This window comes from Apiospora marii, assembly GCF_038362585.1.
Source record: "Apiospora marii strain CBS 49790 chromosome Unknown utg000003l_segment0_segment0, whole genome shotgun sequence".
Lineage (NCBI taxonomy): Eukaryota > Fungi > Ascomycota > Sordariomycetes > Amphisphaeriales > Apiosporaceae > Apiospora > Apiospora marii.
In genome coordinates, this window is record NW_027117374.1 from 6,556,614 (window position 1) to 6,827,557 (window position 270,944).

A 270,944-nucleotide genomic window follows, 5' to 3' on the forward strand; every position below is an offset into this window, starting at 1 on the left:
AATGGAGTCCATCTCTCTTTCAGGAAGCGATGGGCCGATAGACACTGAAACCGAGGACGCACGTTCGTACTTCGGCCCGCAACCAGAAGCGGGGCCAAATATACGAACGAGAAGCACTGGCCACCATGGGCCGCATGACTCTGGAATTGAAGAAGATACGCGTTCATACTTCAACCCCCAGCTGAGGGAAGGGCCGCTTGTACGAACGAGCAGCCCTAGGTCCTATTTGGGTCCTCTCCTCCAGAGATGGCCTCTAGGCGATGAGACAAGGTCCAACTCGCAGGTGAACATCGAGGGAAACTCGCTGATCATGGCCGCTGGAATGTCTGCAAAACAAAATCGCAATCAAGACTCGTCGATCAGTGATGCATCTATAAGCCAGGCTTCGAGAACTAGTTTCAATACGCATATATCTTCTTCAGCTGTCTCTGCAGTAACTTCGCCGTCGAGACCTTCGCTGTCTTACCCAGATCACATACCCGACTATACGACACGATCAATCTCTCCGTTAAGCAGAGAAACCCGGAGCACTCGCAGGACGTTCATTGAACCAAGTTACAATAATTAGGGTGGGATCAAATTAGACCATATAATATTACAAATTGTGTACATCGAGTATTTCAAGCTTGTCCCTCCTTCTCCGCCATGATCTTGATTCTCTGTGATCGCCGTGGTCCTTCTGTAGCGGCGGCCTTATGTCCGCGTTGGGCTCGATGACTACCTTGAGTGCGGACTTCCTCGTAGAGACTGTAGGGTGACGGCTCCTTCTTCCAAGGCTCAGAGTCATCATCTTGCTTAGTGGCTTGTGCGTCCAGTGCATCCTCGCCATGACGTGGAGAGAAGGAGAGCAGTCCATCAACAAAAGCCTCGGGGGCTTCAGTAGGCTTCCTCTCTTGAATAACGCCGTAACTATCTTCTGAGAGCAGGAGGATAATGCGATAGTGCTCCCTGGACGAGACGTAGAACTCGACAGGTATTTCTCGGAATGTAGTCTCGTCCCCCATGTACGGGTGCGTGGCGAAGATCATACCCCATCGTGTGTCGTTGATGGATTCCACGACACCAGTACCATTATTATTATTATTATGAGTATAATAATAGGGGGTGGATTAATTCCTCGGTAACTTTTTTTATGGCGTCTTCAAAATATATATTTTGGTGGTTTTGAAGTTGATTTAGTTATCTTTTTTATATTCGCTGGTTTTAGATAGGGAACTCTACGGGTTCTTATTATTTGTCCGAGGGCCTGACATGCTTCGGAGGTGGTGGTAACATAGTTATCTCTTTTATTTCTTAGTTTTATCCAGGAGTTTTTTATTCCTTTAAAAGTAAGGTTTGATTCTGTATCATTTTGTCTCCCATGAGTCATTGTAAATTTTGCTCATTATATTTCCCCCTAGAGAGGTTTGGTTGAAAATTCCCTCGGTTGTAGCATAAGAAGGTCTGAATACCTTTAGTCATCTTAGAATTCTTTTCATGCGTCCTCCGATTTCCATTCGACTTCCGTTCCTAGTATGCCCAGAGAGTTTGTTATTCTCTCATTTTAGTCCTAGGAATATTAGAGGGTTTATTCACTTGTCGTTGTACTTAACTCATTTACATTTCTCTTCGGCTAGGATTATCCCCTTATCAGCATCACCTTTTATTTCAAAGGGCTGATTTCTGAAGAAAAGACCATCGTCTGCATAGAATACACTATCTTCGGCTTGCTTGGTGAATTCGTTTAATACTAATATGGTTAGGATTGGGGATAGTGAGCTTCCTTGTGGTAGCCCCCTATGGGTGTTCCCTATTGACGCAGGTTGATGTTCATCTAGGAGAGCTCATTGTAATTGAATGAACTCTTCTAGTGACATCCCCTCCTCCATGGCCATATATTGTACCACTTTTTTATCTTCTTCTGACATTTCATTGTAAGTGTCAAATATACTTGTATCTCTCAGAGGCATTCCTTGTTTTGATAGTCTGTGTATTTGTTCCCGGTCTCTTAGTACTGACTCATCGATTTCGTCTTTTGCACTAAAGACTGGTACGCTCCGATTTAGATTTTCCAATAGATAATAGTATCTAGGAGGAACTCCAAGCTGTCTTAACTTTTCTCTTACTCAAGCACTGTTTATTTCATTGAAACAGTTTTTTAGATCTATTTCATAGATATATTTATACTTGTTCACTTTTGTTAGAAGGTCGCTTCAAGCCGTTAATGTTCCTTTTTTTGGTTGATAAGCATGTTGATTCTTTTTTATTACATCCGTTAGAAACAGAGTTAAGAAAGACGAATGCATATGAAGGGCTATCCTTCAGGCATGTCTGGGGACACCTAAAGGTCTTCATTTTCCATTTCCTTTGGGGATATATACTCTTTTGTACTCCAGATCGTCTTGTCCTTTCTTGAAGATTTTTTCAACCTTACTTAGGATCGCGAATACATATTTCATCGGCATGGTTTTATATCAGCTTGGGAAGACCCGGTGGAACGCACTTACTTTGAATGCTGTTGAGGATTTCATTAATGATCAAGCTAAAAACCAGAAGCGCCTTCCTTCTCCATTTTCTCTATATTTATTAAGTCGTGATATTTGATACGTCATGAATTTATTCATTTGTTTGTTATCATGACTAGAGAATTTGAATTGGGAGGGCATTCTTCTTTTTATGTCCACTTCCCTGAGAAGGTCATTGACTCGGCCAAGTTTTAAGTCCATTGAGTTGATTGCAGGTATTCTCTGGAAACCAGAGTTTAATACCTTCTTGTGTACCTTACTACGCAGGAATATATCATTTAGTTGCATCTCAGTAAGGTGGTTTTCCATGATATATGTATCTTTTTCAATAACTGTTGCCGACCTTTGAAACAACTATTTTACTTGTTTTACCACCCCTTTTAGTTTAGGTTATCGGCTTTTGCGTGCAGTTGTTAGCTGTTCCCTCCTAAACGTAGGTAGTAGACTTGTTGTTTCGTTGTTCCTTGGGCTGAGGTTCGAATATACCATTCTAAGCCTCATTAAGCGCAAATCGAGAGGCAGCATGGACGGACATGCGTCAATACCTTAAGCCCTTGATAACCGCCTTCGTCGGGCATAAGTATTGTGAACGTTACAAACCCTCGCCAAAAGTTTGTAGTGATGTGCAGCTTTTGATATTAAGACCTTACAATATGTCTCATGACAGAGGAGCTTAGGTGGGACATTTTTTCCATCTATGTTCTTTATTATTATAAGGTCTTAGAAGCGTGTTTGTGGAACCGTACTGAAAGGGAGGCTTAAAACGAGCTCTGTTTTAATGCTTCCTCTCAAATTTTGACGCCTCAAAAGAGGCAAAATGTTGGTACTCGAAAGCCTCCGATGTCGTTTCAGGGACTGGTCGTTTATATCATCACCTCGCCATTCTGGCACGCCCGAATGCGCTCCAGCAGCTGTTTTACTATTCAAAGGCCCTTTCCGCTTTGGAGCCCTTTGAATCGGCCTGGGAATCGATCATGACTTTGTTTGATCCGTTGCTTGGCTCTGATAGTCAACGCTCGCGTCTCCTACCTATCGACTTCGCTTTTGTTAAGGCTCAAGGTATTATGTTCAGCGGCAAACGTGGCGATGAATATCAAACTTCAGTGACAGACCTCCTCGGCAACCTTGATAACCACATTAGCAGAAGTACTCGAAACTGGATGGAAAGCGGGTAAGTGATTCACGCACTTCGGATGCCGTGCAATAGTTGACAGTGAACAGTTACTACATTGGAATCTCCAATTGCTGCGCCTTGTTATATTGGGGCAAGGAGAGTAGCAGTTCCATCTACGAGACCATCCGGACCAGAAGGAAATCAGGCTCCCGCAAGGAAGATGACGAGCAATACAAGAACAGGGAGATCCCCGACCCCAACCACCCTGACAACGCAAAGGCCCTGGAACAAGCTCGTTGTCTTGCCGACGGGGACGTACAACAAGGTTCTCTCCAGATTTGCCGACCCTAATATTTTGCCTTACTTACATACCATACTCGTATTCCATCGCTATCTGATTCTTTTCCCATCAGCTATGAGTCTGCTCGAGACAACGTTCCCTTGGAAACTGGTATCAGCGCTTCTCAATTCTTTTCTGCATTCGTACCACGAATATGAGAGAATTCAAAGTGACGAGTTCCCGAGGCCGGTCAAACAATCACCCAGACCACTCCCAGAAGACTTCGCCCTCCGGGGTTTAGTTTGGGCCGACAAGTACTTCCCGCCCGATTGGTTCTCCAATAACAAGATTGATGATGACGAGAAGTATTTCGAGGTCGCCTCTATGACAGATGAGCGAAAGGAGAGGGTTCTTTGGCTCGGCATTTCTATTGCGCGGCATGGCAAGTGGCTGCTTTATGACGACAAATCTCACCAGTTTTCTGTCCCTTCTCGATTCGAACAGGGTATCAATATCATGAGTGTTAATACCGAAATCGGCATGGTCTCCGAGCTCAACCTGTCACGAGCGTCCACGCTTGTCCCATATTTAGCCGGCAACAAGGCAATGGGCAAAGCCGAGAAAGGCGATAAATATATACCGAATATCGAGGATTCCAGCCGATATGGCGAGACATCCCATCTTTGGACCAGGCTATCACATTAGGCTGAGAATTTTGCGGAGTGGTGTGGGTGCTGGTGTGGACGTCGAAATAAACATCCTCCGTGCACGAGAGCTCCGAAGCCTCAACGATAGGTAGAGGGAGACTGAAACTTGGTTTCGTAAGAAATTTTCCAAGTAGCCGTTCTATGAAAGGGGCGATGAATGGGTGCTGGGTGGATGAAAAGCTACGATGAGGAATGTGTTCTGACCACCAATTTTGGGGTCCAATCAACAAACATCTTTTTGCAACAGAGACTACAGAGACTGCAGCCTGGATATTGGACGGTGGAAGAAGCGGGTTAAGGGGGCGGCTGGTATCAGCCACGGGAGAAGGTGGCTGTGCTACGTGGGGCCGGGCTTCCAGTTCAATTGGGTCTGGGGTTCGGCCCAGTTGACTTTGAGATACACAATCGTCTCGCCTGTGGTGAGCAGACCATACTCAAGTCCACTTTGCATCATGTAGTGGTATGTCTGCGTGATGGCCGATGCTACCAGTCGCTCAGCGTGGTACTGAAAGCGCGCGTATGTGACAAGGGCAGTAAGGGCTTGGGTCTGATTCAGCTAATAATTGACTATGGCACTTCTAGGGGCTCTGGTCTCTCTACCTCCGTCTTCTTTATAGGAGGGTAATTCGTCAGGCTTAAATACACTTTATTTGGTACCCTTTAGGCCCCTTTTTGCTCCTTAGCCGCTATATCCTTCAGGGAAGCGGCTGGGCCCGGCTGCTCGACCTTCAGACTCTGTTGGTAGATTGCAAGATCTAGGACGGCAAGGCTGGTAGCTTCCACCGTTTTTAGGTCGTACGGCTGAAAGGAGGAATTCGGTATACAACCTAATCGGAGGGATAGGACCAACTTCGGGCTTGTCCCAGGCAGAACAGTTGAGCTTGGGGAATAAAATAGGATAAGGCAATCAAACCCACACTGATCGGATAAGTCTTCGACAGGATCAATCAAAGCGATCCAGAAGCTCTTGAGTCGACCGTAACGAGGGGTCTTTAGCTGAACCATCAAGCCTTCATTGACTGTACATCTCACCCAGTCCTACTGTCCGCAACCTAGAGCTGGTAGATTGGACAGCAGTTAATCATGTAAAAGCCGAGAAAGCTTCAAAAGCAGAATGCGTTCCGAGGCATAAGCTCGAAAAAGCAACATTCATTCTCAGCAGTATCCAGGTTGAGTGAAGAATGAACAAGCAGCGAATTCATTCAGGCATTTACACTGAGTCTAAGGGGGTGGCTAATCACACTAGCCACATGGACAAAAGTGGCTGTGTCACTGCCTAGCACTCATGTTGTTATTGAGCCTTCGTTGCCGTCCGAACGAGAGTGGCCTCCCAAGTATAAACCCTAGCGGTTTATTGGCTTTTCTCCAGTCCTGACCTTTCGTTTCGCCGTTGTCTCCATTCCGATATTCCACATGCGACAAGTGCGATCAGAGCGTCGAAGTTGCAGATCGCGCCACTCAGTCCGGCATGTTGGGCACGCAACTGAGCAAATACGATGCAGTCTCACGCATCTGGAGAAAAACGTGTGTCCTTCCGAAAGTTAGCCCAGTCCAACATGAGACCATTTCACTTACCACATGGCAACCCGCATCTGAACGTCATATGGCAGAAGCTGGTTTGGTTAGTAGATAGAGTGCGGGTGATCATGCCGGCGCGGTGGTCACTCTGCGTCTCTACTCTGCAAGACATGGTCGGCCCTGCACCGGAGACGGTACATGGTAACGGGAAGCCGGACCTGGGGTCGTGCCCAGGGTTGCCGGTGGGCCGTGGTGCTGTGATCTGACCAGAGGGCAGTTTTAAGGAGTGGTCCCTACTCGCACTAGGGCCGGCGCTCCTTGGCGCCGTGGTGTCGCCGCTGCTCCTCGCCCGCGACCAGCAAAGTGCGTGGGTACTTGACAGGGGTGGCGATTGATGGAGGACCTATGCATGCAGCCATATTCGTGTTTGACCTGAACTTTCTCAAGGCAATCGGTCTTTCATAAGGCCTTCTTGGCAGTCCACCAGTATACCACGCGCCAGCCGTGACCGTCAGCAGCCGAAACCCAGAAGAGGCGGCCGGCAAGCCATGTGAGTTCGTTATTCTCGCGGCGCTATTGATCTTATATTCATTCCTGCTGCAGTCAGTCGTCTGCCCAAGCGGTTTCGGCTTAGCGGCACCATAGCTGCAGCGGGGGCAGCAGCTTCTTGTCTCAAGTGCGACGAGGTGGCACAGTCTGTAACTCAAAAGATGGGTAAGATCATGTGGCAATTATCGCATCCGAGAACATGACATGGACCAAACCATTGGCTTGGGTCAGTGGAGATCCTCAATCCCACCCAGTCGTCTCCCATTTCCATCAGATGCCAGCCCTTTTTTAGCCGACACCATTGCCAACCCTCATGTGGCAATTTCGGCATGACCAAGCTGAATGATCGTAACCAACAGTATCTCCCATTTTGAACACCAAGTAGCTTAATTTCTAGTCCCAAGTCCAAGAGAACAATACGCCATCTCCGCCGTATGGAAAGAAAATAGAATTTGATATCTCCCAACGCACAGCCTTTGAAGGATTATTATCTCGTTCGTTCCAAGCTGCATACGCATAGTAGACTTGATTAAAAAAAAGAAAAGAAAAGAAAACCAAGAGCAAAGTTAGTTATCGCCATACAATTAGAACCGGCGACGAGGTGGAAATCGAGTTGTGACAGAAGTAATAGAACATAAGTAAAACATAGGTAAGAAGTTAGATGAAAGGAAGAAGAAAGGCTCCGCTATTGAACCGATCCTACTTTCGTGGCGGCAGTTGCGATATAGGGGTCGATGAGCTAGAAGTCACACATCCCATGGCGGAGGATCTTGTGTTTTAACGACGGGACTTCGGTGTGTAGCGACATCGCTGATTCTGCGAGGATGGCATTCTGGACGTGCAGCATGCTTCTGCGTTCTTCGAGGACAAGCTCCTTATCCTTTTTCTTCCCCCGGCGCAAAGTAGCCGATAGACAAGTGTTGTTTCTGGGTTTCCCTAAACCCCCTTTTGAACACTATATAGGCATGTTTCGACCATCGAGGAAACCAAAAAACATCTATCCCATTCCAATTCGATGTTACTATTGGCTCGAATGAGACTCTCGTGGAGGAAGGGTGCTCTCGCATTGGAGGAAACTCCGAAGCTAACAACCTAGCCGGATACTGGACCTATTTACTGTGCAATATGCCGGACCGCTGCTGCCAAGTAGCTTTGGATCAATTCGCAGTGGCAGTCTCCATGGCGCAGAACCTCATTCTTGAGCCAGAGCACCTCCTCACGCAGCCTGGCGGCGTGCTGCAACAGCGACGCTCGCTGGGAGGCCAGCTCCTGTTCACGTTCCCTCAATTCATCGATATATTTCTTTGATTTGTCTCTACATTTGCTGGCCGCAAGGCGGTTCTTCTCCCGGTTTCGTTCGTACCTCTTGCCCCGAGCGGCGGTGGTGACTTCTGGTGCGGAGGTGGACGGCTCCATAGCTCCGCTCCATACTCGCCCAGTCGAACGAAGAGCGCTTAGTGCTGCTTCGTGGTCATCGTTGAAGCCTATTGGAGAGTTTCTGTGGCTAGATTGGTCGCAGTAAGCGCCGGAGGCTGTGGGCCCATGGTTACCAGAATAGGCATGCCTGTTAAGTTCTGGGCCAACCCCGGCATGCATCCCTGTTGAGATAAATTGTTGCTGGTGCTGTTGTAGTAGGGTCTGGTTTACTTGGTGCGATAGACTAGTAGCGGAGTAGCCGAACTAGTGCAACATCTTTTCGTCAGGTCATCCATCAAGAACTGCCCCGAGGGGGGGCGGGGGTGTTAATTTCATAAACTCCAGAGAGATTGAGATGTGATATAAAACTGCCTATGATGCTAAAGATGGACTATGCGAGGGACAGTCTATACGTCCCGAATCAATCGCGTAGGAGTCTGTGGAAAAGATAGACTTGGCTTACTTGGTGCGAAAGATTGTGCTGCTCGATGGGGCTCTGGTATGCCGGGAAGCTGTAGTTGTATTGACCCTCTAAGGAATAGTCGTGCCCACCGAACGGCTCTGTGGGTGGCCCGCAGCCAGTCGTGTTGAAGTAGTTCATGTGCTCGGCCGCCTCGGGTTCCCTCCACGTCAACATGTTAATCTGGTCCATGATGCATGTAGGGGCTTGGCGGGGGTTGACTGCAGGCTTATGCGGGTAGAAGGAGCCTTTTTGGTGAAATAGATGGTTGTTCGCGACCTAGCCGAGCTGACTGGTGATACTTATAAAGGGTTGTCGAACGAGTTGAAAGATAAGGATTAGGTGGAACTTGGGGCCTCCGCCCGCACAATGGCTTGCGTTCTGGTTTATCAAGAGAACTATAGCTAATAAAAATATATGCCATATACCGCCATGTTCGTCCACCTTCAAGGCTGCTACAGTGCCAATACATGACGACTAGGGTCCTGGGGAAAGTGGGTAGGAGGGGTCAAGCAACCGTTGCACGAGCTTTATCTTCCGGCATGTTTTTTATTGGATGGCGTGACCTGGATAGCACCCGAATTGACTGGTATTGTGATTCGCTGCGAGTCCATCAAACGTTCGCGATTAGATGTTTTGTTATCTTACCTGTGGTGTTATCCCTGATTCGCCACCTCTGAGCGGATCGAGAAGCGTAGTCTTCGCAGGTCAACCCTCACGTCTTGCCCAAGAGAAGCTATGAAAGTAGCCACTTCTGCCTCTCCGTGTTGAGGTGCCGATTGTGGAGCTGCTCTATACTAAAAACACTGTGTGCATACAAAAAGCTCTCCATATGGAAACTACGAAGGTACTAGACGCATAGCTTATCTTTCAATTGCCGTCAAATATCAAGCTGCCCTTGACACTTTCCTATATTGCCACCAAGATGGCACTCATTGATTCGAATATCCTTACTGCTTATCTAACTGGTGTAAAGCACCTGCGAACTTCCTGTCATCAACAGATGTCCACACGGCCAGCAACAACTACAACTCAATCAATATGGTGTGTACCAATTCGACGGCCCAGACATATGACTGGTCGGCTGCAGGGTAGCCCTCGTTTTGAAAACGCCATGGTGTATCGTTAGAGGAGTTGTTCTTCATACGGCCATGACCAAATCGGGTGCTTGTCCCCGCAACTGTTTTGATTGTTGTCAATGTCAGACTCCTTATACACTTGTTCTCGAACTCGAAAAGCATCCAATCGCCCAGGCTCAAAATCTTTCTTACCAGCAGACCTGAGCTTCCTATCCGTCTCGGCTTCACTGCGATTAAAGAGGCCATACCAAGATCTTATCCTTCACGAGGTCGTTGGCGGGTATCGTCATTGGTGCGATTAGTGCCGTCGCTACAATCGCCGGTGTCATATATGCCCGAAGGACTCTTAGGAATCGCCATAACCCCGCTCCGCTTGTACCGTTCCAATAAAGGTGGGCCGCCTCGGAGCCTGAATCCCGCATCCGTTGAGAGCTCGATGATCCTCGCGCACTGTTTCCGGTCCATGCTTTTGCCTTCTGCTCGGCTTGTGTGTCTTCGATCGTGGTCTTTCTGTGCGATTCGGTGGAGCTAGGTGTGGGCTCCTTGCCACAGTCCGCACGGACGACAATGGTCGGGCCTTCGTCTATTAAAGGGGCCGGTGTTGGTGACCGCGTACTCCTTCTTGGACTTGTCGGCCATGGTTGGTGTCAAGTCCGTCCAGCATATCTTCAACTACTACAAGAAGCATGGTTACAACACCGTTGTTATGGGTGCTTCATTTCGCAACATAGGCGAGATTACTGAGCTTGCTGGCTGCGATTACCTGACCATTTCCCCCGACTTGCTTGAGGAGCTTCTCAACAGCACAGCCAGTGTGCCCCAGAAGCTTAATGCTAAGGACGCTATCAATCTAAAAATTGAGATGAGGAGCTTCATCAATGATGAGTCCCTGTTCCGGTTCGAGTTCAATGAGGATCAGATGGCGGTCGAGGATCAATCTTACGTATTTGACAACACGAAGCCGGCGGTGGGAAGCCCAGTTAACGCCGACGCGTCCCGCGTCGCGTTGACGGAGCAGTTGATTTGCCATATCTTTTGCACCGCTGAGCCGAGGAGGAAACGATCGCGTGTCTAGATCAATAATATATCGAACAATCGCATCTTCTTCGGAATTGGTCAATTTACGACAATTGGCGGATATTTCGCGTTTTGGCTGAAGACCGAGCCGTCGGTTACGGAGGGTCGCGTAAGGGACATCGTACGTTTTAGAGATAGATCGAAGACTTAATTTTGGGTTCTTTTGAATCGCTTGAAGCGCTAGAATCATTTGGCTTTCTTTCCAAGTGCCGACTATGTTGTGTGGTAAAGGAATAAAGGGAAGAAATAAGTCTATGTTGAATTGAAAGGAAGTGGTAAATTCGGTTGTTTGGTAAATTCGCTTATGGAGTACGTCAATCATCTTTTATTACCTGTATATTGTTCATCGGATTCCTTCTTCTACGGTAGGTTAGGCCGTCATTCGTTCTCATCGTCGAGCTTGTAGTGTTTAAGCAAGTTAAGTCCCAGAACCGGACACTAGACTTTTATTATCATGCTCTCTCCGGTTGAAGTAGGCTGAAGTAGGCTGAAGTAGGCTGTCCAGTTCTTGACATTGATAATCCTGACTGCCACTACACTACTTCCTCCGTCTTCGAGTTCTAAAAGTAGTCAGACACACATTCAACCAACAGTCAATTTTCTAAAGCACTCCGGATTTTATCCTTGACCTCGGCCGTCACTCTGTCTACTATCGATTGGTACATCAACTGGCTAGCCCCCTCTCTCTCCTGGCCCTCAGCCAGCCATTTCTGCATGGCCGCCTTGGTCGTCTCGTCGGTTTCGGTCGTTATAGTCGTGGTCATCATGGCATCCCTCTCCTCCCGCCTCCGCAACTCGTCTTCCATGTTCTCCGCCAGCCACTCCTGTATCTCATCGCCCACGTCGGGCAGCCGCCGCCCAAGGTCGGCGCACTCGGACCGTACCTCGCCCACCTCGGCCGACAGCAGCTCCCGCTCCTCGCTCGCTTCGTCCTGCTCCTCCTCGACCGCCGCGAGCCGTTCATCCAGGTCATGGTAGCGCTCCGCCCACTCGCGGTTCTCCTGCAGGAGCTGCCGGATCTGCCGATGCTGCTGCTCGACCCGCGCCACCAGGGCCTGCACCATATCCAAACCGGCCGTGAGGCCTGATCCAGAATGCGGCCTTGTCATTCTGGCTAGACTGCTTGGCCTGCCTTTGGCACAGGGGTCCAGGTCGGCGGCATCGAGATCGCTCAGGTTGCGCTTGCGGCGCTTGCGCGCAATTCCTGCCAAGACGGTGCGAAAACGTCAGCGACAATAATCCAAGAAGCGGAGCACCGTACTCATCCAACAGAAAGGAAATGCGGGAGAGAGTATGACATTTGGAAGAACACGCACCAGAGACGTGAGTGGGCGAGACACGGCCGAATCCCTGATATCCAGGATACACAGGCGGCATACAAGAGTCCCCTGACAGACTACTGTCAGCAGAGGCCGTCGTAGCGTCCGACCTGTGCGCCGCCGCCGGTGATGGCTGCTGCTGTACTACTTTCCGCCTCTCGCCTACCTCCTCGCCTCTACCATGATCAGGATCATGATGCAAGAGGGAGGCATAATAACGCGGAGGCGTGTCGGTGGCGACAGTAGCAATGTCGGATTCTTCTTCGGAGGCCCCAGGCGGCGACCGAGAACCACCCGGTTCTTTATTGTTGGCATAAGGCGGGGGAGAAGCATAATCGTCATGGAGGGGCAGGCCATCGGTGGGAGCCTTGGGTTGTACCGGATTCGGATTCGGATTCGAGGGGCAATACACTTGCCGCCTTTGCCGCCGTAGAGGGACCGGCGGTCGACCATCTGCCCCAACTTGTTCTTCTGGTTCTGCGTGGCTCGGGGCCACTGCTGAATCGCCCCGTCCAAGACGGCAAAGACGGCCTGCGGCAAGGTATTGGGCTGTATGTAAAGAGAAAAGTCAGACGCCGTAGACAACGACAGGATTGGGCGGGCGGAGGAGCTGGCTTCGGAGTTGTGCTTGTTCAAGTCCAAGTCTTTGGGCACCACGAGATCCCCAGGCCTGTCCAGGGTGAACTGGAGACGCAGAACGTCACCGCTGATGCCCATCTCCTGGCGTACGGCATCAAGACATGGCGGATGCGTCTTCTTCTTATCCTCCTTCGCGTTCTGCTCGTATAGAATCCATCGCAGGGATAAGAAGCGGTCGGGAGTAATGTGCAGGTACAAGAGGTCGCGGCGGTGGCTGCCAGGCTGGATCTGGGTAATGATAGAGGTGGCTAGTCGGAAGAGGACCGAGGCCGACGGCTTGTATCGAACGTAGAGATGGACGGCTAGCAGGCCGACGTTTTCGGGTTGGGGAATAGCCGCAGCCGCAGCCGCAACAGCATCGTGGTCATCGTTGTTGTCGTCGTCGAAGAGGAGAAGGGCTTCCAGCTTCACAATGGTCTCCTTGTCCTTGGCCGCCATGACTTGCGAAAACCTACATTCCGGACTGGGATTCGTACTTACCGACGAAATAAAGAAGACGAAAGACAGCCAGCCACACCTCCTCGGCGAACAAAACCAGTAGAATGATCAGGGCGTCGGGATGACAGACTTCGAACGTAGCCACAAGAGAGATGAGAGAGAGAAAACCAGTCACACAACACAAAAACAGGCAAGAACGTTGCCGACGCGACGGTAGTCTCCTCTACCCCTACTCTAATACGTAGTAGGTAGTAGGAGTGAGTGAAAACTGACCAGGGCGGCTGGCAGACAGACTTGCGTGCTGTGTGTGTGTGTGTGCGTCGCTGGGGCCTCCAATCTCAATTGAGCCGACAGACGAAAAGGAACGTTCCGCGACGGTATCCCGATCCTAGTCCTGTCGTGGGCGGATGGAGGAGGTCTGGTTGGAAAGAAGATGAAAGAGATGAAGATAGAATGAGAGCCCGTGGCGCGCGTATGTTGTGTGTTGTCATCGGGTGGAGGGCGCCGGTGAGGATTGAAACGAAGATGATCAAATTGAAGAAACACTAATTCACGCCGGCTTGGGTGACTCCAATCTGGGTGGTTGGCGGTCGGCGCCAACAAAAAGCTCGGCCCACTTGCAGCTTAGGTAAGCTCCAGACTAAAAGGCACTCTGTAGTGTTGCATTAGTGTGCATTGACCAGAAAGCGTTTCAATTCCTCCCTGATATGTAATACTGTGAAAACGAGGAAAACCCGTAGGACCTGACATAGAATTGTTGGTAGAATATCGAAAATAAAGGTTTACTACCTGGATTGAAGGACTGTTATGACTGACCATTCCATGGAAATTATTCGGCTCGTGCCAAACGAGTATCAATAGATTGTATTCATTCTCATCTGTATTTGGCAATCCTAATTGAACTGCAGGCCCTCATGAAAAGTTACATCCAAACGTCCATTATTGCCGACACAATGTCGAACTTTCGCTTTCGCTCGCTGATGGTAAGCTCCAGAATGTAACCCGGCCCGCTGCTTCGATGTGTAATGGGACCGGGACAAACATAGTCTGCATTGTCGCTGCCTTCTATACCAAATGTATTCGCAGATATAGAGAGTACTGGAATAGTCCCACTTTTGTAGTAATCTCTTACCAATCTGCTATAATTTGCAATGACTACTGAGTTGTGTAGAGGCATATAAGCGAGATTGTAAATATTCAAAGTGATATCCGAATCCTTAAACTCTAGCTCATATCGGTCGTTCATTTCACCGTGCGGCTTAAGGCTTGATAGGAACATATTGAGGGCGCTCCCTGTCAGTTGATAGTCGTCATTCGTTACTATCAATGCCAAGTACCGCCCTTCGCAGCCAGGCGGCGGCTCGCTTTCGATGTCACCAATGACAGTGAAAAATACTTGTTTATCAAAGCACTTGTTGAGGATATACATATCGTGAAAGAGTTCATCCCAGATCTTTTTCGAAGCTGGGCTATTTGCAATGTATGAAGTGTAGTCCTCCATAGGTAAGAAACTGGTTATAGGAATGCCTCTGATTGGTGAAGATGGTTAGAATCGTATTAGTATTTATAAGATCAGAATTGGTTTATTTATAGTCACCGTTCCTCAACATGTGCCTGCCATTCATCATCCACATTCGACCCCAGTTGGTAGAAGTCAAAATGAGCGACACAGCCCCCCATTTGCCACTTTGATCAAGGTATCCTTGGATCTGTAAGTGGCAGAGGATCATCTTTAGGCATTTGCCGCCTGCTGTGGCCCGTCTACCACTCAATCGAGCCATTGCTAGTTCTAGCTGTGCCCAGTCAGATGAGTCGGAAAAAGGTTACCAGTCGTACTCCTGACTGACGATGGATGTGGCGGAACGATAGCAATACGCTGGGTGAGGATCTTCTGGTTCATCTGTAGATCGGGGTCTGTCGGAATGGCTGCGGCTGGTTCTGGAGCAAGGGTGGTGAACTGCATGGTGAAGGTGGTTTGGGTCTTCCATACGGCTCAAGTCCGTTTTTAGACGTCCGCTAGCAAGCAGCATGCCAAGGGCGGCCAGTAGACGCTGAAAACGTTGCGAGAGCCGTTTCTTCGGTACAACTATAATACGGCAGTCGGACGGTACAGTGGGCGCCAGCAGTCTGCTGGCAATTGTTCATCACACTCTTTCGTCATGGCGCTGGAGCGGTCATAGAGGCCCACACAACGAACAGAAAAAGCAAGCTGGAGCTCCATGGGACACCTTGTATTGCCGGTTGCAACCACCCTAGTTGCGTTAAGTGCTTTGTTTAGGATTACACTCATGTAAGTTGTTGCCGGAACGCCGCAGTGCGCACCAGGCAGGATACGCAAGTCTCTACGCATGGGGTCTTTGGGCTCCCACAGCCAGAAATGCTCTAACTCCCGTGAGCCAATCATGGCAAACATTGGCTGACACGGCAATGGTTGCTATGGTTAACTCAATTACATAAGAACATGAACAGATAGTTGTGTTGATTGCGGGCGTGCAGTAGCCTAGCACTTGTCAGATGATGCCTTGGTCAACTCATGGCCACAGTTGAAGAGTAATTCGAGAGGCAGCATCTTGGTCACCCCACACCGTACAGGTGTGTCATCGGACTAGGCCTGTCGTTTTTGGCCATCGCCAATCGCATAGCAAGTCTACTGCATATTGCGAAGCTACCGAGTTCTCGAGTGGAAACTGCTTCTTGGTAGCCGGTCTAACCATGTTGGGTAGAGAGCTACTGATGGCGCCGCCGGTCCAAATGAGGAGAGCCAGCTCATGCAGTCACCTCGAGGCCCAGGGTCCGGATTCGCTCCAAGTCGACTTCAGGCCCCTTCCTGCCCATCCATGGGCAGTCAGGGCCAACAAGACCAGAGGGTTGGCCCAGTCGGACGTCCAGGTGGTACGAGTTGCCACTGTCACAAAACGAGAGGCTGATTATATCCTCGGGCGCAAAGAAAACGAAAAATGCGTGGGATCGGTTTTTGTTTTCCTCCTGGAGAACAATTCTGGGAAAGCGAAGAGCTAAGTAGGCTTCGGACCTACCTGACTCATATCGAAGGTGCAGAGTAGCATCCTGCGAGGACGTGGTATTGTGGGTAGAAGTAGACGGAGATGGGCTTGTGGAAATGAATGGAGAAGTGGAAATCGGAGTGGATGTAGAAACAGCCCATGAGACTTTCACCGCAGCTTTTCCCACGAAGGTTTCTTGATTGTGAATCGCTTCGTCGGAAGGGTCGGCCAGGTTGGGCGGGTTGTCGCTTGCCTCGGCCTCCTGAAGAGGCGGTGGCTCCAAAGACGGTGGCGACGCCATGGAATCGGCCGAACTTTCGAAAGGAACCTGGGCGGGGGAAAACGTTAGCAGAGGAGCCGGAAAGGGCAAGGAAGAGCATAGCATGGATAAAAACTCTGTCCCCCTCAAGGTTAGACAAGAGAGATCCCACCCGCCCAGGCTTTGTGCAACCAGATGGTGCTTTCATCGGGGAAGAGGCTGTGGTTGCCTGGACGGTGGTCGGCCTGTATAAGTAGCGAGGCAGCAAGCGCTGGGCCATTCCATCCAGGAGAACAGAACCAAGGGGCGCGGCCCAGCTCTCCCGGAAGCGGTCGAACATCGCGATCGTCTCCTGGGTTGATTCGCCAATGAAAGATGTTGAGAATCGGCGCTAGTGAGATACTCCACCCTCGGAACTTAGCGTGGGTTGCATCAATACACTCGCCCTACCAGATCCGAGAGGGGGCTGCGTGCGGCATGCACGACCGGGGAATCGGTGGGCTCACGGCAAGTACCGGGGTCGCGTCACGAGAAGCACGTAAGGATTCCAATGACAGAAAGAAACAGCCCCAGACGGGGGTATTATGGGCTAAGAACTACAGAGAGGGATAGCGGAGGATCATATAACACGCAACCGCAAAAAGACGGAAGAACCGCATTTGCTTGTTTTCCAAGTCGTCCAGGGCGCGGAGGAAAACGTCATCCACCTTCTCTTTGTGGTTAAAGTGAACCTCCACATACGGGCACCCAGTCCGTTCTGCCAGTGCCCTTGCCTTTTCCGCTACCTTCTTCTCCGCCACCGTATATTTATGCTGCAACAGCAAACGTTCCTTCCGGTTGAGTTTCTTATTCAGGGCTGCCACCGCAGAGGCCTTACCAGACATGTTGCCCACAATGATGTTGGGCAACTTTCCTCTCATCTCACGCGACACTAGCATCTCAGCGTACTCATAGGTAGAGAGTCGAGAGAGGTCGACCACTAACACGAAGCAGTCGCCTTCCTGCATGGCGTCTTCTCGCAGGCTAGAGTACCCATCGGCGCCAGCAGTGTCCGTGATTTCGAGGATGAGGTGTTCTTTTAGGCGGTGCTTGTATGAACCCTGGATAGTTGGGCCATGGGGGTAGCTTAATGGTTCCCCGCCCAAAAGCCGGGCCGCGAGCGCCGTCTTCCCAACGCCCCCATCGCCCACCAGGACCGTAACGATAGAGATGTCACGTTTGACTTCGTTCAAACAGCCGGGGACGTCAGTCTTACGATCGGCTCCTACGTGGGTAGACTGCGAAAGCTAGTTGCTGTGAAAAGAACGAACGAATGACTTACGTAGACTAGATTCGAGGCATCGCATGCGCTTTGGTTCTGGCCCACCCCCCAGTTGTGTAGGCCGTCAATAGAATGTGAATCCATAGCTGATAGGTGGGCATGTGTATGCAGAACACATAGCTATGCAGGAAGACCCGGGGCTTATATCGAGGTTGAAAACGCATACTGCAAAAGCAGTCGTGATCAGGGGTCCAGTCTTCCAACAAATCCCTCGGAGATGAGATCGACTGAGTGCCCTCTGGGGTTCCACCGAGCGTGACCAGGCACCTGTGCCTAACCAGTTCACTCGAGCAAGGAGATGCGCAGAAGGTTATTGGTCTCGCAAGTGACGGTGTCTATAGTGTCTGCGAGCAGCTGCGACAACAAAGTCGATTAGACGGGCTACCATGGGACCAACTATGCGTCACAGCACCTAGCGGTCGACCATTGCGTGTTCTTTCGCCGAACCTCTATGAGAGCGCACATCCAGGGGCCACGCAGGGGTACTACGCGCCCTATGTCAATCGAACATGGTCAAAGTATACGTCTCGTGATCTTGTGATAGATACGCAGTCAAGCATGGGTTCCGTTACTTGCCGCGTTGGTCAAGACGGGCTTCTTTCTTGCGGCGGGGACAATCGGGGATACGCACGTCCAAGCGCGTCAGATATATGGAGTTGTAGTACTGGGCCTTTTGCGATCCTCGCCGACGATAATGCCGTGCCACATTACATTCGTCAGTAGTTGGTTTCAAATATTCATGCAAGAATACATGCGGCAGGACTCTAAAAAACACTAATTGAAGCTCTTCACAACCTAAATTCAGTTGGTTGATTGATAGTGGTAGAGATTACTGAGTTAGGAAGCTGCTTTCGATGCAAAAGAAGAGAAAGAGGGTGGATCGCCATTGAAAATGTACCTCAATATGGTTGTACGTAGCAAAATACTATCAAACACATGCTTCAATCCGTGCACACGGCCAACCTTCACACTTGGTAGGAGGAAGTCTGAGGGGCGAATCCAACGAGCCTGTTGCCCAGCGCCGGCTGCAGCATCTTCTTCTTATACCACTCACAAGCTGTTTCCGAAAGCTTGACCACCTCTTGAAACTCAAAATCCTTCTTGGGAAGGAGGTCATAGACGCCAGCCTGGGGCCGGGCACTCCTTCACGCGGACATGGCGGTCGGATTGCGGGGGATGGACGACCCGTGACCCAGGGAGAGGAGTCGCTTCTCGCTGCGCCGCTGGGAGATTCTTTGCCGCGTCACGACGGCGTCCGACGCGTATGTTGGTTTGTTGTTGTGCTGGACCTTCGTGACGTGATCGGAAGCGCGGCTTCGTAGAGTCGACAGAACTCATGCGTGTCCCGCTGCACGCTGGGGTCTGTACACAGAGGGTACAACACAGCGGTGAGGTGTTTTCCAAGCCCACAGACAGAAGTGCTGGCAGTATCTGTCGGTGCACTGTCCACTGATCAAGTCCTGGGGGTGGAGGGTCACGTGCTGTGAAGCACGGACCAACTAGTCGCCAGCCTCGCCCTCTGTCCTTGCCAAAGTTGTTGACGTTTCTTCACCCAGCTGCACAACCACCTCCGAGCAGCGACTTTGAACGCTGAAACTGCCCAGCACACGTCACTCTGTTGTCCGGCCTGCAGTTGAAAGGCTGGTTTGCTCGTCCCAGCCGCCCGTTGCGCGCCTCGAGCATGCGGCCACTTGCAACAAGGCTCGAGCCAGTCTCGCCCACTACTTCCATGTGCACGCCGGTGTGAATCAGTGCAGGCCCCCCAAGCGGGGACCTCGTCGAAGTTGCCCACGATACTATCGCCGCTCGAGCAGCAGACACTCGACGACCTCAATGTGTGTTCCAGGCCCAGATGTAGCGGCCCAAAAGCTGTGCGGTCGCAATGCCGCGCGGCATCTTCTCACCCGCTTGTTCCCAATACAGCCAACCAAGACACTCGAGTTCCACTTCGGCAAACATCGTCCCAGAAGCCTATCTCCGCCGCAGCCGACGTACATCTTCGCTTAGTCAACCTGAAGCAAATCAACTATCAGAGGGCCAACCGATGTGGAGCATCATCCAACAGACCCGTTCGCGCATCGAAGAAGCTTCGACCGCAAACCGCTCGCCCCCCAGAATGCCGACGAGGATCCCTACATCGTGGCCGTGATGAGATGATCGCGCGGGCGCAACGGCCCGGGGCGGGCGAAGGTGGGAGTACGGGTCGTCACGACACCCACGCAGAAGAACGGACACGTTCTGCATCTACGACCGCTGCATTATACTCTTAAACCTCCTTGTATACAGGGGTAAGTGCACATATGGACGCACGTAAGCAATGTTGACTGCACATAGCGGCACTTCCGCCAGTCATGACAACAAACACCCAGCACGATACCAAGCCAACGCACACGACCCGCGCCGGTTCGATCACGACGATAGAACCTGCTCGCGAGCTTCTTAACACCTGGGTCCTAGAAAGATCAATGAATACCTTATTCAAGGCTTGATCACAAACATTAGTGATGTGCGATATGGTAGCAATAATGCGGCCAAGATCCTACCAATAGAAGAGCGTAACCGAATCTCCCCCCTAGCTTCCGTCGGTTTGCCCCCTCCATTTCAATATCGTTTCCGCCGATTAAAACAATAACGAAGCAGGCCGGTAGTGTTTCCGACGATCTACAATAAGATGAGTCTTTCAAGATACACTCCTGACATGCCATTTTCCTCGAAGCCATGCGTCCGAAGCAAACCCATCAGCCTTGCTACCTCCATCGACCGCTTATCTAATTCAGAGACCTGTCCGATTTCGCTATTAAACGTGTCCCAGAACCGCTGCCGCAGGTCAACATGAGAAGGATGGAAATGCCAATCCTTGTTTGTCTGGATACCCAGCAGGATCTCTACTCCACCAAGCGATAGCCCAAACGGGGCCACAAAGGCATCGGGCCAGTCCACGACGCCAGTGATGTGACCGGTTGCTTCTTCGACATGGATGTTGTTCTCAAGAATATCACCGTGCTGAAGCGCAATGGGGAAATCGGGGCGAAAGAGGAGGTAGAGGTTTCGTTTAACCATATCGATTGTCGGGTGTAGACTATGGGGCAGCGTGCCCGAGAGCTCATCGAGAATAGAGACATATTCGTCCTGCAACCCAGGCGGTAGTTGATCCCGGGTTAGTGGTCTGTTGATCCATGCCGAAGCAAAGAACCTAATGGAAGGATTAGTGAGCAAGCCATGAAGCAGGTACGCAATAAGACAGAAATCAGTAGGGAATTTGTAATATATATTAACTGACCTGGCAAAATCATGAACGGCCTGCCCGAGACGTGGGTCAACACCTGTGTCCGAAGTGAACATATGTTGACGCACCCGGCAGAAAGCTGGCCCAGACACACGATTCCAAATATAGATATGGAGCGATCCCAGCGTGCCATAATCCACACATTCAGGTACGAATTCGAGGTAGATCTGCTGGGCGAGCTTAAGTTTTGCCATGTCAAGCTGTGAAGACCGAAACTGGACTATTTTAGGGATCTCGTTTCTTTCCACGGTGTAACTATTCCCTCCTTGGATTGGCGTGGCAGAGACGAGACCTCCAAGCAGTTGGGCAGCAAGATCATTGCATTGGTCCTGAGTACTAGAAGTATTCGAGGAGAAGAAGTTAGAAATTTGCGCTCGCGATAAAAGGTCGTAGCTCTCAGGCCCGACTGCATACTTGGAAATGTCCATCTCGAAGGTTGATCATAGCAACTTTTGACAAAATGATCTATGCTAAGATTTGGCCGTGGCCATCTTCATTTATAGCTCCGCGGCGGGCTGCTAAGCTACATCTTAACAGTTGGGGGCCTGGAGCCCCGCAAACCCCGTAGGGTATCCAAATTAGGTATAGTGAACAACTATGTAAGTTGTGAATGGTAGGGTACGCATAAATGTATTCAGACTTGACACCACACTATCCGTTCAATTGCCAACTACAGGCTCGTTTTTGGAGAAGTGGCGATACATGGTTATCTCCAACGCGCTAGTTACGCCGGTTGTCTGTTTTCTCATTCGCTAAATAAGTCAATTCAAGCCGATTTTGTTCCATCGACCCCAAACAGGTTAATTTCATACCAAAACTAACTTTGGTTACATGCGTGCTCTTGCAGTAGGTATGTTCCGCCAAGACACAACACCAATCGAGCGCTGACATTACGATATCCAACCTCCCCGCTGTACCATCCAAATGAGATCCTCTCAACTCTCTCGAATAACCACCAGAACCGGCAACAGAAGGGGTCACGTTGGGCATGTACAGATTGTAAAATTCATTTCTGTAAGAAGGGTAACTGCTGGGAGGTGTGGCATGAGAATCGGTGCTGGAAATAACACTAGTAAACAACTTTCAGTCGTAAGCGCCTTCTGAAATGATGGAGGCTTGAGCGACTGTCGATATATAGTGCCTCAGAAAGCCAGGATAACGATGCCCTGGTCCGCCAGACTCTTCAAGACACCATCCTCAGTGTCAACATTGTCAACATGGACTTTGTGGGTTATCGTGCCATCCGGCTTCTTGGACTCATTCCAATGCTGGCCAGGAGGCGGGCTCGGCAATTGGGACGCAGGATCGACAGGGCTAGACCAACTAACCGGCACGAGCGTCCCAATCTTCTGCATGGACTGCGGAAGCGTGATGGTCCCCAAGCCTCCAACCTCGACCTCTGCGGTAGTGCCAGCATCATCACCTTCGACGAATTGAAGTGCGAGGACATCAACCAGATCCTTCTGGATGATGTTATTGGCCAACTCAGCCATACAGGCCAAAGCTCTCTTGTCGTCCTTGACAATGGGCGACGGTCCCTTGGCGAATTCGTAGGGGATGAGGGTGAAAGCAGCATTCCCACCGCCGTTGTGTTCAATCTTGAAGGCAAGCCCATGCAAGTCGGCAGGGTCGAGTGAGTCAGCCAAGACAGGTCGCATCCACTTTCCCGGGGCAGTCTCGAGCTTGCTCTCCAACTTGATTTCGCCTCCCCCCAGGGGTTCGTGGCTGTGGAGCCGGTGCACAGCCAGCTTGCCGACCATGTCGTTCTTCTTGATAATGGTCGTAAGGGCATCGAGATGATTATCTGGCATCTTCAGGCCCTTGTGGATGCGAGGGAGGCTTGTGGCGCTACCAGGATTATCAGCCTCGGTTATCTCAATTAGACTTCCCCTCCGGATTATGATGGAGGCAGACTTACATGACGGACGACAGGTCTAGGTCTGCCTTGGTAAGGGGACGTTGGATACTAGGCACAATGTCCATCGACATAAAGCTTGGAGCGACCATCATGATTGTGCTAGGTGGATGGGACTTTGCTAATACAGTTGAAGTGCGAGTAGAAGTAGGGGTTTAGTTCGTATTCGTTGAGGGTTTGCGAGATCCTAAGAGATACAACGGAAAGAAGCCAGAAGAACTGTGAGTTTTATACACGTAGGTCACTGTATTTGGTGGTCATGTGAAGTGGAAATGCAATCTGAGAACGATGGAAGGTTATTCATGCTGCAAGGCTGCTAGACTGGTGCCACAGTCACATAGTTGAACCTCGAGTGAGGAATCTGCCTAATTGGTCGTCACCGCCATAATTATGGGAATGGGCATGTATGCGGAAATTCGCGAAAATTCGCAGGGTATGTATTGGGATAAAGCACCACATAGATTCTCACTACTTCTGCGAAAATTAGCAACACCTATCCGAAGTAAATTACTATGGCATCGGTGCATGGTCTGAACCTTATTGGTCACCATACACGTACGTGGATGGGCGTTACCAGGAGCGTGCAGAGGACTGCGACCCTACGAGGCTGGTCGAGTCCCTGGCACACCGACTCTAGGAGCTTGATGCCCAAGTCATTCTTGCCATGAGCTTTCGCGCAATCCTCGCTCGAGGTGAGTGCGGAATGGGATGTGTAGATATGGCATGTTCTTGGCCTTAGAAAGACGAGCTAAGTAAGCGTAATTCGGTCCCTTCCTCTGTTAGACGTCCCTCCACTGGTGCAGCAAGGACGGGGTTATTCTGGAATGAGTCGGTCTGACCCTTTCCGTTCCTCTTTCGTGGGAAGAAGAAGAGTACTATCAAGATTATTCCTTCAATTCACCGATACGGCAAACGCAGAGTAAGCTAGGGATCGAGCAGCACGTCACCGATCCCAGTTTACGGCTCAGTCCCACGGCTCATATTGTTTATATTATACAATTAGTATGAAACTATTACTGCCTCCCAAGCACTGCTTTCCGATTGGTGACTAGGTTCCCATTCACTGGAAACTGGGATGAAGACGTGATTACATTCCGTTTGCCCTCCGTTTCCATGGCATCCACCACGAGTTGCTCTATCTCGACCTGCCCGCCCTGATCATGGCCAGACCTGTCCTCTGTCTTCAGTTCGTCCTTTATCTCTGCTTTCCCACACTGCTGTGCCCTGAGCATTCTCCTCTGGAAGAGCATCGAGCAAAGGCCGTTATTTCCGGCGAAGTTCGCGCCTTTTTCGGAAGGATATATAATAAAGAGCCAAGAAACACAGCTGTATGATGAGCAGAATTACGAAAGCCTTACAGTTCCTAGCAAGGTAGTCCTCCCCGCTACCAGCGAGCCAGTGCCACCAATCCCAGCAGTACTTTGCCGTGAAGCCGGTCAAGATGACGACGACGACAATGTAGATAGCTTCTATAACCAAGCATCCAATGGCGATATAGATCAGGGTGTCGCTGTTGCTTTCCATAGCGAAATAGAGGACGTTGTAGGATGCCAAAACCAGCAAGCCAGAGAGGATTGCGCCCAGACAGCAGAGCGCCACGACGAGCCGGGTATGCTTGGCATCAGTGGGCATGTTGTGGCTCTCAAAGAAAGAGCGAAGGGGAATATTCGTGAACCAGGCAAAATACGAGTACAGGGCGATATTAGTACCCCCTATGATGAAGATCAGGGAGAGCGCCGCCGAAATTGGAAGAACGTCCAAAGCGCCCATTGCGGGAGTAGCTTGGCCAGAAGGAAATGGAAAGCGGCAAAGAAGGCAAGAGGTCGTCCGTGTATCCGCACCGTTACGCCAGGCGTTGTACAAAATTGATAGACGGATGCAAAACGCTAGTATACGAGTGGTATGATTAAAGGAGGTATGCCATGACTGAACACTGATCAAGAGAAACTCTCCCTTTTATAGACAACGAAAACCGGCGCAGTACCAGTCCATGGTGACTGCCTTGCTACGCCCCTTTACACAACTCTAAAGTCCAACTCTTCTTGGACCAGCGCAACGGTACCGCCCTCCGGCTTCATCCGTAAGGCAATTGTTTCCTAAGTTCCATTCGACAGGAGTAGTAGGTCTGTCGCTTTAATGTCTGGCGCCGTGGGCTGCGTATCGCGCACATCCCTTCCCTGAAATATAGAGGATTTGCCAATTCACGCCTAGATGTGGTAAACTGCCACCTTTGGCCCTATCATGAGGATTTGTTAATGGAGCCGTTCTGTAATGGCACGGGGTGGCGTCAGAAGCGATTCGAGCGAAAATCGGAACACGACACGCGCCATGAATTTGTTGCGCCAGAAGGTCATCATGACTTGGTCCCACGGCCGCGGCGGAAGAGCCGTACTAAGCCAGTTCTGGAGTTTTCCACGAGCTGAACAAGAGCCAGGCCTGGTGCATAGAATGTCCATATCTGCACATCTCCACCATCGGATGTCGTTTTGTTGTTATTGGATGAATGTTATATCTTATTGTCTGCCATGCACTGACTCATGAATTCCGGCCCATTGAGTGTACGCCCAGACTACATAAGCAATCACCTGTAGATATCTACACCTCAGCTACCCCTCCACACCTACTCTGTGAAATATATATTAACTCACCGTAACGAACAAGTCCCACATGGGCTCATGCAATCTTCCATGTCACGCCGCTCACTGAACTTGCCAATGCCCACACCTACGGGAAGGCATAACCCATTATACTCCCAAGATACTAGCTCAACTATTTCAAAGACACGGGAAACCAACTTCCGGCTTCCCGAGGAATGGGAGGCTCAGGAAATCCTGGACGAGGAAGTCGTCGGCGAGAAGACGTACTATTTGATCAGCTGGAAACCCACTCTTGTGCCTGAAACGGAAGTAAGCACAACACTGCTACAGACGTGGCGGGACGAGATGGACAATTTGGTTGCTCCCCACCGTGATTCTGTCTTGGAAAGCCATGTGGTGCTGCAACGGTGTGATCAGTGGCTGGGTACCATCATCGGAGAAGAAGCTTTGGACGGTGCGACTCACTATAGGGTCCAGTGGGAGCCGACCTTCGAGCCTGATAGCAATCTGGTGGACATGGCGGAGCTACTCAAGGAGTGGAAGGTGAAGCTCCGAACGCGGAGTGGACGATTATACACGGAAAGGAGAAGGGTGGGGGACCGCAGGAAGTCCGGTCGGGGTCGAAGCCCAAAGCGACGGGATAGCATCGTGGAGTAGACGAAATTCATACAAGCCGTCAATTAGGATAGTCACCAGTCTCAGACCCCATAGCGACTTGTTCGTATTGATATACGCCAATGAACGGTTCTCAGCACGATCAGTCCCAGCTTAAACTTTGACTAAGCTACTGGATGATGTCTATTTCTACTACGCATCACTCGCTTTCCATGCTGCCTATATAAGAAAGGATCATTGCCTCTTCGGCACCGCTTTCCGACTGATGGTTGACATAAACACGAGGGCCGAGTTTATGAATCGAATAAAAGCAGCAGCAGAAGAGGATCTAGCTAGCCCTAATCTTCGCCTTTTCGACGGCCTGCTTGAGCCTTGGAGAAGTTCCATCTGGCCATCCCACTCTTTCTCTGAATACATCTTGAGAAAGGTTTCACGGACTTCTGGTAGAGCGGTTCGTGACAGGTCTTGTAGCGAGACACTCGAAGGTCTCCAGTGAACCTTGACCGTTGCCAGCGTGCCTTTCTTGCCCACGTGCTCATCAGTGAGCTTCTCGTACTCCATCATGATCTGACCCAGCGCTGCGGAGGTTGAAGTGGTGGGAGGGGTGGAGTGGGCCTAAATCAGGTACATCACCGTGCTCTTCTCTAGGACCATTGTTTACCATGATCCTTATTGGCTTTGTACCTCAAGATACGGTTGCCAAAAGAAACCGGCGCATTGCTGTACGTGTAGGAAGTCTTCCTATTTCAGGCGCTCTGGGTAGCTTGATGAAGCGAAGTGCATACTGGTATGCGAGCTTCATGTGCCTGCATTCCGGCGGGAGAAGGGCAGCTTCGACCTCCAGTGCCTTGGTCGGCGACCTGGGGAACGCTCCCGTGATCGTGGCCAGTGCTTGGTTCTGGAGCTTCTGGTACTGCGCCCACAGGGATTGGCAGCCTCTTCGTCCGAACCAGAGCAGGGATCCATAGTCGGCCACCGAGCTTACACAGGCCACGTATAACTGGCGTAAGGCGTTCAGTCCAAGCCCTCTTCGCTGGCGGGCGATGCGCTGGATGCCTTGGAGAGCTCCGTTGGCTAGAGCCAGTCGCTTTTCTACGTGGGTCCGAAACGTCAGCCCAGAATCGAACCAGATGCCGAGCCAGCGAACCGCGGGCTTGGGTATCACCTCGGTGTCCTGGATCGTTATGGTGTCCAGCAGGGGTTGTCTGCCGCGGTGGAAGTGAATCAGTTCTGTTTTGTCCACTTCGAAGGTCGCGCCCGCCTTGTCGGCCTTGTCGAACAGTTCTCTCAGGGCGTCATGAAGCATCCGGTAGTTCTTCTTTGCCGACGTCGAGCTTGCTGCGAGGGCGAAGTCGTCCATGTACGACAGCTGCAGCGTGCCATTCTGTGCGGTGATCGAGCGCACATACAACAAGAAGAGGATCGGGGAAACAGGGGAACCCTGTGGCAGCCCCGAAACTGCGTAGGGTTCGGAAAGCTGGCCGTTGAACAGCAGTTTGATTTTGCGCCCGCAGAGAAAGTGAGTGGACCTGCTTTGTATTGCTTGTAACTGACAGATGCCCCTGTATCCCATCTTTCCTTGATGAATGGGATGACGTAAGGTTAAAACCCGTATCTCTGGGGAAACTCGCGCCTGAACGTGGCTGTGGAATGATAAAAGTCGTAGTAGTAGGTGTGGATAATAACGTGCGTCACCCCCATGTCGACCACCCCCCCATGTCGACCGCCCAAAATGACCCCACAACGTCACACCGCTATTTTCATATATCCTTTTCTTTCTCGCCCAAATCCTCATCGATTCCGCTCAAATTTTAATGGCATATTTAACAAGCACGAATGGCTCAGTATACTGAAGACGATGTAGCTGCTGCCATTCAAGACGTCAGGAATGGCAAGCCAATCCGTCGAGCCGCCAAGGATTGGGGGGTCCCGAAGACCACCCTTATCGACAGGCTGAGCGGGCGTGAGTCCAGCCGGGAAGCTGCTATTAGCCAGCAGAGGCTCTCTCCAGTGCAAGAGAAACACCTTACCGACTGGGTTCTGACCCAAGAGGCTCTCGGTCTGGCCCCAACGCACGCGCAAATCAAGGAACTAGCCGAGCGCGTATTAGCCCTGAAAGGGGACCATACACCACTGGGAAAGAACTGGATAGCCGCTTTCTTTCGAAGGAACCCAATTCTCTGGACGAAAAGGCAACGGCGAATCGATTCTCAGCGTATCCATGGTGCATCAACGGAGGTAATTCGTTCCTGGTTTCCAAAGCTACGAATTCCAGCAATCCAGGCTATTAAACCTGAAAAGAGGTATAATATGGACGAGCACGGTGTCATGGAAGGTCAGGGAGGTAATGGACTTGTCGTCGGAAGCGCAGCGATACGCGCAATCCACCAGAAACAGCCTGGGTCAAGGGCATGGACCTCCATTCTGGAGTGTATATCCGCGACTGGCCGAGCCATCCCTCCCCTCGTTATTTACAAAGGCAAAACCATCCAACAGCAATGGTTCCCTTCCGAATTACGTCAATTCAAGGAATGGCACTTCGCGGCAACCAAAAAAGGCTGGACAGAAGACTCTATCGCAGTAGAGTGGCTGGAGAAGGTGTTCCTCCCCTATACTGATAAGCTAACGCACCCCTCCACGGACCGTCCCTTCACGGACCAGGTTACCCACCATTAGCGACTATTTCAATCAAAGTCATCTCCACGGCCGAAATCGATTTAAAACTGCTATCTTCGAGTATTTACGACAATAATACAATCTTCTGCTTCGGTTCCGTCCCCTTCGATGATTTCATTAGCGTTACGTGGCCCGCCTGGCACCTCGATGTCGCTGGCTTCGTCCTCGTATACGACTCTACCCCTTAGCCTCCGCTTGGCCCGGCGTATGTCAGCCATGCGAACGAATCGCTGTCCCGGTGCGATTCTTACCTTTTGACGTACCCTTGCAGTCTTTCTGTCGAGTTTGGATTGAAGGTAATCGATCTGCGCTTCTAAACTCGCGATTTTATCGGCTTGTTGGTCCAGAGCCTTGCTAGCCTTACGAACGAAGAGCCGTTGAGAAGGGAGCTTGAAAGTAGGGTCTAAGGCAGCTGGCTGACGACCACTTCTCCGTAATGCCTGGCCACCAGAGGGTGTTTTAATAGGTGTTGGGGCCAGTTCGGCGACGAAATCGGGTGTTAATTCCCTTTCAACCACTTCCGGTGCCCTAGAACATACTCGGGCAACACCCACATCCTCTAGGATGACATATCTCGACGATAACGGCTTCGATCGATCCCGCGGATAAATCCCAGCCGTTCTCCAGGCGTTTCTGATTATAGAGAGAGTTAATACGTCAATCCTAGCCTGGCGGTATACCTTCAACATGTCCATCTTAGTAGGCTTTAATCCAAAGACCGTGTTCGGACACTCCCTCAAGAGCCTCCTGAGCCTTCTTTTCAACAACCCGAAGACTCCTACATCCAAAACCTGGACTACATGACTGCAGTGTGGCTCGTAAAAGACTAGCCATATCTTATTTGAGAGACAAAGCCATAAAAAATCATCGTTCGTGTGCGATTCATGGCCATCACAGACCAGGACGACCCATTTGTTGCCGTGGCGAGACCGTATATGAGGAATAAAGATGTCTTCGATCCAATTCAAGGCCGTGGCATTACTGGTCCACCCTCTAGCTGATGCTTTGAATCGCCAGTCGTCCCAAAGATGCCGATTCTGGTTGGGAAACCACTGGCTTTGGACGTCGGCCCCCTTGAAAATGACCAGTGGGGTACTGTATGTTACTGGATAATTCTCGCTCCATTCGAATCGGCGCACCACGTCGAAAAGGGTGCAATTGGAGACTACGGTCGTGCGGACCAGAATGGTTGTTTCGGCCCCCCACCATCACTTAAGAATTGGAGGGACCCGAAAGTGAGCATCGACCCATCTACGCTAATAACGGTGGGTTCTTCAACAGTAGGGCCAACATGTCTGCAGGCTATGAAGCCAGGGCCGGAAACAGTGTGCGAGGATCTTCGAGCTCTCAACGGATTCAGCGAAAGGAGAATACGCTGCTAGATAATTCAGGCTCTAAGGCGACCGACCTCTATTGGAACGGTACAATCGGAGCGGTGGTAACATCAGGCTCTGTCCTGCGCACCAGAACATAGGTTGCATCACAAGCTGTCCGTCCGGCGTCCATTCCGTCTCTCAGTGCCACTTGCGCAACGGTTCCCATTCTGCTTTACAGTAAGGGCCAACCAAACTCAGGCCCGAAAACAGCCCGTGAGACTTTTCGAGCTTACGCAGCAAAATACAGTATTGTATGTTACTGGATGATTCTGGTTCCATTCGGAAGCGGCGCACTTCGATAAGGGTGCAATGGGAAACTACGGTCGTGCGGACTAGAATGGTAGTTTGGCCTCCTAGTAGTTATCCTTTCTGCATACTACTCGTTGGAATTGGAGAGACCTGAAAGTGCCTCGTGTGAACCAGCAAGAGCACCACGGCCAACCAACGGAACACAACAACATCGGCGCGGCTGTTCGCTGGCTTTGTTCATTTGGACCGGCGGCGCCATCAGCAGCTCTGCATCCTGAGGCCTACATCTGCCCTACCGCAGCTCAACCAGTCTTTGAGCCGGCTGCGAAAAAGCGCTTCCTCATCGAGAGCCTCTAGCATCGCAAAATGGCAAAGCCACACCGTCGAGTACCGCACCGGTCTCTTTTGGACGAATGTACCTTGGGGTACGAACCCAATTGGACCGGATGTAGCTTCAGGTAGCATGGTCAGGAAGGGATGCAAATGACTGAGTTGTCGTCTTATGATACTAGTAGGTACGGACCAGAAGAGCAGTATCGAAGAGTTGGGGTACTGTACAATGAGCACATGTTGTATGAGTACCCGAGAGAATAATTAGATGCGTTTCGGCTGCCTGTCGTGAACGGGACGAACTAGTCCAAAGTAAAGAGCCCTAGAAGCGTTTCGGCAGCTCCTAGGACGATATACACATTGGGAGCTGGAATGCGTGTCGTCGGCGAAGTCCAGGCATAGAATCAGGACTCGTGCCAGCCAGAACGGACGGCAGCAGAAGACAGCAAGTCTCACCAGTTGTATGGGTCGTATGAGCAGTATGGCAGTAGCTATGGCGTCGCAAGCGGGCAGCGAGAACGTCTCACACGTCCACACGTCCACAATGTACATAACGTACTCTCAAGGAAGCCGTAGTAGGACTCAATCTACTGTAGTCGGCGACCCAGTTCAAGGAAGGATATAGCGTTTCGCTGATCAGATGGTCCTAGTACAGCTTGATACCACAAGACGTCTTGCAAACCAAAGACTGTGACCTCTGATCAGACCCCTCCGTGCCTCCCGTCAAAGCAGTCGCGAAATACCGACCTATATGTCGCCTGATACTGGTCTACGGATGTCTGTTGATGCAGTTCAGAATTTTTCGATAAAAGAAATGGCCTTTGGTACTCCGAGTGACACACGATCAACCACGCCGGGTCAGATGCAATGTGACGAGTGGTATGGGCCAACTGTGGAATCTAGCCGCCAGCAGCATGCTGCTAGTCATGTAGTGACTCGGCGAGACGACAGACCTCAAGTCATCGCCGTTGGCGGTGCTACAAGCTGCCGCACCTGGCATGTTGTCGGACAACGTGGGGTAAGCTATGCGCAAGTAAGAGTCCGCCCTCTGAGCAGCTTTTACCACGAAGTTAGCAGCGCCGAGCCGGCTCAGTACCAAAGCGAGCTTGACGATATCAACGACTTGATCGAGATTTTGGGCCGGGATTTCGAAATCCAGGAAAGCGAGCACGGGCTTCAACACAATAGAAGACACCGGCGGTCTGCCCGAATCGCGGCTAGGGGCTACTGAAGCTAATGCGAATTGACGGAATGGTATCCAACCAGAGGCCTTCAGGGAATCGGTAGAAGGGACAACCTACGGGCTACCAGATATCAAGAGACCACACCACAGTACTGGTCAGAGATAGGGGTATAGAGATGGAGGAAATCGGTTGGTGTATTATGCAAATACTGCGGCAACATATAAAAGTCTAAGCGAGTTGGGAGTGGCGAGTGGAACATCGTACTTTTCCGTGCCCAGAGCATAGTGGCGTGCTTGTAGAAGGAGAGCTGGATTGCATGCATAGTAAGAGAGGGAAGTGGATTCACTAGCTGTTAAAGGCAGTGACTGATCATGTTGGACACTGTCACACATCGATGGAGAAGAGCGCAAAGAGCACAATGAATTAGAAAACTGAACTGATTATGTAGCAACTGCTAAAAACGCGTCTCGTCAACGCTGGCCTGAGCATGTAGTCTGTCGTTGAGGCGTGTGTATGCCGCGTCGCTATTCCGTGAAGTAGGTGGCTCTATATTACGGTATACAACAAACAGGATGGCTCTGCAACCTGATAAACCCCTACATGAGGCCAAAGCTGAAAACACCATCGCCGTCCATACCGTGACATGTACTTCATTCCCATTGCTGGACGACTAGGTAGAGTCATCGTGAAAAGAGCAGCCATTGGATTCTAAGTCTCCAAAGCCATCCAAAAGGGCGGCATGCACTTTTGATTTCGGATTTGGTCAGTCGCGTCTCATTCGCACGCCTCTTCCGCCACTAAAGCTACCCAGGTAAGGGCCAATTTTCCACAGGGGCTCTTCGTTTTGCCGTCCCTGTTGCGTCATCGTTTGCTGGCCGCTTCGCCGTCTCGGGGCTGGATGGCTCCTCGCCATATTGGGCCAAAATCGACACATCAGCCACATCGCACACGGTAGGCTCGGTCATGCATGCCGGTGTCGACCGGTTCGACTCGAGTATTGGGGATAGCGGCTGGGGCAGGCAGACTGTAGGTGACTGGAGAAGCGGACTATAACCGCGCTGTTCACTCTCGAGAGCACGGATGAGATCCGCCTGGGTTTTCAACACCTGCTCCTGGAGATCGCGAGATGCCTGCATCTCACTAATTTGCTCCAACAGCGCTGCTACCTTGATTTGCAGCTGAACGTTCTCCGCGCCTAGTCCCTGGACCTGGATCTGGACATTGTAGAGGTGGACTGCGAACTCGTGCATAGCTGCACTGGACACCCCAAACGGCACCAGGTGTGTCATTTCTTGAGTCTGACTAGATGCCATGATTGCTTTTTTTATCTTGACCCTTGCCTTGTGGATGAGCAGGGCCTGTGTTTGTGTGTGGGTGTGTATTAATATGACCACAACGAAGGCCTTTTCCGGCCGTTTATACTATACCTCAGTTAGGTTCAAGGGAAAACACATACAGCCAAAACCGAAAGTCTTGCTAATTAGCCTGTAGTGCTCGCACTGTGTACACATGTTCCACAACTGCTGTGCTCCAAAAAACACCATTATCACAGTCTCTATCGTGATCTCCAAACCAGCCGTCCAGCACCATATGTACTTGCTTTTTTCTGCATCTGCTGCCAGTATAGGCCATGCTCCGGGCTCGGCTGGCTGACCTCATTCCGACTCATGTGACTTGGCATGTTAAATCAGCAGTGGCTCGATGACACTCCACACAGGATTCGCCAAGCATCCATAGATGGTACTCTGTTACCTGCAGCCCATTCCCGCTCATAGAGCCGTTCACGCCGGAGCTGGAGTGGTCGTTTCCTGTGGTCTTCTGTTGATCTTAGATATATCAATGTAATGGCCGTCGACGCATAGGTTTCGTAAGACTTTTAGGCATAGCACCGACCAGCACAAAATCGATGGGGAGCTTCTCAAGCTGCCTCGTGCGTAGACCGGGAATTGCTACAGACAAGAAATACGCAGAAAGAATCCATTACAAGTCCATGCCAAGAAATCAGAACTCGCGCCGGCCCAGACGAGAACAGTCACGGGAACGCCGCAACCGAAAGATGTACCCGCACCATCGACATCGCTCGATTCGGTACATTCTCGTAGATATTGGAGGTAGAGACGACTATCTACCCAGGAAGAGGAGAAAGGAATCTCGAGCTGTTTATTCTCGCTCACGGTATGACGACTGCCACCAATATGTACAATTGTATGGTAGGACGAACAAGGCGGATATCACGCGGGAAGGAATAGAGGAACGACTGCTTCGAAACCTTGCAGTCGCAAGACACAATGCCGAGATAGCATCCCGACCAGCACTTCCACGTCCACGTCGGTTATGTCCGCGAGCCATGTGACCTGCGAAATGCTCTGTTCCCCCTAGAATAGCAGTGCTATCACCATAAGGACAATCAAAAAGTTCAGGCTGCTTAGCCAGATGCTGGCCACGAATATGCCTGGCTAGGCCGTCTATCCGCCAACCCTTCTCCCGTTGGGCGTTGCTCACTTCATGATCGGCCTATTTGCAAAACGGGCAAAATAACGTCACGTTAATACACTTATTATTGCATAAGCGTAAACAAAAACACAGTAAGGGAGCAACTAACGAATGATAACAAGGTGATGACCAGATGATAAGTTAAGTGTGAATGCGCAAGAACCACCTCAGCCTTCTCATCCATACGTCAATACACTTGCTATTGCATAAGTATGAAAAGAAACACAGTAAAAATACAAGGGGGCGGAAGCATTCAATACTTAAGACCTCACCTTTAGTTTTAATTAAGTAGACTTTCATGAAACTTGTATATGTGCTCTCCAAACCAAAGCCACCCGTTACACGCCCATAAACCTTGGAATCTATCATGGCTTCTGGAAAGTCGTTCGTTAGTGGATTGAAGGTAAACCAATTTTTTCTAAGTAAATCTTTTAAATTATACATTAACAATCATAGGTTCAATATACAGACCGAAAAGATCCACCAACCAACACCCTCATCGAGCTCAACCTCGGTGAATCCGACATAAACCATGGGTTCGTCGGAAAGTGAGTACTCTATTCCTATCGCCGCAGCCAGTAACTCTATAGCACTATGGCCTACCATTTGATGTCCACGTACAGCCGTTATCACAACATCATGAAATTGAGAGACTAAATCGAATACCTAGATTTGTCTGGCTTACCCCGGAATAAACTCAGGACGCTGATAATGCATGCACCTCTATAGCGATACTTATAACAGACGTACCTCATCCGGACCTTCCGGACCTTGCAAAGGGTGCAGGTGGTGCTTATCGCTACCTCCTCATCCAGAAAGATATAAACGTCAATCCGAAGGTTAGGCACGTGGCATTGTGCTGAAAACCAAACGGTGATGGGGCCATCAATCAGAACGATCTGATAGTTTTGCAGGAACAGGGGTATTGCACCGAACGTTCAACTGACATTAACAAAGATCGGGGTGGAGACTTCTTGTATTTGGTTGGGAAACAGGAATTCGGTTACCAGGACTAATCATCACTGATTTGAGGCTACAATTTAGTCCAAACTCTAACGCTCGTGGGGTTACATACACCAGTATACGCAATGAATTTCAATCAATATGCTTACCAAAAAGGCAATTTTAAATACTACATATGCTTACCATCCCTCATCACATGCGATTGTATCACTATCTATGTGCGATACGGTTTGGCTACACATTATGGCCCAACTTCTACTCAGTTGGAAACTGTCAGTCTCAAAGAAATCAGTCTCGCTTTTTACTAAATTCAACAATTCTCTCCCGGAGCTGTGCAGCTGGTGAAAAAAAAAACCATTATGGTTTTCGCTTATCGACGGCTGTAGTTGAGGAATCGAGTTTGTGGAAGGATCCGTTGTCAGTAGTAGTTACGATTCAGGGTAACCAAAGGCAACTTACCCCGAGACGAATTATGATGAAATTCAATGCCATGAAAGCGATAAAGGTACCCAGGTCCCTCCAGCGGTTGTCCCCCCCCCCCCCCCGACAGGCCCAAAATGGAATGGCGATGGGAATAGAGCCTTGCAGTTTGATATCGAGTCGATAATATCATTCTCTTGAGGCGCCCTTCTCACTAGGCATGTAACGTGGTTCCAAGTTCCGTCACCGCGTAGGAAAGACAGGTAGGCATAGACAAGCGGTGGCAGCCAACTCGTGCGCCAGCAAACGAAATCGTAGGCAAGCCGTGACCACGGCCCACCGCGCCAGTAACCCGGCGGCACCTCGGCAGCCATGCTCAGATCAGATAAGGAACCAGTGTCTAGGTTGGCGACGTAATCTGGTGCGGCATCTGCCGCCAGCCTCAAGAATTGGGCAAGACCCATGGTAGTACGGTTGTTTCGCACAACACCGCCATCTTGAAGTACATCGGTTTTTGGTACACGATAAAGCGGGATGCTGAATGCAGGCGACTGTTCTTGTCTTCCTTGTCCTCCACTTCGTACTCATAACTGCCGTGCCCCAGAGATAGCGTTGTAACCAAAGTTTGGCTGGCAGTTCGAGGAAGGGCCGGTCGTGCTCTGATAAGGGAATCTAGACAAACTCGTCGTCTCTCCCAAGGCCGTCTGGGCACGGTTGGTGGTATTGGGAAGGACTTCAGTGGGCTGGCTTAGGTGAACATCCCTGTGATGTTGAGAAAGATAAGCAATGTTGGCTGGCGCCTTCCGAGGCTCCACAGCCGCCTTCATCCAAGGTTGGCTTTCCAAATACTCTCTCATACCCTTCAGGGGCGAGAGAGCCGGGGGGTCAAGTGGCTTGGCAGCGGAAAGAGATCCCGATGTTGACCGTGATGACGATACCTCGGATGTTATCACATAGATTGCCCTGACTGGAGGCGTACCGATGAAAGACATGTTCTCCAAGCCCAGGGGCTTAGGAATAGGAGAGCCATTAGTAAAAGAAACAAAATCCGGCGGAGGAGGCAAGATAGAACCGTTCTGTCTGTAGCCAAAAGAAACTTGCGTCCAGTGAGTCTCGCAGCCATTGCCACTGGCATATTCGCCGTCGTCAGTAAGCAAGATCGGATTCTTAGAGTTGGCTCCTCTTGCACTGCTTGTTGATGCCTTTGGCTTCAATGACGACTTTACAACAGAGGTCACCGCCCATCTTCGCCCTGCGAGGGGCATTTACGGCCCGAGAGGTTGCCTTTCACCGAGAAGCACACCTTCCTTGGAATAGAACTCCACCGACGTCCGCGCGAGGAGCTCTTGGAGTATTCAACCACGAGTGAACCATCTGCTGCTCCGGAAGGCACCTTCCCAAGGCGCTAGATTGTTCCGCGCATCGGACTCGGCAGCGCTAGAGACGTCGGCAATCTTTTCGCATCACGATACCACCGGAACATGCTGTTGACCGAAGTCTGCAGCTCGATGCTGTCAGACTTGTCGATGCAGCAGGTATCGACCCAGAAATATCGCAACCCGTGTTGTTCCGCTTGTTCGGCACAGAACTCGATCTTGTCATAGCCAGCCTCGTGCTGCCAAGTAGCGGGTGTGTTTGCTAGGTCCGCATAGACGACCTCGTCTGGGCCCCACGTGTGAGAAAGGATCGGCCAGTGTCGTCGCGTTGGAGTAACCGCATCGCAAGTACAGGCGCTACGCGACTCGGCGCATCGTTGGCGAATGAAGGAGAACTCGCAGTATCGCGATCTTGCTTCAGGAAGCTAAGTCGATGTCAACTTCTTCATCGTTGCAAGGAGGACCGATCAACCGGCCCTGCATCAGGCTGCAGGTGCGGGGTATAGCTCAGCCGCAAGCCAGGGACGGCCAGTCGACGAAGGATAAAGATTCGTGCATGCCCGCCGACGTTCCGCTTAGTATCACGAAATACAACAGGCTTGCTTCCCAACTAGGTTGCGGTTCGGCCCGCGGATTGAGCAATATGGAGCGCACATCCGATCCCACAATTGATGTTTTTGCGAAAAGAAAACGAGATGTTGCGGAGTCACGAACCATGGGGCCTTGTGGGGCAGTGCTACTCGCTGCAAACAACAGGCTGAGTAATAAGCAACAACGCCAAAGAACCCATTCATTCGAGTCCGAGCAGGGAGATTGCCCGATCGTCACAACGGCCCAAGTGAGCCAAAACAGCAAGAAGCTTGCTAAAACTCAAAATTTCAGTACAAGTACAGGGCTTGCACAAGGACGGCCACGCCGGTGCACCACACTTTAGCGCAACAACCTGCACGTGAAATGGTCTGCCCCAGAGAGTGGTGGAGGTGGCGGAAAGACGTGCCGAATCCATGACTTCGGCAACGGGAACGCTTATGCGATCTGTCCCGGTCACTCCTAAATACCATTCGTTGGTCTTGGGAGAGCGAATGGTGGCCTTTAACAATTGATTGGCAAAGGCCAGCAATGTGGCTAATTGGGACCGTGTGTGGCAATCTTGGTGTTTCAAATTCTTTACACCCGTTGACCGTGCCCACTACCACTATTCAACATAAGAGGGGATGGGAGAACATGCCTTGTAGATAGATTAGCATTGCAGAGATCCAATTGCCAGCCTTTGATCTACCTGTGATAAGAAGACTTGAATCCCAACACGTCCCGAGTTATATGTAATGCTGCTCAGCAATGGTGGAAGTAATCCACCGAGAAAGAACATACCATGGGTCAATGTTGTGTCGTGCAGTAAGGGGCAAAGTATAATGAGGAAACGCACATAACAGACCAACGGGGTCTCTAGGTTGGATTGAGTGAAGGTAAATCCGTAATAGTAGTGTCCCTCTTATTTCTGAAACCGTTATAGTGCTTAAAAGCAAAAGCCCCCGAACATCTCCTATTTGCTTTCGACTCATCGCAGCCCTCAAGAAGGTCTGGAAAGCCTCAAAGCTCTACGCCTTCTGGACAAAACCATGGATGAGAAAAGGCCGTCTTCCCGTGCTGATAGAAAGCCCTCTCCCCCTCATTCAAAGTATGGTATTACCATTCCTCGATTAGGTGCCATGGTTGCAATGGCCATCTTGGCCGTCTTGTTGTATGTGTCCCGCACAATTGTGTCACCGCACGCAATAGGCGGCATAGACGCACCAAAGCAAACGCCACATTCACCGAGGGCAGGGCCGTTCCTGAATTCTTCCAATTGCTGAGTGATATTTTGAAGCTCGGTGGTGAGCTGCTGGATGGGTGCCTGCTGGTTGTTGATGGTTTCTTTCAGGTCTCGGATCTCGTTACGGGAGTCGTGAATCTCGTTCTGGGAGTTGGCCACGAGCTCGTAGATGCGCTGCAGCATCTCTGGCCTGATGACTCCATTTCCGTACCAACGTGCCTCCGGTCCATTGTCGCTTTCGACGGGTGATAGAGCTTCTGGTGTTTTGACACTGAGCTTCGCCCGCTTCGATCGATTGATCGACGTCGCGATAGAGTTTAACGCGTCACCACAATCTCCATCTTTACACGGTCCTCCACTGTCGCGTTGGACGTCCGCCGCCTCTTCATCCGGCTCTCCTCTTACCAATGAATTAACAACCAACTAAACTAGAATAAAGTAAGGGTCCCTCGTTTTCAGAGACCGCATGAGGCTCGCTACCCACCGCTGGACGCTGGTCGGCGCATGTCAGCACAGCCTAAGGGTCAGCCAACTTTTCATGTGTGCCTAGCGCCTCGCGTAACCACATGAATCATGAAGGAAGCGGCAGGCCGCCCATCTCATCTCTAGTTCCTACGTTTCAGACACTCCAACTCTAAAGCAGGAAATGTTTGAGACAGTACAGAAGAACACAATACAAATTAAGGTTCAAGCTCTGGGCTAAAGGAAAGCGTTATATGAGCCAGGTGTGCACACCGTGTAGTGTTATTCAAGCTGCTGCACTCAGTGGGAAGAATAACAGGGAGATAGCTCATGCTCATGTTCTCACTGCAAGTCACCCAAGTGCCTGGCCCGTTATGGGACCGAGTAACAGAAAGGAGAATAAGACAAAGTAAATCTTTGGGATTTTTGCAATCGAATCGAAAAAGCTACGCCACCGTGCATGTAGGCGACTTTTCATCCTGAGCCTCTGGTGTCATCCCTGTTGCATTATTTAGGCTCCATCTCCTCCTCCCCTCTCTGTTCTCGCACTGCCGGGAGTCCGGCGAAAACAAGCTAGACAAATTGGACCTCGGAATCGAAATAGAAGAAAAGAGCGCTCGGTGAGCGCTGCTCTTGTCCATGGACAACTGACCCAAATCACTTCTCTTTAATAATGAGCAACATTTTAGACAGAACAACTTCCCATAATTAGCTCGAGCGCAGCCGAAAGCCATGGCCTCTAGCTACATCCGTTGCTAAGCCACGTACAGTTAACCTTTTCGCTGTCGAACTCTCACCCCCGGAAGAAACTTTCAATAGGTGATGTTTCATTAACAATCAGATGAGATTTTATATAGGCCATCGCCTTCCAATGGCCATTGAGGAAGCAGTTAGTCTTGGAACAGACTTTGGATCCCACTGCCGTTAGAGCTTGCTCTGGATTATGATTGCAATTGGTATCCAATGCCGCATGCAGGAGACCTAGTAACTACACGACGGCTTCCCTTTCTTCGATGGAGGTAAGAAACTTAATTGCCCAAGCTATCTAAGTTAAGGAAAGCATTCCGAACCCTAACCTGAGAGAACAGTGGGCCAATAGTCTAGAAAGGCAGCAGGTGTTATCGAGCAGCGAAAAGCGACGTAAGAACCTTGGTTATCACCGCGCATCAGTAGCATGCGGTATGTTACATACCTGAGTTTCTCTTATAAGAAAATCTCCTAGCTACGACGGCGCTACTGACACTATTTCCTTAGGACATTGTCGGCATCGAAAGATCAGATGCATCTTACAGCCCGCTGGTCTTGGTGGCCCATGCATGAACTGCATCCGCCTCAACAATGGGTGCAGCTTCTGCCCCGTGGACCAACAGCCAGCAGCACTGATTAAGCAGAAGCAGGGAACGCGCTCCTCGGTAAGATCAAAGATCCAATTGGCACCCTTCCCGGTCATGGCGACTGGACAACCATCGTACGTGGCGCGGCACCAGATGTACCCACGACTCAGCACTATGCAATCGCTGTAGCACATGAAGCCTTCAACCAGGCCACACGCGTCGGCAGACACTCATCCAGTTACCCCTGAGGGTAAGTCCAACTCCTGTTTTGTTCGACAATCCCAAACGCCCCGAGATAACTTCTAAATGCGAACTGTTTAAGGTGGTTTTATTGCTAAATGGAAATCGACAAATGTTCTAGGAAGCGCCCCGAGGATGGGAGCCTACGTATTTGCTCTCGGCGTACATAATTGGATAACGACGGATGTTGGCAACGGCAGCTTAAGCAAGAGCACCGATGTCACAAACGCTTCATGGCGGGTCTATCCTCAAGCACCACTTGGGACACAGGCATGCTCGCCGCACATGACGCATGCCTTACCCGCATCGGCCACCTGGTTGGCCGCATCAGCCAGTGCTGTAATGACGGCAGGGATAAATAGGGAAGTAGTGTCTTGCGCCGAAGACGTACCATGGAGCTCATGCGCCACAGCAACGACGAGGTCCATGTCATACGCCGGCGGCAGTGGCCCCCACGAAGTCTATTCGCCCATGGCCGGGCACGCAGAATTTAACAGCCATGGGCGAGTTCTGGCGAGGACAGCGTATCACCATCGACTCTGACATCAATCTTCTCAAGGGAAGTGGCAGCAGTAGGCAGGGCGGTGGATCATTACGCGGCCTCGTTCTTAGCAGGTCCCAGCTCGCCCCCGAGCTACGGGGATGAGGTCTCAACATTCGAATGGTGTCTACGGGCGCAGGACTGATGAGTAGAAGCCATTATAATACAGTGAGGGCACCGCCGGGTACTAGGAAACGTTTGGCGGAGGCGAGAATATTTACCAGCATACTATATTTGTAGTACAATGAAAGATAAAAAAGCAACTAAGAGTAGCTGTGTGCCAAGTTTCGAGTAAAAAGGAATCGGGACGCCGGCTTGGACAAGTCAATTTTTACTGACGTGGCTTCTGGTTCAGCTAAATACTGGCACCGACTCAAGAATGGACTACCCATTAAGGGCGCCAAACCCCACCTCAGGGTCACCTGTATGCCAGTCGTGTCGATCGTCTAGGTGTTCACTTTGGCCAAACTGCCGCGCCTCTAAGACAAAGTTATGAGAAGTATGTGAACCAATGTTGCATTCCTGGGGTTTCTGTCCCCTCCTCTTGGACCTCAATGTCGCCCGAGTTCTGGAGCGGGCTTAAGAGTGGAAGGCCAAGGTATGTGACCCACGGCGCCATCGGGGAAAGAGCGAGAACCACCCCTCTCTAGCCGTTAATTAGTGCTCCAGACCTTCACGACACGTAGCGATGCGGCAGCCTCCTCTTCAGGGTTAAGAGCCTGAAGGCTTGTCAAGGAGGCAATGCCACGAGCAGTGGGTCTCTCCTCTCAGGCCAGCACAATCATACTTGGCTGAGGTGTACAAGTCCAGGTCTTACTCGACCCATTGAGCACCACGACGTAGGCGGCAGCTGCGACACATACAACTATCTAACGCCAGGATACGGGAAGTAGACGCTGATCGAGACGACTCCAACTGGTTGGCGGGGTCTACCTGTTTTAGGTAATTCAGCTACCCCGCCCTTTCTATCTGCTGAATCTCGGGTCAGCTCCACTTGCAAGCCCAATGCAATGAAGTTACTAAGAATCTCGCAAGGTTCCGAAACCATAGCAACGAAAGCTGATCACAACGTTAGTTATCCCGGCACGGTTAGGACGCCAAGACGTCGTCTACAGCCGTGGATCTGGGCATCCACCACTCCATCGATTATCTCGGTGGCGCGAGGTCCGTGGACGCCACACGGGAAGCGTCGGCGAGAACCTTCAGTTCGGGAGACTCAACAGTGTTCTTGGATCTCCCCTCACTATACTCAAAGGTACCAGTTGGAGTCAGGATGCGTGACGTCTCGCTTTCTGATCCCCGACAAAGCAAGTACGTGGCCTTGTCATTCTCAGCAGCGTTATTCTCGGCAGCCGTATTCTCAGCAGCTGTATCGTCTCTACCCTGCCGGATCAGGAATAACAAGGTCTCCTGCAGTCAGCGTCTACCGTAGCAGCTGGAAGCGACCCCGCCAAGTCGTACAGAGTGAGGATGGAGATCGGCATCCACTCGGCCAGTGAACCTGAACAGAAGCCGACGATCGCATGGATTGGCAAAGGTCTTTTTTCCTTGCTTGGGCTAGTTCGGTCGCCACGACATTCTCCCAGCGTCCGACGAGCGGCCGACGGGCAGCCAAAATGCATCTCGCCGTACTCTTAAATAGTCCCGGAATCGAATGGAGTCACGGTACTCCGAATCAATTGGGCTGCTGTTCTGGTTCGTACTTTCCGTATCTCTAGGCAAAGCACGCTCCTTTGGCATCCTTTCCTGATGTTCCACGCCCAGTCGTCCAGAAGTGGCCAGCGCAGTACGGTACAGTACTCACCTGTTCATTATGAGTTAGTCATTCTCGAAGCCAGCGATTTCTCGATGAGGAACTGCTTCTTGGCAGCCGGTCTACCCATGCTGCGTCAAGTTCCATGCCGGCGTAGTTATGGTCCTGTATACGTACCGTAGACGGCCTACCGTACTATCGTAGGTACTGAAGAAACGGCTCCTGCAACATTCGTACCGCTTACCGACCACCTGTTGACATGGTTTTTTCCAGCGACGCCGGAAAGCGGATCTGCGCCGTAGCAGGAGTGACCGAATGCTTCTAGTGCTGATGGCGGTGGAAGTGCGCTTTCGCGGTCGTGCCTGGCCGTCAACGCTTGTGAAGTCCTTTACTACGGCTTCCTCCAGTTTCTGTACTCGATGAACAGGTGAGATATCCTCTGTGTCCGCTAGCCACGCCATAGCTACCGATACTGCACATACGGCCCATACGGATGGTGACACTTGTCGTCGGCTTTGTAGCAGGTTCTGGTTGGCACCACTGGCACGAGTTCTGGTCCCATGACTGGGCCTCGCCGACGACACACACTCCACCGCTCTCCTGCGTATGTAGTCCTTAGAACGCTGCTGAAGCGCTTCTGTGGGTCTGTGTTGGGTCCTGTTCATAACAGGCAGCCCAAACGCATCTGGCGGTTCTCTCAGGTAGCCAAATAGTAGCATGCGCTCATGGTACCCCAGATCTTCAATGCAGCTATTGTGGTTCGTACCGACCAGTATGATAAGGTGATAACAGCTCGGTTATTTGCACCTATTTCTGCCCACGCTACCTGAAACGACTTCCGGTCCCATTGGCTTGATACCTCAGGGTACAGTTGCCAGAAAGGGACGGTGCAATACTGACGGTTGACTTCTATGCAGTTCATCTTGCGATTGTAGACCTTCGATCAAGAAGTGCTCCTTCGTAGCCGGTGCCAAGGTATCTTACCAAGCTTTACATTTGGATTCATGCTGTGTGTACCCTTTCGGACGTACAGGAGTGTGCAATGGTTGAGCTACGGTAGGGCAGATGTATGCCTCTAGATGTAGAGCTGCTGATGGCGCCGCCGGTTCAAATGAGCAAAGCTAGCGAACAGCAGCAAACTCGGAGCGAATGGGGACACAACCGGGCGCTGGTCCTGCCGTGCGCTAGTATTGGTCGTGTCGCACTTTGTTGCTCTCACGAGGCACTTTCGTGTGCCTCCATTTTCCACCGAGTAGACGGTATACAGAAATGATACTAATAGGTTAAAACACTCATTCCGGTCCGCACGGCCAGTCTCCCATTGTATGCTTTTCGATGCGCCGATTCTGAGCGGACCAGAATCATCCAGTAACATACAGTGGTGCTTTTGCTGCATAAGCTCGAAGAGTCTCACAGGCTATTTCCGATCCTGAGCTCTATGGGCACGTGGTGCAAAATCGGAACCGCCGCGCAAAATGGCACTAGAGGCGAGAATGGACGCCGGATGGACAGCTTGTAATGCAGCCCATTCCTGTTCTGGTGCACAAGCCAGAGCCGGATGTTCCCACCGCTTCGCTTGTACCATTCCTGCATCACATCGGAGTCTGAATCATGCAGCAACATATTCTCTTTTTGCTGCATCCGTCGAGAGCTCGAAGATCCTCGCGCTATTTCCGGTCCTGGCTTCCACAGTTGCTTGCAGACCTGTTGGCCCTACTCTTGGAGTGCCGAGTCGGAAGAGTAGCAATGGCGCGCTAGCGCGGCTAGCGGGCCTGGTCTAGAACACACCATTATTGGCGCGGAGCCGATTCGCGACCCCGCGCCATTAGGGCCAACACCCAATCTCCCAGCTGCGCGAGAACTTCTCCCCTTCAAGTCACCGAAGAGAAGCTGGGCCTGAAAACTTGTTGAAATCCTTTCGCCAACATGGGTCCTGGAACCAGATCAGCAGAGCTCATAGCGAGGTTCACTCAACTCGAGCTGAACCGGAGATGTAGAGCGTCGGGCGACACCTAAGAACTTCCGTGCAAAACGGATGAATAAGCTTTGTGGTAGAATGCTCCTGCTCACGCCCTATCATGCACACCCGCACGTCTCACCGAAAATATAGACCCTGTTAGATCCTGCAGGGAGCATCCTGCTGAAAGGAAGTCGGTCTAAGAACCATCATTTAATCATCATTCAGCTGTCCTGCAACTTGAAGCATATCATTGGCATATCTGCCCGCTTCATACCTGCATATCGCACTTGTCATATATTTGTCGCTAGGAGCTAATCTTCCTGCTCCGGGTGCCTGCGTGCTGCTAGTGTGGATCCCGTGCACTTGAGAGGCAGATTTCCACTTCCGTGCATCGTGGCCGCTGCCCCACCAAAGTAACAGCTCCCGCTCCAAATGTCGTGGGCAGTATGGATCAAGACATCTATCTCAACAGCATCCCGAGCGTCACTTTGTCGTTGTTGGCTGGCCAAGCCCCCGTGTTCACCTCTGGGGTCGTGATCAGAACTTCACCGCATCGTATTCTATAACTGCATGATGCCGTGTTATTGTCGGTCGCTTTTGCCATGTTATGACGCGGAGATAGACAGGCGAAAATACTGGTGCAACGCCACTGCGTTGATGCTGCAATTCGGGAGCTTGCAACCCCCCCCCCGGGCGGGCCCGCGCCGGAAGCGGTGTACTGATGACAGTCCGACACCTTTCCTCTTTGAATTGATAAATCAAAACCTCCACTCTCCACATCTAGCCAATACTTGCCTTGTTGCAAATTCCAGGTGATCTCCTCACTGGGCCGGCTACTGTAATATTCTATGCTGTGCATAAGAGAGCTTGCTTATTCTGGTGTGGTTTCTCGTCGGCTCGGAGCCTTTGCCCCATGCCGCAAATTCACTTCTCTCACCTCCTCACAGCACAATCTGGGAATATGCATATGATTAACTCGCACGGGCGTTGACGTGATGTGGTCGATGACGGGATCATGACAGCATTTTCCTCACGTTTCTGATTTCCTTGCATTCAATCACCACGATTGCAATCCTCGCCTCTATAAACACGGTCGGTGTCCTGCTTAGTTAGATGGAACCACCTTGAAGCAGCCTTCGAGCTATGAGATTGCACTTGAATACCTAAAAACACCATGTCAAGGCACGTCTGTATCACAGCCGTCGATGGCAATACAGGCTACACCATCGCCGAGCTCTTGCTGAGCGATCCGTTCAAGTCCAAAGTTGGCTCCGTCGTCGGCTTGGCCTTGGACGACTCCGCTAGTAAAGCCAAGGAGTTCACCGCATTGGGAGGAAAGCTGGTCTCACACAAGCCGGGTCGCATGCGCGACATGATCAAGACGTTAAAGGAGACGGAGTGCGACGTGCTGTGTCTCGTTCCGCCAGCCCATCGTGACAAGGAGGACATCACTGAGGAGCTCATCCATGCCGCAAAGAAGGCTAACATCCCCAACGTTTGTATGATCAGTTCCGTTGGCTGCGATTACGCCGATCCCAAGAAGCAGCCACACATTCGAGAGTTCATTGAACTAGAGAGTTTATTCCTATCTTCGAAGGGAGATGCCTCGACGGAGACTGGACACTCGCCGGTTGTAATACGGTAATGAGTTGCCCGGACGAGAAGATAGCCGAGACAAATCAAGCTGACATTTGGCTTTAGGGCTGGGTTCTATGCCGAGAATTTGTTATTGTATGCGCCCCAAACACAATCAGAGGGTGTCCTGCCCTTGCCCATCGGTGAGAATCACAAGTTCGCGCCCGTGGCGCTTGGAGTAAGAAACTCTACACTGGCTGCCGATGAGCTGAAGAGGCATGCGATAACCAGTTCTCTATATAGGATGTTGCCCAGGTGGCGGCCCACGTCTTGACTGGTCGCGGAGAACATGGATTCGACGACAGACATCGCGGTCAGATGATGGTCGTTACAGGTAAGCCCAGCAGAAAAAGCCAATTCGAAGCTCAATCATCATAACAATCATCATATAGGGCCAATGTTGTGCGCTGGCGCGGAACTTGCGACAGCTGCGAGCCAGGCTTTGGGCAGTGAGATGAAATTCGAGAGCATTTCCGAGTAGGCAAGCCACCTCTCGTTGTTCGTTTGAGCACCTGCTGGGACTTTACTAATATTCTTTTTCCAGGAGCGAGGCCAAAAAGGTCCTCAAGTCATAGTCCGAGAGCGACCAATCGGAGCTCCAGTACCTCTTGGAGTACTACAGCCTCGTTAAAGAAGGCAAGACGAATTACATATCAACAACGGCATTTGTCAATGTGACAGGCGACCGCCCCACTGAGCCGGTGGATTTCTTCAAGATGTACCGCGACGAGATAAAGCCGGTAGCAAAGAGGGCAAAGCGGGCTCATAAGTAGAACCATAACGAGACAACTGACGCCGGTCACTGGGGCTCTCAAAGGTCTGTAAGACACCTGTTTACTCTAAACGACCATATATGTAGAGTGCGTGCAAGGACCTGCAGATTGGTGCTCGCAGGCTAAGCCACAGCGTCTTTGGTGTGTCCTTGGTGAGTTATAGTATCATATAACTCAAATGTCCATGCATTATTCGGAGACGTTGGCCAAGACGTTCGGCCGAACTAAGCACCTTGTGCCGTCGCGCAGTCACCCGAGCGCCGGCAAGAATCCTGCATTTGAGTCTGTTTTGGGCTTGATGAGCGTGCCAATGGATAAGCTGGCCGACTTATTCCGCAAGTTCTCTGGTAATAGTTGATTATACTACTGTTGCACCTCGGGAGAGCTAGATTTAGTTAGGAGTGGCCAGGTGCTTAATAAGAGTCAACAGTAATCATGTATCTTGCCCTGAGGCTAGATCATTTAATATGAATTGACGTGCGACGTCAGAATCAGTGGAGTTGTGTTGCGGTAGCTTTCCAAAAGAATAAGCCGAGGAGGCGCGCGGGCAGAGGGGCGATTTCGGCTTGCGGAAACCACCATTGACCAACCTGCCGTGACATCCTACAACATCTCACATGAGGCCTTGCGATCCTAACAAGATGTTAATAGTGAAATATGGTATGTTAGAATAGCTTTCGTTTCATTGGGACCCAGACATATCCACAGGCATAACTTGATAAATTTCGTAACGTAACAACTCGTTCGCGGCGCAAATAATGGCAAGTATTTCCTCTAGAGATACACGCTAACTTTTCCAGCATCTGCGATCCGCTTGCTGCAATGCCTAACCTTTCCGTAACTGCATTTTAGTATCCGATCCGTAGCGGGGTATCGTAGTAACCCCGCTTCTGGGCACCGTACACCATATTGTTGGTCGAGTTTAACCTACTCGGTGCTGGTGTGGGATCCGCCCTTGCGGCCAGCCTCCTGTGCCTTTTCGGAGCCAGGCTCAAAGGACCCACTGGAGGCCTTCCCTCCCTGAGACGCTATGTCGCGCTGAGGATGTTGTCAGTTGCAATTGATCACGCTAAATGCTTTTCGTCTAATTTTCCTATAATGGGTACGAACCTGCTTGTCGGCATCCATACTGGCGAAGCCAGAGTTGTGGCTTGACTGGCCACCCTTGGACGCGATTTCCTGCACCTCTTCCTTGGGGCTGGCAGGGTTAGCTGGTGTGCAGGTTCTAATAATCAGGACCGGACGGATCTCACCGGTTGGCAAAGTTGCCCGGATTGGTGTTTTCAGTGAGCGGCATTGTTGATACTGTGGAGTGGATGTTTCTCGAACAAGAAATGCGAGTTATGCGTAACTGATAATGAAGTCGAATGTAGGCATGATGAAGAAGAAGGAAGACCGAGATAGTTCTTAATATATTATGAACACGAGTATGCTTGCCTCCTATGCCGAGCTTTGTCGTCATATTACAATTGCGATCCCTGGCATGGCTTGAATGTCGTTGGCTGGTGCATAATCTACGACGTCAAGTTTTCAGTCTCGCTGCAACCTATTGCGCAAGATCCTGTCAATCTGCCTGAACCTGACGTCGACGCGGGGGAAACTGCCGAACTAGCTGCAAGAAACAAGAAACTGACCCGATTGATTGCTACATATCCTACTGATTTTCATGATGTAAGTGGGTCACCGAGAGTGAAGACGTTGCAGTATCCCCGAGCTCGAGGGCTTGGTTCTACAGCGATAAGTCGCTGACTGTCCATTGAGCTACAATAGCGTCTCGTGGAACGGTAGATATAGCAAGCTGCTGGCTTGCGGATATGAAACGTTGATGATAGGATGAGCTTGAGTTGGGCCTCACCAGGCAGCTGCTGATCTGGTTCTAAAACCTGTTATTGACGAGGATTGCTCCTGCTGCTTCTCTTCAGCGCGTTTCAACAAGGACAAGTTCTCGCGTGGTCCAGAAGGCTGGGCAATTGGTTCTAATGACGCGGGGTCGCAAATCGAACTCCGAGCTAATGATGGTGCTTCTAGGGGACCTGGTTCACTGCAGTAGTAGCGTTAGCGTTAGTGCGCCATTGCTACTCTTCCGACGCTGTCCAACATTCGGGCCAACAGGTCTGCGGGCAACTATGGAAGCCGGGACAGGAAACAGCCTATGGGAGTCTTCGAGCTGATGCGGCGGAAAGACAACACTGGATGTTACTGGGTGATTCTGATTCATCCGGACTCGGCACGCCACACGGGAAACGGCACAATCGGAGAGTACGCTTGTGCGAACCGGAAATGGTTGTTTCGGTCTCTCAGTATCACTTTTCTGCGTGCTGCTCAGTGTGAATTGACGGGAGCCGAAGTGCCTCTTTTGAGATAACAAATGCGCCACACCCAAAAAGGGGACGCGACAGTATCGGCGTATGATCATGTCCCTATTCGCTGTCCAAGTCTGCTGCTGTTCGCTGGCTTTGCTCATTTGGACCGGCGGCGCCATCAGCAGCTCTCTCTCCCCTACCGCAGCTTAACCATTCTACACTCCTGTACGTCAGAAAGGCTACACCAGCATGATGTCCGCAATCCGAATGCAGAGATTAGTAGGATACCTTCGCGCGGCTACGAAGAAGCACTTTCTAGTCAAGAAATCTCTCCCTTCGCAAGATGGAAGGCACCGTCAGTACTGCACCGTCTCTTTCTGGCAACTGTACTTCGCGGTACCAAGCCAATGAGTGCAGTGAGTACTTCAGTCGTAGATTATACGGTGCTAATGGTTCAATTGCCCAATTTCAATCTAGGTAAAGTTTTATTCCCTATATTCTACCAACCATTCTCCCGGCCAGCTCGTGCGGTTTGTTTCCCGTACTCTAGTAAGATGTCTCAGTGTGCCTTGCCGAAATCTCTAGATTCTGCATGCGGGTTTCCAACACAGGAGCATTGCTCTGCGTACAACTACCCTTTGCCCTCTCCAAACAAGGCTGGACTAGCCCCTCGACACTGCGGTCAACCGGCAAAGGTCACATGTCGAGCAACTACTTCACAAGGCCCGCAACATCACTCTCTGCAGAGTTCGCTCTATCGGTGATGATGTCCTCTGGCTAACTCCATGCCATCTCCGAGAAGGGCCGAATTAATCATACAGGGCCATGGCGGACGGAGATCGGATAGTTAGCCCACATTGTACGTATTAGGAGACCTTGGCGCCGGAAGTACAGCAAATTGAAATCCTTATGCGTCAATGATACCCGTTTTCCGCTACTAACGCCCTCGACTGCTGTAACCTATTCGCGGTTAGGAGAGCTCTTGACGAGGATTCTCTTTATACCTTAAAGCCTAACGACTATCTAGTTATTGCCGGCACCGGGTTAACAGCCGATCTCGTCTATGTTCTAATGTGAAAGGGGGGGTATGCTTGATTATATCCTCCTGAGCCGGTGGAGAAACTCTCGAATGCTGGCCTTGGTGGTGGCATTGGCGCGCATAAAGTCCATTCTCCTTGAAATACTAGAACCGATAGATAGAGGTTTATGCAAGAAATTGGTGATCCAGCCCTTCTTAAGAATGCGGTGGTCACTATTGGCTTTAAGTATTCGCTGAGCGAACATTCTGACCACGATGTGCGGAGGTGCGACTTCTAGTGTTGTCTGAGTGATGACCCAGGCCTCAATGCGCGACTCTTCTGTGATAGTTAGGAGCTGCCGGTCCTCCCGAGCCTGTTGCTGCCACTTCCGGCCCTCTAAGTGCTCGGTCAGCGTCGCACGACCGACATGGTTCTTCTTGGCTGCTTTTCTAAGCGAGAGGCCACTCGTGACGTCCTGAATCGCAGCCTGCAAGTCTGACTCGTTTACTATGAGGTTGCTGAAAAAGAAAAAGAAAGAACGAATCGATCGGTGTGGTTTAATTGCTTAGGCGGTAAGAACTGACTTATTTATATGCGGATGGGATGAGGGCGCGATTCAGGGGCTGTCAGAAATACCGGCTCGTTTAGGGGGGCTCGTTGAGGGGTGAGCTGTCTTATGCGGTAAGTAGCAGCGACCTCGGCGCTCCGCAGTAATGCCGGTGGGGCGATTTGACGTCTTGGTAGTTGACAGAAGCGGCAATTGAGGAAATGAATGTGTATATTGATCCAACTGTTAAAGAAAATCAAACAATAAAATCCCCCAATACCTAAGTAGAATGTGCCAGATATACCGTGTGTACAAGTCCTCCCTTCTGGCGTTATAGCCCAACCTCATTTTACTCATTGAGCTATTATGAAAAGATATTAACTGTAGCAAATCCGGGTTTCAAGAAAGTAGGTTCGATAGAGATGATGTAACTAAACCATGGAAATAACTAAAGTTATCTCTTGAAGAGTAGTAATGGATCACTATGAAGTAGTGAAATCAAATCTCATGTCTCCTGTACGGTAGTTAGAGGTACGAGCTTCCGTGGTAATAAATAAGCCAGAATCCTGACTTACCCGGGAGGTGGAATGCATGCACACTCCTTGTTAGATCTTGCATCGGGATTGCAGCATAATATCTCTTCAGGCAAGCTGCATTGGAAGGATCGTCCTCTTAAGGAAGAAGGATGGGTAGCCGAGAGATCGATCAGCAAGCGGCTGCTACGTGAACATGAGGAGCAGTCTCGCAAGGCGAGGGATTGATCATCTGGATCTTGATTGCTTGGCATAGTATTCGATTTTTTTTCTTTACACACTCGGCACTACATGAATGTCTCCTTTTTCTTATCGCTGCACTGTTGGCACCTTGTATCGCAGTGGAAATACAGGCTATTCATCCTTATAATCCAGACATGAATTCCTCCATTCATAACTACAGTGGGTGGCAAAGACTTATGCTTGTCCTTTCTATGCAAAAGTTGCTGTTCTTGCAATACAGCTCAGTAGCGGCGGTATCGGCGTTCTCTGATGTCTATTGAGAGTCGGGTTTTGTAAGTGAGGGGCTCTGCTACCATTCCAAATCTATTACCACCGTGATGCAGGAACCTGGATCTAGGAACCGTGATATAGGAACCGCGATCCAGGAACTACAAGGCATGAATTGAGATTCGGGAATCATGATCCAAGAACTGTATTTAAGGAACCAGAAACCGTTTCAATTCTCCTCAGCCACCTTAATCCAGTATGCATTGCGAATGCGCGCGCAACCTAAAAAGAGTACAGTGGAATTCGAAATGGTTTCGCTTTTTCAGGGCCCAGTCGTACCTTGGCGCTGAAAGGTACGTACCTCAAACAAACGTGGGGTACTACAATGGATAGCTAGCCAAACGCTAGATAGCTAGATCTTTGAGCTTTTAGTCCGACGCAATGCTAAGGTTGTGAGGAGCAAGACCAATATGGTAAATCAGCCTGCACGCCTGGTTAACCTTGCCGTGGGGCAAAAGTAAGATGCAATAACAGCAGGTGGTGGAGACAATGACGAAAAACAGCACCAATCGACAACGCGTACGCAGACTCGGACTGCCTCCGGTAGCCATTTTATAATTGGTAAGTAGTTGGTATCCGTTGCCTGGAATATGCATGCGATCTTCCATCTTGGACCGCAACGAGCTTTGGTGCATGAGTCCAGTAAGCCGTTACTCGGTGGAGAAACCGGTTTTGGAGGCGACAGTCAAGCGCGGCAGAGCGGGGCTGGAGCAGGGTTGCTCATGCTCGTGGACGTCAGGGTTTTGGTCAAGGTCCGCATCGGTTCCGCCAGCCCAGTCCATCTCTCCTAACGTGTCATTGGCCAGTCCCGTCTGGTTGGATTGACTCGGACCCGGACAGCTGGGGAGGACAAAAGGTCCAAAGGGCCAAGTCGCAGTCCGAGAGCGACCATTGGGGGCTCCAGTACGGAGTACCTCTCTAGGAATTCCATTTTTCAGTGGCATTCGACGCCTGGCTTCTGGCCTGGCGTTGCTCGCTAGCGCTACCAGTAGCGGGGTTGATCACTATCATGCTCCGCTACGGCCACTACAGTGAATTGCGAGGGAGTTGGACATCAAGTAAATTTAATAATACCCAGCAGCGGCCCCAAGCGCTCCGCTAGTCCCAAAAATGGCCATACCGCAACCTTATGGTATTTGATGATAAACCGGGCATCACCTAGATCATAGGGCTTGTCAGGATTACGAAACATAGCTAGGAGCATACCAGGCACTGCTGCCTTGTAGATGCAGCATGCATCGTCCCCATTTTCTTTCCTGCGTGGATGTCGTGACGACCCGTACTTCCATCTTCGCCCCGTCCGCCCCAGCTAAACACTCGACGTAGCGTGCCCAGACTGTCGGGTGTAATACGATTGATTCGTAATACCTTGCTGCCACAACCAGCTAAAATCCTTGCCAGCTTCAACTTTTCGAAATTCTTTGCAAAGCGTCCCATACATGAAACAGACTGTACTACGTAGCTCACACCAGATGCCCTCCTCCAATGCACGATTATATCATCCCGCTTGTAGTTGTCCCGGTAGCAGTTGGTCCTTTGCTATTACGTGAATCAGCGTTTTGGGTTGTTTCCACTAAGTTGTTTTCTTTGCACATGGTCTTCGGGTCATAAGCTTCGCATTAGGGATGCATCATGTGGCTCTCATATGCGCACGTCAACGAGCTGCAGCTAAGCAGTTGAGCAACACGAATCGAGACACAAACGCAATTGAAACAATAAGAAACCCTAAACTCCTGTTTTGACTGCCTTTTGTTTCTTCTTGACACTTGACATGCGAGACCAAATGACGTAGGGTCTCGGCTCCACCAAAGGCATACGGCATAACGCAGTCATCGGTCTTGCGGCGGGGGTGCGAAACTTCAACATGGCGACCACCAGAATCCCATTTATATGGAGCGGGCTCTGGTCAACCCTAGCTTTACCGGGATTCCCCATGATGCCCCAATTGCTGCAATGGACTCCATGCGATACGTGCGACTGCTGCCATCCGATTTCACCACCTCTGCTGCCCCAGGTCCGGACACAGCCTTAGTTGCTCCACCCCCACTAGTGAGGGCTGTCATCAACGAGACGCGCAAGAGGAAACGGGTCGGCACCCAGCTGGCCTGTAATCTTTGTCGCTTGAAAAAAACTCGGGTAAGTTGAGCCGAACATTCGCCCTGCGGGTATCTATCATCTGATTCGTTTCCAGTGTGATGGGACTCGGCCGAGTTGCCACTCTTGTGTCAGACGCTCCAAGAAGTGCGTATACAATGACAAACGGGACGCGGCACAGGGAGCCGTCGACATCGTCGAGCTCTTATACCTCGCGCCGTATGCGGAGGCCTTGGACATACTCCGACTCCTGCGGACAGCTGGCGATGCGTCTGTCGTCCTATCCGTCATTCGGGGGAACGACAACGACAGCCCAGATTCACCTTCAGAGCACTCCTCACCCCGGACATTCGTCCCGCAAAGGTCATCACGTTCCTTACGGAACACGGGCCACGAGTTGTGCATCCGAGAAACATTCGAGCCTTGGACAGATCATCAAGCCCCTGTACCTCTGAGAGAATACCGGCCGCGGTGTCGCAAGATGCCTCCTGCCCGGGAAGCTCGTGAGACTCGCCAAGCGCTGGCTGAGTAAGCGGACTGGCATGGCAAGCATCGACTTTCTGTTCGCAGCCTCCAATCTCTCCCAACAAGGTACTACAGCCAGGAAGCCTGTGAGAGGATTGAACTCCTAATTGCGGAGGGTTTGTCGAAGAGGTTTCGCTAGATTGCGGAGTGGGCAAGGGGTGCATTTCCGATGGTTGTTGGCCCGTCGGCACCCCAACCGCCAGGATTACCGGCGGCCGCAGCGAGCCAGACCTGCTATGCGCAGCACGGTCAAAGACACCAGACGAGGCATCCGAGGCCATATTTTGCTCGCCTGTGACTGGCTCCCGGAGAAAAGCATCGATCTCAGCATCCTGTACGCCATGGATCCTCAGCAATGCGAGGAGCTTCTCGTTCGTAGCGGCAACGGCACGAGCCGCCTTCTAGACCCCAATAGTGGCCCAATAGTGGCCTGAACTCCGCGGCTCTCATGCTCAGCCAGTCTCTTCTCCAGACTGGCGACATACTCGCGCTGACGTTAACGCGCCTGTTGCTGGCTCTGGCGATTGGCCTCGCGGTCAGCGGGCACTCGGACCTATGACCTTATCATCAGTTCTCATGCTTCTAAAGAGGTCAACAACCCCTAAGAACAGACCTTTCTAGGCATTTCTGCTTGATGCTAACGAACCAGTTCTTGAACCGTTTGTGTTGTTGCATTTTGAAGCTTGTTTTGCTCTCAATGGTGAAGAGGTTAATAAGGTCTGACTACACTTATCGACCAAGATCGAAGCCCCGATGTGAGCCCCACTTCAGTGCATCATGGTTGGCACTACAGCCCCAGTTAAAAACAACAAGTCCTTCGTTTCGCATGACCCCTTTTCACATGACTTCTTCAGGACTACGGCGTGCTGGTCCAGTGCCTTTCACATCTCATACGCATGCTCATTGAAATTTACAGCATCAGTGTAGCCGTCAATAGAGATCTTTAAGGAGAGGATGGTGCTAGTTTCTCATCTTTTGCGTGGATTAAGTTAAGCCATGCACATTACGAAGGAGCGCGTCTTTGGTAAGAGATGGGCTTCGTGGCAGATCATGTAGATAATGCATACAATTTCATATAACGAGTGACTACTTAGCATGCTATCTTGATATATCCTGGAGGCGGCCCTCCGGATGAAGAGATCAGCTATGAACCAGCATGCTTTCCTTTATATCCAACCCCGATTCTCAGTAGGAGATACTATATCCAAAGGATACATTCAACCTGCGCCGAGTAATAGCATGGCAAAACCTGACTTTCGGTGGCTCGAACTTTAGTTGCTGGTACAGGTTACAAGTAAAACCTCTCTAGTCAGAGCTTCTGTGGCTGACCGTTTCTCTATCCATCGTTAGCATATACAAAATCGAACAGACCTACACCTGGAGGAAATGATTACATGTTCGAGATAGAAGGGTGGCTTTACGGATGTAGCCAAAATCATGCTACGTGAGAAATGGATGATCAGTTTCAACTTACGCGAAGTCACCACGGCCATTCAGCGGGTTCCGTCCGTTGGCTAGAAGTTGGTACCCTCCAGTGGCGGCTCGTCGTCACCAATGGTTTTAGCAGCGCCCGGGCCCGGATGGCCCTGCGGGGGCTGGTCGATCGTGGTCATCATCCTGTTGCACTCTGCGAAAGAGACAGGCACCGGCCAGAACGTCTCATTATCATAGGACTGAATGCACCTCTCGACTCTCTCGATAGTCCTTCTTGCCTCCCTGCAGCAGCTGCCCGCCGTACGACTGCAGGAGCTCGCAGGCTTTGTACGACGAGCTCGAGTCGGCGGGAGGGCAAGGGAAGGAAAGGCACGCCGCACTAACCGGCCACGAGCGCGACTTCTCTCTCGCACTGGACAAAAATCTGCTACCCCAAAAGGTCGACTGGGCTGACTGGAGACGCTTTGTGGCGGAACTTCTTGCACACCGAATCTACGATGGAATTGATGAGCGCTTCTATTACGGCGAGCTGCGCTTAAGCCGATTGAACAAGCTGCAATACCTGGCCTCCGGCACCGCGTACATGCCGCCTTGGAATCGCTACGGAGACTTCTTTCGCGACAACTTTGCATGGTTGGCCTCAGCGACGGTCTACATTGCTGTGGTACTCACGGCTATGCAAGTCGGCCTTGCGACATCGCTTGCCACGAACGAAGCGTTCCAAGCGGCGTCGTATGGGTTCACCGTCTTTTCCATTCTCGGCCCTCTTGCTATCATGTTCCTCCTTCTGGCCGCGTTTCTCTGTGTATTCGTATGGAACTGGATAGTGACGGTTACATTCGGCAAGAGAAGGCTATCACAGCTCACAGCCTCCCAAGGCGTTGCAAATCGGCGGTTTGATCCACAGCCACCAGTCCTCCCATACTAAGCGGAATGGGTTGCTCTCCTCTTCCGCTACATACGAAGGTGTCGAAGATCAATACGTTCCACATAGAAAGCCGTACGAGTCGATGCTACGACCTCGGGACCATAGTCGTCAACTTATGGAATGGTACTATTGTTTTGAATGAATGATTCATTGTGTGTGCTCTTGTATTTGACTTGTGATTATTGTGGTTATCACTGTGCTTGTCCAGTCCCAGTTTGCGAGTGTATTCGACACCACGTCCATGGCGGGCGCAGCGTGCTGCACAAGCAGCTTACAGCACGAAAACAAGACGATGCCACAAAAGTTTGCCTTAGGGCAGCGGCTGGCCCTCCACCCACATGTCTCGACTAACGCGTCTACGGCGCGTTTCCTACAGTGCCTGTCTTTTCCTTACAACACGCAGTAGACTAAACCCATGGCGTGCTGGTACCTCCCGGAGTCACACGATAGACCCCTACGAGTCGCATGCAGGCTGCCGGGTCGCCGTCCTCCTGTCGCGTCGTGCTCTACGATGCGTCAAGAGCAGCGACGAGTGGAGCCGCCAGGGACAGAGCTGTCGGCTGTGGACCGATCGATAAGGCGCTACTAGAGTGGAACAGCACCCCGCAGGGTCCATGTTCGCTGTTGGGGTGCCTTGGAGTCCTGTCGCATAAGCCTGTTGCGCACCTCAGCCCATTGGCTAGGAATCGGTCGGTCTTGGGAAGGTAGAAGCAGAGAAGCTGCAGAGCGGTGCGTCGGTGAGCACGAGTCATGCCCCCGAGCACAGCTTCTCCCGCGGGCAATGGTCTTACCAGTCGCTCGTCCGTCCTGTTCGAGGGGCTGCGCCTCACCCCAGCGCTAAAGCACGAGAAGCCCTACTCTCGAATGTAAGCGACAATGGACCGGAGACAAGCCCGAGCAACAACGTGTCCATCGACCCGGAGGTGCTGCAGCGCATCTACGAGCTCGTGGCCAACTCTCGTAACGAGGTCCGAGACCTGAAAGAGATCATCAACAACCAGCAGGCAATCATCCAGCAGCTCACCGCCGAGCTTCAAAATGTCACCCAGCAATTGGAAGAACTCAGGAACGGCGCGGCCCTCGCCGGCAGCACCCAGACGAGCCCTCAGGCCTCCTACGCGCGAGTCGCACGCACGCCCCCGACAAGCCAGCCGAGCAACGTACGCACGCTTACCTCGATGAAAACGACGCCCTCCACGTTCACTGATACTTTGTACTGCACGATTGACACCTCCCGGATGGACGATAAACGGGCGGCTGTGACCGCCCAAACGGTTCGAGCCGCGATTGAGAAGGAGATACGAGCGACGGGAGAACAGAAGGACTGGCGATGCCGTGCCGTGACTGTAGACCCCAGGAAGCCCCAACGCATCAAAATCGTCTGCCGAGATGAGACCGAGCACCGACTAGTCAAGCAAGCCGCCGAGAAAACGAACGCGTCAGGAGCTCGCGTCCTGCGAGATGAACTATACCCAATTAAGGTGGATAGCGTCAGGCGCACAGCAGTCCTCAACGAAAACGATGGGATCCGGGACGGAGCGGCCGAGGCATTCGGACAAGAGAACGAGACGACAGTCGCCAAGGTGGCATGGCTGAGCCGGAAGGACAACGGGAAGGCATACGGTTCCATGGTCGTCTACCTGACGAAGGCCGCCGAGGCGCGGAAGTTCCTCGAGGAGGGTTTCTTTTACGCCGGAGGCGAGTCGGGCTACACGAGGGTATTCGAGCGACGAGAGCGCCCGGAGCAGTGTTACAACTGCCAGCAGGTGGGACACAAGGCATTCCAGTGCAAAAACGCCCAGGCCTGCGGACGATGCGCAAAGCAGGGACACAATCACCATGGCTGTGAAGCAACCGTTCTGAAGTGCGTCCCGTGTGGAGGACCACACGAGTCATTTAGCCGACACTGTCCGAAGCTGTACCCATCGAACCATGGCTAGACCGTTTCGCATCATTCAAAACAACGTAAGGAAGCAAGGACCCGTACACGACGGCCTCCTCAACGATGAAGATGTACAGTACGTGACAGTAATTTCGATTCAAGAGCCTCACGCGAGGATGGCGCAGGGGCGGCTCCTGACGACACCGATGGGACACCATAGGTGGGTCAAGATGGTTCCGCCAGTTCGGAGAGAAGGGAGATGGCCGATCCGGACCATGCTCTGGGTCAGCAAGGAGGTGGAAGCGGAACAGGTCCCGGTTAGGTCCCCAGACATCACCGCAGCAGTCGTGCGGCTGCCGGAACATGCGGTCTCTGTGGCGTCCGTTTACGTCCCTGTGGAGGATCCCCCCGCGCTCCAAGGAGCGTGCAGAAAGCTGCGCACTGCTATTGAGGCAGTGAGAAGCAAGACGGGGGCAGTAGTAGAGGTGGTTATCACGGGGGACTTCAACCGGCATGACCAGCTCTGGGGCGGAGAGGAGGGACGGCTGGAAAAGCAAGGAGAGGCGGATCCGATTATTCATTTCATGGCCGAATTCGGCCTCAACAGTCTGCTCCCGCGGGGTACGAAAACGTGGAGTGGAGGAGCCTATAGCACAACCATCGACCTCGTCCTCGCATCGGAAGAGATGAAAGATTCGTTAGTCAAGTGCAGGGTGCCCGACACGGAACATGGGTCTGACCACCGGACCATCGAGGCAGTCTTGGAAATGGCCACACCAGCGGCAGAGAGCCAGGAACGACTTCTCTTCAAGAACGCCCCATAGAAGGACATCAACACCCGGATCGCAGCGGCATTGGCTACGACGCCCACGGGCGGCACGGTCCAACAACAGACTGACCGGCTGATGGGAGTCGTCCTGGAAGCAGTGCACGCACTGACTCCTAAAGCCAAACCATCGCCGTACGCGAAACGATGGTGGACAACGGACCTAACACAACTCCGGCGCATTCACACGTATTGGAGAAACCGAACCCGGGCCGAGAGGAGGGCAGGATGCACTAGGAGTGACCTAGAAGTAACGGCGAAAGGTGCCGCAAAACAGTACCACGATGCCATCCGGCAGCAAAAGAAGAAGCACTGGAACGAGTTCCTCGCCGACAACGACAACATCTGGAAGGCAGCAAAGTACCTCAAAGCGGGCGACGACACGGCATTCGGGAAAGTCCCCCAGCTCGCCCGAGCAGACGGGACGAGCACTTCCAACCAGGCGGAACAGGCGGAGGAGCTGCTTACCAAGTTCTTCCCCCCGCTTCCGGACGAGATTGCCGACGAAGGGGACCGCCCGCAGAGAGCGCCCATCGAGATGCGCGCGATCACGATGGAAGAGATCGAGCGGCAGCTATTCGCAGCCAAGTCCTGGAAAGCACCCGGGGAGGACGGCCTGCCGGTGGCCGTCTGGAAAGAAGTGTGGCCGGTGGTCAAGCAACGGGTACTCGCACTTTTCCGTACGTCGTTGGAGGAAGGGGAGCTACCAACCCAATGGCGCCACGCAAAGATTATCCCTCTCCGAAAGCCCGGCAAAGAAGACTACACGATCGCGAAGGCCTGGAGGCCGATCTCGCTACTGTCCACACTCGGAAAGGTAATGGAGTCGGTTATTGCGGAAAGGGTTTCGTACCTGGTAGAGACATTTGGGCTCCTTCCAACCAACCACTTCGGCGCCCGGAAAGGACGGTCGGCTGAGCAGGCACTTATGCTCCTGGAAGAACAAGTCTACGCTGCTTGGCGAGGTCACAAGGTTCTCAGCCTGGTAAGCTTCGATGTCAAAGGGGCGTACAATGGGGTATTCGACGTCAGGCTTCTCCAAAGGATGAAGGCTCGAGGAATACCAGATCAGTTGCTCCGCTGGATCCGCGCTTTCTGCTCAGGTCGTACGGCGACGATTCAGGTGAACGGACACACGCCCGAAAGCCGTAGCCTACCACAGGCGGGTCTGCCCCAAGGTTCTCCTCTGTCTCCGATCCTGTTCCTCTTCTTTAATGCAGATCTGGTACAGCGGCGGATCGACTGCTACGGGGGCGGTGTCGCCTTTGTAGACGACTTTACGGCCTGGGTCACAGGCCCAACGGCGCAGAGCAACCGCGAAGGGGTAGAAGCCATCATCAACGACGCCCTCGCGTGGGAAAGAAGGAGCGGTGCGACGTTCGAAGCGGACAAGACAGCCATCATACACTTTGCCCGCCAACCGTACAAAGCCGACCCGGCACCCTTCACCATCAAAGGACGGGAGGTGCGGCCCAGGGAGCACGTCAAGATCCTCGGGGTCATCATCGACACGAAGCTCAAATACAAGGAACACATCGCCGAAGCCGCGGCCAAAGGGCTGGAGGCCGTCCTGGAGCTGAGACGGTTCAAGGGGCTCTCCCCTGCCACGGCGCGACAGCTTTTCACGGCGACGGTGACGCCGGTGGTAGATTACGCGTCAAACGTCTGGATGCATGAGTGCAGGTACAGGGCAGCGAAACCCGTCCACCGCATCCAAAGGATAGGGGCTCAGGCGATTGTGGGAACATTCATGACCGTGGCTACGAGCGTGGCGGAAGCCGAGGCCCACATTGCCGCGGTCCAAGACCGGTTTTGGCGGAGGGCAATTAAAATGTGGACGGACATTCACACCCTCCCACCGACAAACCCTCTTCGCAGCAGCACAGCGCGGATACGGAAGTTCCGGAGATACCATCGATCGCCATTCTACCAAGTCGCGGACCTGCTAAAAGACATACCCATGGAAGAGCTGGAAACCATCGAACCGTTCGCACTAGCCCCGTGGGAGAGGCGGATAAGGACGATCGCGGAGGAGTCGGACGCGAAAGCTAAGGTCGAACGTGCCGACTGGGCGGTGCGCATTGCGGTGAGCAGCTCAGCCAGGAACGGGCGAGTGGGCTTTGGTGCAGCCATCGAAATACAGAATTCGATTCGAGGGGACTGCCTGCACTTGGCCCGCACCATTACACTCGGTGAAAGAACAGAGCAGAACCCGTACACGGGAGAGCTAGCCGCTATAGCCGACACCCTACGTTCGTTGCCGAAGCTCCGGTACCGCAAGATCCTGCTCGTGACGAGGAACAAAGCAGCGACCCTTACACTGAGGAAGCCACGTCAACAGTCTGGGCAACGACACATCCGTCAAGCCTACCAAGCTATTTCGAGCCTGCGGAGGGAAGGGAACAACATCGTCGTCGCCTGGCTACCAACGCATGAAGAGGACGAACTAATGGATCGCGCGAAGAAGGAAGCGAAGACCTCGACACGGCTAGGTGCCGAACCAGGGACCAAGATGCCAGGAGCAAAATCGACAACACTGAATCTTGCATGGGCCAAACGGAGTGCTCCAACAAGCCTGCCGGAACGCGTCGGGCAACACTCCAAGCGCGTTGACACAGCTCTTCCAGGGAAACACACGAAGCAGCTGTACGACCGACTCTCGTGGAAAGAAGCCAGCGTTCTTGCCCAGCTCCGAACAGGTAAAGCTAGGTTGAATGAATACCTCTACCAGATCAAAGCGACACCGACAGACCAGTGCGAATGCGGACGAGCGAGAGAAACGGTGGAACACTTCCTCTTCCGATGCAACAAATGGACAACATACCGAACAGAGATGCTACAGTGCACAGACACCCACAGGAGCAACTTGTCCTTTTACTTGGGTGGCAAGTCACCCTCAGACAATGAATTCTGGGCCCCAGACATGGAGGCCGTACGAGCGACGATACGATTTGCCATGGCGACAGGTCGGCTGGATAGGAACCAGTCTTCTCACTAACGCGACCACTACTAACAACCCGTGCCTCAGACTGCAGGCGCCGCTTCAGTTGCCGAGGATAGGATGCTGGACACTTGGAGAAGGGCCTTCAAGCTAGCCTGCCAGGAAACACTACTAACACACGGGATCCCGAACAGGAACGTGCTGACAGTAATGGAGTGACCTACTGAAATAGAGTATGTAAGGGCTCTAGGTGACAAGGAAGCGATGTAGGAATGTACAGTAGCTTAGCGTTAGTTGCCCTTTCGGCTTCGCCGCCCGGGCGTTAATAAATTGTGTGTGTGTGTAATATCTTCCCATTTCACGGTTCGAACCTCGTCAACCGGTCCGCTTCCACGGCGGTCCACGATGTCCTGCAACTCAGGTATGAACTCGGTGATGGGGTGATTGAAGTACTTCTCCCCGGTCTCTGCCAAGTAGGCGAGGACAGTGAAAATCTTGGTGACACTCCCAAGTCGAAAGACAGTGTTGGCGTCCACTTTCTTGACCCCTGTCGTGTTATTAGGCAGGTCCTGAGCGGTATGGAACCGCTCAAACAGGATCGGCGGTCCTGGGTTCGTGGAGAAGAGCTGGAGGGTGTAGCTATAATTAGCGGCCGTTTGGTCCACCGCATCGAAGGTAGCCGTGAGGTTGGTCATTGCGGCCTTCCATATCGCGTTGTCTGCGAGATGCTGCGGCTTGGGAAACTCGCCCCCCCAGATGGGACAGTTTGGGCCGAGACCGTGTTTCCTACAGTAGGCTGTTAGTAAGGGATATTTGGAAGGGACGAGAAGTGGGCTAAATAGAACACACGTTTTCTGGTGTCTCTGGAGGTGCTCGCGTCTCTTGAAAGCCGTCTTGTTCTTGCATCCGGCGAAGTCGCACATATGGGCTGCCTTCGGGATCGTGCACACGGGGATGGGAGCACCATCCGTGTAGGCTGCCTCCTTCGCATTATTTCGCGTTGACACAACCGCCCCCATACCTCTGTAGCTATGCATGTTCGATGGCGAGGTTGTACCGGAAACGACCAAGGAGTGGCCCTCTACCGCTTCCGGCTGGGACGAGAGCTCGCAGGCCCCATTGGCCACCGTGAATGATAGCACAGGAATAGATGGCGATTGTGTCGCGGAATCAAGCGAAGGGTATGAAAGCAAATGAATGGGATCTGTTACTTCGAGAAAGTCGACTGAGTGTATAGGGCCTCCAAATACGTCGGTGAAGTCGAGGTCCTGATCGCAAATCATTGAGGAAGTATGTCCAGAACTCGGACCAATAGGGCAATATCCACGGAGGTCTCCTGGACAGAAGACATCGCAGCTCATGGGTGCAAGCCCCGGGACGGCCTCCACCTCTTCCATGGCCCCGGATAGTCAACTTGAATCAAGACTCGATCTACTAGACAGGGGCTGTTACGGGGCACGGGAAAGCGCATTCGAGGATTGTTTCACGAAAGGAGCACACGAACGCCGTCGGTCTTGGTCATTATGCCATCAGTAAGCCAGCAACAAGGTTTTGGAGGTCGCTAAGTTGACTGCGTTGGACCGGGCTTGTCTAGTGATGCTTGAGGCCAGCCCTTCTGTCGCAGGGCCTTCAAAGATGAAGTAGTGACTTACGTCTGAGCGAGGTCCTTTTGGTGAGCAGATGAATGGTGATTAAAGGAAGCGCAGCTGGCTCTGTCCAATATCTGGGGTCGTACTAAGGAGTGGCCGAGTGCTTCCGGTGCTGGTAGCGTTAGAAGTGCGTTTTCGCGGCCTTTATCACAGCCTCTGAAGAGTATTGGATGTCCTCCTATGTCCACTTATCTCGCCATAGCTAGCGCCATTTGCACATACGGCCCATATGGATGGTGACACTTGCCGTCGTCTTCGTAGCACGTTTTGGTTGGCGCCACTGGCAAGAGTTCTGGTCCCATGACTGGGCTTCGCCGACGACACACATTCCGCCGCTCTCAAAGCGTATGTAGTCCCTAGTACGCTGCTGAAGTGCTTCTGTGGCTCTGTGGTGTGGGCTAGTCGGGTCTTGACGATAGGCAGCCGAAACGCATCTGGCGGCTCCCTCAGGTACTCCAGTAGTAGCATGCGCTCATTACCAAATCTTCAATGCTGCTCTTCTGGTTCGTACCGACCGGTATGATAAGGCGACAACAGCTCAGTTATTTGCATCTATTTCTGGCCACGCTACCTGAAGCGACTTCCGGTCCTATTGGCTTGGTACCGCAAGGTACAGTTGCCAGAAAGGGACGGTGCAGTACTAACGGCTTCAAAGCCGACCACGAAGTCACCCATGAAGAGGCAGAAGTCGGCTGCAGCATGCCCAGCTATATGGATCACGTGGCGCAGAGCTTGCGACGAAAATGAAAGGGGTGGGGCACCCCGCCCACCCGGTTTGGCGTTATGTTTGATGCCGTTCATAGAGCTGTAGGTTCGCGAACCAGAGTGGAATTTTAAGCACTTTGCCTTTGCTGTTGAATGTACATTGCGATCCCGCAAGTGACTGTCAAAAGTATGAGGAGGCATTAATGTCCCAGTACATCGTGGCTAATACTCCTTCTAGGAAAACTCACCTTTTACGATTCCGATTTAGAGCTTTGTGAAATTGGCATGGCAGATCTCAGCAAGGGTGAATACCAACCAACCAATTAACCAGCGTTAGCTGGTTGGTTTGGAAAACGGTTGATCAAAAAAGCGTTGGTTGATTGATGGTTGGTAAGTGACCTCTCGCCTACCTTTCGGACGGAAACATTTGAACAACGCTTTTGACCGGGAAGCCGAGATACAAAGAGCGAATCTACACCCACAAAGTCCATGAGCAAAATCAACGCAAACCCAGGAACGTCTACGTCCATGAGGCGACGACGAACAAGTACAGCCCAAAAGGATATGAGGGATACGAGATCGCTCAAGTACAAATACAAAAACCCGGGGCAGACTTGTTTTCAGGTTCGCCAAAACAACACAGAATGCAGAGCCAGGTGTGATACCTTTGATTCGGCTGAAGCAGCTGACCTCGAATTAGCGTGTTAATGGTGGCATGTGCCTGTGAGATACGAGATTACTGAGCTGGCTTCCTTATTTGGACCAGCGGCACCATCAGCAGCTCTCTACCTGAGGTCTACATCTGCCCTATGGGTCGTATGAGCCGTATGGCGGTGGCGCACTTGCTGGTTCACACGAGGCGCTTTCGAGTCCCTCCAATTCCCGCCGAGTCGTGTGCAGCAGAGCGACGTGGATGCGGAACCAATTGTTCTGCTTCGCCCGACCGTAGTCTCCGACTGGACCGTTTTCAATGCATTCGCAATGGGACCAGAATCGTACACTGGTATACTGTACTTTACTCTTTTTGCTGCACCAGCTCGAAGAGTTTCACGGGCTGTTTCGGGTCCTGAATTCTTCGTTGGACCGCAGCGTCGAAAGAGTCTATGGCGCACTAGCACGATTAGCGGGCCAGGTCCCCTAGAAAGCAGCGTGGAGCCGGTCCGCGACCCCGCGGTATTTAGGGCCAACTGCCCAATCTTCTGCTGCGCAAAAACTTATCCTCGTCAAGACACGCCGAAGAGAAGCAGGACCGAAATCCATCTTGCCAATATGGGTTCTGGAACCACATCAATAGCTGCCAGCAGGACTGGGCTGAACAGGACCGGGCTAAGCAACAATGGACGCGCAGCAGAACTGGCAGTGATAGTTAGATTGCGGCGAACCGTGCTTTGCAATTGAACTAGTACCCCACCCCACGTAGCAGAGCCGCTTCCTCCTGCGGCTGACGAGACCAGCTACCCCGGTAAACCGCTTTTTTTCACCGAACAACAATAGCTTCGATGCAATGGTCAGTCACAACGGTCAACCTTCGATACAGGCAGTAAACCTTCATTTTCTATATTCCCCGCCGTGTTTGGAGTATGTCCTAAAATGGCGTTCCGCCGTGGGAGCTTTGCGTTGTATTGGGCGCATTTGACGAGCGTGCGGGGGAGAGTTCTAGGGCTGGTAGAGAAGCCCACCGAGCTGAAAGACTTGAGCAATGCATGGCGGCTGTTATTTTTATATAAGCTGCATATCTCATTAATTCCCACCTTACCTGGGCTGTGGTCCTGTAGTTTCCGCAATGGCTGTGTGCTCCCACAAAGTCTCTATCCCTACATTATCTACCCTATCATCTACCACGTCGATAACAAAACATATATACCCTGTTACGCCCGCATCATCCCAAATATCTTCAACTCCAGATGAAATTGTCACGGTTAGGCCCACAGTCATCGTCACTACAAGAGGCCCTGACGTTACATCAACAAAGGAGGTGGTGGTCTACCCACAGCAACCGGAGCGGAACCATGCTGTATTCGTTGTTTTCAAATATTCGGTGGAAGACCCTTCTCGAAGCCATGTGATTAAAAGGTCTTGGGTGGTCTTTGAACAAGAACGTGTTCCTTCAGGCCAGAATTACAGCCAGATTTGTTCATGGGACCCGGCAGCAAGTATCGAGGCTAATGAAGTTAGTCTTGACGATGTGCCATGGCCATCTGATATCGATATTGGAGAACATGATTTAGGGGGGCTGCATGGTTGTCTGTATCATGGGAGTAACGCGGGTGCAGGCGGTATCTCATGCAAAGATGTGGCAGCGGGGCTATGTGAAGTAGAACAGAACATAGTGAACTCTGACCGCATGCCTGACGTTCACAAGGAGATTCATTGTCAGGAGGCCGGTTATGTAGGGTATACTCTTTTTCCTAAGGTTAGGTGTCATATTTAATCAGATAGGCATGTACCCAGCGGGCAAGTGAAAAGATCACCCTAATATACCAACCAACCACGAGGGCTCAGAATGTAGCACCAACCAACCAATCGTCGTTAGGTGGTTGGTTTGGTTGGTTGGTTGACATCATGGAGGCTAGACGACCTCTTCTATTCTTAATAAAGGTCTCATTATATGCGTACACTAATCTGGCTCGAGTATGACAGGGGAACTCCACCAACTAGGCACCGCCGGCACGTCATGGGTTCGTAAGACAGCGTTGAGGATCGACCCCGTACGTGTACCGCATCACCAACACTGTCACATTGTACGAGCGAAGGGGCTGCGGAGTTTGTCTGTCAGCGCTTCCCTCATCAACGCTTCTTTCGACAAGGGTTTTCTCAAACAAGATGCCTTTACCCTCGCGGCATGTGAGACTCGCCGGCGGCGGACCGGACATACACGTTCATTGCTTGCAAGTTTATACCAGGTACATAAAAGCTAGCCCTTTTAGTCGTCGAAAGAGGAAGAAGGATGGGAAACGAATCAGCCATGGGGGTAGTAAAGATACTCGTGACAATTACCATGCATTTAGTTACACCTAGATTCTACTAGTCATAGAAGTGTACATGAACGGGCGCTACCAACAAACAAGTCCCAAGCCATATCGATTAGTGGATGGAGCAGTAGCGGCGAAGGATGCTTCGAAAATGGTGCCCAACACGCTAATCCTGGTCGTGCGCGAAGGGGTCATCAACCTCTTTGGCACATCTTTGCTGCTCTACAAGAGCCACCGTACGCCCCCGCCGAAGTATTCTCGCAGTATCGTAAAATGCCGCCTCGACGTTGATACCGTACTTTGCTGAAGTCTCGACAAATCCGCAGCCCAGCTCAAGCGCAAGAGCATGGCCCTCTTGATATTATGAGGTGATCGGAGCTAGAATCAAGTTCTGGATGGGCACTGCCACTCCCCCAACACCGAACTGCCAGCTTGGACGATGGCCCGTTCCGGCGCGCGACATTCACTTCGACAAACGTCGGCTTCTCTAAAGCTACAGTACTGTGAAACCAAGCTCAGCATCCGTATTTCAATCTGAGATTCTTGGCAACGAAGTAGTACGGGGTATCTGTACAGTGAACAAAAGCCAAATTCTGCCCCAACACCGGCTGTACTCCGAAAACGCCTGTTACGCGTTGTACCGCATTCCAAGGGCCCTAGATTGGATACAGACGCTGAGACTGGATTTACATTGTATAATGAAGCGCCAATGATGACAAGAGTGGGATCAGCACCTTTCAAAACGTCTAATGCGGATTCTAGTTGACACCTGTCCTGCTTTGCCTCCCACTGAGCAGCCGAATACTTACGACATGAGAAGTCCAAAATCTCATCTTTACTTTCAACAGCTAGACCGATACTGGCATCTTCACGCTACTACAATGAATATAAATATGGTGGGTCAACCAAATCTCTAACTTTTCGTTTTTTGTCATTCACACGTCCACCCCCAACCAAGAACTACCATACAATGGCAGGCTCGAACAACCAAACTGCGAAGCCACTTTCTGCCACAGGAGCTGGCATTAGGAAGAACCCTCCAAGGGGCGCCAGTGAAGCGGCAAAAAAGGCCCTTCAAACACGAATAGCTCATATGGATTCTTCCACTCCGGAGAAGGAAGCTGAAAAAGCTACCGCAGAGGCAGAGCTAGATGCAATGGAAGGAGTTGAAGAGGAGAAAAATAACCAAATCGAGGGCATAAAGGCGGAGGAAGATAGCCTTTTCCTTCAAAACCCTACAGAGCCGGTAAAGGAATTATCGGAAACCACACCATCGAACTCAGGCAATGGCGAGCCTGTAAAACCTGAAACCAAACCGAACATTGTCGTCACTGATAATGATGACTCAAAGCCACCATCACATAAAGACCCTGAGGATGTAGCCGACTTAGCAGATGTCCTTGCCCAGCTTGGTGTAGGTAACAGCTACGTCGATGATAGCGGACTGGAGGCAGTTGGCTGGACACCAGGCGGCATGGGACATAAGCAAATCATCCTGCGGGACGGACCACCGAATGCGGCAAGATACCGTGTGATGCTACAAAACCAATTTCCTACGACTATCACCCAAGACAAGAAAATGAACCTAAGAAACTACAGACCAGGCGAAGAAAAAGTAGACGGAGAGTGGGTTGTGAAGAAAGGTACCCCTCTCACGATTCAAGGCGTAGCCTGGATTTATCCCAACAACCATGATTGCCCAATCCAACTATTGAATCCTGATAACTGGCCAATCGCGAATGGGAAGAATGCCGGAACTAAGAGAAGCCCTTTCACTCTGATCAGAGTCAAGTTGGAGACCGAAACAGGGTTCATGCGGAGCTGGGAAACGAGGTCTACGGTCCGACGCATACTGGGTAACTCGAAAACGACATTGAGTAGAGACCTCATGATTGGCGAGTCCGTTTTAGTTCCAAAAACCCAGAGCATTGGACTAGCAGATGCCGCCATTATCATAGGGGCCAAGTTCTGCGAGATCCGCCATGGCGAGTGGGAGAAAAAGGAACGGCGCAGTCTCGATAGGTCTCCGTCCCCCAATCCAGAGGCCGATATAGTACACGGAAACATGGCCAAGCTGTAGAATTGAGAAATTCTATCTGTTCTTGGGTATATTTGCGATTCGGGTGCATGGGCTACTACACGGTGCTTTCCATGTCAAGCAGGCCTTGATATCTCCTTTGTTATCAATATTCTCATTTTTCCTTCGAAGATTGGATTTTTGTAAATTTCTTTATTTTCCTAGTTGAGTTGTTTTAGTCATAAGTTACCGCGGACTCCTTGACCGACACCTCATAACGGTGGCTGTATTCTGGTTCTACCTCGGCTCATTCTATGAGAATAAGTGAAATCATACACAGGCAACGGGTCCAATGCGCTAAGTCGGGCTGCAGACAGAGGCGGATACTTACTTCCACGAGCGGACACTCAATGGCTCAAAGGTTCATGGCGTAGCCAGCTGAAAGCCCTCGAGGAGCGATGGCATCTTATAATCGATCATACCACGAAAATAACTGTTTCTATCTTGGTATATATTCTCTTACATCTGTAGCCATTAGCGCTCACATCGTTGAGGCCTACTCTCTCGCCACTGTGTACTATTGCCCCTATCCGAGCTACACAGGACATTCGACTTCAACCCGACGACGTCACCTATGGTTATACCGCAAGCAACTCACATCCAGCCTTGCACAGCTAAACATGCCCGCGAGATGTTCCTGATCGACAACACGGCAATCCTGCCCTCTTCGGGCCACTTCTTCCGCTGGGGCCTAGTCCTTCTCGAGGACCTGGACGTGCGTTCGTCGGCACACGCAAGCGCGTCGAAAAGGGCTACAGCGTCAAGTTCCAGTCCGATGTGGGAACGGATACGGTCGCTGCTTCATCGTCCGCGTCCGACTGCGTCGTTGACATCGTTAAGCTCGGCGAGTATTCCCGCTTATTGTGTGTGCAAGTTCGTCTGTACGCTTACTTTAGCTAGATATCCTGCCCTGGCCGATGGGCAGTAATGCATCAAGGACAGGCCCAGTTGACGATCCCTCTTCCAGCTCCTGAATCATGCCTCTTCCAATTACGTATCCGTCAAATGACCGTTTCTCTATTGAGTCCAGGACGCCGGCGCCCGCTATCCATTGTCGTTCATACTGATTGAGGCATTCGTGAAACCGCTGCAAATCCCGCTCCCTACCCTGCTTGGCCAGCTGGAGGAATCCACCCATCTTGTTTAATGCCAGGAAGCATAGGACACCTCTGAAGTTGCCACATACTTTAACCAGTTGACGGCCCCGTTGTAGTTGGTTTTTGAATTTGACCCCCGTTTTTTCGTTCAGGTTTAAGCTGTGTTGCATTGAAACACTGCGTTGATCGTGCTCGTCCGCCCGTTCTCTATCCCTGCTTCTTTTGCTCGAGTCCATTGCGTCGGCCATAAGCATCAAGCTGAACTCTTTGATCAGTTTCGCGCCCTTCTTACGGTCTTCGAATTTGTCGCTTATCGAGCTGAGCTGGGCTATCTTGTTTCTTTGTCGAATCGGAAGGCCTGTTGCCATGACGTATCTTCTCGTAACTCTAAGACCAGGCGAACACTTGAAATTAGCGTCTCCATGCCTGTCAGCTCTCTTACAAGGCCTTCTACGTGGCAGCCAACTGGCTTGTGTAGAGTTCTTCGGAGGGACCCTCGGCTAGGCTTTCGGGATGGGGGAATTGCATAGGAAACAGCATCTTTGCCTGATCGTCGGGGTTGGTGCCTCTTAGCTATCGTTTCGGGGTCGGGAGATACAGCTCTTTTCCCTCCTGCGCTAGTAGATAGCGTCCGAACGGCGTCCTTGGGAATGTCATGCCTATCTGAACCTATAGTACATGTCCCATCACAGTCCCTCACAGTAGCAGATTCCTGGGCGGACGATGCATGAGTCTCGGGGGAAGACCTGCCATGTGTAAAAACACTTGTAGGGTCATCACCGATTGTAGGACTGTTGCTGACTGCGCCGCCCCGTCCTACTAGTTCGTTCGCCAAGGGCATCACGTCTTCTGTGCCAGAAATCCGACTTTTCCCCGCCATCGTAGCAAGGCTCTGTGCCAAAGCCTCGGTCGTACTTTTGGTGATATTATCGGACTTAGCACTAGCAGTGGTATTGCTGGGAACACTCCGCGGTTGCTGCTCGTCCTCTGCTCTGTGATGTGTTGTCAGGATGTGCTCGAGAAGTTTGCACGATAAGGCAGGGCAGAAAGGGCACTGCCGATATCCGTGCGCCTCGACGCGGTGGGTATCGATAGCACGGATAGCTAAGACGGTCCCACAGTCTGGACAGGGCTCGGGGTTGTGATTTCGCTGGACGTGGAGGTCCAGCAGTTGATTATTCTGCTCGAGGTGGTTGCAATAGCCACAGAGCACCCAGTCGTGCTTGTCGACGCGGTGCTGGTTATAGCTGCTGGGCGTTTGGAGTGCATGGCAATTTGAACACGGTACCTTCTTAGGACATTCGCTGGTATGCTCTCGGAGGTACTCAAGGGAACCCCATACGCCACAGAACGGGCACTTTCCGTAGCCGTGCTCCGTCTCATAATGCCGAGCCAGATCCAATGTTGCCTCCTCGCATTCCGAACACTCTTCGAGATGGTGCTCCCAAACCATGTGTTCCATCAGCAGCGTCTGCGTGCTTCCAATATAGCTGCAAGACTCGCATTTCTTCCATTGGTGTACCCGAACAAGGTGGTTGTCAAGACCTCGGCTCTCGAGTATGCGCCCGCAGCGATCTTCCTTGCACGCTTCCCATGAGTGCTGGGTTTCAAGATGCTCGATGTCGTCAGTGCAGATGCCGTCACATCGTTGCAGCTCATGGAGGTCCCATACATGCTGCCATAGACACGCTGGATCCAGAAGGAGCATGCAAGCAGGACATTTGCAAAATAGATGCTGTGTCTCAAGATGTCCGTCAAGGTCCGGGAACCATGTGCTACCGAGAAGGCACTGGCCGGGACGCCAAGTCGAGCATTCAAGATAGTGGTGGACATAGACGTGGCATCCAACCTTTTCTCCGCCGCAGTCCTCACAAGGACTTAGCCCATGGTCCAGTTCCAAGTGGTGCCACACATCAGAGATTGGATCGGTCGAGCCTTCAGGGCAAATGGGACAAATATGGGTGATTCCATGATCGGACAATTCATTTGGTGGAGTTCGCTTTCCACAGCAATCGCAGCGGGTCAGATGGTGTATTTCCAAGTAATGGTCTTCTCGGTTCTCCGTAGTCAATGCGCAATCGCATTCGGAACATTTGGACGTGCTCGTCGAAATGAGCATCTACGTTGCTGCTCCGTAGAACCATATGACACTCGCGGCATGACGAGAAAAGACCCGGCAGTGGATTCTGAACCTGCCACGGATAAGTGGACTGGGTGGAGTGAATCCCCTGGAAGCTGACTGGGAAATGCCGGAAGTATCGTGCGGCTTGCGCCAGACTCTCACATGTCTCATCTTCTAAAAGACCAACGAGAAAGTCCTTAGATACGTTCAAGTGTGTCTGTCTAGGCCACCGAAAATCCGACTTTGCGACTTTATCCGGATGGCGGACGAGGCCGAGCTGCTTCCAGTTTCTGATGATAGTAGCCCTCTGCATGGAAGAAAGGTTGTGGAGGGATATTCCTAGTGCATCAAATGGGCTGTATAAGAATTGGGCACAAGTCTCCAGGAGCGACATTTCGGATGTAATATAAAACGAGTAGAGAAGGGCGAGGCGAGGGGGAAGTGGAGAAATGTGGGGAGTCTAGATAGAGAGTGGATAAACGATGAACAAATAGATGCCATAAGGATCAGTTCAATCCTTAAGATCCGTGCGCGATTCACGGGAACATTCGGATCATTATTAATCCGCATAGGGTGGGACTTATCGGCCAATGGGCATTAAGAATTATGATGCGATGCGAATGTCGCCCATGGAAAGGTGCGAGTACATCGGAGGTTTGGAATAAGGATGTTCCGGGCCAGCCCCCCAAGTGGGGATCTGTACCACGTCGAACACGATGAAGCATAGCCCTGCAAATTGAACAATAACGCACTGTTTCCCCCAATATAGATTCCAATATCTACATAGTGGGATTGGCGCGATTTCGTGTACCATCTCTTCCTTCTCCCAACTTGCGTTTATCGGTCGGTTCATTACCCATTGAACCTTGTATGTTGTTTTCTCGAAGTCGTAGTCAAGTATCTCAAAGACATGATACTTCAAAGAGCGAATCCCACTCTTTTTCAAGCATGTATCTCGGCCCTTTCTTTCATCCCAGAAATCATGTAGGAGTGAGTCGTCCGTGCGCTGCACCTCTTCTTCGCCCTTCCATTGTGTTTGGCCACCAGCCTCGATTTCTAACTCGAAAAGATATGTGTTCTTGAGAAGTCGAAATCGAACAATCCGTTTGGCGCCAGACATCGGAAGAAACTGGCTGGAAAGGGGACATGGGCTTGGGCAAAGTGGTTCAAGTAGGCGAAGGGGTAGCTTAGATTATAAGATGATGTTGATTGGAAGATTCTAACTTCAGGACGCCCCTAGACGATCAACGGATGAGTCGAAAACCGTAATAGTGGCGTGTGTTCAGTGGCGGTTACGAGGGAAGTCGGGATTCCTCGGGAGCGCGTTGTTGGATCTCTTCCTCGGGCTCGGAAGAAGCATTGTCCTCTGGTTCATGTGCGCTGTTTTCAGACGTATCCTCAACCATATTATTGGCATCGTTGTCAGTAGGGGTTTCGAACGCATTGGAATCCGTTCCGGTACGTATTCTATCACTGGCTTGAAGCAAGTCTTGGCAGGATGAGTTAGAAACCACCAAAAATTCTCAAGAGAAGATTATAATATAGAAGATGTCGTGGTGACGAACCGAATTCGCCCATATCAGCGACGAGCACCTTGGATACTTCGCATTTGTCCTTCTCTACTGGTGTTCTGACTGTATGCTGCCCCAGGGATCCTGATCGTTTAGACAATCTGCAAACCGATATTTACACGAATTAACTATTTATACCCTTCGATTAGTATGGCACGTGATACATGAGCAAGAAAGCAAAGCAGGACGAGAAATTGAACATACAATTAACAGCATCAATATTCTCAGCAGATGCTTTACGCTTCATGGCACTGTTCATTTTATCTGGAAAAAGAATTTGATTATCGCAGTTAAGAAGTGGTCGTTGCGATGGCGAACAGTAACTTGATAGAACTGGGCATTATAAATATCAAATGCTGGATTGGGTCCAAATAGAACGTCAGAAGTGGGCACGATTGAGGGAACCAAAAGGGGCGATGGTAGGCTTTAAAAATGAGAAATTGTTAGGGTCGCTTAATTGCATGAGCCGAAATTCAGGTTTCACTCCATAACCGCCCTGGATGCAGGCATAACTGTAGCGACCGCTGAGTGGGTCTCGACCAACTGGGTCGCAATTTCAGCATGCTACGAGCATCCCAGCTGGCGCGGCGTGGCAGCATGCCAGCTAACCTTGGTGCGATGGAAGGATGGCCATCTCTGGTGTTTGTTGGTGATGCCTTATATTCGGAAGAATGCAACCCCTGTCGTCCAAACCATGCCACCGCAATACCGCAAGGTTGCAGTACTGTTATCCTATGTCCTACCTAACCAACAGTTGCCCCCCGATACGGCCAGTACCTTGCCGGCAGTACTACTGGCCCACACACCTTCATGGACACAACTTGGTGGGTGTGCCAGACCCAGCATCTCGGAGCACTCAGGATCTCGACAAGCAGAGACACAAATCACCTTCTTCCCACGATACAGTCAAGATGGAGCACGAAGTCGGTCAGCAAACCAGGCTAGGCCCGTCATTTTCAACGCGCATAAGCTAAGCCTCTTGTAAACGACTCCGTCCCTGGCAAGCCAAAGGCCGCATGGTCGAGCCCTTGTGCAGTTTGTTACATGCCGCCTACGTCGTCGTTTGCATCACTCGGTCCCATCGCCTCTACGATCGTCTTCTTCAATTGCGACAGACAGCCCATTAACCTCCGTGTATGCTGCTGGAACCTAGATGTCGGTTAGACTTCCGTCTTCGTACCCCTACGCAATCGTGACGTACAGTTCCTGGTATGTTTGCTTCCTGTCGAAGCTAAGCGTTAGACCCGTTTGCCACTGCTCCCAGGAGTCCTGAGAACTTACCAGCGTTCTAACCTGTTGGATGTTAGTCGCTGGCTCTTGCATAGCTGGAAGTTTCGGGCCCGCTTACTCTCCAGTATGGCTCTTGAGCTCTGACAGGACCTCATCCACCTTTCGGTCCAACATGTCGACTTTATATAGTAGCTTCCTCATCTGGTCCGCCGTTCTGCACTATCGTTAATGTACTTGATCGGCTTTGCATAAGGCAGGAACTCACGCCGGTGGACTCGATCCGAGCATGCCTTGGTCTAGGTGGAAACCCGCATATGGTGGATACTGAGTGGGAGTGAAGGTGGGATCCGGCGTAGTTGTATGCGCCGCGGCTCCCCAAAGCGGCAGTAGCCCAGGCTGGTTTGATGTTTCGTACGGAGAGGAATACATGTCGCTCGCTCGAGTGAAAATCGCTAGGGGTATATGATACGATCGCGGTGAGAAGCATTAATATGCTCAGGATTGCGTAGGATAATTATCGTACGTAGCGGTTCGTGGAACATCTATGTGGGCTTTTGAACCTATAAATATTGTAACAGCAGGCGCATCCAAGGGCGCTGACATGTACACTCACTAGGTTGCACATCCCCGATGGTCCTGCGATCACCCTGGCGCGAGCTGTACGTAGACACTAGCCGCAGGGCAACAGCTAGACCACATACCACCTCTGCGACTTTCCTTCAAGCCTAGCAAACCCATGCTCTAAAGAGGTGTCTCTCATACCGATTTGAGAGGCCGAGCCTGCTGGAACTCGGTTTAGCGACATGATTTCTCAGCAGCGGTGCAGCGTAACGAATGTTTGCTGGCGGACAGTGGGAGGGCGACGGCCCGAGCATTCGGGTCCATGAACAAGTTGCCAAGTGGAGCTCCACCAGACCAACCAACCAAGAGCTGTGCCCCGCTCTTGTATCGATCGATCAGTAAGATACTCTACAGAGAAAAACCGACTCCCGCGGCGCACGAGATGAAGCCCACCCAACCAGCAGGCTTTCGCATCTACGCCTGAGCAAGGCAAGATAAGCGCCGCATGGGCAGACCACTATCGCCAGCTGCTGACCTCCCTCTCGCATAGCGTGATCACCTGATCGCATCCTAGCACCCAATGTGGGGGCATTCCTGTGGGAACGCTCTTACGCATGCCCAATGGAATCGCCCAGAGTGCGGAGAGCTTCCCCGCTTCAGGCTCTAGTGACGCATGCAAGGGGGGGCAGCGTCTAGGCACGGCCTACTTAATCGAGTGTAGACTAAGACAATTACGCCTGTAGATCTCGCAGAGGTGCCGATTCACCGGCAAACAGATAGGTACGTGGACAAAACATGCAATTGTGAGCTTCTGCCATGCGCCTAAGTCTCGACAAGTCCCGACGCACCGCCCCTGGCGTCAGCACACTCCCAGAGCATACCCGCTGCCCTGGCAAAGTGCCCTGCGCAAGACGGATACGAGCCAGCCCTGGGAGCAACACATCAGCGGCGACACCACCAATTTCTGTACGTTCTTTCTTGTATCCTTCGCGAACCAACTTCCCAGCCCTTGCCAAAATGAGCGCAATATCTGCTAGCGCGGCATAAGCGTTGACACACTATAGAGAATCTGGCAGGACGAGGGATAACCCAAGAGCGTGAGCATGCCTTCGCCCGGACCGAAAATCAGTTGCATCGTCTCACCCATGCTGGACACGCCTGTCACCCTGCACGCTCCACCTTCTCAGCCACGAGGCATGGAACGTTGTTTGCCATCGCCAGCAGAGGCGAATGGACGAGGATTGCTGCTCGTCAAGGGAGGGTCACCGTCCGTCACAATGAACTGCCGTCGACGATGTAGTCCTTTCGATGGAACCCGTTAGCGCCGCTGCATACCTCGTCTCGGTGATGCATGCCCATTCCTGCTGGCGTGCTGGTGATGTGATTGGGTTGCCCGGCATTCCAAAGGAAGGAATGCGTCCCGACTGTTTGGGTCGTAAAGACAGGGAAGCGAAGACATCAAGGGAAACAGGGTGGTTTTTATCCCAGGAAATAACCAACAAAGCGGGCTAAGCATGGAATTAGCTAACTGGAGGTCAGGTTCGTTCGGCCTGCCCCCGCCGAGTGGTCGTCGTACTGTAGCGGGTTTGCACATCGTGTCAGTGCGAGACCGCCCTCTGATTGCCTCGACGCCACGCGGCGCCCAGGAAACAGACCATCTCGCCAGATGCGCCTGGATAGCATGGCGACATCCCTCCTGTCCGTTGTACTCCAAATCTTTAATGCAGGTGTTCTGGTTCGTACCGACCAGCATAGTAAGGCGACAACAACTCAATTATCTGCATTTGTTTCTGGCCACGCTACCTGAAGCTACTTCCGGTCCCAATGGCTTGGTACCTCAAAGCATAGTCGTCAAAACGAGAAGATGCCGTACTGGCGGGCTGACTTACATGCAGTCCATCCTGCGATATGTACTAGACTTTCGAGCAGGAAGCGCTTCTTCGTAACCGTTCTAGGGTACCTCGGCAAGCTCTGCATTCGGATCAGGGCCATCTTACGTACTCTTTCTCATGTGTCCTTTCTGACGTACAGAGTGTTGGCTGGCTAAGCTGCGGTATGGTAGATGTAGACCTTAGGATGTAGAGCTGCTAATGGCGCCGCCGGTTTAACATATAGTACAGTACTGTCTTTTTGCTGCTTAAGCTCGAAGAGTCTCACGGGCCGTTTTTGGTCCCAGCTTCCATCGTTGCTTGCAAACCTGTTGGCGCTACTGTGGGAGTGCAGCGCCGGGAGTAGCAAGGGCGCACTAGCGCGACTAGCAGGGCCAGTCGAGACTTCCTGGAACCACCAGTTCGCGACCCCGCGCCATTAGGGCCAACACCCAATTTCCCTGCTACGCGAGAACTTCTCCCCTCCAAGACACCGAAGAGAAGCTACTGGAGCCCCGGTATCTGTGAGAATCCTTTTCGCCAATGTCTTGTCCGCTTCGAACGTCGCACCGCTCCTCCTTTCCCATGCAAGGGCGTCCTGAATAATGGATTCTATCCCTTCGCGGTTGCTCTGCGCTGTTGGGCCTGTAACCCAAGCGGTAAAGTCGTCGACAAAGGCGATGGCGCCCCCGTAGCAGTCGATCCGCCGCTGCACCAGATCCGCATTGAAGAAGAGGAACAGGATCGGAGACAGGGGCGACCCTTGGGGCAGGCCGGCCTGTGGTAGGCTACGGCGTTCGGACGTGTGTCCGTTCACCAGAACCGTCGCCGTACGGCCGGAGCAGAAAGCCTTGATCCAGCGGAGCAGCTGATCTGGTATTCCTCGCGCTTTCATCCTCTGGAGCAGCCTGACGTCGAATACCCCGTTATACGCCCCTTTGACGTCGAAGCTCACGAGGCTGAGAACCCTCCGACCTCGCCAGGCAGCGTAGACTTGTTCTTGCAGGAGCATAAGTGCTTGCTCTGCCGACCGTCGTTTCCGCGCCCCGAAATGATTGGTTGGAAGCAGCCCAAATGTCTCTACCAGGTATGAAATCCTTTCCGCAATAACCGATTCCATCACCTTTCCGAGTGTAGACAGTAGCGAGATCGGCCTCCAGGCTTTCGCAATCGTGTAGTCGTCTTTGCCGGGCTTTCGGAGAGGGATAATCTTTGCGTGGCGCCATTGGGCTGGTAGCTCTCCTGCCTCGAGCGACGTCCGGAACAGTGTGAGAACCCGTTGCTTGACCACCGGCCACACTTCCTTCCAGACAGCCACCGGCAGGCCGTCCTCCCCGGGTGCTTTCCAGGGCTTGGCCGCGAACAGCTGCCGTTCGATCTCTTCCATCGTGATGGCGCGCATCTCGATGGGCGCCCTCTGCGGGCGGTCCCCTTCGTCGGCAATCTCGTCCGGAAGCGGGGGGAAGAACTTGGTAAGCAACTCCTCCGCCTGTTCCGCGTGGTTGGAAGTGCTCGTCCCGTCCGCGCGAACGAGCTGGGGGACCTTCCCGAACGCCGTGTCGTCGCCCGTTTTGAGATACTTTGCCGCCTTCCAGATGTTGTCGTTGTCGGCGAGAAAGTCGTGCCAGTGCTTCTTCTTTTGCTGTCGGATGGCCTCGTGGTACTGTCTGGCGGCCCCCTTGGCCGACGCCTCCAGATCATGCCTGGCGCTGCCTGCCCTCCTCTCGGCCCGGGCTCGGTTCCTCCAGTATGTGTAGATGCGCCGGAGTTGTGTTAGGTCCGTCGTCCACCATCGCTTCGCATACGGCGATGGCTTGGCTTTGGGGGTCAGTGCATGTACCGCTTCCAAAACGACGTCCATCAGCCGGTCCGTCTGTTCTTGGACCGTACCGCCCGTGGGCGTCGTAGCCAATGCTGCTGCGATCCGCGCGTTGATGTCCTTCCATGGGGCGTTCTTAAAGAGAAGTCGCTCTTGGCCTCCTGATGCTGGGGTGGTCGTCTCGAAGACCGTCTCGATGGTCCGGTGGTCCGACCCATGTTCCGTCTCGAGCACCTTGCACTTGACTAGAGAATCTTTCATTTCTTCCGATGCTAGGACGAGGTCGATGGTTGTGCTGTAGGCTCCGCCACTCCACGTTTTCGTGCCCCGCGGGAGCAGACTGCTGAGGCCGAATTCGGCCATGAATGAATAATCGGATCCGCCTCTCCTTGCTTTTCTAGTCGCACCTCCTCTCCGCCCCAGAGCTGGTCATGTCGATTGAAGTCCCCCGTGATAACCAACTCTACTGCTGTCCCCGTCCTCGTTCTCACTACTTCGATAGCCGTGCGCAGCTTTCTGCATGCTTCTTGGAGCGCCGGGGGGTCCTCCACAGGGACGTATACGGATGCCACCAAGACCGCCTGTTTCGGCAGCCGCACGACTGCTGCGGTGATGTCTGGGGACTCCACCGGGACCTGTTCCGCTTCCACCTCCTTGCTGACCCAGAGCATGCTCCGGATCGGCCACCTCCCTTCTTTCCGAACTGATGGGATCATCTTAACCCACCTATGGTGTCCCATCGGTGTCGTAAGAAGCTTCCCTTGAACCATCCTCGCGTGCGGCTCTTGAATCGAGATCACTGTCGCGTGCTGTACATCCTCGTCGTGGAGGAGACTGTCATGTACAGGTCCTTGCTTCCTCACATTGTTTTGAATAATGCGGAACGGTTTAGTCATGGTTCGATGGGTACAGCTTCGGACAGTGTCGACTAAACGACTCATGTGGTCCCCCGCACGGGACGCACTTCAGAACGGTTGCCTCGCAGCCATAGTGGCTGTGTCCCTGCTTCGCGCATCGTCCGCAGGTCTGGGCGTTCTTGCACTGGAATGCCTTGTGTCCCACCTGCTGGCAGTTGTAGCACTGCTCCGGCCGCTCCCGTCGCTCGAATACCCTCGTGTAGCCCGACTCGCCTCCGGCGTAGAAGAAGCCCTCCTCGAGGAACTTCCGCGCCTCGGCCGCCTTCGTCAGGTAGACGACCATGGAGCCGTATGCCTTCCCGTTGTCTTTCCGGCTCAGCCACGCCACCTTGGCGACTGTCGTCTCGTTCTCTTGTCCAAATACTTCGGCGGCTCCGTCTCGTATGTTGTCGTTCTCGTCCAGAACCGCTGTGCGCCTGACGCTGTCAACCTTGATCGGGTACAATTCGTCTCGCAGGACGCGAGCTCCAGACACGCTCGTCTTCTCGGCGGCTTGCATGACTAGTCGGTGCTCGGTCTCGTCTCGGCAGACGATCTTGATACGCTGGGGCTTCCTAGGGTCCATGGTTACGGCGCGGCATCGCCAGTCCTTCTGTTCTCCCGTCGCTCGCATCTCCTTCTCGATGGCGGCTCGAACCGTTCCGGCGGTCACACTGGCTCGTTTCTCGTCCTCTATCCGGGATGTGTCGATGGTGCAGTACAAGGTGTCGGTAAACGTGGAAGGCGTCGTGTTCATCGAGGTAAGCGTGCGTACGTTGCTCGGCTGGCTCGTCGGGGGCGTGCGTGCGACCTGCGCGTAGGAGGCCTGCGGGCTCGTCTGGGCGCTGCCGGCGAGGGCCGCGCTGTTCCTGAGTTCTTCCAACTGCTGGGTGACATTTTGAAGCTCGGCGGTGAGCTGCTGGATGATTGCCTGCTGGTTGTTGATGATCTCCTTCAGGTCTCGGACCTCGTTACGGGAGTCCCGGATCTCGATTTGGGCGTTGGCCACGAGCTCGTAGATGCGCTGAAGCACCTCCGGGCCGATGGACACGGGGTTGCTCGAGCTTATCTCCGGTCCATTGTCGCTTTCATTCGAGAGTAGAGCCTCTCGTGCTTTGGCGCTGGGCTTCGCCCGCTTCGATCGTTTGACCGACGTCGCGATAGAGTTTGGCGCGTCCACCACGATCTCCATCTCTGCACGGTCCTCCATTGTCGCGTCGGACGTCCGCCGCCTCTTCATCCACCTCCCCTCTCAGCAATGGAATAATAATCAATTGAATTAGAATAAAATAAAGGTTCTATCGCCGTCCTGTCTCCGGTTACTTTTCTCTTGTACATACTCTGAAGCATGAAATGGTCTTTTAAACATACAATAGAACCAATCTCCTCAATCGTCAAAATCTGTCACTGGGTATAGGCCCGCAACCCCTGCGGTTCTTTGCAATAGCAAATTTACTAATCCAACTAGACCTACTTTTCTCCATTCGATTTCTTTTAAAAGCGGATGCTAAACAACCAGGAGTTAGAGAATGATGTTACCGGATGACTCTGACTCACCTGTAGGACGTCTGCCGTAGAGGTCGCCTGTGCGGCCTTCCCTGCAAAATCCAGCGACTTGGACCAACGCTCAAGGTCGCTGTCGTCATTCTCAAGACCCCCGGTTATTAAGTTTCTTACAATCAAACCTAGCGATTTAACGTCTTCCCGGGCCGATTGTCCTTGGCGCGTTCTACATTTCTCTTGATCACCTGTCTCACATATCAGCAATTTCACCGGTGTTCACTAGCGAGTTCTATTACCGATCTTTATGATTCCATCATAGCCTATGAGAATATTAGAGCATGTTAGAGAGCTGTGTTCTAATCCCTTCTGCTCTAAGTAATAAAGGCCATCGAGGACCTACAAAATGGCGACGTCAGCAAACTTTATGGAATTTCCAAAGATACGTGTCTTTACCTGTCCGACTATTGCGGCAAGTCGTGGCTCAGTCAGGTATTCGTGACAGCGAACTTCGTAAAGCGAGCAGGGCATATATTCCGAAACAACGTAGCAGACGTTCCCCTCCGGCCGGAATATCTCATGGACAGGGACAAAGTTCCGGTGTCGGATGCTCTGAAACATACCCTGCAGTGTTTTTATATCGGAAGCTGTAAACTCCCTAATAGAATAGACTTTTGTGTCCTTCCAAGGGGCCTTCTCCTCCGCCACTGTAGGCCTATGATCAATTCCCAGTCGTAGTTTATACATCATCTCGTAGTGCTTGCATGGTGATTCCTTTTTTATAGCAATGGACGCGCTGGTCCCGGGTGCCTCCAATCTCACCGTTTTCTTGTCTTTAACCTTGGCTGAAGAACCGTCACTACCTCCAGGACTATTTCGGGTGAGAAGTCCACCAAAATCAAGAATTGTAGGTCGGCCTGTCCTGGAGCTCATTATAGATATGAAAGATATACAAAGTGGCCGAAAGGTGGGGTGGCCGAAAGGGGTGTGGTTGGTCACGATTTGACCGCATGCAGTGACCCGGTGGGGCGCGCGGGACGCACCCGCAGCCAATCATTCAGCACAAGGGGTTAACCAATGAAACATTACAAGCTTGTGTCCCTGCACCCAGTCGAACGCGGCATTCTGTCCCGGCACGAGAAATAGAAGTGGCGGCACCCGCAGTTCCAATACTTCCACCTTTACTGCTTGTTCGCCTTCACAGGTTCATGCTGCATGGACAGCATCCTGGGCACCACGTGCGGCGCCCCCGGCGGCGGCTCCGTGATCAAGGCCGTGACGCCCGGATGGGCGATCTGCACGTCGAAGTCCTTGGTGTCCATCGACGAGTAAATGAACATGGATTCCTTGAGCTCGCGCTTCCACGTCATGCTCTGGCCGGACCGGATCTCCACGCGGGAGCTGCCCTTCGGCGCCGGTGGGTTCCAGTACGTGCTGGCCTTGCTCGACCGCGTCATGGTTACGAACACGGTGTCGCCGCATACGTTGTGCACGACGATCGGCTGGTATCGCATCTCTTTGGGTGGGACAAGGTGGTCGGACAGGCGCAGGGAGAGGGCTGCTAGGGAAAGGGTCGGGTTCGCGGCCGGCGAGTAAGGGGAAGACGGATAGGTCGCAGACGTAGACGTTGTCCCAGCCGTATTGCAGCTTCAGGTTCTTGTCGAGTAAGCCATCCTTGCCGGCCTTGTTGGGCATCGGGATCGAGCCTAGCTCGTGTGCCACGCCGCCGGGGCCGAGCTCGCCGAGCTCGATATCATTCGTGGTGACTTCCCCGTCAATCTTGGTGTAGTTGTCCATATTGAACCGATGTTTGACGAACTGGATGTCGAGAGTCTTGGCGATCTTATTCATGGCGTCGACGGCGAACTCCTTCAAGATTCTTTTCTTCTCCTCCAACTTGGACTCGGCGGCATAGCTGACATGGATTCGCGTCTGCTCTTGCTCGTCAAGGTCAACCTTGTTATCGCGCGCCAGTTCAGAGGGTAATATATAGGCGATGATGAACTGCGGCAACTCAGAGTCGGGAATGTTGCGCCGGGGCAGGAAGGAGGAGGCATCGAGGGAGATGTTGGCCAGCGCTGTGGTGTTGTCGATCTTTGGACCGAAGTTGATGTCGGTCTGGAGCTTCACGCCGCCGAGAAGATCCCTGAGCTTCATGTCCTTGTAGTAAAACGGCAGCGTCACATAGAAGATGTAGTGGTAAGTGACGTGGCCAAAATCGCGAGCAAATTCGTTGCCGAATGTATCTTCGATCGAGTCACCACGTATGCTGCGCAGAAGCATGGCCGGGCTGTCGACTGCGCCGGCGCAGATGACGGCGTTCTTAGTCCGGATCTTGTGCGATTCACCTGACGAGTCCTTGACAACCACATGCGTGGCAAACTGGGTCTTTCCCGGCTTTGGCTTTGGCTCGAGGCGTTCCCCCATCGAGTTGATGAGAATCTTGAACTTCCCATGGCCACAATGGTCGTCCATGGCCGCCTCAAGAAGGCGGTCCACAGTGCTGAATGCGCCCTCGGCAAAGTCAAAATTCTTTCCCCTTGCCAAACTGAGAGGCTACCCTTCCCCATTCCCACTGAGTGGTCGGAAGGGTAGACTCGGGGGGATGAACATTGAGAGCGTCCTTGAGGGCGCGGTGAAGAGGGAGAGTCTTAGGGTACGAGATGTTCATGGACTCCTCGGCTTTGCGCAAGTATGTCTTGTTCAGATCATTGTAGACATCACCTGGGAAGTGCTTCCTGAAGGTGTCATCGGCGATTCTGCCGCAAATGTCAGAGAAGATTAGTATAAAATAGATGGAATACTAGACGTGAGCCTACCTGGGAGAGAAGAGGCCCCAGACGGTGCTGCGGCCACCGAGACAGTACACCGGGCCGCCCTTCCAGATCTTACGCGTCTTGTCATCCATCCTCCAGTCCTGCTTGAAGTGGTTGTAGAACAGGTCGTTCATCTGGCCGTATGTTCCTCGGCTCGAAGGGCGGGGCATGTTCAATGAGTGCGTGGGGAAGAGCAGGTTGCCGCGCTCCACGACTAGGATCCGTTTCGTCCTCTTCTCCGGGTCCTCCGCCAGTGCCATTGCCGCACTGATGTTGAAAAGGGAACGGGCGAGATACGTCGTCGCCTGGGAGCTGAAACTGGTCGACATACGCCTATTCTTGTCGAGGAGGTCGGCAGCAAGTATACCGCCGCCAATGCCAGATCCAATGATGACGTAGTCGAAGGACCCATCCTCCTTCTCGGACTCCTTGGCCACGTCTACGGGAGTGAGGTTGAAGTAGGCCTCTTGGTAATTGAGAGACGGCCGGCTCTCAAAGTCAGCCTTTGAGGCTTCCTGGGGTGTCAGAGCAACAACCCCGATGGGGTTGGCGAAGACGGCTCGGGACTCGCGATTGGCCCGGTATGTCACTTTCTGGGCATTCTTCCGGATCCGTTTCGTGAATGTGTGGATGATTGAGTCGTCAATATAGATTTCGTACTTGTCGGCTTCAAGCCGGACCGCAATCGTGATATCAGTCCTGCTGAAAACACCCTGAAGCGGAATGAGTTCTTCCTTGCCCCATTTCAGGCTATCCAGGGGGCCGGACGGGCAGCTGTTGAACACGATCTGATTTTCAGCGCGGCGGAAAGAGATGTGAAGAAGATGATCCCCCTCGACACTTAGGATGTTGACACTTGTATTGTCGATCGCCGGTTCCCGGTCCGGATACGGGTCATATGTGGGGGAGTAGAAGATGATGAAGCTCCCTGCTTCATACACCTTGTCGAAGGAGTGAGTTTCGCCGAGGTGAAGATGTTTCTTATCCTTCAAATATGCCATGGTTGAGAAAACCTCGCGGTTCAAAGGCTCTGAAGGTTTTAAACTGAAGGTTTTCGAAGTGGGCTGGCTGAGCAGTTCGACTTTTCCTGCTTCCCTTGCCAGGTGTATATATGCGCATCTATGGCCCTTGGCTGTCTAAGGTACTAACAACAATGCCAACACCGGAGTGCAACTCCTCCCATTAGCTCAGAATTACGTCAACTTTGCAACATACGATTGTTTGATCACTCAGTTATCATTAAAGCGCAAGGCATACGTCAGGCAGCCGCCGAAATCCCACGATGACCAACTTCACTGCGAGGCCAAGTGTCTCATCCCATTCTGCCTCACCACTACGCCTAGTACATTATGCACCCGCATCGGGGCGTTCCGGGCAGAGCCACACGGCATGGCTCTACGTCACACGGTCCCGTCGGGTGCGGCCCCTGAGCTTTCCAACCAGTTTAACGCGGCCTGAAGAGGCCTCCTCGTATCAGCAGGGCAAGGAGGGCGCCGAAACCAGATGTGGAACGAGCGAGGCTGAAGTGCCTTTCTTCGATTACCCAGAGCGTTGTACCATCTACTGTTTGGCATAAATACGTATCGTTGTGCTCCCAGACTCGACGAGACCATGACCGACCAAGACAAGCTTTCCGAAATGACTCTAAACAGTCCAGTGACAAAACGGCTTCTGCAGTACCTCCCTCCCAAACGTCGTCCAACCTCCCCTTATGACCCTGAACTGGTGAAGGTCTCACTTGCCCGAGATATCGTCTCAACGTATGACCACGTCTTTGACCGGTAAGCATAACACGGCCATGGAGCCTAACAAGGACAAATCGACTTTTCTGCTGACGTCGAAAGCTAGATATGTGAAAGAGCACAACCTCGATAAACTTGCCGCTCTTTTAGGTGCAAGAATGAAATCACGGCACACAATTGTTGATAAGTGGCCGTGTCGCTTGAAGCTACACCCTGGCCAGCCAGGCGCTCAGGCAGAGTTTGACAGCCTCATGACCGGAGGCGTTTCAAGCAAGGAATGTTACACGGAGTGGGAAAGAAGTCACTAGATTGAGACTTGAATCTTACAAGTCAGCATAGATGGAAGCAGGTGAGACTTGCTATCAAAAGATCGCCGAAGCGGGCAGACGCGCTTTGTCCTCACGTAGAATAGCTAGGATGCTTGGTTTTCATGTGTCATAATTTTAGCACGTGTGAAAGTGGATTGTACCAGAAAGGGGCTTCAGCGAAGGTGCTGTGATCTACGCCATGGCCAGCTGTAGCTTGACAAGCGTCTTTAGCCCATAAAGTGGATTATCGCTGGCATTTGAACACCAAGGCCATTCAACAAGGTTCTGCAGTGACTACGAAAGCTTGTGAAGTAATTTACTAGGCAATCCCGTATAGTTGCGAGAACCATAGGTCGGCATGGAAAGGACGACTTGAAGGCAAGTCGATGAAGTACCTCGAGCGAGGGAGAGCTAGCGACGCGGTAGTGGCCTGCACCTCCTAACCTGAGCGGGTAGACATCATCGAGCCGAGGAACGCGTTGAACAGCGAAATGGAAGACTCTGTGACGCAGCTGCAGATACTATATCCAGCGAAGCCGATAGGTATGGTGTTCATGTGGCAGTGAGCAGGTGGTCGTGTAATTGTGCCATCGCTGGCAGATGGCTCCGGGCAGATAGGCATAGGGCAGGTGACATCGTGCGAAGCCGGATCGACAGACTTTACCAGGGAAACGCGGGGAAGCTTCTTTTCCCTTTTGAAACGATCCAAAGGCGGGGTAGCTTACCTTCCTTTTTGGGCCATTTCTTGGCTGCCGTCAAAAGAAGGGCCTTTCGTTCCTTAAGACACAGTTATTTACAGTGTTCTGATTCATTCCGAAGCATGTTGGTTTTCGTTTTCTCGGCCAGCAAACAGCATGTCCTGTTGCTGCTCACAGCTTTCTCAATTTAATACCTCTTTAAGTCTCGCCGGAATTAAGTTGCTTGCAACACAACTGAGTTTTGCGAAAACACGATCAATCTGTTGGGCAACTTTCGTTGAGGATACCATGGTGCACCCATTCAGACATGCCTGCTCGAGTGGATCGCGACTTCCCGCAATCTTAATGTCGAAACCTTAGATAAGGGACTGCACACGTGAATGGAGGAAACCTGGCATAGTTGTGTCAAGAGGGCCGAGAAAACGAAGCCTACTGTCATTGGATTTGGCCAACATGGCCGGTCGAAACTGTGTGCCTCTACAGAAACCCATGGTAGCATCTTGTTTGGTGCTTGTTACAGTACGCCCCTGTATGCTGCCGGTGCGCCAACCTTCGGAGAGTTGAGCAGAGTAAGGATAAGTACCTTGGGCCCCCGAAAGTGAGCTGTTGTGTTGCAAAAGTAATCATCTCCTCTTTGCATTTCAACCAATTCTGGAATCAGATCGACAAACATGGCCAGAAGATACAAAAAAGCCGTCAAAGAAATAGCTCCACCCGAGTCTCTTCCAGCAATCGACGCTGATCCTCGGCCAACACTCTCGTAAGTCCCATCCGTGACATCCATTTCCATCCCATAATACTAAAGAGAACGAAGGCCATATGCAACCCATCATGTTGATGTGTACTTCGGTAACACCCGTGAAGCATTCAAGGTGCCGGAGATACTATTGAATAAATGCTCCAATCTGCCCCGTACTTGGGGGATCTACGACAGTGAGCGCCGTTTCGAACACATATCTGTGGACGTTGGCCATATCCTCATCCACTTTCTCTTCACGGACGTGTACCAATGCATAAAGCCGCAAGGATCCACTATACCCGAAATGCAGATCGCAGAGTTCACAAATTGTGTTCAAGCCTATGCCGTTGCTCAGATGTACAACTTGCCTTCCCTCGCCGAGCAGGCGCAGAAGGAGATCCGGCGACTCGGTGGCAGCATAACCGTGTCAAACGTCCTGGCTGCATTGAACACGGCATATCCCAATGGGACCACCGACATGTTTCTTAGTGGCTACTTGAGATCGCGGGTGAAGGCTCTGTTCGCAGACCCCGTAGCCATGGGAGCTATGACCAGCACTCCAGATGACGAGGACCGGCCAAAGTCAATCGTCGAAATTCTCTTCAAGACCATGGTGAAACTGCGACTCGAAGAGGATAGGGAGGAATGCGAGGAGCAAGGTGTGTAGTCCACGGGCATGAAGGAGGCATTGGCATTTGTGGGGCTGACTCTATCACGACAGATGGATCCGAGGGGATGACAGGTCCTGAGGCGTGTGATATCACAAAGCACCCGCACGATGAGGGGTTGGACGGGAACTTTAAGAACCCCAAATTTTCGCCCGTTCTTGAAGAACCATGTGCCGAGACCGAGTGTCCCCCTGAGCCATGTGCGGAGCCAGCATGGGTTGAGATCTCGGATCAACATTAAAAACAACAAGCGACACGCCCACATCTGAAACCTTCACTGGAGTTCAACAACATGGCTTTCTCAAGTGTGAGGTTTGGGAGTCAGGTGAACAGTGGTTTGATGAGTTTCTGTCGCCTAGATCTAAGGATGGGCGGAAGAAGAAGAAACCAGTACAGGTTATTGACGGGTGCTGCGGAAGGTTCGCAGACCACAGGGTATCGGGGACTTGGAAGCCATGTGTCCAGTGCTGCAGTTAGGTGCGCTCGCTTGACGAGGAAATAGAATACCGAGGGCGCCGATCTAGGGGTCGGGATAGCTAAGAAGATAAATTGCAACAGATGGCGAAGGATCATTTCCATGCAAGTACACTGCGGCAAGCTTGAAGCATAGTTGTGTGACAATCTATTGAGAGGGGGCAGTTCGCTTTGCCGTGTCCTACAACCCCATAAGCAGGAGGCGCATCACTGGGGAAACGAGCCAGGCATTGGTACTTCGACGTCAATATTGAGAGCTATATGTGGCTCTATTCGCCCTCATCACTTGTCAGCTTAACTGAGCCGATCCCGTACTTGTCCAATGAGGTCTCTCGAAAACTCATTCTGGCGAAGAAATACGTCTTGAAACGCAGAACAACTCCACAAATCCTCCAGATGACAAGCAGCGTATAGCGTAATCACCTCTCTCAAGGTCCGACCTCCAACTTCTACTTCGGATGTGTTCTCAAAGCTGTAATCTATGAGCCTCACAATGTCCTCTGCTCCTTGCTTAGTCAAGCGAAAGACGCACAGAGTGGCATGGAGTCTGAATAGCGTCAGCTGTTGGATCTCGGTGACAAGATTGTAATCCGCGAATACGTAGAGCTGCGCATGCGGCAGTAACGTATCTGAGCAATCGGAGTGGTTCTGGTCCTGTATGGGAGAAAAGCTAGGGTCTGTCTTGTCAAAACTAAGACACAGAAATCTGGCCCAAATCTCGTCTTTCTTGCTCGGCTGCGGTGCCTCCGATGCACCGATTTTCTTCTTCTTCTTCTTCGATTTTAGGCTTATTGCTCTTGCTCCCCATGCATCGTAGTTCCCCCAGAAGTCAATGGGAGGATCCGAAGTAGTTTGGTGGCCGACAGGCGTCTTTGGCCCAAGCTGAGATGGCGTGCGAGTACTCGAGATAGAGCAGTTTCCCGTGTAGGCGAACTCACAGAACCGAGCGAATGTGTGCTCATCCACATCTTCCAAGCGTGCGAGCCGTTCCCGCGCCTCCTTGAAGTCGCCGTGGTATAGGGTGTTGAAACGTTCCGAAACCCTAGTAAACGCAGCCTCGTGGACGGTGAATTCACGCTCAAGCGGCCCCACGAGGATCTGGAATGTTTCGGATGAGACAATACTAACGGGTCGTTAGAAACAAAAGAAAACGCTTTCTTTCTAGGTAAATGTACTTCTCGAATGGACTCGCCGCCATGGTCTTTCGGTGGATTGGTGGCAATTTTGAGACCTTCTAGACAGAGCAACAGCAACAGGACTTTGTTGGTTGACGATGCTTCAAGACTGTACAGGATCAGATCATGACCTCACTTCTGCTTACGTTGTGAGCCTGCTAGGTGGCCGGCTTCGGTACCAGTGCGCAGCTGTGAAGGAATTGCAGGCCTCGTAGTCGTGAGCATGAATTAGTAGCACTCCCACCTGGAGCAAAGCGGCTTGTCCCCTTTATGTAGTGACGCGGGGTTGGACAGGCTTTGGTGCATAGCAGAAGCTAGTGACGATTCAGCTAAAACGAGACTCGCCGACAAGGTTCACACATTATCTGCGTCTGACCTGCGAAGACCGCAGACTACCAACCTAACTTTCTTTCCAGGCTACAACAAGAGTGTACCTGCACATAAGCGGACACAGGAGCTAAAGTTAGATCTAATTAAGTTCATTCGGTGCAGGGCAGATGTGAAGTAACATGTCGTGGTGGTGCTTTAATCTGCTGTGCAGTCGATTGTGCGTTATAGGCAACACATGGTTGCGGCAGCATGACCAATTGAACTAGTTGGCGCAGTCACATGGGGGCGACATGCCGGTGTTCTTAATTTTAGCAAGCAGAGGCGCTGCGGACTCGACGTACATGGGTCAAAGTGGTAGCTGTCCCGATAATGACATGGCTTTCTGCTAGAATCACTCATGTCGATTGGGAAAAGAAGGAAATTTTCCTTTGTACACTTCGAATCCCGAACCCTTTGGATGGGCGGCAGGCATGGTTGCTGCGCGCCGGGAGGTTAACACCGACGACCCGTCGATCCCGCCTCTGCCATCTCGGATGCCATGCGCCGCCGTCCCTGTCTTCCTACGGCTCCAAAGGCGGGTCCTGGCCATTATGTCTAAGCGCATCCGACTATCCGCCGCTCTGCTAGCCAAGCTATGCGGCTCATTTGAGAATTTTGGGTGGGTATAGAATGCATAAGGCTGACCGTAGCCCTTCATGATTAAGCGATCAACTGCTGCGTTTCTACTACTGAGTCCCATGCCTAGGCGACAGGAATATTTAGCTCGGGGGGGTGGGGCAATCAGAAATTCATAATTTTTATCCATATAATATAAAAGGCAATGAGAAATGGATGATACCAAAACTTGACAAGACATAAACACCCTAGAGTCAGGTCTATCACCATTCTTGGCGCTGACCCCTTAGTCACTGCACAATATTCCTAATGGCACCCTAACATCATAATATCGTTGAATCTCGCGCTTGCGTTGCTCTGGGTTCCCCAATATATCCGTAGGTGCATCATGCGGCCACGCTTGATATTCTGGGCTAATGCCACCGCTGGGCCATGGGGTAAGCTCAGCGCAAGAGGCGCGGCCCGAGAAAGATACGCAATGAAAGGGGCTCCTGAATTACGGCGAATGACACTGTGTCGCGTTTTCCCTTGATTCAAACACTCTATAGGGGAAGCAGAATCAACTCGTGAGAGGCAAGGAAAGGTGCAAAATCGCTATGTTGTTTTTTCTTAGTTTGGGACAAGGAACATCCAGGCCTCGGTCGTTTAATCCTGCTGACTGACATGTCATTTGGCTCAAAAAGAAATAACCAACGCTCTGTGACGCCGAAGCCAAGAATAACGCGATGTCTTCATTGCATGTAAGACCCTGCAGTTGTGACCAAATCCTCTTGGGCCGACCCCAAGCTGACCCAAGCTGGCGGCTCAATTGAGCTGCCCGCATCTGCCAAATACGCTGGCGGAACCCAATATAGCGAAACAATATACAATCTGGTGGGGGGAGGTAAAAGTACGGCAACAGGATACTATTTAGAACCTGCAGAAACAGCTGCACGCCTCCTTTCTCCGGGAATGTTGCTATCACTTCCGCGTCCTGCACCCTGTACGTACAAGCGCTTGACTGCGTACCCCGGAAAGAAATATGTCAATATGCATGGTAGATTATTCAATACCCATAATGGGGGTGCATTTGCTCGCATGTAAGGAAGGGTGATTACGTGTAGATGTGGGGTTCTTTCGCAGATTTGAAGGCGTTGTGGCCTTTTATTACGATCGTATGGCTTGTTAAAGACGCCTTTCGATGTTTGACGCGTGATGTGGATTTGCTAGTATAGCGAATTACAGTCCTGTTGATCCCGGAGCGTCTCCATATGGCCTCTATGGTTCCCCAGCTGCCTTTTGAACAAAAATGACCGCCTGACTTCGTAGCTAATGAGAGGCCAAGAAGCAGACATGGGGCAATCTGCAGGTCGCTCCGTTGAGAATAGCGAAATATATCTGTCCGAAAACCTCTCTACCGGAGTCTCTGCTACCACCACGTGCGCATACCGACGTATAGTTTCAGCGCATTTTACGTGGTATTCCGAGTCTTGTATTTTTCAAATGGAATATCCGATGGAATCCATATAGAAATAAGGCTTGAGGCCTTTTTGCAGATTGAATCGCTACCAACCGACCAACGGACTCCCAGGAGGCAACCTCTAAGTACATCAAGGGAGGTCAATGAGGATGGCCATGTAGTGTACAAATCAACATTTGAGCGGTAGTGACGTCAGATGATTGAATCCCTATTTCAGTCGGCCAGAGGGTACAGAGGCTCATCCTAGAAAGTGGTGACTTCTGGCAGTATGGTATATGTGAAGCTTCCTTAATGCGTTTCCGGTCAATCTCCGATGTATGTCGACCAATCATAGGCCGAGTAGAGTCTTGAACACGTTCGAGCCGATGGCCTCAATACCCTGCTTTGTGAACAGCATACACTGAGCCACACATAATGCTGCCTCAGTCAAGATCTGGATGATTGTCGGACCATCAGGTTAGATCAGCGACACCATGCATGGGATGTTGGGAAGCATGCATTTCAGTACAAGCATGTGTACAATTGCAGGTGCGGTGCGGAATTGATTCGCATGACTGTGTATGTGCGTATGTGACTGTGTTCGGCTGGTGGTTGGCTGTAGGTAATCCCCCTTGTGATGGACGTGTAGAATCCTTGCTGTTACTCATTCCGAGTTGCACCTAGTAGAGGAGATCAACGATTTGCCATACCGAGCTAATCGCGCCTTGGACCAGATTTGGTATGACTCCCGCCAGTAAGATTCTAGCACGTGCCATTGGGGTAAGTGGAACTAGCGCAGGACTCGATACTTCCAAACAAGATGTACTGCAAATTGGAAAACCCCACCAACAGTGTCTGCACCCATGCCTTATTTCCACGGGGTTTGCTCGAAGCTCAGGAGATATTGTTATTGTCGAAGTATTCGGGTACGGTGGGTAGGTAGGCAAACCCCGAAAAGCCAGGCAGGCCTGCTTTCAAGTTTGCCCACCAGCTTGCTTTGTGTACAAACTTCTGTAGTAGTAGATGCTGGTCGATACTTATCCATTAATACATAAATGCTTGAAAACCTACATGACATCAATCCGTCTTCCCAGTCCCGAACATTTTCGTTAACTAGTCCCGTTCGACCCTCAGAATCCCAATCATTAACTTATACCAATTTCCATAATTTACGACACGAGAGGCCGACTCACACGCCAACATACACACAGTGCTGATGACCATGGGCTTCTGTCAGCAAACATCGGGCCACCTGACCTCCGAGCTTCCACAAAGCCCAATGGGCACTAGTTGCGACTTTTCACTAAACGCCTGCATCACATCTTCCTGCCAACATAAATCCCAGCAATTCTTCAACTTGTCTACGGAAAAACAAGACACTGTCATCAAATTGGAGGATATCGGGCACCCGCAGTCATGGAAGTCCTTCTCTTTCGTAAGTTCTCTATTCCATGCTGGATAATCAGGCATATGGATGTCGTGGCTAACCTGTTGTCTCCCCACCTTCTCTTCCCTATAGACCTCAAATTCCGGGATCAGTGAGACCCTCGAGCCTATAGCACTCTCACCAACACGGAGACCGTCGTCAACAGCTCACTCTGCCAGCAAGAAGCCTCGGCAGGACAGAGGTCGGTCAGGCTCTTCGGGGGGCTCCACCGACATCAGCCGCGAGAAGAACCGCATCGCCGCCAGCAAGTGCCGGAGGAAGAAGAAGGACGAGGAGCACGTGCTCGGAGAGCGCCGACGCATACTGCACATCCAGAACGCCATCCTCGTGGAATCAGCGGCGTCACTACGCGCCGAAGTCCTATCGCTGAAACACGAGATCCTCCGCCATGGGACGTGCGACTTCCAGCCGATCAACTCTTACATCGCAACTGCCGCCGCGAGAGTAGGATGAGTTCAACAGCGAAGCCTTTTTTCTTCTTTCCATCCATCTTCCTACTTATGTTGTATTACTTCTGTCTCAACTCCATTTTCCGCCTTGTCGCCGGGTCGAATTGTAAGGCGATATAAACTTTGCTCTTGGTTGGAACGTAGTAAAACATGAGGAGGTTGGCTTTCTTCGATTTAACAGGATATAAAATTACATGTAAAGCTGTGTTAGAAGTTCATGTGCAGGTCATGGTGTGGTCTAGCACGAGGACGTCACGAGGACTGAGCATCAGCCTGTCTAGTTAGAGATACTTTGAAACCAAGGTCAGACCCATCCCAGCGGGTCGAACCGTTAGCCCAGCTTCTGCTCTTCAAAATCTGCTTAACATGAATAAATTATTGCGCGTCCAGTAAGGTTGGCGAGTTGGTTCTGATACTGTACTGTAGCAAGGTGCTTTCTAACAATCTGCACTAGTATCTAATCCACCGTATCTACTCTTCTGACTCTATACATATGTGACGAGGCTAACTGTGACAGTAGTTTACAGGCTCTATATGTGGATAATGGGAGCAGGTGCATAGTAATATACGTCGGGTCAATTTCGTACTTAGCATCCCCATGTGCTGAGCATGTAGTCTAGATGCAGCGCTTAGTGAGTGGCAAGGGCAATCGTGTCTCGAAACGGAAGTGATGCGGGTTGGCATCATCATATCCTTGCGCAGGGGGGAAGCTTTGGTCGTCAAGAAACCACATAACCGGATACCTGCGCTTCGCGACGAGACGTTCTCCATCACGGTATCCCTCGGCTCATTGGAGATCAGTAGCGTTTTGGCGATCGTCGCATGCGGGTATGGACTTTGCCAATTCTGTCTCGAGAAGACTGCCATGCAGCCCAATCACATCGGAACGCCCAAGCGGTAGTACGACGAGTGCGTACCAACCCTGTCCACGCCAGCCAGAACGTCAGTATCCAAGATACGCCTTCCCCTCAAGAGGATGAGTAATAATTTCACCGTCGTTCTCTTCAGACCACTCCACTTCGGTACTCAGCCTGGATGCATCGCCTATCACCTCCTGTTCTCGTGGCGCTGACTGTGGCTGAGAAATGATCTGGGATGGGGTGGGCTTTTTGTTCGAGTCCGGTTTGAGGGGTTTATAACCAGCGTCCAACGCTTGGATAACCGCTGTGTTGTTCTGCTGTGCCTTCGTCGCAATTTGATACACGGAGCCCCAACGTCTGAATGGCCAAAGACCACGAATCGGCATCCTTCAAAATGTGGATGTCTTGGTGCCTCTTGGGCTCCTGGTGCCCTGCTGCCCGCCCATGTCTCGCAGCCCCATGAAGGGGATTTTGATTGAAATGCAGCCCGTGATCGTCACACCGTAATAAGTACCACCGATCGCTTTCTGGTGGGTATTGTATGATCATATGCTTGTGCAGTGCGAATCCACCCTGGAACACATCATCAAAATCGACGGTGTACGGTTCTTCAGTCGCCGCCGCCGTCTTTTTTTTCTTCTGTACGTGCCCGGAGGCCGCTCCAGGACCTTCCTCATAACGTTGTCGATCCCGTTTCATGCGGTTGTTGACCGGAGTATTGTCTGTAACGGTCCGGCGACCAGGCTGGGATGATAACCCTCTCGCAGCCGCCCTTGTATTCTTCGTAGAGGAATCGGACGAAGGGCGAGTCGGGCTGGCCGTCGCAGGGATGGGAGAGTAACAACGAGGGGGTTTGCTTACGCGACCAGTACGTGTTGCACCTGGCTGATTGTTTGTAGGTCTTGGTATATCCACCTCTACAACACTGGACCGTGACAAGTTGACTTGACGTGAGGCCACCTGCACATTTTCAATCAATGTGTCATTCGATGTTGGTAAAGGATTCGGTAAGGATTGCGAACCAGGAATGACGGCAATATCGCAAAGCTTGTGGTTAACGTCAGATTCACCTGTATACTGGAATGTGCTGTCTGAGAACAACGAAAGGAAACAAAGGGTTTCAAATGAGGTTACTTACCATAGGTCGCAAGAGTGGCTCAAACCAGTCTTGTCAGCTTCGTACCCCGCGCTGAGTTGCGCGAGTTCTGCCTGTAGAGCCTCGTACTTGGTGTCAACCATGCGTAGCTCTTGAGCGATCCTATTCTTCTGTTCCTGAAGCTCTTCCGCTTTTTTCGCAAGGCTACCCTTCTTCTCCTCGTACGTCGCCTTGAGAACTCGCCTTCGGTTATAGTTCTCCAACAGGGCTGCAGTCAAAGGCGAGTCTTCGCGGTCGCAATCGGGCATCTTTGCTGAAGGGTCGAATTTGCGAGGTTTATAGGCTGCTGCTCGCTAAATGACAAGCGTGGAGTGCTTGAAAGGCTTCATCCAGCAAGGGATGAACTTCAATGCGGTGCACAGCCAAGGCAGGCTTATATATATGCGGTCTTCGGTGAAAAGTACACCCAACAATTAACCTAGCAAAGGTGCGTGCTGAATTGAAGCATGCCTTACTCGATGAACACTACCATTTCTAAACCCAAATCGTGTAGGATGCACGCGACTCAATCTTCCAGATCGTCGGGACCAATGAACTTCGTCATCGAGCCTTTCCTGCTTAACAGAGGTCAGGATATACATGCTGGCTTTAGCGCTTAATAGGAATAACAAGGCTTGCTAGTAGTCGGCGTCTACAGTGGCAGTTGGAAGTTACTCGGCCTAACAACCTAAATAAGAGACGACAGTCGCACGTGTTTGGCAAATGTCTTTTTTCCTTGTTTGAGCCAGTTCAGGCTGCCTGTCGTGAACGGGTCCGAACTAGTCCGAACCAAGAAGCACTTCCTGATTGGGAAATCGGTAGCTTCGCAAGATGATCAACTCGTAACTGGAGGTTTGAGTATTGTACTGTCAAATCCAGGTCCAGCGTCCGGCAACGAGGTAGTGCGGGGTATCTGTACAGCGGACAAAGGCCAAATTCTGTCCCAACACCGGCTGCAATCCAGAAACGGCCGTTACCGGACGCTGGATCTGGTTTTCAAGGACTGTACGGTGTCCAGTGGAATATGGTTACCTTGGCAGGGCTGTTGGGGACAGTCGAGTGCTCGACTCACGACCGTCGAGTCAGCAACAGCCTGGGCATGGGCGCACCACGAGCAAGCACGCAAGCCGCTTCAAGATTCCTGTATCGTTCCCGACCTTGTCCTACTAACTGATTCGTACCCTCTCAGCGTCTACCGTGGCAGCTGGAAGCGACTCGGCCAAGTTGCGCAGAGCCTGAGGATCGAATTTGCATCCGCTCAGCCAGAGACGCAGAACGAGAGCCAGCAGTCGCATACTGTACTGTAGGTTTGGCAAATGTCTTTTTCTTTTGCTTGGGCTAGCTCAGTCCTTACGACATACTCCCAGCGTTCGAGGGCAGCCGAAATGCATCTGGTCATACTCGTACGTAGTCCCGGAGTAGCACGGGGTCACTGTACGCCCAACCTCCCGTACTGTTGTTCTGGTTCGTACTTTCCCGTATCTCTGGGTAAAGCACACTCATTTTGTTTCGTTTCCTGATGCTACCGAAAGCTACTCTGATATTCCAGGCTTCGTATCTCGAGGTCCAGTCTCCAGAAGTGACCAGCGCAATACAGTACAGTATCCAACCTGCCTTTTAAGGGTTGCTCATTTTGCGAGGCTACTGATTTCTCGATTAGGAAGTGCTTCTTGGCAACCGGTCCAGCCATGTTGCGTCTAATCCCACGCCGGCGTGGGATTGGTCCGGTACATACGTACAGTCACTAGCGAAACCTACGTCCTCTCTTCACTCTTCAATAGTTTCCGTTTTAGACCCTTTTTGCAGGGGTAGCTGTTGACACCATGTACCCCGCCATGCTCACAGGTACAGAGACGATTTCTGCCTTTGCTTCTCTTTCCCATGCACATCTATAGATCGAATGCAATGCTCTTGAATTGATTTATCCCCGACGAGAGAAGCTGCTGACAGGTGGTATATGCTCTACCTGGCGCTGCAATCGGTCTTGTAAGCGTCTGCAAACAGACGTTTTGACAGAAATTGGTCAGCGTTACTGTAATAACTCAACGCCAAAAACGACGTTGACCGGATTCTGTCAAAACATCTGTTTGTAGACGCTTACCGGGACGATTTCAGTGCCATAAGGAAAGCATACGACTGCCAACAGTTTCTAGCTCTAGCCCTCGTTGAGCATAAGTACCCCAAGAGTATAGTAATTGATTTATGGAGGTACAAGTGAAGGAGTAACAAAAAGGAAGAGAATGGCGATATACCTGGGAGCATGGCGGGGTACATAATGTCAGCAGCTACCCCGCCAGAGTGGATCCCGAACGGGAACTTATCAGAGTGGAAAGAGGATAGGTTTCGCTAGTGACTGTACCAACGAGTACTATCACATGTATTAGGGTCGAAGATAGTTCCAAGGGGGTTTACTTCCCAGCAGTTATGGGGTTGGATTCTCCCGGATACACAGAGTCCCGGGCTTGGCGCTTATTACATGATACTCAATGCTTTGATATTTATCTTCACTTACATTGCATTAATCAATGTTTTATTCTTCTTAATATAACCGTGTAACTGCGTGCACACTCTACTCTGCAACCTAATTCGCAACCCATAATATATGTATCCATTGTCTACAGCACAAAGTTGCAACAAAACCCCATCGATCTGCCTGCCGACTTACGAACGATGACAATATGGACTTCGACCAGCAAATGCTTGACTGCCTTGCTTATGAGCTTCCGCAAAGTACAATGGGTACTATTTGCGAGGCTTTATGCATAATAGCTCCCTGCAAACGTGAACCCCAGCAATTATACGAACGAGGTGCTGACTCTGTTCCTTTGCTCCGCACACGAGAGCAACCAAATGCTACTCCTGGAATCTGGGCCCAGGCTTCCGGATTGCGGACGCAGAGCTCACATGCATACAAAAAGCCCTACAAATTGCCCGATCATGGAACGCTCCCTGCTACATCTTTACCGACAGCCAGGTCCGCTCCGGCAGACGCAAGGAACTAGCTATCTGGCCAGGCAAGTGAACAGCATTGCAGAATCTCTCCAACATCCTGTCCAGCTCCATTGGTGCCCGGCGCACTGTGGGATCTGGGGCAACGAGATTGCCGACACGAAGAAGGGGCTTGAGAAGCCCCTCCCACGACACGATCGGCAAGACAAGCTCGTGTCCCTCAGCTGGTTGAAGAGCCAGATCCACCAAAAGGTGAAAGAAAGATGGAAGCAGCTGTGTGGGACCTCGAAGAACAGAATGAAGACCACGGCCGACGCGTTCACGGCCTGGGGAAGCAGTACCGATTGCTGACTAGAAAGCCGCCGAAGTTTGCAATGAAGCCCTTTGACTACTCTGGATTTCCTCGGAGTGTCACGTCCGCGTATATCCAGATACGCACAGGCATAGGACACATAGCAACCTACTTACACCTCATAGGGAAAACTGACTCAGACGTCTGTAGGTATTGCGGCAGAACGAGGCAGACGACAACACATCTCCTACTCTACTATCGGCACTTCAGCAGGCAGCGACAGCAGCTACGGAGGCAGCTTATGGGGCTCCCTCTCACGACTAGCGTTCTTTTTACCGCCATGCGTGGAAGGGGAGCTCTGCTCTCGTTTCTACGGGAAACAAAGCTTCCCTTTTGCTAACTACAACGAACAGGCTGCGCATGGACAGCAAGTTGAGCGATGGAATTTCCGGATTTTACTCTCCTGGGTTTAAAGGAGCAAGCCCTCTTCAGGGTTAGGTTTGTCATAGTGTCTGTCATAGCTAGATAGCTGCATACGGACAATAAACTTGATTCAAAAAAAAAAAAAAGTGCCTCCAAGGCAAGCGCGAAACTGAAGCCTCTACTTAAAATTTTGAATTCTCGGCGGAAAAGCTGCGTGTATTGATGTGGATAAATTCTTGCGCAGTCCAGGGAGATTGATCCTAATGGCGTTAGGTCGCGGACTGGCTCTACGCTAATGGCAGGTGTCAGTCAGTTGTACTGGCGATGTCGCGAGCCTGGATTTGTCCGAGAAAAAGCACGCTCAGTCGGGCATCGCCGCCCAGAAAGCCGTCTGATCATTTTCTAGCAGATAGTCTTTCAAAAAAGGGTATCTTAGTGAGCTTCTTCCGACAGCTGGTGCAAGCGTTGGGAGTTACGACGCTGACCCTTATTGATCTGAGTATCGATACCATGTTCGTAGGATGCTATTTGCTGATGGGGTCTCTTCGACTTAGAAATATTGTCTCAGGTCGCTCTGCTCGCAATTTGGGATGCGTTTATTTCCGTCTGAGGATCAGCAGTCCATTTGCAAACCCGAGCTAGTACGAAAATGATGTTGTCGTTTGATACTAGGTTGGTGAAGCGGACAATACGTCGCTTGATGACGTTAAAGACACGAAGCTGAGTATTTGCCGACCGCACAATGACATCATCAAGGTTCCCCTGAATCACTAAATTTTGATTTCGAAGCTTCTACAGAACTACAACACAAATCACTCAACTTGCCTATCCACAGGCTCTCGTCGAATCCATCAACAGGCACTTATAGCAGCTCAATTTACTGCGCATATATATCAAAATGTCCGGCAACGCCACAAACTCGGTACAGGACAAACACGGCGAGCCAATCCAAGAGGGCGATCATGTATACACACCAATCCGGGGAGGACGGCATGAAGGAGAGGTAGAAAAGCTTGTTACGTCGGATCAGGAGGCTAAGAAGGAAGGAGTCAAGAACCCACCCAAGGTCAGAATTTACCGACTCCATTCCAAATACGGTGACAAGCTTTGCGAGACGGAGATATGCTGAACTATCAAACAATAGGTGCTATTTACCGACCAAAAGGGAAAGGATGTTGCGCACAACCCTGAGACGTTGGAGCGTCAACAAAGTTAGCCGGATGAGTGTAGGAGCTCGCGGGAAGTTGCTACCTATATCAGGGCTGGCAAAATTGAAGAGCCAAATGTCAAATGCGTTTAAAGCATCAAATAATCAGAACAAGCAGGTTCGATGAATAGCAATCTGCCAGAGTGTCTGAGAGTTTTGTGTGCATGTGTGAGAGAGAGGCCGCCCGTCAATGCATCTAGTTCAGCGCAAGTCGTTCTACCGACATCGAAACCAGGTTCCTGCAGCAAACCCAAAGACTCACGGGCTGGTTGTCGCAGGTGAAAGCCCTGTTTGAGTGATTCGTCCCCGTCGTCGACGCCGATCTCTTGGGCGACACGTTTTTCGACCAGGTATAAGGCTCGAGACAGGAAGTATCGGAGTAAGTTAGGCCATACGCAGACACGACAACTCTTGGTGCGGGATCGTGTTGCCTCCCCTGGCATTGTATGTGCCGACCGGTGGTGCTCCATTCGATGATGCGTGCAGGTCGGTCGTGGCATGCCTGTCATACTGGTCTTGGAGGACAGGTAGCTTCGTTGGCCTCAAGGAGCCACTGTGTGCTGGTGTGCTTCGGGTTCGATGGTCATTCGAAACAGTGAATAACAACCGTGGTCGCTGTGCTGTCGTCTCTCTTGCAACACAGAAATGACGGTCGCCCAACTAGCATTCTTCGTAGCAATTGTTGTCATGCTGCCGTGCCCAAGTCGGAGCTTGTCGCCGCTCCTGTTGTGCTCGCTGCCATGCTGTGTCGGAGCGCAGCTCATGTTGTCGGTCGTCACACGTACACTATGCAGTGTGTCGTTGTCGCGTTTCGGGAGGATCGTCATTACCGTGACTATTCAATCATGTCGGATAGAAGCTAGCCATAACATTTGTTGCTGTTTTGAACTCTGCCTCCAGTGGAACGAGAAGCAAGGCCCCACTTAGCACAGCCGCTTTCGCCTGTGGTGACGAGAACAGCCACCCCCTAAACCACGCTTCGTCCCCCTCCAATAGCTAGCTACACGCTTTTGGCTGAGTTAAACAATAATAGCTTGCATGCAGTCACAGTCGCAATAATCAACCATCAATACAGGCAGTAAACCTTCATTTTCGATATTCTATCGACAATTTTACAGCAGGTTTTATGATGTGGCCCGGAAATGGCGAAGATGTTATAGTTGTATTCATAAGCGGTGACAACCTTGACAGATGATTTTGGAAACTCCGAGACTAAAACACAGATAAAAAAGGTCATGTTCAGCGAGGATGTGATGCCCCTGATGATTGATTAGTTCCGGTCCGTACCACCGTAGTCTCTCATTGTACCCTTTTCGAAGTGCACCGATTCCGAATGGAACCAGAATCATCCAGTAACATATAGTATTGTATTTTTGCTGTTTAAGCTTGACAGTCGATACCAGCCGATCAGCGGAAAGCACCATTGAGCCCGCCCGTCTATGAGCCTGACCCATACAGCGATGTTGACCGATTGCCATGTACCTCGCGGAAAAGAAAATCCAGGAACCGCTGGGGATGCGACGAGGATTGATGTGTCAGCGCGTTCGCCAGTAATCGCATACATCCTAATGTGAGCTTCGGAGACAGATGGCTCGCCCCAGTGGGGTTTCCTTTTGCGATATAGGGACGGTACGCAACCCCCGGGGAAATGAACCCCTAAGCGTTTTCAAGGAATCTTTACGGACGGGCGATGCAGAACCGGGCCCTGGCGTCAGGATTACGTTGGCATGTTACATTTACATGCTAACGTATGCAGCTTCTACCGTCATTAAGACGCGGTCGGTACTTGTTGTGTGACTTGAGCTGCCAAGCTGGGGCAGTGGCAGCCATTAAAATGCTACATGTTAGTTCAGAGCAGCCCGAATCTGGAATTGGTTGCCTCATTTGTTCTTACTGCATATGCCGTGAGAGAACGTGGGGTTGGTTGCATAACGTCGTAGCATGGAGACCCGCTGCCGGCCTCTGATTAGTCGAGCGTTCCGTGCCAACATGAATTGCTGTGCCATCATCCAAGGAGTGGTTGCTCCTCTCCCACCGGGCGACTGAGGTTTTACCAAAGCGGATGAAACCGTGTTGTTCTGGTCGAGCTGGCGTCGTAAGTCGTCGATTCCTTCATGGAGGCTGTCCTTAGACTGGCGTAACGGGGCTTCATAGGCGCAATTGGCTACCCGCGCTCACTGCATCTGGCGCAAGGATGTCTCCGTCGCACTAAAGTAGCAAGTAACAGAACGCAACAGACGACCTTCGAACAAAGAAAAGGGTATCTTGGCGCGCTTGTTTAGTCCAAAGCTTAAAAGTTACGAGGCTGGAACCATGACTTTCTAGGCATGGCTTTTGAGAGGACAGTAGCTAGGTAGGGATGAGACAGACAATTCTAATCAGGCGGGGCACCGCTACTACTGGAACCTAGTTAGGACGTGGCTCCAGAACCCATTGTGGTCAGAAGTCAGAAGGATTTCTGGCCCAGCTTTTGTCGCTGCCCCAGGAGGTTGAGGCGGGGTTGGTTCTCAATGGCGCGGGGTCGCGAAGCGGCTCTACGCTAATTGATGGTAGGGACCTGACCCATTACACTAGTAGCGCTAGTGCGCCAAAGGTAGTGTTCTAGTGCATCTTACAGCAGTAGAGACGAACAGAACTCAGAACCGGTGCTAAGTCGCAATGTCGCCGATTGAATTCTGCCGACACATAAACGGGCCCAGAAGCATGGAGTCAGTAGCACGTCGGAACCGTCCAGTGTCTAATTAGCTTCGCCAGAAGCAGCGCCTAGCGGTCAAGGGCTGTTCACGCGGGAGTGGAAGCGGTAGTGGGACAGTTCGGGTGTGAGGGGATTTGGCGGCGGCTATAGATAAACCGCTTCTCATGAGAAGCGCCCAAAATCCGAAATGATATACTGCTGGCCGCATTCGATGCAAGCCCTTATATCTCCTCCGCGCAATATCCGCTCTCAGTCAGATATTGTCAATTCGACTCTTCCACCGCATGGCTATTACCATAAAATCCAGGTTAGCTTCCGTTATTCAATCTAATGAGGTAGAGTAGGGTGCCAAACAGGGTCCCAACACCATGTATGGGCATAGCAATTGGCCATTGTACGCTGCAGGGCCCTTGGTTCCGTCTCTAGATTGCAGCTCTTTAATGACTTAGTACAGATGTTCAGGTGTATAATACATAACTCATCTCTAGTTGACTTGCATTGAGGTGGGAAAGGCTTGCTACAAGCAGCCTAGGTCCAGCCAGGACGAGCTAGCGATAGTCTTTTGCCTGCTAAACTTATTTAAGGTTGTTTTGAGCTTCCTGAGGCACACTCGAGGCCTTGGAACGCAGCAAATGGCCATTCGCTGAGTTATATTCAGCCGAATTTGGCCTCTGTCAAAGGCAGATTACAGGTGTACTCTAAAAACGCTCGTTACGTGTTGTACAGATACCCCGCTCTATCCTTATTGCCCATAATCCAGGATACGAATACAGACGCTGAACCTTGATTTCATTGTACTGACAGTCAAGGCGCCGCTTCAGCTGCCGAGGATAGGATGCTGGACACTTGAAGAATGGCCTTCAAGCTGACCTGCTGGGAAACGCTACTAACACACGGGATCCCGAACAGGAACGTGCTGGTGGAAATGGAGTGACCAACTAAAAATAGGGCATGCAAGGGCTTTGGGTGACAAGTAAGCGATTCAAGAATGTACCGTAGATTAGCGATAGTTGCCCTGTCGGCTTCGCCGCCCGGGCATTATTAAATTGTGTGTGACTGTACTACAAGTTGCCCTTCGTCCGGAATTTCGCGTTTGACCACAAGCGTAAGTGATGGCCAGTACCTCAACTGGAAAGCCCGGCTCCGCGCCTGACAATCTAACCCACAATATAGTCGCGCTGGCATCTACTGCTGCTGCTTTCATCACAGCATCCGGCCGTCTTGGTGGTGGCAGAGGACAGCACCTTCGCATCTACAACTCTAATAACGCTGAAAGTAAATGACAGTTTAACGCTTTCACCGCCTGTTCTAAGACTGCTACTGCGACCCCTTTTTCATTTGGAGCAGTAGCAATGGATCACAGCCTTGACTTTGTCGTAGTGCTCCCGGTCATCAAAGACCTGTCCATGGTCCAATGCATTGAACCATAGCAGCTCGATCCCATCCTTCTCGAGGTGGCAGTAGCCCGCTGACGGCTGCACGTCGTCCAGCGCCCCGTCGGTTTCTTCTGTCCGACCTGATGAATGTTTATCCAGCCCCGGAAGCCAATCCTCATTGCCGGCAAGATACCGCGCCACGGATAATGTGTCCACAATCAAATCCCGGCCGGCCAAACACACGGCCACGTTGCGCTTCTGCTGCTGCTGTGATTTTCCTGTGTCCCGTCGGACGACGGCGGCCCCATTTCCGTTGGTATCCATCGCCAGGCCATTAGTCGTCTTCTTCTTCGTGACCAGCTCCTCCTTCCAGATGATGTTCTGCTTCCAGTGAAAGTGCCGTCCCAACGCGTGCGCCGTGCCCGGGTCTGTGCTGGCGAAGTACCATAGCTGCCACTCATTCGCCCCTTCCGGTCGGCGCCGCGTGAAGTTGTAGGCGACGTCGGGCATGTGCAACAAGATCGTAACGGGGTCGATTAGCACCACGGAATCGACGCGGGCGCTGAACTCTTCCGAATGCAGCATGTGCGTCGCAAGCGCGGACCCGTACGAGTGCGTTATCAACACGAACTGCTCCCACCCCTAGGTGCGCGGCCAGGACCCGCCGCATCTCGTTCAGGAAGTCCAGCTTGCCCAGGGGCGCCTCAGTCAACCGAAACGAGACTGGCATGACCTCCAGGGCGATGATGCCGACCTGTCCCTCACTTCCGTCGCCGTCGTCGCCATGGCCACTTTTGGCGGATGGGAGGCCCACGTTGGCAAGGAAGTTGGCGTACGTCCACAGCCCGACCCCGATACCGTGCAGGAACACGATGGGCTCCTTGCCCGGGCCGGCGGTGTGCGGGCGGACCCAGTAGCTCAGCTCGTCCGAGGCGGACCGGCTGCGCGCGAAGAAGCTCTGCATCCGCGGCGGCAGGACGTAGGCGAACTTGGATGCCGGCAGGGAGTGGTACTCGAATCCGCGCCACGCGAGCTGGATGTGGGTGCCCATATCCACGATGCCCATCAGCACGTACCAGATGAAGCTCCGGTACCGCGTTTCGATGTCGTCAAACGTCAGCCGCAGGCTCTGCGCGGCGCCCCGGCCGGGCGTCAGCTCGTGGCCCAGCCGCTGCTCGATGAGGTCGAGGTACCCGGCGCACTCGTCGGCCTCGTCCTCGGATTCGGCACCCGGCCGGCGGTCGAAGAAGGCCCAGAGCACGAAGTCGCGCACGTTGTCGCGGCGAATCTCCGAAGGGTCGGCACCCAGGAACCAGAGGCGCAGATACCGGTCAAAGTCGGGCACGTTGTCGTTGCACTTCAAGAACAGGGCCCGCCGGTCGACAGGTGACAGCGGCGGCGGGTGGTCCGCCTCGTCACGCAGCCGCCGCGTGTAGGGCAGCCAGAGGAATACGGCGTATATGAGGTCCAGCAAAACATATCCGATGGCGGTTTTGCTCGCGGGGTGCTTCAGCGCAGTCCAGCCCCCCGTCGCCGTGGCGAGAGCCAGGCCGGCTAGGAGGATCGGGGTCCCGTACTGCAGGAGGATGATGCAGAGGCGTATGAACAGCAGCTCACGCAAGGAGGTGCCAAGCATAATGGCGGCGAAGAAATGGTTGTAACAGAGGGTGGTGATGGTATGGCTCTCGCCTCAAATATGGCGGCAACGGGGTGTGGATGGGTATGCAAGTCCGGCATTTGGTGTATCTTGGTTCAGCTGCATGGTTTCAGCCCGAGAATAAGTGCGAGCGCCCACAACGCTGTGGTTAAGTATAGTAAGAGATCGTCAGCAAGATTGAACACTGCCTTACGCTCACTCATCAAATTCGGTTACAATACAAAAAACATATCTTGAAATTTCACCTCGGTCTACAGTGAAATTCCTTGCATGTGAAATGAGCATATCAATTTCCATCTTGGTTCCTATCTTCTGCATGACTTTGCGATGACGTGTGTCGCTGACTGACAGTGCGTGGCTGACCATGCTTATCATGGCGGAACGGAAATTTCAATCCTTTCTCTGCCCGACGAAATCCCAACGTTAACATTAGTCCTCAACAAAATTAAAACAGAAAGGAAAAGAAGAAGAAATAAGCCCACCAGATTGATTAATCCCCAATAAAATAAATATATGAACTTTTTTCTGTCTGATTTATAGACTGATCACATGTGGCAGATCAGCCTGCAAACTGCTGATGACGACTCACCTCACCTTAAATCCTGGATTCCGGGGTCTTGCGCTAACATGATTGGCCTGCTCCATCCAAACCAGGATAGAACCCCCGAGGCTAGTGTCAATATCACTTCATTCCTCGGCCTCCCACGTGCTTTTCAAAGTCAATGCTGGTAGGGAGGGTCTTCGGGTCGATTCAATTGACAATGTTGGGACTCCACGACGGAAGCATCCGTCGTCGGTCGGCAGTGGTACATTTGGCGGCTTACTACAACCAACGCGCTTCAAGCGTCTCCCAACTACAACTGTGCTTCCAGTACGGCCAACGATGTCGTTGTTTCGGCCCTAGTCTCTATGATGAGCTCGAGTTGGGTGAAACTCACCAGGTCAGCTGCTGATCCGAGTCCAGAACCCATGTTGGCAAGGTAAATTTCGGGCTCAGCTTCTCTTCGGCGTGTCTTGACGAGGATAAGTACTTGCGCAGTCCTGGAAGATGGGGCAGTTGGCCCTAATGACGCGGGGTCGCGAACCGACTCTACGCTAATGATGGTGCTTCCACGGTGCCTGGACCGCTAGTTGCACTAGTGCTACTTTGCTACGGCGCCACCCGGCTTTAACCACTAAGAAGCACCAACACTGTCTGTTATGGATTACTTTCCAAGTATGACGATATCATTAGACTTTCCTTATTTTCGTCCAGAGTAGCTGATTGTGCTCCGTACCTTTGTCATTTGCCAATCGGAGTTCCACCTAGCACAGCCACTAGTTATTGCCACACTACAATCGGCAATATATGTCTGAGCCTTTAAGGGTCATGCAAGGGACTGACTGAAGTTGCGTCGCCGTTATGAAGAACTGCTATCAGAACATATAGACAGTTCTTGTCTCAATCCACCTTTGCCCAGCGTGCTGCCTTCGGTGATGACTTAATCAACTATACCGCTGCCTGCCACGTAGGGATTAATTCGGATTTGGTTGAAACTTACCGTATCGGCAACTTCCACAGCTCCGGCTACTATTTTGTTCAAGGTCCTTCAGTGTCGCTGTTCGTGAACAGTGCCACAGCAAGCTCCCATGTTTCGACAAAGGTCAGCACTCTTATTTTGGCTCAACTCTTGAAAGGGGCACAAGCCACAGCTTCAATCTGGCGAACCGGCACCACCCTAATCTTTGGACTGGGGAAGGTCCGAACAGGCGAGGGCACGGGGCTCCCTTGTTCTGTGATTTGCGCAGCACAACTCAAAACGTTGTCGCTTCGACGGCGCGGTCTTCGCCTTCCTCGGATTTGGGAATGTACATACTGACTCCTTTTGCGCCTACTACAGAAGCAGTTCGCAGAAGCCTGGCGATGACCTTCTCGCCAACTTCCGACAGCAATTTCCTGTGGTAGTTCCGGGCCAGGCGTCCACAACAGCGCCCGCGCAAAGCACAACTGCAGCAGACCACTCTTCCTTGCCTGGCGGTATTCATCATGTAGGCGGGTATGTTCCTCCCAATCTCTTCTTCATACCTACATTTCTCCTTACTATCGTGCGCCTTGTTTTCGCGGGATGTAGTCGTGTTCGCCAATGCCTGTCGCATTTTGTGTATGACCTTTGCGATTGGTTCTGCGCTCCAAATCAGCACAAACTCGGGCCGTCAGGCAGACGCATTCCGCAACAGCAGAAGTAGAACCTGTTGTCTCGTGTCTTAATGCTTTATTTCAACATCTTCAGTTTTTGTGCATTTTGGTAACTTGGGCAACCCCCCTCCCCCGCCCCTCTCATGTTCATCCGAAACTAACTTTAAACACCGTTCTGTAGCCATGGTTTAGTACATGAAGCCTTCCGAGACCATGACCCGACGCCGCGGGCGACTGCTGAACGATGGAGATCCACACTGTCGCTGCTGGATCCCAGCTCGTTCTCATTCGCTACCTTCGCGAACCAACCGCCTAGCTATTGCACCCTGACGCCTGGCGGAACCAACACCATCTACCATCCCCAGGCTGGTGACCTGCACGCACCTACCCTCGGCCTGAGAATGGGGCTCGGGACGCCCTTGTCCTTGCCCACAAGCGAAGGGGGCATGCACTCTGGCGCCAGGCCCATGATGGACATGAGCAGCTTCCACCATGCGATTCAACCGCACCAATTCCAGCCCTTCAACCCGCTCATCCAACCCGCGCCAGCACAGTCTTCGTTTGCGCCCTCCTCGTTTATACATCAGAACACAGGATACGAGAGCATGGACCATGACGGACCTCCTCTTAAGTCCGACGCGAAGGAGCGTATGGTCTCCTTGGATCCGAACTTCCACTCTCAATCTCCTCCTATGATGGGTTTCCAGCCAAGGCATTTCGGCTTACCCATGTCACATGCGCTTCCAACGTCTGCTGAGAAGTTTCGATTCCACGTTACTCTTAATGCGCCTACCGCCATGATCAAACACGCGGATGAGATCCCCCTCACATACCTTAATAAGGGCCAGGCTTACTCGCTATCGGTTGCGGATACCGCCTCAACGCTTCCCATTATTCCTGGTACTCGATACAGGACGTTTGTGCGCATCTCGTTCGTTGACGAGCAACAACGCCAAAAGCCTGGGGTTTGCTGCAGTCTCTGGAAGGAGCGACGCGGCACTAATGAAGCCCATCAACGCGGCGGCAAACTGCAGGCAGTAGAGTACGTCGACGCGGGTCAACCGGCCGAGGGAGACGACAAACGGACCCGGGTAGAACTCGACACCGCTTCCTTTGACGGTTTCTCCGTCGTTTGGACACCAGGCAACAACGGTACTGCGGAGTGCAGCCTCGCTGTTCGCTTCAACTTTCTTTCGACTGACTTCAGTCACTCGAAGGGTATCAAAGGTATTCCCGTTCGTCTTTGCGCCAAGACGGTGATGTTGGGACCCTATGGATCCTCGCCAACGTCTGATGCCGACAAGGAAATCTATTTCTGCAAAATGAAGCTGTTCCGTGACCACGGTGCGGAGCGCAGGCTTTCGAACGATGCCGCCCATGTCAAGAAGGGCATTGATAAGGTGAAGCAGCAAGTCGCGCAAGCGGAGAGCGGGATGAAGGATTTCGGCAAGAGGAAGCGTGGCGGTGCATCTCAAGTGAAGGCACAAGAGAGCCCACGCCCAGGCAAGACCCCGAAGCACAAGAGGACGTGGTCCATGTCATCCGCAAGCTCAACAGGAAGCGTAGACGGTGGCGGTCGGCCACCGCTCGAGGAAGATTTCCATTTCAAACTTCAGACATTGCAGGATATGCTCACCAGCACGCGGCCGGTCAGTGTCCTCTACCAACGCGGAGAGGAAACGGGTGACCCGGATCTTCACCCAGTGAGCATTGCTGGAGAGTCAACAAATCTTACCAAGGTTGTGTCGAAAGATAACTGGCAAATCAGAAGTGGAAGAAGCTCGGCGGCCAACTCGCTGCTTGTATCGCCCTCGCCGAGCTCCATGTCGCTTCAATCACAAACTTCCGCCGCCGGTGGTCCTGCTCCATGGAACGAACTCCAAGGCACTAAGTCTCGATCGCCTGGGAGACGCTTGTCCGACCAGCCTACCAAAGTTAACAAGGTGGACGAATCTGGAAACATCAGCGGTTGGATCGAGGCTTTGGGAGTGGACCCGACTTACAAAGCCCCCCCAGAGCGACAGATCAAGCCTATTGCTTGCTTCTACGTGGCCAGGAATGAAGCAGTAACTGCCAACCAGGAGAAGTGTTACCGCGCAGTGTATCTATCGAAAACAGCTTGGGGTTCGGCCCAAGAGGATTTGGTCACAACTGCAGGGTCGTGCATGCAATGATGACATCGCGTTATTCTTGGCTTCGGCGTCACAGAGCGTTGATTATTTCTTTTTGAGCCAAATGACATGTCAGTCAGCAGGATTAAACGACCGAGGCCTGGATGTTCCTTGTCCCAAACTAAGAAAAAACAACACAGCAATTTTGCACCTTTCCTTGCCTCTCACGAGTTGATTCTGCTCCCCCTATAGAGGGTTTGAATCAAGGGAAAGCGCGACACAGTAGTGACCCAGAATCGGAGACTCTGCGGTTATTATCTCTTCAGGGGGGTGTCTCCATGCAAAGGCTCAAAGTGCTGTGGCCACCAGCGACCTGAGGACGTCGACCATCTCGATGCGGTATTCCTTGCAACGTGCCACAAAGAATTCGATATCCAAGCCATAGAGGGTGCCGATTAACCGTGAAAGTAATGGATTCGTAGTTTCCTTGGGCTGATCCAGCGCCCGGCTAAACAAGCTAAGCGAGGCGCACGCGTCAGCAATTGAGTCCTCGATCACTTCGAGCTCGGCGCTAATGTTGTTCCTACTAGGACCGAGACTGCCTGTTTTGATAGGACCATAATCCTCGCGCGCAATCTCGATAGCAAGCAGCCTTTTCCTGGGGACGAGGTTCTCATGACTGAGGGTGAACGTGTGAGTCGGGTCTGCCACTCTCGTGCAATGGTGTAGCTCGTCCACTTTCTGAAGAGCTTCATGAAGGCGGCCGACTAGCGTGATGTTCTCGCTACGTAATCGTCTGAGCTGGCGCTCTCTCAAGTGAGGATCTTGTTCGAACGACGGTCCGTCCTCGTTATGAGGCACGTCAGCAGGCATTTGGGAAGGTCCTTCTGCGATACGGATACGCTTGGACGGTTGATACGATCGACCAGAGTCTCTTGTTCGTTTCCGTGTCTTCGGCAACGTATGATCCAAGGCTCGATCCGTGGGCGTTGCGTCGACTCACGCCAACTCACGCAAGATCTGCATGGAAAACCAGCGCGCCCCCTCCGGGGCCCTGCTGCAAAAGTTGAGCATCTCATCTCCGCACTTATCTTCGATTAGTATATCTCGCGAATGGCAGAGTCCCGACATACTGGAAGAAGGTCCGCGTTCTTGATATCCGAGAGAAACAGCATGAGGGATCGAACCGCTCTGTTCAGACCATCGCCCCTCGCCACAGGAATCAATTCATTTCCCATGGTAGCAAGTAATGGGTGGACAAGAGAGCGAATACTCTGGGAATAGAATGGAGGTTTTCGGATCTCAAAAAAGCGTTGGAGAAGAGGAAGGTCCTCAGGATTAGTTGGGGGGTGGCAGCTCTATTTGTAGGTTTTTCAACCCCTGCCTCCCCCCCGTGGCTGAAGGCCTCCAGGGGATTGACCAGCCTGCTCCCCGAAGCGTACAAATTCTCATTGTGATATCCCTAGTCGACTGCCACTTCTATATCCAGGCCGTAGAGGGCATAGCCAGAAGGCGGTGCACATCCCGGTCCATTGACCGCTTTTGACACATCCGCATGGACATGATCTAGTGGTTTGGGCGTGAAAGTTGTGTCACAAGGCGGCTTCGTGGTTTGGTCGCCTGACAAGATGTCTTCTTGACAGATACAATAAAAGTTGGTGCCAGTTCGGTGGGGTGTACGATGGACGTTCATTGAGGAGCGGCCGGGCGCGGCCTCGATTGTATGGGCTTTCGACTGATAAACCCCGCAACATAAGCCGTAGGCATAATCAGAATTTTCTGGTGTGAGGTGGAGTTCGTGGCTTGCTTGAGAAGTGAAAGAGTGGTAGGTTGAAGGTGTAGATATTCAAGCTCGGCCGACTAGAGCTTTGTGAGCCCCATTAAGCAAGGCTAGACCATTTGTAAGGAGTCTATAGACCACTTTTCGGCATTTAGACGGCCACAGTTCTAGCAAATGGAGGGGAATCCTAAGGAAGGACGATTCATGTGAAGAAGCCATGTTCGGAAATAGCTCACCGACCTTCCCTGTCTGCCAACCCTGACCCGTCTTGTCCCTGTCGCCAGATTAGAACGTGGACGAGTCCGGGATCTGCCAGGTTCAAACGTCGTGTTGGGGCTTGTCGAAGTTGGAATCCCACGGGACAGACAAGAAAAAGATTCGAGACAGTAGATTAACAGCTACTAACCACAGCTACGGGCGGCTGCTGTGATGTTTCTCTCCCAGTTTCACCGAGACCAGGAACGCAATGGTTTGCTAACCCTGAGAAACACAAGGGCAGCCTGACGCCTTCTGCGCAGCCGCTTCGGTGCAATATCCTTGTCTGTAACTTCCTCTATCTTTCCCCTGCCCAACGGCTCCTGGCTCTTCTCGCCCGGGCCCTGATTCGTCGTGATACCCTGGGCATCTTGTTCCGGTGCCTGGCTCTGCGCCACACTGCCCACATCAGTTGGGTTGACCTCAGGAGCTTCGGTACCTCTGGGCGGGTATTGGCTTGCCACAGCGACGGTTTTTGGGTGAAACCCAACAAGTTCAGGATCATTGATGGCTACGGATCGACTGAGATGCTATCATCGATTCCATCGTGTTACTCTGCGCCTCCAGTTTGGCTAGGAAAGCAACCATGGTATCGATCTGTCGCTGCGTAGCGGCCCTAACCTCCTTCTGGAGCTCTTGCACGACATCATGGGTTCGCTGGCCGATGCCTTCCTCGGGTCGTTGTTTCATGTGTGAGGGGTATGAGGTCATACCCTCTGGTGTCCCTCGCGGTTTCATGCCTGGTACGTCGCACGTATTCCTTTACGGCATGTAACGCACTTGTGGCAAGGCTGTCGGCCCGCTGGTTGTGTTGTATGGATGAATGGCCTTTCACCCAATAGAGCTCGAGTTGGACGGTAGAGCCCATCGACCGCATCCGATTGATCGTCCTTTCCAGGGCCCGGCTTGCATTGTCTCGAGCCAGACCCTTAGATGCACGGCAAGCCTTTCCATTCGCTAAGGTGGCCTGGCAGAAATGAAGATTGTCTCAGACAAGGACGCGCAACGGGCTTTCCGCATCCACCGCCTGCCGCTCGGCTTCCCTCTCCACCGCCTCGAGGGCCTTGGTCAAGGCGATCATCTCGGCTTCTCGCGATTGGATGTCGCCAATGATACCATACGATTCGTCATGCCAGTGACTCTTTCGCTGCGCCTGGCCCTCTGGTAAGCAGATATAGGTGAATGCTGCGGAAGAGGCCTGGGCGCATGATCCACCATCCGTGAAGACAAACATCCGTTTGCCCGTTATGCAGCGGACTGCCCAGTCCGCAAACCGCTTGGATTCTCGGGGGTCTTCCGCAATCTTTACCCTCGGATATGGTTGGTCCTTCCTGAACTCGGGCGGGCCGCTGCGTCGTGATGCCAGCCAATGTTACGAGGCTGTCCGGGCAGGGTCTCCTCCGTGATTATGGTGCTGTACTTGCTGAACGATTTGGCGCACATTGCATCGGAGGAACACAAATACCGCGCTTGGCGTCCTATTTAGCTGCGTTTCTCTATCGAGACTATGCTGAAAGCCTTTCTGAGGTGACTTCCTTTGTTTACGCCGGTTGCGCCACCCCTGTCCCGTCGCGATCCCCGGCTAGCCAGGTTCGAGCGTGGACCTGGGACCGCGATCGGTCTGGCCCACGCGTCACTAGTACCCACGGTAGGGCTGTGAGTCTAGCGCGAACTCCCCCACAACGCAAGCTCGATCGGCTGCCACGACGGGTCCGATTCGCGCTGTTTACTGAACGTATATCTCCATTACAGCGGGGCACACCTCTACGCGCCAGAGACCCGGTCAAGGTTATCCGCGTTGGCACTGTGCCGGACACGCAAAGTCCCTCTGTCGCTAGCAGACCGCTCGCACCATCTTGTCGGCTCATAGAGCGTTGTCCACCTGTACCCGCGTGTATCCCCAGACGCGCGACTCCGTCGCGATGCTACCGCGCATGCAAGCCACACGGCAAGTCCCGAGAGGTCGTACGCCGGGCCAGCCGACCTCTACAGCAATCGACGGTGGTTCCCCCAGGAAGGCCGAGTAGCAAGGCGGATTCCCATTTGTTCGGCCTCCTAGTAATGTACTATCGTAGCCACATTCAGGACGAGTCGGCTCCCAAAGGCAGCTCCTCCCTCTCCTGGCTGCCAGGCACAGCGTCGCGACACTGCTGCCGCAATGCCACACTGCAGGGCAAATCCGAGGTGCATGGCGAGTAGGGAGCGGCACGTCTCATTGATCTGTGGTGGGCGGCTTCAGCCTTATATGTCCCTCTTTGTGCTGCACTTCATGCACTCCCTTCCATCCTCATCGTAGCATGCGTTTTCCGTACGCAATGCCTTTCATCTCGGAGATCAGGCGCAGGTGGCACCGACACCGCCGTCAAGGCCCAGGTCCGGTGACACCACCCGTAGCGCCTGACAGCGCGGGCCCACAAATCCCAGCCTTCGCGAGCTCTCCGAGCACCGATGCCTGCTTACCGGGATAGACACAAATTGAAAAGAGTCAAAGAAGACATACATGCCGTGACATGTCCGCCCAACATCCCCAGGAGCGACACCAGCGCATCCTCTCCTTGCAACTGCCGAAATAGGTGGTGATTTCCACTTGTAAGCCATTGGGAGAAAATACCGCCGCTCGTTCCTTCATCAACCAATCGCTTCTACGCATCAAGCTAGTCCAAGGCGCTGGCGCGTTTCAGTCGTTTTCGAACAAGATCCTCTACCACCGGAAACCATTTCCCAATATCGGTCACATCTTCGTTCGTGCTGTTCGGGGCCTCGGCCTGTTCGCGGACTACCTCTATCCACTGCGCCAGACCAGACCATTGAAGCATATGGCCCCCCAGCCCAAGCGTCTGTGTTTGCCGAATACGAAATACGCTGTGGATCGTACCCGAAGGAAAGAATACCGTCTGCCCGGGTTGAAGTATCCAGTAGCACCATTTTTGTCCATGATGATAGTGCTCGGTGTCGCCCATCCACTCTCGGCGCTGCTCGGTAGTCGGGCGAGACATCCATGCGAAACCGAAGTGGCCTTCTTTGAAAGATCTGTTAATGTGAAATTGCAGTACAACAGCAACGCATCGATGTTCTGTTCTGCTTTCTCGCCTTGAATGTGATTAGTCAAGGGTTGCGTCATTCGTGAACTGTGTGATCTACCGAGTATCTTCGGTCTAAGGTGTACTGTTAATAATAAAGGAGGCGCTCCAGGATCAATCTATTGTGACTATATAAATGTCTTATGCTCTGTGGGGCATTCATTATCGTAGCCCCTGCGCGCTTGCGATATGGACTCTAGTAAGCCGTTCGTTTTAGCTCCTCTATTGTGTTTGAGGCGTGATGAGACTTACTGGCGACATGAGTCGCGCACTGCATCATCATTGGCCAGCCTGACCCCTCACTTCGCATGTTTTCACCCCAATCTAACATAGTTTTACAAGATTTCGAGGTCGTTTTACGCCTGCGTCGACAAAGCCAGTCTGTTTGTAGTCCAATCATCTTTGGTTGCAATTGTGGAAGATGATTCGCGATGAGTTTGAGGCCATTATTACCGAAAGTGGGACACGAAATCCAACAGGTAGAGAAGCCGCCGAAAAGAAAAAGGCTTATTCAAACGGCATGCAACCCGTGCCGTTTGCGGAAAAGCAAGGTATGCTATCAACTTTAAGACGGGGGAGTAAGAGTCTAATATAATTCTAGTGTAATGGTCAGACACCATGCGATGGATGCTACGCGAATGGGACAGAGTGTATTTACGTGCTCAGGCGCGACCTAGCTCATAAAAGCAGGATAAGTGAGCTTGAAAGGGAAGTGGATGTGAAGAATAGGACCATCGAAGAGAGGGACAAGATGGTGGCGAAGCTTGATAAGAAAATGCAAGTATTGGTGGAGGACAAGGACAAGCAGAGGCGAGGCTTAATAGATATCATACAAGAAAAGGCGGAGCAAATTCAAAAGTTGGGCGAAGAGATGGTGAAGAAGGACAATTTTATACAAGGACTGGTGTATAGTGACTCAAGATTTCAGGCTTGGAATCGCTTTAGCAGTCTTCAATCTGAAGGTGAGTGCGATGCTTATCGAGCGCAAACTGATTGCTGACAGTAAGAGGTTGGTGCGTTCCGTTCGAATCACCGATGCCGACTTCCTGGATGCAGGATGGGCGGTATCCCTTGTCGTCGACCATGACAACAACGAATCCGACAGCGCCAGACGAGTCGTATCAGCAAAGCCATTCATCGCAGACTGCTCAATCTAGAGACTCAAGTCTTCAAGGGCAGTGCCTTCATCATGGTTCGGCGACGCAAGCAGGGACTTATGGGACACATTATACCTAGCAGACTTAGAATTTATTGGTTCAATCTTAGATGCCCGAGCTTGCTTTACAGAAACCTGACTCACACCCAGTGCCACGCAAGAAGCAGCCACATCGCTCAAGGCGCGTCCTTGTTCCAATTGGCTGACGAATGTTCCTCTTTGGGGAACTTGCGGAACATGTCGGCCAGCTTATCCATCGGCGCGGCCATCAAACCCATGACGGACTCAAAGGCCGGGTTCTCGCCGGCACTGGGGTGGCTGCGCGTGGGCACAAAATACTTGGTCCGTTGGAAGGTCTTGGCCAACGTCTCCGACTCGCCATCACCCTTGGCGTTCAGGATGGCCTGCTCCAGCTCGGGCAGGTCCTCCTTCTCCTCCTCCTTGATGTGTAGCGACAGCGCCTGCCACAGCTCCTTCAGCTTGGGTACATGCTTGGGGTCGTCGCCCCGCAAATTCTGATACTCCTTCAATAGCTCTTTGATCTGTAGCAAAAGTCAGGACCTGGAAATTTGGGTTAAGGCGTGGCACGAGAAAATACCCGATGGTGCTGTGCCCGGTCGTTGTCCGCGAGCTGCTTGCCCATCGAACCGATGTACTTCTCCATCGCCGGGTAGACAATCAGCTCCTCGGCGATGGAATGGCGCGCCAGCTCCCAAGTGAACTGGTTGCCATAGCGAGCGCGGTGGTCGGCATCATTGGTCAGGACGACCTCGTTGTAGTGCTCCTCGAGCTCTCGGTGGTCCTTCGTGATGACCTCGGTGATGGTGGACAGCGAGGCGATCCTCGTACTCTTCGGCTTGTACGCAGACGCGAGAGCGGATTGTAAGGATGCTCGAATGAGCGGGCGGAACCCTAGTAGTTGCATATTGGAAGCAGGAGAGTATGTGATGGGGTATTGGCAGCGCTGCGAGGGTCACAATTATCAGCACCTGAAACGGCGGGGACCTTTATATTACCAAGCATTGAACTTGCTTTATCTTGCTCAACAACCATGACAAACAGGAGGCTCTCCATTGGATTGGGAGACGTAGGAAGCGTAGCATCACCTCAATAACTCATTTTGGCCAATCGAAAGTTAAAAATTGTTAGTGGTCACCTCTCATCCTGCGTGCTGTTGCATTAATAAGAGCGGAGGCAGCCGGTGATATCGATCTGGAATGGTACATGGTTGGGACCCCAACTCTTGTCAGCATCCACGTACGGCAATTGGATCGTCAGCACTGCGAGGCCATTTGATCACTATGAGGCCTTGAAGAAACTGGAGAGGGCAGACTGTCGCACACGGGTGTTAGGTCCGGGCCGCTGTCACGATGAGGCCAGGGCCCCTCCGCCCGGAGCCAATCACACTTGGATCCATAATTCCTGTCATCACTGGTTATGTCGTCAGGATTCATTTTTTTCCCTGTCTGGGTTCAGTCCTCACGACGTATTGCCAGCTTTCAACGGACAGCCGAAATGCATCTGGTCGTACTTATACGTAGTCCCGGAGGAGCACGGAGTTACTGTACCCCCCTTCTCTGTTGGTTGTGTGACGATAAAGCATCACTCTACTTCACTCGACATGGAACCTTGTAGATTATCCCAATTAATAATTATGGGACCAGAGCTTGGTTTAGTAACGCCATGATCTCCAGCGTCGTCATGTAGTGATCACAGTACTAGCCCTCGCTGTTATGTTTTAATCTAGCCGGTGATTGACCGGGAGAGCAAGGTCATCTATGCAATAGGGCTGCAGGGAATGTAGATCTGGTCTTGGTGGGAGCCATTACGGAGGTCTAGTTAGAACGGCTCGGGCAACTTGCTTGATCTTCTTGTAGCATACTCCTTGAATGTCCATTGAGCTTCAATAGAGTCTCGCGTAACGGTAGATATAGCAAGCTGCTTGGTTTGCTTGTATGAAATTTTGATGACGGAATGAGTGCGAGTTGGGCAAACCTCGCCAGGGCAGCTGCTGATCTGGTTCCAGAACCCATTGTTGACGAGGATAAGCTCTAGCGAAGCGGAGAATATTGGGGGAGTTGGTCCTAAAGGCGATCGGCTGGCCCACTACGGTAGTAGCGCTAGTGCGCCATTGCTACTCTTCTGACTCTGTGCTCCAACAGCGCGCGGGTATCTTCAATCTCTAGGCGGATGAAGCAATTTTTTTTAATGCGCTGCTGGATGAATTAGGCTTCGAGGTGACCGGCCTCAGGTCGGATCGGTACAAGCGGAGAGGTGGGAACATCACATCGGGCTCTGGTTCTGCGCACCATAATAGGTATGGGCTGGATCACAAGCTGCCTGTCCGCCATCCATTCCCGTCTTTCAGTGCCACGTACGCGACGGTCCCAAATCCGCAGCACAATAAGAGCCAACAGAACTCAGGACTGGAAACAGCGCGTGAGACCCTTTGAGCTGGTGTAGCAGAAAGACAGTACTTTATGTTACTGGATATTTCTGATTCCATTTGGAACCGCGCACCACGTCGAAAGGGTACAGTTGGAAACTACGGCCAGGCGGACTAGAATGGTTGTTTCGGCCTCCCAGTGTCACTTTTCTACACACGATTCGGTGAGAATTAAGGGAGCTGAAAGTGACTCGTATGGGCCAGCAAGTGCGTTACAACCAACAAGGGAATGCGACAGTATCGGGGCCCGTTTGTGTCCCCATTCGCCCAAGTATGCTGCTGTTCGGTAGCATCGTCAGGAAAGGATGTAAACGAGTGCATTTTGCCTAGAGATACGGGAAAGTACGCCTGGGAGAGCAGCACGGGAGATTGGGGATGCCCCATCTGACATGAGACTGACCTCATCACAATCCAGGTGTATCAAAACTAGCCAATACTCTATAGTTATATATTTGAGATCTCGGGAGTAACCGAAAAGTGATAACAAAAATCATTACATCGATGCACACGCAGATATATTTGCGCATATAGAGATATTCCAATCATGCTTTCAAGAACACTCCGGCGCCAAGCCACCACCAATCAATGGGGTTATATCCTACAACATCGCCGCCCTCTGGTCCAGTCCGCTGTCGCTGCTGCCATAACTCAGCGTCGCCTATTCTCCCTCTCCAGAGCGCTCGCTACAGACGTCTTGGGCGAGACCAAAGTCGATCAGACGCGCGAGTCCAACGACCCGGCCGGCAATAAACAAGAGGCTCACCAGACACAAGCCCGGCAAGCCAGCGAGGAGGGGCAATTACAACAGCAACAACACCCAGCCAAACAGGCCGATCCTCAACCGAATCCTAGTAAGTCGACGGGTATTCGCGAGGAGGGGCCTGGTGGCGAGATTTCGGGCCACGCTCCACAGCGATGTCATCGATGAAGCGCTTCAGAGCAACCTATAGCCACCAGGTTCAGCGACAAATCTCTATGCATGTAGATCCTGCTCACCTGGTAATACGCCTCCATGACATCCAATGCTTCGCAGGCCGCATACTGATCCAGGTCTGGCTCAGTAGTATCTCGCATCAGGGTATTGGCGAGTGCCTCCATGTCGAAGGTACTGTGGCTTTGACGCTGCAGGGTAGAGACGTCGAAGAAGCTCTTTAATGTCTTGGTGTAGGTCTCCTTGTTTCTCTTGCTCCGGATGCTGTGCAGGATATGAGACAAGTCAAGTTTGTAGGTGATAGGATGCACCCTCTGATGGGACTTGAGGACCTCGTCGGTTTTACCCTTCATGTGAACAAGCATTTTCTTCATCGAAGGCTCGACAATCCGTTGGAGGATGCCTGCCGCGGTCCCTGTGTCGGTCACGTGCCTGACGACCGAATACAAGAACCCTTTGCAGGCATGCAAGGCCTTCGACGCATGGCTGTGTGCAAGTGCTCCCCATGGGGCAGCTTGTTCATGGAAAAGTTCAGTGACTATCAATGGGTCGAACAGGCCTGGTAGCTCACGGCCTCGGGCTCGTTTCATCTTGAGCAGCACGTGCTCAACGAAATTATCTCTGGTGATAGCGACGACCCCAAGGGTGTTGTTAGAATCTATTTTCTTGACGTCAGTAACAATGTGCCGCTGGTGGCCATGGTCCTTCAGGACTTTGGCAAAATCCTTGTTAAGATTCTGCACGACGGCCAGGAGGCGGGACTTGTAGCCGTGATCCGATTCCACATCGACTTGGAAGAACGGGTCATCCCAAATCCCATCGACTGCATCCCTGGTGATGCGCTGGAATGCCTCGCTTGCACTCAGGAGATGCAGCTGTTGCTCGTACAAGGTGGCACGAGAAGGACTGAGCTTCTCGAGTTTCTCCTTGCACGCAGTGCGCTTCCGCTCAATCTCAGAGACAAGAGCCGGGAGCTCTGATGTGATATGGCCAAGGAGGACCTGGCTGAGACGGGAACGCAGCTGATCGATCTCAAGTATCGATTCGGGAAGCTTCTTCCAGATGCCCTGTTTCATGAAGGCGGCTTCTTCTTTGTTCCTCTGAGTGTCGTCCTGCCGGCTTCAGAGTCCATGTTCCTCAGAACATGCCAGCCAAGGCGGAACTCGACCTCCTGGTTCTGGGCCAGTGAGGCGTACTGGACCTCGCTCTCCGACCCGGGAAACAGGGTATCGGGCTTGGTGATGACCCCAAGAGTGCGAGTGCCATTGGGGTCTGCGGTGCGGGCTAGCTTGAGCACAACCTGGTTGGCGAAGTCGTTCTTGACAGAAACAACGGCAAGGATGATGCTTCGAGGCTTCTTCATGAATGAAGTGACAACGTCTTGGATAAGGTCGACATCGGAGGAGACCTGCTGCTTGGTCTCCGAGTGGATAAGGCCTGGGAGGTTAACAATGGTGAGGTGAGGCCGGTTGGGCCCGGATATCTCCACTCGGAGGATGTCGTTGGAAAACCTCTGGTTGAGCGACGAGAGGCCCATGACATCCTTGGCCTTTTCGGTCAAAGCTGCCAGTCCATCAAAGTCTTGAAGCTGCTCGTTGAATATGATACCGGCATGCCTCCCTGTCGCGCGCCGCGAATGATGGGGGACATTGACGGCGGTGTCTGGGGCTCGACGCAGCACCAACTCGGTGGGGAAACGTGTGCAAAGATTGCTTTTGACGGGAACGGAACACCAGATATGGCTTCAAGGACAGAGCTTTTGCCGGAGGATTGGTCTCCACAGACGATGATCTGGGGCAAAGAAACGTAGTAACTGATTCCTTGGGACCGAAGGCTATCGATGGCATCCATCAAGTCCAACCGGTCCCCCAAAGCTCGTTCAATGGCTCAGACCCGAACGGAGTCAGCACCATATTTCAAGATCTGGGGCTGGTGGAACAGAGATTTGTATTGGGTGGACGAAGGTTCGGAAGATGGTAAAACGGCCCAGTCCGTTTAAACTCCTTCAGCCAAGGAGCAGATTTCTATGCTTTATTTACAGAAGCCAAAGTCATCAGGGGCGCGTTCCTTCCAGCATTTTAGTGTGTCTTCGTCATTATTACATAAGGTTTGAGACAAACCTGCATGTATTCATGTCGGAGGCCTACCTAGTTATGTAAGAGGCCTGCTTAAATTGGAACCAGGTCTTATTAATTATTGAACCTAGCTGAATGAGTGTTTGGTATGAGTGCGGCACTGCTTACACATTCGCGTTGACGCTTCCACTGTTGGCGCGCGCTTGATGGATCGAGTCTGTACTTGCTCATCCCAAACTGCTGATTGGAATTGGCTCCGATTCCTGGCCAAGCTATTCCCTTCCCGTCGTTGCTTTCAATGTCATGTTCGGAAGACGGTACAAGCCGATGAGCTCCCTCGGGACCAACCGGGTGTTTTAACGTAAGCTTTCACACCCTTATCCTGACCACTAAGACGAGTTTTTTTAGTATATATATATATATACTGAGTGGCTATTTGTATCTCTGATGGATTCGTGATTAAAAGGATGATACTACTGCAGTAGGGATCACGATAAGAGTCACGTTGTGCTGTGCGCACACCACAACGTGGCCATAAGGAATGGAAATTTTGACTCCAAGAAAACCCGAATCATCGCTTTTCAGCAACATATCCGCCAACAGTGCAAATACTATGGTGAAAGACCATGTTCCGTACGATGATCTAGCAGCCATCCACAGACCAACTCTTCCACCCTCCGGAGCGGCTGACGCACTGGTTAACTCTAGCAGCCTTGGGGTTGTTCGAGCAGGCCGTGTCGGAGTAAACGGTGACTTCGATTTGCGTTAGCAGGAGATGGTGAAGTCATAGCATTGAATATTATAACTTACCGGTGCCTGAGCCGCTCAGCGTGCGAGTATCAAAGGCCTCGACGCCGGACGGGAGCTTGTGGCAGCCGGCTGATGCGGTCAAGGTCTCGATGAAATCATTGTCGGCGCAAGCAGTGCCAGAGAAGATGTTGACTGAAGTAGCCTAGACAGCTGCGGCAGTCAGGGCCAGAACGCCGGCGTAGCTAAAGAACGGCATTTTTGGCTTGACTGAGGAAGCGTTGAGAAGATTTAACTTCCGTGGAATTGATGAGATTACTTGAGTGATTGCGTGAGTAATTGCTTGAGAGGTTGCTTGATGGAAATAATATTTGTCTTGGTCATGGGAAACAACACATTATTTATATACTAATCTCGTCGCTAAGAGACTCCAAGATCTAAGAGAAAGGTTGGTCTCGATAGTGTAACCCGGGCATGGTGACCGCTGTACAAACAGCTTCAGCCAATTAATTCGTCGCCAGTGATGTAGGTTTCACACATGGCCTTGACAGTCTCTCTAGAGTATTATAAGCTGAATAAGACCCAATGGACGAGTAAGGAGGAAACAGGTAATATGGCCAACCCTCTATTGGTGGCCCACTGGCGTACATTGTAATAATCCTTCATATGCGGGCGGATCACCTTACTCAACTTGACGTACGGCCATTCTACAAATGTTTGCTAGAGCCATGGTGATGTTGAATCATAAGCATATCGATATTTCACACACAAATGCACTTTCCTGGGATCATAGGAGTGTTCGACATTGTGGCTCACGATTTTTTATTAATCTGCGCTGCATTAGCGTTTTAATTAACTGGCCAATGGGAGAAACCGAAATATATTGCAATATAGCCTTGAAATTAAGAAGCGATATTCATCGCGACATGACCCCTGAATCACGAAACAAAATTTATCGCAACATGGCCCTCGAGTAGTGATCATAGTTCAAAGCGTCGTAGCGATCGGTATTCCGACTGTTGAGGCACTAAATGCTGAGATAATCTGGTGGCCACTGACGGGTCGACCTGCCTCTGATGTAGGGCATAGGCCCTGGCTGGGCCTTAATATAGCTGATACCTGTGTTATCCTAAGGTCTTCGTTATCTCTGCTACCCGTGCCTCAACAGTAGTAATAAACCCTGTCGTTACTGCGCCTATCCCCCTGTGCCCGCCACCCGAAATGCTGACACTGTTTGCTACCTGCTGCGGCGTACATCGGTTTCAGGGCCTTCAGGACCTTGTGACCAACTCAATCCCACCAATTTATATAACGCATCGGTGGGATGCAGGGCTTGTCTTTTCTTTCCAAATGTGGAAACATATTGCGGTGGGTGTGACGTCAGCAGCGTCTTTGAAGGTTGGTTTGGAGAGGTTACGGGCAGAACGAGCTGAAAACCGAGGCGGGCTTGGATAGATTTGCAAGAAATTCGAGAAACGACAGAGCAAGTAGCACGGCTACGCGGGTACGGAACCAAGCAACAAGGATTACTTGGTATTGAGTGGGATATAGCCGCGGTCTTTGCTTACCAGTCTGCAGTATAAAGGATAACATCATCTCTAGAGCGGTTGGAGGAAGCGTACCTTGTATATAAGAACCGAAAGCCACCTACCGGTCCAATTGTACACTATACTTTCATCTCAGCAACAGATCCAGTTTTTTACACACACACACACACAGTTTATTAACGCCCGGGCGGCGGAGCCGAAAGGGCAACTAACGCTGATTTACGGTACATTCTTGAATCGCTTACTTGTCACCCAAAGCCCATGCATGCTCCATTTTCAGTTGGTCACTCCATTACCGTCAGCACGTTCCTGTTTGGGATCCCGTGTTAGTAGCATTTCCTGGCAGGCCAGCTTGAAGGCCCTTCTCCAAGTGTCCAGCATCCTATCCTCGGCAGCTGAAGCGGCGCCTGCAGTCTGAGGCACGGGTCAGTTAGCAGTGGCAAAATAGGTTAGTAGATGACCCTAGGGTGTACCCCTATGGGTTGATGGGTATGCATCCAGTCGGCCTGTGGCCATCGCAAATCGTATTGTTGCTCGGACGGCCTCCATGTCGGGAGACCAGAACCTGCCGTCTGAAGGTGACTTTCCGCCCAAGTAAAAGGACAAGTTGCTCCTGTGGGTGTCTGTACACTGTAGCATCTCTGTTCGGTATGCTGTCCATTTGCTGCACCGGAAGAGGAAGTGCTCCACCGTCTCTCTCGCGCATCCGCAGTCGCACTGGTCGGTCGGTGTCGCTTTGATCTGATACAGGTATTCGTTCAACCTCGCTTTCCCTGTCCGGAGCTGGGCAAGTACACTGGCTTCTTTCCACGAGAGTCGGTTGTACAGCTGCTTTGTGTGTTTTCCTGGAAGAGCTGTGTCGACGCGCTTGGAGTGTTGCCCGACGCGTTCCGGCAGGCTGGTTGGAGCGCTCCGTTTGGCCCATGCAAGGTTCAGTGTTGTTGACTTCGCCCCCGGCCTCTTGGTCCCTGCTTCGGCACCCGGCCGTGTTGTGGTCTTCGCTTCCTTCTTCGCCCGATCCATGAGTTCGTCCTCTTTATGCGTCGGTAGCCAGGCGACGGTGACGTTATTTCCTTCCCTACGCAGGCTCGAAATGGCCTGATAGGCTTGACGGATGTGTCGTTGCCCAGACTGTTGACGAGGTTTCTTTAGCGTGAGTACCGCTGCCCTGTTCCTCGTACACAGCAGGATGTTCCGGTACCGAAGCTTCGGTAGTGAGTGTAGCATCTCTGCCATAGCAGCCAGCTCTCCAGTATATGGGTTCTGCTCCTCTCTCGAGCCCAGAGTCACAGCACGGGTCTCGAGCATCGGGCTGGCTTTCGTCGATGACCTCACTTCGACAGCGCCCGCGTACCCGACTAACCCGTTCCTGGCCGAGCTGCTGACCGCAATGCGCACGGCCCAGTCGGCACCCTCGACTTCAGATTTCGCGTCCGACTCGTCCGCGATCGTCTTTGTCCGGCTCTCCCACGGGGCTAGTGCAAACGCTTCGATGGTTTCCAGCTCTTCCATCGGTATGTGTTTGAGCAGGTCCGCGACTTGGTAGAATGGCGATCGATGGTATCTCCGGAACTTCCGTATTCGCGCCGTGCTGCTGCGAAGGGGGTTGGTCGCCGGGAGGGTGTGGATGTCCGTCCACATCCTGATTGCTCTCCGCCAAAACCGGTCTTGGGCTGCGGCAATGTGGGCTTCTGCCTCGGCGACGCTTGTCGCCACCGTCATGAAGGTTCCCACGATCGCCTGCGCCCCGATCCTTTGGAAGCGCTGAACCGGTCCCGCTGCCCAGTACCTGCACTCGTGCATCCAGACGTTCGAGGCGTAGTCCACCACCGGCGCCACTGTCGACGTGAAAAGCTGTCGCGCCGTGGCCGGGGAGAGCCCCTTGAGCCGTCGCAGTTCCAAGACGGCCTCTAGCCCTTTGGCCGCGGCTTCGGCGATGTGCTCCTTGTACTTGAGCTTGGTGTCCATGACGACCCCGAGGATCTTGACGTGCTCTTTGGGCCGCACCTCTCGTCCTTTGATGCTGAAGGGCGTCGGGTCGGCCTTGTACGGCTTACGGGCAAAGTGAATGATGGCTGTCTTGTCCGCTTCGAACGTCGCACCGCTCCTTCTTTCCCATGCGAGGGCGTCGGTGATGATGGCTTCTATCCCATCGCGGTTGCTTTCCGCCGCAGGGCCTGTGACCCACGCTGTGAAATCGTCGACAAAGGCGATCGCGCCCCCGTAGCAGTCGATCCGCCGCTGCACCAGATCCGCATTGAAGAAGAGGAACAGGATCGGAGACAGGGGCGACCCTTGGGGCAGGCCGGCCTGTGGTAGGCTAGGCTTTCGGACGTGTGTCCGTTCACCAGAACCGTCGCCGTACGGCCGGAGCAGAAAGCCTTGATCCAGCGGAGCAGCTGATCTGGTATTCCTCGCGCTTTCATTCTCTGGAGCAGCCTGACGTCGAATACCCCGTTATACGCCCCTTTGACGTCGAAGCTCACGAGGCTGAGAACCCTGCGACCTCGCCAGGCAGCGTAGACTTGTTCTTGCAGGAGCATAAGTGCTTGCTCTGCCGACCGTCGTTTCCGCGCCCCGAAATGATTGGTTGGAAGCAACCCAAATGTCTCTACCAGGTATGAAATCCTTTCCGCAATAACCGACTCCATCACCTTTCCGAGTGTGGACAGTAGCGAGATCGGCCTCCAGGCTTTCGCGATCGTGTAGTCTTCTTTGCCGGGCTTTCGGAGCGGGATAATCTTTGTATGGCGCCATTGGGCTGGTAGCTCTCCCTCCTCGAGCGACGTACGGAACAGCGTGAGAACCCGTTGCTTGACCACCGGCCACACTTCTTTCCAAACAGCCACCGGGAGGCCGTCCTCTCCGGGTGCTTTCCAGGGCTTGGCCGCGAACAGCTGCCGTTCGATCTCTTCCATCGTGATGGTGCGCATCTCGACAGGCGCCCTCTGCGGGCGGTCCCCTTCGTCGGCAATCTCGTCCGGAAGCGGGGGGAAGAACTTGGTAAGCAACTCCTCCGCCTGTTCCGCGTGGTTGGAAGTGCTCGTCCCGTCCGCGCGAACGAGCTGGGGGACCTTCCCGAACGCCATGTCGTCGCCCGTTTTGAGATACTTTGCCGCCTTCCAGATGTTGTCGTTGTCGGCGAGAAAGTCGTGCCAGTGCTTCTTCTTTTGCTGTCGGATGGCCTCGTGGTACTGTCTGGCGGCACCCTTGGCCGACGCCTCCAGATCATGCCTGGCGCCGCCTGCCCTCCTCTCGGCCCGGGCTCGGTTCCTCCAGTATGTATAGATGCGCCGGAGTTGTGTTAGGTCCGTCGTCCACCATCGCTTCGCATACGGTGACGGCTTGGCTTTGGGGGTCAGTGCATGCACTGCTTCCAAGACGACGTCCATCAGCCGATCCGTCTGTTGTTGAATCGTGCCGCCCGTGGGCGTCGTAGCCAATGCTGCTGCAATCCGGGCATTGATGTCCTTCCACGGGGCGTTCTTAAAGAGAAGTCGTTCTTGACCCGCAGGCACTGGTGTGGTCGTTTCGAAGACCGTCTCGATGGTCCTGTGGTCCGACCCATGCTCCGTGTCGAGCACCTTGCACTTGACTAGAGAATCTTTCATCGCTTCCGATGCTAGGACGAGGTCGATTGTTGTGCTGTAGGCTCCGCCACTCCACGTTTTCGTGCCCCGCGGGAGCAGACTGCTGAGGCCGAATTCGGCCATGAAATGAATAATCGGATCCGCCTCTCCTTGCTTTTCCAGTCGCACCTCCTCTCCGCCCCAGAGCTGGTCATGTCGGTTGAAGTCCCCCGTGATAACCAACTCTACTGCTGTTCCCGTCCTCCTTCTCACTACTTCGATAGCGGTGCGCAGCTTTCTGCACGCTTCTTGGAGCGCCGGGGGATCCTCCACAGGGACGTATACGGACGCCACCAAGACCGCATGTTCCGGCAGCCGCACGACTGCCGCGGTGATGTCTGGGGACTCCACAGAGACCTGTTCCGCTTCCACCTCTTTGCTAACCCAGAGCATGCTCCGGATCGGCCACCTCCCGTCTCTCCGAACTGATGGAACCATCTTGACCCACCTATGGTGTCCCATCGGTGTCGTCAGAAGCTTCCCTTGAACCATCCTCGCGTGCGGTTCTTGAATCGAGATCACTGTCGCGTGCTGTACATCCTCATCATTGATAAGACTGTCGTGGACGGGTCCTTGCTTCCTTACGTTGTTTTGAATAATGCGGAACGGTTTAGCCATGGTTCGATGGGTACAGCTTCGGACAGTTTCGGCTAAACGACTCGTGTGGTCCTCCGCACGGGACGCATTTCAGAACGGTAGCTTCGCAGCCATGGTGGCTGTGTCCCTGCTTCGCGCATCGTCCGCAGGTCTGGGCGTTCTTGCACTGGAATGCCTTGTGTCCCACCTGCTGGCAGTTGTAGCACTGCTCCGGCCGCTCCCGTCGCTCGAAGATCCTCGTGTAGCCCGACTCGCCTCCGGCGTAGAAGAAGCCCTCCTCGAGGAACTTCCGCGCCTCGGCCGCCTTCGTCAGGTAGACAACCATGGATCCGTATGCCTTCCCGTTGTCTTTCCGGCTCAGCCATGCCACCTTGGCGACTGTCGTCTCGTTCTCTTGCCCGAATGCCTCTGCCGCTCCGTCTCGGATCTCGTCGTTTTCGTTGAGGACTGCTGTGCGCCTGACGCTGTCCACCTTGATCGGGTATAGTTCGTCTCGCAGGACACGAGCTCCTGACGCGTTCGTCTTCTCGGCGGCTTGCTTGACTAGTCGGTGCTCGGTCTCATCTCGGCAGACGATCTTGATGCGTTGGGGCTTCCTGGGGTCCATGGTCACGGCGCGGCATCGCCAATCCTTCTGTTCTCCCGTCGCTCGCATCTCCTTCTCGACAGCGGCTCGAACAGTTCCGGCGGTCATAGCCGCCAGTTTGTCATCCTCCATTCGGGATGTGTCGATGGTGCAGTACAAGGTATCGGTGAACGTGGAGGGTGTCGTGTTCATCGAGGTAAGCGTGCGTACGTTGCTCGGCTGGCTCGTCGGGGGCGTGCGTGCGACTTGCGCGTAAGAGGCCTGAGGGCTCGTCTGGGCGCTGCCGGCGAGGGGCGCGCCGTTCTTGAGTTCTTCCAATTGCTGGGTGACATTATGAAGCTCGGCGGTAAGCTGCTGGATGATTGCCTGCTGGTTGTTGATGATCTCTTTCAGGTCTCGGATCTCGGTGCGGGAATCGTGGATCTCGTTCTGGGAGCTGGCCACGAGCTCGTAGATGCGCTGCAGCATCTCCGGTCCGATGACTCCATTGTTGCTCGAGCTTGTCTCTGCTCCATTGTCGCCTTCATTCGACAGTAGCGCCTCTCGTGCTTTGGCGTTGGGCTTCGCCCGCTTCGCTCTTTTGACCGACGTCGCGATAGAGTTTGGCGCGTCTACCACGATCTCCATCTCTGCACGGTCCTCCATTGTCGCGTTGGACGCCCGCCGCCTTTTCATCCAACTCCCTTTCAGTAATGGAATAACCAATAATTGAACAAAGATAAAATAAACCCGAATCTCAATACTCCCTAACTATACTGTACTCACTTGGGGGTACAGTCGCTAGCGAAACCTACGTCCTCTTTCCACTCTTTGATAGTTCTCGTTCTGGATCCACTTTGGCGGGGTAGCTGTTGACACCATGTACCCCGCCATGCTCCAGGTACAGAGCCAATCTCTGCCTTTGCTACTCCTTCACTTGTACATCCATAAATCGATTGCTATACTTACTCTTGGGTTACTTATGCTCAACGAGAGCTAGAGCTAGAAACTGTTGGCAGTCCTATGCATTCATTGTGGCACTACAATTGTTCCTGTAAGCGTCTACAAACAGATGTTTGACAGAATCCGGTCAACGTCGTTTTCGGCGTTGAGTTATTATAGTAACGCTGACCAGTTTCTGTCAAAACATCTGATGGTAGACGCTTACAAGAACGATTGCAGCGCCGAATAGAGCTTATACCACCTGTCAGCAGCTTCTCTCGTCGAGGATAAATCGCTTCAAGAGTATCGTAATCGGTTTGTGGACGTACATGGGAAAGAGACGGAAAGGCAGAGATTGGCTCTGTACCTGGGAGCATGGCGGGGTACATGGTGTCAACAGCTACCCCGCCAAAGTGGATCCAGAACGAGAACTATCAAAGAGTGGAAAGAGGACGTAGGTTTCGCTAGCGACTGTATAGATTCTTGATGACGTTATGAGCTCGACTTAGGCAAACCTCGCGAGGGCGGCTGCTGATCCGGTTCCAGAACCCATTGTTGACGAGAATGACTTCTGCAGCTTCTCTTCAGCGCGGTTTTGACAAGGGTAAGTTCTCGCGCAAAGGAAGATTGGGCAGGTGACCCGAATGACGCGGGTTCGCGAAGCGGCTCCATACTAATGACGTGTGTTCTAGAGCTGGCCCGCTAATCGCGCTAGTGCGCCATTGCTACTCTTCCAACTCTGCACTCCAACAGTATGGCCAACAGGTTGCAGGCAACTACGGAAGCTAGGACCGGAAACGGCCCCCGAGAAACTTCGAGCTCTCGAGCGATACATAGAAAAGAGAACAAGCTGCGAGATGTTTCAGTCTCTGAAGTGACACCGGAATTGTACGAGCGGAGCGGTGGCAACATCAAGTTCTGGCCCCGCACCCCAGAACAGGTAGGGGCTGCATCACAAGCTATCCATCCGGCATCTCTCAGCGCCACTTGCGCGGCGGTTCCGATTTTGCATTATAGTAAGGGTCAACCGAACTCAGGACCGGAAACAACCCGTGAGCCCTGCGGAGGGCCATCACGCTGGAAGCCGGCTAAGTGGTCGAGCGGAATCTGATTACTTTAGCAGAATATTCGGGAGGACGGCAGCCAGCGTCTACCGTGTGCAGGTGGACTGCTGTGTTGCTGTTCTAGTTCGTACTTTTCTGTATCTCTAGGCAAAGCACACGCCTTTTCCATCCCTTCTTGACGATGTTACCGTAAGCTACTCTGCTATTCCGGACTCCGTGTTTCGAAGCGCAGTTGTCCAGAAGTGACCAGGGCGATACAGCACAGTACCCAAACCTGTCTGTCCACTACGAGTTGATCATTTTGCTTTGGAGATGTTGTAGGTCGAGACAGTCTCGACTCCGCCAAATCTGCTGTGGGGTTGGCTGACATTGGCCACTGGGCCTCAGCGCTACAGTAGCTTAGGATGCGCTGAGTCGAAATCAGCTCCCTTGACTCAATCCCCTAGTAACGGCCATTGTGACCTGGAGAGCTCAAAATGCTAGGTACCTCTTGTTCTCTTAGCGCTGTCAGTACTAAAACTGTACTCTTCCGGTTTTTATAGGAAGCCATCATCGGTGCGGCACTTGTCTTGCGCTCTTTCCTAGCTATATTTGTAAGTAGCAGCCCACAGACAAGAAAGTGGATGCAAACTCCTTTTGGATAAAGAAACAGAGGTGCAACTATTGCGGCCCAGCACCAAGTGGGTCAGGTCCCTAGCTGTGTTGATGGCTCTGTCTTGCAGCGCTACGGTAATCTAATTAGCACATAAGCATATGCGGGGAAACCGGCTCACCGTGGTGAAAGGCAAATACCACTCTCGTCGTCACCTCTTCTTTCGCTTTGCGATACTTTATCAGTCCAACCCCACATACTGGCATCCCCTCCATTGATGTCAGGCTGCAAAAGGTTCTGCCCTTAGACGCATTCTGGTAAATGTGGCTATGCCCCTCTTGAGGAACCGGAGCGCCTTTCTTCCGCGCTCCCCAAGCTCATGGGAGGTTGAGCTTCCACGACCCTGCAAGCCAGTCCAGCTTTCGTCTCCAGTCTCACCATAGTCGAGTTCGAAGCAAATCTGTGCGTCACATTGGCCATCCTTGACAGCGAGGATTGGTCAATCAGCCGCCACAGCTTTAATATGTTATCCTAGTGTCTGATCCGGAGACTGCATGGCTCCGATGCGAAATCAAGGCGCTCAGGCGCGCGAGAGAGGCGGCAGAGGCACGAGAGAAATACCTCAGACGCGAAAACCAATCGACTACGCTAGACGAATGCCTACAGAATTGCCACGCCTACCTCTACAAAAGCTTCAAGCTTGCCGACAAGTCTGTATCTGCCACGTGATTCACAAAAGTCGATGGCAAATTTTACCCGAAATGGCTTCGTTCTTGGATCCGGTTTGCCGACTCACTCCGCCAACAACAGTTTGATGTCCTCGGGGACGCCTGTGGAGGCGAGCGACTCTTCTACCAACAGAGCACCACCCGAGGCATAGGAAGAACAATTTTCCACAAGCTGGCGGGCAACGAGAACGCGGTCGCTTCTTTTCAAAAGATCGCAGTCGAGGATCCTGTCTTGCTATTCTCCAGCAATTGGGTAGCCAAGAAGCAATACGCGCGAAATACGGGTTCAGCCGGCTACGATTCAGCAACAACCACCGCGAAATCACGCATGCGAGCGGGGGAACCTCGTTGCCGAATGAGGAGGACCTGGACAACGAAGAGCCAGAACGACGGCGGACCGGGCCGAACAAACGAGCAGCATCCGAGCTGAGAAGGAAGCCTCGATCGACAAACCCGGATGAAGCCGGGCTCCGAATGTGGCCTGGCGGGACGAAAGCGTGGCGTTTGTCTACGACTACAAGGCCGCTCACAAAATTGCGGCCAAGCAGGTGAAGCTGGCCATCGCGAAGGAAGCCCTGTTCATGGACGTCGTCGAACAAATGAACAGGACTACGTCAGGGACGGATGTCGAGCAAGAGCAAGTCGGATCCGAAGCACGACTGGTCATGGCGCTCACCCAAGTCTTTAGCTACATGATGAAAGATAATAAGGGTCAAGTGACCAAGGTGGTGTAGGTTTGTGGTTTGTGGTTCTGATGGTGCACCTACAGCCAAGGTGCGCCTTCGTATCGGCCGCGGCTATAGAGTTACAGCTGTCTCATCTGGTTTTCGGTCATGACTACCGGATTCTGACGCGGAACTCGGGTTTGTAGACACACCTTCTTCAAGGTTTGTGTTCGTATAGGTATCGCGTGGAAGCCGCTACCGTTTCTTCAGGCTCCGGCTGCGTGACAAGGACGACGTCGTGACAGCGCATGGTCGGGCAGCACGCGATGCCGCCACGGCGAAGTTCTAGATTTACCCGACGATCAAGTAATTGTTTTTGCTGGGGAGAGTGGGCGGTATGATAGGGGCGGGTATCGATATTTTCTGCCATAGAAAAACCTACGCCTTGCGTCAAGACGAAACTGGATAGTGAGGTCCAGGAGGCGAGTGAAGAATGATGAGATTGATGCCGGGCAATGGAATAGCGCTGGAGCTAGCTAGTAAAGCTCCACCTGGTGATTAAGCCCAGCCACTGACTACGCGTTGTAGAACCTCGACTAGACTTTCAGGTTTAGCTCATCGCAAAGAGAAGAGTGATGTATATACGACCAGATAGACATCATCCTACTTCGAGAACCCTCCGTTAAGTATGACGACCGACACTTGTTCTCTTACCACCCGGGCCCCGATGCGTATGTTCCAATGAACAGCTAGGGGTGGCCACGATTTCTACCACCGTCCTCTTATCCGAACCAGAGAGAGATAAAATTCCATGACAGCTGCTCTCTTCCATAAAGTGTTACACCAACAAAAAGAAGAAGAAAAAAAGAGAATTAATTAAGTGTCAACAAAAAATAGAAATGAAGCGTGGTTTAGTGCTGGTGTTTGCTGGAGTGCACACAATAGCGTACTACGTAAACATTGAATCTCGGTACCTATCAACAGCCTGTGTAGTACGGTCTGCCACTGACGCTAAAACGCGATGCGAATCTGCGACTTATTTCCAAGACATATATAGCAGTGAGACCTCAAACCCACCTACCTGTACCCCCTAATTAATCTGAAGCCTCGCACATGTCGGACACGTATTCGTTGTAGACGTGGTGCCGTGACTCGACAAGTCGCACTTTGCGCTAAAGATTTACTCCTATGCTTGTAGCCGAGCAAAGCCGCTTTGTCTTCTAATCTGGAGCTTTCGTTCCAAACAAAAACACTGACATCACCTTGACACGCAGATTTTAGGTTCTCAACCCATATCCTATGCATCCATTCGTTCACTGACAATCGAGCTCAGCCTGTACGGCCTCTCCAGTAGGCGAACAGTCGTCATCGCCATTGATTCTAGTCCTTACGCCCTACACAACTTTCAGGACATGTCGTTAGGTTCCTCATCGTTCAGAAATTCTCGAAATAGAGCCATATCCTCGAAGTTGTTCGCTAGGCTCTCCACTTTGGCACCCTCGGGGTCAAACATTGCCTGCTGCAGATCTCCCATGAATGTGGCTCGGATCGGTCCTACATTTCGCAACTGTTCTGGCCTTCGCTTTTTCAACTGTTGGAGGAGGCTTCGAGCTTCATCAGTACTAATGCGATGATCACGCAATGCCATGGTCAACAAACTGGTACCGATAGCTTCAGACACGCGGTAGGGACGAGCCAGGCTTTCATAGCCATAGATGCACAGGAGGAAAATCATCTTCCAGTCCTCATCGTGGGAGGCGAGCACAGCGTTGGCAATGTAAGTTAAGGCTGTATGCCACAAAATCGTGCAAGCTGACGATTCATAGGCGGCTTGATAACCAATGATGAGGTGCTTCAGCTGTTCCACCGAGGCGTGATACACTCTGTCTGGTGAGCTCCGTGGTGCCGAGAAAGTCTTCAAGCTGGCATGTCTCATTGCCGGATCGCTAAAGAAGGGCCTGAACACATCAAGGATCGCAGCATGGAGCCACATGCTAGAGTCTTTAGCTTCCCTTTCACAGCCTACCAACTCTTCGCGAATGGATAGTGAAGGGCTATGACATACTGAAATATTACCACATGATGCGGGCTTCCCTCCCTTCGAATCTGCGCTGCAGGCAGGTTTTGCACCCACGCGAGCAGCTCTCGATACTTCATTTCAGCGAATTCAAGGCTGAGAAGTTCAGAAGAGCTGTTCTTATTGTCGATCCTGAGTGCGAACCCATGGACGATCTGCCAGAATTGGCAGAGGTAGGGGAATGTTGTTCCCATGTACGAAGGAGTACTTTGCAGTTTCCGCACCGAAGTCTCGTTAGCGGATGAGCTCTCAGTCGAGGATTCGGCCCAGTCGCTCCCGGTGTCTCCAGGATTCGGTACCCATGGCGGAAACTGGGGATAAACAAGGCCTTGCTGTCGATAGAACGTGGCAGCCAATCTTTTGTCGTGGTTAGCCATTCACCTTGCTACTTGAAAATGGCCCTCACTTACATGCTCCAGTTGAACACCCCCCATGCTGCAAAGGAGGCAGCGCTCAGGTCTTGCATGGACAGCGACCTATGCTGGCGGTTCTTTTCATTATCGTTTAGATTAACAAAGAGCCCCAGCCGCGTTCCCATGTTCACGGCTTCTGATAAGTATTCCAAACAATGATGGTCTTTGCCATGGCCCATATAGGCAAGACTCAGAAGCTGAGCTCCTGCCATGTTCAAACATGTATCCTCATGCTTCGTCTCCGACCAGAGCTTCTCTGCCTCAGCACAGAAGCTCTGTGCGAGCTTAGTTACTCTTTGGTCGATGGCGCTATACATTTGCTGTCTTCGTAGTCAGTAATGCTGTCCATCGAGGTGGGCATCCGGATCCATACGCAACCCCAGTACAATAGTGCATTCACCAGCAGAGACGAGCAGTGTCTTCTCTCGACGCTAATCAAGTCTGCCACGAACAGGTCCGGGTCGAACGTTCCTAATAGCGGATGATCCACCTCCAAGTACAAAAAAATATAATCCGCGCGGCGAGCTCGTCATGAATATGGACAGTAGTCCAAGATGAGATACACAAAGAGGAAAGCCGCTCATCACAGTATCTACGAGATACTACCAGAGAATCCACTTGAGTCCCATAGGCACGATAACGGTTCACAGCTGAGTCGGCGTCATTTCCGAACCGACTCTCCAGGAATATCGCGTCCAGAGTCACAAGTGGGCTTGGAGCGCAAGGATCGTTCAGACAGTCTCTCCAATGAACAGTATGTCGAGGAGCTGGAAGTCGTAGAGCACTTACTGTTGGCAAGAGGACAATCTAGGGTGAACTGATTCTCCTGGTTGTAGTAGGCTGTTCTCCTTCAAGTTTTCCGTGGCGATCGGCGATAGCATAGGGTATGCTATAGGGTGTCGTGTCATCAAGTGGATATCCAGAGGCGATTGGACTGGTATTTCGTTCGGCCGCATAGGTCCGAACATCGGCTGCTCTCCGAGATTGCCTTTGATCAGAGGCAATGCCGCGATGCAATCACCCTCGTTGGCTCGCAGGATTCTCAATGCATCGAAGGCTCGCTGTTCTGGTAGCCACTTGAGTAAGTCCAATATTTCACTTGCTTCTTGACCTAGACTCTCCCTGGCGCTAGACACACTCGGCGGCTCGTTTTCGGCAAGGGCCACAAATCGGCCGTCGACCATCACACTGAGTCAGGCGTCAGCATCAGTTCCAAAAGAAGCATATCATTTCCACGTGGGACTAGCCTTGATCTTTTTGATGCGGCAGAAGTTACAGGCTATTTGTGTGCCAATACGTTTGCGCTTGCTTGCCTCTGCTTGGGCGCTGGAGGCAGAGGATTGTTCTCCCTCCTCGCGGGTTCCCAAGGCGGGCAGAAGCGGAACGTACCGTTGCCCCATGCTGTCTAGAATGTCGCCAATTCTATCGCGGTAATCAAGCAGTCGTGGGTTTGGAACTAGCTGTTTTAGTCTGAAAGCAAATTGTCAATACCGAGCCAAAACCAAAGCAAAGAAGTAATTCTTGGACGGGCGTTGTTGGGGTTCGGATGGTAATCCGAACGGTCGGCGAATACGGTTCATTTTAGTCAACCCCGCTTGCAGTTGCTCCCTCCAAAAAGCCTTCTCGCGTAACATGAAAGGTGATTTGGGTCTCAAACTGGATTTGGGGGCAATTTCAATGCGAAACAATGTTTTACCGCATACGCATCCAAGGTGCACATGGAAGAGTGATTCCACATGTCCTCACAATCGCGAATGTACAATCAAGTCAACTGCCAAAATGCGATGTTAAAGCACGGGAACGCAGGGATGAAGTGACACTGCCGTGCCCGTGGCCAGCAAATGCTTTCTTCGGTAACCACCACAAAACCCTCTCTACAAGGCCGTTCAAGGTCTTCAACTACGCAACCGTCGCTACGATGCACCCCCAGCTATGCTCGTGGTACTACACTCCCATTTCTCCTAGAGCTAATGATGAAGAGGGAAGCCCGAACCCTAATCGCTGTGAACTTGCTCGAATGCTTTGCCTTTCTTCATACGTTACCCACTGCAAAGCCAAGCCATGCGACTACCATATCTAGTATCACGCTAATAGTGCTTCCGGTCTATTTTGCATGCCAATCAATAATTTGAGGCTCTGAGGGGAGCTGTGCTTGGCGGAGAGCAATCTGACGAAGAACAAGTCCGAGAATCAACTCTGTTTCTGTATGGACATCATTGCGCAGGTATGGCAGCCTCGCTTGGCTTACGGAGGTCCACCTGGTAATCAAGCATAGTAACATCAAGTTCACAGACTGGACTTACACTGAGCTGGTGCCTATTTCTTGTTTAAAAGCTCAGGGACATTAGCTCTTCTGCGTAGGGTTCAAGAGTCACTCAGACTGGTTCACGGAGAGTTTCGGGCCGTGGATTTGCTGACACTTAAGGAATGTTAATCGCCCGATCAGCGGCAGTTGAAATATGGCTAGGCTCTTGCTGTGCACTATGCACGTTTTTGTACTCTTACGGGCGATTAAGCCCTCTAAACTTTCTACAGCTCTACATAGCCCCATTGCCAACCTTGCCATAGGTACAGACACCGGAAACGCTATTGGGAGGCGACTCCAACACTTCAACGTAAGATTGATACGCGATGGTTCTAACACATACGCTCGCAAAGGATAGCTATCATGTGCTGTCCTATCGGAGACGCTAGAGCTGACCCCTAAGTATATCCAGTTGCCGACTTGCCATATGTTACAACCTAGCCTAATCATGCGACTGGGACCCGCCTCGGGAGGGCACTACGATGCCCGCGCGGCGCTTACCAGCTCGACCAACCTCGACAGTCACGAAAGACACACCAAGGCCTCTGGTACGAAGAACAACCAGCTGCAGCAAGCATCACGGCATCCAATTGGAAGGCAGGAAGGATGGACACCTACCACCCGGTCGGGGGACCACGATGGAGGGCCGTGTCCCGCAACGGAACATGGGATCAAGGAACTATGAACAAAGATCCATCGATCCAAGGGACCGAGGATCAAGAGAGAATACACGATCCACGATCCGGAAAACAATCGGTGAAGGAGAGATTGGGTATAGAACGATAGACGTTTCCTATGTATATCATATAGGCACTCTCTACTTCGGCGATCAATTTAAGCATCAATTTAACACATTGGTAAGGCTCGTTGCTTTAACGACCTATTGCATCTTCAAGTCAGTTCTACGATCAGTTCGGGATATTGCACATTGTATCAGAGGGCGAATCTCTGCACGTTTAAGTACTCTCTCGTCTAGCCAACATAAACCCCAGTACGTCTACTAGGTTTCTTTGGGCACCCCATAGCCGTTCGTTACATGTGGCGAAGACCGATAATGGAGCACTGTTTCCTTATAAAAATGACAGATAGGTTGGTCCGAATCTTGGTTCCCCTCACACCTCAAATGATGCCATAGCAACCTTGGCTGGTTCGCGGCCTAGGCTCCGCGTATTGTAGATGCAGAGAGGACGTAAGACTCGCATGAAGAACTATTATGGCTGAGTGGCCATCCTGGTGCTGCCATCGGCATGTTCCTCGCCAGGGCTCGGTACCTGCGTCGACTCGTGCTTGCTCGCTCAAGGCTAGCGTCGCCTGCGGTAGGCCCCTTCTGTACGGATCCTTGAGGCTCTTCCCCACATATCCTAGCAGTGCTGTGCACACAATGACGCTGGCCAGCCTTGTCGCCCATACCCATGACCTGTCTACTGTATCAATTCCGGAGCCTCGAGTGACGATTACCTCCATCCAACGATGACAGAACCATGACCGCCATACTACGTAATTGCACGTTTACGTGGTCCCCGTGTAACGTATCTGTTGGTCTAAATTCCAAGACGGTTGCCGCAAGAAAGATTGTTGTCAAGACAATCCCTTGCTTGACATTCCCTCTTCTTGCGCCTCGTCCTTAGCATCGAAGCCAAAGACGAGCCGGTCCGTCCTAGTGTCTTTTGTCTGGGTCAGTTTCTTAAGTTACGGTAGTGCCGTGCGACTAGATATCCTACCTGCCACTGACTAACGTACAACAATTAAACTCCATCACCAACACCTTGACTTCCATGTCTTCGCAATCACCCCGCCGACTTTTGCCCAAAGTTGAGGAAGGCAAAGCGCCCAGTGAGCCCGTTCAGCTCGCCAAGAAGCGCAAGCTGGCTTTAATTGCCTGTGCGAGATGCCGCTCACACAAGACGAGATGCGATGGCAACCGTCCGTCATGTGGCATGTGTCGGGCGCGCAATGTCGAATGCACGTATGACGATGACCCAAATACGACCACGGCTGCCAATCTCAGGCGGCAGTATCATTGCTTAGCAGAGCAGCACCAGAGCTTCCACGAGTTATTCGAGATGCTACGCAGTCGGCCTGAGGAGGAAGCCCTTGCTATCCTACGGCATTTCCGATCCAGCGGCACTGTCCAGTCGACTTTGCAGTACATAAAAGAAGGCTATCTGGTAACCGCCACACACATGGCTGGGTCTGATGCCGATGAAATCCCCCTTCCACCTTGTCCCAAGAATAGGGAGGAGTTCATGCTCGGCATCGACCATCCGAACGCCTATCCTTTCCTTCCACCGCTGGAGGAGCTGAAGTCGTCGCTCGGCTTTCAGATGAGGATGATCCCCGAGGCGGATCCAAAAACAGTAAACTGGGTGACGGAGGAAGAGATTGAGAATGCAAGGTGATTCGCCCTTCCAGTGCGCGGTTTCTACTATCTTTTCGCGGGCTGCTTGTCCCAGCCGGGTGGACACAAGTAGGACTTTGTTGACTGACTTACGAGCCTAGGCATTTGGATCGCGCGCGCGAACTGGATGATGAACGGCTACTTCATGTCAAAGCAGCTGACTGGACGACTGTGACGAGCAACGACATCATCGTTCAGAACCTCATCTCACTGTACCTGTCATGGGATCACGCCACCATGAGGTTGTTTGATGAGGAGTTTTTTATTGATCAAATATCCAATTCCAAGACGGAATATTGCTCGCCCGTATTCGTGAACGCGGTCCTGGCTGCAGCTACGGTATCTTCGCCCTATCCTACGCATCCATCATTGAATGCAAATACAAGCTAACCAATATGGTAGCTAAACTATTCCGCCATAGACAAGGAATTATGCAAGGATCTGGGACACCGATTCTATGAGGAAGCCTGCCAATTATGGAAATCAGATTCACAGCAGCGGTCGCACCTTTTGTCAGCCACCACGGCGACGCTCTTGAGCATGTGGTGTTATGGCAACGGCGACGAAAAGACTGGCACGCAGTTCTCGGACGAGTCGATCAGAATTGGGATTGACCTAGGTTTATTCCGAACGCTGCCACGTGCACCACCTCTCTGTGACAACTTTACTCGGCGCATGATCCGGGGCGAGGCGATCGTAGCATGGGGGCTGTTCAACTGGGAATCGTATGAACCCGTTGTGTCAATCTGGACCTGCTTAGTAAATCATGCTAATGTGTAGTCGGCAATAGTGTACATTCATTCTTCCGCCGCAGGGATCTTCGATTGCCAAACCCGCCATATCATCCTACTCTCTATGACTCGGAGAGTTATGATTTCTGCGAGGTCGTATGGAATTCATTCCCGTTCTCTCGCCCAACGCAGCATATACACCGAGACCTGACTTTCCTAGCCTTCTCGGAACTATGGGCTATTTTGTGGGAGGCATCAAAACTACCGCGCAACCATGTCGACCTCAAAGATGTCGATGCCAGTTATGGCAAGTGCAAGTCGACCCAAGCACAACTGCTCAGTTGGTCTGATCGACTACCGCCCGAGCTCGTCCAAAGCCCCGAAAGTCTACCGTCGACGCTTGATCTACAGTATGGAAGCACGATCCTACTGATACCGGTCCCCTGTTTGTTTGTTCGGTCACTGACTTTTGGGTTGGTAGTCAATTCTTCCATGCCATCATGGTGCAGCTCTTCCGCGCATTCGCCAGCTTCGACTTCCCACGACAGGCCGAGGCCAAGACGGTAACACAAGCGTCCATGTCGCAGATGCGCCGTCTCGTGTATACGCAGCGGTACCGGTACGATGGCCCACCGTTCAGCTCGGCGACGGTGGGGTCGGTACACGTTTTCACGTCGTCGCTTCTCGAAGAGCTGGCTAAGGCGTCGGACGTGGATGGCCACGCGCGCTTCTACCTGGTGCTGGCGGCCGAGGAGATGAAGCGCTGCGGCGAGTCGTTCCCATTCACGCACAAGATCCTGCACCAACTTCTCTCTAAGGCTCGGTCCGACGGTACGCAGCTGCCTGCCGACCTCGACACTATGTTCGACGACCTCGAAGCCCGCCTCTTGGGCCACGATCGTCTCGAGGTATTCCCCCAGCACTATCCTATCGTCTTCCGCATGGGTATCAGTGGCCATGACGGCGGAGATAGAGATGATTTGGTTGATGCGACATATAATTTGCGATTGGGGAACTAGGAGAGCGATGGGAGCACTAAAGAGAAGGGGAAGGCCCGTGTAGCTTGAAGTGGCCTAGTAACTGTGGGGTGCAAGCTTGTAGAACGCCCTCATAGTCTCAGGGTAGTACAGCATAATATGAATGATAACCCCGCAATGACGAGTCTCCCCAGAATGCGCGGCAGCATGACAGGCCCGGGGGCTGCTAGCTGTTGGGCTGTAAGGAATGTCTCAGAAGACCCGTCGAGGTACTTCCCATAATGGACCACAAGTACGGACCATTCGCGGTTCACGTTAGGTTCGTACAATATCTCAACACAGAACACAAGAAGGACGCTAATGGTCTTCCCAATGTCCCACTCTAATGGGGCGCCTCAGTGGGTGATGTTTACGGTTATTGTGGACGCCCTTACATGTCCTTACGAGGAATGAATGCCAGTCTTATCTACCCTTGTTTCGCGGATATACAGGTGGCCGTTTAGTTAGCTAATCAGGTTTAAGTACTTCGCAGAACAGGCGGGGCAAAATAGCTCTTGCTGAAGGCAGCATTCACTCACCCAAAAGGGCACCTCGGCCAGTTGCACTGACGGCGACAGGCGTACTGTGTTCAAGATCACTTTCCGCTAGAGATATCACTCATTCCTACTCTGGCCTTGGCGCCGATAATACTAAGCCTCTGTCAGCAGCCACTGCACGCTACCAGGCCACGCACGGTACTAGTCAGCGTCACCTAACCGTCGGTCCATCTCAAGAATGAACTACCCCTCCGTGTACATGTAGGCGGTGATTTTTTTGTCACACCGCGTTGGTCGCCCAAAACAGTGCCCTTGTGATTTCAGATAGGCTAATATTGGAGGGGGTGTGGTAAGATAACAACACTATCACCTGAAGATACGAGCAGTAGGTCCGCTCGTCAGCCTATTCAGAACGTGGCCAAGTAAATGTATCGTGGGCTGAATACCTCAGGTAGCCCTCAGAAAAGCAATCGGGCGATGCACAAACGCACCATGTATTGACACCGGAAGGAGAACTTGCCGGTGGCTCGTACCGAGCCAATGAAACACTCTAATATACCTAGAAGTAGGAGCCTGACAGAGGCACCCCGTTGCGATCAATTATCACATTGTATATAGACTTACAGTAGCTCCCGTCCATCGGGAGAGCCCAATTTGCAGCAGCGGAAAAGCAAGGCTACGCACCTAAGACGAGCACCCAGTGACTTCAGGGGGAACTATTACATCGCTGTTTGAACAAGTGAACTCTTAGTGTTGGGAAACCTATCTGCTACTGCATTATGACTAGAGAGGCTGGCAGATCTTATGCTAGCGTTGTCGGGTCGCTGTCGTGATGGGGCAACTTTGTGTAGATAACACTGTGCGAATCTCGCTCAGCTCGTCATTATCGAGATCTGGGGATCGAAAACTGACCACGTATTCTCGGCGTCATTCACTTGCTGGTGCAGTCGACAGCGAGTGCAAGCCACTACGCTTCAGTACCAGAAGCTGTGAGCAGAGTCAGCTCTCTTCACACTCTCTAGATACCACCATTTGCATCGGGGCAATTGGCGGTTTAGTCTTTGCCTCAGATGGCTCGGTGGTATGCCAACAGAAGCCAGTACATGCATTACCAGACTTGCCAGTTAGCAGAGAGAGCCTCTGAAAACTGGACTCCAAGAAACCATTTATTTCAAAAGTAGGGTCCTCCCATAAGACCTTCTACGCGGGACAATTGCTAGCCAAAGGAGTTAGCCGTAGCAAGCTAGCCAGCTTGTGTGCAGCCACACAGCAGCACTAGAATCGGTTCCCGTTACGCCGATTGGATGAGCAACACTGCCGCGAGCAGCGGCGGTCGATATCGTATTTTCTGCCAATCCTTCCGCAAACCCCACCGTACCCCAGACATAAACTAAATTGTTATTTCTGAGACGACGCATGCGGAGCTGTGCACATACGACGACGCCTTTCACATTCGGCCGAACATTACTTACTGAGGAATTAACTGATTGATTCATCCAATATGCCTTCACGATGGGAACCTCGAGAGAAGCACGAACGCCTTCAGCTACGGACGCGGACTCAGCTTCCTTCTACGTTCTCTATCAGACCCCGCAATGACCACGGAACGCACAACAACAACGCCCGAGGGATCACAACCGCCTGCGATGAGTGTAGATTCAAAGAAACCCACGTATATATGAATAGCTTCTAGAAGCCATACCCTGTCGCTGACTCTGGTATCGCCAGTACTACACGGCTCTACCAAAGCCCGACCCATGCCTTAACCAATTGATCAAGGCTAGTCAAGATGCCGCCAAGGTGGTACAGCTCTTGATTTCCACTTCCGAAGAAGAAGCCTTGAATATCGTTAAGCGCCTGCGAACGGGAGAGAGTTTAGCTTCGATTTTGTCTTGAACCGACAGGAATTTGGACGGCAGCAGCGTCGGCTGACGTAAGATGTTATGGTACTGCCACTTATACTCGGGTTTAAAATCGCCTTGACTCCAGACAATATGATCTTACGTACGGGTCATATAAAAAAGTACATCTAAACGAGTGTAAATAGGTTTCAGAAAATCCCGAGTTAAACTAAATCTACGTAGCATTACTCATATTTTAGGCCGGTATTTCCGGCTGTGATTAGCCAGTTACTCGAAGAAAGTCCAAAGCGGAAGTCTCCAGGATGCAACAGGATGGTCATGAGCAGCGACTTATCCGTATCATCCATGTCCTAGTGACGGTGATAAACAAGAAGTATAGAGAAGTATCATACAGCACGTTTAAATTGCGCGAAAGTTGTGAGGGGCACAACTCAAGGTAGGCGATTTATGGTTCATATGCTTTCCTGCAAATTTTGTTTTTCGTACCCTATTCTTATCTATTGAGCATTACAGGGTGATGTGCTGACTGAGTCTGCTGGGCTTGTGGCTATTGGAGGGTAGTCTTTGTGAGCAACTTGAGTGGCCTTGCCGCTTGAAGCGCATCTCGGCAACGCAGTACCAATACCGTCTATGTGTGGAGCGGCGGAACAACGAAGGTGACCTCACAGTGACCCTCAAAGAAAATGGAGTGGTACCCCATGCTCAACGGACGATTCTGTGCTTGCATCCCGATTGAGAGAATAGACGAGTAAGCTATGGTCAGTGGCCTCGAATCCATCCTCGCTTGTGGGACAAAGCGAAGGACGACTTGGGCTGCGTCAATGGAAGCACCCGGACGAGTGAGTAGGCGTCCCATTCAATATGCAGTAGGGGAGGGTCTAATGGTAGCTTGCCGCCGACTGTGCAATTCGTAGTTAGACTATACCACACCATCAAAAACTGTTACCTGTGGCAGATTTCTGAAGTACGTCAAGGTGCTAAGACCCATGATTGTAATTCTGTACATGCTGTACGTCGGGTGGAATTGGATTGAAATGCACGAAGCAGGAGCATGCTTATGGGCGAATCACAAAGGTTACGGGGCCATGGCGTGCCATGGCCAACCTCTGAATGGCGTTCTCCTCTAAGGCCTGGCCGAGGTGATTTCGGCCATTTGCGGCAACCTCAGAGCACAGACGCATCCAGACCACTAGCGCGACGAGCGGGCCAGGGCGTGGAGCTGCTTTGCGACCCTGCGCCATTAGAACCAGCTCCCTAACCTCGCTGGATCGCGCTCGCCAAAATGGGTTTCAGAACCGGATCCGCAGCTGCCCTGCGATGTTCCCCAGACTCGAGCTCATCATGTCATCACCATTCCAGCCCGTAAGCCGCCGGCTTGCATCAAGAGGCAGAAAGACGAGGTTCGCAAGCGCTGCTTGTCGCTGCAGAACCAACCACACGAGCTCGGGCGGTACTGCGACGTCTTCAGCGCGCTTGCGTACTGGAGCCCAACGCACAAGCGGTAGGACACGGCGATACACGTCCCGCGCGGGAAACGGGTACCGGACCTCAAGAGGTCCGTCCCTATCCCCGGCTACTATCCCGTTGAGTCTCTCCGACTCTGTTGCTAACAGCCACAGTTCAATCAGTCGCCTGCCATGCGAGACCGAGCCATGGCCGCGTAACACGACGAGCGGCCGAGTCGAAGCGATCAGTTTTAAGGCCCCGCTAGACGCCCGTAACGATACGAAAGCCGTTGCCAATATGGATAGCGACGTGGACGCCGAGTACGACACCGACCTCGATTATATTGCACCATCTCTCTCTCGCACGGTAGACAACGTACCTCTGCATGTCCACGTCATCATCCCGACGAGGTCGGCCGGCAGCTGCGTGCTGTCGGAGCGTGCCTTGGTGAACAGTGTCGCCGCAGCGTTCCATCTCTTCCGCAGCAAGTACCGGGTGAACCGCGTGCGGGTCGACGTCTCCTGACTTGGCCAGTTCCTCCAGAATCGAGCTCGTGAACAGGTGGATCGACCCTACCGTCGTCGAGTCGAAGGTCGGACCTCCATACCGGTACCACTGCGTACATATGATGCTGGATAATGTGCGTACCCCCTCCACTAAAGGCCGCGGGTTGCAACATGTTTGACAAGGAAAAGCTCCAGACAAGACTGCCCAGATGTCTCGGGTCGAAGGCTGTCCAACAAGCATTTGCTAACTTCTCCAAAGTATCTATGGACAATAATTTTCCCACACTGATAGTACCCCTGCCCTAAACTAGTGAACCGTCTTCGTGTTCTCCTACCGCATGGTCTACTCCGCCATCTGGGACTTCCGCTTCATCCACATCCCCCTGAACCGCGGCATCCCCTATTTCCACAACGGCGGCGTCGAGCTCGCCCATGCCATGTTTACTCGCATGGCGGGCTGGGGCAGCAGCGGATCTGTCGGCGGTGAGAAGCAGCTTGGCGGCAACGGTATCGCCGCCACCGACGACGCTTATACCAACGACACCCACGCGTCCGGTATGTCGCGCAAGCCCGTCAACGGCCACAGCCTTGCCCGCCATGGCGATGACATGGCTTAACGGCCCTGTGTGCTTTTCGCAAGACCCGTTGAGACGCCTTTGGCGTACTTCAAAGTGCCCACGCTGTCGGATATGATACGCTCAGGCAATGATTGAAAACCAAATTCCCCAACGAGAGGAGAATCGGTACGACATATAGATGAAGATCACGACGAAGCCCAATGGATTTAGATGTTTGCATAATCTTAAGGATATGCATTTCCTAGGAGATATCGGGATATTGTGACAACAATTTGACCTTTTCCCGCTCTCATGGTGTATCAGTGTGTCTAATCGTAGAGTACAGATCACGAATTGTTCACTCGCTATGAGAGCGACTTAGACCACTAAAAGCTCGGGGTCTGGGGTGTGGGTTTAGGGGTGCGGGACTGCTGGTTTTAGGGGTCGAACCCGCTGTATCTGCCTGTAACCCTGCGATGATTTGCATTCTCCCCATTTGCGCATACTTGGTTGACAAAGGCAAGTCTCAATCCACGGTTTGAAGCAGGAAACATAAAGAGACATAAACGAGAAGGCATGTTTCCCCGAATGTAGAACGAGTAGATTATCTCGTTACCACAGATGCCCTAATTGTTGCACTGTCGTCTCTCAAAACATGGTAAAACCAGCCTCTTGCAGTGACAGCCCAGAGGCGACCCGGAGCTGCCCCTGCACGTGGAACGAGAAGGGAAAGAGGCTCTGAGCCTGTTGCTGCTGCGCTTCCGAGGGGGCGCCGCCGGCGGTCCATAGCACGTAGAGATACTGGAGCGTGTCCAGCGCCTCCTTGGCGGAGTGGTTGTACTGCACCATGTCCGTCAAGTCGCTAATGCCCTGGCGGAGGGCGTCGGTGACGTCCGGGGCGAGTTCGGACCACGACTTTCCGCCATGAGAGGTCACGTTTCCAACCGTGCTGGCCAGGTCCTGGAGATTCAGCGGCACCGTCGCTATGACACGCTGGACGTCATCAGTGAGTGTGGTCGACGGGGCCGGCCCAGGCCAACTTTCATCTTCAACGGTAGCCGCCGTAAGACGCATAGTGGCTGAAATCAGGGTGAGATATGGCAAGAACGACGGCGCCCGCCTAAGGCCGTAGAGCTGGGCATACGACCGTATCAGGTTTCGGATTGCGTCCGCGGCCTCAGTACAGACATCGCGTGGTACGACGGGTGAGCCATCAATGCGCAATATGATGAATGGGCGGAAAAGAAGCAGGGTTGCACAGTGATAGTAGATGTGGACGAGAAAGACTGACGGCGTAAAATTGGTGCCTAGGCGGAGTGCTTCTGGAATATTACTATACCGGTCAAGGTATTGGTTGTAGGTGTGCAGGATCATGTAGCCCGTGACTGGGTGGTTAGGCGTCTGTAAAAGATATGCAGCATTATGGCCCATCTGGCTGATCTCGCATAAGCACCTAAATACAGATTGTGTATTTGAAACCTGTTTGTAAGGATGTTGCTGAGGATCTGCAAGCGTAAGGCCATCTGTTTACGCAACTTAGTACATGCATCGTAAGTCTCAGCAAATGTCGCGCGGTTTACCTTCGTGGGGATACGGTGTCCATGGTGACGCCTCTATATCGGGATGTATTGGCGGCCTGGGGGGAAGTAGAGGCGCACGTGACGTTGTTGGCACTAGGCCCGTTACCAACGTCCATGTATTATCCAAGGCAAACGACCCCCAAAAAGTGGTGGTCGCAACGGCTAGGTGGCCCTCATCACTGCTATTACTGACCTTGTTCAAACCCATCTCAACAGCCAATCGCATGCTTTGTCCAGCGTAGTACCGGCTCTCCGCGTTTCTCCCGCACCTGACTTCTCGTAGAGCTAGTATCCCCAAGGCTTGTATATTGGTCAGGGTGTATGGAGTGCTTTCCTGGGTGGCGAGCTTAATTGACTCTTTGAAAAATTGGTCGCTCAGAACATGCATTTCCAATTTCCTGTCAGTACTGAATTGGGAAGAAAACAGGCACCCAAGGGCAAGCAGAGCGTTGACCAGCCTCGCGGAGCAGTATCTTTGCCTTCCGCTCAGGAAGTCGGCAAGGAAGTACTCCTTGTGTATCGTTGCAAATGTCGGATACTCCCAGCAAAAGTATAGTGCGAGTAAGTGTTGTACTAGAACTATGTCTCGCGTCACGCTGGTCCACGTCCTAGGAGTCATATCGGACATTTGTACAGGCGTAGACATGTGATCCATAAAGTTCTGCTCTGGTGCCCTACCAACCATTTGCTGAGAGAGTATCCGAGGGCTGACTCGAAAGTAAGATGCCATATTCGCAGTCCACATCATTACCTCTGAAGGAAAGTCGGTCCCAGTCGGCTGGCTCTGCTTCTTGTCGCCGGGTGAGGCCACGTCTTGCTGATGGGACTTTGCATTGCCGCTTGGCCCTGCCGTCGTGTCGAGGAACCATTCTGAAAGAGAGGGAAGGACTGCACCTGAATGCTGCGGAGCTTGTGGTTCGGGGAGGGGGATCTCGGTGTTGACAGCATCGGTTGCAGCACCTTCTTCTGAGGGCACTGCATGTTCCAGCCATTCCGATACCACATCGACACCCTGACCGGCGTTCAGCTTGGCGAGCACTTCCTCCTTGTACTGTGGTTTCGAAAGAGCCGATACGATGGACTTGTTCTGGTAGAGCTGGCGTCGTAGTAGGTTGATTTCGTTACGGAGGCTGTCCTTGGATTGGCGTACCTGGACCTCGTAGTGGCAGTGATCGTACCCATTGTCGCGGCACCGCCGGCAGGGATTATTCCCGTCGCACTAGTGTGCAGCTGTTCAGCAATAATCTTAATCACAGAGGAGAAACACGTTGGAAGGGACGGCGAAGGGTGCCTGAAAGCGTACCTACCTTGGCGCGTTTCTGGCGACACTGGACGCAAGCATTTGGAGTTACGAAGCCAGGCCGACGGCTCTTTTTGGCCACCGGAGCATCTTTATTCTGGACAACTTTCCGAGCAAGCTGTGTGCTCATTCCTCTAGCGTCTGACATGGCGGCGCGTCCGATTGATAGCTAGGCCATGCGTACTCGGTCGAAAAATGAGGCATGGTAAAAAGGCAGAGAATAGTTTCCATCGAGGGCCTCGGAGGCTGGTCCGACTATTGCCACCATTAGCAGCAGAGAAATCCAGTTAGCAATAGGGACGGGCAATGGATGCGGGGTAAAATACTATAGTGTGCCCCGATACGGGTGCTAATGTGTACTACATGGAGGTGGAGAGATGGAACCTAGAATCTGGGTAGGGCAAAAGGACCGCTGTGGGAAGCGAAGCACACTGTAAAACCGCAGTTTTCAGCAGCAAACGGGCGTGATCTATCCGCGTATACGACGTACTTACATGTAGTACCTAATGCGATGGTAAATCGTGGCGTTTCGCAAAATGAGCTGTAGATAAGTGACACCGTCGGCACAGCGATGTATTGTACAGCACTTTTCTCTTATTGATGACTTAATCAGTAGAAAGCATAGGCGCGAACTCTGGTCAGAACAGCGCATTGCCACAAAAAGCAGTTGGAATGGGGTTCGATTCCGCTCAACATCTGGTAAGGAGGCAGAGTCACGCGTAAAGTGGGCAGCGCCGCCTGAACACGATGAGCAGCAACGGGTAATGCTAGTGTGAGGCCCGAAGGGCCACTAGCGGACGCTTCCGCCAATGCTGCGGATTGGGAGCATCCGTCAGTTCGTAGCCCACGACTTATCCCCCAGTCGAAGTTTCCTTGATTGCTGGCTGAATGGGGTCATGGAGCTAGTGCTACAGTGCTTCTTGTGGGTGCCTCCATCTCCCCAGGGTACGGGTCCGCGGCCCCTCGCCAGCTCGTTATGCTTACCAAACCCCTTCTCGGTAAAAGGTGAGTGAGGCCCAGTGATACCAATGGCACAAGGCAGTGATGCGCAAGCTTGGCACGTTCCAGCACAAAGAAAAGCGAGGGCCCTGTGCATTCGCCCGGTTCTCACAGGTCGTGAGCGGACGTGAACTGTAGGAACAGTGTACTGAACGCTGCTCTAGTGATACTCCCTTCGTTGCGTGCCTTCTGGCCTCCTGAGTACCGCCTTGCAGTCATGTTATGGCATGCGAACCGCCACACGACGCGCCGGACTGGGGTAACTTGGTCTCCCCTGCCTTAACAATTCGTGGATAAGTCGGTTGGCCAACACCATTCCTCATGCACCGTGCTGGAGATCATCTACGAAGACCGCATAGTTCCCCATTATAGCATGCCAGCGACTTTGGCCGCTCTCGCTAAAATGAAACTCTGAATATAGTCATCGCCGCATACACTGTGCCTCACTATTTCTTCGGTCAGGGACAGCACCTCCTCTCGTAGTCCCCTCACGATATCTTTCAATTCATGATTTGCCACGCCTAATTTTACGTGTCGATCGATCAGGGCCTTCTCTTCCTCTTTGGTTCTTGTACGGAGTTCAGCGGTAGCGCGACGGTTCTTCTCCTTCCGTGCTTCCTCGACAGAAACATGGCAATGAACAGGCGAAAACACTAAACTAGTCGGCGTCTGTGGCATCAAATCTTTGATGGTATTGACCATCTGTGCTTGAAAACCCTCTGTTCGGGGTTCTGTGGAAGGTTGTGGTAGCTCCCTTTGTTGGCTGTGCTGCACGGCATGGCCATCATAGTGCCAGTAGTGTCTCCGGAGCCCCAGATAATGGTCTCTGATAGGCTGTGGTACGGGTACCAATTGATCAAAGATGGTGCATTGGCCAGGCTGTCAGGTTGACGTCAGGCCATGGAGTCATATAGAGGTTTGTGGCCTTACATTCAGTATATCTGATTCTCCAAACGTGGATTCGTTGTAGGGTATGGTGAGATCAGGGCTGAGATACCCATCACTGTTCAGGTTCGAATATCAGTCGCATCGACTTGCGGCGATTTGATCGTCTTCCGACATCGAGTTTGTGGGACAGTTGTCCGTCAAAGTTACCGGAGCAGGCTCATGCCACAAACGTGGGGGAAGCTTCCTTATCTAGGCTTTTTGGACCTGCATCAAGATTCTGTCCAGGCTAGCTAAACTCGCTTAGGAGTCAACGCAGCGTGGCCCTGTACAAGCACGCCATAGACAGTGCCTATGCTTCTGGGTTCCGTCTGGTTGGGCAGAGCTCGTATGCGCCTCTCATCACAGGCAACCGGTACACGCGCCCAGGCGCATATGCATGGCCTGGCTCCTCCAATGAAGATGAACTGCAAAAGCATGGTAATATCTTTGGCCAAAAAGCAGACCGATCAATTTGCGACGAGTATCTGCCGAGCGTACAATTGCTCGGAGGGCTATTGTCGTGAACATCAAAGGTCTGGCGCTTCGAACCGTTCGAGGTTTACAGTTAAGGGAATGGTAGATGCATTACATCTCCCAGTACAATTGGCATGCGCTACCAAAAAACAATCTCATCAAGAGTATTGTGACAAACTACCGGGTTAGGTGCGACGATCTAGACATACACAGATAAGCAGAGGGTATGCATAGAGCAGGAAGACGGTTCGACGAAGTCGGATGCGCTTGGTGGCTCTGTTCGATTATAGAGTAATAGAGAGCCTTAATGTGTGCAAAGGTGAAGTCTCTCCCACCAGACCGTTTGACCAGTCAATCTTCTACCCGTCAATCCAATGTCCGGAACAAAAGCTTATCTGCCACGCGCTTGCCCCAACGCCATCGGTCACAGCGACGTGCAGTGCGATCCATCCCCGCTGGCAGCGGAATGCTGGTAGGGGAAAGCGGCCAGTCCTTAGACCAGTTGTAATGCCAAACTGATACGGAAGACAAACTAATACAGAGAGAAAAAACCAAAACAAAAACTGGTTAACATGATCGACGTGCAGGGCGGGTCGAAATGGATTGTTCAAAGAGTTCAACAGGGCTAATCAGTGTGTGATCATGACAAGCGACAAAATCCACCAGCGGGCCGGCCTTCGGAATACATCAAAAGCATTAATAAATTTCGGAGGCAGTCGACGAAAGGCCTTGGCTCCGCACCTCATCAAATTCTACCCCGGTGCTAGTCTAATAGCATATCAAAAGTTGTTTCGCCATGTGGTCGTTTTCGATTCAACAACAGCTGTTGTGAGAGCTTTCTCAGGTGACCAGTGGCGCTGCCCGACCGCGCGTAGCTCATCCATCATGGCGGTCGCCTCGTAGTTCTTGATCACCCCAAGTCGAAGAGCAAAACACCATAATGGCCTGTGTCACTTGAAGATACACGCGATAGCGTACATATGCGTCCTTCCAGCCAGACGACGATTCCTGTCGCGCTTGTGAGCCATGCTTGCCGGCAGGTTGGCATCCAGCCGGTATGTAACAGGCTAGGTTTGCATTTGCGATGGCATTAGGTTGGCAGAACGTCTTCATACACCCACCCTCACTACGATGCTGTGCAAACCCTGTTCCCTGGTTGGGCCAGGCTTTCTGCCATCCGACTGGCTTGACAGGCGCTGGAAGCGCCTGCCCAAAGGGGGACAAACCCAATCAAAAGCCTTAGGGGGTGTTCTATTTTCATATCAGATTCGTTTAAGGCGAACACCCTATGGGCAAGGTGTTCTCTGGAGCAAACGCGCAATTGGAGGGTTTTCCAGTACCTGAGATCCATATTCCGAACGGGTGCCAGTGGGTGCCCGCTAGACACGCGACGACCGCGGCGGAGCGCAAGGTGCCGGCTCGCGTCCCGCCCGTTCAATCTCTCGCTTTGCCTTTGTGGAGGTTGCAAACGGCAATGTGGGCCAACTACATCAGGTACTGGACGTCTTTCTTCAGCTACTCTTCTGCTTGCATGGCCTCCTTATAAGACTCAAGCTTCTCCCTGTGGCGGGCCAGCTCCTACTGCTTGGATGCGAGGCGCTCTTCGAGGGAGAACGCATCGGGCCGTCGCCCCGCCTTGCACTACGATCGCGTCTGCGTCGCTTCCGGTGCTGGCAGACGCAGCTGCGCCCATGCCTAGTTGCGCATCGCCCTCACACAACGCGTGCCGACAGCGTTGGTTTCCCAGCGCGCAGCGTTCCGCCTCGACGCTCGCCCACTTTGCCGCCAAGCATTCGATCTTCATGTCTTTATGCCCACCACCCTCTGCTTCTCTGTGGCCTCGTCTCGATATGAATCCAGCATCAGGCTGTTCAGGTCCCTTTCCAGCAGCGCCGCGTCTCGTTCTTCAGACGCGTGTTGTTTTCCCCCGAGAATCTGCTGCCTCTCCTCGCACAGCGTCGTCAATCTCTTGGCTCATGGCCAGTCATCTTGATCAGGGTGGAGGTTAAGTGTGCTTTGTCTCGTAACGCCGAGCGCGTGTTGGATTTACGTGACGGGTTCTCAAGAACGGATGGGTATTTGAATGATCGACACTCAGAATCAACCCCTCGCGAGTCTTGAGCAGGACCGAAAAGGCGATCGTCGGCCTCGGGCTTGGCCGTGCGCATATTGGCTAGCAACTGCGCCTCCTTGACGCGCTGTAGGGTGGACTGGACGCTATTACAGGAGCGGAGGCGTTTCAATATGCCGAGGGCTTCATCCTCGGGCCGGTTACGCAGCATATCGAACAGCTCCTGGAAGCTTTTGTGCTGCTCAGCCAGGATGTGATACTGGCGTCGGAGGTTCGCGGCTGGGGTGGTGTTCGGATCGTCGTCATACTTGCACTCGACGTTGCGGGACCGGCAGGTGCCGCAGGAGGGTCGTTGGCCGCCGCATTTGGTTTTGTGGGAGCGACACCGGGCACAAGCAATGGGCACTAGTTTCCTCTTCTTGGCGGGCTCGCCCGGCTGGTTGGCGACTGTGGCCGTATGGGTTTTGGGTAAGAGACGGCGGAAGGTCTGCGAAGCCATGTGTCTAATGAAACATCTGGACTGTGCGTGCTGTCGGATGACGACGGCAAGGGGCAGTTATTGGAGACCCACGTTGACTTGTGACGGGCGAACGAACGACCAAACCACTTGCGACACACCTTATTCAGCTTCGCTCTTCAGGAAGCCCATAACATCGAGAATTATTAGTGTTGCAACTGAGAGCATTTATTCAGCGAACAGGCACCACGTGGTCACTTGTGGAATACACGTATGTATAAAGGTTTGTAGTTAAGAATGGAGTCTGGGTCAGAAAGCGTGGAGGGTGGTAATTTCGTTTTGGGCATGAAGCAAGCCGGAACGTGGCCGATGGACGTTTGGATTGGCGGCAAGGAGCAGTCCTCGCCATGATGAACAGGAAGTGCCCATATATTTGGTAACGGGATCAACCCTACGTCCTACTCCATACACCCACCTCGCCGGAGCTTAGTTACGGGAGCCCTGAAATCCTCCATCAGAAGCGGGTGGAACGGGCTGAAATTAATATTGCACAGGAAGAGTACCCGCTCCACCCAGCACGTGCTCCCTATGATTTTGCAGGCCCAAACAGGAAGCGGGGGCCGTAAAAGCTGGCAGACTAGAGGAAATCGGACAAAACGGAAGGCCTTCGATGACGGTCTTCTACGTAAAACCAAGCCTGCCAGCCAGTCGTGCTCAGCCCAGGAAGGCCTCGGAGCCTGCATTGCTGATGATCTCGCTGTGCGAAGCATAGCTACCTGCAACAGCCGGTGCTTGGTTCATATTCCAGCCCGATAGACTACGCGCCTAGGTTACCGGTAAGTGATGCAATGGCATCGTGGATGAAGTGCTCCGTGACAAGACTTGGCTACCTGGTGGTTCATCCCGAACGGCCAGGATGTGCGCCCACAGACGGCTGTCAGGATGTATCAGTAGTACGCTAAGCGTGCTGGCTAGGATGCGGTTGCGCAATTAAGCACCCTACACGACACCAATCCACGGCTGCCTTGACAATGGCAAATAGTAGAGTAGTCGCATCCATTATGCTTCTTGCTCTGCACGACGAGGAAAGCGAGTCTCGGTGCACGTGTCGGACCCTGAATCGGTTAGATAGAGAGCTTGACCCAGACGAACCCCGGCTCTGTGCGAGTCTGCCTCCTTGCATCCAACACATTCATTGTACGCTGACATGCAAGTTCCTGCCCCTGCGGATTTTGTCCTCGAACCCTTCCTCTGGGAAACTGCCCTCTAATCTGTGTCCTCTCTGCCAGTGTGATAGAGTTCGGCTGATTTGCCAGCACTGCATCAAGCGCTCCGAGAAGTGCGTCTACAATGTCAAGCGCGACGGCGCCCAAGATTGCACCGACATCGCCGGGATCCTGCGCACTACGCTCTTTGTCGAAGCGCTAGACGCGCCCCGCCTACTGCGTTCCCTCGACAGCGAGGCGATCGTGCTATCCGTTATCACGGTCGACGCTGACAGCCGTCACGATCCAGCATCAGAGCACCGCTCGCATAGGACTTCGCTAGAGGGTGAGCGGTGGGTATAATTTAGTGAGAATCGACACCCATTAGGGATGGCGTTTGCAGATTCTGTCCTGCACCTGGCACACATATACCAGCCCGCTAAACTGCGAGAGACCAATTCTCTGCGGTTGTGAACGGGAGGCGTGACGTCACAATAATGATTCAAAGTGTCCTCACCGCGTTTAATCCGGCCGGGCCGATCACCAACTACTCGCTTCTCGCGTGCAGCAAGAACCATCCGTCCGGCACACTCCCAAGTGACGTTCGGGTCGCAGTCATGGTTGGCTAAACACCAGAATGGATGCACAGCTGCAACACCCGGTCGGCCATCGTGAGGGTTCTTCCGCGCTGAGGTGGTACCGCGAGTCTTGCTGTAGAGCGTATTAAAAACCCACAGGTCATGTCCCACCAAGGTCGAGTACATGTCGATGCCCATCTTTTCGAGTATGCGTAGAGGTGCTTCGATGTTGAAAGTAAACGAAAATGGCAAAGTCCAGTCAGGGGGTGGACCGGCATTCGGCGACAAGTCGACCTCGTTGCATTTAGTGGGAACAAAATCGCCCCAAATGCACTTTATTTGGCTGACTTCGAGAGGGTGTATTTCTTGATGGGCAGCAAGGGCGAGGACTCGAGCAAGAAGCAGTAGGTGGAGAGCTTCATCGGCGCCCTTTGCATCGGTATCCTTTGCAATCGAATCTACATCCTTTTCGCACACAGCTGGATGGTACAACTCTTGTGCCTGGTCGAAGCAGTATTGGCTGCAAAAATCCGTATCGTGGCATTCGGGGCAATTTACGGCCTCGGATTCGCAGCCGAGTGGAGGAAGTTCCCCACTGCACGCATCGCAAATAGTGTCTTTCAGGCGATTGTTGGCGGTAATGAGTATTCCTCTAAAACCGTTTCTCCAGCAGCAATGTCCTCAATCGCGAAGAGACCAAGCTTCTTGTAAGTTGGAATTATTTCGTAGCCATCCGTATTCCTGGCGTTCTCGAGCAGTACAGGTAGCGTCGCGACTTGGACCGCACATTTAGGGGCCATGGTCGATAGTCTCTCATTCAAAAAGCCTATTGAATCCTCGGAGAAGCGATCGGGCTCGTGGTGATTCCAAGGGTATACCTCTCTTCGAACCATGCCCCAGTCTGGCAGATCGTGCAGACAGGTAACGTTGCGACGCACCCTCCGCTTGCCGATCGTTTCTATGTAACCCTGGATATTGCGGAGCTCCGAATTCGTAGGCGCAGCTTTTAGGCCGCGCTCGCAGAACTTGTAGGCGCTCTGCAGACTACCACAGAGCAGTAGACCCATCGCTAAGATCTGATAACTTCGAACTGCGCCCAGGTGGGCCAGTAATGCCGGGCCGTGCGCAACATCCTTGGCCATATCCAACAGTAGCCTATGCTCGAAAACTTTGGGCAGCTTGTCGCTAGAATATTTGTGCAGAGCTTCGATGACCTGCTCGTGATACTCAAGACTCACATCACTTGCCTCGTCCGTCAGCATCAATGCACTGTAGGCATCGCCCGCTGCCAGATCTGGGTAAGCCAGGTTCGCGTAGCAAACCCTGCGTTTAAGATAGAGGATGAAATCATAGGGTTCTCGCACAAGTTCGTCGGTCAACTGCTGTCGTTCCTCAAGCAGCAAGTCAATTCGAGGATCGCTTTCCTGGATGCTTTCACTGTCCATTATGTACGGATTGGTGTCGGGTGAGTTGGTGTTATGACTGGGGCATCGACCGTATTGAATGGAGCCTTCGCCGTATAAAGAGCCCGGTTGCTTTGGTAGGGGAACTCTGGAGCAAGATCTTCCTCCCGACAGGGTGATTAACGTCGGTAGCGCTGACTTGTCCAAGCTGGGAAAACCCCGATTCGAACGTGAAATCTTCGGACTGGAGTGGTTTGAGCCTCAACAGGCATGAAAACCCCACAAGCAGAAATGCAAAGAGCCTAGAAGCGGACAGACTCTTGATGTAGCATTCAAGGGGTCCTGCTGTCCTCCCGTAGGGAGAGGCTAAGTATTGTTGGGTGTGTCGAGGAACGTTTCATAGAACAGGCGCACCTGGAACAGAGCGAATGAACATACCCTGCGCGCCGAAGGTAGTTTGCTGTTGATCACAGAGGTAGTGTGTTAGAAGAAAGAGCAAGATAAGGCACCACGGCAAAAACAGAGCATCGCGACTGGAGAGAAGGTGGCTCCCCAAGGATTGATAAACTAGATCAGGAGCTAAAACTGTCTAGAGCCTATGATGTGCACTCGACAGAAGGCGTGCGATACTAAACCAGTTAGCAGGTAGTCAAGTACTGTAAGAAATGCTGGTAGCGGTATTGGTAATGGTAGTGCAAAGCAATCAGGAGAGGGCTGGGTAGTTGAGGACGAAGATGGCCCCGCCCAGTTCGTTTGGGCCGATTGCTGCCCACAACACCCTAACGGCGAACAAAGTTTTCCGGCCTTACAAGCATTGCCTTCCACGAAGGTCAAGATGACCGCGCCATCACGCATCGTGAACCCAATAGAATGCAAAGGCTAATTAGAGAGACCCTATCCAACCCAGCCACCGCACGATTTGCTGCTATATCCCGTTTCCGCTTAACGCGAACCTGGTGCATCGAAGCGACATTACTGATGCGCTCACGCGACTTCTCGCGGCGTCTGCTAAGTACCAAAGCGCCGCCCTTCGAGGCCTGGCGGGTCCAGATAGGATAGATCCATCCCCTCTGCACGCCTGCGACCAACGAATGCAGCAAAACATTGGTCGCTCTTACCTACCGTACCGACGATGTCGCGACTTTTCTTCTGGATGCACGCAGATACCGAGATCTCGCTCGCGCACGACTATCAACTAATCGCGGTCCAGCTCGGCTCTGCACATCCGGCCCACGGTTAGGCTAAACCTGACGCCTGACTTCTTTGCTAGGTGCCTTTTCATCAGCCGATTTCTGCAGGTCCCGACTCAATTCATCCCGGACGACACTCCTGGAGGGGCTTTAGGCCCTGGCCTCGTTTGAACAGCCGACAGGTCGACACGTCATGATGCAGCAAATCTGTCGCATTGCCCCCTATGCATTCCTAGCCACTGAATCGAGTTGCAAACCACCACCAAAGTGAAAGAAAGAAAAGAAATAGCCTTATTCACTTGCGCCGGCGCGGCCACTGGACTTGACCTCACTATCTATCATCTCTTGGCCTTTTCCCTCTACAGTTACAGGCTTGAGACGAGGAAGACGGATAACTAGACAGACAACATCCCCCGATCCTCCATCATGGAGCTTCACGATACTAGCCATCTCGTAGGCTACTCCCCACTGCAAGCGATGGCCGAGCCAAAGTCTGAATACGATCCCGCCCAAAGCCACGTCCAGCTGGGACAGTATAGCCCCACTCCGTCCATGGACACCCGACGCCCCCTCCCGAAGTTCGAAGCCCAGGGCCGCCATGGCAACGGGAGCAACATGACACCCTCGAGCGACGCGCCAGGCGGTCTCACCCACCAGCAGGCCGCGCAGCGCCGCGAACAATTGAAGGCGAAACGACGCGTCCCAGCCTCCCAGCGGAAGCGCACCAAGCTCAGCTGCGATTACTGCAAGACGCGCCGCTGCAAGTGCCAGCGCCTGGACCAGACGTCTTCGTCGTCGTCGATGACTGAACGATGACGACGCCAAGGGCCTGACGCCTTGCAAGCTCTGCATCAAGGCGGGCATCGAGTGCGTCACGACCATGCCGCGCAAACACCGCATCTACGGCAGCGTTGAGAGCCTCGATCGGCGCTACCGGGACATTAACGAGTTGATCCGAGGCCTCCATCGCCAACTGGGCGCGGAGCCCACCGCGGAGGAGGTGATCGCGTACGGGCGGGACATGGGGCTGGAGATGCCCGGTACCTTCGACGACACGTCTCGCATCCCCACGACCTCGCCTCAGACAGCCACGACGAAGCGGCCGCGTTCCGTGAGCGCGGCGGCACTCCTGTCGCCCGTGTCCCCCGATACCAAAACGGCACGGCCATCCGACCGCCGCAGCAGCGACGAGAGCGTGGACCTGGTGCGCGACCCGAGCGGGCGACCACACTACATCGGCCCCGCGGGCAGCATGGCTTTCTTCACGCGGCTGCGGAACCTGGTAGCGACGCGGTCCAAGTCGGCCACGTCTGCGCTGGGCGGTGACACCTACAGCATCGCGGAGGAGCACGACAAGAGCAAGGACCCCACGGTGGTGTACGAGGGCCGTCCCGCGAACGCGCAGCACTTGCAGAGCTACTGGCAGCAATCCCCCCTGTCGCCGTCCATGTTCCGGGCCGACTCGCCGACGACTAGCTTTAGCAGCCACGACTTGGCGCAGATCAACAAGTCGGAGCTACTGCGTGCCCTCGAGCTAGGTCAAGTTCCCCGAGCGCGAGGTCGCCGACCGCTACATCGAGGCCTTCTTCAAACACGTGCACCCCAACTCCGTACTCTTCCACCGGCCGACATTCCAGCACGTTTATGAGGAGATGTGGCGGACGGCAACGGCGTCGACGACGGAGCCTGCCAGGGGGGTGGAACGGAGCGCGCAGGAGGCACAGCAGCCGCCGGCGGCGGGGTCGCGGTCGGACCTGGAGCGGATACTGGAGAGCTTGCTGTAGCAGCACCAGCTGGTCGAGACGCACAGCGTGGCAGAGCTGGCCGACGCGGTGCGGCGGCTGCACGATATCCTCAAGACGGTTGACATGAGCGGGACCAACACACACTTCGCTAAGATCGCCAACGAGTTGCCCAAGGCCATGGAGCTCGTCGACGGCGGACTCACTGCGTCGTGGGAGTATTGGGAATGACAGTCCTGTTGTCCTCGTCGGAAATAATGTCGCACACAGACAAGGATCGCTACCCGACGTGCCAGAAGACACTGCGCAATATTCTTGGGATCGGTTCCGTACTCGCCATCCGCGTCGCTATTTACCTTGACACGGGCATTCGCGTCGTTGGCGTTCGACTGGGCCTCGAAATGGACGGCTTCAGTGTGGCGTCGCAATCGTGTCGCTCGGCCGTGCGCAGCTACAACTATCACCGGCACGCGCCTGCAGCAGGAGCTTTCGTTTGGGCCTTCCCGACCCTTCGTCGTCTTTCCTCGCCATGTGGCTTGGTTGACTGGGTCTTTTCGATATCGCCACTTTGAGAAAAGGCAATGGTAGAACTGCTGGTCAAGTAGTCGCCGAAGATGCGCTGCTCAATGCCGGTCTTTCCAGGTCCTTCCCTGGGAATGGCGGGTCTGGCGGCGGAAGGAAATGCGCTCGTCGCATTTCCAGGACTCAACGCCGGCAAAGAAGAGACCTGCGGCAATGAAAACGACACCCGTATGCTTGAAGATGACATGGTTGAGAACCGGGTGTGCAGCGTCAGGAACAGCGTCACGAAGCCGAAGACGAAGCCCAGGACAGAAATTTACTGCGGAAAACGGATCGCCGCATGTCAATCATCTCTCAGGCCAAGAAAAGCGCAAACCAGTCCAAAGTCACTAATGTCGTTGCACGGGCGCGGTAGATGGTGTCGCAAGCTTCTGAAGAAGCATCGTTGCAGGTGGTGCCAAGGCTGCTGTCACCGAACCCGAATACGACCAGTGAGGTTGCAAGACATAGGATGGTTATCCAGAGGCCGTACACGACCATACAAACAGGAGTTCGCGCGTGAAGATGCCCCATTTTGAGACTTTGAGGGCCGCTTCGTAATACCTGGCACGGCTCGTTCGAAGCCAAGACCCATGGATTGGGGTCGGAAATCTGCTTCGAGATAAAGCATAGCCAGAGCTGCCGCTTGTGATACCTTACGGACCAACACCTGCCACTTCTTCAGCCAAACCGGATACTGCTGAGACTTGTCCGAAGCATGAGCCAGCTGGTGAATGCATCGCATCACTAACCTCGTCGGCTCTGCTTTGACCAATCTATATCTGCGAGCTGTCGTTCGATAGTATCTCCTTCCACATGCAAAAGCACATGGAACGGGTGTTCCAAAACACGCCGGGGGAGTTGGTGGCGACATTTACTGGTAGCGAACAGCGGAGGCAGCAGTTTGGTAGGGACCGTCCCCGCCGATGCGGGTCCAGCGAGCTGATACGTAGCAGGACATCCAGCTGGTCACGGTGTACTTCCGCGAAGATGGGAGCATGGACATAGCCGCTCGAAGAAGCGGCCCGGCCGACAGCCTGGGGTGTAGAGTGGTAGCCCCTTGGCCAACGACGAGGTTAAAGTGCCGGGGCAGCGAACCTTGAAGGATGCGCAGCGACGGAACAACGCAATGGTACAGCACGGCGACGTGGCCTGGTACACGCTTGACTTCGAAATGCGCAAGCGACAGAGCGACTTCAACTACTACTAGTACATCCGCGACTGACGGGTGCGCAATCGGCGCGATAACCACGCTGCTCGCTCCGCGTTGACGTGAACACCAACGATCTGCGGTCCATTTTCAGCACTGCCTTCGGCGACGGCATCGAGGTCGTTGCGAGGTAAATCAAGCAGCAGATGACGATGGACAAAGACTTCGCGGTCCTGTTCTGTGGCGGCAGCTACGTCAGCCAAGGCCTACGCGAGACCTCCCACCAGATGATGGAAACCTTCCAACAGGAGGCCGAGGAGCGTGGATGCGTGTCCAGTACGTGTTCCTTGGCAATCTGGAGAAAAACTGGTCTACGGCCGTGGCGCTGGGGGCGGCGCTCGGCGAGTGCGTGAAGCCCAAAGCAGCGGCCATCAAAGTAAGTGTCGTCGCGAGGACCGTATCCTTGGCAAACAGTGCCCTAGTCGTCGATGTTGACACTCCAGAATTGAATATAAAGTGTCGCGATTGTATCTCTTAGAAGGTCGCTAAGCCTGTTTTGGAGTGACGACACATTAGGAACCACGGTGCCCCGGGGCTCGTAAACCCCACCTAATTGTTCCACTCCCTGGGACTCAAAAAAGTTTGTGCTGCTACAATGCTATGCAGATTCGAAATTGGCTTTTCATTTCAAGTTAATACTCGTACGCAGTGAGCACACTTCACTGACAGATATTAGGTTGTATAAACGCAGTACTTGGTGTCTATGAAAAGTCACTAATGGATTGAACATGGTCGGGTATTCGTTCTTTACGCACTCGATGACACCACGCTCAAGCAATTGCATCCGCTTACTCAGTAGGTACCACAGATAGGCCTAGAGTACCCTGCTTACGTCGAAAAGTGTATTAGCGCCAAGAACAGAAATATGTCTGACTCGTACAGTCGGGTACGAGGACTTCGACGAATCCAAGAAGAGGACCATGAAATCAGATGCGACGCGTAGGGTGACTCGTGTGGCTTGACATACACACGAAGTGGAACATAACAAACATCGAGATCATGTACTGCAGGAAGCATACGATAGAAAACAAGGGCAATGATATAAGCTTCCGCCATTGCCGGGTTCGTGGCCACGGACGTTAGTGTATGATAGTCTATCTTCAAAGTGAAACTCGATTTCGAATATGTTTATATCTTCCTATTGACCTTACAGTAAGTAAATCCTCATAGAACAACATGCCGGAGATGGGGAAGGTGGGGGGCTGAGGGGTAACGGTAGTGGCAACAATGAGCGTTTGGCGCCGCACAGCTCGATCCTCCAATTATTACTCCATTTCAGCCAGCTCAAGTAAAGAATAACCGTGATAGTCGAAATGCTAGTGACGTTCCCACCGGAAATCCTTGGCCTCATTGTTGGGAATGTCAGTATGACGTGATAAAAGGCTCTCCCCGCGGCAAAACTCCAATGCTAACGGAAGCAGTTGGGGAAAAAGGACCTGAAGTCGTTGTCCCTAGTCTCGAAAATCACGAACGCAGCCGTTGCTAACTTGGTATGGCAATCAATCACGATCGAACCCTACAGCGAAGATGAATTACATCGCATCGAAACCACTGGTCTCCAGCTGCATTGCTTCGAGCTTGCCACGCAACTTCATCTTCGGTCTAGCTTTGGATACGTGACCCAGAATCGATGCCCTCATCTGTACGAAGAAGGGGAGGCTGGATTGAGACCTGCTAGCGAGGATGAAGACGACAATGAAGACGGAGGCCACGATCAGTCCCATATTGATCGCCTAGCTCGAAAAGCAGAATCGGTGCTTCAGCAGTTTGGGAAAGAGAGATTGCGCAGTTTCAGGTGGCTAAGACTCGGCTCTATTTGCAAAGTCGTAGTACGTCGCTAACATGGAGCCATAGCTGGGACCTGGGGACCTGTATTCCCACGGAGATCCTCGGGCCAGTTGGGATTGTCACCCGCAATCAGCGCTTATTAACCAGCTTGAGTCTCATCACAGACCCCACGTGTTACGGTTCCTCCGACGGTGATGATGAGATAGATATGTCACCATTCTGTCGGCTTCAGAGTTTATCTTGGAAAGCCCCGCATCCCAGGAACTTGGGCGCCCTTTCCGTCGCAATCCGGTCAAATGCGGAGAGCTTACAAACACTTGACTTGGATTTTCTGGATTGGTCAAGCATGGCCAAAGATCTGGGCTACGAGAGCGACGGAGATGATTCAACCAGCCACTTTCTCGCCTCAGTCCTGAAGTCCCACCAGCATTCTCCTCGACCTTTCTTCCCAAAGATGCGTACCTTGTCCCTCTCGCAGGTGCCCCTTGGGAAGGCCATGGCTGTCGCAACGAACTTCGATACCCTAACTTCCCTTACGCTCCGAAATTGCCCTGGTTGGCATAGGTTCGTTAAGGGCGCTTTGAAACACAACTACCCCATCAACTTGAAAAGGCTCGAAATCCAACATTCGGATAGTCTATCGGTCGGAGATGGTGAATCCGTCCTAAGAGCCTTTTTAGACTCGTTTGAAGGACTTGAAGAGCTTTATATAAGCGAACTTGGACCGCAAGATAGTATCGAATTGTGGCAACATGTGGTCCGCCATCAAGCTAGCCTGAGGAACCTCGTGTATCATCAGAGAATTGTCGGCATTGACGAAGAATCCCCATTCTTCGAAGAGGAACACGATCTAGATGATCTTGCCATCTTTGGCCGTCAGATGCGTCTAATTAAGGAGGACTGCTCACAAAATCCCTTGGCAGATTTGGATCTTGAGTGCCTTGGCTTGTCGTGCATACCGGAGCGCCTGGTGAGTATGCAGTCTAGCAACCCGACAACGTTACTTACTTGTTTCCTAGAAACATATATTGCGACCATTTGTATCAAGAGGTTCGCTGAAACTACTTCATATCCGACAATCGGGCTCCGACTTGGCTCATTATCCATCGTTTGCGTTCAAACCCTGTCGTTACAATGCCGAAGGATTGATATGCGGTGCGGTCTCTGGAATCGAAAAGTCAGAGACCGGAGAATCTCAAAGTACTAGGTCTCTCTCCTATATGACTGATTCTGGCACTGAAAGCGATGCTGAAGAGATCTCACCTGCCCTCGACATGCAACGAGTTGATTCGCGAACAGCCAGACTATTGAGCCATCTTCGAAAAGAGTTCGTTCAATTTCTTGCATGGGTTTTTGGCTCTCAAGGGGTGGCCTCACTGCAGACCGTCGTTTTCGGGGACTTCGCTCATGGCAGGTTTTCTCGGGAGAGCATGATGCTCTGCAGAGGCACTGATGAAGGAATGGACTTCCGAATTTATGGCGATTACGACGCCGAATTTAGAAGGATCTTTGACGAATATCGTGATGTTCTGGAGGCATGCCCAGTCGACCCATTCCTAGGTAAAGAAGTATGGAGGTGACAAGATAGAACGTCGTCCGGGTTGTGTAGAGTTAGTTGATCAGGTAGCCAACTGATACTTTGGCCGCAGCCAATATCCCTTGCTCATCAGCTTCCCAAGCCCTCCTTCGACTGTTCTCCAAAGAGGTCACATCAGTGAATCGCGCCATACATGTCTGGTTTAAACTTGAAATGCATGAGCTAGGTTTCAATTGTAAAGGTGCCATTCCAGTACCTCATCATTTAAAATAGGTATAGTACCATAGCGATTATTATATAACAAGCCTTTCCATACTGGTAACCGCTAGCACGCTACTGCGATGGTTCGGGAGAGGGGTGGACTGGCAATTTAAAAACGATCTATCGGAATAAGTGGTGTCTGGTGATAAGTACCCCAAGCTACAAGAGCACATCGAGAATCTAACAGGCTGCGGCCTGGGTCAAGGACTTGCCTTCTTAGGCTTTAAAAGCCTGTGCAGCTTGAGGAACGACTCGTTCCTTGTGATTATCCGCGGGTGGCCGGTGGTTGGTGTTGTAACCGTCGTTATCCGAAGATGCGATCGTGGCTCGGTCGCTTCGGTGCGGAGTTCTTTCATTACCTGGAAGATCTCTACGTCCCAGCAACCAGTTTCTCCGAAATGCTTAAATTCTCCTCCATGCCGTTTTGAAGGTCCCAAAAGCTAAATAGGGGAGCTTCCCCCGCGTTTGCAGCATGAGCCAGCCTGTTCCAGTAACTTTGGTTGGCAACCGCCCCACATGCAACAGAGCTCAAATGAAGAGCTACTTATCCACGAGAATCGGGGCTGGCTTGTCAGTGAATGAAGTCGTGCCGTTCACAAAGAATGCGGTCGCCAAGAGCCTTGGACCTACGCCCGGATGAAGAAGCCAGTAAGCGCAAAGCCACGAATGGAGAAGAGGGAACGTGGACGATGGAGCCCTCTCTGTCCGGCTCTATGATGCTGCACGATCGGATGGGAGGTATGATTCGTATAGCGGATGTAACTCGGCGTTCCAAGAGATTCAGAGGAAGGGTATGGGCTAGCAAGATATTATCCCCAGAAGATTCGGATCGTTTTGGTCAAAGTTGTGTCGCGCCAAACGAGACAGCCAAGGAGTCGATCGTCTGCCCGCCTTGAGGCCGCTAGTATTGTATAAAACATCAAGGATTGCTCCCGAAGACCTAGAATCAACCTCCGCAGCGCTGCAAATTGTAGAAGCCCATATCGCCCGCCATTGACGTAAATTTGTTGGAAGTTCATGCTCTCCATTATATTCTCGTCTGCGCTCGCTTCCAGGAGCATCGGTTCCCTCAACCGAAATGCAGGCTTACGAGCAACCACCGAGCCTGTGAGGCGGCGCTGGACATGACGCAGCATCAGGATTGCAGATAGAGCCGAAGGAGCTAGTCTAGGCTGGTGCTATACTGGGTTTGCTTGCTGTTTGTTTGGCCGGTCTGTCGTCGGGGTCACTGTCTGTTGCAGCGGTGTGGCGGTTGATCGGAACGGACGGAAACAGGTTCTACTATGGTCGCTCGGATCGAGGTGATATCCGGAGCCCTGAGCTGCAGCAGGTGGAACCTATGCGCAATTGACGTCCATGTTCTGTATGCGACCGGTGGTTTTTCGTCGAGCGCACGGGGTCGGGCGCCGCGACTCGCGTTCGGGAGTTACTGCAAGCCTAGCACTGAAGTGCACGCGCGAAGGAGAAGTCCGGAATGAGCCTGCGGTTGGTATATCAGCATGATGGTTGGTACAAATGGTCGAGCCCAAGGCCATTGATACGGTCGAGAACGACAAGGCCAGGAAAGATCCAGTGTTGTGTGTGATCTACTTTTCTACGTTGGTTATCTGATGATGCATCAATTGTCTTCGTGCCGACAAGTCGCCCACCTATCATTCCCCGTCGGCCACTGTGTCCTGTGGCATGTCGCGCCTTCAGGCGTTGGCCGTCGTTTGTTTCTACGGGGGTTTCTGAAACTGGCGTAGCGCTGATTGATCGGCATTTGGTGAAAGTAGGGAGGGGCGCTTCCTGGCACACATGGCTCGACCCGCTCGTCGCTAATTCGCTAGCTGGCCAGCCATGGCCTGTACGAGGTAAAGATCAATTGACAAACCTCGCATCGATCCTATTCATAAATCCCGTAGACTTTAACAGAGAACGCTTCACGCCAAGAGAGACTTGAGGAACTCAGCAGGCGGTAGCAGATCGAAGACAAGTGGCAGGTGTGTTAGAGTGAATCTGGAATAGGTGGCGTCAGATGATAGGCCCAAGCCATCTTATTCAAGCAGACCGGCTATTGGCAGCGTTATCTTCCATACAACCTGTAGCGGCTGACTTTACCGTAACTATTGAACTATTTATCCACCCTCCCCTGCCCAGTTGACTTCGCTGTTAGCCAATCAAGTGGCTCATACGGCAGTGGCTTCATTTTCTCCGCCGTCGTCCTCTTCGTCCTACTAGGCGCGGAAGGCTCAGGGGAGACTGGGTCTCGGCTTCTTTCTGGAAGGGGTGTTGGAAAACGAGGTGAGCTGGTGGCTTAGCAGGTCGTCTATATCCGATTCGTCGCGTAAATAGGAGTTAGTTGAAGCGAAGAACAGAAGTAGTGTCAGTTCCAGGGCTGGCGGTCGACGGTGTCACAATCTGTTACGGTGGTTCAGTCGAAAGCTTTGATTCGGAGATATCGATCATCCGATAGCTCGCGGGGGCGATCTAGGTGCCTAAATCTCCCAACTTAGTTCACATAGTCTTTGCGCGAGGTGCGGCTGAAAGCAGATATCTGGATGAACACATCGCATTCGCGTGGCCAAAAGGGGGGATCTCACTTTGCGTCAAGAATTCTTCGGTCCGTGGCCCGGTGATCTTGGTAGGGTTCGCGTCAGGTATTGCTCTGTCTTTGCACGTCGAGCGCGTGTTGCATTCCCGTGGCGGGTCTCAAGAACGGATAGGCGTTTTCGATGGTCGGCGCCCAGGGTCACTCCTCACAAGTCTTGGGGCAGGACGGCACGGGATAGTCATCGGCCTCGGTCCCGGCCATGCGCGTATTGGCTAGCAGCTGGGCTTCCTTGACGCGGTGCAGAGTAGACTGGACGCTGTTGCTGCAGCGAAGGCGATGGAATATAACGAGGGCTTCGTCCTCAGGCCAGTTACGCAGTATGTCGAACAGCTCCTGAAAGCTTTGGTGCTTCTCAGCCAGGGTGTGGTACTGACGCCGGAGGTTCGCGGCCGGGGTAGTGTTCGGATCGTCGTCATATATGCATTCGGCGTTACGGGCCCGGCAGCTGCCGCAGGAGGGCCGCTGGCCGTCGCATTTGGTCTTGTGGGAGCGGCATCTAGCACAGGCGTGGGGTACCAGTTCCCTCTTTTTGGGCGGTTCTTCTGGCTGATCGGCATCTGTGGTGGCATGGACTTTGGGCAGGAGGCGACGGAAGCTCTGAGAAGCCATACGGGAATCTTAAGGGCGTAGCGAGCGATGGTAGTTGGCAATGATAGGGAGGGGGAAGGGGAGTTATTGGCAGCCCGCGGATGAGCAACCGACCATATCATCTGCAATACGCCACTCCGTGTTCTTGGGAGGGTTTTATCACATTAAAGTCAATGTTACGGCTGGGAACAAGCCAGTTAACGGACAGGCACAGCTCGAGTGCAGGCTTGATGGACGAGGCAGGCGCCATCACAGTCTCCGGGTCATGCATCTCTGGATGCATTGGCGTTTGGTTTTATGCGGGAATACCTCAGGAATGCGTCCGATAGGTTGACAGAACTGGCGTCCGGGTCAGCCATCGTCATGGTGAACAGGAAATGCCATTGAAGGGTCAAGACTCCCGGAAGCTAGTTCCGGCGCCCTGGACGGTTCCAGCACAGCCAGTCTAGCTAGCAGTGCAAAGACTAGCACAGAAACAGCCCCTTGCCACCCCCATGATGGTATTCTGTCAGCATGATCCCAACCTGCGTGCCTTCCCAGGCATTGTGGCTCACCTGGGTAATCTTTCGGACCTGTCCGGACCTGGATCATTGGGCAGATCAGTAATGATATCACAATAAAAGCCGAAAGCAGCCCGGATTGCCCTGCTCTTGGGTTACCTGGTATTTGAGCCCATTGAGACCACGCGCTTTTGTTGTAGGTAAGCGACGCAATGGCAGCGTCGTACGCCAAGAGGCGGCTATCGGGAAGCTTGATCGGGCACGAAACGGGCTCGGGTGTCAATCGCCATTGACTTTCCGACAACGCCACCACAAGGCCTTTTCCTTTGCTAGGCCGACCGACTTGAATGTGCTGTCTGACCAGTAGTGCCTTGAACAAGGCTTTGTCCAGCTATCTGTCTGCCTACATAGCTATCTACTACAGTGAGTAAGTCACAAGATCTGGTGATAAGCGCTGAAAGGCATGGTTCGCAAAAGCCATTATTATATGGAACTCACTACTAACGGGCTCACAGATTATATAGCAGTCAGTGACAGAATACTGCCATGCCGTAATACTGTCTATCTTTGGCACCTTTCCTATTACTGTAGGCATCTGATTAAAGGAAGGATTCATTACCTTGACCAATAAGAGAGTTGCATGGCACGTGTCGGAACCGAACCGACCAGATGGAATGTGCGCAGCGTAAGAAGCCAAACCCCAACCACGCCACCCACGTCTGTTCATCTTCAGCTTCTACGTGAGAACCAGAATGGTGAGGAAGACCATCGCCGCAATCGGAGCCACTTCGGGCCTTGTGACAACCACTCCAATACTACCCCACCACACTTGTCGCTTGGCCGTCTAGCCTGTTCCTCCAACCCGCTGCCTTGGAGGGTAGCTGGCAGGTTCGGTGGGGGTTGATCGACATGTAAGGCTGCGAAGCCTTCTATACCAAGGGCATGATTCTTTAAGGAGTACGATTGAATGTTGCATATAGAAGTGAGTGGTCTCGTACTGCCATTGAGGAACAATTACCTATATCTTGGCAGAGGACATTTCAGACAGGATTCATTCTATTAATCTCCACCATCCACAGCCACACAGAGCCAAAAAAGCGTGCCGAACACCATTCGTCCTTGCTGGTGTGGATGACATTGGTTGCTGCTTAGACCATCATCGGCAGGATGGTCGTGAGAAGACTTGGTATGGGACCGTAAAGGCAGTAATATCACAGGGTGACGGTAAGGCAACACCTAAGCGGTGGTAACGTCGAATGTTTCGATCGAGAAATCGATACAGCAGCCCCTTTTAAAAGTGGTGCGACTTCTGTCAGTTGTCAGTATGGTATATGTGAGCTTCCCTGCTGCGTTTCCGGTCAGCCTCCGAAGTTGGCCGACCAATCCCAAGCCGCGTAGAGTCTCGGGCACATCCGAGCCTATGGCCTCAACGCCTGGCTTGTTGGACAGTATCGAGTTCAGTACAAGCAAGCTGCAGCTACCACCAACACATGGGATAGATTCTGGGTGTGGGTGTGCGCAGTGATAGTGAGCTGTAAAGGTGCCACCACATTGACTTGGCCCTCCCTCGTGTGGCCAACGGCGTAGAAACCTTGTTATGTCACTCAACCCACGTTGCATCAAGTGGAGAAAGTCAATGACCTACCATACCACGTCAATCGTGCCTTGTGCCAAATTTGATGACCGCCAACAGTAGCTGCAGAATCTTCCTCAAACGATCTAGTGGTACTGACTGGCTCCCCTCCATCCAGGGGTCCAATAGGGAAGGGTGGAGAGGACCTCCGGGCACCAGATACTCACTAATTTAGGGCTAGCAAGAACTGCTGCAAATAGATAGACTTATTCCGACAGATCATAGCATCTGCCGCTGGAAGAAGCGGGACTACTAGTGCAGAACTCGAAACTCCGATACATGATCTACTGCATGTGGGCAACCCCCACCTAAGGTACCTACTGCAGACCCGTTCTTTCTTTCGGGAGGTTGCGCTCCATGCTAACGAGGCGCTGTCGAAATAGTTGGGTACAGTGGATAGGTAGGCATACCTCGAGAAAAAGCCAGGCAGGCCTGTTGTCAAGTTCTCCTACCTACGTAGTTTGATATCGCACTTCTGCAATAGATGGGTCTGGGAACTTGCGTCTTCTCAAAATCACGGACAGATCTACCGAAGGTTGAAAAGCATATCACTTGAGTACTCTTTGCAGTTGATGCTGCTCCATACCTATTCACTAATATATAGGTGCTAAAACTCCTATATTATATCTATCCTATTTCTCGGTCTCGAATCTTTCTGGTAATTAATATAAGCATCTCAGTTCGATACCAGCAACTATCAGCTTATACCCATATCCATTGCCTGAGACACAAGAGATCGACTCACCGCCAATATATACCATGGTATTCTCTCAACAAATGTCGGGCCACCTGGATTATGAGCTTCCACAAAGCCCAATGGTCATTAGTTGCGACTCTTTACTAGACCCTTGCATCACATCTTCCTCTCCACATAGCTCCCTACAGTTCTTCGACTTGTCTACGGAACAACAAGACACCGGGATCGATCTGACAGATATCGAGCAACCCCAATCGTGGAAGTCCCTTTCTACCGTACGCTTCTCTCCCTATACTCAATCACCAGGCATATGAATGCCGTGGCTGACCTGCTGTCTCCTCACTTCTCTACTTTGCAGACTTCAGAATCCGGGATGGGTGAGACCATTGACCCCGTAGCACTATCATCAGCACAGAGACTGTCGCCGACAGTACACTCGGCTAAAAAGGAGCACCTGCGGGCCAGAGGTCGGTCAGGCTCTTCGGGGCGCTCCACCGACATCAGCCGCGAGAAGAACCGCGTCGCCGCCAGCAAGTGCCGGAGAAAGAAAAAGAACGAGGAGCACGCCCTTGAAGAGCGTCGGCGCATGCTGCACACCCAAAACGCCATTCTTGTGGACTCGATGGCGTCGCTACGCGCCGAAGTCCTGTCGCTGAAACACGAGATCCTCCGTCATGGGGCTTGCGACTTCCAGCCGATCAACTCGTATATCTCAATTGCTGCTGCGAGAGTACGATGAGCTCACTGGCGGAGACACAGACCGTTCTACTTACGGCGACGGTAGGTTCCTGCAGCAAACGCAAGGCTCATGGCGTTGACGCAGGTGGAAGCCCTGTTTGAACGATTTATCCCCGTTGCCGACGCGGATTCAGTGGGCGGCACGTTTTTCGATCGATCAGTCTTCAGGCTAAGAAGTCGAATAACAGGGCGGATTAGGCCATTCGCAGACGTGATGGCCCCCTGGTGCGGAACCGTGTTGCCTTCCCTGACCTCGCACGTACGTACCGTCGGTGCTGCATTTCTCACCCAATGACCTGGCTTCTTGTAATCTCATAGACTCTCTTCTCTATAAACCATGCTGAGTGGTACTGCGCTCTTGAGTGTAGTCATTGGTGGGATGCGTCGATCGTGCGATGACGCGTGGAGTTCGGTTGAGGCATGTCTCATGCTGGTTTCGGGAGAGGTTTGCGTCCCTCTCACTTCCTCCCCTCGTATATGTCGTTTGCTCTTTTCTATTTATTTCACCCTTCTCTGATTTCCTACGGAAGACGGGCGATCGCCGATCGGATCAAGTCTTCCTGGTACCGGCTATTGAATGAGGCTGCCACGTTTTGTGTCGAGCCGTTTCGGATAAAATGGTTATACGGCTTCCACGTGCGGTGTTTTCCATCTTTCCTTGTCCGCTCTCGCAGCGAGACGAGATAAGCTAGAGTCAGCGAATAGAGTCTCAATGGGTCGTACTAAGTATATCCAGGAGAGGACCGTGTCAGATTCCAGCCATCCCCATTAGGGCTGACAGCGGGCAGAAGGTTGCCTACATTTTGCCCCGGGGAGGAGAGATCTTTCATGCTATCACCCGCCCGCCATGCCGAAGGGGAGAAGAACCCTGACGCACCCCTACGTCGTGACGCACCGAAGCAGTGGGAAGACGGCCTACGGACAAGCCTCGTCATGCAACCGGCCGACAATCTATGCAGGCAAAGTGCAGAATCTCTGCGCTTCCCACCCTCGTCCCTCGCACAGAGAGACAGGCAGGGAGGAAGGACAAGAAACCAAGGTGGGTGAGAGCACCGTAAGAGCAAAGCAAAAGAAGGCAAACAAGCCACCTCAATGCGCTTTTGGGGTAGGAACTATCGGGCCTTGGCTTTCGGTATCCTGTATCGGCACCTTGCCATGCCAACATCGCCGACCTTGCCCGCAGTTATCGGCGCGTTTACGAAAAATCGTCCCTTTCGAGCTGCTCCGGTAGAGTTCGCTAGTGCCGTTGCCGCTTGGAGCTCGGCCTGCAATGGAACGGGATGCCCCCACATGGCACAGCCGCTTTGCTCTGTGGCTGACGAAAGCAGCCACCCCCTTAACCCGCTTCTTTTACCAATCCACACGCGTTTGGCACATGAGTTGAACGAACAATCGCTTCATACAATGGTCACAGTCACAGTGATCAGACGCCAATGTAGGTCGCAATCCTTCGTTTCGATGTTCTACCAACCAATCTACGGCAGGCCTACGGCAGTCGTACAGTTTTTCCCCATACTATATACAGCGTCTGTGCTAGCCTGTTGAGATCTCCAAGTGCTGCAGGGTCATGTGTGCCTCTGCCGTTTGCGCTCTCCACACAAGCCCTACCCTTTTCAACTTGCCTAATGGTCAGGAATCTCTGAGAGCACCCTCTGGACCCTTGTAGCCATTGTATATTCTTTATGCTACTTTTCTGCCACGAAACTCACTCTTCCGCTTATTGCGCCTGCACTGCCGACAAGGCGTTGGTGGCGAATTTGAATAAGCGAAGATCGAACCAAAAGGGTCACTTCGACTTATAGCGCTAAGGCGAGCAGAGGATTACAACGGCGTCGTGGACTGCGCAACGTATTAGAGTCCTTCCCAGCCCATCTAGGGAGTCCACATCAACACCATCCTCTTTCATCAGGAGCTCAGCAATATGAGTACTGGGAAAGCAGTACCGACTGCTGACTAGGAAGCCGCCGAAGTTTGTGATGAAGCCCTTCATAGGAAAACCGACTCAGATGTCTGTAGGTATTGTGCCAGAACGAGACAGACGACAACGCATCTCCTCCTCTACTGTCGGCACTTCAGCAGACAGCGACTGCAATTACGAGGCAGCTCATGGGGCTCCCTCTCACAACACCCGTTTTTTTCATTACCATGCGTGCAAGGGGCGTTCTGCTCTCTATGGGAAACAAAGCTTCCTTTTTGTTAAGTTGAACGGACAGGCTGTACATGGACAGCAAGTTGAGCGATGGAATTTCTGGATTTGCACTCTCTGGCTTTAAAGAAGTAAGCCTTCTTCACGGTTAGGTTTGTCATAATGGCTGTCGTAGCTAGGTAGCTCTACGGACAATAAACTTTGCTCAAAAAAAATCCGGATAAAGTGTGGCAATAGACTTCTCATCCCACCCACAGAACCTTTCACGATCTAAGGAGAAAAGAGAAAGCAAAGGAAGATATCGTGGGCAGGTCTGAACTAGATAGCCCCTTGTGCGCACTGAGACTTTAGAGCTCTTGGTCTTCCTATACTCTGGTAGGATGTCTCAGTTTTCCTTGCCGAGATCTCTAGATTATAAATGCGGGTTTATACCATAAGAGCATTGCCATGCGTACATCTACCGTTTATCCTCTCCAAACAAGGCTGGGCTAGCCTCTCGGCACCTGTGGTCGGCCGGCAAGGATGACATGTCGAGCGACTGTTTCACCCAGTCCACCACATCACTCTCTGCAGAGTTCGCTCTATTGCTGATGATATCCTCTGGCCATCGTATACTGCACCCCATGCTATCTCCGAAAAGAGCCGGGCTCAATGTAGGTGGCCATTGCGAACAGAGATTGGAAAGGTCGCTCAGGTTGTACGTGTTGGGAGTCGAAGATCCCGCGCACAAACCTTACATGGGTCTCCTTAGTTACCAGCGGCTGCTTGGGGATGTGGCCGACACCTGCGACGATTACGCGCAGAACCTTGTGAACTAGGAGTTCTTCTACGGTAGAACCGACTCGTTCTGGGAGATCGGCATGCCCCGGGACGTGATAGCGAACCGGCCGGCACTCGTGGAGTATCTCAAGGGCCTGTGGCGTGTGCTGATCACGTACTACATGGTGCTTCGCGAGACGGGCCACGTGCCGGATTGGGAGGGACACTGTAAGCGAATCACTAATGTTACTTATGGATGCAAGTGGTATCACGATGTTTCATTCTGGTCATAAACGTTTTGGATAAGGAGCTCTTTTCCAATGGCTTGTCTTCTAGCACACCTTGTACCGTATCCAAGGCGAAAATTATCAAACCGGGTTGTACTGTGTGATTTAGGTACTTGACACCGCTGCCTTGTTCTTCGGACCGCGCGGGACTTCTAACTTGATGCATCTGAACATGACCCCGACTGCTGATGTGTATATATCTGCCGATATTCGATACCCCTTTTCATTCTGAAAAAGATAGAGACGGGCAGAAGTAGCATATTCGTAAATGACTGTTTTCTCAATATATATATTTCATATTTTCAAGCCCTTCGACGGTCTAGCGGACGTAAAAAAACCCTTTCTCGATTCATGAAAGGGAAAACGCCCCTGAGAGGAACCTTGCATCGTGAAAACGGAGACTCTTAAGAACTCGCTCATATAAGAACTCTTACAGAATCCGTGTACCCTAAAGAATCAAGTTCCTTCCTTCCCTCGTAAGCCTGGTCTTAGCGTCGCCGATCGCCCACGACGTTCGCCTGCAGCCCAGGAGGTACAACCCTCTCCATCTTCCGTTTCCATGCAATAGGATCACCCTGTCAGTCCGCTTCCGTATCAGTTTTCCCACTCTGCTTCCTTCTGTCTAAAGCCTCTTGCCACAGCTGCAACCTCCTTCTTTGAAGTAGTCACGTGGGTGCTTGCCGCCAGGGACTTCGGCAGGGTGGTCGCAGCAGAAGTTGCCGTTGATGCAGTAGCAGACGTAGTGACCGCCAGGCGTCCCCGTCTTGCCGCCGACGGTGCAGTACGTACCCGTGCCGTCGAGCTTCTTGCAGTTGTCGCGCACCCCGGCGTCGACGTCGTCGGCGCCGCAGATGCGCTCCGCCACGCCTGGCGTCGGACAGCTGAGGATGTCCTAGTGCGCCTCGCCGTCCGAGCCCGTGCAAAGGGCGTCGCCTACGCCGACGGGGCCGCCGCCAGTAAACCAGCAAATTTCGTCGCGTTTTTCGAGGCTGCGGGCGCTGGTTTGCCCGGAGAAGAGAAGAGTTGCGAAGAAGAAGAGAATCGATTGTGAGCGCATTGTCACGGACTGTTTGAGGTTTCGTAAGGAAAGAGTTTGGGTGCAAGCAAATAAGTTCAGAGTGATTTGAGGACTCCAAACAAATATCTCCCATGTGGCTACCGGCTCACTTATATATCCCTTTTACGCCTAATAACTTCCTTCATTGGTGTTTGGTTTCGGCCGCCACTCGCTCTTGCGCTCTGTTTCGTAGCCCGTCGGGTTCCTAGCTGCTGTCCCCACTGCCATCCAATACCCAATGTGGAGATTGGGTATGCAGCAGTGCAACGTGTATAAGGGACTTTCACGGATTTGATAGGTACAGTGGAGTGAGCTATATTGTGTTATTCTCGGCGAGCTCACCACGGCGACTGACTTACGGGTCTGCCGTATACCGTAAATTGTAAGGTCACTACGGGAAGTCGGCAAAGGAGATAGTCAGGTGCGATCTGTCCGCTAACTAAAGCTACGTCAAAGCGGAGCGGTTGAGTAGTATAAGAGAAGACCTGCTAAGTCCTATGGAGTCTCAACCCCCTGACAAGCGCCAAACCAGGGGACTTTTCGTCGACCCCGCACCCCCGCTCTTGGAACCGACCAATAGTTAGCGACTAGCGCTGACAAGGGACACAGCTGCGGGATACTGTAATAGGAAGAAGAGGCTTAATACGCTTGTGATCAGAAGGCAAAATCGTAAGAAACATAGGGTGGCGGTACGTCAAAGAACCCGACGACCCATGGAGCAGTATTCTGCGTCAATATTCCCGAATTATTTCTGTTCTCTGTGGTCGACTTCGTGTTTTGGAAGCCCGAACAAAAGCTCTGGTCCGTCCGACAGTGGCATCCAACTGTACCGTTTCCGGCCTATTGGCAATGAATATCATTCAGTAACATGCTGTGATGTGCAGTCCTCCCCCCGGCTTGGGTTCGTCTACTCTCTCACTTTACCTTTCCTCCAATATCGACAGATATGCAGCTCCATTTGCTTGGCTACTTCAAGCCTGCTCGACACTCTACTGTCTCAGTCCTGTGATACATCTTTGGCCTGGTCTCGGCCATTCCCTTGCCGTATTTTGTTTCTTTCGTTTCTACGTGAAAGACGCCATGGAGCCCCGTGCTGCAAATGGCCCTGTTGGTTTTCCTCACCTAGCTCAGGACTCGCAGTTGCCCGCTACCTTTGGACATGGCGGGCGTATCCTGTCTGAAGCGCCTCTGAGCTTGCCCTTTAGCTATCCCTTTACGATGCACAGCGATCTCGCTTGGAAATGATATTACTTCAAGAACGAAGGTTCCTACATTTTCCATACTACTGGACAATACGTTGCCAAAACCAATCTACGTCGGAAACTTCAAGGGTGTGTTAGTATCATATGCCGTCATTAGATTATGAAGACCCTGCTGCCTCCACAGCCCTGGAACTCAATGATGACCTGGTCAATGTTAAGAAACTTCCCATTACTACCCTATCTCCCAAGCTTGCTGGGGTGGGTCATAAATTGCACTACGGCGCGGGCTTCTGTCATTAGAGGAATCACGACCAGTGATTTTTCAGTTGCAGAAGGGAAGCGACATGTACCGTATCTGCTCCGAGGGCCGGAGCAGCATGAAAATGTCGATGCTCAGCCGCCAGAGACTCGTCATAGCGGTTAGGCAGGCGAGGCGGTCGGCAGCACCGATATGGGTGTAGACTCGGCGCCCGAACCCCGCCAGGTGCAGCTCCTCGAGCGCGTTAACACAGAGCCGGAGGGCGGCACAGAGTCGTAACCAGCTCGCATAACGCGTGGAAGAGCTTGCAGTGGTATTTGGGGTTAGACATGCCGCGTCAGCCGCCGGGGAAAGGGGTTGTGCGCCAGTGTCCGTAGAAAAAGTGACATTTTCACCTTTCCGCTGTCGACAATGATGGTGCGGTAAAGCCAAGAGCGGTCTTCCGTGGCGACAGAAGGGCATGTGAAGCAGAGGCTTCGTAGCGCAGCACGCCTTTTCCAGAACTAATGTGAAGGCAAATGAGAGTCTAAGTCGAGTTAGGGGGGCTCCAAGTGACTGAAGGTTCCTGATCTGAGCTCCGCTGGCAGAGTGTGCCTGCCTGACACCGCTACCTCGTACTTCGGACTGCGCGGGACTTCTGCCTGGATGCGCGTGAACAAGGCCCAGACTGTGCCGCAAATAGCATTTTGATAGTTGCGACGATCTTCGCAATTGCAAAGCAGGGACATCATAACGCATGTCAACCGTATTAACAGCATCGCAAGCCTCTAGGCTAGCTTAGGAGTACGAGAGCGAGGCAAGGTCCAAGAATAAATTCAGAAAGGGAGCTAAGGCCCAAGAGCAACAAACAGGAGGATGAAACTTGAGCGGACACATGATTCCTCCCTACCCCGTGAGCAGTAGATGGCAGTCGCAACTAGGTCATATTTAATTCCAATGACTCCCCCCCCCCCCCAATGGTCAAAGAGCATCGAATCATAATGAAACAGGACTATCCACAAACATACAGAGACCTAGAATGTGCAGTCCAGTTGAGTGAATAGATCAACGCCAATCAATTATCCAGTGGCGCTCAATGACCACCTATTCGTACAGCGCAGCATAGTCTAGTGTGAAAACCGCTTTCGCATCTGTGTCTGCGTGATACTTTACTACGAAAACATCAGTTGTGCGTTATTTCATCCAGTTCCCAAGAGAAACTTGCCGCAATATAGTTCCTGCAAATTACAGATGTCAAACGGAGTGGTCCCAGCACCTATCGGCGGCTGCGCTGACCCTCCCCGGCGATAGCAAAGATCTTCTATTTTTGGATCACGTTGAATATAAAGATATCCGGACACTTTCCTGGAGCAGCATAATCCTGACAACGACCTAACAAGTCTTTCGCCTGTTCGAGCAGCGCTTAGGGCCTATGAGCGATCGTGAGGGTAGTCTTCAAGGTCCTGGGGGTTCTTGGACCCTGCTGATGTCGCAGCACCAGCGTCGTAGAGCCGCATGCCCCTGTGCCACCTGAACGTGAAGCAGGCCCCCAGGACGAGCTGGACCGCGGCCGCGAGCAGGAACACGAGGACGATGACGGTGTCGATGAGTCCGCCGATCATATCTACCCCTTCCGCAGCGCCGTGTGCCGAGCGCGCGAAGTAGACGAGCCCGAATAGGACGCGGGCGGCGCCGAGCGCGAGCACGAGCAGCGGCGACAGCGCGCGCCGCACAAACAGCACGCACTCGGTGGCATCAGTGAGCACGGTGCCGACCCCGAGCAGGAGCAGGTAGACGGCCCAGCCGCGGCGCGCGGCCGCGTTCTTGGGGACGTGACCCTGGCGGGCCGCCTCGGCCAGGCTGGACAGGATCTGGATAGAGCCGACGACGTAGAGTAGCGCGATGGCGAGCTGGACCGTCCAGACGGGAATGAACCAGCGCTTCTTCCAGATGTTGTCGTAGTTTGCCATTTTCTTTCTTCTTATGAGGGAGTCGTTGCCGTCGTTCTTGGGGGGGGGGGAGGTTGATGGCAATGGCTGCGCGAGTTGTTGAGACGGCTATTGGTGAGAGGAGGGGCTGAGTATGTCGACAAACTAATTGAGTTAATGGATGCCGAGTTGATTTCGCGCCATATATATGATCACAATATTGACAGAGTGTTGTTATTGTCCTGGTTATCAGTGTATGCTTGATTATACCATTAGAGGGGAGAAGGTGGTCCGACGCCAAGCCGAGGCATATCAACCCCTCCTGTTAGGCAACAGAATTAAGCAAAGTGGCATCCCCTTTCTGATAGGGCAGTGCCAGGTCGATCTCAGTTTCTTTTGTACATCGATGCTACTCAATGTTTGAGTTGTTTGCTAAACTGCTGCCTGGGGCTCCAAGAGACGCACATGGACCCGTCAAGTTGGCGGCTAATTTACGCCAGTGCAGTCATGCGTTCTGTCAATGGGAGCTACAGCGGGTTGAGGGCCTTTTCCGTTTACACGCAATAACGTCTATGATCCGTCTCGTGGATCCTGCATTTACTAAAACTACCAACAATATGTGGTAAGCTTGAAATACGGAAGCAACGTCGAAAAGCCCATACCACCTTCCTCGATCTCCAATTGTCATAACAGATATGCACCTAGCTCTAAAGATGCGACCGGGACCATCGTTGCGCGCAGACGCATCAAGATAATATGGGAATCTGAACCTGCCAGGTCAACTGCGAAATGTGAATCCAAGCAAGGATCCCAACGCACTACGTCTTGATGTGGCGCGTAAAGTCAAGGGAAATCGGTACTTGGTTTTTTGTCACTGCTAGGGACAACCGATTGGTGACCAAAAACCCCAGTGCGTACTTTACCAAAAAATGTTGAATTACGTATGAAGAGATTCAAGCTTGGTGAGCTACCGAAGACCTTCCAGAACGCTATCGAAGTTACGAGAGCGATACAGGTTCCATAAATCTAGATCGAAATCGGGTGTAGGATAAGAAAATTACACCTCTAGATCACGTAGTGGTGCCGAATCACGAACGCATGTACGTCTGGAGAACATGCGCAGGCATTTCTCCACGACGTGAATAGCAGTATAAACGAGTTCCGTTCTAGTTTGCAAATGAAGATTTGAATGGATGATACCTATGCGGGAATCAGAAATTTGTGGTCTACTGTAGTCCGTTTCAAAAGATATAAAAGGTTGTACTGCCTCAGTGTGTGTGGTCTGCAGTATAATATTCTTACGTACACCGGAAACTGTTACTCCAAGATTACGTGCTATGACACAGACGCCCGGGCCTCTCCGGCATGGCTTTTATCTAGGTCGAGCTACCGACTATGCAGTATCTTTTCACAGAGCTCTCACGCGAAGGAAGGGAATCCTGAGTACAGTTGGCGTCAGAATGACATGTCGAATGATTGAAGCCGCCGAACCTGACGATACAACCATCAATCCGAATTGAGTCTCCAGAAAACTCCATGCTGACCTGCGCAAAATGCCCCCAGCTTCGGTCTCGCAATTAAGGATTTAGAAGATTCTACTAAGGGTGCTCGAGTAGGTGGTAAGGGGGTTAGATAGCCCTATGATGGGGGGGGGGGGCTGGGGGAAGCCTAGGTCTACGGGGAGATCATCCCACCCACAGGCGGTGCCGGCAATTCAAAAGTGGTCACTCGCTAACTCCCGAGGGGTTAACAAACACCAAAATAAATCACCACTTGTATTTGTCTTGGAAGGAATGGTAATACAGTTGCACTTCCAATGATGCCTCTTCACCATTAGTTACAAGACCTGCAGCCAGGAGAAGTCAATCTAGCCAGTCGTGGTCGCCGTCTCGAATCGTAGCGTCGCACCTAACAACATGTAATAGAAGCCGTCTTTAAAGCTACCAGAATTAGGAGCTGTCTCTTGATGGGTCCAGTAAGGCTACACAGCTTATCGTAAGTCCAGCCATGTCAACATCCCAGGTTTGTTCCAACATGTAAATAGTCCAATTATGCACGCAGGAGTGTATGCCATTGTGTTGGCCGACCTCCATGAGAGCAAAGTCTTTTGTCCGATGCTTTTGCTAGGAACCACCGCCCATTCACATGCCATCCATACGCGAAACGCCGCGGTGGCCACCAGAATATCGCCGGCTGATTTCCTGCCAGGCATCTTAGGGATAGCTACGAATAAAAAGATAGAATGTTGCACGTAGTGCATACATGCTGAGTGAACGTGTATAAACATTCGGCGTATTTATCCAGCATGGATAGGCGAAAGCGGTACAATTTGATGTAGCCTATCTAGTCTTACATCATTGACACCAACATGCTTGTATGTATGGAGCTACTTTCGATGGATGATGATCTCTTGAGTGCTATAAGCAAATTGGGAACAGTTGAATACTGCGCAAGAGTTTAGATCGTCAAGTGCATTTTCCTTTTAAGAGTAGGGACTGAAACTCGATTCAATGAATGTATGAGTATTCATTTACTCCCTGGGCGGCTTTCTTATATGGAACGGGGAAGTATAATCTGCAAATCGTTGCCTCCTTTTTAAACACCATCACGTGTCTTTAAGCAGAATTTTTGTCTTCATCAACCTTGGGAGTCTTGGGGAACAGTCTCTCCCATCGCATAGCCAAAGCACAAAGAGTGTTCAAAACCCCAGCCATGAGAAGCTCCGGGAGGTCGTAGCCACCTGTATCGTGAACTCGAAGACGTATCCCCTTTCCTTGAACGTGCCGGTACATTTGGTACGAATCTTCTAGGGTTGTCTCATACTGAAAGGATTAGCCAATATATAACATCAGATAGCCACGTATGCTCTTACCTCAGTGGACTTTTTCGCTGGCCCATATAACACAATCATTCTGGTTTTCCCTACGCCTTTCGACCCCATAACAACAAAATGGATACAACTATGCCGGATCGCTGCCGCAGGGGGGCCTAGCAACAGACCAATATCAGGTTGTCGGCATCCTGGATACCTTGGCTGAACCGGGCTCTGGCCAGCTAGGTTATGAACCCAGGCCGGTGCCGCAGGGGGGCTCACGCTGAGATCAGGTCGGCAGGATTCTGAATACCATGGGCCGTCTTGAACACCCGGGTGCACCGCTTTCTGACTGATGATTGACAAAAGAGCGAGGGCAGAGCCTATGAAACGAATTAAAACCAGCAGCAGAACGGGATCTAGCTAGCCCCTAATCTTCGCCTTTTCGACGGCCTGCTTGGGCCTTGGAGAAGTTCCATTTGGTCATCCCACTCTTTCTCTGAGTACGTCTTGAGAAAGATTCCACGGACCTCTGGTAGAGCGGTTCGTGGCAGGTCCTGTAGCGAGACACTCGAAGGTCTCCAGTGAACCTTGACCGTTGCCAGCGCGCCTTTTTTGCCCACGTGCGCATCAGTGAGCTTCTCGTACTCGTAGAAGCCAAAACTTGCCCCTGCTCGATGAACAAAAAGAGTTTCGAGCTTCATACCGTTGCTGCAGTCATTGCCATTTCCATGGCGTTGGTTCTGGGTTGCCTCCGTCCCCCCTTTCCCAGCGAGCCTATCGTCAGAGAGGGGTGGTGTTTCCTGATCGCCATAGGATGGTGCCTTATCCTGGCGAGGGAGTGAATGATCCTTGCCTCCGTCGTCTCTGTGCCGATCTGGCCCCTCTTGCATAAGTGGACGAGGGCCTGGTTGCTCTACTCCCATCGTGAGTGGCTGGTCCAAGAGAATGGTTGGCGAACTGCGGTAACTTTGCTCACGTGCTGAAGATGGTCGTTCTGCATACGAATGGTCATGGTCAGCTAAGGCGAGCCTGCTGTCCCCGATACCCGCGGAGTGGCGCGTATTGGTGGTGGTGGGCTTTTGGGTCTCTGTATTGACGAATGGAACCGCCACCTCTGAGGACAAACAAGCTTTCCCGAGTTGGCTCATAGCAAGGTTCTGACCGTATCCAAGCCAGTGGCCATTCAGATTTTGGAGGTCGACCTTGGAGTCCATAAATGATACCAGAAAGCAATCTTTGGTGCATCCATCAACCTCGACTACCTCTGACTGCAAGACCCTGACCGGGAAAATCCCCGCATTCTCTGTTTCACCCAGCTTGAGGTGACGTGACCATCTCGTGTCCTTCTGGAAGCCACCACATAGGTGCAAAGCTTCGTAGAGGTACGGGAGACCTTCCCCCATAATATCGTGTGCATCTACCCACACTGGCTTCCAGGTGATGTCGAAAATGATGGCACCATTTATCAAGGTGGGATTGGCAATGGCGTTGATCAAGTGGTCACGCTCCTTGATGGGACCGTAAAACAGTCCATCGATTTTGTTATATCCCACATCGACGGACTGAGCAGTCGAAACTGTCCCATTGGAGGTTGGCATGGTATTTGGTACCGAGAAATTGGAGTAGACGTACGTCCTCAGGTTATATGTGTGAACGGAAATAGATGGAATGGAGAGGATGGTGTGGTAAGATGGGAGGAATAGGAAGAAGAAAAGTTGGGGAGAGGATATGAATGGGGGTATTTATATTCTGTGCGATTCCTTGCCCAGGCGGCCTGGTATGGAACAGCCCTGGAGGCCTGAAAACACCGGCGCTGATGGTGTAGCATCGTAGCTGCATCATCCATTGAATGGCACACGATATCGAGGGAGGCCTCAATACGAGAAAGATCATGGTTGCAACCAGAGACAGGCTTCCAAGCCGGCCAACAGAAAACGACTTCACGGCCAGATGTGAAATTCCCCAGTCCTCTGCAACACTCTATGATCGACCAGCCCAGCGACCAGTTACTACATAAACCCGTACATCCTTCATCAGATAGAATCCCTCTTTCCTTTCTTTCTTCACTTTCTTCACTTTTCTCAACCACAAGACCTCCAAGACGATGTGCACCGCCGAAAACATCTCCATCAACTCTGCTCATGAAGCACATGGCCTACCTATCATGACTTTGCCGCGGACCAACGACCCAGCTCATCAGTTAGAGGAAGGTTATTATTCCTCGTGCTTCGACTTCTCCTATCATAGTCTATCACTTGAGCTTGAATGGCTAGGCAGTGAGGGTATCCTTTCTATTCTCCCGCCGTGGACAGAATATCAGGCAGCATACTTTTTCTCCAGCAAGGCCGTTGCCCCTATAACACCATTATCATCTGAATGCTTCGATGGAAGAAATTTTGAGAACCCTATATTGGACGACATGCTGTGCTTCTTGGAACAAAATCCTGCAGAATATGACGACAAGTGGTGGAGGGCTTGGGATGAGCTCTTGGAGGTTGGGCTTGGGCATGATGGAACGACAAATGACGATGCAGCACAAACTCGTTCCCTCAGCTCTGAACGATCACGCAGCCAATCCTTAGGCGGAGTCGGCCAGGTGAATGGTTCGGTTCTCGTGCAGGACGACCTGGAGGATTCAACCCCCCCAGCAGCATCGCTTCCGCTAGAGAACTACGGATGGTCCCACCCAGATCCTGCTATATCGATGTCGATGGAGGACGTCTCCCAATTAGCTCAGGCGGAAATTTCGGGTACCCCTTGCCGGAAACGGAAGGCAAGGCAAGCAGATGAATCAAGGCCATGCAAGCGTGCAAGAGGCCGTCCGGCTGGCTCTACCTGGCGCCTCGTCGAGGTCGTCTCCAGGATTACGCCAGTGGCCCAACACTTCTGTTGGAAGCGACGAGGTGCATTGTGGGACGATGTCCTTGGGCAAGAATCATGGAGCAGTGAGGACCTTTCGCCCTATGTGTTGGCAGGTCTGCCTTTCCTGTCGTTGGTTGTGCGGCCGGGCGGCTATGGGTTCCCCGTGCCGCTTGTTTGGGACGAGAAGATGCAAACTTTCAGCGAGTATAATGCCATGAATCGAAAATGGGTGCGTATAACTTGTGATGGGATGGCTAGGATGTTGGAGGACCCAAACGTCGGGGTAATGGTTTCGGGATAGGAAGTGAGCAGGTTACTGGCCCACAGGGGGGTATACATTGGCAGGAGTTGAAACTCGTTGGCTACACCGAGACCAAAATATGAACATCTGAGAGTGACCATAAGACAACGGATGTGTGACCACTTCTCAAAGCTCTTCTACGATGAATTTTCTAAGCGGTTCCATTGATAAATCTACGGTATCTCGCTCTCCTAGAAGTAACGGAAACGCAGGATATGTCTGGTGAAGGGAATATCCAGATCTGCAATGCATTGCGTATGCTTTACCTGCTCTTATCCTCCGCCAAACTCGGCGACGCTGTCTGCTGTAGTACTAGCTTTTCCACGACCCCCATCGACTTCTGAAGCAGGACAAGTGCTTTATGTAGGTTTGGAAGTAGCCTGTAGAGATGTCCAACATCGGAGGACGATCGCTCCTCTGGGGGTGATCTCGACGTGCTGGACTCACCCTCGTCACCAGTCGAGGGGCTGTGCTGCTCTGATATAGCGAAGCTGCTCTCGTTTGAGGCTGAGTCATCGATAAAATCCTTGAGGCTACCTGGGCTGTCTGGCACATCACTAGAGCAATGACTGTTGGTCCCTAAATCAATTAGCTAATGAAAAGCCATCTTTTGCTTAGCCATCGACTTACCTATGTCGTCGTCTTCCGCTTCCGAATCAAGGAATGTGTAGCAGTGAGCTGACATTGCCGTGGCTGTCCTTCTGGATATGCTGTCTATACATGCAAATTTCGTTTGCAAAGATGTTTTGGGTAAGTAACAAAAAGCTCAGTTTCAATGCGAAGGCTGATAGGAAGGAGAGGCGGAGTGACGGAAGCCTTGTGAAGTTCTACTATACTACAACCACTACTTTCCTAGACATATATACTGAAGCCGACTGTGTGTACGGCCAAAATGAAAGCCCAGTGTCATCAATCGTTCAGCTTCTTGCTCTTTGCATAGATACAGGATTGCAAGATGCATAAGCTACAGTAGGGTAGATATAGACCTCAGGATGGGGAGAGTTGCTGATCCGTCATTCATAGCAGCAGAACCGCGACGGACGATAACACTACACAGGTGCCGGTTCTTCAGAGGTATCAGCTGCTAGTAGGCCATGTTGCGAAGCTAGCGATTCCTCGAGGAGGAAGCGCTTTTTTGTAGCCGACTCACATGCATCTTGTTCCCAACTGCATTCGGATTACGGACACCGGGCTGTATGAACGTGCGTTTATGGCGTACAGGACGACAAAATCCATATGTTACAATAGACTAGATATAGACCCCAGAATGGGTAGAGGTGTTGATGACGCCGCCATTCTATATTGGCGAACAGCAGCAAACCCGTGGAGGGTTGAGATCATACAGGCACCAGCACACTCACATGACAAGTCACTTGCTCTCTTGATGCTGCTTCACTGTGCTTACAACATATATTGTACAATGCACACGGTCGTACGTACTGTATCATAGAGACTATAAGCGCTCTGTAGTCTCTCCCCATACCTTAAATACTTTGTTTCCGTTCTTTTATCTTCTTTCGTAGCCCCTCACTCTTCCTCCTTGGTGGTACCGTAGGCGTCCTCTTATCCTCCCCCCTTGATTGTAGGGAACGACCACTGTCTAATTAAAGAGAAGCCCGACACTCAGCAGACGGCTCCCACGGAAGGTCTTTTTTACGTTTGGGATCGTTACCGACATACGGAGAGGCTCAGAGCTCGAATCCCGATGATCAACGGGGCGACGGCTTTAATCGACCTCACAGTCAACGTACTCAATTGTCGTCGTTGCCGCGCCGTTATTTCAAGCCATGAGCAAACTGCCGAGGTCTGCTATGTTATTGAGCGTTGCCGATGTGTACGTCTTGAGGATCCCCACGTTAAACCACGCTGATCAGCGATAGGTCCTTTGCGCAAGCTGTCAAGTATATCGGTGTCCGCAGATCTCCCATCAAGGACTTTGTGGGCCTCAAAGACCCTTGAAGACATTCCGGCTCGGGACGTGTGAGATATGGTGGCAGTGGATGAAGGCTCCGGACAGGCTGCCGTGTGGTATGCTGTATTTTCCCATGTCGAACGTAGCTAACATGGGAAAGGACACACATTTTGCTGTCGATGCGTGGCACTGAACCGTATGTACTCGGCTGCATGTCCAACATGCCGGACTGAGTGGCGTGATCTGCCCCTTCGACACCCTCGTCGCATTTGCCGCATGTGGAATATTGGGATGGAAGTGACGCTTCCAAAGCCAACTACGCACCATCGGGATCAAGTAAAAGGGGGTTCATTGGTACGAGGAGTGGGATATGGACGCCATAGGAGGTATTTCCTTTTCGACGAAACAGCCAGAGCCAGCCGGAAGATTGTGGGCAGCGCTCAGGCCAGCGTTGACGAGACGCGTTTTTAGCAGTTGCTCCATAATTCAGTTTAGTTTTCTAATTCATTGTGCTCTTTGCGCTCTTCTCCATCGATGTGTGACAGTGTCCAACATGATCAGTCACTGCCTTTAACAGCTAGTGAATCCACTTCCCTCTCTTACTATGCATGCAATCCAGCTCTCCTTCTACAAGCACGCCACTATGCTCTGGGCACGGAAAAGTACGATGTTCCACTCGCCACTCCCAACTCGCTTAGACTTTTATATGTTGCCGCAGTATTTGCATAATACACCAACCGATTTCCTCCATCTCTATACCCCTATCTCTGACCAGTACTGTGGTGTGGTCTCTTGATATCTGGTAGCCCGTAGGTTGTCCCTTCTACCGATTCCCTGAAGGCCTCTGGTTGGATACCATTCCGTCAATTCGCATTAGCTTCAGTAGCCCCTAGCCGCGATTCGGGCAGACCGCCGGTGTCTTCTATTGTGTTGAAGCCCGTGCTCGCTTTCCTGGATTTCGAAATCCCGGCCCAAAATCTCGATCAAGTCGTTGATATCGTCAAGCTCGCTTTGGTACTGAGCCGTCTCGGCGCTGCTAACCTCGTGGTAAAAGCTGCTCAGAGGGCGGACTCTTACTTGCGCATAGCTTACCCCACGTTGCCCGACAACATGCCAGGTGCGGCAGCTTGTAGCACCGCCAACGGCGATGACTTGAGGTCTGCCGTCTCGACGAGTCGCTACATCACTAGCAGCATGCTGCTGGCGGCTAGATTCCACAGTTGGCTCATACCACTCGTCACATTGCATCTGACCCGGCGTGGTTGAGCGTGTGCCACTCGGAGTACCAAAGGCCATTTCTTTTATCGAAAAATTCTGAACTGCATCAACAGACATCCGTAGACCAGTATCAGGCGACATGTAGGTCGTTGTTTCGCGACTGCTTTGACGGGAGGCACGGAGGGGTCTGATCGGAGGTCACGGTCTTTGATTTGCAAGGCGTCTTGTGGTATCGAGCTGGACTAGGACCATCTGATCAGCGAAACGCTATATCCTTCCTTGAACTGGGTCTCCGACTACAGTAGATCGAGTCCTACTACGGCTTCCTTGAGAGTACGTTATGTACATTGTGGACGTGAGACGTTCTTGCTGCCCGCTTGCGACGCCATAGCTACTGCCATACTGCTCATACGACCCATACAACTGGTGACACTTGCTGTCTTCTTCCGCCGTCCGTTCTGGCTGGCACGAGTCCTGATTCTATGCCTGGACTTCGCCGACGACACGCATTCCAGCTCCCAATGTGTATATCGTCCTAGTAGCTGCCGAAACGCTTCTAGGGCTCTTTACTTTGGACTAGTTCGTCCCGTTCACGGCAGGCAGCCGAAACGCATCTGATTGTTCTCTCGGGTACTCATACAGCATGTGCCCATTGTACAGTACCCCAACTCTTCGATACTGCTCTTCTGGTCCGTACTTACTAGTATCATAAGTCGACAACTCAGTCATTTGCATCACTTCCTGACCATGCTACCTGAAGCTACATCCGGTCCAATTGGGTTCGTACCCCAAGGTATATTCGTCCAAAAGAGGCCGGTGCAGTACTCGACGGTGTGGCTTTGCCATTTTGCGATGCTAGAGGCTCTCGATTAGGAAGCGCTTTTTCGCAGCCGGCTCAAAGACTGGTTGAGCTGCGGTAGGGCAGATGTAGGCCTCAGGACGTAGAGCTGCTGATGACGCCGCCGGCCCAAATGAGCAAAGCCAGCGGACAGCAGCGTCGATATTGGTGTGTTCCGTTGGTCGGCCGTGGTGCTCTTGCTGGCTCACACGAGGCACTTTCAGGTCTCTCCAATTCCAACGAGTAGTATGCAGAAAGGATAACTACTAGGAGGCCAAGCTACCATTCTAGTCCGCACGACCGTAGTTTCCCATTGCAATACTGTATTTTATCCTATTTCGATCACTTGGAAGGTTCGGGACCTCACCAACGGTCCAGAACACAGGGCAATCCTTGGTCCGTTTCTTGTATGCATAATATATTGTGTGTCATGTCGTTGCTAGAAGTTCCATACATCACATCTGCACCTGCACAAGAATGCCTATGAATTACCACTAATCCAGGTGGTCGGCATTCACAGTATCAGCGACTTCGTTCGCTCTCGACAGAATGAACCTCTGGATATTGGGGTCGTCGCCTCGATCATGGCTGAGTATATCTTACATGAGTGACAGCTTCTCTTCCATCAATTTCCCCTTTTCAGCTTTCAATCTTCTATTTTCAATGCCTAATTAAACCCCGCTGGCTTTCAAAGTCTCAAGTTCCTTCTTGCCTTTCGTGCGGCACCTAGCGGCAGCTTAACGATTCTTCTCCTTGTTCCTTTGCTAGGCAGAAACGGCATGATGGCCAGGTGAAGTCTCTGAACCAGCTGGGGTCTCGGGCTCCAGCCATGATCTGTAGTAGCCAGGTTTCCCAGATAAACCTCTGGTTAGGTGAGTAGTTGTGTCAGCTGGTCATCGGAAAAAAAGAAGCAATGAATGAATGAATGAATGAATGAAGACTAGGCGACATGGGAGGCCCACGCCCAACAGCTCTTATTGAAGTCCGGTGGTAGGTACCGACGAGACTGAACTTACTCCTGACTAGGCCCATTCAATTACTTGAGAGTAACGATTGGGGTCCGTGTCGATTTGCCCACGGAGAATTGTTCGTTTTCCGTCAACGTCGAAGCAGTCGGTCTCCATAACTCCGTCACACAGCGGAAGAACTTCCCGTGTCTCCATGTTGCAGTGCATCTTCTCGGTCATCGATACAAAATCCGGACCGTACGATGTTGGGCTCTGACAAAGCTTTGAGGCCCTGTGATGTTCCAATCGGCTGACCACGAGTCGAGGATCGAGGGTTGCCCGTGGTTTCTGGGCGCGCTTTGGACTCGCATGTTTGCGTTTGAAGATCTGATTTGACAACGTGGCTGGATCGTGGTCCCTCCAGTCTCTCCAAGAATGGAACGCTGTGCCGCAGAATGAATCTGGATCTTTTGAAGTATCGTCAGAAGTGAATTCAGGGATATGGATCTCGATAGCTGATTGCGGAATGCCGTTGCTATGGTCCTGATCAAGCCAAGTGCAGCTTGGTGTGCTGGAGGACATCAGCTTATACCCTGTTGTTTCAAAGCCCAGAAATTGATTACGCAACTTACTGATTGCTCGAGTCGACGTACACGCCGCTTTCATACCACCAGAGGCCGCATTGTTCTCCCCAATCGCCCACCCATCCGTATTTAGAGCCATCCTCCCAGGTGACGGTGACATAGGGCACACAGATCGCGTCGTTAAAACCAAGAAGACGGATATAAGGGGCTTGCCTATGTGGCAGGGCGTTACCATATAAGGTCATGTCAACCCAATCGCCACTGCGGACGTGTGCCTCTCCCCAACCGAGGTATCCATGGTTCGCGTCGTACGCCTCCACCATAACGTCACCATCGGCATCCTGGAGGCCATTCCAATCATTTAGTGCAGCTGCGACACGTATGACTGGTCCGCTTGAATCCTGGTGGAACAAGTCGGCAAAGAATGAATAGATGCCAAGTGCATCACCTATAATACCGAGTACATCTGCCATGGTGCTTAATTGAGGTTGAAGTATAGTAGGATGAATTGCTAACCAGGGTAGATTGTAGCCTAACGAACTTGTGGCTCATTTGCAACAGTGACTTTCCAAAGTCGAGTAGTTTTAAACCTTTATATACCCTACTTGCCTAACTCTTGAATCTCAATGCGAATATTATTTCGTTGTCATTACTTGGATAACCAGTAATAGAAGTTCCTTTACGTTGCAAGGATTACACCCATGGGACGTAAAAATGAGGTTGAGAAAGGTAGTCTGTCATACCACACAAGGCAACTCCAAAACCCTAAATTAAAGCATTAAACTCACCAACCCCCTCTCATACGCTCGTTCTTTAAAGATTATACAGAACAGCCATGGTAAAGTGAGGAAAAAGGGTATCTCATCCGCGGGAAACACCCAGAGCAAATGCGACCCCATGGACCTGCTATAGCAAGCGTCACTTCAGCTGCCGAAGATGGAATGCTGGATATACCGAGTCAGGAGGACACGTTAATGACGTTTTATGCGGTGGTTTTCCTCCTGGAGGCATCCCTAGGAAGAAGACCTCTCCGATGACGTTCCTTTTCATAGTGCTCCTCTTGACGAGACCTCATCATGATAGTTTCTCGTCAATAGTGCTGAGGAGGTCCTGACAATGGCATTGTTTTCGATGGCAGTCCCTTAACAAGAACTCGTCATACGCTTCTTCTGGGCGCCTGTCTCGATGGATTGCCAATTAATGACGTCCAGTTCGATGTCGTTGTTCTTATCATGTCCTCCTTGACGGCATTCCCACGACAAAACTCACCATTCTAGCCTTTGAGATGGATGGGTGAAACCACACCGGTACGGAGTCAATCGCAGAAACGCTGGTTCATCCTCATCTGGACTATATGACATGCATCAAGGGCCCTCAGTTTGGCGAGCATTTTCCCGACTCTCGAGGGGGACAATGTAGTATCCCCTGTCTTCCGGTGCCACTGATGATTATACGGGCCCAGGCTGGGCATGATACTCTATCGTCTATGATCTCTATACACAAGAAGACTTCTCTGGATAGAGAAGGATCTTCCTCGAGCATTGCACGAGTGTCTACCAGCCTATACATGCCCTCGTTCTCTCTTAGTCTCCGCTCGCGGCTTCCACCATATGGTAGCTTCAATGGACTATGCTATCGGTCAGTGGGTGCCGTGCCTCTAAGTCCCGTTGACAGGGGATGAGCCATCCAATTACAGTGACGATCTGATGGGTAATAACCGGTGTCCTTCCTCTAGTCAATGTAATGTCACGATCGGGTTTACGCCAATCTCAACGGGTAGATGATGCCTGGCCGGCCTTTCTCAAGGGCTGGGTCACCGGCTCACTCTGAATTCGCTGTAATCCACATCCTTGTGCTGGCTTTCCTCGGGTACTCTCGAGCTTATTGGCTATATGAGATCATGAGAAGGAAGGGAACTTCTCCAGCCTCATCTTATAAGTGGTAATAATGATGGAGATATACGTTTAGGTGTTGACTGCCTCAAAAGGTTTCATTCTCTACTACATAATGATGAAATCCTAAGCGCTAAATGGGTTGTTGCACAGCGTATTCGTGTTTTCAGTTCGCTGGTCCAAAATTTATGAGTTTTGCACTGTTACGGTACGTGGACAAAGTTAAAGGGTGATGACGTGGAACCGGGTCGGGAAAGATTCTGGCGAGGCTAACGTTAGACAAGACGCGTCTTTTACCCCCGAGAGTACCAAAAGTACGTAGAGCGCAGTGTACTGACCCCTGATTCCGTAATGGTCCATTGCTATCTTGGGTGTTTGAGGCTTTGTGGCTGCAGGAGACCTCATCCTGCAGCAGGCCTAGTGTCTGTTGCACATATGCCGTCGATTCTAGCCTGATCATGAGATTGTTGTGTCTGTCATACGTGAACCCCGCAGCTGAATACAATGTCCCTGGAGCCAGTTGCAACTTCTCCACTCGGCTTGCACGAGACTGCCAGCAATCAACAACAACAACAACCACACCCACAGCATATGGAGTTGGCAGCAAATCATGCGCCTAAGACAGATATTGCCGAAAGTTGAACGCGAAGAGACCACGCAAGTGGAGCCGCCAAAGAAGAAACGGCGATTGAACCAATTGGCGTGCGAGAGATGCCGTTTGAAAAAGACAAAGGTAAACTAAGACTGAAAAAAAATCGTATGAATTACTGAAAAATAGTTAGTGCGATGCCGGTACGCCGTGCGGTTCATGCGCCGGTGCTCGATTAGAGTGCATCTACCGTGAGATGAAAGACAACGAAGTAAAAACTTTGCGTGGGCACGTGGAAGAACTTACGAAGCAAGGTGAGAAAGCGGAAGAACGGATACAAGAGCTCGAAGGAAGCCTGGCACAAAAGGACTTGGAAATACAAGATCTTCGCCGGAGGCTAGAGAAAGAAACACGTGGTGGTACGTACAACGATCGTTCGTAATGGCTTGATTATTGACACCAAGAGGGATAGCTGGGCAACGACAGGAACATGAAAAGGACGCAGCAATTCGCATCCCGACCCCGGAAAGAAAACCCCAACGAACTGTCGGACCGTGGCCACGGTACTATAAATCGTGGGGGCTCCCCACTGCGATTGAAGATGCACGGCCACTCCTCCCTGCCCAACGTGGTGGGCCTTTTACCAGTGACGAGTCGGCTCCAGACAGAGACTGGGTGGGGCCGGAGCCGATGGCGGATGGTTTACTGCAATGCATGACATTGCAACACACCGCTGGTGTCTTGTCAACGGTGCAGGGCACTGGACAACCTCCCGTATGGTACGACGGCTTGGATAGTGCAATGCATTATTGCTCTAGTTATCAGGATAACAGCAGTCAAATCCTTTCCTTTCACTATCCCACGGCCAGGGAGAACGTAGTCCCGTCCGCCATCATGTGGGGGGCGGAAAGGGTTGAAGCGCCAGGGCATGGTGAACACATGTCACATGTCACAGAACAGTGGGATGGAAAACGAGCATAATTTGTGTCTAGAATGGAAACAATGTCAATGTCATATCACGAATTACGCCCTGGGGGGAAACTCCTTAGCCGTCGCAGCCTGTGCCTCCTCATATTCCTGAAGTAACCGCTTGTTGAGAAGTTTCTTAGGCACCCAACGAGTGACTTTGGCGGGGGGCTTCTCCCACTCCAGCTTATACTGTTGCTTCGCCCCTTTCCCACGGGTTGCCAGAATCTTTACGCCCTAGTCGATACCGTGGTAGTCAGCGTCGAACTTGCTCACTAATTCCTTGCTGATATCCGCTCGAGCAACCCAGTCTCGGGACTCATCTATCCACTCAAGAAGGTAATCGGTGTGGCTCCCGGTATTGCGTGAGACCCTGGCTGACGTGGAGATGGCGGTCGGGGTCGACGTTCCGATGGCGGCGGTGGCAGGCACGCCTCCACCCCCTCCATCCTTGCCATCGTTGCGGACGCGAGCTCTTCCAGCATCTGTTCCTTGGCCATGTACAGCTCCTGCATCATCTCGTTCTTCATGTTTTGTAACTCATCACGGCTACGGCTCTTCTCCCGCTGGTATACCCGCAAGTCTTCTTGAAAGCCCTCGAGCTTTTGCATTAATATTGCGCTGATTTCCTCGGTGGCGTCGACAACGTGTCGAGCTTCATGATGGTGCGGAACGCGTGACTCTGACAGAGGCCTTGGAGTGACGCACACCTCTTCCTCGCTAGCATCGTATTCGTAACAGCTGTCGGCCATGACGTAGTCTGCCATGGGTCGCATCTACTTGCTTTCTGAATGGCGATTTCGGGGGTGTAGAACGAGGGCGATGAGTCTGGTTGCCTTGAACCGGACAAAACCCTGCGTCCGGGTTTTATAATCGGCGTAAAGTATACCCAGCGTAGGGCATTGCCGGCGGCCGTGCCAGCTCATAATCGACTCCTGAAATCATTTGAGCCGCTTTGCGCGCTCGGCAGCGCAATTCCCATGCTTCGTAAGTGGACGCTCGTACTGCATCTCTATCCGGGTTGCGCAGGCGTAATCAGGGATGCTTTGGAGAAGGTGTGGGTCGAGGCAGTTTGGACTCTGGGAATCTGTTGTGGGGTTGGTTGGCATTGGCGGCCGTCGCCTCAGCGCTAGCTTATGAGGCGCTGAGTCGCAATCGGCTCCCTTGATTCAATACCTATTAGCGGCTGTTGTGATCCTGGAGAGGTCGAAGTGCTGTGATCTCAAGTGCGAAATCGCTTTTTGAACCTGGGAAAGTTCTTGTTTTGTCTTCTCAATAGTCGCTGTGCGGTGGCCTATGCGCTCCCACCGTTTGACATCGTAAACCATCTTATCGATTCGACGTTGCTTTTTGTCTATTGACTTGCATAATGCACATTTATCGTGTTTGTGTTCGGTCGTCGATACAAGCTTTAAGCCGCAGGTTTCTCCAGTCCGGTATTCCTTTGGACATTGTCCGGAAAAGCGGCCCCATCGCCAATAGCCACAAGCCCAACGGGTTTGGTGAAAGAAGCACATTGGGTCTAGAGAGAAGAAGTGAAGTGAACTTGGGAAAGAGGTTAGAAATACAGTCTTGACCGAAGCTTACGCTTTTAATACGCTGACGTTCTACCCAACCCTGCGAACCAAGATGCCGGAACCAATCACACCAGAATGTTGGTTTGATTGCCTAACAGAGGGATAGATCAAGGCAGTAATGGAAGAAACCAGCAGCCGTATTACTACTCAAGTTGTTCTGGCGTTCTTATTCCGTCCTCGTGGGATAGCACAAGCTGCTTGGCTCTGGGGAAAATCAATGAAGACGTCAGGAGTGAGACATCTGCTGGCCAGAATCGGCCTCCAAGGATGTGAATATGTACAGGAGCGCCCGCACATGTAGCGCAAAAGCGGCCTATTTCTAGTTTTATGACTTGCGGTTATTGACCTATGTATTGTACAGAGCTTGTCCCGCAGTGCCCTAAGTTCGTCCAGCCGCGGCGACCGCGCACGAAACATTACGAGCAGGGCATCAAAGACGCAACCCTACGATATATGACCGTATACGATTGACGCGATCCTTGTTAATCGCTTTTCCTTCGCACAGGCGATGGCTGGCCGATTTGCGACGAGTTGGTCGAGTTTGCATGCGTTCCGGTCCTCAATTCCTCTCCCCTATTTCCCCAAGAACGCTGACCTGTTAGCGCTACGCCAGGTCTCAGACCCCCGGGGAAACGGTTGGCCAGCACCTGGAGGTGCGATGTAGCACTAGGACACAATGAGTCGACGCAGAGTGATTGGTAGGCCACAGACAACGCAGGGACAAGCAACCACCAGCAAATTCATCTTGCCAACACAGGCTCTAAAACTGGATCAGTGCCTGCCACCGAAAGCTACTCTGCTATTCTGGACCCCGTACAGCGAGCGAGCAAGACTCTTCTTATGGCAGGAGTGGCCATACACGTCGCAATTGGCGAGCGACTCGCTTGAATTTGATCGGGTCAAGCTGATGACGTAAGGCAACTTCGTTGAGCTTTTTGTCCTTGCTAGGGTTCACAACCTCGCGTACGCAATCGTGCTGCGTGGCACCACATGAGATAGCCACTGCTCGGTAGAACATCCACCGCGATGTGTATTTTGCCAGCATATACGTGTACAAGAACCGACCGTAGCAAGTGGCGACTGAAGGAAGAGGCGCATTTCGGACAGGAAAGCCATCGTAGTGAGCCCGACTGATGCAGAAGAGCACATCTGCCGTCTCACTGAGCTTTCGCCAGGATGTATGTGCAGCTCGACGTTCGTATAATTCTTCACGAAGCCGATCCCGGTACCAAGAAGGCGAGTGTCGAACTAGGCCCAACATTCTATGCCATCGGTGCAAAGATGGATTCATTGTCGGCCAGACGGACGCCACAACTCTTTGTAAAAGGACACTTTTTCCTCGTGCAAACAAAACAGACAGAGAATATAGAAAGGAATAATTGACAGTCATGGGAAGTCTTGAAAGTGCAAACGGCTGGCATTGTTGATCAGGCAGTGTGCTTGGTTCAATATAAATCATCGAAGGTTGGGCCAACGTGTCAAGCCAAGCCTGCTGCGTCCGTGCACCTCCTTCAGTTGGAAAAATACGTGGTTGAGATATTCGCTGCTACAGCATCGCAAGTGCTGTTCCGTACCAGAGGAGCACGCTTCTCTACGTTGGCATGCAACGCATTATCCGTACCGGTTGCATGTCAATAGTATAGTCGGCTTGTCGCGATCGAGATCATGGGCCTTGGGCGACACCGCCCCAACGTATCCAAATAGCGTCAAAGCGAACCGGGACGGCCATGGTGATAATGTTCTACCTAACAGCAATGCAGGCTGCAGCCAGAACACCCAGGGCAGTCCAATGAGATCAAGAATGCAGTAGATATTCGCTTTTCTCGTGCATCGGGTTCGTTCAGCCAGCCAGCCACAAGCCCTTCACCGAGCAGTTTCCCGTGGTTATGGACCGGTCAGCCTGGTGGTCCGCCTCCCACATCATGCGTCTGAGGCCGGTGAGAAACACGCGGCATATCCGCCTTAACGCTTAGGATACGATTTGCTCCGCCTGGAGGGACCCCTCTGGAGATATATTGGGTGTTCAATGTTACAACCTTTACCAGAAATCATTGCTTTCCAAAGATACCTAACGCCTTCCACAGATTCTTCGCATATAGCCAAAACGCAAATTTCCCTATCACTACTCAATCCTGTCAAAATGACATCTGCGTATCTTTCAAGCCACAAAGCTTAAGCGTCATTCACGCGTTATGCAGACCAAACTGACCCATTTGCTACTAGCGTCAAGGTTGAAGAGCCCACTCTCAAGCAGACGAAGAAACCCATAGTCATCGGCGTCTATGGCATTTCGGGCTCAGGGAAGACGTACCTCCTAAACCAGTTGAAGCAGGAGCTGCAGCAAGAGCCTTATGAATTCTTCGATGGATCCGAGGCGATCGCTTCCGTCGTACCTGGTGGCTTCGACACATTCAAGGAAGCCAACGCGCAAGACAAAGCTCACTGGCGGGAGCTTGCCATTCGGGAGATTGGCAAGAAATGTGCCACTAGCGGCCATACCGGTGTCGTTGCAGGTCATTCCATGCTGTGGTTGGAGGATGGGAACATGATAGGAGAGCGGATCTGGACGCAGGGGGATGCAAGTACTTACACACACATCTTTTATATGGATGTGACAGCCAACATCGTTGCTCAACGCCGTGCCGATGATGGAAAACGGCCACGCAAGCCTGTACCGGCTGACCAGCTTGCGAAGTGGCAAGAGGCAGAGAAGCAGAGTTTGCGACACCTTTGCCACGAACATGGCATTGTGTACGGCCTCATTCCCGCATCACCATCTCCACTGGATGGAATCAAGGTGCTGTTTCGAAATCTTTGTCAGCGTACAGAGACAGAACACCGATCAGGGGTCGAGCAAGAGATAGACCAAGCTGTACTTAACCAAGGTCAAGTGGAGACCATTCTGGTCTTGGACGCGGATAAAACCTTAGCTGCCGTGGACACTGGCGACTTGTTCTGGCGAAAGCTTCCCGGCCGCCAGCCATCGCTTGCAGAGGGACAAGTACATGTTTTGAAAAGTTTGTTCAGTGGTCCCCTGGGCTATTCGTCCAACGCCTTTCTCCAAGCGGCACTCTTGTACGAGGAAGTTAGTGGCGTGGGCGAGTTCGACAGACTCTGCAAGGACGTTGCAGACGAGGTGACCGTGTACCCGGAGTTTGTATCATTGCTGCAAACCGTGGCGCAGCACCAGCACGTAGGCGCAGTGGTACTAACTTGTGGGCTACGACTTGTCTGGGAAAAAGTCCTGGACAGAGAGGGCTTATCGGAGTTCGTCAAGGTGATCGGCAATGGTCGCGTCGAAAATGGCTATATTATGACACCTGCCTTCAAGGCCGCTGCCGTCACGCGCTTGCGAAACAAGCACCAGGCGTGTGTGTGAGCTTTCGGAGACAGTCCTATGGATCTCCCTATGCTCAAAGAAGCAAATCATGCTGTCATCGTTGTTGGGGAAGAACGAGGCAGGAGCAGTACCATGGAAATCGCGTTGATGAAGGCGATTGAGGGTGATGGCCTGAGAGCGTGCCAAGATTTGCTGCCCGCCGGTGTCAAGCCGCGCCTTGATCCTACCAAGCTCCCGATAATCCAAGTCTCCGGGCTCAACTTCATGGGGGAAGTCGTTCGTCAGCGTCAGCCCGGACTCCTCCGCATACTCCACGCGACGTCCAAGCACGCAGCCAAGCTACTCATGACTCCAATGCGGGACGCTACGGTCGCCGGTCCTGCTTTAAGAGAAGCGCATCGTCAGGTCGGACGGTACCTCGCCACTGAGTATCTCGCAGAGGTCATGGGCATTGAGGAATATCCTACCCTCCATGTGCAAGGCCATCAAGCAAGCGGCTTTCGCCTCAAGAATGAGCAGCAAACTTTGATTGTTGCATTGATGCGCGGCGGAGAACCGATGACATTCGGTGTGAACGACGTTTTCCCTCGTGCGATGTTTCTCCACGGGTCTCGCCCGGACGACATTAAGCAGCACCCTCTCCGGGAAAAGCAAACGGTGGTGCTGGTTGATTCGGTGGTGAATAGTGGGAAGACGGTAGCCGAGTTCGTGCAGCATGTTCATAAGTTAAAGACCGACATTGGCGTTGCAATAGTCGCAGGGGTGGTTCAATCGGAGGTAATTTCAGAGGGCAATGTTGTACGCGAGGCGATTATCTGTCGTGGCGACGTTGATCTCATTGCACTTCGCTTGTCCGAGAACAAGTTCACCGGCAGAGGTACCACTGACACGGGCAACCGCTTGTTCAATACCACATACCTACCGTAGATGTTAGACTCTAGGAAGCTTTATTAATAATCCACCCATCCACTTGAGCCTCGGGGTTGTTCCCTCGGCTCTAAGCCATCATACGCCCAATCCTTGGACGGACTTGGCCAGGCGAAGGGCTGTCTTTCCTAACAGATAATGACCCGGCAGGCCGCCCGCACCAAACCCAGCTCCAGGACGAATACTATGCCGACCGCTGCGACGAGTGCAGGTGCCCAACCAACGGACCTCGTCGGGAATGATGTCGTAGACAGACAGAGTTGAAGTGTCCGCCTTGCCAGTGGGAACTGCAGCAATATACCCAGGGTTGGTCTCGTACTCGACATCTGCATCGCTATCCATATTGATAACGGCATTCGCATCGTCACGGGCGCCGGGCGGGGCCTCGAAATTGATCGCTTCGACTTGGCCGCTCGATCGTATCACTCGGTCGTGGCTCGGTCTCGCATAGCAGGCGACTGATTGACGACACTGCTGCTATCAGCAACGGAGTTAGATAACTCGACGGAACAATATCTGGGAGATGGGGACGGACAATTCTATTCATGTCCGGCATGCGCTGCCCGCGTGGGACGTGCATCGCCGTTTCCATCTGCTCGTGCGTCAGGTTCCAGTACGCAAGCGCACTGAAGATGTCACAATACCGCCCGAGGTCATGTGTCTTGTTCTGTAGCGACAGTCGCTCTTGCGCACCTTGTCTTTCTGTCTTTTGGTGTGCGCGATGACGAAGGTCTAGCTATTCAAAATGGGTCGGGCAACTTGCTGGACCCTCTTGGGGGCACTTGGTGTTTTGGTGGTGCCAAAGTATCGCAGCTTCGATCGGATCTTTTGGACAGCTCGGGGACAGCATCGGGCAGATTTGACGACCATATTGGTCTTGAGCCCACCTTCAATCATCTCACGTATCTGGTTGTGCTGTGATTCGGCAAGGTTCGGTGCCATGGTGATGTTGAGATAAATGTGATGATTCTGTGAAGGTGAAGTGCGGATGGACCACAATTGAAAGCATGACCGCAGCTCCTTCGGTGTCTGCCAGCTGGCGAGTGCCCGCCTATAACGTAGGTCACAATTGAAGCGCGCACCTCTCGGCACATTCGCTACGAATTAATCAATTGCGCAACTGCAACGCCGTAAATCAATGTAAACTAACCGAAATCTAATTCTTCAATGCTTTCTACATTTATTTTACAGGTGCGCGCATTATGACCAGCCTTTCCGCAGTTGCCGCAGCGCCTTTCGCGTGGAAGCCTGTGTCTACCGTGGCAGCTAGAAGCGACCTAGCATGAGCTGAACGGGAGCCGACAGTCGTACGGGTCTTGACAAAGGTCTTTTTCTCCTGCTTGGGCTAGTTCAGTCCTTACGACATACCCAGCGTTCGAGGGTAGCCGAAATGCATCTGGCCGTACTCGTACGCAGTCCCGGAGTAGCACGGTGTCACTGTACGCCGAATCCCCCGTGCTGCTGTTCTGCTTCGTACTTCCCCGTACCACTGGGTAAAGCACACTCGTTTTGCCTCGTTTCCTGATGATGCTACCGAAAGCTACTCCGGTATGCCAGGTCAGAAGTGACCAGCGCAGTACAGTACAGTACCCAAACCTGCCATTTAGGGGTTGCTCATTTTGCGAAGCTACTGAATTCTCGATTAGGAACGGCTTCTTGGCAGACAGTCCAGCCATGTTGCGTCTAATTCCACGCCGGCGTGGTCATGGTCCGGTACATACGTACCACCCAACCTGCCGTATAACCGTATGTACTGAAGAAACGGCTCTCGCAGCGCTTGTACCGCCTACCGACACCCATTGACATGTTGATTGCCAGCGGACGTCTGAAAACGGACCTGGATCCAGTGCTGGCGGCGCTAGAAGGCCGCTTTCACGGTCGTGCCTGGTGGTTCACACTCGTCAAATTCTTTACTTACTACGGCCTCCTCGAGAGTAAGTATCTACGTTGTGGACATGTGAGATGTCCTCGGTGTCCGCTTGCCACGCCATACGGCCCATACGACCCATACGACCCGTAACTCTTGCCGTCTTCTTCGTGGTAGGTTTTGGCTGGCACGGCTGGCAGGAGTCCTGATCCTAGGTCTGGACTTCGCCGACGACTCACATTCCACCGCTCCCAATGCGTATGTAGTCCTTTAGCTAGCAGCTGCCGAGATGCTACTGTAGCTCTTTGCTTTGGGCTAGTTCCGTCCCGTTCACGACAGGCAGCCGAAACGCATCTTGTTGTCCCAGGTATTCAAATAGTAGCATGCGCTCATTGTACCCCAAATCCTCAATGCAGCTCTTCTGGTTCGTACCTACCCGTATCATAAGGCGACAACGCAGTTATCTGCGCCTGTTTCTGACCATGCTACCTGAAGCTACCTCCGGTCCTATTGTCTTCGTACCTCAAGGTACGGTCGTCAAAAGAGACCGGTGCAGTATGGTGCGACTTACTGTGACTTGCACGCAGCTCAACTTGCAAAGTAGGATGTTTCGTAAGTAGGAAGTGCTACTTCGTAGCCGTTCTAGAGTATCTCAGCAAGCTCTGCATTTGGATCATGGGCGTCATGTGTGTACTCTTTCTGATCTGCCTTTCTGACGTGCCTTTCTGACGTACAGAGTCTAGATTGGTTAAGCTGCGGTAGGGCAGATGTAGACCCCAGGATGTAGAGTTGCTGATGGCGCCGCTCCAGATACTGTTGTATTCCATTGTTGGCCGTGGCGCATTTGCTGGGTCACCACAGGAGGCCCTTTCAGGTCTCACCAATTCCCACCGAGTAGTATGCAGAAAAGTGATACTGGGAGGCCAAACTACCATTCTGATCCGCACCACCATAGTCTCCCATTGTACCCTTTTCGAAGTGCGCCGATTCCGAATGGAGCTAGAATCATCTAGTAACATGCAGTACTGTCTTTTTGCTGCGTAAGCTCGAAGAGTCTCACGGGCTGTTTTCGCTCCTGAGTTGTTGGCCCTTACTGTGAAGCAGAATGGGAACTGTTGCGCAAGTGGCATCGAGAGACGGAATGGACGCCGGACGGACAGCTTGTGGTGCAACCCATGTTCTGGTGCGCAGGACAGAGCCTGATGTTCCTACCGCTCCGCTTGTACCGTTCTGGTAGAGGTCGGTCGCCTCGGAGCCTGAATCATCCAGCAGCGTATTCTCCTCTCGCCGCTTCGTTGAGAGCTCGAAGATCTTCGCGCGCTGTTTCCGGTCCTGGCTTCATAGTTGCCTGCAGACCTGTTGGGCTGTTGGAGTGCAGCGTCGGAAGAGTAGCAATGGCGCACTAGCGCACTAGCGTAACCAGCGGGCCAGGTCTAGAACCCACCCACCGTTAGCGTAGAGCTGGTTCGCGACCCCGCGTTATTTTAGGACCAACTGCCCAATCCTCCTGAACTGCGCAAGAACATCTCCTCAAGACACGCCGAGGAGAAGCTAGTCTGAGATTCCTCTCGCCAATATGGGCTCGGAACCGGATCCACAGCCCCCCTGGCGACGCTCGCCCAACTCGAGCTCATCATGCCATCCCATTTGACATCCGCAAGCCAGCACTTGCTACATCTACCGTTCAGCGGGACGCTATTGTAGCTCTATGGACACTCCACGAATATACCCAAGAGGGTCCAGCAAGTGGCCCGAACCGTATTAGTAGCTAGGCCTCCGCCATGGCCCACACCAAGGCGCAGAAAGACAAGGTCCGCAAGAGCGGCTTGTCGCTGCAGAACAAGACAAAAGACCTCGGGCGGTACTGCGATGTCTTCAGCGCGCTTGCGTACTGGAACCCGACACACGAGCGGATGGAGACGGCGATGCACGTCCCACGCGGGCAGCGCGTGCCGGACCTCAACAGGATTGTCCGTCCCCATGTCCCGGTTACCGTTCCGTCGAGTGGACCCAGCTCTGTTACTGACAGCCGCAGTTTCGACGATCAGCCGCGTGCCACGCGAGACCGAGCCATGGGCGAGCGACACGATAGAGCAGCCAAGTCGAAGCCATCAATTTCGAGGCCCAGGCGGACGCCAACGACGACGCGAATGCCGTTGCTGGCATAAACCATCCAGTAACATACAGTGGTACTTTTGCTGCTTAAGCTCGAAGAGTCTCACAGGCTATTTTCGATCCTGAGCTCTATTGGCCCGTGATGCAGAATCGGAACTGCCGCGCAAGTGACACTAGAGGCGGGAATGGACGCCGGACGGACGCAGCCCATACCTGTTGTGGTGCGCAAGCCGGAGCCGGATGTTCCCACCGCTCCACTTGTACCATTCCTGCGTCATATCGGAGTCTGAATCATCCAGCAGCGTATTCTCTTTTCGCTACATCCGTCCAGAGCTCGAAGATCCTCTCGCGCTGTTTCCGGTCGTGGCTTTTATAGTTGCGCGCAGACCTGTTGGCCCTACTGTTGGAGTGCAGAGTCGGAAGTGTAGCAATGGCGCACTAGCGCGACTAGCGGGCCAGGGCGTGGAGCTGGTTTGCAACCCCGCGCCATAGCTCCCCAACCTCGCTGGGCCGCGCAAGGATTTACCCTCATCAAAACATGCCAAAGAGAAGCTGACCCACAACTCTCGCCAAAATGGGCTTCGGAACCAGATCAGCAGCTGCCCTGCGATGTTCGCCCGACTCGAGCTCATCATATCCTCACCATTCCAGCCCGTAAGCTGCCAACTTGCACCAAGAGGCAGAAAGACGAGGTTAGCAAGCGCGGCTTGTCGCTGCAGAACAAAGCACGCGAACTCGGGGGGTACCGCGACGTCTTCAGCGCGCTTGCGTCCTGGAGCCCGACGCACGAGCGGTAGGACACGGCGATGCACATCCCGCGGGCAGCGGGTACCGGACCTCAAGAGGTCCGTCCCTATTCCCCAGCTACTACCCCGTTGAGTATCTCCAACTCTGTTGATAACAGCCACAGTTCGTCAATCAGTCGTCTGCCACACGAGATCGAGCCACGGCCGAGTAACACGATCGAGCGGCCGAGTCGAAGTGATCAATTTTAAGGCCCCCCTGGGTGTCCGTAACGACGCGAATGCCGTTGCCAATATGGATGGCGACGTGGATGCCGAGTACGACACCGACCTCGAGTGCATTGCACCATCCCTCGCATGGTAGACAACGTACCACTATTTGTCCACGACATCATCCCGACGAGGTCGGCCGGCAGCTGCGTGCCGTCGGAGCACGCCTTGGTGAAAAGCTGGTGCAGGATCTTGTGGATGAACGAGAACGCGTCGCCGCAGCGTTTTATCTCCTCCGCGGCCAGCACCAGGTAGAACCGCGCGTACGGGTCGACGTACTCCGACTTGGCCAGTTCCTCCAGAATTGAGCTCGTGAACAGGTGATCGACCCTACCGCCGTCAAGTTAAAGGGTGGTCCGCTGATCGGTACCGCGGCGTATAGATGATGCGGCGCATCTGCGACAGCGAGGCCTGCGTAACGGCCTTGGCCTTGCCCTACCCCGGGAAGTCAAAGTTGGCGAAGGGGCGGAAGAGCTGCACCGTGATGGCGTGGAAGAACCGATTACAAAAGTACGTTCAATTCCCAAGGTAAGTTCACCACTGTTATGAGTGTAAGTCTTGAAAAGAAAAGTATCTGGGCACACTCCCAGTCTCCGTGTCGCGACCAGCACATCCTCTCTTTTCCTATCGTACGATCACGGAGAAGCGTCTTCGGCGGCTCTTTCGATTGACCAGGGAGGCCAAGTTTCTGGCACGCAGCAGTCAAATTGCCTAATCGGCGATCTTCCGGATCTTGCATGATACTGACGACGTTGATTGGGAAGCACGATTGAACATGTTGTACCATAGCAGCGTCTCCTAGCCCTTGGTCGCCTAAATTAACCACGCCACGCAATGCCAGAATGTCCTGCTCATCAAGGATGTTCCGCAACAGGCGGAAGGTGGTGGTGGAAAGATGACACTGCGTTGCTTGATGTCGAAGACCTTGTGCAGCAGTGGCCAAGGTCGAATGAAGGGGGCGGATAATGGCCTGTGGTTCTTTTAGAGACTTCGTGAGTTGATCCAAGACCATAAAAACAATCACACATAGAACTGGAGCATCATTGCGTCGTATAGGTAGTACCCATGTCGGAGGTAGTACACACGGAATACTGTCTCCAGATATACCTTAGCATTAGCAACAATCGTAGCAGAAGTATCGCCGCTGCCTCCAAATGGGTTGGGAGGTGTTTTCAACAGAGGAGTCTCGTTTGTTGTGAACGGCTCTAGTAGCCAATTTACAACATTAAGAAAATGCATGCTATACGACGATAAGTACCCATTCCCTAGAATCAGCAAGTGTCAGTGAGGAGAGACCCACTGGGGTACCAACTGCATAGGTAGGACAGCCTTTCGTGGACTGAGAGAGGGTGGGAGGTTATTGTACCACTCCATGAGTCGGCAATAGAAGCGGTGAGCTTGCTCAAAGGTCAACATGCCACCCTTCGGATAATTGGTGAAAGCCACGAGTAAGATATCGTTCATCAGCGTCCGTAAACTCAGTGGCCACGATGTGTTCGCCCTGATAGATGGGTAACGGAGGCTTGTTGGATACATAACCCAGATCTCAGGGCACCACTCCTTGTTTAGTCGAGTCGATGGCGTGTGTACCACAAGAGGAGGTCTAAAGCAGTGAAAACACAAGGTGCTAAAATGACTGTCGGTCAAGTGCATAGGTTTCCAGGTTGACGAGGCGGTGACTGACGATTGCCAATTAAAGAGGGCCCATCAGGTGATGGAGCGAGACACGCGCATCCGTATGCTTCCTTCAGTTGTGGTGTTGTTGAAGAGCGACATTGTTTCGGCCATGTAAATGTGCATCGCCGAGGGCTCGGGTATGCTGTAGAAGTTGCAGTCCAGGGGTTGGTTCTCTGTCATCTGCGGTGGCCACGGAGGGCACTCTTCGTAGCCCTGGTGTGAGGGTGCGAGGCCTAAGGGAGGTAACAGCGCCATGGGAGGCGATCCTGCTGTCATGGAGTCATGCAATGGGTACCCATGACGGTATATACCAGTTTTACGACGATAGCAGAAGCCTAAATAAACAAATCGAGCGAAAACATCAAGAGGCAGCCAAAGACATCGTTGATACCTGGTAGCGTAGTTCTGCATGGTCGAAGAGACCAGATAAAGACTACTCCGTGCATTCTTGGATACTACCGAGCTACTAGTTTTGAGGAGAGTTACATACAAGCAGTCCATTGTAACTACGGAATCCACCGGTTTTGCTTCATGGCTACTAGTCTCGAAGTTTCCATCTTGTTGCAGGGGCCGCAGAGAACCTGAGTGATCGATGCAAGCCGATACCGGTCCTATGGGGATCTGATTGAACAATGCCGAGCAGGGATAGAATTGTTTATCTATCATTGTTCATTGTTGGTGAGTGATCCTCCTCGACCCCATCATTGTGTACCATCGCTTCAATAATCGCATCATCTTCTTCCATATCGTCAGGTGTCACTAGACAGCGTTAGAAGCCAAATCACATGAGCCAGTATAAGATGGGGTGAGTTACTCTTGAGACCGTAACTGTACTGGAAGTTCTCGCGGGAACCCCACCCGCCCACAACAAGCTGATGCTTTCTTGCGACGTCAGAGGCAGAACTCGCGTTTTTGTGGTTGGAAACCGCTACCGAATTGGATGTTTCTGAAGACATTGTCGGTAAGTGCACTTCATACGATCCGCTACGAGAGATATTGCTTGGTTTGAGGAAGTAGGATGGGACAGGAGGGGACAGAAAACGAGGTGACAGGTGGCTAGTATAAGACACGGTCCCCGACCACGGCCGTGTAAGCTTCTGCAGTGAAGACGCAACGATAGATGCGGTGCGGCGGACAACAGCTGCTGTACTTGCTGTGGAGTAAGACAATGCCACTAATCGCAACCGTTGTAATCAACCCATGCAGAGGAGGAAGACTTGTAAGGATCGCACGGTGGCACAGTGCTCCAACACCATAAAGACAACAGACAACATCGATGCCCACAAGCCCAGTAGGGGTTAGGGGTGTTCAAGCTAATGGCCTACGAAAGTACGGTTTATGAAAGATTGAAAATGAGGCCCTCTAGTAACCTATTAATCTATACACTCGCCACAGAAGGATCGTACCGGCCTCATCATACTGAGCAAAGTCCGTCACCGGTGCTGAAATCTCGATCGCATTCGATACAAGCATGATGCACTGCCTTCGCAGGTTTTTTCAACTCTTAAGTGCTAAATCCGGCTTCCCCGAACAGAAGGTGCATATTTTATGGCGAGAAGCCCCATAAATATGTTGAGGTGTGGTATCATCTGAGTTAAAAACTCGATCTTGTCTAGAGCAGTAGCCATGACTGTTAGACGTCTTTAGATGTTGCTAAAAAGCACGTTCCCTCTATGAAAATCGAACACAATACATAATAATTATATTCCTTTCCAGGCAGACTCGCGCCAAAGAGCGCGACCCGTGGCAATGGTGATCATGCGATGGATCGAGAGGGGTGCGGTGAGTATAATAGGGGCCATGGGAGTCATCAGGTCCCTAGTGGCTATATCCTAAGTTTCCTACTTGCCGATAATCGTCTGAGACTACCACTTCGTGGATACGGCCCTGCAATGTCTTTTACACTTCCCTGCCGCCTTTCTGCAAGCTGTCTGCCAGCGTAGATTTTAAAACAGGTCTTTGCCGTAGCTAGGGAGTGGCCGAACGCTTCTGGGGCTGGTGACGGTTCTGCCGGAGATCTCGCTCCTCTCTTTTCGAAGTTGCCAACCACTGATGGCTGCAGTAGCGCTGCGCGACTCAGGCATTATCCTAGACTCCTGGCCTACTGTCATAGGCTTGTCTCCGGGATCGAGAGAGGGAAAAAGAGGGAGGTTTGCGATATGCAGCGCTGTTAACATCCAGCGTCATTTATCCACGGATTAAGTAGATCATGGGACCAAGTGGTTCGTTCCATTGTTTCGCCTTCGTTGCTTGTTTAAGGCGCCCAATGTTTTTGTCGCGTTCTCCTGGTTCTTTCCACCTCGTGCCCTATATAACTCATTATAATCACTCGAATCAATACCCTATCGCATACCTATCCAGCCGCCTCTCAACTCGATTCCAAGAGGGGCTAGCAAGCTGCCCTACCGTTTTAGGTAGCTAGACTTCGTTACGGCCCACACCAAGAAAAATAAGGTTCGGAAGAGCGGTTTATCGCTGCAGAAGACACGGGATATCGGGATGTGATAGCGGGCCTCCCGCATGTTTAATACCATGCCGTGCACTGCACGGCGTGCAGTGGCCCCTTCGAAAACTGAGAGATCGGCCAATCAGAAGGCTCGACTTGGGGTCATAGATGCGACCATGAAAATGCTAGCAGAGAAGACCAACAGAAATGAACCTCCAAAGAGGGGTAAGTGAGAACAGCGGCTAGGATAGATATATTCCTCATTAATGCGGCCTTCTTCTAATTATAACGAGACACCCATGCCCGTCCCTTTGCACTTCTGCCACTTAAGACCTTATCCTCTCGTTCAGTCACCATCCCCATCGCATCTCATCTCATACGACAGCGGCCAACCCCCACCAGCTGCCAATAACGGCCAGATAGGCGACAGAACCTTCCACGATGGCCCTCTCCAAGCAACAATACGAGCCCTCAAAGTGGTCAATTACAACAGACGACCCCATCCTCACCCCTGAGCCGTCCGAGGTTGGCGGCTCTTGTCATGAGACTGACTGGCGCGTAAGTTACATCCTTTACATTTTAATGGTCGGCGTGGCTGTTGAGCACAAACTTTCGAACGCGTTGTCGGGTGTTTGTTTTCTAGGGGTTTTATTTCCACTTGCCATTTTTGTGTGGCTTCTCCGTGATTTCTTCATCCTGTGTGTTCTTATCGTTTTAACTTTGGTGAGCCATTCATAGACGCAAGTGCTTCTTCACACGAGAAGGTATGAGATAGTATTAGCTAACTATCTGTGGTTATTAAGAAGACACGTATACACCCTTCTTTTACCTCTGCACCTTCCCTGAGTAACATAGCCATAACAAAGCCACCGAGTCTTTTTCTGCAGTGGCTCCGCAACCGTAATCTCTTTGCAAGATCATCAAGATGATAATCATATTTCAGATCGCTTCCGTCTTTCGTTTGTTATACTTGGCGGGTTCAACGTCTTGCGAAGCAACTACCTGTGCTCCGGATCTAAATCCTGCAAGTGCTCAGATAACTCAAACGCTATAGAGCCTGATTAGCTAATGACTCGTGGGCGCTGACAAGACTTTGGGGAGCGCCCCGACCCTTGCGTCGTCTGTGACCCACGATATACCAGAGAAACCGTGGGACGAAACAAACCCATGGCCGGGAAACGCATATATGATTATCGAGAAAGCCACTGACCGCGCCCTCACACTCCGGAACGGTGAGCTCCTTCCTCCGGAGCTCGGGAGCGCCTCTCAAAAGGTGGCACAGACGGTGCATAACACTTGGCTATGTTGTGAACAGAATAACTACTGGGGCTTCCAGAACAAGGCAACGGGGCGTTATTTATGCCATGGCGGTGGGAATCCAATGCGCATTGATGCGATCAGAATTCAGGCCTGGGAGATGTTCGTGATCCGTCTTGGAACTGGATATCTGATCAAGGAACAACTCCTCATCAAACAACCTCATGGTGGCATGATCCCATGACAGGTACAATGAAATGAGGTTCTGAACAATAATGTCGTTGCTTGTCACAGTCGTCCAGTCAGCTGCTTTGACATGGAGTAGCCGATCATGTTCCAATTCGCGCGCGCGATCCAAATGCCTAGACCCGCAAGTCAGTCAACAAAGTCCTAACTATGTCCATCCGGCTAGGACAAGCAGTCCACGAAAAGAGAGTAGAAACCGCGCACTAGAAGGGCAAATCACCTTGCATTCTCAACCTCTTCCTCCGTCACCCAGTCTGCTGTTTTTGGATTCGCCTCGGGGATCATCCTCATCTGAAAGCCGAGCGACGACTTCAGCTCCTCCAGCGGTGGGAGGAAAGGATAGGCGTTCGGATGGTCGATGCCGAGCATGAACTCCTCCCTATTCTTGGGACAAGGTGGAAGGGGGATTTCATCGGCATCAGACCCAGCCATGTGTGTGGCGGTTACCAGATAGCCTTCTTTCATGTACTGCAAAGTCGACTGGACATTGCCGCTGGATCGGAAATGCCGTAGGATAACAAGAGCTTCCTCCTCAGGCCGACTGCGCAGCATCTCGAATAACTCGTGGAAGCTCTGGTGCTGCTCTGCTAAGCAATGATACTGCCGCCTGAGATTGGCAGCCGTGGTCGTATTTGGGTCATCGTTATACGTGCATTCGACATTGCGCGCTCGACACATGCCACATGACGGGCGGTTGCCATCGCATTTCGTCTTGTGTGAGCGGCATCTCGCACAGGCAATTGGAGCCAGCTTGCGCTTCTTGGCGAGCTGAACGGGCTCACTGGGCGCTTTGCCTTCCTCAACTTTGGGCAAAAGTCGGCGGGGTGACTGCGAGGACATGGAAGTCAAGGTGTTGGTGATGGGGTTTGGTTATTGTACGTTAGTGGCGGATAGGAGATCTAGTCACACGGCACTACCGTAACTTCTCAAGAAACTAATGCAGATGAAAGACACTATGGACGGACCGGCTCGTCTTTGGATTCGATGCTAAGGACAAGGCACAAGAAGAGGGAACGTCAAGCAAAGGATTGTCTTAACAATAATCTTTCTTGCGGCAACCGTCTTGGAATTTGAGCCAACAGATACGTTAAACGGGGGCAACGTAACGTGCAATCACGTAGTATGGCGGTCATGGTTCTGTCACCGTTTGGTGGGGGTACTAGTCCATGCACATTGTTCGGGTATGGGCAACTGGGTGCACAGCACTGTCAGAATACATGGAGAAGAGCCTCAAGGATCTGTACAGACAGGGTCTACCGTAGGCGACGCTAAACTTAAGCAAGAAAGGATGCGCCGATGCAGGCACTGAGACAGGATGAGAAAATGCTGATGACAACACCGGAATGGCCTGAATGCGTGCGAGATTGATCCCTAAGCCAAACGGGGCTGCCATAGCTGCGCAATGCTGTCCATACAGAAACAGAGTTGATTCTCAGACTCATTTCTCGTTAGATTGTTCCCCGCCAAGCACAGGTCCGCTCAGAGCCTCACATTCATAATTGGCATGCAAAATAGAGACCGGAAGCACTATTGACTTGATACTAGATATGGTTGTAGTCACATGGCTTGACTTTGCAGTGGGTAGCGTACGAAGAAAGGCAAAAAGCATTCGAGCGAGTTCACAACGATTAGGGTCCGGGCTTCCCTCTTCACCAATAGCTCTAGGAGAAATGGGAATGCGGCACCTCGAGCATAGCTGGGGGCGCATCGTAACGACAGTTGCGTAATTGAAGACCATGAATGGCCTTGTAGAGAGGATTTTGTAGTTGTTACCGAAAGAAAGCATTTGCTAGCTACGGGCACAGCAGTGTCACTTCATCCCTGCGTTCCCGTGCTTTAACAGTCGCATTTTGGCAGTTGACTTGATTGTACCTTCGCAAGTGTGAGCACATATGTTGAATCACTCTTCCATGTGCACCTTGGACGCGTATGCGGTAGAATTTTCTTTCGCATTGAAACTGCCCCCAAACCTAATTTGAGACTCAGATCAGCTTTGCCGTCACGTTTCTAAAGTGAGCAACTGCAAGCGGGGTTGACTGAAATGAACCACATTCGCCGATCGTTCGGATTATCATCCGAACCACAACAACGCCCGTTCAAGAATTACTTCTTTGCCTTGGTCCTGGTCCGGTATTGACAATTTGCTCCCAGAGTGAAACAGCTAGTTCCAACACACGGAAAGCCAATCATGAAATCCTCGAGTGCTTGCTTGCAGCGATAGAATGGGCGACATTCTAGACAGCATGGGGCAAAGGTACGTTCCGCTTCTGCCCGCCTTGGGAACCCGCGACGAGGGAGAACAATCCTCTGCCTTCGGCGCCCAAGCAGAGGCAAGCAAACGCAAGCGTATCGGCACACAAATAGCTTGCAACTTCTGCCGAATCAAAAAGATCAAGGCTAGTCCCGCGTGGAAATGATGCGCTTCTTTTGGAACTGATGCTGACGCCTGCCCCAGTGTGATGGTCGACGGCCGATTTGTGGCCCTTGCCGAAAACGAGCCGCCGAGTGTGTCTATAGCGCCAGAGAGAGTCTAGGTCAAGAAGCAAGTGAAATATTGGACTTACTCAAGTGGCTACCAGAACAGCGAGCCTTCGATGCATTGAGAGTCCTGCGAGCCAACAAGGGTGATTGCATCGCGGCATTGCCTCTGATCAAAGGCACTCTCGGAGAGCAGCCGATGTTCGGACCTATGCAGCCGAACGAAATACCAGTCCAATCGCCTCTGGATATCCACTTGATGACACGACACCCTATAGCATACCCTATGCTATCGCCGATCGCCACAGAAAACTTGAAGGAGAACAGCCTACTCCGACCAGGAGAATCAGTTCACCCTAGATTGTTCTCTTGCCAACAGTAAGTGCACTACTACTTCCAGCTCCTCGACACACTGTTCATTGGAGAGACTGTCTGAACGATCCTTGCGCTCCAAGCCCACTTGTGCCTCTGGACACGATATTCCTGGAGAGTCGGTTCGGAAATGACGCCTACTCAGCTGTGAACCGTTATCGTGCCTATGGGGCTCAAGAGGATTCTCTGGTAGTATCTCGTAGATACTGCGATGAACGACTTTCCTCTTTGCGTATCTCATCTTGGACTACTGTCCAGATCAATGACGAGCTCGCCGCGCGGATCATATCATTGTACTTGGAGGTGGATCATCCGCTATTAGGAACGTTCGACCCAAACCTGTTCGTGGCAGACTTGATTAGCGTCGAGAGAAGACACTGCTCGTCTCTGCTGGTGAATGCACTATTGTACTGGGGTTGCGTATGTATCCGGGTACCGACCTCGATGGACAGCATTACTGACTACGAAGACAGCAAATGTATAGCGCCATCGACCAAACAGTAACCAAGCTCGCACAGAGTTTCTGTGTTGAGGCAGAGAAGCTGTGGTCAGAGACGAAGCATGCTGATACATGTTTGAACATGGCAGGAGCTCAGCTTCTGAGTCTTGCCTATATGGGCCACGGCAAAGACCATCATTGCTTGGAATACTTAGCAGAAGCCGTGAACATGGGAACGCGGCTGGGGCTTTTTGTTAATCTAAACGATAATGAAAAGAACCGCCAGCATAGGTCGCTGTCCATGCAAGACCTGAGCGCTGCCTCCTTTGCAGCATGGGGGGTGTTCAACTGGAGCATGTAAGTGAGGGCCATTTTCAAGTAGCAAGGTGAATGGCTAACCACGACAAAAGATTGACTGCCACGTTCTATCGACAGCAAGGCCTTGTTTATCCCCAGTTTCCTCCATGGGTACCGATTCCTGGAGACACTGGGAGCGACTGGGCCGAATCCTCGACTGAGAGCTCATCCACTGACGAGACTTCGCTGAAACTGCAAAGTACTTCTTCGTACATGGGAACGACATTCCCCTACCTCTGCCAATTCTGGCAGATCGTCCATGGGTTCGCACTGAGGATCGACGGCAAGAACAGCTCTTCTGAACTTCTCAGCCTTGAATTCGCAGAAATGAAGTTTCGAGAGCTGCTCGCGTGGGTGCAAAACCTGCCTGCAGCGCAGATTCGAAGGGAGGGAAGCCCGCATCATGTGGTAATATTTCAGTATGTCATAGCCCTTCACTATCCATCCGCGAAGAGTTGGTAGGCTGTGAAAGGGAAGCTAATGAATCTAGCATGTGGCTCCATGCTGCGATTCTTGATATGTTCAGGCCCTTCGTTAGCGATCCGACAATGAGGCATGCCAGCTTGAAGACTTTCTCGGCACCACGGAGCTCACCGGACAGAGTGTATCACGCCTCGGTGGAGCAGCTGAAGCACCTCATCATTGGTTATCGAGCCGCCTATGAATCGTCAGCTTGCACGTTTTTGTGGCATACAGCCTTGGCTTACGTTGCCAACGCTGTGCTCGCCTCCAACGATCAAGACTGGAAGATGATTTTCCTCCTGTGCATCTATGGCTATGAAAGCCTGGCTCGTCCCTACCGCGTGTCTGAAGCTATCGGCACCAGTTTGTTGACCATGGCATTGCGTGATCATCGCATTAGTACTGATGAAGCTCGAAACCTCCGCCAACAGTTGAAAAATCGAAAGCCAAAACAGTTGGAAGATGTAGGACCGATCCGAGCCACATTCATGGGAGACCTGCAGCAGGCAATGTCTGATCCCGGGGGTGCCAAAGTGGAAAGCCTAGCGAACAATTTCGAGGATATGGCTCTATTTCGAGAATTTCTCAACGATGAAGAAGCTAATGACATGTCCTAAAAGTTGGGTAGGGCGTAAGGGCTAGGATCAATGGCGATGACGGCTGTTTGCCCGCTGGAGAGGCCGTACAGGCTGAGCTCGATTGTCAGTGAACGAAGGGATGCATAGGACATGGGTTGAGAACCTAAAATCTGCGTGTCAAGGTGATGTCAGTGTTTTTTGTTTGGAACGAAAGCTCCAGATTAGGAGATAAAGCTGCTTTGCCCGGCTACAAGCACAAGAGTGAATCTTTAGCGCAAAGTGCGACTTGTCGAGTCACGGCACCATGTCCATCATGAATGCGTGTCCGACAAGTGCGAGGCTTCAGATTAACTAGGGGGTATAGGTAGATGGCTTTGAAGCCTCAGTGCTATATATGTCTTGGAAATACGTAGCAGCTTCGCATCGCGTTTTACAGTCAGTGGCAGACCGTACTACACAGGCTGTTGATAGGTACCGATGTTCAATGTTTACCTAGTATGCTATTGCGTGCACTCTAACACACACTAGCACTAATCACGCTTCGTTTCTATCTTTTTTGTTTACGCTTAATTAATTCTCTTCTTTTTCTTCTTCTTGTTGGTGTAACGCTTTATGGAAGAGATCAGCTGTCATGGAGCTTTTATCTCTCTGGTTCGGATAAGAGGGTGGTTGAAATCATGGCTACCCTAGCTGTTCATTGGGACATACGCATCGGGGCCGGGGTGGTAAGAGAACAAGTGTCGGCCGTCATGCTTAACGGAGGGTTCTCGAAGTAGGATGAGGTCTATCTGCTCGCATATATATCAATCTTCTCTTTTCGACAGGCTTGGCAGCTATCTTGCGAGCGGCCTTGTAGTCGTATAGAAACGCCACGCTTTCGTCCCCGCCGGGCCGCATTTGGAACCCAGCTCAATCCGGTTGTGTCGAGCGAGGCTTCCTTCTCCGCTCGGATGCTGCTCGTTTGTTCGGCCCGGTCCTCCGCCGCTCTGGCTCTTCGGTATCCAGGTCCTCCTCGTTCGACAGTGGCGTTCCACTGCTTGCGTGCGCGATTTCGCGGTTGTTGCCGCCGAATCGTAGCCGGCTGAACCCGTATTTCGCGCGTATGACTTCCTGGCCACCCAAATGCTGGAGAATAGCAAAGACAGGATCCTCGACTGCTACCCTTTCAAAATGCGTGACCGCGTTCTTGTTGCCCGCCAGCTTGTGGGAAATCGTCCTTCCAATGTCTCAGGTGGTGCTCTCTTGGTAGAAGAGTCGCTTGCCTCCACAGGCGTCCACGAGGACGCCAAACTGTTGTTGGCGGAGTGCGTCGGCAAACCGGGTCTAAGGACGAAGCCATTTCGGGTAGAACTTGCCATCGACTTTTGTGAATCCCGTGGACGAGACAGGCTTGTCGGCAAGCTTGAGGCTTTGGTAGAGGTAAATGTAGCAGTTCCGTAGGCATTCATCCAGCGTAGTCGGTTGACTTTCGTGTCTGAGCTGCTCCTTCTCGCGTCGCTCTTGTTTCTTCTCGCGTCGCTCTTGTTTCTCTCGTGCCTCTGCCGCCTCTCTCGCGCGCGTGAGCTCTTCGATTTCGCGTCGGAGCCATGCAATCTCCGGATCAGACATTGGGAACGTAGTAAAGCTGCGGGGGTTGATCCGCAAATCCTCGCTATCAAGGATGGTCGTTGTGACACAGGTCTGGTTCGAGCTTAGAAACTGCAGAAGAATTGGAGACGAGACCTGGGGGCGCTTGTAGGGTCATGAAAACTCAAATTCATGAGATTGGGGAGCGCGGAAGGAAGGCCTTCTAGTTTCATTAGACGGTCATGGTCAATTTATCAAAATACATCAAGAAAACCCAGGAAGCAACACTTTCTACAGTGTGACATAAATGGCCGGTTGGCGTGTTAAGGTAGGGCAGGTGCGAAAGGAAGAGGTGATGAGGAGAAGGAGAGTGGCGTTTGCCTTTCACCATTACAAACTCCCTGGCCCACTCGGCGTCGGGGCGCAATAGCTGCTCCTCTGGTTCTGTACCCAAAGATCCAAAGGAATTTGTATCCACTTATTTGTCCATGTGCAGCTACGTAATATATTGCTACGAAAGACCTTAAGGCAAGCGGCGCCCTGATGAGGGCTTCCTACGAGAATCGGAAGAATACAGATTCAAAATTCCAACGCTAAGAGAACAAAAGAGGAACCGAGCACATTACACGAACACGTGGGGCTGATATTTGGGGTAACGCATCCGCAGCTCCAGGCGGGCCGGTGGGGGTTTTGCCGCCTATGGCACACTAATATCTTGCCGACCCAGCTTTTTACTCTTCCCCGATCTTGCTTTCCTCCCTAGCCAGACTACAGTTTCCACTTCGTACAACAAACTCCGAGTTTGTCTAGAGATGGTGGCTACCATAGCAGCCTCCAAAATACCATTGACGATATTCTGGTACTTGTCAAAGACTGAAAGCGCTATGACATGGAATCAGAAGTACGTACCAGTGTCTTGACGGATTGGTATCAGGATGTCACGAATTGAACAAAGCTAGATGGGAGAAACTCGCCGCCAAAGGAGGTTTCATAGATCCGAGGCAGCCTGACGCAGTCGAAGATCCCCACGAAGCATTGTTCACGCTTGGAGACTCCAACAATACTACCATACTACACCCAAACCAGTCGATATCGCGGTGGTGGCTTCTCGGAAGAGGACAAAGCCTAATGAACAATGCATGGAATGAATTTATGGGGGTGCGGGGAGGTTAAAAGGGGTCACACCGCTGTGCTGACTCTGGGGTACGGTCACCGCAACCCGGACGGCCAAGAGTGTCCCGTAATATTGAACGCCAGCGCCGCAGGCTTTGTAAGTTGAATAGCTCCCTGTTTCTACGTCAACTGACAGCATAACTAGTGTGCAGCGAATTCATCTCCTCTAGATCCGGGGATCGAAGCTGCAGTGATCAATTTCGTTCGCTTTATTTCATAGACCTGGGTTAAGCAAAACATCCGAGCTATCGTCATCTGCCCAGGGGCGATCCCTGATGGTTTCCTTCCTATGGCCAAGGTTGTTGAGGTAGTGAGCTTATGGAAGACAGCAAATTTGTGCGCCAACTGATGCGCAGCAGCCTCCTCTGCGTTTACTGTAGTTCGAATGTTTTTTCGGTGAAGTAGTCGCCGTTCGCTATTAAAGCATTCTCTCGTTGCCGATCTATGGGAGCTAGGAAAGCGGACTGACATCGCATCTCTCTAAGCAAACAAACCTTCGAAGGGCTAGTTGATCATACATATTTGTCGGATCATGGGTCATAGTTGAGAACAGCGTTACAGGTAAACGAGAGCTCAAGAGGCACCTAATCGTTCAGGGCTCTGCGCAATTTTTCTTTAATGAGGTTCTCGATACTGGCCGCGGCATCCTCGGCCTTGCCATCCCATCCACGTACGCCTCAACCATGGGCACCATAATGTCCTTGGCCAGTACCTCTACCATATCTTCTAAGTTCTCCAGCAGCCCTTTCAAATCCCCACAATCCCGCAACGCTCCATCAACCTGAGCTTCTACAGAGTTGAGAGTATCTTCCATTTCATCTTGACGACGCTGGGTCTCATGGTGACTCTCTTCTGATGTCTCGACAAATCCGCAGCCCAGCTCGAGCGCAAGCGCATGACCCTCTTGAGTCGATACCATTCGCTCCGATCCGACATCGCACTTGTTCCCAATAAGCAGTGTGGGTCCGAGGTGATGTGGATCTAGTGATTCCTTCGTCTGTCGAATATTCGCGTAGAGATCCCGTACGTTCGAGAAAGACGATCTGGAAGTAACGCTATATACCAGAAAGAAGCTTTGGCCGTGTTGTATCCATTGGTCACGCAGTGCGGAATAGTCCTTCTGGCCAGCAGTGTCTAGGACTTGGACTGCGCATGCCCGTCCATCGACAACGACTTGTTTCTGGTATGAATCTTCGATGGTGGGATCATACTGTTGGGCGGTAAAGTATTGATTAGTATGGGATGCAGGTGGGATTCGGAGCCACTTACCGTTGGGACAAAGTGGTGTATGTAGAACTGGACTGCAAGTGCGGTTTTCCCGACACCTTCTTCTCCTAATAACACCGGCCTATGGAGTGGTACTGCGGAAGACATCGCAAAACCGTAGCTTAGCTAACGATGAGAGTCGGCACCGACGAAATTGTTACAAATCACGGTATAGATAGGACACCATACACGCGCATCGGTCCTGACGTGTGTCATTGTTGGTCGTCGTCCACTTGCAGATTGATACTCATCCGTCCGCCGAGTCTAAAACCCCAACCGCTCCCCTTGTACCATTTTCGACGTAGAGGGCCGATTCACACAGTGCCTTAATATCAGTAACCTCGTCCTGCAAGTCGGTACACGAGGGCAGCGTATCTAGACTCACTTGAAGGAGAAGCGCAGCTTCTCCAGTCTCTTCCTGTGCATATCACTGCATGCTTACTAGCAATACTAGCACTTACCATTAGAACTAGATCACCCCACGTGTGTGCCCGTTCTGCGTGCCCAGCCTTGGCTTCCCGACCGCGTGGCACCCTCTGCGCCGACAACTCGCGCGAATGTGTTAGGCTATGGCTATATACTATTACCTAGTATACTCTGCCACTATGTGTTATGCACGCGACGAGTTGCCGCTGTAATAAATTGGCAGCTGACTGAATCAGAGGGTAAAAAAGGGCAGGCTTAGCTACAATGCTTAGGGCCTGTGCAGTCGGTTCCACTAGGCAGATCCAGCCAGACACTAAAGCCATAGGTAACCAATTATTTGCTCCTATCGTGTCGCTGTGTGAATGGATACCATTATACCCCATTGGTAGGGCTGGTAGTGAGTGCACTTCCAGTTGCATCTAGAATACATAACCAATACGGGCAAGCCGATTTCATAGTCTGCATCGGTGAAGCTGGTTCCTTCAATATCAGACATGTCGCCGCTAGCTGCGTCTTGCGTGTGATTGGCCGGGTTTGCCTTATGTCTGGCTGGCATAGTGGCCTCCCAAGCCATGGGGCAGTCGATTCCTTCTGAACGACCATATTCATATTGGCGTCGTGCGTATTCTCGAATTTGGCACCATACCCATCATCGTCGCCCTCATCGCTTGTATTCAAGTAATCATCGCTGATTTCGATGCCAACAAGCCCATTGGGTGGGGAAGCGCATGGGCACTCTGGATCCAATTTGCAAGCTCATCCGCATCCTGCTCATCCTTTCGGAGTTTAGCAACCTGGGCATCTTTTTCAAAGCTCTGCAGAGGTTGGGTTGCGTAACACTCGGGCTCGTTTATTTTGGTGGGCCACGTTGGTAGGTCCTTATACCGCGTTGAGCTGGCGACAGAAGTCGGGGTGCCAGACTCGGCAAGTTCCTGGCAACCCTCCATATGCTCGGGTGGGTTGGGCAACTTGTCGGAGGCGGCCTGCTGAGAACTATGAACTTGTTAGACAAGAAACCTATGAACGGTATTAAAAGGCTCACTTCATATCGTTCAGTGATCTGGGCGCCCAAGGTGCTGCGAGAGTCGTTGGCAACCGATACTTGTGAGCGATTATGGGAAACTTGTTGCCATGTATGGACAGTAGAAAGAAAGGTGAGGAGAATGGGACGAAAGGGGACATTCACTCATCTGCGCAGAGAGCCGTTTTATACCAGATTGAGAAGCAGATTGGCACCAAAATCATGCAAAGGTAACAGACTGTGAGGGCTCAGGGCTCTTTGTTTGGCCATGCAACCCCTTTGTGCCTGGCGAGCTTTTGCAACAGGTACCCAGCGACCGACCGGTTTTGGCGGAGAGCGATCAGAATATGGACGGAAATCCACACGCTCCCAACGACCAACCCCCTTCGCAGCAGCACAGCACGAATACGGAAGTTCAGGAGATACCACCGATCGCCGTTCGACCAGGTAGCAGACCTTTTAAAGGACACGCCTATGGAAGACCTGGAAACCATTGAGCCGTTCGCACTAGCACCGTGGGAGAGCCAAATCAAGACGGTTACAGAGGAGTCGGAAGTGAAATCTAAGGTCGAGCCTATCGACTGGGCAGTACGCATAGCCGTAAGCAACTCTGCGAAACACGGTCTAGTCGAATATGCCGGCGCCGTCGAAGTGAGGGTATCGACGAGAGCGAGCCCCATGCTCGAGGCCCGTGCCGTTACTCTTGGCTTAAGAGAGGAGCAGAACCCGTATACGGAAGAGATGGCTGCTATCGCAGAGATGCTGCACTCGCTGCCGAAGCTTCGCTACCGGCATATCCTGCTACTTACAGGATGATGGTAAAGGCTTTGCTGACGAAGAGAAGGACACGAGAAAATCCGGAGGGAAATAACCGGACACGTAGTTGGACTTTATACCCGTGAGGCCTTACTTGCCAGGATACATGGAAGGGCAACGAAGTCGGAAGAGACGAGCCCCTGCAAATACCACTTCAAGGCCCCTCCAGTCATGTATGAGGGAGGCCGCCGCATGTGATACCTTGCAGGAGGAACAGTTGGCCAAGGATGACAGCCCCCCGATACCTTTTTGTCAAGGGAGGCCTCGAAACGTACTCCTAGCTGTGGTGCTGGGAGACATCATCTAGACACAGCCTCTATAAGCTTCTACAACACTGTTGATCAAGGTGCCCTGCTTTGTAATGAAGAGATTCGTGGCAGCCAACTGTGCTTCTCCAGAACTCGACACTACCTACAACGTGAGTCCCTTCAAGGCCCAGTCTGTCGCTGTGGCAAATAGAGGAAAGCGAATGCGCAGACCAGGAGACAGGTGGATGGCGATTGAGAAGCCTTCGATTATGTGGTCTACACACTCTCCAACATAACTAGTTCAGGTTACTTATGGGCGATGACATACGGTAGGCGTCAAATGGCATGTAGTCTGTGGCCGAGGCGTGTGTATGCCGCGTCGCTATTCCGTGAAGTAGGTGGGTCTATATTACGGTATACAACAAACAGGATGGCTCTGCAACCTGGTAAAACCCCACATGAGGCCAAAGCTGAAAACAGCATCGCCGCCCATACCGTGACATTACTTCATTCCCATTGTTAGACGACTAGGTAGAGTCATCGTGAAAAGGGCAGCCATTGTATTCTCAGCCTCCAAAGCCATCTCAGGCCGTTCTTCTGTATAAGATCAATTGCCTGCGAGACGATCGCATCGGGAGACATCCAGGCCTCTGGATAATAAGAGCTTTTGGGCGAGACGGAGACGAAGAGTCGTTTTGGATTGCTCGAGATTAATTTGCGCGATCAAAACTGCTGCCGCGCAATGGCCGTGGTAGGATTGCGCCTCGTTGCTGTTGGAGGCTGCGTTCCCGAGGTGCGCGAAACGGGCTTCGAGACAAAATGGAGAAATGTCAACAATGAAAGGGAAATGGACGAGGCCCGAAGGCGAGTCCTGAGCTGGCCCGTGCTTCACGGAACATGACCTACCCATCATAGGGACTGGCAAGGAGAAAATGTTGTGACGAAAGGCCGATGCCAGCATTTACACTGCTTCTAATAGTACCTTGCCGCCGTGCCATTACATAACACCCGCGCGACGTTCTGCTGTTCGGATTACGTTGTTGGTGGTGGGTGCGACTTCTCCCTTTGCTAAAGCCTGGCGATACCTTCTACGTCGACTCAATCCCTTGGAATGGCTGAGTGCCTTTGGGACTCGGGTGGGCCGGCGGCGTCTTGATACCAGCCAATGCGATTGTACTCTCCGGGCAGGGTATCTACATTGTTACGGCGGTGCATTTGCTGGACGATCCTTCGTACACCTCCGCAACAGATATCCATCATGTACTGTAACCGCATCTTGCATCGAATGAACACTGGTGCCGTGCTTGGCGCCTCATCCAATTGAGCCTTTACGAGATTGCTCACGGACCGTCCGTTTCCGCCAACCCTGAGCCGTCGTTTTCCCTGGCTACCCAAAGTGGAACATAGGCCAGGAACCGCGATCTGTCAGGCCCAAGCGCCACGAAGAAACATGTCGGTGGTCCCATTGGGATATGCCGTGTTCAATGCAGCCAGGACGTTTGACACGGTTATGGTGTCACCGAGTCGCCGGATCTCCTTCTGCGCCTGCTCGGCGAGGGAAGGCAAGTTGTACATCTGAGCAACGGCATAGGCTTGAGCACAATTTGTAAACTCTGCGATCTGCATTTCGGGTATAGTGGATGGATCCTTGCGGCTTTAGGCATTGGTACACGTCCGTGAAGAGGAAGTGGATGAGGATATGGCCAACGTCAACAGATATGTGCTCCAAACGGCGCTCACTGTCGTAGATCCCCCAAGCACGGGGGAGATTGGAGCATTTCTTCAATAGTACCTCCGGCACCTTGAATGCTTCATGGGTGTTACCGAAGTACACGTCAACATGATGGGTTGCATATGGCCTTCGTTCTCTTTAGTATTATGGGATCGAAATGGATGTCACGGATGGGACTTACGAGAGTGTTGGCCGTGGATCAGCGTCGATTGCTGGAAGAGACTCGGGTGGAGCTATTTTTTTGACGGCTTTTTTGTATCTTCTGGCCATGTTTGTCGATCTGATTCCAGAATTGGTTGAAATGCAAAGAGGAGGTGAAGACTTTTGCAACACAACAGCTTACTTTTGGGGGCCCAAGGTACTTATCCTTACTCTGCTCAACTCTCTGAAGGCTGGCGCACCGGCAGCATGCAACAGCGTACTGTACTAAGCACCAAACAAGGTGCTACCATGGGTTTCTGTAGAGGCACACCGTTTCGACCGGCTATGTCGGTCAATTCCAATGACAATAGCCTTCGTTCTCTCGGCCCCCATGACACAACTATGCCAGGTTTCCGCCATTCACGTTTACAGTCCCTTATCTAAAGTTTCAGCATTAAGATTGCGGGAAGTCGCGATCCACTCGAGCAGGCATGTTTGTACGAGTGCACCATGATATCCCCAACTAAAGTCGCCCAACAGATTGATCGTGTTTTCGCAGAACTCAGTTGGGTTGCAGGGAACTCGATTTCAGCGAGACTGAAAGAGGTATTAAATTGAAAAACCTGTAAGCAGCAACTGGACATTGCATGGGCCTGGACATGTTGTTTGCTGACCGAGAGAACGAAAATCAACATGCTTCGCAATGAATCATAACACTGTAACTGTGTAAGAAAGTCCTATTCCGCATTAGCTTCACAAGTGAAACGGAAGTAGAAATGCATTGGGCATACGGATTCGGCTTTTGGAAAGCCAGGCGCGATGAACCAACCAGGAGCAAGAGACCGTCTTTACGGAATTGGTTGATTGCAATCCGGTGCGGAGGGGAATGGAGAAGCAGATTTCGATGGAGCTCCTCCACGGCCGAGCGCGAGCCAAGCCAAGGCCAAGGGCAGCGAGTGCTACTTGGTCATCGCACGCTCGGCGACGTTCGCGACCATCGCCAGGCTTAGTTCACGGGGGTCCTCGCCACCGACTAGCTGATGGCGCCGGCGGGGATGCCGAGGGCACCACTGGCAAGGCCGGTGGAACCGTGAACGACGCTAAGGTTGAGGTCGATGAGAAGGCTGGTTTACCAACAAGGTAGATATGCGGGCGCTTGGTCTCATCCGCAAGCAGCTGTGGCGTTGCCTTAGGCATTCTGCAAGCCTCATGTAGCCCCCTCGATATCGAGTAGACAGCACCTACTGCGCAACCGCGCTTCGGCCAGAGTCTTCGGGAAGGCCCTCGGTATCGCCAGGCTCCTGGTAATTAGGCCGAGGCTTACCACCGCGTGTGCGCTCGCCAACGATGTTGTCCTCCTTGATGGCGTCCTTATCATCACGCTCTATAAGTACAAGTCAATCTGTATGCATCAAAAATAGAGGGACTGGAGCGGCGATAGAGGGCCGTGATCTGGCGCCACAGGGCTAGGTAGACTTACCTAACTGTGCGTCAGAATCGGCTGTCTTAGCATCAATCGGATCTTCGACATTGGTTTCGTCAGAGATGACACCGACGGTCTCGCCTTTGTGATCGTGGCTGCCAGAGTTGTAGCTAGACTGGCCGCCTTTGGAGGCAATCTCCCGTACTTCCTCCTTAGAGCTACCGGGTATTAGCGTGTATTTGAACACGAGTTCTTGAAAGCAAGTAAAACGTACCGGTTGGCAAAGTTGCCAGGGTTGGTGTTTCCAGTTGAAGTGGGCATTTTGGTGGCCGTGTTATGAAAAGAGAAGACGAACAACAGTCGATAGGTATAGATGTTGAGAGCGGCGGTACGGGCTGGAAATGTTGAGTTAAATCCGATGGAACTCAGGTCTTCATTTTGCTAGTGAATTGCCGGATGCCATCATACTGATATCACACTCCTCAATCTACGAAGTCCTTGTAGCGTTAACGCGCCATACTATGGAACAAAAGGGCCAGGTCGCGCGGCAGGCGACCAAAAACAGAAAGATTTCCAGATCAGGAGTAAAGTGATGCACCTGCCATGGAACAGTGACGTTAGATGAGCCATATTGTGGCTGAACATGGGTGACTGATGGAGGGGGTGAGCCTCCCGTGCATTTCCCGATCCTGCCCACAGCGATATAATCGGTACTGCTTCAAAGATGGCATATTGATGGCTAGTATCAAAGAGGGAAATGAAAAACGGTCGCCAGAGCGGGTAATTTAGAATCTGGGATCGGGTTGCCGCTATTGTATCGAGAGCCGGTGTAGCGGAAAGGGTCGTACATGCTTTATCCGGTAGGAAATGGCGTATAGGTCAGGAGGTTGCTGGCGAGCTTTCAGGAATCCCAATTTGAACGTCTCTCACTGGCGCATTGCCTCGGGCACGGCGGTAAGGTATGGCAGATGCGAAAAGAAGAGGTATGGGGACATCACAAAGCCCGCTCCACTCAGAAGATCTTATCGATATCCCCGTGCAGCCAATAGCAAAGCTGCCCCAGGACGTTACATTCGCTCTTGATAGCTATGAGGGGACAGCGCCGCATTATGGGTTGAAAGCAGCGCTCTGCCTAATCCGCAGTGACCCTTCATAAGCTTCCCAAGTCCACAATTTCCTTCTGGGTGCTTTCAAGCAGTAGTGGTACCCTCCACCCGGCTCAACTTTACTCACCAATATCCTGGTTATCAGTATGATCCACTTGACGGTAATGTGCTGCAGTGTAGAATTCTCATGCCAACATGGGATGGACGCTACGGCCGGACTAAAGCCTTCCTGGCCTGCTAGCCGGAAGGTTACCTCCTGCCGGTTCTTGGCAAGTTATCAGCGGGAACATGCGCAAAGCGTTTCGGCTCGGCTCGTCTTATAAGCATTGCGGGGGATTGGACGTTGGTACAGGGACTAAGACTAAAGAAGCCATCCACTTGCCTAACCGGGCGCTGCCCAGAGTTGGCGATGTTCGCACTACGTATATTCCAGGTCCAGATGCCGCCGGGCCATCATCGCCACTCTCATACGTGCGACGGGCGGGTTTCCAGAACGTACGACCTGATGATGAATGTGTCATCGATTAATAATCCTTGACGGTCTATTGGTTAACCTGAGGCTCATGACGAAACAGTGAATTCTTTGCCCCAATCCAATGGAAAGCTTAGTTTTTGTCATGGCTGTTAGTCGGCATACCAGACCATTGGATTAGACTTGAGGCTTTGATGGTATTAAAGATTGTCTCCTTGTCCTTCATCCGGTGGCCATGAGAGTTCTCCCGTTCAAGATGCGCCTCACTACCCGCCCGCTCGTCCGAGTCTCCCGTTTCCAACCTGTTCTCACACACTCGTACAAGCCGCTGGGCAGGAGGATTGCAGCCATGTTCACCATCGCCGAGACCATCACTAAGGACCACAGAGAGCTGGAGGAATACTACTACAAGGTCGTCAATTGCAATGATGCCGATCAACGCGTCCGTTGGGGCAACCAATTCACTTGGGAGCTGGCGCGCCATTCTGTGGGCGAGGAACTGATTGTCTACCCGGCGATGGAGAAGTACCTCGGCGCGAAAGGCAAGCAGCTCGCAGACAACGACCGGGAACAGCACCACCAGGTAATATTTACATGTACTGTTTCAATGCTTCTTATCGTTAACTTCGTTCCAGGTCAAGGAAATACTCAAGGAGTTTCAAAACCTGAAAGGCGAGGACACGAACTACGTACCCAAACTCAAGGAATTGTGGCAGGTACTGTTGCTGCATATAAAAGAGGAGGAGAGCGAGGACCTACCCGCACTGGAGCAGGCCATTCTGAACAGGAAGGGCGATGGCGAGTCGGAGGCGTTGGCCAAGACGTTCGACCGAACCAAGCACTTTGTGCCGTCGCGCAGTCACCCGAGCGCTGGCGAGAATCCTGCATGTGAGTCTGTTTTGGGCTTGATGAGCGTGCCAATAGATAAGCTGGCCGACTTATTCCGCAAGTTCCCTGACAATAGTTGATTATACTACTTGTTGCACCCGGGAGAGTTGGATTTAGTTAGGAGTAGCCAGGCGATTAGTAAGAATCAACTGTAATCATGTTTCTTGTCCTGAGGCTAGATCATTTGACATAAATTGACGTGAGATGTCAGAATTAGTGGACTGCGTTGCGGTAGCTTTCAAAAGAATAAGCCGAGGTGGCGCACGGAACGAGAAGCGATTTCGGCTTGCGGAAAACCACCATTGACCAACCTGCCGTGTCATCCTACGAAATTTCACACTGGGCCTTGCGATCTTAACAAGATGTTAACAGGGAACTATGCTATGTTAGAACAGTTTTCGTCTTATTGGGACCTAGACTCAGTCAAAGGCATAACTTGATAAATTTCGTAACGTAACAACTCGTTCGCGGCCCAAATAGTTTCATAGTGTTTCCTCTAGAGATACCCGCTAGCTTTCCCAGCATCTGCGATTGCCCCTGGCAGTTGCTTAATACGCTTGCTGGGATGTCTAACCTCCACGCAACTACACTCCAGTATCCGTAGCGGGGTATCGTACTGACCCCGCGCCTGGGCACTTTACACTTCATGTCGGTCAAGTTTAACCTACTCGGTGCTGGTGTGGGATCCGCCCTTGCGGCCAGCCTCCTGTGCCTTTTCGGAGCCGGGCTCAAAGGATCCAGTGGAGGCCTTTCCTCCCTGCGACGCTATGTCGCGCTGAGGATGCTGTCAGTTGCAACTGATCACGCTAAATGCTTTTCATATAATTTTCCGAGATAATGGGTACGAACCTGCTTGTCGGCATCCATACTGGCGAAGCCAGAGTTGTGGCTTGACTGGCCACCCTTGGACGCAATTTCCTGCACCTCTTCCTTGGGGCTGGCAGGGTTAGCTGTTGTGCAGTTCTAATAATAAGGACAGGACGGATCTCACCGGTTGGCAAAGTTGCCAGGATTGGTGTTTTCAGTGGGCGACATTGTTGAGGGTGTGGAGTGGATGTTTCTCGAACAAAAATGTGAGTTATGCGTAACTGATAATGAAGTCGAATGAAGACAAGATTGAGAAGAATGAAGACTGAGATAGTTCTTAATATGTTATAAACTGGAGTATCCTTGCCTCCTACGCTGAGATTTGTCGTCATATTGCAATTGCGATCCCTGGCATGGCTTGGATATCGTTGTTGGCTGGTGCATAATCTACAACGTCAAGGTTTCAGTCTCGTTGCAACCTATTGCGCAAGATCCTATCAATCTACCTGGACTGACGTCGACGCGGGGAAAAACTGCCGAACTAGCTGCAAAAAAAAAAAACAAGAAACGGACACTGACTGATGGCTACATATCTGCTGAGTTTCATAAGGTTGCAGTCATGATGTAAGTGGATGACAAGAGTGAAGACGTTGCAGTACCCCCAAGCTCGCGTGCTCGGTTCTGCAGCGACTTGTCGCTGAGTGTCCATTGAGCTACAATAGCGTCTCGCGGAACGGTAGATATAGCAAGCTGCTGGCTTGCGGATATGAAACGTTGATGACGTGATGAGCTCGAATTGGACCTCACCAGGCAGCTGCTGATGGTTCCAGAACCCGTTGTTGACGAAAATGGCTTCTGCAGCTTCCCTTCAGCGCGTTTCAACAAGGATAAGTTCTCGCGTGGTCCAGAAGGCTGGGCAGTTGGTTCTAATGACGCAGGGTCGCAAATCGAACTCCAAGCTAATGATGGTGCTTCTAGGGGCCTGGCCTACTAAAGTAGTAGTGTTAGTGTTAGTGCGCCATTGCTACTCTTCCGACGTTGCACTCCAACATTCGAGCCAACAGCTCTGCGGGTAGCTATGGAAGAGGGGACAGGAAACAGCCTACGGAGTCTTCGAGCTGATGCGGCAGAAAGACAACATTGGAAGTTACTGGATGATTCTGATTCCATCCGGACTTGGCAGGCCAAACCCAAACGGCACAATTGGAGAGAGTACACTTGTGCGAACCGGAATGGCTTTTCGGTCTCTCAGTATCACTTTTCTGCGTGCTGCTCAGTGCCTTTTGTGAGCCAGCAAGTGCGCCACAGCCAAAAGGGGGGCGCGATAGTATCGGCGTATGATCGTGTCCCTATTCGCTATTCCAACCCTGCTGCTGTTCGCTAGTTTTGTTCCTTTGAAGCGGCGGCGCCATCGGCAGCTGTACATATTGAGTTCTACATTTGCCCGAGCGCAGCTGAACCATTTTACACTCTCTACGCCAGAAACGGTACACACGGCATGATGCTCGTAATCCGAATGCAAAGCTTGGTAAGATACCTTCGCACCGACTACGAAGAAGCACTTTCTGCTCGAGAAATCTCTCGCTTCGCAAGTTGAGCTGCGCGCATAGTAAGTCACACTATCAGGCCTGCACTGGTCTCTTCCTGACAACTGTACCTTGCGGTCCGAAGTACATAGGGCCAGTAGTAGCTTCAGTTTGCATGGGCAGAAACAGATGCAAAAAACGGGGTTGTTGTCGCCTTATGATACTGATAGGTACCAACCAGAAGAGCAATGTCGAAGATCTGGAGTACATACAATGAGCGCATGCCTCTATTTTAATACCTGAGAGAACCACCAGATGCGTTTCGGCTGCTTGTTTTGAACGGGACTCAACTAGCCCAGAGCTAAGAGACACAAAAGCATTGCGGCAAGTTACGTAGGGATATCTTAATATGCAGCCTATGCCTGTTCTGGTGCGCAAGCCAGAGCTAGATGTTCCCACTGCTCCACTTGCACCATTCGGTCTAGAAGGTCAGTCACGTCGGAACCTAAATCATCCAGAGCGTGCTTTCTTCCCACTGCATCCGTCGAGCGCTCGAAGAGTCTCGCGGGCTGTTTTCAGTTCTGGCTTCCTTCCTTGCTCGCAGACTTGTTGGCCCGGTTGTCGGCGTGCAGAGTTAGAAAAATAACAATGGTACACCAGCGCCACTAGTGTATGTGCCCGGTTCCTGCCAGTAGTGGAGGACCGATTTGCGACCCCGCGCCATCAGGATCAACTCCCCAATCTTCCGGTTTTTGACAGCAGGCTTCGAGGTGCCAGCAAAGCCTCGCTATTCTCTGACGCTGCAAATGAAGACGATAGCGCTGCTGGTACAGAACGAAGCAGTAAGTAGCACATGCTTACAGTAAACCCAGGATACATAGTAATCCTGAAGCCGCTTGTCTTTGCTAGTGGGTTGCCCACATTGTTGCTGGCTCGCCCACGGCTGTGAGTTACCTACGCGACTCCAAAGATTGTGGCAGTGACCTCCAATTCGACCTCTGGCAAGGTAATTAACGACCGGCTCCGAACACGAGGGATCCTTCGATAACAGTCAATTCTTGCGACTCGGTGAAATGCTAGGGCACAGTGGACATAGGAGGGACCTGCTTGCAAGATGATGGCAGCTTGAACTGACTAACTCCTGTCGATGTTGCCCAAGAGTTTGACTGGACGTAGGTACAGTATGGCGCTCTCCTATGTTCGATTGGAATATGTACAGCACATCCTCGCCTCCAAGGGGGGAATACACCATCTCGAGTGAATGACGGATTCTAGATGTTGTTATGGTCTACGATGTGTTGATACAGGGATAGTAGAGTCAGCCTGCCAAATCTCAGGCGGCGCTTGTGATACTGACACAGGCTTTTTTGTACAAGAACTGGCTTGACTTATTCACGTCAGGTTCCTCTACCAAGCAAAGGGGTTAACCAAACTCTCATTAACTCGATGTGCTGCCAGGCAAATCATCAGAACCATTGCGTCCTATCGAAGAAACGGAGGAATCAGGTATTTCCACCATGGTAACGGTTCACTGTCTTCCAAGTATAATTCCATTCCATCCTGTGCATCCTGCGGACCGAACCCCTCAAACGCAGCATATGCCAAATCCATTTCCCATTCGAAAGACTGCTCCTCCTCCTTTCTGTCCGAAGCGCAAGCCAATGCTTTTTCAGTTTCGGCGGACGATTCAATTTTTATCGAAGAATCGGCGGGCCTCGACCTAACTTGCAGCAATGAGTTTCGTGGATGGTGGTCATCTCCTGGAGACGGACAGGAGTGTGGACAGGATGAAGCTTCATTACTGCGGGCAGTCATTGTTGATTAGGCGTTTAATAACAGTAATTGGCCAAGATGTATAACTAGCGCTGCTTGCCAGTCACACAGTAGCGCGGAAAAGGAGGACCTCCTGCTCTGAATGGCACATTCCTTTATCCACGCGATTTTGCACAATGTGCAAAGCAGAAGACTTGTTTTTCAAAAAAAAAAACCGAGCAAGACTTGCAGTTGGTATGTTGTCGATGTAGCGCGGCATATGGTGTAAATTGGTGCCCCGCATGCCGGAGGTGAAGGTGTAGAAAAACGATTCTATCAGGGCGAGATAGAAGCAGGGAGTGTTAGGTTAAATGTTTTGGGATCCACCCGACCTGAAGGATCTCTGCCCCGCAATCCAAAACGTAAAACGTGGGCAGTTAGAAAACTGAAGCGCCACACTGTATACTTTCCACAGACTCAGACCTTTTATTTCATTCTAGTCCAATCAGCTATTATTCCATTAGGGAGAGGAGTCAGATGAAGAGGCGGTGGGCGTCCAACGCAACGAAGGAGGACCTTGCAGAGATGGAAAAGACGACTATACGCGAGACAATCAGTGTCATTGATCTAGTGCTATTTCCGTGAGCCGACTCCGAGATCTGATTGTTGATACCTACAGGCTTGCCGTTCCATAGGTATTCGTTTCTTTGCATAGTCTTGACCACAGATTCTTTTCGGGTAGAATTGAGTTTAGATATGCCACTTATTGCATAGAAACGAGGTTATGGTGATACATCGCCGTCATGGGCCCTTCTGGGGAGAGACCGCTCTGGAAGGTGGTAACAACCACTCCTAGCGCAACAGTTGAGGGCCGAATCGCAGCAGAATTGAAACCCCGACCGTGTTGTATACTCTCGGTCTGGGGCTTCCACAGCCTCTTCGGTTCGACTACTGGCTTTCATACCAGGTCAATGGAGTCAATCGGTTATGCGCATCTCTGCATAGACAACCAGAACCAGTCTTTGATAACGAACCAGGCACTTGGGCAAATGAACGGGAATACTGTCGCTATATCCTGTGCCACGCCAGTCAGGCAGCCAAGACTCATGTCGGTGTGCATACGATTGACGCACTCAACTTTTACGGTAGCCCAACAACGATGTATGGTCTCTCTGTACCCCAATATGAACTATGCTGATGGGGAACTAGGTTCATAGAGGTGTTTCCCGCATCTATACTCCCCCCACAAACCGGAATCTAGTGAGGTTTCTCGCGCAAGCGCATCCGACACTTTACTCGACCTTCCTAGCGCAGCTTGATTCGCATGTCCGGTCCCTCGTTCTCCAAAGCGTGCCTGAAGTTGCTCTGGAGGGCTGGAACCAAACCGGTCCCGATGCATGCTTCGACCACCACTTCAGCCAATGAAGGTGCCCTCTTGAGCGACGATCATGTTGCCAAAGACATGTAGCTACCGGTGAACCGTGGCGGCTGGGCGCTCCCGGCTTGCGCTGTTGCTGAGAATCGCAGACTTCATGTGAAGCACCGAATGGGGAGTAGGATAAAGGTGGCCTGGTAGTGGTCGAGTTCGAAGGCCTGGGTACCTTCCATTGCAAGGTCATGATTTGTAACATTTACTTGACTATATCCTGGTCGTAGGGTCGGACCAGTCAACTTTCATAAAAACAATCGCCTCTCCTGTGGTGGCCAGGCCGTAATTCAGTCCACCTTCAATCATGTAGTGGAACGTCTGCGTTATGGCAGCAACGACAAGCCGTTCCGAGCAATTCGAAGCCGAAGCACGGCTTGCCATGGCGCTCACCCAAGTCTTTGACTACATGGTCACCTACGGGGTTGGGTATGGTTATGTGGCAGCGGGCGAGTCGCTGCTGCTACTCCACGTCGACGGGGCCGATCCACAAACACTGTTCTGCCACCCGTGTGTGCCCAGCGAAGATGTGAGCGATGCATCATGCGAAGACTGGGCGAAACAACGGATCTACACGGCCGTGGCGCAGCTCAGCAGCTTTTGTATGTTGAGTCTCCAATCGGATGCGCTTCAGGGTCCTTTTCTCGACGCCGCTCAGAAGAGCGCGAAGGCGGTCTTGCAGACATGGGCAGAGCCGTACGAGGATGCCGCGCAGTTCTCCGCGGAGGAGACGGAGTCGTCGCAGGCGGCGTCATCGTCCCCTACACGACGAGCCGATCCAGATTTTGTAGCCGACGAAAGCCCAATTGGCCGGAAAGTCGCCTTGCGGTCGAGGCCGTCCAGTAGGCCACCGGCGTCGTCTCGCCAGGATGACGAGGGCGAAGACGAGGACGGGCCGGAAGATGACTTTCCGCCGCCGTGGACAAGGCCGATGGAAAAGCGGAAGGGCGGCCCATCGCATAGTAGCTCCGAGGAAGATGAGACGCGCCACTCGGCGCCTACGCGGCAATACTGCTCGCAGGCGTGCCTGCTAGGCCTCAAGAAGGGCCGGGCCCTCGACGACAGCTGCCCGAATGTGCTCGCGCATCGTGTCGCGGGAGATGGCCTGCGGCACCCTGTCGCGGCCGACGAGTTCACAAGCGTGGTCAGTGAGCAGCTGCGCGACAGTCCATACCGAGGTTGCTTAGGGCTAGGTGGGTGGGGTAAGAGGGGTGCGACAGGCGTACTATTCAAAGTGGAACTTGGACCATACGGCTACACCTTTGTCGGCAAGGGGACACTGTCGGGTGGTCTCGAGCGGCTGCAGCACGAGTGCCGGGTCTACGCGCGGCTGGCGACGCTCGAGGGCTGGGTGGTGCCTGTGCACCTGGGCCTGGTGCACCTGGATCGGGGGTACGTGCTAGCGGGCGGGGGGAGGGTGGTGCACATGATGCTCATGTCGTGGGGCGGCGAGACAGCGGCGGACGCAGGCATGGCGGCGGCGGAGCTGGAGGCGCAGAGGCGTCGCTCGTTGGAGGCGGTGTGGGCGGCGGGGGTGGACCATGGCGACCTGCGCGATGCCAACCTGCTGTGGAACGCGGAGCGCGGGCGTGTTGTGATTGACTTTGACCAAGCCGTCCTCTGGCCAAGGCCCAAACACCGACAGGTGTCTGCGGTCAGGAGGAAGAGGGAGCATGGTGCGGATCGGCTCGAGGGTTGTTCTCGGAAGCGTGGCACTGCTCTACAATCGTCTGCCGCCGGCGCAGATGGCGCAGAAGCTTCGAGGCATATGCCGAGCTGCGAACAAAGAAATAAACTCTATACATTTGGTACCTCCAAAACAGGTTCCATTTCCGACACGACTTCCCAATTCCTATCCCAGCTAGACGCCGGGCTTCTGGCCTTTCCCCTTCCCCACCGTCCGATTCCTGGCCAGAGGGCCACGACCAATGGGTTCTTACCACCTGTACGTCGGCCTCATATTTATACTTCACGGGAAAACATGCTGACCATATTAGGGACGAGCCCATGGCCGATATTGAAGACATCGACCCGAATGGCGACCTCATTGTCGTCGACCAGGACCCTGGAGCGCACCTCTTGAGTCTTTAAGGCCAGGTTTGTGCACAAGAAAGGTCACGATCAACGCGATGGCCACGAGTGCCTCCCTTAGGCCTCAGTAGCTATAACTAGGGAAGCATTACGATTTTACACAACTTGTACAAAGGTCTTAATAAATAGATCTACTTAGGTAATAAGTTGTAGTCTATTAAAGAAATACAGAGTAACGAGAGGGAACACGAACTCGTGAAACCGAGGGTTCTATACGTGCTCCTTAGTTCCTAAGGTATGTCATCCACGTATATCCCCTGGCTGAGCTGGCCTCGTGCTCGACAACGATAGTTTCGAGCAAAGTTCAAACCGAGGCATCTGCGTTTTTGACCAACATTTGGGCGTACTTATCGAACCACGCTCCGGCTATTGGGGCGCCCGCCATACCACATTGGCCGTCGCTCTCACCACCCGGCTTGATCCACGCGATGCTATCGATGAGAGGGTTGTCGACCTTGGTACCCGGTCTCATGCCAAAGCCGGCCGGAGTTACATTGCACCAATCGCCCCACTTCGCACGAGCGCCGGGCTGTGCCACTCGGCCCTGGTCGACAATGAAGCGGGTCGGCAGGCCTTGAGCCTCTAAGTAGGGTGCGAGTGACGAGGTGTAGTGGGATTCATCGAAAGAGTCGCTGGACTCCGCGAAGCTGTCCTTGACGGTGGCCTTGAATGGGTTGAAATTGGAAATGTTGGTGGAGAAGCCGCGGATCATGCGACTGTTGCCAGCCATACGAACAACTTCGCCGAAGACCTTGGCGGCTGTGATGGAATTCGGGGTCAGCCGAGCCGACTCAGCAATCAGAGGGGAAGGGGCGCGCCTACCGGGTGCTTGGTTGGCATCTCCAAGCCAGCCACCATTGGCAGCGTCAATATAGAGATGGACGTGCTTGAACTGGAGGTTCTTGATGGCGGCAGCGATGCCCTGCTTGTACACATCCTGAGCCGCAGCGCACTTTTTGTTACTCAAGCCGGTCACAATGTTGGCCAAGGAGTCAGGCTCGAGAACGACAGCGAAGGTCAGGTCGCTGGCGGCTCCGAGCTTCTCGGCCCAGGGACTAAGAAACTCTGTCTTGTACCTCTGCAATCCACCCTTGGAGCTCACCAGCTCACCAGCGCTCTCGCCGGCGCTGCAGTCTCGGTCCGGCAGGTTGTAAAGCACAAGGCCCACCATCTGGGGCGTGCCGGTAGCCTTCTGCGCCGCACGTGCGCTTTCGATGGCGGCGTCGATGTTGGGCAGACTGGCGATGTTGGACACCCAGACGAAGCTGCCAATATCCTGGATGGATCGGACCTTGGCCGCATTCGTAGTGTCCCCCTGGGACACAAAAGAATCGTGCGTCGCATTCAGCTTCTCCGACCACGCAGGGTCAGCGAATAGCTTCTTCCCGTCCCGAGGATTAGTGGTGGCTTGTCTGTAATGAAGGCCGCGGGAGCGCAGTGGCGTTGCCGTGGCCGAGCCAACAGCGGCCAATGAGACTAGTACGTCGAGGAAACGCATTGTAACGAATGTAAAGGTAAATAACGAGCGAGCTGGTGATAACTGAGAGGCTAGAATGCAAGATGTCCAAAAGCCGTGGTCGATAGTGGCATCTCAGATACCCTCAGCTGGCAGAGACTTGCGTTCTTATACCGCTCCCAAGCCAAGTGAACGAAACGTGCTTGTGCGAATATCTGACCTTCATTCTCCGACGCATAGGGTCCGTCGAAGATGATCAATGTGAAGCGAGTAACTTCTTGGGCAGGAGGGAAAGAGCGGGCCTTATCCAGTCCGGCAGCGCAGTACCCTCCGCATGAAGTTGCATCGCGTGGTGGACGACGATCAACCGGCGCCCGATCACCAACAGACCCGAGACTACGAGAGATGACTTTCGACTCCAGTAAGAAGTTTGAAAGCTAGGGAAGCGACCCAAGAAGTTGGGGCAATGAAAGGGGCTTAGGCCAGTTAAAAGTACGTCCGGAAAGGCGCCGATGGCCTGCATCAAACGCTGACTACGTAATGCAACCCCACCCCGGCTCCTTAATTTCGGCAGAGTCGCTCGCTACCCCAGAGCATCGCATCCACGTGCCAAGCAGATCTGCGAAGGCGAAGTGCACTCGACTGGCTGGAAGCCAACAAAAGGGATCCACACCAAAGTACAGCCAAGAGCTTGTGGCCCATTCCGCCCGAAGAAGGCACCTGGTGGTCGGTATTATTCGAAAAAATTAATATAATTACATTGCGAGCAGCTAAGACCACGGGGCGGACCTCCGATGAGAAGGTCAGATTCGGCCAGTAGATGACATAGCCGAGGCAGTTTGCTGTGGCGCTATAGCCTGTATCCAGTTATCCAATGCCATGAATTCGATTCTTCGGCAAGGCAAAGGCTGAGAAATGCGATAGAGCACCGCAGCACAGTTTTTGCGAATAGCTTTGATGCCCCTTACATTCAACCCCTGTGACGATCGAACGAGCGCACTTCGTCGCTCCGTCGCTCCGTTCAGCTCTAGGGGAAGAGGAGAAGGAGGAGGAGGAGGCTGTCTTCTTCGACGCCACAACCCCACTATCTGGATACATTAGTGGGATAGAATGGCGAAGACAGCTTTTGGCGTCGTTATATCAAACTGCGTAGCTCAACCAAACTCTGGAGATGTATGACATGCATGTGTGTCCAGATCTGACGGTCGGGATGTCGGCTGGGACCGATTCGTTCCTGGTCACTAAAGTACGTCCCTAGAAGACACCACCGACTACGATAGGCATTGGGGCCAATGGCAGGATTGATCCAGCCCAGCGTTACTCATTAACTGGGAGACGCCGGCGTCGAGCAGATCTCTCACGGTTGAAAGGGACGACACCCCACAATGCGAGCGCTGTCACCGTCGGCTGGCAGTCTCCCTTTTAGGCAATGCGGACCGCGGCGTTTGTGGGGCAGCCGACATGATCAAGGGGCACAGCCGGCGTAGACTCGCTTGGCCTTGCCATCAATAGCCACCCCGGATCAAGCAAAGAAGATAGTCACGCGAAGACCAGGATGTGGGCGATAGGGGAGCCATCACGAGTGGCGAGGTTAAGACTCCATGATGTTCAACGGTTTTCTTCTACCATAGATAAATTGTTCAATCAGAGCTCTGTCTACAGCACTATCCCATCTCCATCAATACCTCATCCTTCTTAGTAGTAGTCTTAGAGCCACTGGTCTTGGGAGGCCCCGTGTTCCTGAGATGCGGAGGTATCGTGGGTGCACACGCCTTGCACTTATCTTCTCTGATAGAAGAAGAGCACTTCTTGACAGGTGCTGCGAGAACATGAAAGTAACTCGCCCAATCCGCTGATGGTATCATGACAAGGGCGTGCACGCCCTGCTTCTCTGCGTCAGTTTTCCCAAGCCGACGATGCTAGAAGCAACAGACTGCTGCTTGAAGTGCTCAAGATGAGCAAGCGACATGTCCCCATCGTAACAACAGTGTTTACCACTCCTCTTTTGGTAACCGGTTTCTCCTGTCACGGTCCAGCGGCTCACTGATGCCGGCAGAAACGGAGCCGCGCCCGGACTCAACCTTGACCGAGCCTTCGAGTGATCCAGGAGCTTCAAACGAGCGCTGTAACATATGTGGCTCATCTATTACTGAGCAGTCGAGCTCGAACCGGTGGGTCGCCGGGTTGAAGTGGGCATTCTGGCCGACGCAGAACCCATCGCGTTAGTTAGCACCGGGGAACCCTTCGGGGGTGTAAAGGCAGTTTAGTTGGGATGGCGAGCTGTGTGAGCAATAACCCACCTGTTCTTCCAGAAAGACACCAAAGTATCTGGTGCTAAAGCGCTCCTCGCAGATGGCGGACTGCGATATGGGCGGCTCGTAATCGGAAGCGGAAAGCTTGAGGTGGGTTGGAGGATGTGCGACCGGTGTGGCCGGTGTGGCCGGCACCGGGGAAACCTGGGATGGAAGGTAGGGGCTCGCGAGAGGATTGTACACGACCCGCTTCAGTCTGCCTGGTATGAACAGGAATAGCAGGAACAGCAAGAAGGTGCCTGTTACAACCGGCCTGCGCGTGAATGGATTCCTTGCCATAATAGAAATCCCAAGTACTAGACGTTAAAGAGTTATGTGCCGCTTTTTGCTACTAATGAGAGCTAGGCTAGTTAGCATTCGTGGCTTCACAGCCTAATTTTAATAAGGTACTTCATAAAGGTTCGACGCCATACTCGTGGAAAAGACACAGCCATGCGTCCGGTGGATGGAGGACGGAGGAGATTCACATGAACTGTCAGTACCTAGTCATATGGTAGACCTCGAAGCTGGTGGACCAAGACATCGACCACAATAAAAGTCTGCACAAACCATACCTGCCCCCCTTCTACCGCACGGACAAGTTGTAGATCAGGGTTAAACCATTGGATCCTTTTTCGGAGCCCAGTAGATCCAGTGGTACGACGGAAACGTCCAAGTCACCACGCATGGGCCAAAGGAGCGGGCCGGGTTAAGGCCAGCGCCTGTATAATATGCGCCCCTGGCGATGGTAACGAGTCAGCAAGGATGCCAGGGGAAACAAAGCAGGGAAACAAAAGGAAAACGCCAGTAACACGCAGAGAAGGGGAGTATGTAGGTAGGCTCATAACTTACATCATGACGCAAATAAAGACGGCGAGTCCGATGCCCACGGGGGCAACGTAAGTGGCCCGATGTTTTTCGGCCGCCAGCATGAAGATGGCAAAGACGACCTGGGCCGTGAGTAACATCTCGATGAACAGCCCCTGGGTGACCGTGGTCTCGGCGGCCAACTCGGTCCTGGAGGCCGTGCCGTTGGGCAGGAGACCGCGGATGATGGCGGAGGCGGCGATGGAGCCCAGCATCTGGCCCGCGACGATTAGCAGGGCGCGAATCGGCCCGGTGGCGCGGATGAGGAACATGGCGAAAGTGACAGCCGGGTTAAAGAAGCCGCCGCTTATCCGGAAAAAGACCCAGGCGTTGACGGCGATGGACATGCCCCAGGCCAGGGCGATGAACTGCAGCTTGGCCGGGTTGGCCGCAAGGTCGTTGTCGTCCTGCCCGGCCTTGCTGGGTGTGTTGACGAGAGCGGTGCAGCCAAACACCATCAGCATGTAGAAAAAGGTGCCGACGAACTCGGAAAGCGAGGCCACGATGTTGTGCTGGATTCCAATGAGCACCCGGTCCCGGAACTGGTCGATGAGGTAGAGGCCGCCATTGCGGCTCTGGATCCGTCCGATTTGCGTGCATTGGAGCATTGGCTTGACGACAGATGGCCTGAATTTTGTGAATAGCCGGGTCCACCAGCGGTCCTGAACGTTAACCATGTATGACTTCCTGGTAATGGTGTAAGCGGAGGGACGAGAGGGAAGGAGACTAGATGTTAGTTTATATTTGACTGTTCGTTTCGAGGGATGATATAATAGTATCAAAGTCGGAAGCAAAGACTGAAGCTGTCGGAACGACAATGTTAAATATCAAATTCGACAGGATACAGTCGAATATACGGACCAAAGATCCCGTAGGACTCATCGCATGCAACTAGCGGACCCACCTCGCCATCTTCCATATAGGGTATACTATGGGCCTTACCCAGCTATGATAGATCGGCCACGCTATGCGGGATCTCGCATGTGCATGATCCACTTTGGATCACGCCCTGAATCATCCAGCAGCGTATTCTCCTATCGCCGCATCCGCCGAGAGCTCGAAAATCCTCGCGCGCTGTTTCCCGTCCTGGCTTCATAGTTGCCTGCAGACTTGTTGGCCCTACTGTTGCAGTGCAATGTCTGAGTTCTGCAATCACCTAGATAATCTCTTCGCGAATCCCCTCGGGGACTACTAGATTGGCAATCAGTTTCTCCAAATGCTTTAATCCTTCTTTGATACCTCTTTTCGATCCATTGTCACTGCTAGGACGCGTCTGAGGCGCTTGGTTGTACGCCACGACGTTGTTGCGCGGGTGGTACTGGATCTGCACGAGTCCGGTGCGACCGGTGTCAACAACCACCGGATCATCCATACCGTAGCGCTTTGGCTGCGTCCCCTCGATGAATGTTCGGCTAGGTCGATTCGACCTCGTATATTTAACTAATAGGGTTTTTTTGATTATCTGATGGTTTGATCGAGTTATCGATTTTTACCAACTACAATTCCCTTAGACCTTTAGACGGTGGGTGTATCTCTTCCACCAAACCAAATATGGTTGGCTTTAGTTTTCGGGTATTACTTTTTCGCCACTGCAAAGACTTTTCACAGTCGCAGTGATTCAGGGGCACTTCCTAGTATGAAGTACTCATATCGCATATTATATGCGCAGCAGGTTCTTCGAAAAGTAGAAGAAAGGCCCACCCTAGGGGGAGGCCGCGCTGCCATGACGCAATAACTTTAGGTCATCGTTCCTCCGCCCCTTCCGTAACGACTAATGTCTTCGCCTTTTCGAAAAATATCGGTACAGCGTTCTTCTCTTTGGCACGCTTGGGTATAGGCCGAACTCACAGGGCCTCATCCATCTTCTCGAACGTTTCCTCGATCTGCGCAAAGAAGCCGAAAGCAATGGACTGGCTAAACTCGCATTCGTCTTCACTGGCGTCCATCTCCATGATCTGACTAAATGCCTCACTGTCGATAGAGTCTCCCAAGTCGGGAAGGTTGATGTCGCCTCTGTCATGCTGCTGCTACCTAGCTATGACATGAAGAAAAACCTAGCCCTGAAGAGAACTTCGTTGATGCTAGGGGGGTATAGATCCAGGGATTATATTACTCAAGTTGCTGTCCATACACAGCCTGTTCGGTGAGCTTAGGAGGGAAGCCTTGTTTCCTGTAAAAACGAAAGCAAAGGTTCCCTTCCACGTGTGCTTGTGAATAGTACGGGCGTCGTAAGAGGAAGCGCCATGAGCTGCCTGTAGGAGGGGGTAATTATCTCTGTCTCTTTGTGCCGCGATATGTACCGACGTCCGAGTCAGTCTTTGCAATGCGTTTTAGGTGAGTCGCTATGTGCCCGATGCCATTGCGTAGTTCCATATACGGGATGTAACCCTTGCAGCCACAGCGAAAGCGGCGCATTGGCGGGATCCTTGCGGGACTCGAAAAATCAGAAGAAAGTGTGGATGTCGTACGCCCGACCTTCTGCAGCGGACGCTGGAAGGTTCACGTAGCCGGAGTAGGACTTGGCGGCAGGGGTGATCTCGCAGATGTGTGTCTACATATATGGTCAGTTGAAACGACACACCTAGTACGAGCCGATGGACGTACCTTTTTGAAGTTGATTGTTATCTTAGGATCAGAAGGTGACCTGACGCTCAAGTGGCCAGGGCGACCAACGGGTGTAGCGCTGCAGAGAGATTCTACAGCGAGTGCTGCAGCCACAAGTGTAGTGAAAGCCATTATATTAACACTATGTTTTAGATGATGTGTAGCGGTAGTTGGGCCAGAAAGGGTCTTCATGACCAGTCGGATCTTGACTTCTTATATGCTCGTATAGCATTAGAGGCATGATATAGTCTCAGTTCCGAGGTGTGACACGTCAAGATTCGGTATCGGGCCCTCACAGACCATGTCGTGCCGTATGCTAGCGTCGTGACATGTAGCGGTGAACTTGATTATGTTGTTTTTCACAAGGCTCGGTTTAGCAATGCTTTTGAGAATCCATTGCTGGTCTCGAGGGACGCGGACATAGAGACCGGTGGTACTTGGGAGTAGTTGGGTATGGTTGTCATGAGCGGAATCGTTGCTGATGCTGAGAGTTTTTGGGAACATGTTTTATAATATGAGTTGATAGCAGTGGCAGGTGCGCACTTTCTCGGGGAAGAAAAGAATAAATGTAATGAAGGAGAGAACGTTGAAGATATATCGACACGGGTGCATCAAGGGTTTAAATAGCCAGCTCCTTTTCCAGCCAGCGCACTCTTGTGACCGCCTAGCTGTCGAGCCCATGACTAGTGTACTCATCCTGCAGTCTTTTTAGCCAATCTCCACGATAGCAGACGTCACTAGAACAGTGCCAGCTTACAAGTCGTGAGACAGAAACACCACACCTTGTCGTTTCAACCTAGAACCAATCATTTAAAGTGTCGTCACACGGTGGGCTAGTTGCCTTTCATAGATTTGCAATATTGACTGATTTTCCAAAAGGCATTTTCGGCGTCAGACAAAGTTCGAAAACCTACTATATCACTTTGAGAACGAAAACGTACAGCACACGGAGATGGCGATGAAGTTCGGCCATTTGTACCTAAGGACACAGGAGCACTACAGCTCTCTCAAATATTTACACGATTCTAATCATCCTCGGCCTATCATCGGCATCCGGCGCACCGGCCCTGTCGACAGAGGCTAGTTTCTTGGCCACAAAACAGTGGTGTTACCCGCTGTAGCGCTGTCATGCTCAGGGAGAGAGTCAACTGTAGGTGCTGCTGCCGTTGCTGGCCTAGCGGTATTGACTGGCATACTGAAACCACAGGGCAATGCTTCGATAGTCTCTGCTGCCGTACTGCCCGTAGGCCCGTCCGATGCGTAGCTAGAATGGAGGTATGCTGTAGGTAATGGCATAACCAGGTCACATGAGACTGCGCCAAGCCTGTTCCAATGGATCAGGTGTGTATTCTGCTCCTGAAGTTGATATGCAGGGGCGAGACTCGCCACGTCGTAGAAACCGCCAGAGTTCTCACATACCACAGCTGCGGGGTGCTGCTGACTGGCCAGGTTCGGAATGATTCTACTCCTCTCGGAGGTTTTTGGACGCCCTGGGAGATAGACCTGTTGCTGATGATACTGTGACATAGGACCTAGTTTCGACAAGAACCTCCAGGTTGTGCCAGCCGACTCTCTGGACGGTTTCTTGGGCTGCTTGCCTCGGCCCTCTTCTGTTTTTTCACAGGCAGGAGAAAACGTCCAGAGCAGTATGCATCGGCGTTCCCAGATAGGCTTTCTTGCGCCCTCATTCGGTGCTGACCAGATTTCTTGGTACATAGCAATCTGCTGTAGCAAATCGGACGGCGTAGGGAGTCTGGCGCCTTGGTAGCCGCATTCGCTTTCAGTCGCTGACTCATGGGCTGTTTCCGTCCTTTCCTCCTCCTTTCCCTCGCGTTCTGCCGTGGCATACTTGGCAAGCCGATAGAAGGTGTTGGCCCAGCTCGCAGCCGGAAAGTCGACTTCAATCGTGTTGCCGCGGCGCGAAGGACGACACATAGCTGTGTAGTCCCATAGGAGAGGCTCTGATGTGCCGAGGTACAACTCCCGAGGCTTGACAACACAGGTCGAGCAACGCCACTTGTGATGAACAAGCTCCGGGCGGCTGATGGTGAACTCGACACACCCATCTAAATGGGTCCCTACAGGGAACTGACCTGTCCTATGCAGATTTAGAGCAACTTCCATATGGATGATATCACAGGGTCCCATAACAAACCGGGCCGGATTCGTGTACGAAGGATGCGTGTCGTCGAGTGCCGAGGTAAGCTTCGCACGTAGCGTGGGGAATCGGCGGCCCCATTTGGACAAGATTCCAAGGACAGAATTGGACTCGGTTTGGACGAGAGACTCGGTATATTCATGAAGCAAGTAGGTCCGAGGCTCATCTTGGTCACCGCTGTGCCCATCACGTCGGACACCATGGGCGCTGTTCTTTCGTAAATGGGGGAAATCGCCTTGCGCCTCGAGCTGGATGCCATCAGGGGTATACGCGTCGGCATGCAAACACGTCCCATCGGCAGTAAAGGCTTTCCGGCCATCCTCGCTCAGGGTAAGTCCGCAGTGAGATGTATAGACATGGCATGTTATTGGCCGTAGAAACACCTCATCATCCGCTGTAACAAGATGGGCAAAGTAAGCATAATTCGGGTTTTCCACTGGCAGACGTCCCTCCGCTAGTGCGACAAGGACAGGATTGTTCTGAAACTGGTTGGGATTTGCTTGCCCATCCAGTGACTCGTTCTCGTCTTCTTCGTCGTGCTTCACCGGGAAGACAAAATGTACTACGAACCGTTAGCGATATGAAGGAAATGTGAGACTGAGTTACTTCTACGGATACTGACGGAGGGGCAGTGTATTGAAGGAGTCTTTTAACACTTGGATATGACTGGAGATTTGCTTCCTTGTTCGGTAGTTTGGGTGAGCCGGATAGCCAGGCTGCTTCTCACGATCCTTGCCCACGGGAATATTCTCCCCAGGACCTGGTGGGTAGAGGGTCCAGTGCCATGCCCACAAGTACTCGCTGATGAGCATGTTACGCCCATACAAGGCACCATTCGAGATGTACTTCCGCTTGCCCATCTGCGGTACAAGGAGGATTGCTTATGTCCGAATTAGTTCTAGCTATAGTGCGCGCCCATTAGCTAACATGGCTTACCATCAAGGAACGCCTGATCGAGGTACAGAGGCCACGTCTGTTTCGCTCCCTCCCTTTTTCTTCTGGATAGGTACTCGTGGAAGTACGTCGAGGTGCAAAGGGGGTTCCAGTTCCCTTCTAAGTACGCCATCGGAGTATCCCGCAGTGACTTCTCTCGATACTGTGAAGATCAAAGGGGCAGGCTAGGTCGTTACCCGAGTATTCGAATGTGTTGAGCTGCGCCAAACTGAACGACGTACCAGAAGCGCCTCATGATACACAGGACCAATGCGCTGTGAATTTGCTCAAGGAACTTGATGGTTGGACTCCGTGGAACCTGATGACTCGCAAATGAGCAGACGCCACAGTCAGTTAAGAATGCAAAGTATCCAGCCCAGATATATAGGTAGAAAGGGGCAATGGCGTTACTCAATAGCCATCAGCCCCATCTGTCTTCGCTGGCTTGGCAGTGAAGCGCAAATGGTCGTAAGAGAGTTCTGTATGCAGCCGAAGGGCCCCAGGAAAGCTAGTGGACGCTTACAGGAGTGTAAAGAGGTTTCGAGCAGAGGGCCTAGTCTCCTCTTCCGGTCCAAAAGGAACGGCGGAGACAGAAGGCAGCATCGATGCACCACTTCCCCGAGCAAGAAGTCCGACGGTCTGCAGAGTTGGAGGACTGGAGGTAGGTTATGCTGGCATGACTGGCAGGAGTTCTGACCCCATGGCTGGACTTCGCCGACGACTCAATTTCACCGCTTCCAATGTGTATGGGCCCCTCATAGCTGCCGAAGTGCTTCTGTGGCTCGTTGCTTTGGGCTAGTTCGGTCCGTTCACGAGAGGTAGCCGAAACGCATCTGGTTGTTCTCCCAGGTACTCAAATAGTAGCATGCGCTCCTTGTACCCGAAAGCCTCAATGCAGCTCTTCTGGTTCGTACCTACCAGTATCGTACATCAGGCATTTGCATTTGTTTCTGATCATGCTACCTAAAGCGACTTCCTGCTCTGGTGGCCTCGTACCTCAAGATACAGTTGTCAATCAGAGACTGATGTAGTACGGACGTGACTTAGACGCAGCTCAACTTACGAAGCAGCCTATCTCGAGAGCAGGAAGTACTTCTTCGTAGCCGGTTCTAGGCATCTCACCAAGCTCGTCTTACCGAAACGCAACAAACCCGACTATTCCAGACCAAAGGCCTACCGGCCCATCTCGCTCCTTCCTTGTCTAAGCAAACTCCTCGAAAAGCTTTTTGCCAACCGGCTGGGCGTACTTGGCAAACGTCGAGCCGGACCTTCTAGAGAGCTCGCAGATCGGTGGCAGGAAACAGCGTTCGGCCATGGATGCTGCCCTACTCTTACAACACTATATTGAGCGGCACCGCCAGGAAAAGAAGATCACCACCGTGATCTTCCTTGACATACTGGGCGCATTCGACTTCGTCCACCCGGAAAATTTGGTCCAGGTCCTCCGGAAGCTCCATCTTCCCGACGAGCTGATCCGCTGGGTCACTCACTTTCTCTGCGGGCGCAAAATCAAACTGCTGTTCAACGGCCAGCTTTCCGAATCCTACTCAGTTTCGGGGCTGCCACAGGGCTCCCCTGTTTCCCCGATCCTCTTCTTGTTGTATGTCCGCTTTGTCACCGCACAGAATGGCACGCTGCAGCTGTCGTACATGGACGACTTTGCCCTCGCAGCAAGCTCGACGTCGGTACAGAAGAACTGCCGGGTGCTCCAAGACGCCCTGAGACAACTGTTCGACCAGGCTGACAAGGCGGGCGCGACCTTCGAAGTGGAAAAAACAGAGCTGATCCACTTCCACCGTGGCAGGCAACCTCTGCTGGACACTATAACAGTCCAGGGCACTGAGGTGATGCCCAAACCCGTGGTCCACTGGCTCGGAATCTGGTTCGATTCTGGACTGTCGTTTCGGACTCACGTAGAAAAGCGACTGACCCTAGCTAACGGAGCTCTCCAAGTCATCCAGCGCATCGCCCGCCAGCGAAGAGGGCTTGGACTGAACGCCTTACGCCAGCTGTATGTGGCCTGTGTGAGCTCGGTAGCCGACTACGGATCCTTGCTCTGGTTTGGGCGGAGAGGATGCCGGTCTCTGTGGGAACAGTGGCCTAGCAGGTTCTGGAGCGCGGGGGCCTCGCCTGTCTGGAGACCGGTAGATTGAGCGGCGTCTGAAGCTAACACCTGATACACACTGCATATACCCTTCAATTTCATCTTCATCATGATCTAACCCAGCGCCGCGGAGGTTGAAGTGGTGGGAGGGATGGAGTGGGCCTAAATCAGGTACATCACCGTGCTCTCCTCTAGGATCATTGTCTGGATCAATCTAGCAGGATAGCCGTTAGCTTTGGCGTATCCCAATGCCTGGAAAGCATACATACTATCTCGGTAGCACCGCGTCCTGCCGAAACATGAAAATGCCAAGCCTCTGTGGGAGCGTTAGGCGCCATGACTTGCTACCTCTCGTCTGCGGCCGGCCTAGGAAATGATGTGTTAATGATATTGAGGGTTCGGTCCAATTGTTACGAACTCGGCTGTGGCGCGCAGGGATCTAACCGAATGAAGTCCTCGTCTCGACTCCTTCGTTATTGTTAAAGTCGTCGTAATTGGCATGGTGTCAGTAGGGGGTTCGAACGCATTGGAATCCATTCCCGTACGTATGCTATCACTGGCTTGAAGCAATACTTGGCAGGATGAGTTAGAAACCGCGAAAAACTCTAGAGAAGATTAAAATATAGAAGATACCGTGGTGACGAACCGGAATCGCCCATATCAGCGACGAGCACCTTGGATACTTCGCATTCGTTCTTCTCCGCTGGAGCTCTGACGGTACGCTGTCCCATGGATCCTGATCGTTTAGACGATCTGGGAACCGATATTTGAAGAGGGGAACATGAACTAACTATCTGTACGCTCCGATTAGTATGGCGCATGACACATGACCAAGAAAGTAAAACACGGCTAGAAATTGAACATACAATTAACGGCATCAATATTGTCGGAAGATGCATTACGCTTCACGGCACTGTTCATTTTATCTGGAAGAATAATTTGATTATCGCCGTTAAAGTGGTCGCTGAGGTTTGATGGAACTGGGCATTATGAATATCAAATGCTGGATTGGGTCAGAATTGAACGTATGGGCACGACTAGGGGAGCCAAAAGGGGCGAGGGTAGGCTTAAAAGATGAGAAATTGTTGGGGTCACTTAACTGCACGGGCCCAAATTCAAGTTTTACTCAATAACCGCCCTGGATGCAGGCATAACCGTAACGGCCGCTGATTGGGTCTCGACCACATGGGCGCAATTTCGTCCAACATCAGCATACCAGCTTACCTTGCCGTCTCTGGTGTTGGTTATTTATGCCTTACATTCGGAAAGAATGCAACCCCTGTCATCCAAAGCATGCCACCGCAATGCCGCAAGGTTGCTGTTATTCCATATCCTACCCAACCAACGCTTACTACCTGATACGGCCAGTACCTTGCCGGCACTACTACTCAGGATCCCGACAAGCAGGGATGCCAATCACCTTTTTCACACGATGCAGTCAAGGTGGAGCACGAAGTCGGTCAGCAACCCAGGCTAGGCCCGTCATTTTCAACGCGCATAAGCTAAGCCTCTTGTAAACAACTCCGTCCCTGGCAAGCCAAAGGCCGCATGGTCGAGCCGTTGTGCATTTTGTTACATGCCGCCTACGTCGTCGTTTGCATCACTCGGTCCCATCGCCTCTACGATCGTCTTCTTCAATTGCGACAGACAGCCCATCAACCTCCGTGTATGCTGCTGGAACCTAGATGTCGGTTAGACTTCCGTCTTCGTACCCCTACGCAATCGTGACGTACAGTTCCTGGTATGTTTGCTTCCTGTCGAAGCTAAGCGTCAGACCCGTTTGCCACTGCTCCCAGGAGTCCTGAGAACTTACCAGCGTTCTAACCTGGTGGATGTCAGTCGCTGGTTCTTGCATAGCTGGAAGTTTCGGGCCCGCTTACTCTCCAGTATGGCTCTTGAGCTCTGACAGGACCTCATCCACCTTTCGGTCCAACATGTCGACTTTATATAGTAGCTTCCTCATCTGGTCCGCCGTTCTGCACTATCGTTAATGTACCTGATCGGCTTTGCATAAGGCAGGAACTCACGCCGGTGGACTCGATCCGAGTATGCCTTGGTCTAGGTGGAAACCCGCATATGGTGGATACTGAGTGGGAGTGAAGGTGGGATCCGGCGTAGTCGTATGCGCCGCGGCTCCCCAAAGCGGCAGTAGCCCAGGCTGGTTTGATGTTTCATACGGAGAGGAATACATGTCGCTCGCTCGAGTGAAAATCGCTAGGGGAATATGATACGATCGCGGTGAGAAGCATTAATATGCTCAGGATTGCGTAGGGTGATAATCGTACATAGCATTCCGTGGAACATCTATGTGGGCTTTTAGGCCTATAAGTATTGTAACAGTCGGTGCATCCAAGGGCGCCGACTTGTACACTTACTATGTTGCGCATCCTCGGTCCTCCTGCGAACACCCTAGCGCGAGCTGTACGGAGACGCAAGCCGCAGGGCAACTGCCAGACCACATACCACCTCTGCGACTGTCCTCAAGCCGAGCGAACCCATGTTGCAAAGAGGTGTTTCTTCAACTTAGCGACTGGATTCCTTGGTAGTGGTGCAGCCAACAGCGTGACGAATGTTTGCTGACGGCCAGTGGGAGGGCGACGGCCCGAACATTCGGGTCCAGGAACGAGTTATAGCGAGACGCCAAGTGACGCTCCACCTGACCAACTTGCCAAGAGCAGAGCCCCATCCTTGTCTATCGATCAATCGGTGGGTTCTCTGCAGAGAAACACCGAATCTCGCGGCGCACCAGATGAAGCCCACCCAACCAGCGGGCTTTCTCTCGCGTCTATGCCTGAGCAAGGCAAGATAAGCGCCGCATGGGCAGGCCACTATTGCCAGCTGCTGACCTCCCTGCCGCATGGCATGGAATTTACCTGATCGGCACCCTATGTGGGAGCCTCCAATGTGGGGACGCCCATGCGCATTCCCCGCGGAAAGCTTCCCCGCTCCAGGCTCAGGTATGCGACTGTGGTATGCCCTAGTGACGCATGCAAGGGGGGCCCACCGTCTAGGCAAGGCCTACTAACCATTACTTGGAACACCGATATAAGCGAATGCAGACCAAGAAGACCACGCGTTTCGATGTGCTCAAGGATGCCGAATTATGGGCGAAGAGGCAGGTAGAAGAGAAAAAAGAAAGAAAGAAAGATCAATTGCGAACTTCTGCAATGCGCCTACGCCTCGACAAGTCCCGACGCACCGCGCCTGGCGTCAGCACATTCCCAGAACACGCCCGCCGCCCTGGCAAAGCGCCCTGCGCATGACGTATACGAGCCAGCCCTGGGAGCAACACATCAGTCGCAATACCACCGATTTCTGTACGTCCTATCCTAGATTTTCGCAAACCAACTTCCCCAGCCCTTCCCAAAATGAGCGCAATATCTGCTAGCGCGGCATAAGGGTGGCATAAGCGTTGACACACCATCGAGAATCACACCATATCGGCAGGACGAGGGATAATCCAAGCCCGTGAGCATGCCTTTGCCCGGACCGAGAATCAGTTGCATCGCTGCACCCATGCTGGGCATGTCTGCCACCACTCCCCCAACCCGGGTTTGCAGGCCTGCACGCTCCATCCTTTCATCCGCGAGGCATGGAACGCCGTTTGCCAACGCTAGCAGAGGCGAATGGACGGGGATTGCTTTCGCGAACTGCTCGTCAAGGGAGGGTCACCGTTCGTCACACTGAACGGGTCGTCGATGATGTAGTCCTTTCGATGGAACTCGTCAGCGCCATGGAACGTGCCTCAATCCTCAGTTCCGTCGGGTGAAGTTGATTGGCCCAGCTGCGGCATCTCGTCTCGGTGATGCACCATTCCTGCTAGCGTGCTGGTGATGTGATTGGCGGTTGCCCGGCATTCCAAAGGAAGGAATGTGTCCCGACAGTTTGGGTCAGTGAGACAGGGAAGCGAGGAAAGTAAGGGAGACAGGGTGGCCTTTATACCAGGAAATGGCCAAGCGGGCTAAGCATGGAGCTAACTCTAGGTCAGCTGGCTCCCCGCCCCACCCGGTGAGCCAATGACTGTTCGGCCTGTGCCCGCCAGGTGGTCGTAGCGGTTTTGGGCATCGTGCCAGTGCAAGACCAACTTTTGATTTCCTCGACGCCACGCGTCGCCCAATAGACAGGGAGTTCACCAGATGCGTCTGGATGGCATGTCGACATCCCTCATGCCCGCTGTGTCCTAGCATGGTACGGAGTCGCGGTGGATTGACTGTCACCTGCGGACCGTCACGCTCGAAGTCGGGAGCGGTCGAGCGGAATCTGAGTACTCTGGCAGAATAGTGGGGCACGAGGGCTGTCTGTGCAACTGGGTGATCGGTTCACCATCGTGGAGCCAGCAAGAGTTGGGCATGGGCGCACTACGAGCAAAGACGCAAGCCGCTTGAAGATCACTACTTCGTACCCTCTCAGCAGCCGTATTCTCAGCGGCGGTATCATCTCCACCCTGGCGGGCCAGGAATAGCAAGGTCTCCTGCCGTCAGCGTCCACTGTAGCAGCTAGAAGACCCCGCCAACTTGCACAGAGTGTGAGGATGGACATCCGCATCCACTTGGCCCCAGACCCTGGCCAGAAGCCGACGGTCGCGTAGATTGGCAAAGGTCTTTTCCCTTGCGTGGGCTAGTTCGGTTGCCACGACATATTCCCAGCGTCCGACGGGCAGCCGAAATGCATCTGCTGTTGGTCTTACATACTGTACAGTAGTCCCGGAGTCGCAGGGGATCACGGTACTCCGAATCTCTTGTGCTGCTGTTGTGGTTCGTACTTTTCTGTATCTTTAGGCAAAGCACATTCCTTTTGCATCCTTTCCTGACCCTGCTACCGAAAGCTACTCTCCTATTCCGGGCTTGGTATCTCGAGGCCCAGTCGTCCAGAAATGGCCAGCGCAGTTCTCAATGAGGACCTGCTTCTTAGCTGCGGTCTACTGCAACTATCCACCGCTTCCAATTGTATGCATGTAGTCCCTAGTACGCTGCTTCTGTGCTTCTGTGCTTCTGTGGCTCTGTGATATGGTGATATGGGCTAGTTGGGTTTCGTCCACGACAGGCAACCCAAACGCATCTGGTGGTTCTCTCAGGTACTCCAATAGTAGCATGTGTTCATAGTACCCCAAATCTCCAATGCAGCTGTTCTGGTTCGTACCGACCAGTATGATAAGGCGACAGCAACTCAGTTATCTGCATCTATTTCTGGCCACGCTACCTGAAGCTACTTCCGGTCCCATTGGCTTGGTACCTCAAGGTACAGTCATCAAAAAGAGACGATGCAGTACTGACGGGTTGACTTACATGCAGTTCATCTTGCGATACTAGACTTTCGAGCAGGAAGCGCTTCTTCGTAGCCGGTGCGACGGTATCTTACCAAGTTCTACATTCGGGTTTATGCTGTATGTACAGTACCCTTTCTGACGTACAGGAGTGTGCACTGGTTACGCTGCGGTATGATTGATGTAGGCATCAGGCCGTAGAGCTTCTGATGCCGCCGTCGGTCTAAATAAGCAAAGCCAGCGAACAGCAGCAAAGCCGGAGCGAATGGGGATACAACCAAGCATCGATCCTGTCGCGTCCTGTTGTTGGTCATGGCGCACTCGCTGCTCACACGCGTCACTTACGGGTACCTCCATCCCAGCGAGTAGATGGTATACAGAAAACAGAATGAGACTGGGAGGTTGAAACAACCATTCTGCTCCGCACAACCATAGTGTCCCATTGTATGCTTCTCGATGCACTGATTTCGAATGGGCCAGAACCATCCAGTAACATGCTGTGGTGCCTTTTGCTGCTTAAGCTCGAAGAGTCTCACTAGAGACGGGAATCGACGCCGGACGGACAGCTTGTACTGCAGCTCATACCTGTTCGGGTACGCAAGCCAGAGCTGGATGTTCCCACCGCTCCGCTTGTACCATTCCGGCGTCACCTCGCCTAAATCATCCCTCAGCGTATCCTCTTTTTGTTGCATTTGTCCAGAGCTCGAAGATTCTCATGGGCTGTTTGCGATCCTGGCTTCCATAGTTGCTCGCAAACCTGTTGGCCCTACCGTTGGGTGCAGTAGCAATGGCGCACTAGCGCGACTAGCGCGGAGCTGATTCGCAACCCCGCGCCATTAGGGCCAACACCCAATCTTCTTGCTACGCGACAACTTCTCTTCAAGACACCGAAGAGAAGCTATGTAGGCCTGAAATCTGTTGGAAGCCTTTTCGCCAACATGGGTCCTGGAACCGGATCAGCAGCACACCTGGTAAGGTTTGCCCAGCTCGAGCTCATCATGTCATCAACATTTCACACCCGCAAGCCGGCAGCTCGCTATATCTACCGTTCCGCGAGACGCTATTATAGCACCATGGCCACGCAGAAAGATGCTCCAAGAGGGTCCAGCACGTTGCCGAACCGTTTTGGCTAGCTAGGCCTCCGTCATGGCCCACACCAAGAGGCAGAAGGACAAGGTTCGCAAGAGCGGCTTGTCGCTGCAGAACAAGACAAAAGACCTCGGGCGGTACTGCGATGTCTTCAGCGCGCTTGCGTACTGGAACCCGACGCACGAGCGGATGGAGACGGCGATGCACGTCCCACGCGGGCAGCGTGTGCCGGACCTCAACAGGATTGTCCGTCCCCATGTCCCGTTACCGTTCCGTCGAGTGTATCCAGCTCTGTTACTAACAACCGCAGTTTCGACGATCAGCCGCGTGCCATGCGAGACCGAACCACGGCCGAGCGACGCGATCGAGCGGCCAAGTCGAAGCCATCCATTTCGAGGCCCAGGCCGACGCCAACGACGACGCGAATACCATTACTGGCATAGGCAGCGACGCAGATGCCGAGTACGAAACCGATATCGGGTATGTTGCAGCCGTTCCCGCTGCCGCGGCGGAGCCTCTGTCCGTCTACGACGTCATCCCCGACGAAGATGGCGGGACTGTCATTCCCAACAGTCCGACGAGACAGAAGGGTCCGAGGCAGCTGCCTTCGCCGCGAAGGCCGCGTGGTAAGCATGATTCTCGTCTATTGGCTACATAGTCGACTGGCCGTTGACGCTCATCATACAGCAGGCACTCCAGGTTCCCAACCGACGGGGGAGCGGCAGCCCGCCCGTACCGAGCCCAGCTCCACGACGAACACTGCACCAACCGCCGCGACGAATGCAGGTGCCCGGCCAGCACCCACAAGATACCCCAACCACGGCGCGATAGATGCGTCGCTGCAGAGAGCTGTACGTTGGAACAGCCGGGTGGCGGCTAGAAGGCCCTTGGCGCCGATTAGGACGACACAACCACGACAATGCCCTGCTAGAATGGGGGGAAACGGCGTTACGCTGTCGCAGGCAGGCCGTCCCAGAGGATCTGGGCAAAATTCGGTGGGGCGCGTGCCAGACTACTACAAGGACTACAGGCGCAAATGGCAGCGGGACACCTTGGCAAAGAAGATGGTGGGAATGCTGGAGGACCTACGAACGAGCCTCAGCGGTATGCAGTTCGGCTGAAGACGTAGTACATGGTGATACGGTAGATATCACGAGCAACAGCTCTGTCTACGCTTATCTCGAAGCATACTTTTTCTCGCCGTGTCTGCTGTGAACAGTGCGCGGCGTGCAGCCCACTTCAAAAGTCGGAGAACACCATGATGGTAGATGGCAAGAATGGCATTTACTAGGATCCACAGCTATCCTTAGTATCTACACTGACTCGAAATGATTACATCGTCTACTGTGAGAGCTCCCTGTGGCCGATGAGGTAGCCAGCAGAAAGTACGTACCGGGCGAGAAAGACCGCCGTGTCGCCAGCAATGAACTACATCATCCCTGAAACTAGTATTACAGCCACGAGATGAGCAATATCCACAGCAGCTAAGGTCGGCATTGGGGTCGAAGCTGGGGTCGGGGGCCTGGCGCTGGTTACTCTGGACGTATTGTTGATCTTCAGGTGGCGTAAGAATAAAGTCAATTCCAGACGGGTGAGTCTACTGAGGTAGATACCTTCTGTCATTAGGGTACATGACTAGGTTGTGCCAGGGGTATAACCGTACCGTATGCGGTAGTGGAAGTTTGTACCGTATCTGCGTAGAACCGCCTTGTTATTTACATATCGGCTACCCTGTTTCGGTTATGGCGTAAGAGCAGATTGTGACTAGCCGTAGATACAGTCTATTATTAATACATGCTCTCTTCGGTGTCTTGATACGAGCCAGATGAGCAGGCGTTGCTACTGTTACGAACAGGCTAACAGGCTGCCCTGAAGCGAGGACGTGGCGCTATCGTAACCTCGCTAAAGCTCTCCAACTATCAAGCCAAATCCTCGTATCATGCCATGTGATATGCCTGCCAAGTTACCAGCCGGGTTGTGCGTCCAACTTTATGCAGAGTACCAGTCAATTCCATTCTTGAGGCGCCATACAGCTGCCCTATAGAAGAACACCAATACTCTTGGGTACAGGTTTACAGTGGCGCTGGGCCACCAACTGAGGAAGCGTAACGCGATGGTTGGGATTGCATCAATATTCGTAAATCACTGTGCTTGAGTTGAAGCTAGCAAGAACCTAGCTCAGAAAGCGAATCTAACAGGTCGCAAGACGTAATCGTATGCCATATTGGCATGCGTCTATCCGTAGCGGTCTTCAACCCCATTCCCGGTTCAACCACACCATTTTGGCGCACCCGTCGTGATCTACATCCGGTCCCATTAGCATCTTCTCGGAGCATCTACTCAGAGCAACTAGCCCTATTAAATAAAAAAGAATATTGGGGAGGGATCTGTAAGGTGACATCTACCTTCACGAGCAAGGTGTCAGGGTCGTGTACAATAGATTGAATAGATGCTCATAGGGGTATATGTGCCCATTCACTGGAGCCTGGGCGACTCTGAGCGACCCATGGAGTATTTGCATAAATATTGCATATGACAGCTACTACATGTAAGCTAGTGTAAAAGGAAAAGGATGAAGACGTGATCCTATCTATATATTCTTACCTTTGCTCTACACCCCTAGAAGCATCCACGTTCTTTGTTCAAGTCAACAAACTGTGGATTGTACATCGAACATGTGCTATTAGTACTGGAGCTATTCGAGTACTACAAATGGTTAACAACCTGGTGTATGTAATGGTCCTCTGCCTTTACAAGGTCCCTAATTTGTTTTGACTTGTCATACCACGTCAGTGCTTGTCGAACAGTACTAACCTGGAGATTAGGGATCCTCCCCAGGGAGCTCGGGATTATATAGAGTACTCCACAGAGAATGGTCGAGCCTATAGTACAAAAGGGAATTACCTATTTCCGATCGACGAGGGGGAGCAAGATAGGCTGGATCGTTTCCACAGCTTCTTCGTCCAAATCCGCCAGGCGATGGGTTCTGTCCGCGGCTTGCATGCACGACCTATAGAGAACAACGCAGTGCTGAGAGTTCTCGATCTCGGCTGTGGTACAGGAATTTGGTGTAACGAAATGGCCGAGTACTGATCATAGCATTCACTTGGAATGGGCATTCTTGACTGACTGATACATATAGACTCTATCCATCTGCAAAGGTCATTGGATTGGATACATGTTTAAGAATGCAGCCCCAACTGTATGTTAACAGCAGATTTCGAGAGCTTTGAGGATGCTAATAAAAGCATAGAATCCCCCCGGGCGTCGGTTTTCAAGGACAGGATATCACCGACCCCAATTGGGACCTTGAAAAGGATTCCATGGATTTGATCCATATGCAGCTTCTGGGAGGCTGCGTTGCGAACTGGACGACCCTCTACCAAACCGTTTTCAAGTCAGTTACCACGTATTTTGTCAGATCTACGAAATAAAAGGCTGATTCTGTAACAAAGCCACCTGAAGCCCAGCTTGGGAGTTTTCGAACATATTGAGATCGATTTTCGTCCATTCAGCAAAGATGGCAGCTTGCCACAGGATGCAGAGATCTATCGCTGGACGGACCAGCTGTATGAAGCTTTTGACACACACGGGAAGCCTCTGTGGCCTAGGGAGGACCTTGCCTCCACTCTCGAGAAGCTTGGGTTTGTAGAGGTGGAGCATCAACAACAAGAGATCCCATTTCACCCTTGGCCTGAGAGCGAGGACGAACAGGATATCGGACGGTGGTTCAATTTAGGGATGCAACCAGCGATTTCGTCCATGTCAAGAGCGCCATTGATGCGTTACGGCGATTGGAGATTGGAAGATTTGGTACTGTTTGAGAACAGAGTGCGACTCGAGATCTGCACTCATTCGAAAAGGTTTTCATGCACCATGTGAGTAATACAGTGCCCAATATGTAGCAGACAGCCTCTCTTTGATGGCAAGCAAGAGATACTAATTACTTCTAAAGGCACGTTTGGCATGCGAGAAAGCCATAATGGGTGAATACATAGCTGTTTGAAGATGAAATTGGGATGAATTGAACGTTCCTCTAAGTTAGTTAAAAATAGTTAATATAGGCTAAGGCACTTCGTCCAGAACTTCGCCTCTGTCCATAAGTGTAAGTGATGGGTCAGTACTTCGCAACTGGGAATTCCAATTCCGTGCCTGACAGCCCAGCCGACCAATCGTGTTGGGCTGGCATCCATGCTTTGCTGCTTCATTACAGCACTGCACTTGGCCACATAAATATCAGTTGTGGGGTCGAGGATCTCTCAGTGAGTTGCATATTCCACTACCCTTCGTCCGCATTGCTTTCCTCCACCTGTAATCTCTATTCTTCCATCCATGCCGCCATGCTTCCATCGCAGCGGTACGGTGCGCACTGTCCGCGCCAGCCACGGCAGGCCTGACCATCAGCAGGCCACGCCACCACCGCGCACGCATCTGAACTTTATTTTAATCGTTTAAAGCATCTTTCCAGACGAAATTGACATATAGACAGCATATTTAGGACAGCCACGGCAATGCAAGCTAACAACCAGCTCCTCACAAATTATATTGGGAAGCACGGATACACAACGAAGGGGATGACGTGGGGACATCAGAGCGGATGTGCTCTGAGAGTGGTACTCACGCCAAGCGCGATGATGAGAATTCCAGGCTCTATAGTCATGCGAACCAGAACTGTCGATATATAGCTATCTACGTATAAGTTACGAACAGACTAGCAGGTCCCCGCGCAGTGTAATGGTTCAAGCGGTTGATTCAACGGATTCGATCCCACTACATACGAGTATTCTAAACCTAAAGAAAGAAAGGAAAAGGGACCCGTTTCGGGCTGTGATTGTGGTCGTGTAGAAATAGCTTCGTGATGGTTCGAGGGACGCCAAGGCCTTCACCCAGGCCATAGCCCGTGACACTACCCAAAAATGAAATAGAACAGAACGAACAAAACAAAGTGGAACAAAATGGATAGCGTGGTGTGTAAATGCCAAGCTCCCTTGCTTCAGCCTATGTCCGCGCCTCTCTCCCTTCCCCCCTGTGCCCTTTATCCGAGCCCCCATCAACGTCGGCGCTGGCCAAAGATGATGTCGACGACTTTTTGAATACCAATATAGGCGGCCGAGGTTATCGCACCCTTGGTTACCCCCCAAGCCAATGCACGAAAGGAAACCCCCGTCATCCGGGGACTTGTGCGAATGGCGGTGACTGCGGTAGCCTCCGTGGCACTCTGGCTCCCTGCGTCGGCCGCCACGATGCTCTTCTGTTTTCTTGAGATAGACTCGGTCGGGGCTAAAGTTGCGGTTTGCACGGGGGGGGGGGCAGCTCATCCGTGAGGTCTCCCTTCTCCCGTAGTATTTTTGCGACTGTCCATCCCGAGAATGTTAACCACAAAACTCCTTCCGTCCAATGTGGGGGTTATCTAAAACACTGAGGATTACTTACAGGCATCTTGCCGAGGCTATGTGTGTATATGAGTTTCTACTGAGCGATCTTAAACTGGCGATGATTTTGTGCGGATTTTCTGAATCTGAACGTTCTGTGTTCCGCGAGATGAAGACCTTTCAAAGGGAACGGCATGATACAGTCTTATAGTCGTCCAGCAGAGTCCTCTGACCGTGGAAAAGGCAGCAGAGCCGCATATTTTCCATTGTAGGGCACAGGGATTTTCCACTTTGTTATTTTGGGCGCTTATGAGTCGTATCTGCCCAGCGTTCCTTCGACCAGAGGCCCAGGCCCTCCTGCCAGTTCCTACGAATAGAGACCATGTGAACTACTATGATGTCACGGGCACAAAGGGGCGCGGAAAGGTCTATGCCCTTCTCGTGATGATGGAACTCGAAGCAGAGCCTCATTTTCGCATTCGATAAAGACAAATGCTTCGACCGCTCTTGACTTTCTCGGTGGGAGTTCCAGATTAATTACGCCCGATAACTAGGTCTACGAACACGTCTCACGCCGAATTCCACGAACAGGTGACTGCAAAGGCTAAAAGGGAAAAACGGGGGCACGCCTATTGGGCTCAGGCTTTCTAGAACGACCGAGACAAGGCAGCCCAAGGTGGTATGGCCCTTTACTTCTTAGTCACATGGTGGCACAGCAGGACTTGGGGCCTGGCATGCCGCCGGGCAAAAAAGGCCGAGCAGTTCGGGTACATCGACCGTCTCTCTCTTTCTCAGGTTATTGGCTTTGTAAATTATTGTCCGAAAGTGCACCCTGAAAATCACTACTCTTCCTGACATCGCGCGCATCAACCCTCCTGAACCCTGTTCTCTCCAGCTTGGCTACTGTCAACAAACGTTCCCGCCCGTCAGCCAGCTGCTGCCTAGAGCAGCCCAAAACGGCATAACATTTCTTCATCTCAGCAGTCAAACACCCCATTACATCTAATCTACGGATCACCCAAATATTTCTTCAATTATTTTGGCTATGCATTGAAGCATCCCTTGAACGTGTCCTCTTCGATACCACCATCCATCTTCAGTTTTTAATTCCGTAAGGTAACTCGTCCTCTTGAATGTCAGACAAGTCCACCAAACTCTACTGAATACAACATACCCATACTCCGTACCCCCGTAGCATCCTCCCTTCCTCGGCTACCTACCTACCTAAGGTCATGGGTCAGATCCTCCTCTGGCATGAACGGCTACCTGTACAATGAGAGCAAGGCTGAGCTGGGCTTAACAAGGATGCCGCAAGTCAGGACCTTGCCCATGGGCGCAGCAGGCAGACAGCGTGGATATCTTTTCCTCCCGTGTGTGTCACGGTCGTTGGAATAAAGCGTTAGGCGTTTGTAGGGTGTAGAGAACCCGCATTACGATTAGATCTAACGACCAATGTGAGCCTATCCGTGAGCCTTTCCAAGCGGAAGTAGAGGTATGTGTTGCCATATTGTATTATGAACTCACGTCAACTGTGAATGAACCCGATAAGTCTTGAGGTGCGATTTGTATACTAACATCGAGGACAGGTTCCTACAGCCTTCCGTCAATCCTCGCTGATACATGCACGGCTGTATTCCACTTCGCCCGACGCAAGTGCGCCCGCCACGCCTGCCTCGCCCTCGGCACTGAATGCGCTCGAGAAACCCGACAGCCTAGACGAAGCCGAGTCGTCCATCTGGGACAAGCTGACGGCCGAGTTTGCCCGATCGCACTCCAAGTCATGGATGTATCGGGCGGATGTGGATCCATGTCATTGAGATAACCTCAGAAACGTTCCGAGGCTCAAACATGTTGAAACAGCAGCGCATGGTCAATGCCGCCCTCGAGACCAGATCAAGTCATGGCATGGCCTCCAACTACGAACAAAGGTACCCGCCTGAGTACGGCCCGAACCTTGAATTTTCGAACAAAGGCTGGGTGAAGAGAGAGACATGCAGAGGAGGAGGCACACAACTGTATAACATCATCATCACTGTGGAATGTATCTTATCACCGACGAGGGCTTCTCCAGGATGCCTCGGACTTGGACCATTCACACCCACTGAGCTGGATCGAGCTACATGTACATACTTGTACACAACTTCGACTAATAGACGCTATGTGAAGGATAAGAATGATCCAGAACCTCCACCCATCGCCGGCACTGTACCTGACACCCCGGGCTACCCATTTATGATTCGACACCATCCCTTGGCTTCTATCTTTGGTACGGTTGATGCGTGTCCCGTCATCTACATCACCCGGCATTCCACTATTGATCGTGCCATGCATTAGCTCCCCGCAGTCTGCCCTGCCCTGGATGGGTTCTTGTCAACTCTCCATCTCATCTGAGTTCTCTTCCCGCTTTGCATCTCCAAATCCGTGACACCTCTGAAGAACACATTCTGAAGGTCTGGGAGCCCAATATACAGAGAGCCAAGCTCCTCTTTCAGCACGCCATCAACGTATTTCCTGTGTTCTGAGGAGTTCACAAAGCTGCTCGTGTTCTGGAGCCACGAAGTCTGTTGCAGAGATGAGGCTGTTGTTTGGCGAGGTGGGGTATATTCGGCGACGTCTGCTTCGTGAGTGCCCCTATTAACATTGAAGAACATGCGAAAGTGCACTTTGTTCGGTTATTGAGATATAAGACAAGATCGTGAGGCACGGAAATGATCCGATCCACCTTATCTTGTCTTTTCCGATCAATAGTTTCTGGGACTAATCAGCTATGTCGACAGCTCTTCCTCTTACTACTATGTTTGAAGTGGACCATCACTCTCTCTGATAGCGACATTCGTTACAGCCTCGAAAAGGCTGTCCTGGAAGAATACCCAGGACACGGCAATCCACAGAATAAGATCTCTGCCGCATCTTTCTGGCAGGTGATGGCCCAGGTTTTTGATCCAGCGATCGGCATACATTTCAACGCCCTCAACGCATTGGTAATAATCGGCCATGACAGCTAGCTTCGTAAGCAGATCAAGACTGACAAGCCGGGGCACCTTCCGACTTCGACCGTGGATGTTCATCAAGATAACCATAGCATCAGTATCCCATTCAGATGCCGCTATTACATAGGATTCGCTTTCTTCCCAGGGGCCTTGGAGCATCTTCTCGAAGTATGTGGAAGCCAACATTAAGTGTCTCGAGGAAATTCGCATGCGGACTTGAACATCTTTCTTATCATTAGTATCATTATCGTTGAATGCGGGAACTGGAGTGCCTTCGGATGGGGTGGTTCCTGTAAGTGGAGACGTGTAATCGGCAGTGGATTCAGAGGGTAGAGGGTTGATAGAGGAAAGTTCGATGCCCTCAGGGTGGGCGGGAGGCCCGCTAGGTGAAGAAGTATGCATAATGCCAGGATCGTCTAGATTGAAGAACAGTTCGTTACTCGACCTCTTCTTAAGCCTCTTTCCTTGTTTGCTAGACGTCTTGGCCAGAGCTGAGGCGAGTGGTTTGCACGGATGCTGGTCTTCCCCCCTCCGCGACTCACGTGGCCACCGAATATGTTAAATTCCACTACACACTAAATAAATAACCTAGGAAAAGCAGTATCCGCCACCTACGGTAGTTGTTGGGAGTGAGTTGGATGGGCCGGACCAAGGCAAGGACGCAGCACCAGAAACTATTGATCGCGTGTTTTAGTCGAAGAAGGCAGGAGTTCAAGGTATGTCCGAATGGGGCAGCCCCAACCAAGCATCTTACGGAACTGCAAATGCAGATGGGAGCGATTGGGTTCCCTGGGTAGACAGGGTACTACGGCTTCGTATAGAATCCAATGGATATTTATAGCCTGCCATGGCTACTGTCGCCGTCCAATCCTAAACTTGACCACAAGCATGGCAGTATATGATCCTTATAGCTCCAACCAGGAGGATGGTCGAATCCCACGCCATCCAAATCGAAGTCTGTGGGGGAAGTGCCCCTCGTTATTGATTCGAACTTGGTTTTCGGCATCAAGTATAGCATTTGAGCTAACGTATGACGCTTGAGTATTTGGCGAAGACGCTCGGGGGACTCCTGTCGTGAGCATGTGTAGCGGTATTTCAGCACTTGTGAGGCGAGAGGCTTCACACTGATAGAATACTTCAAACCCTCTTCCAGCTGGTACCACGTCGTCTCGAGCGAAACCGTTGGTTGTTGGATGCCGAAACTGGAATATTCCAGAACCGCAGTCGGTGTTCCTGGCTGGGTGACGCGTAGTGTGTCCAGGTCCATTTTCCAGGTCCTGGAGTCTCCAATTCGTCGATGGCTCCGGCGTAGTTCCTGGTGCGGGCTTGCATTCACCCCTAAACACCAGCCAAATTCACCACACCTTGCGATTTCGGCTCGGACATCCTTGTCCGCCCCTTTCAAAGGAAGCACCTCGTGGTCGAGAAAGGTCGTCTTGGGGAACACCGAGTAAGCTTTGTTCCAGGCGATGAAGTTCATCGCTTGCGTGGTCGGCGTGCGACTGAGAATAGCTTGGATGGGTATGAGTCGTGTTTTCCTCAGTATGATGAACAACTCGCCACGTCGTAACCGTGTAACCGACCCTAACCGGACCCGTTCTTCCCCAATCAGTAGGTATCCTTGCGTTTGAAGGTAGGCCTGGACCGGATCCGCCTTAGTAGCCTTTGCCATAATTGCCAATGTTTTCGACGCCGCCCGAGAGAAGAACTCGGTATCAAAGTCGCCATAGATCAAGGCCTCGCTTGCACCGAGGATACTGCGGAAGGCCTGAGGGTCGTGAACGAAGGGCATCAGTTTAGTTTTGATGTTCCATACACAGGATTGCACTTGGGATCGCAGCCCCCTGCAAGTTTGGCATAAGGATACGAGTGATTTGGTGTCGAGCGCACCCATCAGGCTCTTGAAAACGGGGTAGTAGTTGGAGAGAATTACTATAAGGGATAGACGTGGTTGGTGTGGTAGACGCCTTTCAGCAGGACCGCGCAGAACTGCTACAGTGACCGTCATCGGGAAGATGATGTAAATGACTGGGAGCGTACAGATTACTAGGTGTTTGTTTATATTGTAAACGAGGTAGAGTGGAGGAGCATCTAGCGGAGAAGCCAGTCATTTATATACCTGAGCTCGTGTCTAGCCTACGGTAGCCATTAGCGCTCTCATCATTGAGGCCTACTCTCTCGCCACTGTGTACAATTACCCCTATCTGAGCTACACTAGGCATTCAACTCCAGCCCAACGACGTCACCTATGATTATGCCGTAATCAATCACCATATAGCCTTCCGCACCTAAACAGGCTCTCGCGATACATGGCTGCCAGGACCGCATTTCTCCACGCAGATCAGGCAGTCTGGTGGGCGTTTGCGTGCAGAAATTTAGTCCCATCATTGTCCAATGAGTCTAGCAGTGATGTTGCATTCCCTCTTCCACCGGCACCTCTCTTGACTGCTACACCTCTGCGAAGGCCATGCCTGTCTCCTTCGTACCGAATACACTCCAACCTCACCAGTGCTTCGCGCGCAGCCAAACGAACAGCACCCTGCAAGCAAGCAGAAGACCTCGACTTGTGGAGGAAAGGATGCTGTGAAGCGTCAGCCGGTCTTGTTCGTATGGCATGCTGTATCTCTTACAATCATGGGCGGCAGCTGCCCGGAGTATAGCATGTCGAGGAAATCAGCAGCGTCGTAGGACCAGTAAAGCCCCTTGCGAACTAAACCCGTCATGATCTGTTCCACATACGAGGCCATAAGCCGATGCATTTCTCGTCGGCGACTGAGGTCTGTCGATAGTCTTCCACTCAGGTCGAGGGCTATTGTTCCATCATTAGATCAACTCATCGATGTGGGTATATTAGTCTGTTACTTAGTTTCACCGTCCCATTAGACGCAACACGTACATTTGCTGCGCGGACTACCCTTGCGAATTTCCAACTTCCGCACATATACTGTATTCTCCCGCGTTGCAGAGGATGGTTTTACATTCGGATAAGTGCCACCAAACTTTTCATTTAAAAGGCTTTGCCTGAGGTCATGACCATTTAGACTAGACGTATATGATTTGCTCAAATGTACGTGGTATGAGGAAATACCGGTTGGCAAAGGTGGCAGGAGATGACTTCGCCACAAAATAGTCACCGAGCAAGATATGTCGACCGCTCCAGCCAGAATCGTTATAGCTTCGGGTCAACACAGGAGTGCGTTTGTATCGGGAAAACCTACACCACGGAGCTTTGGACTATCGGTATGAGAAGCGAATCTGACCCTGCAAGAGATGTTAGGACCCGAAAGAAGGTATGCAAGCAAGTACCGACGGGGTGAGATTCGCTTGCTACAAGCCAACTATCTTCTACTAGGATAGCAATTTATGTATCATCTATTCCGAAGTGTTAGAAGATACACAACGCGTTTTGGTTGTGACCATACATAAGCTTTATGCTATGGTACAGATTGGTCAACGGTGGGATCTCGGTGTGTGGTGGTATCCCCACTTATTGCGCTCTGATACGGCTGACAAGGCCGTCCGGCGCTTATATCCCACTTGCCACTCTCTTGTTGCCGCTGTCAACCATGCTATTGATTGAGATCATTAATATAGCGCGGGCCGTTATTTCTGGTGTGCATCCAGGTGCTGTGCTGTGTTGTATTGACCCCACGTGTCGCCGAACCGTAACTTGTTAGGGGTTCGGGGGTGTCCCTCCCAGGGCTTTTTGATATCTAGCTTGGCCTCTGGCAGGTGTAGCAACATCACACTTCCTAGCCTGTGACATGCTAGCCGTATCGCTAGTCCCACTGGCTCATATGTTTGGTTGGTAGCGGGTGTCATCGATTGGCGGCTGGGGCCGCAGATGCCGTCTTGATACTGGCAACATCTGGGATGGATCTCTGCTGGTGCCTTAGCTAGCGGTGATTTTAGGTTGGGTGGTCTTTGCCGCGATTATGGAAGGACAACTTGGTGTCCATTCGAGAAGCCGAGAGCGCGTTCAATGGTTTGATATCAAGTCTCGTAGGTGTGGGGTTTGGCCGACTCATCTACTCAAGTTCCGATCCTGAATACACTCAAACCAGCATCAAGACTTCCCACTCCAACTTGGTTCACTGCGTTCGATCATCGACCAACCCCCTCGAGCTCATTCCGACCCAGAAGCGTACCACTTAACATCTTGCCCCCATGCGTCTTCATGCTCTCGTTGTTTTGCCGGACATTCGTCATGAAGACCTAAGGAACTTGGTGGGGTTGCGCGAGAACCGAGTTTGGTTCACTAGCACATTATTGATGGCTGTTGTTTTCCCAAATCGGCATGATCCAGTGGATGGTAACATACTGTCGGACTGCAGCGTCAGAAGATGATGATGACCACTATTTGACGACGGCCCGACCAGCTGTAGGGATGTTATTAGCGACTGGGACTTTGATTATTATTATTCGAGTAAGCCCGTAGGCATGGCTATTAGGAAGCGGCACTGGGATTCTCCCCTGTAAACGTATTCCCCTGGGCTCATTTAGCCATATCCCGTCCCAATTCTCATAGCTACTTCTTTTTAGAC

At 52.1% G+C, this 270,944-nt stretch overlaps 76 protein-coding genes across 76 annotated transcripts; 28 read left to right on the forward strand and 48 right to left on the reverse strand.

Moving 5' to 3' along the window:
* Positions 1–7,785: 7,785 nt before the first annotated feature.
* PG985_005567 (uncharacterized protein) lies at positions 7,786–8,740 on the reverse strand (the record flags this gene model as incomplete). The annotated part of the gene is made up of 2 exons (XM_066825336.1): positions 7,786–8,352; positions 8,552–8,740. 2 exons carry the CDS (start codon positions 8,738–8,740, stop codon positions 7,786–7,788), a joined length of 756 nt encoding a protein of 251 aa, XP_066688496.1.
* A 1,524-nt stretch (positions 8,741–10,264) lies between these two features.
* On the forward strand, positions 10,265–10,702 carry PG985_005568 (transaldolase; the record flags this gene model as incomplete). Its single annotated transcript, XM_066825337.1, has 1 exon — positions 10,265–10,702. The coding sequence occupies one exon, from the start codon at positions 10,265–10,267 to the stop codon at positions 10,700–10,702; it is 438 nt and encodes a 145-aa protein (XP_066688497.1).
* Positions 10,703–11,297: 595 nt separating this feature from the next.
* On the reverse strand, positions 11,298–12,081 carry PG985_005569 (uncharacterized protein; the record flags this gene model as incomplete). The annotated part of the gene is made up of 2 exons (XM_066825338.1): positions 11,298–11,908; positions 12,021–12,081. 2 exons carry the CDS (start codon positions 12,079–12,081, stop codon positions 11,298–11,300), a joined length of 672 nt encoding a protein of 223 aa, XP_066688498.1.
* A 104-nt stretch (positions 12,082–12,185) lies between these two features.
* Positions 12,186–13,100, reverse strand: PG985_005570 (uncharacterized protein; the record flags this gene model as incomplete). The annotated part of the gene is made up of 1 exon (XM_066825339.1): positions 12,186–13,100. One exon carries the CDS (start codon positions 13,098–13,100, stop codon positions 12,186–12,188), a length of 915 nt encoding a protein of 304 aa, XP_066688499.1.
* Positions 13,101–16,957: 3,857 nt separating this feature from the next.
* PG985_005571 (uncharacterized protein) lies at positions 16,958–17,368 on the reverse strand (the record flags this gene model as incomplete). Its single annotated transcript, XM_066825340.1, has 1 exon — positions 16,958–17,368. The coding sequence occupies one exon, from the start codon at positions 17,366–17,368 to the stop codon at positions 16,958–16,960; it is 411 nt and encodes a 136-aa protein (XP_066688500.1).
* A 2,975-nt stretch (positions 17,369–20,343) lies between these two features.
* Positions 20,344–21,396, reverse strand: PG985_005572 (uncharacterized protein; the record flags this gene model as incomplete). The annotated part of the gene is made up of 2 exons (XM_066825341.1): positions 20,344–20,875; positions 20,963–21,396. 2 exons carry the CDS (start codon positions 21,394–21,396, stop codon positions 20,344–20,346), a joined length of 966 nt encoding a protein of 321 aa, XP_066688501.1.
* A 714-nt stretch (positions 21,397–22,110) lies between these two features.
* PG985_005573 (uncharacterized protein) lies at positions 22,111–22,779 on the reverse strand (the record flags this gene model as incomplete). Its single annotated transcript, XM_066825342.1, has 1 exon — positions 22,111–22,779. One exon carries the CDS (start codon positions 22,777–22,779, stop codon positions 22,111–22,113), a length of 669 nt encoding a protein of 222 aa, XP_066688502.1.
* Positions 22,780–23,896: 1,117 nt separating this feature from the next.
* On the reverse strand, positions 23,897–24,653 carry PG985_005574 (uncharacterized protein; the record flags this gene model as incomplete). The annotated part of the gene is made up of 2 exons (XM_066825343.1): positions 23,897–24,168; positions 24,242–24,653. 2 exons carry the CDS (start codon positions 24,651–24,653, stop codon positions 23,897–23,899), a joined length of 684 nt encoding a protein of 227 aa, XP_066688503.1.
* A 944-nt stretch (positions 24,654–25,597) lies between these two features.
* PG985_005575 (uncharacterized protein) lies at positions 25,598–26,137 on the forward strand (the record flags this gene model as incomplete). Its single annotated transcript, XM_066825344.1, has 1 exon — positions 25,598–26,137. One exon carries the CDS (start codon positions 25,598–25,600, stop codon positions 26,135–26,137), a length of 540 nt encoding a protein of 179 aa, XP_066688504.1.
* A 1,794-nt stretch (positions 26,138–27,931) lies between these two features.
* On the forward strand, positions 27,932–28,771 carry PG985_005576 (uncharacterized protein; the record flags this gene model as incomplete). The annotated part of the gene is made up of 1 exon (XM_066825345.1): positions 27,932–28,771. One exon carries the CDS (start codon positions 27,932–27,934, stop codon positions 28,769–28,771), a length of 840 nt encoding a protein of 279 aa, XP_066688505.1.
* A 2,769-nt stretch (positions 28,772–31,540) lies between these two features.
* Positions 31,541–31,957, forward strand: PG985_005577 (uncharacterized protein; the record flags this gene model as incomplete). Its single annotated transcript, XM_066825346.1, has 1 exon — positions 31,541–31,957. The coding sequence occupies one exon, from the start codon at positions 31,541–31,543 to the stop codon at positions 31,955–31,957; it is 417 nt and encodes a 138-aa protein (XP_066688506.1).
* Positions 31,958–32,713: 756 nt separating this feature from the next.
* PG985_005578 (uncharacterized protein) lies at positions 32,714–33,223 on the reverse strand (the record flags this gene model as incomplete). Its single annotated transcript, XM_066825347.1, has 1 exon — positions 32,714–33,223. One exon carries the CDS (start codon positions 33,221–33,223, stop codon positions 32,714–32,716), a length of 510 nt encoding a protein of 169 aa, XP_066688507.1.
* A 13,216-nt stretch (positions 33,224–46,439) lies between these two features.
* On the forward strand, positions 46,440–47,673 carry PG985_005579 (NAD(P)-binding protein; the record flags this gene model as incomplete). The annotated part of the gene is given in 6 exon segments (XM_066825348.1): positions 46,440–46,906; positions 46,967–47,078; positions 47,144–47,234; positions 47,293–47,377; positions 47,445–47,460; positions 47,476–47,673. The coding sequence occupies 6 exon segments, from the start codon at positions 46,440–46,442 to the stop codon at positions 47,671–47,673; spliced, it is 969 nt and encodes a 322-aa protein (XP_066688508.1).
* Positions 47,674–47,851: 178 nt separating this feature from the next.
* PG985_005580 (uncharacterized protein) lies at positions 47,852–48,031 on the forward strand (the record flags this gene model as incomplete). The annotated part of the gene is made up of 1 exon (XM_066825349.1): positions 47,852–48,031. One exon carries the CDS (start codon positions 47,852–47,854, stop codon positions 48,029–48,031), a length of 180 nt encoding a protein of 59 aa, XP_066688509.1.
* A 569-nt stretch (positions 48,032–48,600) lies between these two features.
* PG985_005581 (conidiation-specific protein 10) lies at positions 48,601–48,970 on the reverse strand (the record flags this gene model as incomplete). The annotated part of the gene is made up of 3 exons (XM_066825350.1): positions 48,601–48,711; positions 48,784–48,871; positions 48,927–48,970. 3 exons carry the CDS (start codon positions 48,968–48,970, stop codon positions 48,601–48,603), a joined length of 243 nt encoding a protein of 80 aa, XP_066688510.1.
* Positions 48,971–54,538: 5,568 nt separating this feature from the next.
* Positions 54,539–55,211, forward strand: PG985_005582 (uncharacterized protein; the record flags this gene model as incomplete). The annotated part of the gene is made up of 2 exons (XM_066825351.1): positions 54,539–54,721; positions 54,777–55,211. The coding sequence occupies 2 exons, from the start codon at positions 54,539–54,541 to the stop codon at positions 55,209–55,211; spliced, it is 618 nt and encodes a 205-aa protein (XP_066688511.1).
* Positions 55,212–55,440: 229 nt separating this feature from the next.
* Positions 55,441–55,763, forward strand: PG985_005583 (uncharacterized protein; the record flags this gene model as incomplete). The annotated part of the gene is made up of 2 exons (XM_066825352.1): positions 55,441–55,575; positions 55,620–55,763. 2 exons carry the CDS (start codon positions 55,441–55,443, stop codon positions 55,761–55,763), a joined length of 279 nt encoding a protein of 92 aa, XP_066688512.1.
* A 995-nt stretch (positions 55,764–56,758) lies between these two features.
* On the forward strand, positions 56,759–57,566 carry PG985_005584 (uncharacterized protein; the record flags this gene model as incomplete). Its single annotated transcript, XM_066825353.1, has 2 exons — positions 56,759–56,860; positions 56,907–57,566. 2 exons carry the CDS (start codon positions 56,759–56,761, stop codon positions 57,564–57,566), a joined length of 762 nt encoding a protein of 253 aa, XP_066688513.1.
* Positions 57,567–58,233: 667 nt separating this feature from the next.
* PG985_005585 (uncharacterized protein) lies at positions 58,234–63,910 on the reverse strand (the record flags this gene model as incomplete). The annotated part of the gene is made up of 2 exons (XM_066825354.1): positions 58,234–58,245; positions 63,620–63,910. The coding sequence occupies 2 exons, from the start codon at positions 63,908–63,910 to the stop codon at positions 58,234–58,236; spliced, it is 303 nt and encodes a 100-aa protein (XP_066688514.1).
* A 5,601-nt stretch (positions 63,911–69,511) lies between these two features.
* On the forward strand, positions 69,512–70,621 carry PG985_005586 (uncharacterized protein; the record flags this gene model as incomplete). Its single annotated transcript, XM_066825355.1, has 1 exon — positions 69,512–70,621. The coding sequence occupies one exon, from the start codon at positions 69,512–69,514 to the stop codon at positions 70,619–70,621; it is 1,110 nt and encodes a 369-aa protein (XP_066688515.1).
* Positions 70,622–71,510: 889 nt separating this feature from the next.
* PG985_005587 (uncharacterized protein) lies at positions 71,511–75,667 on the reverse strand (the record flags this gene model as incomplete). The annotated part of the gene is made up of 6 exons (XM_066825356.1): positions 75,613–75,667; positions 75,403–75,492; positions 75,134–75,326; positions 74,649–74,988; positions 72,158–73,834; positions 71,511–72,119 (listed from the first exon to the last, which is right to left on the reverse strand). Exons 2-6 carry the CDS (start codon positions 75,413–75,415, stop codon positions 71,511–71,513), a joined length of 2,832 nt encoding a protein of 943 aa, XP_066688516.1. The 5' UTR covers positions 75,416–75,492; positions 75,613–75,667.
* A 781-nt stretch (positions 75,668–76,448) lies between these two features.
* On the reverse strand, positions 76,449–77,067 carry PG985_005588 (uncharacterized protein; the record flags this gene model as incomplete). Its single annotated transcript, XM_066825357.1, has 5 exons — positions 76,449–76,557; positions 76,610–76,630; positions 76,690–76,701; positions 76,757–76,852; positions 76,904–77,067. The coding sequence occupies 5 exons, from the start codon at positions 77,065–77,067 to the stop codon at positions 76,449–76,451; spliced, it is 402 nt and encodes a 133-aa protein (XP_066688517.1).
* Positions 77,068–84,488: 7,421 nt separating this feature from the next.
* Positions 84,489–85,757, reverse strand: PG985_005589 (uncharacterized protein; the record flags this gene model as incomplete). The annotated part of the gene is made up of 1 exon (XM_066825358.1): positions 84,489–85,757. The coding sequence occupies one exon, from the start codon at positions 85,755–85,757 to the stop codon at positions 84,489–84,491; it is 1,269 nt and encodes a 422-aa protein (XP_066688518.1).
* A 49-nt stretch (positions 85,758–85,806) lies between these two features.
* PG985_005590 (uncharacterized protein) lies at positions 85,807–87,099 on the reverse strand (the record flags this gene model as incomplete). The annotated part of the gene is made up of 2 exons (XM_066825359.1): positions 85,807–86,041; positions 86,102–87,099. 2 exons carry the CDS (start codon positions 87,097–87,099, stop codon positions 85,807–85,809), a joined length of 1,233 nt encoding a protein of 410 aa, XP_066688519.1.
* Positions 87,100–89,517: 2,418 nt separating this feature from the next.
* On the forward strand, positions 89,518–90,494 carry PG985_005591 (uncharacterized protein; the record flags this gene model as incomplete). The annotated part of the gene is made up of 3 exons (XM_066825360.1): positions 89,518–89,606; positions 89,661–90,244; positions 90,307–90,494. The coding sequence occupies 3 exons, from the start codon at positions 89,518–89,520 to the stop codon at positions 90,492–90,494; spliced, it is 861 nt and encodes a 286-aa protein (XP_066688520.1).
* Positions 90,495–91,021: 527 nt separating this feature from the next.
* Positions 91,022–91,925, reverse strand: PG985_005592 (uncharacterized protein; the record flags this gene model as incomplete). The annotated part of the gene is made up of 2 exons (XM_066825361.1): positions 91,022–91,850; positions 91,903–91,925. 2 exons carry the CDS (start codon positions 91,923–91,925, stop codon positions 91,022–91,024), a joined length of 852 nt encoding a protein of 283 aa, XP_066688521.1.
* A 3,776-nt stretch (positions 91,926–95,701) lies between these two features.
* On the forward strand, positions 95,702–96,185 carry PG985_005593 (uncharacterized protein; the record flags this gene model as incomplete). The annotated part of the gene is made up of 2 exons (XM_066825362.1): positions 95,702–95,720; positions 95,878–96,185. The coding sequence occupies 2 exons, from the start codon at positions 95,702–95,704 to the stop codon at positions 96,183–96,185; spliced, it is 327 nt and encodes a 108-aa protein (XP_066688522.1).
* Positions 96,186–97,124: 939 nt separating this feature from the next.
* Positions 97,125–98,445, reverse strand: PG985_005594 (uncharacterized protein; the record flags this gene model as incomplete). The annotated part of the gene is made up of 3 exons (XM_066825363.1): positions 97,125–97,428; positions 97,556–97,813; positions 98,180–98,445. 3 exons carry the CDS (start codon positions 98,443–98,445, stop codon positions 97,125–97,127), a joined length of 828 nt encoding a protein of 275 aa, XP_066688523.1.
* A 4,293-nt stretch (positions 98,446–102,738) lies between these two features.
* On the forward strand, positions 102,739–103,056 carry PG985_005595 (uncharacterized protein; the record flags this gene model as incomplete). Its single annotated transcript, XM_066825364.1, has 2 exons — positions 102,739–102,906; positions 102,985–103,056. The coding sequence occupies 2 exons, from the start codon at positions 102,739–102,741 to the stop codon at positions 103,054–103,056; spliced, it is 240 nt and encodes a 79-aa protein (XP_066688524.1).
* Positions 103,057–107,076: 4,020 nt separating this feature from the next.
* PG985_005596 (alpha beta hydrolase fold family protein) lies at positions 107,077–108,754 on the reverse strand (the record flags this gene model as incomplete). Its single annotated transcript, XM_066825365.1, is given in 2 exon segments — positions 107,077–107,748; positions 107,759–108,754. The coding sequence occupies 2 exon segments, from the start codon at positions 108,752–108,754 to the stop codon at positions 107,077–107,079; spliced, it is 1,668 nt and encodes a 555-aa protein (XP_066688525.1).
* A 1,221-nt stretch (positions 108,755–109,975) lies between these two features.
* On the forward strand, positions 109,976–113,125 carry PG985_005597 (uncharacterized protein; the record flags this gene model as incomplete). The annotated part of the gene is made up of 4 exons (XM_066825366.1): positions 109,976–109,991; positions 110,360–110,514; positions 110,564–110,811; positions 111,133–113,125. 4 exons carry the CDS (start codon positions 109,976–109,978, stop codon positions 113,123–113,125), a joined length of 2,412 nt encoding a protein of 803 aa, XP_066688526.1.
* Positions 113,126–115,288: 2,163 nt separating this feature from the next.
* Positions 115,289–115,787, reverse strand: PG985_005598 (uncharacterized protein; the record flags this gene model as incomplete). Its single annotated transcript, XM_066825367.1, has 2 exons — positions 115,289–115,608; positions 115,652–115,787. 2 exons carry the CDS (start codon positions 115,785–115,787, stop codon positions 115,289–115,291), a joined length of 456 nt encoding a protein of 151 aa, XP_066688527.1.
* Positions 115,788–116,085: 298 nt separating this feature from the next.
* PG985_005599 (uncharacterized protein) lies at positions 116,086–117,423 on the reverse strand (the record flags this gene model as incomplete). Its single annotated transcript, XM_066825368.1, has 2 exons — positions 116,086–116,446; positions 117,410–117,423. The coding sequence occupies 2 exons, from the start codon at positions 117,421–117,423 to the stop codon at positions 116,086–116,088; spliced, it is 375 nt and encodes a 124-aa protein (XP_066688528.1).
* A 328-nt stretch (positions 117,424–117,751) lies between these two features.
* PG985_005600 (uncharacterized protein) lies at positions 117,752–118,487 on the reverse strand (the record flags this gene model as incomplete). The annotated part of the gene is made up of 3 exons (XM_066825369.1): positions 117,752–117,934; positions 117,973–118,187; positions 118,430–118,487. The coding sequence occupies 3 exons, from the start codon at positions 118,485–118,487 to the stop codon at positions 117,752–117,754; spliced, it is 456 nt and encodes a 151-aa protein (XP_066688529.1).
* A 1,022-nt stretch (positions 118,488–119,509) lies between these two features.
* PG985_005601 (uncharacterized protein) lies at positions 119,510–120,258 on the reverse strand (the record flags this gene model as incomplete). The annotated part of the gene is made up of 2 exons (XM_066825370.1): positions 119,510–119,875; positions 119,932–120,258. The coding sequence occupies 2 exons, from the start codon at positions 120,256–120,258 to the stop codon at positions 119,510–119,512; spliced, it is 693 nt and encodes a 230-aa protein (XP_066688530.1).
* A 2,369-nt stretch (positions 120,259–122,627) lies between these two features.
* On the reverse strand, positions 122,628–124,360 carry PG985_005602 (uncharacterized protein; the record flags this gene model as incomplete). The annotated part of the gene is made up of 4 exons (XM_066825371.1): positions 122,628–122,723; positions 122,776–123,822; positions 123,855–124,298; positions 124,319–124,360. 4 exons carry the CDS (start codon positions 124,358–124,360, stop codon positions 122,628–122,630), a joined length of 1,629 nt encoding a protein of 542 aa, XP_066688531.1.
* Positions 124,361–137,266: 12,906 nt separating this feature from the next.
* PG985_005603 (uncharacterized protein) lies at positions 137,267–139,751 on the reverse strand (the record flags this gene model as incomplete). The annotated part of the gene is made up of 6 exons (XM_066825372.1): positions 137,267–137,819; positions 137,927–138,295; positions 138,349–138,671; positions 138,970–139,063; positions 139,141–139,539; positions 139,741–139,751. 6 exons carry the CDS (start codon positions 139,749–139,751, stop codon positions 137,267–137,269), a joined length of 1,749 nt encoding a protein of 582 aa, XP_066688532.1.
* A 2,680-nt stretch (positions 139,752–142,431) lies between these two features.
* On the forward strand, positions 142,432–144,804 carry PG985_005604 (uncharacterized protein; the record flags this gene model as incomplete). The annotated part of the gene is made up of 5 exons (XM_066825373.1): positions 142,432–143,051; positions 143,156–143,393; positions 143,457–143,779; positions 143,845–144,195; positions 144,267–144,804. The coding sequence occupies 5 exons, from the start codon at positions 142,432–142,434 to the stop codon at positions 144,802–144,804; spliced, it is 2,070 nt and encodes a 689-aa protein (XP_066688533.1).
* Positions 144,805–149,450: 4,646 nt separating this feature from the next.
* On the forward strand, positions 149,451–149,729 carry PG985_005605 (pap2 superfamily protein; the record flags this gene model as incomplete). The annotated part of the gene is made up of 1 exon (XM_066825374.1): positions 149,451–149,729. The coding sequence occupies one exon, from the start codon at positions 149,451–149,453 to the stop codon at positions 149,727–149,729; it is 279 nt and encodes a 92-aa protein (XP_066688534.1).
* A 588-nt stretch (positions 149,730–150,317) lies between these two features.
* On the reverse strand, positions 150,318–152,697 carry PG985_005606 (uncharacterized protein; the record flags this gene model as incomplete). Its single annotated transcript, XM_066825375.1, has 3 exons — positions 150,318–151,192; positions 151,250–152,468; positions 152,557–152,697. 3 exons carry the CDS (start codon positions 152,695–152,697, stop codon positions 150,318–150,320), a joined length of 2,235 nt encoding a protein of 744 aa, XP_066688535.1.
* Positions 152,698–156,910: 4,213 nt separating this feature from the next.
* On the reverse strand, positions 156,911–157,519 carry PG985_005607 (uncharacterized protein; the record flags this gene model as incomplete). Its single annotated transcript, XM_066825376.1, has 1 exon — positions 156,911–157,519. The coding sequence occupies one exon, from the start codon at positions 157,517–157,519 to the stop codon at positions 156,911–156,913; it is 609 nt and encodes a 202-aa protein (XP_066688536.1).
* Positions 157,520–158,981: 1,462 nt separating this feature from the next.
* Positions 158,982–160,705, reverse strand: PG985_005608 (MYND domain-containingprotein; the record flags this gene model as incomplete). Its single annotated transcript, XM_066825377.1, has 2 exons — positions 158,982–159,761; positions 159,920–160,705. The coding sequence occupies 2 exons, from the start codon at positions 160,703–160,705 to the stop codon at positions 158,982–158,984; spliced, it is 1,566 nt and encodes a 521-aa protein (XP_066688537.1).
* A 1,574-nt stretch (positions 160,706–162,279) lies between these two features.
* PG985_005609 (uncharacterized protein) lies at positions 162,280–162,669 on the forward strand (the record flags this gene model as incomplete). Its single annotated transcript, XM_066825378.1, has 1 exon — positions 162,280–162,669. One exon carries the CDS (start codon positions 162,280–162,282, stop codon positions 162,667–162,669), a length of 390 nt encoding a protein of 129 aa, XP_066688538.1.
* Positions 162,670–162,733: 64 nt separating this feature from the next.
* Positions 162,734–163,637, forward strand: PG985_005610 (transcriptional regulatory protein; the record flags this gene model as incomplete). The annotated part of the gene is made up of 2 exons (XM_066825379.1): positions 162,734–163,225; positions 163,392–163,637. 2 exons carry the CDS (start codon positions 162,734–162,736, stop codon positions 163,635–163,637), a joined length of 738 nt encoding a protein of 245 aa, XP_066688539.1.
* Positions 163,638–165,285: 1,648 nt separating this feature from the next.
* PG985_005611 (uncharacterized protein) lies at positions 165,286–166,002 on the forward strand (the record flags this gene model as incomplete). The annotated part of the gene is made up of 4 exons (XM_066825380.1): positions 165,286–165,365; positions 165,461–165,496; positions 165,571–165,742; positions 165,973–166,002. The coding sequence occupies 4 exons, from the start codon at positions 165,286–165,288 to the stop codon at positions 166,000–166,002; spliced, it is 318 nt and encodes a 105-aa protein (XP_066688540.1).
* Positions 166,003–166,679: 677 nt separating this feature from the next.
* PG985_005612 (uncharacterized protein) lies at positions 166,680–168,734 on the forward strand (the record flags this gene model as incomplete). Its single annotated transcript, XM_066825381.1, has 4 exons — positions 166,680–166,727; positions 166,788–167,195; positions 167,387–168,124; positions 168,174–168,734. 4 exons carry the CDS (start codon positions 166,680–166,682, stop codon positions 168,732–168,734), a joined length of 1,755 nt encoding a protein of 584 aa, XP_066688541.1.
* Positions 168,735–171,683: 2,949 nt separating this feature from the next.
* PG985_005613 (uncharacterized protein) lies at positions 171,684–172,154 on the reverse strand (the record flags this gene model as incomplete). The annotated part of the gene is made up of 1 exon (XM_066825382.1): positions 171,684–172,154. One exon carries the CDS (start codon positions 172,152–172,154, stop codon positions 171,684–171,686), a length of 471 nt encoding a protein of 156 aa, XP_066688542.1.
* A 3,182-nt stretch (positions 172,155–175,336) lies between these two features.
* Positions 175,337–179,944, forward strand: PG985_005614 (bzip transcription factor; the record flags this gene model as incomplete). Its single annotated transcript, XM_066825383.1, has 4 exons — positions 175,337–175,693; positions 175,748–175,834; positions 178,666–178,834; positions 179,535–179,944. The coding sequence occupies 4 exons, from the start codon at positions 175,337–175,339 to the stop codon at positions 179,942–179,944; spliced, it is 1,023 nt and encodes a 340-aa protein (XP_066688543.1).
* A 1,530-nt stretch (positions 179,945–181,474) lies between these two features.
* PG985_005615 (uncharacterized protein) lies at positions 181,475–181,873 on the reverse strand (the record flags this gene model as incomplete). Its single annotated transcript, XM_066825384.1, has 1 exon — positions 181,475–181,873. One exon carries the CDS (start codon positions 181,871–181,873, stop codon positions 181,475–181,477), a length of 399 nt encoding a protein of 132 aa, XP_066688544.1.
* A 947-nt stretch (positions 181,874–182,820) lies between these two features.
* On the reverse strand, positions 182,821–183,360 carry PG985_005616 (uncharacterized protein; the record flags this gene model as incomplete). The annotated part of the gene is made up of 1 exon (XM_066825385.1): positions 182,821–183,360. The coding sequence occupies one exon, from the start codon at positions 183,358–183,360 to the stop codon at positions 182,821–182,823; it is 540 nt and encodes a 179-aa protein (XP_066688545.1).
* A 2,573-nt stretch (positions 183,361–185,933) lies between these two features.
* PG985_005617 (uncharacterized protein) lies at positions 185,934–186,229 on the reverse strand (the record flags this gene model as incomplete). Its single annotated transcript, XM_066825386.1, has 2 exons — positions 185,934–186,140; positions 186,191–186,229. The coding sequence occupies 2 exons, from the start codon at positions 186,227–186,229 to the stop codon at positions 185,934–185,936; spliced, it is 246 nt and encodes an 81-aa protein (XP_066688546.1).
* A 320-nt stretch (positions 186,230–186,549) lies between these two features.
* Positions 186,550–187,731, reverse strand: PG985_005618 (uncharacterized protein; the record flags this gene model as incomplete). The annotated part of the gene is made up of 1 exon (XM_066825387.1): positions 186,550–187,731. One exon carries the CDS (start codon positions 187,729–187,731, stop codon positions 186,550–186,552), a length of 1,182 nt encoding a protein of 393 aa, XP_066688547.1.
* Positions 187,732–190,950: 3,219 nt separating this feature from the next.
* Positions 190,951–191,743, forward strand: PG985_005619 (uncharacterized protein). The gene is made up of 3 exons (XM_066825388.1): positions 190,951–191,130; positions 191,177–191,324; positions 191,369–191,743. Exons 1-2 carry the CDS (start codon positions 191,084–191,086, stop codon positions 191,253–191,255), a joined length of 126 nt encoding a protein of 41 aa, XP_066688548.1. The 5' UTR covers positions 190,951–191,083; the 3' UTR covers positions 191,256–191,324; positions 191,369–191,743.
* A 344-nt stretch (positions 191,744–192,087) lies between these two features.
* Positions 192,088–192,504, reverse strand: PG985_005620 (uncharacterized protein; the record flags this gene model as incomplete). The annotated part of the gene is made up of 1 exon (XM_066825389.1): positions 192,088–192,504. The coding sequence occupies one exon, from the start codon at positions 192,502–192,504 to the stop codon at positions 192,088–192,090; it is 417 nt and encodes a 138-aa protein (XP_066688549.1).
* A 1,782-nt stretch (positions 192,505–194,286) lies between these two features.
* Positions 194,287–195,268, reverse strand: PG985_005621 (uncharacterized protein; the record flags this gene model as incomplete). Its single annotated transcript, XM_066825390.1, has 2 exons — positions 194,287–194,782; positions 194,844–195,268. 2 exons carry the CDS (start codon positions 195,266–195,268, stop codon positions 194,287–194,289), a joined length of 921 nt encoding a protein of 306 aa, XP_066688550.1.
* A 5,389-nt stretch (positions 195,269–200,657) lies between these two features.
* PG985_005622 (uncharacterized protein) lies at positions 200,658–201,080 on the reverse strand (the record flags this gene model as incomplete). Its single annotated transcript, XM_066825391.1, has 1 exon — positions 200,658–201,080. The coding sequence occupies one exon, from the start codon at positions 201,078–201,080 to the stop codon at positions 200,658–200,660; it is 423 nt and encodes a 140-aa protein (XP_066688551.1).
* An 879-nt stretch (positions 201,081–201,959) lies between these two features.
* On the forward strand, positions 201,960–203,198 carry PG985_005623 (uracil phosphoribosyltransferase; the record flags this gene model as incomplete). The annotated part of the gene is made up of 2 exons (XM_066825392.1): positions 201,960–201,970; positions 202,043–203,198. 2 exons carry the CDS (start codon positions 201,960–201,962, stop codon positions 203,196–203,198), a joined length of 1,167 nt encoding a protein of 388 aa, XP_066688552.1.
* A 30-nt stretch (positions 203,199–203,228) lies between these two features.
* On the forward strand, positions 203,229–204,086 carry PG985_005624 (uncharacterized protein; the record flags this gene model as incomplete). Its single annotated transcript, XM_066825393.1, has 1 exon — positions 203,229–204,086. One exon carries the CDS (start codon positions 203,229–203,231, stop codon positions 204,084–204,086), a length of 858 nt encoding a protein of 285 aa, XP_066688553.1.
* A 6,702-nt stretch (positions 204,087–210,788) lies between these two features.
* Positions 210,789–211,013, reverse strand: PG985_005625 (uncharacterized protein; the record flags this gene model as incomplete). Its single annotated transcript, XM_066825394.1, has 1 exon — positions 210,789–211,013. The coding sequence occupies one exon, from the start codon at positions 211,011–211,013 to the stop codon at positions 210,789–210,791; it is 225 nt and encodes a 74-aa protein (XP_066688554.1).
* A 400-nt stretch (positions 211,014–211,413) lies between these two features.
* PG985_005626 (uncharacterized protein) lies at positions 211,414–211,714 on the reverse strand (the record flags this gene model as incomplete). Its single annotated transcript, XM_066825395.1, has 2 exons — positions 211,414–211,517; positions 211,573–211,714. 2 exons carry the CDS (start codon positions 211,712–211,714, stop codon positions 211,414–211,416), a joined length of 246 nt encoding a protein of 81 aa, XP_066688555.1.
* Positions 211,715–214,561: 2,847 nt separating this feature from the next.
* PG985_005627 (C6 transcription factor) lies at positions 214,562–215,547 on the reverse strand (the record flags this gene model as incomplete). The annotated part of the gene is made up of 2 exons (XM_066825396.1): positions 214,562–214,823; positions 214,928–215,547. 2 exons carry the CDS (start codon positions 215,545–215,547, stop codon positions 214,562–214,564), a joined length of 882 nt encoding a protein of 293 aa, XP_066688556.1.
* Positions 215,548–216,929: 1,382 nt separating this feature from the next.
* Positions 216,930–219,432, forward strand: PG985_005628 (uncharacterized protein; the record flags this gene model as incomplete). The annotated part of the gene is made up of 7 exons (XM_066825397.1): positions 216,930–217,114; positions 217,163–217,212; positions 217,287–217,563; positions 217,641–217,977; positions 218,031–218,353; positions 218,407–218,772; positions 218,880–219,432. 7 exons carry the CDS (start codon positions 216,930–216,932, stop codon positions 219,430–219,432), a joined length of 2,091 nt encoding a protein of 696 aa, XP_066688557.1.
* A 5,066-nt stretch (positions 219,433–224,498) lies between these two features.
* Positions 224,499–224,871, reverse strand: PG985_005629 (uncharacterized protein; the record flags this gene model as incomplete). The annotated part of the gene is made up of 2 exons (XM_066825398.1): positions 224,499–224,817; positions 224,867–224,871. The coding sequence occupies 2 exons, from the start codon at positions 224,869–224,871 to the stop codon at positions 224,499–224,501; spliced, it is 324 nt and encodes a 107-aa protein (XP_066688558.1).
* A 2,463-nt stretch (positions 224,872–227,334) lies between these two features.
* On the reverse strand, positions 227,335–227,535 carry PG985_005630 (uncharacterized protein; the record flags this gene model as incomplete). The annotated part of the gene is made up of 1 exon (XM_066825399.1): positions 227,335–227,535. The coding sequence occupies one exon, from the start codon at positions 227,533–227,535 to the stop codon at positions 227,335–227,337; it is 201 nt and encodes a 66-aa protein (XP_066688559.1).
* Positions 227,536–229,023: 1,488 nt separating this feature from the next.
* On the reverse strand, positions 229,024–229,526 carry PG985_005631 (uncharacterized protein; the record flags this gene model as incomplete). The annotated part of the gene is made up of 3 exons (XM_066825400.1): positions 229,024–229,166; positions 229,263–229,423; positions 229,480–229,526. 3 exons carry the CDS (start codon positions 229,524–229,526, stop codon positions 229,024–229,026), a joined length of 351 nt encoding a protein of 116 aa, XP_066688560.1.
* Positions 229,527–231,039: 1,513 nt separating this feature from the next.
* On the forward strand, positions 231,040–231,751 carry PG985_005632 (uncharacterized protein; the record flags this gene model as incomplete). The annotated part of the gene is made up of 2 exons (XM_066825401.1): positions 231,040–231,366; positions 231,419–231,751. 2 exons carry the CDS (start codon positions 231,040–231,042, stop codon positions 231,749–231,751), a joined length of 660 nt encoding a protein of 219 aa, XP_066688561.1.
* A 584-nt stretch (positions 231,752–232,335) lies between these two features.
* Positions 232,336–232,706, reverse strand: PG985_005633 (conidiation-specific protein 10; the record flags this gene model as incomplete). Its single annotated transcript, XM_066825402.1, has 3 exons — positions 232,336–232,446; positions 232,521–232,608; positions 232,663–232,706. The coding sequence occupies 3 exons, from the start codon at positions 232,704–232,706 to the stop codon at positions 232,336–232,338; spliced, it is 243 nt and encodes an 80-aa protein (XP_066688562.1).
* A 6,871-nt stretch (positions 232,707–239,577) lies between these two features.
* Positions 239,578–240,771, reverse strand: PG985_005634 (uncharacterized protein; the record flags this gene model as incomplete). The annotated part of the gene is made up of 1 exon (XM_066825403.1): positions 239,578–240,771. The coding sequence occupies one exon, from the start codon at positions 240,769–240,771 to the stop codon at positions 239,578–239,580; it is 1,194 nt and encodes a 397-aa protein (XP_066688563.1).
* A 2,864-nt stretch (positions 240,772–243,635) lies between these two features.
* On the reverse strand, positions 243,636–244,495 carry PG985_005635 (aquaporin; the record flags this gene model as incomplete). Its single annotated transcript, XM_066825404.1, has 2 exons — positions 243,636–243,759; positions 243,873–244,495. The coding sequence occupies 2 exons, from the start codon at positions 244,493–244,495 to the stop codon at positions 243,636–243,638; spliced, it is 747 nt and encodes a 248-aa protein (XP_066688564.1).
* Positions 244,496–246,330: 1,835 nt separating this feature from the next.
* Positions 246,331–246,995, reverse strand: PG985_005636 (carboxypeptidase D; the record flags this gene model as incomplete). The annotated part of the gene is made up of 3 exons (XM_066825405.1): positions 246,331–246,438; positions 246,492–246,595; positions 246,788–246,995. 3 exons carry the CDS (start codon positions 246,993–246,995, stop codon positions 246,331–246,333), a joined length of 420 nt encoding a protein of 139 aa, XP_066688565.1.
* Positions 246,996–247,571: 576 nt separating this feature from the next.
* On the reverse strand, positions 247,572–249,745 carry PG985_005637 (conidiophore development regulator abaA; the record flags this gene model as incomplete). Its single annotated transcript, XM_066825406.1, has 3 exons — positions 247,572–249,211; positions 249,272–249,529; positions 249,586–249,745. Coding segments are annotated over 3 exons (2,058 nt in total), but the record flags the coding sequence as incomplete, so codon positions are not given.
* A 1,038-nt stretch (positions 249,746–250,783) lies between these two features.
* PG985_005638 (uncharacterized protein) lies at positions 250,784–251,039 on the reverse strand (the record flags this gene model as incomplete). The annotated part of the gene is made up of 2 exons (XM_066825407.1): positions 250,784–250,853; positions 250,918–251,039. 2 exons carry the CDS (start codon positions 251,037–251,039, stop codon positions 250,784–250,786), a joined length of 192 nt encoding a protein of 63 aa, XP_066688567.1.
* Positions 251,040–253,258: 2,219 nt separating this feature from the next.
* PG985_005639 (uncharacterized protein) lies at positions 253,259–254,185 on the reverse strand (the record flags this gene model as incomplete). The annotated part of the gene is made up of 6 exons (XM_066825408.1): positions 253,259–253,367; positions 253,420–253,440; positions 253,500–253,511; positions 253,567–253,662; positions 253,714–253,844; positions 254,150–254,185. The coding sequence occupies 6 exons, from the start codon at positions 254,183–254,185 to the stop codon at positions 253,259–253,261; spliced, it is 405 nt and encodes a 134-aa protein (XP_066688568.1).
* Positions 254,186–264,664: 10,479 nt separating this feature from the next.
* Positions 264,665–265,227, forward strand: PG985_005640 (BolA-like protein; the record flags this gene model as incomplete). The annotated part of the gene is made up of 2 exons (XM_066825409.1): positions 264,665–264,724; positions 264,997–265,227. The coding sequence occupies 2 exons, from the start codon at positions 264,665–264,667 to the stop codon at positions 265,225–265,227; spliced, it is 291 nt and encodes a 96-aa protein (XP_066688569.1).
* A 31-nt stretch (positions 265,228–265,258) lies between these two features.
* Positions 265,259–265,744, forward strand: PG985_005641 (uncharacterized protein; the record flags this gene model as incomplete). The annotated part of the gene is made up of 1 exon (XM_066825410.1): positions 265,259–265,744. The coding sequence occupies one exon, from the start codon at positions 265,259–265,261 to the stop codon at positions 265,742–265,744; it is 486 nt and encodes a 161-aa protein (XP_066688570.1).
* A 458-nt stretch (positions 265,745–266,202) lies between these two features.
* On the reverse strand, positions 266,203–266,802 carry PG985_005642 (uncharacterized protein; the record flags this gene model as incomplete). The annotated part of the gene is made up of 1 exon (XM_066825411.1): positions 266,203–266,802. The coding sequence occupies one exon, from the start codon at positions 266,800–266,802 to the stop codon at positions 266,203–266,205; it is 600 nt and encodes a 199-aa protein (XP_066688571.1).
* Between the last annotated feature and the right edge of the window lie 4,142 nt (positions 266,803–270,944).

Excerpts from the sequence above, each read along its gene's own strand:
- PG985_005619 (XM_066825388.1), top strand. The coding sequence starts at position 191,084 with ATGAGCAAACTGCCGAGGTCTGCTATGTTATTGAGCGTTGCCGATGT. Across the intron at positions 191,131-191,176 it reads TTATTGAGCGTTGCCGATGT|GTCCTTTGCGCAAGCTGTCA; the intron begins GTACGTCTTGAG and ends GATCAGCGATAG.